The 288,358-nt window shown below is 36.1% G+C and overlaps 6 protein-coding genes across 7 annotated transcripts in view; 3 read left to right on the top strand and 3 right to left on the bottom strand.

Annotated features, from left to right (window-relative positions):
• Positions 1 to 22,211: 22,211 nt before the first annotated feature.
• Positions 22,212 to 23,878, bottom strand: MOCS3 (molybdenum cofactor synthesis 3). The gene has a single exon (XM_074288594.1). The coding sequence runs from the start codon at positions 23,876 to 23,878 to the stop codon at positions 22,508 to 22,510; it is 1,371 nt and encodes a 456-aa protein (XP_074144695.1). The 3' UTR covers positions 22,212 to 22,507.
• Positions 23,879 to 24,228: 350 nt separating this feature from the next.
• On the top strand, positions 24,229 to 53,333 carry DPM1 (dolichyl-phosphate mannosyltransferase subunit 1, catalytic). Of its 2 annotated transcripts, XM_074288595.1 has the most exons (9): positions 24,229 to 24,401; positions 28,156 to 28,255; positions 32,208 to 32,241; positions 42,860 to 42,936; positions 43,030 to 43,055; positions 43,228 to 43,323; positions 45,978 to 46,046; positions 51,697 to 51,811; positions 52,959 to 53,333. In XM_074288595.1, the coding sequence occupies exons 1-9, from the start codon at positions 24,229 to 24,231 to the stop codon at positions 53,061 to 53,063; spliced, it is 795 nt and encodes a 264-aa protein (XP_074144696.1). In that variant the 3' UTR covers positions 53,064 to 53,333. The 2 variants fall into 2 exon arrangements, with proteins under 2 accessions (XP_074144696.1, XP_074144697.1); XM_074288596.1 differs by lacking the exon at positions 43,030 to 43,055 and having other exon boundaries at positions 43,208 to 43,323.
• Positions 53,334 to 58,970: 5,637 nt separating this feature from the next.
• ADNP (activity dependent neuroprotector homeobox) lies at positions 58,971 to 89,638 on the top strand. The gene is made up of 4 exons (XM_074288593.1): positions 58,971 to 59,101; positions 79,960 to 80,072; positions 83,237 to 83,329; positions 85,101 to 89,638. Exons 2-4 carry the CDS (start codon positions 79,965 to 79,967, stop codon positions 88,233 to 88,235), a joined length of 3,336 nt encoding a protein of 1,111 aa, XP_074144694.1. The 5' UTR covers positions 58,971 to 59,101; positions 79,960 to 79,964; the 3' UTR covers positions 88,236 to 89,638.
• A 29,596-nt stretch (positions 89,639 to 119,234) lies between these two features.
• BCAS4 (breast carcinoma amplified sequence 4) lies at positions 119,235 to 186,048 on the bottom strand. The gene is made up of 5 exons (XM_074288592.1): positions 185,548 to 186,048; positions 164,919 to 164,990; positions 158,783 to 158,884; positions 153,624 to 153,758; positions 119,235 to 119,709 (listed from the first exon to the last, which is right to left on the bottom strand). Exons 1-5 carry the CDS (start codon positions 185,824 to 185,826, stop codon positions 119,605 to 119,607), a joined length of 693 nt encoding a protein of 230 aa, XP_074144693.1. The 5' UTR covers positions 185,827 to 186,048; the 3' UTR covers positions 119,235 to 119,604.
• Positions 186,049 to 254,678: 68,630 nt separating this feature from the next.
• Positions 254,679 to 269,619, bottom strand: PARD6B (par-6 family cell polarity regulator beta). Its single transcript, XM_074288590.1, has 3 exons — positions 269,487 to 269,619; positions 263,503 to 263,725; positions 254,679 to 257,760 (listed from the first exon to the last, which is right to left on the bottom strand). The coding sequence occupies exons 1-3, from the start codon at positions 269,550 to 269,552 to the stop codon at positions 256,940 to 256,942; spliced, it is 1,110 nt and encodes a 369-aa protein (XP_074144691.1). The 5' UTR covers positions 269,553 to 269,619; the 3' UTR covers positions 254,679 to 256,939.
• A 1,963-nt stretch (positions 269,620 to 271,582) lies between these two features.
• RIPOR3 (RIPOR family member 3) overlaps positions 271,583 to 288,358 on the top strand; it is a 154,622-nt gene continuing 137,846 nt past the window's right edge. Inside the window, 1 exon segment of the mRNA XM_074288591.1 lies at positions 271,583 to 271,636. The gene's annotated coding sequence lies outside the window, so the exon portion shown is untranslated.

The raw sequence follows: 288,358 nt of genomic DNA, 5'->3' as shown, positions 1-288,358 counted from the left end.
AACCCAAAGATCCCAAGTTTTGAGATAAGAATTCATTATTTGACCAAAACTGCTGGGAAAACTGGAAATTAGTAGGGCAGAAATTAGGCATGGACCCACACTTAACACCATACACCAAGATAAGATCAAAATGGGTCCATGATTTAGGCATAAAGAAAGAGATTATAAATAAATTAAAGGAACATAGGATAGTTTACCTCTCAGAGTTATGGAGGAGGAAGGAATTTGTGACCAAAGAAGAACTAGAGATCAAATAGAAAATTTTGATTATATCAAATTAAAAAGCCTTTGTACACGACAAAATCCAACATCCATTCCTACTAAAAACTCTTGAGAGTATAGGAATAAATGGACTATTCCTTAGAATAATCAGGAGCATATATTTAAGACCTTCAGGAAGCATAATATGCAATAGAAATAAACTGCAACCTTTCCCAGTAAGATCAGGAGTGAAACAAGGTTGCCCACTATCACCATTACTATTCAATATAGTACTAGAAACGCTAGCCTCGGCAATAAGAGCCAAGAAAGAGATTCAAGGAATTAGAGTAGGAAATGAGGAAATCAAACTATCACTTTTTGCAGATGACATGATGGTATACTTAGAGAACCCCAAAGACTCTGCTAAAAAGCTACTAGAAATAATTCAAAATTTCAGCAAAGTGGCAGGATACAAAATAAATCCACATAAATCCTCAGCATTTTTATATATCACTAACAAAATGCAACAGCAAGAGATACAAAGAGAAATTCCATTCCAAACAAATGTTGAGAGTATAAAATATTTGGGAATCCATCTACCAAAGAAAAGTCAGGAATTATATGAGAAAAATTACAAAACACTTGCCACAAAAATAAAGTCAGATTTAAATAATTGGAAAGACATTCAGTGCTCTTGGATAGGCCGAGCGAATATAATAAAGATGACAATACTCCCCAAACTAATCTATTTATTTAGTGCTATACCAATCAGACTCCCAAGAAACTATTTTAATGACCTAGAAAAAATAACAACAAAATTCATATGGAAGAATAAAAGGTCAAGAATTGCAAGGGAACTAATGAAAAAAAACTCAGAGGAAGGTGGTCTAAGTGTACTTGATCTAAAGCTATATTATATAGCAGCAGTCACCAAAACCATTTGGTATTGGCTACGAAATAGACCGGTAGATCAGTGGAACAGATTAGATACAAAGGACAAAAAAGGGTACATCTATAGCAATCTAATCTTTGACAAACCCAAAGATTCCAACATTAGGGATAAAAATTCATTATTTGGGGAAAAACTGTTGGGAAAACTGGAAATTAGTATGGCAGAAATTAGATATGGATCCACACTTAACACCATATACCAAGATAAGATCAAAATGGGTCCATGATTTAGGCATAAAGAGGGAGATAATAAATAGATTAGAGGAACAGAGGATAATCTACCTCTCAGACTTGTGGAGGAGGAAGGAATTTATGACCAGAGGAGAACTAGAGATCATTATTGATCACAAAATAGAAGATTTTGATTACATCAAACTAAAAAGTTTCTGTACAAATAATACTAATGCAAACAAGATTAGAAGGGAAGTAACAAATTGGGAAAATATTTTTAAAAACAAAGGTTCTGACAAAGGTCTCATTTCCAAAATATATAGAGAACTGACCCTAATTTATAAGAAACCGAACCATTCTCCAATAGATAAATGGTCAAAGGATATGAACAGACAATTCTCAGAGGAAGAAATTGAAACTATATCCACTCACATGAAAGAGTGTTCCAAATCACTACTGATCAGAGAAATGCAAATTAAGACCACTCTGAGATACCACTACACACCTGTCAGATTGGCTAAGATGACAGGAACAAATAATGACAAATGTTGGAGGGGATGTGGGGAAACTGGGACACTAATACATTGCTGGTGGAGTTGTGAAAGAATCCAGCCATTCTGGAGAGCAATCTGGAATTATGCCCAAAAAGTTACCAAACTGTGCATACCCTTTGACCCAACAGCGCTACTACTGGGATTATATCCCAAAGAAATACTAAAGAGCGGAAAGAGACATATATGTGCCAAAATGTTTGTGGCAGCTCTTTTTGTTGTAGCTAGAAACTGGAGGATGAATGGATGTCCATCAGTTGGAGAATGGTTGGGTAAATTGTGGTATATGAAGGTTATGGAATATTATTGCTCGGTAAGAAATGACCAGCAGGAGGAATATAGAGAGGCCTGGAGAGACTTAAATCAACTGATTCTGAGTGAAATGAGCAGAACCAGAAGATCACTGTACACTTCAACAACAATACTGTATGAGGATGTATTCTGATGGAAGTGGAAATCTTCAACATAAAGAAGATCCAACTCACTTCCAGTTGATCAATGATGGACAGAGGTAGCTGCACCCAGAGAAGAAACACTGGGAGGGGAATGAAAATTGTTAGCACTAATATCTGTCTGCCCAGGTTGCATGTACCTTCGGATTCTAATGTTTATTGTGCAACAAGAAAATGATATTCGCACACATGTATTGTACCTAGACTATATTGTAACACATGTAAAATGTATGGTATTGCCTGTCGTCGGGGGGAGGGAATAGAGGGAGGGGGGGTAAATTGGAAAAATGAATACAAGGGATAATATTATAAAATATATATATATATAATAAAAAAAAATTAAAAAAAAAGAAAATTATCTATGTATAATTTGAAAATAAAAAGCTTTAATTTAAAAAAAAAAAAAAAGCCTTTGTACAAACAAAAGAAATGCAAACAGGATTAGAAGAGAAGCAACAAACTGGGAAAATATTTTTACAGTTAAAGGTTCTGATAAAGGCCTCATTTCCAAAATATAGAGAGAATTGACTCTAATTTATAAGAAATCAAGCCATTCTCCAATTGATAAATGGTCAAAAGATATGAACAGACAATTTTCAAATGATGAAATTGAAACTATTTCCATTCATATGAAATAATGTTCCAAATCACTATTAATCAGAGAAATGCAAATTAAGACAATTCTGAGATACCACTACACACCTGTCAGATTGGCTAAGATGACAGGAAAAGATAATGATGAATGTTGCAGGGGATGCAGGAAAACTGGGACACTGATGCATTGTTGGTGCACTGGTGAACGAATCCAACCATTCTGGAGAGTAATCTGGAATTATGCCCAAAAAGTTATCAAACTGTGCATACCCTTTGACCCAGCAGTACTACTACTGGGCTTATATCCCAAAAAGATACTAAAGAAGGGAAAGGGACCTATATGTACCAAAATGTTTGTAGCAGCCCTCTTTGTAGTGGAAAATGATTGGATGCCCATCAATTGGAGAATGGCTGGGTAAATTGTGGTATATGAATGTTATGGAATAGTATTGTTCTGTAAGAAATGACCAGCAAGATGAATGTAGAGAGGCGTGGAAAGACTTACATGAACTGATGCTGAGTGAAATGAGCAGAACCAAGAGATCATTATATATTTCAATAGCAATACTGTATGAGGATGTATTCTGATGGAAGTGGATATCTTCAACAAAAAGAAGATCTAATTCAGTTCCAATTAATCAATGATGGACAGAATCAACTACACCCAGAAAAGGAACACTGGGAAATGAGTGTAAACTGTTTGCATTCTTGTTTTTCTTCCCAGGTTATTTTTACCTTCTGAATCCAATTCTTTCTGTGCAACAAGAGAACTGTTCAGTTCTACATACATATATTGTATCTAAGATATACTATAACAAATTTAATATGTATAAGACTACCTGCCATCTAGGGGAGGAGGTGGAGGGAGGGAAGGGAAAAGTCGGAACAGAAATGAGTGCAAAGGATAATGTTGTAAAAAATAAGCCATGCATGGGGGCAGCTAGGTGTCGCAGTGGATAGAGCACCAGCCTTGAATTCAGGAGGATCTGAGTTTAAATCTGATCTCAGACACTTAACACTTCCTAGCTGTGTGACCCTGGGCAAGTCACTTTAACACTTCCTAGCTGTGTGACCCTGGGCAAGTCACTTAACCCCAGCCTCAGGGGAAAAAAATTACCCATGCATATGTACTGTCAATAAAAAGTTATAATAATTTTTTTAAAAATCAACCTTCCTTTCTACTTTGTAACACATAGGTGCTCTTAATTTAAGACTCTTAAGCAAATATTCTCACTCTCAACACTTAAATTTTTCTTCTCTCCTTTAAATCAAGATACAGATTATGTTGTAGTAAGGTCAGCTTCCATGGAAACATTCTATACTTCAGACCCTATCATGAAGAAAACTATATCAAGAAATCAACAGTGATGTGAAAATCACTGAAAAAAAAAAGAAAATGTGGGTAGATCCTTGGATTACCAAGCAAGAAAAGGAGACCAGTGTAACAGGAGCAGAGAAGGAATTTCAAAAATAACATTATGCTCTTCTTTTAAAATCACTTTATCACCAGTGAATATAAGCCTTTCTTCAAAAGGCTGAAGAAACATTCTGTAAGACTCCTCATGTGTGTTAAGCTGTGATTATGCCTTGTGTGGGTCTGCTGTGCTTTCACACTGAACCCCATATGCTATGTCAGCTGGGCTCAGCAATAATCTGTAGATATAATAAGATAAGGACAGAGTAGAGCTTTTAACAGTACATTTCTAGGCACCATTAGTCAATATTACTTTTTAAATTTCATTTTAAATAAGTCTTTTGATATTACTGATGTTAATGATATTATATCCATCATATCTAGATAAATCACATATATACACATAACACACATACACACAGTTGAAGCATCTCTTGTAACAAAAAAAAAAAAAAAAAAAAGCAAAGACAACTATTGCAGTAACCATATCTAATAATGTATATATACAACATTTTGGCTCTCTCTTTTTTTCTTCTTGAAATCCCTCAACTCCTCTTAATTTTTGTCATCTTTCTGCTATTAATTATTTCCTATTTATCCTGCAAAGAACTTGCTTTGTATATATTTGCATGTTGTTTCCCCCATTAGATTATAAGCAACTTGTGGTTGCCTCTTTACATCTCCAGTACTTATTACAGTGTCTGACATATAGTAGGCACTTAACAATGTTCATTGCTTGGTTGATTTTAATCCACTGACTTCTCTGTATAGAGGAAGGTATTCATTCATATTATTTCTAAACATTTTCAGCTTGAATTACCACTTGAAACTGAGTCATAGAAGTGGTAATTTTTATAGTTCAACAAGAATCTATTAAGCATAAGATCCTGTGCTTGTAGGGAGAAGATAAAAAACATATAGTCCTTGTAAACTTTTTGATGGCAACCTCAGTGAAAATGAGTTGAAGGGGAGCTCAGCACGTGGAAAAGAGATAAAACATATAAAAATAATTATAATCAAGTTAGACTATAAAATGAATTAGGCTACAAAAAGAGACAGAAGTCCAACAACATATTTTGAGAGATCTGAAGATATGATCCCTAAAGGGGAAGGAACAAGGAAGATTTCATGAAGAAAGTAGCATCTGAGTTGGAACAAAAAAATTTCAATAGGCAGTAATATTGAGTATGGGGGAGTGAAAATTGTAATGAGAGATGTTATAGCAAAAAAAGAAAAGGCAGGATGAGATTGAGGAATGAGTCCAATTTATTTAGAATACATATATATATATATATATTCAAGCATAATATGACTTACAGCTAGAAAGGAAGGTATGAATTAAATTGTCAAAGAATCTCAAATATCAAGCTGAGTTTGGACTTTATTCAGTAATAAAAGAACCAGACAAGATTTCTAAGGAAGAAGTAATGAAATTAGGAAGATTATCAGCATAGCCATGTGAAGAATTATTAGAGATGTGGAAAAACTAGAGGAAGAATAATTTAAAGGTTATTATAATTTTGTAGAAGGATGAAGAATTCTAAGTTTATTCTGCCTCATTTTCAAAAACCCTGTGAAAAAAGTTGTAATTCATTTCATTTAAGAACCTATAGATGGGGCAGCTAGGTGGCGCAGTGGATAGAGCACCAGCCTTGAATTCAGGAGAACCAGAGTCCAAATCTGTTCTCAGACACTTAACACTTCCTAGCTGTGTGACCCTGGGCAAGTCACTTAACCCCAGCCTCAGGGAAAAAAAAAAGAAAAAGAAAAAGAAAAAAAAAAAAGAAGAAGAAGAACCTATAGGTGCATACAATTAAACAATGTAGGAATAATAGGTAGCTTTATACATATATAGTCAGAAATACTTTTTGCTTTAAAAGAACTTGTGAAGTCACACATTACTGTTTCATGTTAACTTATTTTAATTAATATTGTGTCCGTTTACTAATAAATGTTTGTTGGTCTTGAATTGTATTTCACAATAAATTCAAAATGGATATAAAATCTGAATATTAAAAAGTTTAAAGATAAAAAAGCATATTTCTTTTACAGATATGGATAGAAGTCTTAATCAAACAAGAAATAGCAATAAATACAAAAGATGAAATGAATAATTTTGATTACATGAAATGGAAAAGCTTTTGCTTTTCTAGGATAAGACATCTAGGATAAGAAGGAAAAGTAACCTACCAAGCAGAAATCTTTATAACAAATATCTCTGATAAGAGTTTGGTATCCAAAATTCGTGGGCAAATACTAGAAATATGTAAGGCCAAAAACCATTCCCTAATAGCAAAGTGGTGAAAGGATATGAAATAACAGGTCTACAAATACAAATTATAAATTATTAACAATCATATGAAAGATAGTTGCAAATCACTAATAATAACCTCACACCCAAAAAAGTTGCAATGATGACAAAAAATGGGAATAGTCAATGTTGAAGTAGTTGTGAAAAGAAAGGCACATTAATAATGCATTGCACACAATCATTCTAGAAATGGCATAACCATTCTGGAAAGAAATTTTGAATAATATAAATACAAATGGCTTAAAACACCTATATCCTTTGATCCAGAGATTCCACTACTAGGAAAATGATCTCAAGAAGGTTATTAACACCTTAACATATTTAACATGTATTGGTCAACCTGCCATGGGGTGGGGGGGAGGAGGGGAAAAATTAGAACAAAAGGTTTGGCAATTGTCAATGTTGTAAAATTACCCATGCAAATATCTGGCAAATAAAAACATTTTTTTAAAAAAAGGTCATTAACAAAAGTTCCATATACATCAAAATATTTATAATAACACTTTTTGTGATAGGACCAAAGGATTTAATCATCAGCCTTAATATTTGACTTTCTGGTCAATAGTCTGGATTAATTTAAGTATTGACTGATTTGACCTCCTTGCTGTCCAGGGGATTCTCAAATCTTCTTCAGCACCACAATCTGAAAGTCAATTCTGCAGTGCTCAACTTTCCTCTTAGTCCAATTTGCACAGTCATATATTGCTATTGGAAAAACAATAATTTTGACTATAAAAATCTTTGTCAGCAAGATGATGTCTCTGTTTTTTAGTATGCTATCCAGATTTGTCATAGCTTTCCTTCTAAGGAACAAGTGTCTTTTAATTTCATGTCTGTAGTGATCTTGTACCCAGTAATTTCTTTTCCTTCAGGATATGATGGGATCAGTTGCCAAAATTTTAGTTCAATTATTTTTTCTATTTTAAACTTCAAGAAAGCTTTTATACTCTCTTCTTTCACTTGGTTCAAACTATTGCTTTTTGACCCAGGTTCCTCAGGAGACAAGTAAGATGATCTGCTACTCCTATCTTTTTGAGGATTTTAGCACATTTTGTTGCAATCTGCATAGTCAAAACTTTTATAGTAGTCAATGAAGCAGCAGAACCTATAAAGATTTATATAAACTGGTGTTCAGTGAAGTAAGCTGAATCAGAACACTGTACAGAGTAACAGCAACATTTGATAGATTTGGCTTTTTTTTAGCAATACAATAAGCTAAGACAATTCCAAAACACTCAGGATGGAAAATGCTATCCACGTCCAGAGGAAGAACTATGCAGTCTGAATGCAGATCTTAACATACTATTTTCATTATTTTTTCTTTCTCTTTTGTTCTGATTCTTCTTTCACAATATGACCAATGTGGAAATATATTTAATATGATTGTATATGTATAACCTAAATCAGATTGGTTATTGTATTGGGGATAAGAAAAGGAGGAAGCAGGGGAGGAAGGGAGAGAAAAAAAATTTGGAATTCAAAGCCTTACAGTAAGTGAAAGTTGAAATCTTAAAAAAAAAAAAAAAAAAAAGAAAGTTTTGAGGTTCCCCTAGTTCACACCTTTAGCAAAAATGATCCTTTAAACTAGTGGTCTCAAGACTTTTTTGATCACCAGCCTCCATCAATAAAGAATTTTGAACACACACATACACCAAAAAAGATTTTTTTTCTATAACTCCTTAATCCAGCAAATGTTGGTAATTTGGTCTCTAATTTTTCTGCCTCTTTAAAAATCAGTCTGTTCCTCCAATAACTCTTGGTTTGCATATTACTGAAGTCTAGCTTGCAGAATATTAAACATAACTCCCTTGTTGGTGTGTGAAATGAGTGTAATTGTTTGGTAACTTGAATACTCCTTAGCTTTGTTCTTCTTTAGGATGGGGATGAAAACTGATCTTTTCCAATCCAGTTGCCATTGTTGTGTTTTCCAAATTTGCTGGCATATTGAATATAGCACTTTAACAGAATCATCTTTTAAGACTTTAAATAGCTCAGTTGGAATTCTATCATCTCCAGTAGTCTTATTGTTAGCAATGGTACCTAAGGCCCACTTGGCTTCATTTTCCAGAATGTCTGGTTCTATATCAATAACTACACCATGGTTGGCACAGTGGTATGTTAAGATTTTACTTGCCATCTCTTCTTAATCCCTTCTGCTTCAGTTACTATTTCTGTCTTTTATCATGTCCATTTTGGCATGAAACTTTCCCTTAATATATCTTAATTATGTTGAAGAGATCACTTGTCTTTCTCATTACAGTATTTTTTCCTATTTCTTTGCATTGCTAATTTAAGAAAATCTTTTCTCTCCATGTTAGAATTTTCTGGAATTTTGCAGTCAGTTGGCAATATCTTTCCTTTTCTCTTTTATTTCTCTCCTCAGCTATTTGCAAAGACTTATCAGATAGCCATTTTGTTCTCTTCCTTTTCTTTTTCTTTGGAATGCTTTTTGTTACTGCCACCTGTACAGTATTGCAAACCTCTCTCATAGTTCCTCAAGCACTCTATCTACCAGATTAATCCCTTAACTTTATTAATCACCATCACTTCATATTCATAAGGTAAGTCATTTAGATTATACCTATATGGTCTGATGGTTTTCCCTACTTTTGAGATATGGTACTATAGGGTTTTTCCATGTGTATTTTTCATGGATCTAATTCCTAAATAGTCATTTACTATAATAAAAAAGAAAGGTTTTTTTTTCAAGCACTCTATGGAATGCAGTCTTTTCATTTATTCATTCACTTAATAAACAATAATAAAAAATTGAATGTCTAATAGGCGTGAGGGTGGAAAAAAGAATTACACATGTTCTCATGGAATTTACAATCTTATTCAGGAGATAATTCTCCATGCTTTAAAATTTTTGTTCATTATTATTAATGCAGATCACAGTTCTTCTATGTCTTAAAGAAATATTATGACTAAAAATTCACTACCTAACCTGAACCTCTACAACATTAACTAGGCAATTCCTCAGATGACATGCATGTTATTGAGTTACAAGCCATCCTAATTTGCTAAAACTTATCATGCTCTATTGGTATAACTTTTAAAAACCCAGAGTCATCTCCATGATGAAAATGGCTTTGATAGAGGTGAGATAATCCAAAAATGCAAATGATAACAGAAAAGTGGAATATGAAAAGAAAAGGTACAACTAAAATGATAAAAGTTCAAAAGAAGAAGAGACTGGGATGATTGGGAGGATACCCAGAGAAGTGTTATGGATGAGATGGCTTAGACAGGAGTAGGGAACCTTTTTTCTGCCATGGTCCATCTGGGTATTCATAACATCAATTGCAGGCCATACAAAGTTATCAGCTTAAAAATTCAAGCAGTAGGAGTTTGTTGTACCTAGCTTTCAGCTCATCATTACCTGTGGTTGCCTTGGCAGGCTAGATCAAATGATTTTATGGGCCTTATACCAACTTCAGGCCAGACATTCCCCACCTCTGGCTTAGAGTCTCCAACTCTTAGTTTTAAAATTTCAGAAATCATTTGAATCACTCCCTATTTGAAATAGGAATCCTATCCACTTCTCTCTGATAAATGGGTTTCCTAGCTTCTGCTTGAAGAATTCCTATGCTGGGGAGTTTACAACTTCTTAAGGCAGCCTATTCCTCCTCTGGACAGCTACATTATGATGTTTTTCCTTGTATAGGACCAAAAGATGTACACATTCCTTCCCTCAATTTCTTATTCCTAGTCTGTCCTTCAAGGCTAAGTAAAAAATGTCCAGTCCCTCTTCTACTCTTCAAATATTTGAAAATAGTGATCATAGGCCTATTATGTCTTTTTTTCTTTTTTCAGATTATATCCAGTTCTTTCAGTCAAGCTTTCTATTAGCATGACTTCCATCAATTTGAGTATGAATTTGGTAACATGTTTGTCAGTAGCAGCAGAAGATTCTGTATTTCCATTAATGCAATATGAGATGGCATAAGCATGTAGGAGAGGACATTTAACTCATACATCAAATTTAGATCGTTCTTTCTCCCTTATCTCAGTAAATTGGCTTGCTTCCATATGGAGGCAAAATCCAAAAAAATAAAACATCTTCAAGGTTCTTCCTCTAAGAAATAAGCAAGAATAATGAACTATTGCATTAAAATACAAAAACATATAACAATCAACTTCAGGATGAGAAAACAAAAAGAAAATAAAAATATTTCAAATATAATTGGTTCAAATGAATACAGCAGAGGGTAAAAATATATGTAGTTGGAGAGGTGCAAAAATTATTAACATTACTCATAATATTAAGACCTATAATAAGAATAGATGCTGTTAGTTAAATAAATCAATCATAAATGCAAGAATAAATCTTCCAGGTATGATATTCTAAGATTATCTTCAAGTATTTCAATAACTAACAGGAGAAAGATGGATTTAATTTGTAAAATATGGCCCTAAAGGAAAGAAGTGGGAGTGATGAGAGGGAGTTGCAAAGAGGCAAACTTTGATATTGTAAAAAAAAATTCCAAAAAATTAGAGAGATCCAAAAGTGGAATGGGACACCCTAGGATGTATAACTTTCTTCTTACTAGAGAGCAAGAAAAATCTGAATGAACATCTTCCATAAATGTGGTTCTCACCCTTCTCCAAAGAAGACTTTGATTTCTGCCAGGAAAAGAGGCAATAAGTTCTAAACAGAAGTTGGCCACTCTGCTTTCCTCAGAGAGAAGAGGTATAAGACTAGAATTAAATCTGTTTGCTCCCTCAAATACTCTTAGTCTAAAGAAAGTCATTTATAGTTTCAAGTTGGACTATTGATCATTATCCCTTTATAAGGAAAGCTTTCCTTCATGCTATGTATCCAAGACTTGATTCTCTTCCCCCCAAATGCCAGTTCCACAACGAATTTACAAAGCAAATAGTGAATAACCAACTTATTCAAGCCAATAACAAACAGATATCAGAAATATTCATCTAAGAATATATACCAGATAATACACAGAGTACACGAACTCTCTCACTAGGAACAAAATAAGTCATCTGACAAAAGATAGCCCAAGATCTCATCCAAGGAAACATCCCCTGGTGATAGAGACATGATCACTACATGTTGGCTTCCACCCAGGGTCCTTCTCTTACTTCATACACCTCAAGAAAGTCTGGACCTGTGTATCTTTTCTCTCAAAGCTTGAAGCCAAAAGGTGAGGATTTCTCTCCTATCAAGCTCTTACCAATTCTTTCTAGCAGCAGGAATGAAACATTAAATAATCAGTCTCCATCAATGATTCTTCATTCCCATACTTTACACTAAAAAAATTTTATTATTATATAAAATTGTACCACCTCTCACATTTATTATGAAGAAATCACTTTGTAAAGTCATATAAGATGAGAACCACTATTATTAATATTTCTCAGAAAAACATGGACAAGGGCATAAGATGACAAAGCATGGATGGGTTTTGATCTGTGCCAGAGAGAAACTACATTAATTAGATCACCAAACCATTGAACTACTATAATGAGAATTCTTTATCTGTTGCAAATGTAACTGACAACTAATTTTTTGTTTTCTATTAAATTAATGACTGGGTTTTTGATTGACTCCCCAGGAAAAGTATCAGTATGGTACGTAACTTATAAAGATGTTATATAGTTGCAGAGAAAATATTATTCATCAAGTATCAATGCATAACAATACTTCAAAGCCATAACCTTCACTAAATATACTGTGAATGCATTTATTAGATTATAAAAGAACAGAAAAATATGGTTTCAGAAATGGGAGAATTCTAGGAATCTGCAGTCCCATCAAAACAGGGAAACATTCTCTCCAACATACTTAAGAAGTTATCCGCCTCTGCTAAAGAATATCCAGTGAAGGGAAACCCACTATCTCCCATGCTAGCTTACTCCACTTTTGGCTAGCTCTAATAATGAGAAAAATTTCTCCAATGTCTATTCCAAACCTTTGTCCCTACATATTATATCTAGTAAATGATTCTTTAAAACTAAGGGGGGCAGCTAGGTGGCGCAGTGGATAGAGTACCAGCCTTGAATTCAGGAGGATCCGAGTTCAAATCAGATATCATACATTTAACACTTCCTAGCTGTGTGACCCTGGGCAAGTCACTTAACCCCAGCCTCAGAAAGAAAAAAAACAAAAACAAAAAAAAACTAAGGTTGTCCAAAATAGTGTTGATAGAAAATGCTGAATACTTACGAGTACTTATCCATTGATAGAATAACATTTTACGATCCAAAAGACATAAAAAATTTGTGAATAAACCATATCTACAAATAATTAGTGCATGCTCTCTCTCTCTGTCTGTCTGTCTTTCTCATAAAAATCATTTTGGGAGCAATGTGGGGAATGGACTAGAGCATGTAGACATTTTGAGACAGGTCACAATATGGAGGTATTGCATATATATATATATATATACACATATATATAAAATAAAAGAGAGTGAGGTTGTGGTCCTGAGAGATTGGAAGATGGTGTCTTCAGGCCATCTCAAGCCATCTAACTCCAGAATCAATACGTTGGCAAATAGGTGGTGCGGTGGATAGAGAGCTGGATCAGGAGTCAGGAAGACCTGACTTTCAATTCTCCCTCACACACTTAATAGCTCTGTAACCTGGTAGCCTCTGTCTGCCTCAGACTTCAACTATAAAATGGCAATAATAATAATACTTACCTCATAGTGTTGTTTTGGAAGTCAAAGGAAATATTTGCAAAATACTTAGCACAATGCCAAATACACAATATGCATTATTCTTTCCCCCTTTTCATCAACACAAATACAAAAATTTAGAAGTGAAAGTGGGTTTGAGGAAAAGATAATGTGTTCAATTTGGGAAATGCTGAGTTTGAAAGGTCCATAGAAACCATTTGAAATGCTTATGATAAGAGACTGGATTTCTAAAGAGAGACGAGGATTTGGTATATATAGATTTGGAAGTCCCCGGGATAGAGATGATTATTTTGCTCTTGAAAGCTGATGGGGTCACCAAATGAGAAAGTATAGAAAGAAATGAGAGACCATGAAAAAGCTTTAGAGTACACCTGAAGTTGGGGGGGTGGGGAGAGTAATGACAAAAATGATGAGTCAGCAAAGCAAACAGAGCAGACAGGTGGAAGAAGAACCAGGATGGAGTTGTATCATGAATACCCAGGGAAGATCTATTCAAGAGAAGAGAGTAGGCAATGGTGCCAGTCTGCAGAGAGAGGCAGAAGGTTGAAGAGTGAAAAAGCACTACTGGTTTTGATAATTAAAAGATGAGTAACTTTGGAGAGGGAAGTTTGAGTTGAATGATAATTCTTTAGGTTACCACCTCTCCTTTTTATTCCTCACTATATTCATAATTCCACAAAATTAATGAGGATACATAATTTCTCATCTAAGAAAAAAATTAGCAGTATAGTCTGGCATATTTGGCTTTTAGAAAGTTTGTTGGGAAAGAATGGTTCCTCTTGGTACAATTAATTTCTTATTGTTAGTCCATGAAGTCTGTTAAACTATATTAACTGTGATTAAGGCATCTCAGATACTACCCATTAAGAATAAAGAATTTAAGTGTGTCAGATTCACTCAGACTTCACTAATAACCTATTCTGTGCACCCAGACTTCAACAAGCTACTTTTGAAAAAGCCCAAATCATGAATTGATTTCGACATTATCTGAAGATCATCATCAACCATAGTGAGTCACTACTCTAAGGTGTTTAAATAACCAGAGACAATTATAAAAGTCTTATTACATTGGAAGCTCAGTGTGCTCCATTATGGCTCTAAAGGAAATGGTGAGTTACAAGTTTTAAAAACTTGATAACACAAATGAAAAGCCTGCCTACACCATAATGACTCAATATTCTGTAAAATACTGTCCAGTTTTAAGTGATCCAGATCTCATTAGTGGTAGAAAGATTCAGCTTTGAGAATAAAACTCCCTGCCAGCTAAGGTATTTCAGAGGTCGGGAAGAACATATGGGAACAGCATATGGGGAACTCTCTATTTTTCCTTATCTATATTCATAAAGGTACATGCAATGTTACATCTATCTCAAATGAAGTTCCACTTTAAAGAGAATGTTTAATCATAACATCCACACCATAGCAAAGCCTTCAAGACATATCATGCTTCTTTAATGATATAGTATAAAGGGTGAAAGGAAGTGGGCTAACAAGAGCAAATGATGAAAGATGAATAACCCAAGTGTAGCACTGCTATTCATAACTTAATAGATGAACCAGAAATAAAGACTCCAGGCACACTGAGTAGAACCTTTATGGGGGATTTATGAAGTCAGACAAGAATCATTCAGGATGAGAAAGCACAAAGAGGTTATTATTTATTGTGAGAGAGCTTAATAAAAGTTTGTCAAACTGAGTTGGGGGGGGGGCGCTACACCAATGAAATCAAGGATGCTTTGAAATATCAAATGCTTTATTCAGATAATGAATCATAGCCTTACTAAATAATTATTTAACCATTTAAAACTAAATAACTATTTAAAAGCTTACACCCAAACTTTATCTAAACAAAAAAAAAAAAAAAAAAAAAAATCCTCAGCAATTTTTTTTCCCACTGTAGTGGCCCATTTTTTTTTTTTTTTTTCCTTTTTCTGAGGCTGGGGTTAAGTGACTTGCCCAGGGTCACACAGCTAGGAAGTATTAAGTATCTGAGACCAGATTTGAACTCGGGTCCTCCTGAATTCAAGGCTGGTCCTCTATCCACTTCGCCACCTAGCTGCCCCCAGTGGCCCATTTTTTAGTGGGGGAAGGGAAGAAAAGACAGGTTTGAGATAGATGTATCTATGATTCCATCTTTATAGGGAACTCTATATATGGAGACTGTCTAAAAAATTGTCTATACTTTCTAATCTTAGGAAGTTGTCTGGGAGAATTAAGAGATTAAGTGAATTCCCTATTATCACAAGGTCAGTGTATGTCAAAGGCAGAGCTTGAACCCAGGCCTTTGTAATTCCAAGGTTGATTTCCCTATTCATTATGCCACACTATCTCTTTTAAAATATTATTACTTAATTGAAGCATACTCTTTTTTTTTTTAATTGAGGGTTTTTTTTTTTTGAGGGGAGGAGGGAGATTTATGTTTTCTTTCAAAATATGACCTTTATGGAAATATTCTGCATAATTTCATGTGGCTTTTTAAACGGTGTTGAGGGTAGTGAGGAAGGGAGAAAATCTGAACTCAAAATTTTAAACGCAAATATGAAAATTATTTCACATATACCTGAGGAAAATAAAAGTATAAAAAATAAAATAATACTATTGCTTATCATTGTAAAAGATCCCTTATGATTATGGGTAATAATCATGTTATTATCTTATCTTGGTAAAAGATTTTATAGTTTGAAAAGTACTTTTACATACAATGTAGTCTATTAGAACTATTAGGCTGGAACCTGGTGGTCTGGTTCTAACATTAACTTTATGTCACCCTATGAATGCAAGTCACCCTTCCCCAAGCCTGAATTCTCATTTTTGAAAATTATCAATAATAAATACTTGTCCTACATGCCTCACATTGTGGGGAAAGCATTTTATAAATTTTAAAATGTTACAACTAGTTATTATCATACAGTATTTTATTTGATTCCCTACAACTTTAGTGAGATTGGCAGGACAAAGGTTATCTCCATTTTTCAGAAAAGGAAATAAAGGTTCAAGAGGTAAATAATTTGCCTAAAGGTACAAATTACTAAGGAATGCTTAGATTCTTCTCCTATATTTTGCTTGCTTGTAGGCATATGGCCTCCTAAAACTGTATAGGTATGTTTTTGTAAAGCATAATATATGAGCCTTTTGTACATTGTAGTTTTTTTTTAATATCTTGACTCTTGTTTAAAAATAGATTTTTACTATACTTTACTATACTAAAATACTTTGAATTTCCTCACTACCTAAATTTTCCTGATTTCTTCTGTTTCTTACCCTGCCAAAGAGCTAATCCTCCTTTTTAAAGTATATTCTACATCTTCTGCTAAATTATCATGTAATCAAATTTTATTAAGAAATTATATATTGAATCTTTAACTAAAAATTTCATCAGAATAATAAAGCATGTAAGTGTAGATTGACTCACAGTGCCACCTAGCACCTTTTTTTTCTAATTTTTATTATTGTAAAAGTTTAAAATGAAGCCAATCATAAATAAATATATTAAAATGAGAGTTCTGTGAATTCAGTAAAATATATTTTTCTTCATTCTTTAAAATGATTAATCAGTGAATGGATATTAGATGAAAACGAAATATCAAAAAGTAAGATTTTTTTTTTTAAATAAAAACCAATTCATCAATGATAAAAAGGGAAGCTACTGACTAGAGATGTCGGATATCTTTATAAAACTTTGATATTCAAGGTATAAAGTATAGGAAATTAACATAATACATGTTTGTGTTATATACATATATAAATGTGTATATACATTTATGTATGTGTGCATATATGTGTACATAAAGTCATTATTCAATAGAGAAGTGGTCAAAGGATATTAGTACATCTCTCAAAAGAAAAATTACAAACTTTCTACTTGATCTTTTTCCTCTTTTTCACTCTTGACTCCGTACTTGACAATCTTTTGAAAATTTATCCCAAATCCCCAGTAAAAAATATATAAATCAAAACAACTCTGAGGTTTCACCTCCCAACCATACCTATTTCTCCCAAAGTTGATAAGGATGACAAAAATATACAAAAAGTCAATTTTCATAAGGGATGCCAGAGAAAGCCACACTTACATTAGTACTTTAAAACAGAGACAGAGTTGGGATTTGGTATATACTAGTCTAGAAGGCAATTTAAAATTTGAATCCTTAAATGGTGACTAAAATGTTCATTTTCTGAATGTGAAAACTAAAATTCTTCAAGAGGCCAAGATCACCAACTCAAGACAGTGACATCCTCCTGACTGCTAATTCAGTGTTCTTTCTACTCACTATGACAGTCTGCTTATATTAATAAGTATTGGGATCTAACAGCCTCATTATATTTTAAAGCTTACTGTGAAAGCAGTATATGAATATGAGTTAAATATAATACTTTCACAAAAAGATTTTAAACTTCTTTAGAGAGGGGCTCCTGTTAGATAGTCAATAGCAACTAAAAAAGCACTAGACACAGAGAAGGTCCTCAATCAACATTTACAGTATTGAATTTTTCCCTAAACAGACTATAATCTGTTTATACATGACACAGATTATACTTGGCCATGTTGGTCCTCCTTTAGTTGTGAAAATAGTTTATTAAGAATCTGGTCCCAATTTAGCTATTTTTATTTAGTTGACGGATAATCTGTTTTAAAGTCAAACAGGTATTTCTAACCCATAGTTATACACTGCTAGAATGGAGGTCACGCATGGAATCCAGTGAAAAGAGAGGAAAAGGATTAAGTAGAAAGGTTGGTATCTTTTTATACCATGTCTAGGTATCTGGCAACAGATTTCATGTGTCTTCCAAGGATCAACCTACTTAAGTACAAAGGGAATCATCAGCAATTGAATGGCCAACAAACAATGAAATATTTGACTAAGAAAGGTTAAACAAACAGAAAAATATAAAATGGCCTTCAATAATTGTCCCCTTCCCTTCCTATAATGAAAATAGAAAAATGGACAAAGGCAGAAGAGAATTACTATTTTTCAACTATCTAAATAAATATCAACTATGGGTATTCTAAACATGATACTTATCCAGTGACTAAGTTGACATTATACAAAAACTGAATCATATAGCATGTACTTATTGGAGGACTTTAACCAGCATTTTGGAAACTGGAATGAGTCCAGAATGGCTTACCGAATTGTTTTTTGAATACACAATTCTACTAACAAAGCACTTCTATGGGGGAGGGGGGGAAGGACATTATAGCTGTCTTCAAGCAAAAGAAAAATTGTCCTGTAGAAGATTTAGACCTAGTCTGTTTAGCCTCAGAAAACAAAGTTGATGGTAAGGAGTAGCCAACAAAACCAAATTTAAGCTTGATGTTGGGAGAAACTTTCTATTAGAGCTGTCCAAACAGACCACCTTTATAGGAATGGGTCCCCCATCTTGGAGAAACTGTTATTACTTAGCAGGATGATTACTTTATCAGGTACTTTCATTGGGTAAAATTGAATTAGATGGGTAGTGACATTCATTGTAACCTTGAAATTCTGTGAATGTGGTTTTCCAATAAGGTCTGTCTTCTGCTTTGTCTCCCTGTATTCTCCCCTCATTTGACTTGATATTGTAAAAGCATGTCAGATCATAGCACCTCTTTGTTAAATCATTTGCCTCTAGGATCAAATATGAAATCAACGACCTTTTTTTTTTTTTTTTTTTGTAAATTCTATTCTTTTTTTTTTTTTTTAATTCATTTTTCCAAATTATCCCCTCCCTCCTTCCACTCCCTCCCCCCGATGGCAGGTAATCCCATACATTTTATATGTGTTACAATATAACCTAGATACAATATATGTGTGTAAATACCTTTTTCTTGTTGCACATTAATTATTAGCTTCCAAAGGTATAAGTAACCTGGGTAGATAGACAGTGGTGCTAACAATTTACATTTGCTTCCCAGTGTTCCTTCTCTGGGTATAGTTATTTCTGTCCATCATTGATCAACTGGAAGTGAGTTGGATCTTCTTTATGTTGAAGATTTCCACTTCCATCAGAATATATCCTCATACAGTATTGTTGTTGAAGTCTATAGTGATCTTATGGTTCTGCTCATTTCACTCAGCAACAGTTGATTTAAGTCTCTCCAAGCCTCTCTGTATTCCTCCTGCTGGTCATTTCTTACAGAGCAATAATATTCCATAACCTTCATATACCACAATTTACCCAACCATTCTCCAATTGATGGACATCCATTCAACTTCCAATCAACTACCTTTTAAAAACACCTTCTAACCTGTATCCTACTTAATTTTATCTTTTTTTATTTTTATTTTTTTGTTAGGCAATTGGGATTAAATGACTCCTCCAGGATCACATAGCTAGGAAGTGTTAAATGTTTGAGGCCAGATTTGAACTCCAGTCCTCCAGATCTAGGACTGGTATCCTCTGTGCCATCTAGCTGTCCCTCCTTTTGTCTTTTTTTTTTTTTAAATAGTCTCCCAATGTGTTGCATGACTAAATAGAAATGACCCTAAATACTATAACAGTTAAACAGGGTACATACATACAGAGAAGATCCTTGTGGGAGGTGACAATTTCAAGAGTACTGAAGTTGCCAAATACTTGAAAAGAAAAAAAAAAATCCTGGACATTATTACTATCAAGAAAAGGTATCTTCAAGTCTTTCTTTTATCTTTACAGAAGGTATAAGAATAAGATATCTCACAAGGGCATCCTTGAAAAAGGTATAAGAAGGGAAGAAGTAGTACACATACACACACACACACACACATTCTATTGCAAAGCACATCTATATAGTCAGAAAACTGATTTAAAAGTTACTGAGAATATAAGATTCTACTGAGACTATTTAAAAAAGCATCGGAAGAACAAACTGCTCCTTCAAAGATTTTCAATAGGATCTCTCCCAAGCATATGTCAAACTCAATACCAGATTCCTTGAAAAAAAAAATATTAATAGTTAAGGGCAATCACTACCTATCATGTTAAGGACATAGGGAAATGTATTCTTGCTAAAGAATTTTGGCATTATCATGAAGGATATCCAGCAAAGTCCAAATGGAAAGGGGGGGGGGGGGAGAGAGAGACTGGGGAGGTAAGTCATCACTGGTGGCCAGCTCTGGTGAGTTTTTCTAGCTCTAAAAATACCTTCCAAATCTTAATACTGTGAATTGTTTGACTTATCTGAGTTTTCCCTCTATTGGGAAACCCAAGGTTATTTACTACCATGAGGGACTAAAGGAACAATGGGGTAAAAGTACATTTTAATACTTTAATATTTGAAAATAGTTTTAATTTTAAGGCCTATTTATTCCTTATACTTTTTATACTCTACCCTTGATTATTTGAGTATTTATCTTATCTATTAATCTGTCAAAAACAGGATTATTTAAAATTATTCTATATCCAAGGCATTTTAATTTGGAAAGAGGTACACATGGCATAGTCCCCCATGCCTTCCTACGTAATTGCCTCCAGGACAATTTAGGTAACATTTCTAGGAATTCAGGGGAACAAAATCACAATTCTGTATAGTTTGGGTTAACATTCTAGAACAGTTACTATCCCACAGATCCTAGCCCACTTCCCCTTCAGCAATCAGTAAGTTTCTCTCCAGAAAGCAGTTTCAAGAATCCAAACTGAATAGGTGGGAAGAATATCTCCCTTTCAATTGGCCCAAAGGCAGATCACTTAAAATAGTGGCCACATAAAGGTCTAATCCAAAGTGTTAAATTTAATTATCTGTATTAATCTATTTTCCTAAGAAAAATCTTAGTTTTCATAACATCCATTTTCCCCAAAAGGGAAAACTGGGAGTTCGGGGCAGGTAAAATATTATTTAACATGACTATAGAAAATAAAAAGGTTCTAATATGCTTTCATAATAGGAAAAACCATTCCTCATTATTTCTTGAATTTAAATGGCTTGTCTTATCAGAAGACAGTTCACTGAAGTGCTTACTTACTGTTAATGTTTTGTTTGCGACTTTCTTCTCTCAAGTACTTTGTAGTCAGGAAACTTGGATACAGATTTTGATTCCAACACTTACTAAATTATAGTTGAGACCAAAAAGTTACTAATTTTCTGAGTTTTGCTTTTCTCTAACAGGGCTGTTGTGAGGAAAACCATTTGCAAACCTTAAAATCCCAGATAAACTACGAACTACTTAGAATTATTTTTCTATTCTTCCCTACAAGGCAGATATCCACCATTTTCTCTAGATTGATAGAATGAAAAAAAATGATTCAGAATCATTTAAAAGGCTAAAAAGCAAGTGATTACTTGGACTTTACTATCCTCATCTCACTCTCAGATTTATAGATTACCTATCAGCAAATACCTAAAATACAACACAGGAAATTTAAATAGCACCACTCCCAACTTCGGAGGGGCCTCCGCAGGGACTAGTAATTAGCATGTTACACCAGACCCAAGAACTCCTTCAGGCTGTTTGTAGCCCTCAGTCTCCTTTTAGAAACTAATCTAAATGTTTAAAAAAAGTTTCACCTCCAATCCATTTAATTCAAGACTGTCTTAGATGTTCACTTAACCAAATTTCCAAGTAGGTAAGTACTTTTACAGAATGAAAGCCAGTAGTCCTACAATCCACTAAGAAAGTCCTGGAAAAGTACTTTATAATATTCAGAGCAGGGGAAACTTTTAAAGTTCTGGGGTATTTAACTATTATTTGATAGTCAAAGAATTAACAACTTCAAGGACCCCCCTCATTTACCCTAGCTAAGTACCCATTTAGTTTTGACTTAAGCAACAAACTTTTTGAACAATACCAAGTAATTCTATTGTACGAGGCATATAATCAAGGTGCCACTTTCATTTTGTTTCAAGGAGCTCACAAGTCAAGTTGGTACCTAAATTAAGTGCTCAAGGGAAAAAGAACATTTCCCCCACACAAAAGTCCTTAAGAGAAACCATTCATTGTAGAACCATCAGACTGCTTTAACAATCAATTTTTTTAATAGAACAGATGAAAGCACATATCCAGAGACTAACAATTTTAACCTACTCTCAACCCTTTTTTAACTAGATTGGAATAGTAAGGGTTCATTCTATAAATAAAGGTTGTCTTAATACAATGAACTTTTGATAAATAAAATTTACTTATGGAAAAAAAAATCATCTTCCAACACCCCTTCCCTCACCCATTATTCACATTATAAATACTTCCTTGATGTAATTTTGAAATCCATGATTGCAAGAGGCGCTTTTTGCATCATCTATTTCACACAACTCAATATTGTGGAAATGTTGGGTCTATTTTGGTGGCCCAAGCCATGAGACCTCCCATAACATCTCTGGCCAATAAGGAGTCCAAATCTTTGATTGACAAGCTCTGCAGGACCTTCACCGCTTTTTGAGAATCATTCCCCAGTTTGCAAATCACATAGATGGGGAAAAGTGTCCCTTTCTGGATATTCTGCTTTCCTTTCCTAACGGCGTTTCCTAAAAGTTCCAGGCTTTGGGCCTCTTTCCGCTCCAACTGGCTCAAAGGAATGTGGAGGGCATGGGGTAGACAACAGATATCCACCTCCACCTTAGGTCGCACATCCAGCAGCAGGTGAGGCTGCCCCGCGTCCAACACCTGCTTGTAGTGGACAACAGAAACCCGCTCCTCCTGGGAGAGCAACTGCAGACTACGGCACTTATCGGTGGCCGAGGAGCCGCAGAAGGCTTCGTAGTCCTGCAGATGGGTCACCGTGGGCTGGTCCCCACACGCCACACAATCTGACCTTCGGCCCCGAAGCTGAATGCGGCGGAACTGACCACCAAGAGCGTCAAAGAGCAAGAGACTGCCACTGTAGGAGGGCCCGAGCCCAGCTGCGATCTTGATCACCTCGAGCGCCTGCAGGCAACCGAGCACTCCGGGCACAACGCCCAGGACGCCTCCGTCGGCGCAGTTGGTCACAGTCTCGGCCGGGGGTGGCCTGGGGAAGACGCAGCGGTAGCAGGGCCCATCTTCGTAGTGATAGACCGTGAGCTGGCCCTCCAGACGCAGCGCGCTGGCCGAGACCAGAGGGCGGCCGGCCAGCACGCACGCATCGCTGACCAGGTAGCGAGTGGGCACATTGTCCGAGCAGTCGGCCACCACGTCGTAGAGGCGGACGAGGTCCAGCGCAGTGGCCGGGGTGAGGGCTTCGGCGTACGGAACGCACTGCACAGCTGAATTGAGCCGCTTCAGGGCAGCGGCGGCGGAGTGCGCCTTGGCCTGGCCCGCCCGCCCTTCGCCATGCAGGACCTGCCGGTGCAGATTACTCAGCTCTACCACGTCGTGATCCACGAGGCCCAGGCGGCCTACTCCGGCAGCCGCCAGATACTGGGCCAGGGGGCAGCCCAGGCCGCCGCAACCCACCACCAGCACAGAGGCGGCGGCCAGGCGCAGCTGCCCGCGCACCCCCAGCTCTGGCAGGACGAGCTGCCGGCTGTAACGAAGAATCTCCTCCCGAGATAGGGCAGCCTTCGGCGGCAGCGGGGCCGGCTCCGGCGCCGGCCGGGGAAACTGCTCCGCCGCTGCTGCCTCCAGGCGCTGCCTGAGGAGCTTCAGCTCCTCCTCACGCAAAGCAACTTCGGCCTGCAGGGCTAGCACCTCTTCGCTTGCCGCCATGCTGCTCTAACCTGGCCGTTGCCTCGGGACGTGCTTCCGCTTTCGTCTCCTAGCGATTGGACCAAACCAAATACTGGGGGTGGAGGGTCGCGTGTCACGTTAGGGGCGATAGATCCGTGTTCACACGTCTGCCTAATGATTGTCCCTAATTTGTTAAAAGTGGCATCCTAGTGAACAATTATTTTCAGAGGCTGTGAGAAGAGCAAGAGAACAAAGCCAAGGTTGGTCCTTTTAAGCCTGCCTCTATTGAAAGCTTCCTTCCCACTTACACCCCTACGACACTGTCCCGTCTCCACGCACTGCGCGCTCTCCTTTGCGTAATTCCGATTCCGGCTGCTTGCAGTTCCGCCATGGCCTCCCACAGCGATCTCTCCAGTAGTGCAGGCTCTCAACGAAGAGGAGGGAAGAGTCCTGCGGCTCGGGCTGCTGGCGCGGACAAGTACTCGGTGCTTCTCCCCACCTACAATGAGCGAGAGAACCTGCCTCTCATCGTATGGTTGTTGGTGAAGAGCTTCGAAGAAAGGTACCGCCCCGGGCCCCTCTCGGGAAAGATGAGCTGGCCGTCCCTCCGCGGCTCAGCCCGTCTTTCCCAGCCACCCCCTTCCCGCTTCCTCCAGGGCTTTTGGGTGGCTCTCTTTAGAAAGATAGCCTCTTCTTTGAGGGCTGATTGAGTAATTGCGAACTACGATGGCGGCCTCCTCCCTGGGGGACTCGTTCTGGGCGTCTCTCCCAGGAATCCTCCCCCCGCGGCACTGGAACCTCCTCCTGTCCTTTTCCACACACACACACACATCACCCCTCCACCCCCCGCTCTCTGCCACTCGGCGTGGTCCCTTAGGCTGCCTGTGGGCAAGAGCCAAGACTGAGCCTGGCCTTCCTTTCTCCCCAAGCGCCTCAGACTGAAGAGTGGTTAAGCTGCCTGTCCCTGGGTAAAGACGTGGACCGGCAGTCTGGCTCCCAGCTCTGGCCCTCCCCCTCGGAACCGACCCAGGTACTGCAGAACTGGGAGGGAAAGCCCTCAGTCCTTGCACTCCAGCGTGCTGGCTGCAGTGAGCACTTACGCGGAAGAATGAGAATTGTGTGTGCCGTGTGAATTACAGAAATGGAGCTAGCAGCTGAGCACAAGTAACTCTTCCATACACGCATCAGTGCCTTTATACTTAAACGTATGCGTGTTGCCAACAACTGGGAAGTTGTATTTAGCATAAATAGTCGTTTAAAATTGGGCATAGAAGATTGGTTTTATTTTTGTTACAAACTATCCCAAGCTTGGCAGAAGATCATACGGAATTGCCGAGATGTGGTCCCTCTCTTAATTCCATTTTGTGTAGCTGTGTAAAGTCAGACGTAGTTTGTAATCCTATCTTTCATACTTGTTACTACCTTGACCTTGAAGTCATTTCTCATCCTCTAAACGAAAGGTGTAGACTAGCTCCTTCCAGTTCCAAATCTCTTGTACTGATTTGAAATTAGAAGCTTGAAAAAAATTAACAGCTTCAAAGCTAACATCAGTTTCAATTAAGAATCACTACCAATTTACAAATCAATAGGTTTCCTGGTCAGCTATTTATTTAGTTGTGGGATATTGTAAAGATAATAGAGTGTAGAGCTAAAAAGGATTCATTTTCTTTATCTTACAAATGAGAAAATTGGTCCTGAATGGTTGAGTTAACTAAGATGGCAATTCTGATTTAATATGGGGAGTGACTTTTTAAGATCATCCACTTATCTATGCAGCTTTGGAAAATTCGCCCTGTTGGTTGAAGGCCCATTTGGACTAGATGAATTACAAGACCTTTTTTCAGCAATACTTGTGATTCGGACATTGGATTCCAGGTCCTCTGATTTCAAATCTCAATTTTTTCTCCATTATACCATAGTTCTTGGTGTCATGCATTTTAATTTAAAATGTATGCTGACAGTACAACACATATGTACATTAATTTTTAAAAATTAAACTATAAAATATTGAGTTGATTTCATTGGCCATAGTAGTTTCAGGAAAATAGACTTTTCGTGTCTTTTACTATCTAACTTTCCAAGTATTGGGTCAGAAGTGTTTTTTAATGCTGGATTTATTTTTAGTGAACATATCCTGTAGTACTTTTGAAAACTGTTCACATCAGACAGTGACACGGTAGATAAACAGCACTGGACCTGGAGTCAGGAAGACATAATTTCCCTAGGGAATGACCCTAGGGAAATAATTTAATCTCTCTGTGTTGGTTTCCTCAACTGTAAAAAAAAAAAAAAGAATAACAATCATACTTTCCCAGGCTTGAAATGAGACAATATTTGTAAAGTGCTTAGCACAGTGCTAGCATAGAGTAGGTAATTAATACTTTATTTACTTCATATCTGTTGACTATTTATCCATTGAAGAATGTTTTTTGATCTTATATATGGTCTGTATGTCAGCTAACATTAATTTGGCATTTTTTTTTCCTTTTTCTTTTTCTGAGGCTGGGGTTAAGTGACTTGCCCAAGGTCACACAGATAGGAAGTGTTGTGTCTTCTCAGACCAGATTTGAACTCTGGTCTTCCTGAATTCAAGGCTGGTGCTCTATCCACTGTGCCACCTAGCAGCCCCCAAATTTGGCATTTGTTATGTGCCAGACAGTGTGATAAATTTTAGAATTACAAAGAAAAACACAAAAAAAGAGTCCCTCCTTTCAAGGAACTTATAATCTAATGAGGGAGACAACATGCAAACAGCTATGTACAAACAAAATAAATACACAACAAATAGATGATTATTAGGGGAAAGTCACTAAGAGTCAGGGAAACTGAAAAAGGCTTTTGCAGAAATTGGGATTCTAGTCGATACATGAAGGAAGTCTGGAAAACTATGAGGCAGAGATGAGGATTAAGGGAATTGGGAATAAAGAGGGTGAAAATAAAGATAGCAAAAATAATAATAATAAAACAATGATATATGACCAGTGATTGAATATACGGAGATGAAATAGAATGAGGGGAATTAAGGTTGCCTAGGTTGCTGGCTTGGATGACTAGGACGATGGATAGAACCCTCAACAGTAATAGGGAAGTCAGGAAGATAAAAGGGTTTGTAGAAACAGGCTTCATTTTTGATATGTCAAATTTTAGAAGTTTTTTGAACTGTTTTGAGTTATCTGAGTTGAAGATGCTAGACTGATGGTTAGCAGGACAAGTATATCTAAGAGTCAGTTATAGAGAGATGATCATTGAAACCACAAGAACTTATGAAATCATTTGTATTAGCTTCATATGTATATCGAATATCAGACCCTCATCAGAGATGCTTACAATAAAGATTTCTTTTTCTATCTGTGGCTTCCATTTTATTCTGCTGTAGTTGCATTGATTTAACTCATGCAAAATTTTTTTCATTTCTTATTATTTAAATGATCTCTTTTGTCTTTTATGATTAACTTTATAGCTCCCTAATCTGGTTCTCTACCGATTTTTATTTTATGTAACATTTAATAAGGTGAATACAACTGTGTAAAATTCACTATAATGATCATCACAGAAGTAAGATCTATTTTAAAGATGCATAAAATGGCTTTAGACTACATAGTAAGATTTTACACATTAAAAAGCTGCAGTTGACAAGAGCTAGAATAACTTTCCCATTAATCTTAATGAAATTTTAGGACTAGAACCCAGAGCTCAGTCAGTAATTCAATCTAATCAGTAATCTTTTACTCATAATTGACATAATTGAATATATTCAATTCAGACTCTTCAAAAGTAGATAGAATATTTGAGGATTAGAATAGGTTTTTGTTTTTTATTAAATGCTACTTTTATAGTTTTAATCGGTGATAGTCTAAATTTTTCCCTGGGGGGGGGGTTCTCTGTGCAGTCTCTCAGGTTTTCTTTCCTATTAAAGAAATATACTCCCTTTGGTTACATTACATAGTTCTCTTGCTCCCTCTTATCCTAAGCTTAGCAAATAAAATGTGTTATTTATAATTTTAATACCTTAGCTATAGTATTTTCCATGATGTTAATTGGTTTGAGCCTATTGAAAACCTTTTTAGCTTTTCTATGTTACAAGAAAAGATGAAACTCATAATTTATTTCAACAAATAAGAATCAGACTGGTCCTGAATATTTGATAAAATTTCATCTTTTCTATTAGGCAATTGGAATATGACTTGAATAAAATATTACTATTTACTTTTATAATTGTATGGTGTTCCTCATGAATCATTTACAATTTAGAGTGGTGGACAACCATATTTTTTTTCCTTTTTTAGTAAATAATTTTAATTTTTTTTTCATTTCAGTGGAAACAACTATGAAATTATAGTCATAGATGATGGCAGTCCAGATGGGACACAGGAAGTTGCCCAACAGTTGGAAAAGATCTATGGACCAGATAAAATTGTGAGTTAAATTATATTTGTTTTAAACTATTCTGTTTATTTACAGGAAAGGTGGAGAGTACTGTTAATATTCATTTAATTTGCAGAATTGCTAAAGATAAAAAAAATTTATAAGTAAGTGAAAATTACCTGGGTTGTTTCTTGTTTTCTTTTTTTTAGTTAGAACTAAAAAATGTTTGATTTTACAAGAACAATACTTAGAGAAATTTAATTTACTATTTATTGTTCATCACAGATCTTTATGTGAACTTTATATTTTCATGGTCATTTATACTTCTTTAAAGACAGGTTTTTAAAACAGCAGGAAATTTTTGACAGTGAATAGATAATAGACGAAAGTTGTGTTTTTTTAAATCTTTACTTCGGTTTTTTTTGTTTGTTTGTGTTAATGGAATGTATTCTCTGATCTTTATTTGAAGCAGAGATCATTGCCTATAAAATCAGTTTCCCTATTGGTATCATAGAACTTTTTAGAGAATAATGATAGAGTTTTGTATTACATGTTCAATGTTATTTATAGTATTAAACAACCAGAATGCCTTATCAGCTGTTTTTTATATAGAGAGAGTGGCCCCAAAAATCTTATTTCAGTTTTGTTATTAATAGCTATATAATGTTGTATTTAATTTATACTTTAACATATTTAACATGTATTGGTCAGCCTGCCATCTTGAGGGGCAGGGGGGGGAGGGGAAAAATTAGAACAGAAGATTTGGCAATTGTCAATGTTGTGAAATTACCCTTGCATATATCTGGTAAATAAAAACCATTAAATTAAAAAATAGCTATATAATGTCAGAATTAATACTAAAACCAAGTTCTTTCATTGGATAATGGCCATGAAATTTTTTTTTTTTTTTTTTTTTTATGTAAAGAAGTTCACTTAAGTATCCCTACTGTACAGTTATTATAAGGATAGAGGATGGACTTGGATTTCATTAATATAGAATCCTCCCCCCCAATCCTTCCACTAGTAGCTGTCAAACTTCTACAGTACATACTCTTAGTAATTGTGAGTTCCCTAGGTTCAGAGTATGCAAAAGCTAGATTTAATTCCAGGTCATCTTGACTGTGAAGCCAGTTTTTTACTTTTTTTCTTCTTAGACCTTTTACCAGCTCGATGTATTTTATTTTAATCTTCCCATGTAATCCTCTGGAACACAATAAACTAAAACTTTAAAATGGCAATGTTTTATTGTGTATGTAATATGTAATTTTGGGATACCTTAAATTCTAAGTCAAGTACTATATTACATATTCTGGTCTTATACCTTTAAGTCTTTTTCTTTCCTGCAACCTTTATATTAATAACATTTTACTTTACTGAATAAGATTACAAAAACCTACAATGAATAAATTATACTTAAAATGCTACAATAAAACTAATTGATAATGTTGGTAGACAGAAGTATATTTTACTTCATACTAGTTCATTTAAATAACTACTATGTTCAAAGCACTGTTCTAGGTGCTGAAAATAAAAAATTTAAAAACAACAATTCTTCCTCTGAAGGAGCTTAAATTCTGTGGAAAGGGACAAGGATATGTACACAGACTTACATTTCCCATCTCCAGGCCTTTACTGGTCATCATGAATACCTGCAATGCACTCCCTCCTCAGCCACCACTTCATGGAAATCCTTTCTCCCTTTAAGATGCAACTTAAGCACCATCTTCTATATAGCACCACTTTATTTTTCTTAACTTGCCCAACTATTAGTGCCCTTCCTCCCAATATTTCTTGTTTTTATATGTTTATAATTGTTGTTTATATTCTGTTTGTGTACGTATACACATATACATAGACATGTAAAGAAAGATTTATGTATCTCTAAAGGCATTGTACACACATACAGACCCTTGATTCCTCTGTTAGGAAGCAGGCATCCTGAGAGTAGGGATTATTTCATTCTCTTTATTTGTATTTCCAGGGCCTGGCACATAGGAAGCATTTAATAAATACTTGTTGTTTAATAAGATAGTGGAGTCTGGTGGCATTGTTAAATTACTATAATTTGAAGACTTTAAATGTGAATTGCATGTGGATGGGGAATGCTCTTAATCTTAAAATTTAACTGAATTAGAAAAATTAAACAATTACATAGGTGCTTAATAAGCTTTTGCTTAAGAATTGTTGAAAAATTCAATAATTAGTATAGTAACCATGAAGTAAAATAGTTTTTTGTAAATTTTTTTGATTTAAAAAATTATAGTAGAGAGATATTTTTCCTGAAGTAATGAATTAAATACGTATGAAAAATAATCACTGAGGAAAGTTGAATGCATGTCAAATTATAATAGTTAATAAAGCCGGAATTAAACTTGGGTCTTCTGATTCCAATCCTGTTCCTTGTTTCTGTTAAGTAATGCTTCCAGTCATGAAATAATGCTCTAAAAATTTCATATTTGATGTGTTAGATCTCAAAAATGAGTTACAAATAGCAAATAAGAACATAATTTTCTTGCATTCGTATATTATTGATAAATTTTACTTACATTTATAATTACCTCAGAAAATATAATTCATATGGGATGCTAGATACATTTCTAGTATAAAATTTGTGCATAAATTTATTTTTTGGGTAAATTGAACCTGATTTTTTTTAATGCAATAAAGTAATTCTTTTTAAGCTTTTTTTAAAAAATCTTCGTTTTCCTATATCACATTTATTTATCTTGAAAAATACCTGTACAGCTTGTACTCTTTACAGGTTTAAAATTACTAATAATAAGCATACAATTCAAAGAAATTGTAATAGATTTGTTCCATTTCCCTCTTTACCATAATAATTACTTATATCCAAACCAACTGTTAGGGAAGTAGTTAGAAAAAAGAGGGAAATTTAAAAATATCTTACTACCAAAAGACAACTTTTTATAAAACCTATGGTTCTCATAATTTCAGTTTCATATATCCTAAAGAACAATGTTGTTTGGTAAATGGTATATCGAAAATTAAATAATATATTGGTTTGGAAATCATACAAACTGTAATTGGTCCTGAGTGGTAAAGAGAGTATGTCTTTATATTTATAAAGTCTTAAGGGTAGAGACCTTGTCTTACTTATCTTGGTATTTCAGACACAAAGTCAGTATTTAATAAAGGTTTAAATGAATTGAGTAGATAAAAATGACCTACAGGAATTGTGCAGTAGTGAAATTTAGGAAAGCTAAAAAAAAAAAAAAATACTATTTCACAGTAAAAAATAAACGTGGAATTCATTATGCATGTAGGCACAAAAATTTGGACATATTTGTGAACGGTAAAGCCATAAAAGACAACTTATAAGAGAAGCAAGCAAACATTAATATTAGTAATAGTTATTCCTTCCTATGTCTGGAGGTTAACACTGGGCGAAAGCGACATTGATCAGTTTGATAACGCCTATGTTCCCTGTTCCTAAGATCTGACTTTCTCTTAAAGTGGAGCTTGCCTTTATAAGTAGCCCTTTTTATATGTATGTGATACTTAATTCCACATTATCCTTTTTATATAGAGATTTTGTGGAAACAAAACATGATATAATCATAAGTAATAAAAAGTTTTTTTAGATTACTTTAAAACTTTGAAAATACTACATATGGGTATTTTATGTTTCCTTCCAGTATATTGTAAAAAGTTTAAATGTCCTTCTGGTATCTCAGTTGATTATTTTTACCACAGAGCTCATTTCATTGACTTGATTGTAAGTTGATTGTTGTGTTCACAACCTTAAGTAGGTATTTTAGTCAGTTTCCTCTGTCTCCTCCCTGTGGCAGACTAGAAAAAATGGGAAGCAATCCTTCAGTATATAACTATTTAAAGTTTATTGACCATACCTAGATACTAAAATGTGGGGTTATTTCTATTGTGGTTTTTTTTTTAATTTATTAGCATTTTTAAACTGTAACTGACTAATGTGAATTAGTCTACAGTACAAATAAGGTCTGATTACTTTTTCTTACTCTTACAGCTTCTAAGGCCTAGAGCTAAAAAGCTAGGACTGGGTAAGTAGTCATTAAGAAGAATGTCTCAATTTACATGCCTGGTATTTATCACTATAGAGTTATACAATAATTTTTTATCTCATTTGAGGACAAGAGAAAACTATTTAATATCTTAGACTGTCTAATTAATAACTAATCACAATTGAATTGAAATGATGTAATTTTCTTATATCTCACCTAATAATCCTGAAAAAAGAAAATTTTGAATTATGCTTTATTAGTTTAAAAAAAATTAGTGTGCTTTTAAAACACATAATTTAAGGCGTTGATAGGAAGTAGTTTTAGAGATATGATTTTAAATTTGTTGAATAAAATCTGAATTTTATTAAAATATACATAGAGTTCTTGCTTTATGTTAGTGAATCATTCTGTAGACCTCTATGTAAAATAGTTTTTACATAATGAAATTTGCCCACACTTTTGAGGAAGGGAAAGAGACAGGAATCACACAATTGAGGTACATGTAGAGGCTGGACATGGATAAAAGCAGAAGATGACTCATAACACTGGGACATTCAGACACTCTTGTGAAGTATCATGTACAGAAGAACAGAAGACAGAGAAGTGGGCAGAGTGGGCCAAAGTTCTCTCTCAAGCCAAGCCTTTGATCTCTGGTGGTGACCATAGGTTTGGTTTATTGGGGGGGAGGGGGCAGGAGAAAGGGGGTGGCTTTTTGTTTTTGCTAAGCAGTGCTAAGCCAAGGGTCACGTGGAAAGAGGAAGAGGGAAGGAGGGAGACAAATAGCACATAGACCTACTGGTCAGTAAAATTAACAGACATCAATTTTGAATGTGAATTTCTTTCAGAATTCTTTATGTAGTTGAATTTTCCTGGTGTGAATTTATGTGAAGCAAGAACTATCTGTATTCAATATTACTGAAATATTTAACACTTATATTCTCTGTATGACTCTTAAATAAATTAAAATTTTAGACTTTTACATTTTGTTTCCCCTATACTTAGGATTCCATAGTCATGTAAAATAATTTCATGGAATGAATGTTTTTAACTCTGATACTTAAATAGATCTGTGATTTCAAAAAGAGAAGTATTATTTCCAGCACTGTGTCACATGATCCATCCATGCTTGCCTATCCTGTGTGACTATGATCCATATTTTATAGATTTACAAGATGGTCCACTCGAGGTGATTGAGGCCTTTCCTTGTATTCAAGGAACATTCAAGGAATTGTCAATTTCTTGCTCTTTAAATTTATAACTAGGCCATAATTATTTTTAATCATATATTTCTCTGATAATCAGTAAATAAGGACTTATGCTGTGCTAAATGCTAGAGGTCAAAGAAATGCAGAAGCAATCCCTGTCATCAAGGAATTCACATTCTAATGTGGGAAAGAAATGCAAACAACTATGGACAACCAAGATATATAATGGATAAATTAGAGGTAGCCTCAGGGAATAGAAGCACTAGTATTAAGAAGGATCAGGAAAAGCTTCTTGGAGGAGGTAAGATTTTAGTTGATTTGAAGAAAGCCAGGAAATAGAGATAAGAAGGAATAGCATTCCAGGCAGTGGAAATTTTGGGATTTGGGACATGACATGTCTTATATCAGTAACATCAAGGAGGACAGTATCCTTGGATTTGAGTACAGTATGAGAAGACTGCAAAACTAAATCTAATCCTAATTCTTTGTCATTGAAGGCAATACCTTGTGGCTCAGTGAATCATTGATCTCACAGTCAAGAAGCCTTCAATTCAAATCCAGCCTGAGAAACTTAATACCTTTCTAACTTAGCAAGTTACTTAGCCTCTTTACCTCAGTTTCCTCAATTATAAAATAATAATAATGTCACCTCACTGGGATTATTGTGAGGATCAAATGAGGTGATCTATAAAAGTGCTAAGCCCAATGCCTGACAGATAGTAGGTGATTCTCACTTCCCTATCACAAAAAAATGCTACTATAAATATTTTGATGTATGTAAAGACTTTCTTCTTATCACTTAACTCCTTGGGATGTGTATATTAGTGGAATTTTTGAAATATTAGTAATACGCAATAAGATTAGAAAAAGAAACTAAAAGCATGATTTTATTATTTCTCTATAGTTTTCCTATAGATTTTTTTTTCTTTTTTTTTTTTTTTACTTAAAATGTGTATGGTATCTGTTTTTCAAGAAAGCCAACAGTGTGGTTGCTAGAATTTTGAAAGGGAGACAGTAAGCATGAAAATGGAAGATAATACAAATTCCGTCATGATACAATAATATCTTGTGACAAGTCACATTTATTTAAGAATTATATTTAGGGGCAGCTAGGAGGTTAAGTGGATAGAACACCAGCTCCTGAAGTCAGGAGCACCTGAATTCAAATCTGGTCTCAGATACTTAACACTTCCTATCTGTGACCCAGGGCAAATCACTTAACCCGAAGGGCCTCAGCAGAAAAAAAGAAAAAGTATATTTAAAAATTTTTATGTTGAATTTTAGAAAGCTCATAAAATGCTAATTATGTCTAGGAAATAATTGATTTCAATAATATGCATATCCTATTCTTGTTAGCTTTTTTTTGGTTAGGCATAAATAGTTTTAAAAGGATAAAATTATTTTTATTTGTAATGATGTGATGATTTTTTAAAGGAATCAGCAAAGATACCAATTAAAACAAATAACTTCAACAAGGCTGCAGAATACAAAAGAAATCTTCAAAATATTAAGAGCATTTTCAAAGAATAACAAATTTTAGGAAGCAATAATAGAAAGGGAAATCCCATTCCAGGTAACCACAAAAATGCATAAATAAATATTTTGAAATTATTTTGCCAAAGTACGTATATAAGTTAAATTACAAAATGTTCTTTAAAGATATTTTAAATAAAATTAAATGGCTAGAGGAACATTCAGTGCTAATGAATGGGCCATGCTAATAGTTCCAAAATGACTAGTACCAAAGTTAATTGATAATTTTAGTTCTATAGCAATCAGATTATCAAAGGAATGCTTTACAGAACTCGGTAAAATTGAGGAGGGAAATTTTTGTTTTATAATGAATAGAGCATTAGTGTGGGGGACAGAAAGATCTGAATACAAATCTGGTTTCAGATAGCTCTTCATTCTGAGACCCTGGACAAGTCATTTAACCTCTCTGTCTCATTTTCCTCATCTTAAATGTGAGTTTAAAATGAGATGATACTTGTAAAAACATTTTGCAAACATTAAAGCACTATATAAATGCTACCTAGCTGTATAAAAGAATAAAAGATATTAAATATTGCTGGTAATAATGAAAAGAGGTAAGGACAAAAGGTAATAGCACTCCTAGACCTCAGATTATATTATAAAGAAGCAGTCTAGCCAAAGAAAAATAAAAAATAGTGGATCTCAAACATACCTAGAATAAAAAAGCAAGTGGTCAAATGGGAGGAAGAAGAATCAAATTTCTGATAAGTATTTGTATCTGAGATGTAATGGACTTTATAAACCAGACAGGTGGGAACAGCTCGATGACAAAGTGGATAGAGCACGAGCCCTGAAGTCAGGAGGACCTGAGTTCAAATCTGGCCTCAGACACTTAACACCTCCTACCTGTATGACCCTGGGCAAGTCACTTGACCCCAATTGCCTCAGGACACCCCCCCAAAAAAAAGACAGGATTTTAAATTTGATTCTAGAAATGTTAGGGAGCCACTGGAGTGGTATCATGGTCAAACCTAATTTAGAAAGATCAGTTTTTCAGGTGAGTGACAAATTTGAGGCAGGAAAGCCAACCAGAAAGTTATGGTAATAGGCTATCAGTAAGATAGTATGTTGGTACCAGAGTGATGTCCAAAGAGGGAAGGGAGTGTGTATGGGAAAGTGTTATAAAAAGTAGAATGGATATAACTTGACAGCCAACAGAGTGGAGAAGAGGAAGGAGAACAAGGAATCAATGACTTCTTAGTTGTGAGGATGGTAGTGATTTCTACAGCAATAGAGGAATCAAGAAGAGAGGAAGGTTGGAAGAAAGAATAATGATTAAGTTTGGGCTTGTGGAGTTTTAAGATGTCTGTGGAACATTGAGTTTGAGATGTCTGAGAGGCAATTAAAGATATGAGACTGGAGCTCAGAAACAAGAAAAAAGACTGGATGAAAAAAGATCTGAGAATCATCTTCAAAAAAATGATAATGGAATCCATTGGAGATAAGGAGAAGAGGTCTCAGAATAGAGCCCCACAGAATATCCAAAGTTACTAGATACAACCTGGATAGAGATCCAACAAAAGAAAGTAAAAAGGAGCACTCTGAAAGGTGAGAGGAACACCAGGACATAATACTCACCCAAAGAAAGAAGAAAGTCTTGGAAGAGATTTTGGCTGCCAATAACTTAAAATATGCCTCAAAGTGAATTTTGGAGCAACAGAAATAATTAAAAGGCAGGGTACAGTAGTCGTCCCTACTAAGACAACTTGGGAAGATGTTAGAAAAAGATCTGACCTACTGGGGTAGTGGTCAGGTGTAGCCAGGCCAACAAACAGTAAACCCTAGGGGTTATTGTGTCCTTGGTTTTGTACCCTGCAGTGTGTGGGGAAGTGAAGATGGCCAGCTGATCAGCAGAAGATTGTGGGGATGGGTGGTGCCTCTGCTGGTGCTGGATACCAGTCCTAGGGATACAGCCACATGTCTGTGAGTGCAGTGGCAGAGGGATGAGGGCCCTTCTCATGATCCTCTCGGAGAGGACCAGTGCTGGTCCCTTTTAGCAGAGGGGTTTCATCTCCAAAGCAGAGGGATACAGCCAGTGAAGAATAGAGGATGGTAGTGTTTGGGGGACTATGGAAAATAAGAACATTTGCAGTATGGGAGGATTCAGGAATGGAAAGGAGTGCTTGACATTGTTTATAAACTCAGGTGTAAGCCAGAAGAGGAATGACCATACTTGCCTATGTATCATACTTGCTGGAACAAGCAAAATGGTCAAAGATACCCAGGTAAGAGCTCTGAAAACAACAGCATGAAAAACCTGAAGGCTGAGATATTATTCCCTTCATCTTGGGAACAGCCTAACCATGACATGCAAGTTAATATTCAAGGAAGAAGTCATTTTTTTTTTTAATGACAATGAAGTCAAAACAGCTACTTGTGAAGTTTCAAAGAAAAATATAAAATGAAAACATAAAAATAAATAATTATCAAGAGAATGAGAACAAAAAAAAATATGTAGTATCACACTGTAAAAACAACTGATTTGAAAAACAATTTGAAGAGAGGTAATGTAAGAATTGTTGGACTGCTTGAAAATCATGAACATAAAAAGAATCTAAACACCAAATTTCAAGCAATCATTAGGGAAAGCCTTGAAGTTTTAGAACTAGAAGGTAAGATGGGCAGCTAAATGGCGCTGTGGAGAAAGAATCAGCCCTCAAGTCAGGAGGAACTGATTTCAAATCTGATCTCAGGTAGCATTTCCTAGCTGTGTGACCCTGGGCAAGTCACTTAACCCCAGGGAGAGGGGGGGAACAACTAGAAGGTAAGATTGCAAAATAAAAGCTCATAGGAACATTATAGCTAAGTCTCTTCCTAGGTCAAGGAAAAAATACAAACGCCTAGAAGGAAACATTTCAAATATTGTGAAGCTACAGTCAGAATAACACAAGATATAACAGCTTCTATATAGTAAAATGCCAAAAGTATATGATATCCTGAAGAGCAAAAGAGCTGAGTTTGCAACCAAGAATAATTTACTTAGCAAAGCTATGTGTATTCATGCAAGGGGAAAAAGTGATAATTAATAACAGAATTTCCCACCATTCTTGAAGGAAAGATCAGAAATGAACAAATTGGCTTGCAAGTACAAGAATTAGGAGAATAAACATGAAAGACTAATAAGGGATTAATTAGGTTAAATCATCTACTTATCTGAGAAATGTAACTCTTTAATAAAAATTATCATTATTATGGCAATTAGAGTATACATAGGAAAAAGTGTTTGGGGTTGAATTAATTGTGCTGGAATGATCCAAAAAAATAAAATTGGGTTGAAAGATGTAAAATGGAACAAATTATTTCATACAGAAAAGGCATTAATGGAAGAGGTTTTACGCTGGAGAGAAAGACGGGATAGGTAGTAGGCAAGAACCTTATTCTCATCAGAAGTGGATTAAAGAGAAAATAACATATATATCTAGTTAGGTGTAAAAGTCTTGTTCTTACCAGAGAAATAAGAGGATAAAGGGATAGGATAAGGGAGAGACTCATAGAAGGGTGTGTGGATTAAGGAGGCATTGATCAGAAGTAAAATAACTTTTGAGAGGGGATAGGGTTAAAAGAAGGATAAACAGTGGGAGAAATGAGTGAATGCACAACTAAATTTTAACATTTACTGGAATGAATTGATCTATAATGAGAGATTTTAACACTCCCCATTCAGAACTAAATGAATAGAATGTTAGATAAGCTAGATATGATAGATGTCTGGAGAGAACTGAACAGGAATAGAAAGGAATGTTCCTTTTTTAGAGGTATATGGATGGCACCTTTACAAAAATTGAGCATATATTAGGACATAAAAACTTATAATGAAATAATTAAATGCATTCTTTTTGGATCATAATGCAATAAAAATTACATTTAATAAAAGACCATGGAAAAATTGATTAAAAATTAATTGGAAACTAAATAACCTAATTTTAAAGAATAAGTGGATGAAAGAAATTGTAGAAACAATTTTATTAAAGAAGGTGTTAAGATAACCAATCAAAAATAATGGGACTTGACAAAAGCAGTAATCAGAAGAAAATCTATATGTCTAAATGCTTACATTGATAAAATAGAGAAAAATAGATCAATGATTGAATATGCAATTAAAAAACTAGAAAAGGAACAAGTTTAAAAATCTCCAATTAAATTCCAAATTGGAAATCCTGAAAATTAAAGAAAGATTAATAAAAATGAATAAGAAAACCATCAAATTAATAAAACTAGATGATTTTATGAAAAAAAAAACAATAAAATAAATCATTGATTAATATGATTGAAAACAGAAAGAAAAAAACCAAATCACTATCAAAAATAAAGGTTAGGGGGCAGCTAGGTGGCACAGTGGGTAGAGCACCAGCCTTGAATTCAGGAGGACCCGAGTTCAAATGTAGTCTCAGACACTTAACACTTCCTAGCTTTGTGACCCTGGGCAAGTCACTTAACCCCAGCCTCAGGGAAAAAAAAAAAAAAAAAGGTTAATCCATACCTAATGAAGATAAAAAATTAGGAGTTGTCTTGCCCAATTATTTGCCAATAAATTTTTAAATGGAAGATATTTACAAATGGAAGATATTTACAAAAAATATAAACTGCTCAAGTTAATAGAAGAAGAAACAGAATATAAAAATGAACCTATTTTAGAAAAAGATATTGAGTAGTCCATAAATGAACTTCCTAAGAAGAAAGCCATCAGGACCAGATGGATTTACATATGACTTCTATTAAATCTTTAAAATCACCTTATTTCTAATATTAAATAAATTATAAATAATAGTCTAAGAAAGAGATCTACCAAATTCCTTTTATGGAATAAATATTGTGCTGAGAGCCAAACCAGGAAGAGCAGTAATAGAAAATCATAGACTAGTTTCACTAATAAAAATTGATATAAAACATCATAAATAAAATGCTAGCTAGGAGACTAACATTATATCACAAATAATATATAATATGACCAAGTTTTATTTTTATATACACATACACCAGGGATTTGGGATTGGTTCAATATAAGGAAAATTATTAACATAGTTAATTATATCAATAATAAAAACAACATAAAGCATATGATTATAGTTGTAGAAAAAGCTTTTGACAAAATACAATATTCATCCTTATTGAAAATTAATGAATTTTTCCCTAATGTGATAATAAGCATTTACTTACAAGAAGTATCTGCGAACATTATTTGTAATGGGGATAAGCTAGAACTCTTATAATAAGATCAGGAGTGAAACAAGGATGCCCATCATCACTACTATCATTTATTATTGTACTAGAAATACTAGCAATAAAAAAATAAAAGAAAGTTGAAGGAATCAGAATGGAAATGAGAAAATAAAACTTGTCTCTTCTTAAAGATGATATGATCAACTTGGAAAATCTAGAAATTCAGCTAAAAAAATAATAGAATAATTTTAGCAGAGTAGCAGGTTATAAAATAAACCATAAATCATTAGCATTTCAGTATATTACCAACAAAGCTCTTCAGGAAGAGTGAGTTGAGATAATTCATTTAAAATAACCAAAGACAATATACCTAGGAGTAAACTTGCCAAGATAAATACAGGAACTCTGTGAACATAGTTATAAAACACTTTTTATACAAATAAAGTGCAACTTAAATAATTGGAGAAATATTGTTCATGGCTGGGCTGAGCCAATGTAATAAAAATTACAATTCTGCCTAAGTATTTTACTTTTCAATGCCAACTTTTTCATGTGCCTTCCAACATTTGTTATCTTCCCTTTCTGTCAATTTAGCTAATCTCTTAAATGTGAGATGGCATCTCAAAGTTACTTTAACTTGAAATTTTAGTCCAAAAGCCTTTGCCCCAAACTATATTTTCTAGTATAGTTTTCTCCATCTTTTCCTTGCCCACTTTTACATTGAAGTTATTAAATGTAGGGTGCATGTTGCTTCAAGTCTACATGGTATATTGAATGGATCACAAAACTTGAAATCAGGAAAACCTGCCTTTGCTCAAATCCCAATTCATTCACTTTTTGATCACTGTGTAATTCATATAGCCTCCCTGTGTTTCTGCATACTCTTCAGTAAAATAAGAAGCTTGGATTCAATACTTTCTGAGGCACTTGGCGGATTTACTACTCTCTCTTGCAACAGATGTTAGTGTAGATACTAAAATTATTTTGTGCTGGTTTTTGCTTTGTATTTATGGGCCACATCTTTATTCAAACAAAATAACTTAATAACTTAGAAGATCCTATATGATTCATTGTTCTTTTTACATGACTATGTAAAGTTTATATGACTTTATATGACTAAGTCATGGAAACATCACAATGTCTCCAAAGAATTGAAATTAAGATCATTTAAAGGTTAGTAAAGAAATGCATGGTGGATATGAACAGACTGGAAGACATTACAAAGAAATGAAGTGAAGGATGTCATTAAAGAAATGTATGAGTGAAAGAGAAATTATGAGTAAAAAAAAATTACAGAAAGGTCACATTATTATCAACCATTAGATAGTGCTCCATTGTTATCTTTGAGGTGAGCATCATTGTAAGCTCTCCCCTCCCTCCATTCCCTCTCCTCTTATTCCTTATATTGGGTATCAGGTATTTGATAGCTAACATAGGAAATTGAAAACCAGGAGTATTGCAGAATACACAGATTGCATGGGTTTTATTCTGTATCAGTGTAGAGAATTGCTATATTGAGATCATAAGTCCTTTTTTGTTTTTGAACAGTGCAGAATGTTCCCTCTATCATGACTTGTGTTGGTCACAGTAAAAGTAAAAGTATAAAAGTAAATCTGCCAGATTTTTTGACTCCAAAAGGAATCATGCTTAATCTTCATTCAGCTTCAACTTGATCCAGGAGCTAAAATGGTTGAAATTTACTTTTTCTGGCAGTATTGATTGTTGGCATTCTAAATATGAGATTATAAAAAATAAAAACAATACCTATGGATAGACTGAAACCTGAATGATTCTTGATAAATGCCTTTTTACTGGCACCACAAAAATGAAATGGGACCTCATAAGACTGATAGCTGTTTTGTATTTTTATCTGTTTCATGGTTCACCCACAGCCAGAGAATCTGTCACCTAATAGCTATTCTTCTGACAACTAACTTTACCATATTTAAGTAAAATTAATCCTCAACAGACCTAGTCTGTGTCACCAAGACTCACAGCCTTTCCCTCTTGGCTTATTTTGGCCTTCAAAAACCTAAGTTTACCCACATATCTAAGTATGAGGCAGAAAAATCAAATAATATTGATACTCCTTAGATGCAGTCAGGCAATGCAGGTAGAAGCCTGTACTCAGGAGAACTGGGTTAGATTCTGCTTCTAACACATTCATAGTAATATTTATAATGTATCTCATGCAATTATTTTGAGTAAATTATTTTGTAAGTCTTAAAATGTTATATAAATAATAAGTTATTTTGCCTTTTTGTGTCTTTCCCAACATCTTTAAGTTTTAGGTTGAAGATTTTACCCTTTGCTAACTTTAGAATTATAGTAGATAACTTGGATAATTGTATATATCATCTCTGTTCCTTTTTTTTTTTTTAAGTAGATTTACATTTTGGAGGGGAAAACTTAGTTCTCTTCTCACTAATGAGGTAGTAATCTGTGAGTTAAAACTGCAGCATTTATTTTCTGATATGATAATGTGTCAATATGTTTTGCTTAACTTGTTCTTAACAAAGGAGGGCCTGTAGCCTGGTGCATCATTGGGAAGTGATGAGGTTAAAAAGTAAATAAAATTTTCTTCTTGTTAAAAAAAAAAATAGCTTTAAGTAAATAAATCTGGAATGTGTCTAAGTTGAAAATTTACTAATTTATATGTATCTTTTTTAAAATGCTGATTTGTGCTTAAGTTTTTGCCTTTTTTGATAGCTTAACTGTAAAGTCATCAAGAATTGAATAACCTAAACTTTTGCTATCAGGAACAGCTTATATTCATGGAATGCAACATGCGACAGGAAACTTCATTGTTATTATGGATGCTGATCTCTCACATCATGTAAGTGTTTTTTTCTTTGAAAATTTGTTTATGTTAGCTTTAAAAGTTTGACTTCATTTTACTTACTGTTTTATTTTTTCCCCTAAATTATAGCCAAAGTTCATTCCAGAGTTCATTAGGTAGGTTTTATTTCTAATATTTGGGGAAATTATAATAAATTATTAAAATTTAAATATAACTTTAACTACACCATCGGTTTTACACCAGTTTCAAATATTAATATTTTTATATTGTGAAAGAAACAGTTGTGATAGCTTTTATAAATTGTTAGCTAATGTATATTTCTTGTAGGAAGCAAAAAGAAGGTAATTTTGACATTGTTTCTGGAACTCGCTACAAAGGAAATGGAGGTGTCTATGGCTGGGATTTGAAGAGAAAAATTATCAGGTAGATAGTTTTAGTAGTCTGTAAAGTAATTTTTATTTATATTTTATTTTTAGTTGAATCTTCTATTTTAAAAAGCAAAAAAGTATATAATATTTACCATCCATGCATGGAACTTCTCCAGAAGAACTTAACTTTCCATTGAGTTATCACACTTTATAGAATAATTTTTCCTATTATAAAAAACCATTAAAAATAATATATTTAAGGTGTATTTGACTACCTGCCATCTAGGGGAGAGGGGGTGGGGAAAGGAGGGAAAAATTTGGAACAGAAGGTTTTGCACAAGTGTCAATGTTGAAAAAATTACCCATGCATATGTTTTGTAAATAGATATAATAATTTTTTAAAAATTAAATTTTAAAATAATATATTAATTAATGTGAGGACTTTTTGACTAGGGAAAATTCAGTGCAAAATTTTTGAATGGAACATTTAACTAAACACTAAAATTTTAAGGTAGTATAATGTACCCTAAATTATATCATAGTTAAATTGGTTTCTTAAATATGCATAAAATATTTTAAATTTCATCAGTGACTACTTAAACTCCACTAACTTTTTTGTGAATCTGGGTTATATAGTCCTAGCTCTGTTAATAACTTCTATGATGCTGGTTTTGTACCAATGGAGACAGTTGAATTAGACCTCTATAATTTCACTGACAGTAGAATTAATGCTGTGGCAATTATATTCAATTACTTTTGATTCAGAAGTTTTGTTTTTGTTCTATTACAAGATAGCTAATAATGTCTAAGTTGCTTTTGAATCTGATCCATTTAATTTATTGGGCAAATAAGCCTAAATGTTTGATATCCAAAACCAATTTTTTTCTTTCTCTTAAAACTACTTATATTAACTATATCATTAATTATTTGCCTGGATTCGTTTCAGATGTTAAAAAAAAAAAGATGTTTTTATTCTTTTCTGTCACTTTATTACAATTAGTTGCCTTTCATATCTCTATAAGCTTCTGAGGATAAATTGATGTTTTCTTACTACTAGATGATTTGAAAGGCAGCCACTGAGGAATGGATTAAAATCTACTTAAGTCCTGCTTTTATACTTAGCCTAGCGCTTAGCCCTAGAGAGATCTTTTAAAGACTTAAAGTTACTGAGATTTTTTGAGTTGTTTAGGTTCCTCTTTCTGAAGTTGGATTTATCCAGGAAATCAAAAGTCTGATCCCTATCAACTGAATTCTTTATAGCCCAAGGAAAATAACTTTCCCTAGGAAAAGGGAAAACTTGTTTCCCAAAGCCTGGGGGGGGGGAGGGAAACAAACAACTTTGTATTGGTTTTCAAAACCCTTTCTCTAGGCCCTGGTACATTTTTGAAATGCTAATGAACTATTCATAGCTTTTAACTTGGAATTCAATTCTATTTAGCTGTGATAAAAGCTCTTCCCTTCCAAATGTATTAGCCTGCAACCCAAAGACTCCCAATTTTCCCAAAAGCATGTAAATGAATGATTTGTCCTGGTTAGAACTAGGCCTTTAGATATAAATTTTTAAAAGGGCAATTGTGTTTGTTGTTTTTTTTTTTTCTTAAATCCTTTGAATGCTAGTTCAAATCAACAAATTTGTTTTTTGGGCTTAGGCCCTGGGGAAATAGAAAGTCCTTGTCCACAGTTTGCTTCCTATCTAGTAGGAGTTGGGGATTCTGAGTACCAATTTCTTGTTTGTATTCATCTCTATTGGTCTTTAACTTAACTAACAAAGATCCCTTTTGGTAAGTTTTTGGGCAGACCCAGTCCTACCTTTCTAATTCAGCTGAATTCTTCTACTACCTTACTTTTTAATGCACTACTAGGATGCTGGAGGATAGGTAAGGATTGAGTGCCAAGCCTAGAATCAGGAAGACTCATTTCAGTTCAATTCTGACTTCAGAAACTTATTAGCTGTGTAATCCTGGGCAAGTCACTATCCTTATGGGTCTCTTCTCTTCATCAGCAAAATGAGTTGGAAAAGGAAACTGCAAATTACTCTAATATCTTTGCCAAGAAAACCCCAAACTGGGTCAAGAAGGGTAGGACACAACTGAAAAACTGCTCAATACCTAGTAAACACTTAATACTAGTTTACTGATTTTATGGATATTCATACAGCACTGAAGCTATCTGTTATCCCTCAGTCTGGACAAGTGATGAACCTGCCTTTTTACACTACTTCTTAGCAATCATTCACAATATTAAGATTATATATTAGAAAGTTAAAGCATGCTATGCAAGTTAGCTCATTTCCCCTTGTTTAATAATTATTAATCCTCTAGAAAAAGAATGTAAGCATACACTAATAAAATTATTTTGAAATAAGTTTTAATTTAGATGCCTGATGGGAGGGGAGAAATCCTTATACGTAATTTTTCAAAGAACAACTTGAATTTCTGTTCTTAAAAGTGGACAATGTCACATCTTTTACTGACCAGAAAATTTTTTTATGAGGCAAATATCCCCATCTTCATTTTTTTTTTAATCATTAAAGGTTCTTTAAGTTAGTAGATGATTTATGTTTAATCTGAAAGCATAAATTTATTTGTTACAGTTAATGTCACTCAGATATTAATCAGTATGTATGATTGATATTTCCATACCTTAAATTTTGTTGTGACCACTTCTTTACAATTTTAAAATAAAAATTTTGGATATTTTATTTGACAGCAGAGGAGCCAACTTCTTAACTCAAATTTTGCTGAGGCCAGGAGTTTCTGACTTAACTGGAAGTTTCAGGTACAGTATACTCCTAGATTTTATTATTGTATAATATTTATTATATCATACTTAATTTTTAGTATATTACAATTAAGTATGAAATATATTTGATACCTTAATAATTATAACTATATCACTATATGGAAAATACTCATGTTTTCCAACAATTTATATTGCTTTCCTCTCTACCAAATCCTTTAGATTTTTTATATTACTAATGTTATTAGATCCTGGAGTTTATGTCTGTTTCTCAGAAATGCTTGGAAAATATAGATATAAAGATATATTCTATAACAATGTTTCATAAGTAGATGGGCAAGATACAAGATTAAATATCTTGTGCTCCTTAACATTTCCCATTAACTGCATGGAATGAATGTCTTTCCATTAAGGATAGCATAACCATAAGCTACATCTTAGTTAAATTTGTATTTTCTTACAATTTAAACCTATTATGTCAAAATATTTCCCTAGAAAAGCATGTTGAGTTTATTTGAATATTTTTATTGAGCTTTGTTGTTCTCTTACTTGTAATATTAAAAACAATTCTAAATGGTCCTAAATGCCTTCTGGTCTTTTTATATTTTCTGATCTGCTACATAGGTTATAGACTTAGGGATGGAAGAGACCTTAAAGGGCATCTAGCCTGGCCCTTCTAATTTAATAAATGAGGAAACTGAATCCTACAGAAATGTTACATGACTTCTCAATAGAAACAATTTTAAGTGTCTTCCTTCATTGAAAATCTGTTGCCTCTCTTGAAAGTTGAGTCTCACTGGATAATTAATTCTTGGTTGTAATTTTATTATAGAAGCTGCCAGATCCTGGATAATCCTAACTGTTGCTCCTTGATATATGAATTGTTTTTGTCTGGCACCTTGCAGTATTTTTTCCTTGTGATTATAGTTCTGGAGTTTTTCAAGTGTTCCTTGGGGTTTTCCTAGGTATCTCTTTCTGAAGGTGATGAATGGATTCTTTCAATACATATTTCCCGTTCTGTTTCTAGAATATCGGGGCAATTTTCCTTGATGTTCTTTTGAAAAATGCTTTCCAGGCTCTTTTTTTGGTCATGGCTTTCAGATAATTTTAAAATTGTCTCTTCTAGATCTATTTACCAGGTTGGCTGTTTTCTAACGATATTTCACATTTTCTTCCATTTCTCCCCCCCCCCTTTTTTTTTTAGTTTGTTTGACTGATTCTTCAAGTCTCCTAGAGTCATTTAGACTTCATTTGTCTCCTTCTAGTTTTTAATGTGTGATTTTCTTCAGTTAGTTTTTGTATCTCTTATTTGGTTAATTCTACTTTTGAAGGTAGTTTTTTCTTGAGTAGATTTTTTTGCATTTGGCCAATTGCATTTTTAAGGAATTGCCTTTCTTTTTTAAGCTATTGATTCTGTCTTGCACACCTCTTACGTCTTTTCTCGTTTTTTTCTTCTACCTCTCTTATTTAACTTTTAAAGTCTTTTATGAGTACTTCCAAGAAGTTGGATTTGAGAGCAATTCATATCATTCTTTAAGATTTCCTCTATGGACATTTTATCTTCATCTGAGTTGGTGTCTTGGTCTTCCTTGTCACCATAGTAGCTTTCTGTAGTCAACGTTTGTTCCTTTCTGTTTCTTGCTCATTTTCTTTCCTTTTCTTTTGGTATTCTGGAGTAAAGGACGCATTATCCCTAGGCTCCTGTGCAGCTCTGAGTCTTCGTTTTGAGCACAGAGGCCCTTGTGTTTATAAAGGAGGAGCTTTGCCTGCTCTGTTCAGGAACCTGGTTTCCCAGAGTTTGCCTTCTGAGTTGGGGCTGGAAGCTGCGCCCCCCCCCCCCCCATCTCCCCCTCTACTGAACCAGGACTGATGGTCTTAGCCTCTGATTTGTTATGATTAAAACACTGGCTTTCCTAGAGTTTGTCTGAGCTGACATGAGCTGAATACCCTTTTTACCCCAGCGAGACTGACCTTTCTTGAAGTTTTTCCAGTCTATCTTGAGTTGTAAAGTGGTTTCATTCCATCAGACTGTTTGGTTTGGTTTCAGGAAGTTTTCTTTTTGTTTTTTTTTGTTCTGAGATGTCTCACATTCTTTTCTGTTTTTTCATTATTTTATTTTTATTTATTTGTCTTTACATGAAAATTTTATTAAATTATAAAAAGTAGAAAGGCAGAAATAAAAAATAAAACAAAGCAGAACATTGTCATGTGCACAGCAGAGTATTAGGGTAGATTCAACATATAAGAATTGATTTCCGATTCAAGAAAGGATATATTATACTAAAAGAAATTATATTAATGAGTATTCATCTTTACTTTGTAGATTGTTCTTTTGTTCCCTGAACTTTCTTTACTTTGTTCTTTTTTTTTTTTTGTTAAAGTATAAGTTAAATACAATATTAGTATACATGTCCAAACAGTTATTTTGCTGTTCAAAAAGAATCGGACTTTGAAATAGTATATCATTAGCCTGTGAAGGAAATAAAAAATGCAGGTGGACAAAGGTAGAGGGATTGGGAATTCTATATAGTGGTTCATAGTCATCTTCCAGAGTTCTTTCCCTGGGTGTAGCTGGTTCCGTTCATTACTGCTCTATTAGAATTGATTTGGTTCATCTCATTGTTGAAGAGAGCCACGTCCATCAGAATTGATCATCATATAGTATTGTTGTTGAAGTATATAATGATCTCCTTTCAGGAACCTGGTTTTCAAGGGAAACTGGGAGAGCTTGAGCAGTTTCCTGATTTCATTCCACCATTTTGGCTTCACCCCAGGAAGTTTGCTAAGTGACTTTTCTAAAATCATACAACTAGTAAATAATAGATCTGGCATTTGAAACCATATTCTCTGATTTCAAATCCATATTATCAATTGTACCTTACTACTTCTATAAACTATTTGATGTAATTATGCCAAGTGACTAAGGGAATCACAGTGCTATGTTTGTCATCCCTAAAGCTTAAAAAAAAAAAAAAAATGCTGATTCATTTTACTCCAAGACTAAGTTCTTTTTCTCAAGTTTACTTTAGTTTTATTGGCTACTATGGATTTTAGGGTATTTTAATGCAATTACAAATGTTCTTTTAAAAAAAAAAAAAAAAAAAAAAACATAAGTTTTAAAAGCTCAAACTCCTAATTTGTTTATAAGATTACTACAGGCTAATTCTCCTAAATTCTACATTCTTATTGGCCAAAATCTTTTCAGTTAAGAATTTTGAAGTTAAAGTGCTATATACCATTGCCAATTGAAAATCATGTAAAATCGATCACAGTTCAGAAGGGTTTTATTTTAATCTAAAGTAATAGAAAAATAGGAGGTTTTATTGACAAGATTTTGATTTATGTATGAGCTATATTGTTTTTGTCAGTTTTGTTTGAATGTTTCTGATAGGTCCAGTCATATCTTTCATACATAACTTTCAAAAAGAGAAAACAGTTCAGGGAGTCATTATGGTTAACCCAGTTTTTTATTGCAATATGAGCAAATTCAGTTCAAAAATGGATTAGAGATCATATCTTTCAGAGCTAAGTACTGACTTGAGTAGAAAGGAAGATGCCCAAGGAATGTATTCCTTCCTTATGCTTAGGAATAGGTATGGTATAGGATAGGTACTAAGTAGGTAAAGGATATAATACTCCTAAAGTCTATTTTTTGTGTGTGTTTAGAATGTTTCTATACTGTTTTGCATTGGGTTTTTGTGGAATCAAGTGCTTGACAAATTTTAAGTGATTAGCCAGTGCTTGAATAAATGAATGAAATAGCAAATAACATGCCTAATTTTTTAAAGGTGGTCAATAAACCGGTGTTGATATGAATATCCAATTCACAGTTCTTAAGGATTGATATTCACTACTTATTTTTTAAAGAATCAAACCTAAAACTCCTTTCTCAGGAAAAAGATTTGTGGGTTGTGGGGTTGGCACTAAGACTGAATAAATCCACATATTTCTCCTTGCCTAGCGAAGCCATACCTACTTGGAACTCCCAGTGTGAAAAACTAAAGAACTTGAAAAACCTTAATACAATTTCAGTAGGGGGTAAAAAGACTCAAAACAATGAATGCTGATTTCCAAATCTAACCCTTAGGCATTGTGGATTGAGGCTGTAAAAAAAACAAAAGGAAGGAAATTGACAGTTTTTGTTGAATGTCAAAGAGATTTTTCTACAAAAACCTCTTAAGTGGATTCACCCAGCTCCTAAAAAATGTGTTCTCTCAAAAAATGGAGATGTAAAAAAATGGAGAAGACAACTCTCTTCAGTTCTGCCATTAGTCTGTAGACTTTGGGAAAATAATTTGACCTCCTTGGGCTTCAGTTTTCTCATCTTTAAAATAAGGGATTTGGATTAGTTGAATTCTCAAGTCCATGGGAGAGAATAAGAACCCTATCTTTTCTCTTTCCTTTAATATAACAAGTCCAGGATTTTTGTGAATGGGGAAATTTTAGTACCCTTTATTTTAATACTAGTTGAATGTGGAAGGGTTTTGTCAGTACTCAGAGGTCTGCTTTTTGTACTGATGTTATTGGTTTTCTTTGCCTCAGGCTTGTACTTCATTTTGAAGATGTAGATTGACATTTTTCTATCCTTTATGAATGTCCCCATCCTCAGCTTTGTCACATCCCTTCTTGGGAGCAAAAATATAACATCCTATTGCCTTCTCTGAGAGCTCTAGTACTTAAGAGGCCTAGTTTTCTAGCAAGTTGGAATAAGTAGCCTATTTCTCAGAGAGCATATTGAACTTTTACTGTAAAATCCTAAGCACATTTAGGTGAGAGAATGAAGTTCACTATTATGCCTTTTCTTATCTTATATTTCTACCCTCCCTTTTCTGCATGCCTTACTCTTTTTTCATCTGTAAAGAGTTTTTTGGAGTGTGGTCCATTACTCTTTTAATATTTCAGAATTTTGTTTTCTCTGTGTCTTTTAAAAGTCATCAAATGATTAAAAATTACTATTGAACTTCTAAAGTATCTTTTTCGACCACAAGTTGACAGAAATTTGACTCCTTTAAGTTGTTCTTCAAATGATTCATTTAACTATATTTAACAGTTTTTCAAACAATTCAAAAAAAGGTACATACTTTCCTGAAAGATACATTTCCAGAACTAATCCTACTTTAACAATTAATGTTACATTTTTATGAGTCAGAATAAATACATAAAAATGCTTAACATAAAAACTTAATAATGAAAATTTTTAGAATACAAATATCTGAACTTCAGGAAATAATTAGATGTGGTTATACTTAGGTATGTCTGTAAAAATGTGATCTCATTGATGTGGCTGCTCCCCCCAAGAGTTATAACTTGGAACTCACCTTATGTGATTCTTGTCCAAATCTTCCATAAATTCTCCAGAGCCAACATGTTAAAATCCTTGACATTATATAAGTATGTCAGAGGAGTATACAAACTCAGTTTTCCTCATACTCACCAATGACTAGTTTGCCTTTTTCAGACATACATCTCTCTGAAAACTTTTATGTTCTTCTTGCATAGTTCTTGACTAGAAATATGACTTACTCTTGCTCACTGTGGGTCTCTTTATGACTCGGTGGGGTGGCTCTCAATTTAATTCTCTTGAGAGGATAAGACTCAAAAGCCTTAGAAATGTGTGTGGGCTTATGATAAGATGAAAATCAATTTTACTATATTTGTCCAGGCTTCTTACCATTCTGATATTTTACAGATTATACCGAAAGGAAGTTCTACAAAAATTAATGGAAAAGTGTGTTTCTAAAGGATATGTCTTCCAGATGGAAATGATTGTTCGAGCTAGGCAACTGAATTTTACCATTGGAGAGGTATGGGACTAATTCTAATTAGAAAAATATATTTGATGCTAAGAAATTAGTAAAGCTACATTCTAGATTTCTCGTTTTAAAAAAGTTAAGGAGTCTTTTTGTTTGTTTCTTAATAGAAGTTAGCATTCCCTTTCATAGTACTTTTAGAACTCTCCTTCCATTTTCTTCTTTTCCTAAACTACCTCTTTTTTCTTTGCTCCTTTCTTTTATTCTTATTATGACACATCTCTCCATCATAAATTATTGTAAATTTCTTTGTTATTATCAGCTATAGGTAAGTAAGTCAGTCATTAAATTGTAAAATACATAAGTCCTAGTAGCCTAGTTCATCAAGAAGTAGCTGAAAAATTTTTGAAACCATGAAGAACTGAGAAAATAGTTTATAAGGTTGATAATTTACATGGAAGAAATAGCTTATTTTCCTAGAATACTGGTATTTTTTTCTTCCAGTCAGAATAATAATATTAAATGGAAATTTAGTGACATTGTACTAGTTTATAAAATTATAAAGTGAGACAATTCATAATGATAATTGTTTTTTAAGCTGCAAAAGTTAAATTAAGAAAACATTTGAATTTTAGAGTAAGACATTTTCTTGAAGTAGAATTACAATCTTGAGAGTTCAGTTTATTTTTGAGTTGGAACTTCTTTTCAAAGCAATATTATATAGTTTACATATTATAATTTCAGTTTTAAAATCCATGAATTATTTATGGAGGATATTCACCTTAGTAAGATCTTGAATTCATTAAAACATGAAATCTGGGGTGGCTAGGTGGCGCAGTAGATAGAGCACCAGCTTTCAATTCAGGAGGACCCGAGTTCAAATGTGGTCTCAGACACTTAACACTTCCTAGCTGTGTGACCCTGAGCAAGTCACTTAACCCCAGCCTCAGAAAAAAAAAAAAAAAAAGAAAGAAACATGAAATCTTCATTCCTGTATTGGTGGCTATCTTCATATCACCTCCCTTCCCCCCCCCAAAAAAGCATCATTTAAACTTTAAAACATATAAGCTTGGTAATTATTTGTACACTCAACCAATTCTTTATTTAACTTAGGTAAAAGTTTTTTGTGGATTTATGTCACATTTAAGATTTTGCTTAATTGCTTTTTCAAAGAATACATTTTTGTTTTGTTTTCAAATAGGTTCCTATCTCTTTTGTGGATCGAGTTTATGGTGAATCCAAGTTGGGAGGAAATGAAATAGTCTCCTTTTTGAAAGGACTGTTGACTCTGTTTGCCACTACATAAGATGACACTATTCATTTTACATTTAAATTATCTTGTTCATTTCATTTTAAACATAAGACAAAAGACCTGGTTGCTGATTTTTAAATTGTACTCTTAAACCATAAACATTAAGGTAAGGTAAATTTCATATATACCTTAATTTTTATTTCTGGAGGTCTGTGTATTCCAAAGTAAATTCACCGTGTAAAGAAAGAAGGAATAATCTTTATGTCTGTTTACAGTTGTAATAATATTTATAAATAAATTTTATAAGACTTTGGTATGGATAAAGCATTGTTGGTTACTTAACACTAAATTGAATTTTCTTCTGTGCAGTTTTGAAATAATAGTTAATAGTAAAAGGAAAGCTTCTAACTTTGGGTATCTATGGAATTTTAGGTTTTAAAAGAATTATGTCTATACATAATTAAGATAAATACCTAAAATGTTTACATGACTTGAAAACATTACAATTCACCATTTGCTTTAAAATATCTTCTCTTAAATTAACAAGGAAAGCAACCAGCCTTTATTAACATTTTAGATTTTTTTGCCTCAGTGCAACTTCAATAAGTAAATCTGTTTTAACTGCTGAATCTGTGAAATACTTCATTCTAATATAAAAAAAATCATACTAAAATTTAACCAATTGACTGATGAAAATTTTGAATATGGATTAAACTTATGTATAGCTAAAAATTTATAATGGTAAGCTATTAAGAACTTTTTCCTCAGTGAGAAAAAGAATCCAATTCTACAGGATTCAATTCTGCTAGTTCTAGTGATTTAAAAAGAACTTACTGAACTCCTTTTTCTTGGAATTTTTTTTCCTTAAGAAATACATTTTTTAAGTATTTATATTTGTGTGTTATTCCATTGTACTCAAAAGTACTTATAGACACATTATGGCTAGTTAAATAGAAAAGTAAAGGCTCATAATTCAATTAAGGAATAAGTGTTGGCATCAAACAGATAGTTGAAGTTCATTGACAGAAGTATAGCTGTTCTATATTTATCTCCTTTCTGCATTTCAAAAGGTCTTGATATCTCCTAAAAGGCAAATAAATTCCAGTAATGGGATGCTTAGTATTAGGTCATTTGGGCAACTAAGCAGTGTAGTGGATAGCATATATGGCCTGGAGCCAAGAATATTCATCTTCCTGAGTTCAAATTTAACCTCAGCCACTTAGTAGCTATTTGAATCATTTAACCCTGTCTGCCTCAGTTCCTCGTCTGTAAAATGATCTGGAAGAGAAAATAGCAAACTGTTCTAGTAGTAATCTTTGCCAAGAAAACCCCAAAAGAGGTCACAGAGTTGGGCATGATTGAACAACAATATGGTTTTGATCCAGTATTATTAAGAAAGCGTTATTTAAAAAAAAAAAAAAAATCTTTAAAACAAAACACATTCCTAAGTAATAGTGAACTTTTTCTCAAGAAAATATTAAGTTTTAAATGACTCTATGAAAGAAAAAAATTAATTTTTGTTTGGTGTAACCCTATGATTTCATTATAGGCAGCTTTTTAAAAGATCTACCAAATACCCATTATACCACTATTCAACTTAGTGTCCTAAAACTGCCCTAGGCACCAAGAAGTGAAGTGACTTGCCCAGGGTCATATAGCTAACTTATCTGAAGCTTGAATCCAAGCCTTTTTGAACTTATTTCATAATGCCTCTTATTGTCTGCTCTCTGAAAAATATTAGAAATTAACATAGCTAAATAAAGAACTTGTAAGCTACATCAAAAATTAAATATTACTTTATATAGAGATGGACATAGCAATTAAGTGGGGGGAAAGCAATAAATCCTTTATTTTAACAAGTTATAGAAATTGAGAAGCCTTTAAAGACTTTTAAAAAAGTTTTTTTTAAACAAACATATACTCTTTTCTTTAAATAAATGAAGGTTGAGTAAAGGTCATTCTAAGAATGGGATTAAAATGATTCATTTTTAATTCTTTTGCTGGTCAATTAAATTACAAAAGCTATTTATACTTTATTCAGTATTTCTTAGACATCTAATTTTGTTGCCCTCAATTACTAAAATATTTCACTAGTAAAGAAATTTCACATTGCCACTGCTTCCCAAATAAGTTATATGAGAAATACCAAACTTATATATTTGTGTGATGCAATTTATTTTTAATTTAATATTTTTTTTACATTTGTTTTTAAAACTTTTAGTTCCAGATTCTCTCCCTTGCTCTGCACCTACACCCCCTATTAAGAAGGTACATGTGAAATTATGCAAAGCATTTCCATAAGTCATATTGTAAAAGAAAACATAGGTTTTTCCCCCGCCTCAAAAAAAAAATCGAGAAAAATAAAGTTTTAAGAAAATATGCTTCAGTCTGTATTCAGACACAATCTGTTCTTTCTCTGGGTATGGATAACATTTTTCATAAGTTCTTCACAGTAGTCATGGATAGTTGTTGCAATTTCTTTTAAAAGTAATTTTTTAAAAAAGATCATGTGTTCTTTCCACATTGTTAGTTGAATCTCAGTCCAAAAACCTCACTGTCCAAAGAAAGCTGTTTTCTTTATTTCAAACCTTAACTTGCCCACCAGGGGTCAACCTTTCTTAAAGAAATTTACCCAATTTATTTTCGTTATTACAGTTTTATTAACAACAAAAACCTTGAAACAACTAGAAATACCTCTTTTGTTTTGTACAGGAGAATATAAATTTAAATTAATAAGGAAAAAGATAATTTTGACCACCACTTTTTATGAACATGTATCTTTTATTTTGTTGCATTGATCCATACTACAGTATGACTGTGAGCAAGTCACTTATCTAATCAGCTTGAGCATCAGTTTCCTCAATTTTAAAATGGAGTTGGACAATGTGACTTTTACTTCACTTTCAGCTCTAAAGAACCTATGACTTAATTAATAGACGTTAGAAAACACGTTTTTAAAAAATGAATTAAATATAAGAATTATTACATTTTCTAATTTCCAGGAGTGAGATACATGATTTTTAAAAACCTTTTCATTTATTTCTCCTTCAATTGTTGTGTAAGAAACTTATGATTTGAGTTAAAAGCATTATTTGGACATCTATTCAAAAGGACTTTACAATATGTAAGAGCATTTTTATAGGAAAAATGGATTTTGCTTTTGAATCTATTATCCAGTTTTTGCTTTTAAAATCCCATTCAATTTAAGATGTAGAGTTTCTTAACATAGTTTTGATACTATAGTAAGAAACCTAAAGCCCAAAGTAAACTGAAGCAAGAAAGAGGTTAAATTATTTTGCTCAGTTTCTATTGTATTTTATTAACTGCTTTATTTTTAAAGTAAAATTAGTTTCTTTACTTCCCTTTTAACTTTTGAGTAAACATCTTCCCTTTTGTCCACTTAAAAGTTCACACCAAATAAAGATTAAAACATCCATTCATATATTTATAAGAACCCTAGCCACGTAGTTTGGAAATTAGTACGTAGAATACTTTGGGCTAGGAACAACTTGGACCTTATAGGTTCATACATATGATTTAGAGCTGGAAGGAATCTTGGAAGTCATCTAACTCTAACCCCATCTTTTTATATAAGAGAAATGACTCCCAGGTGAAGTGAAGTCTGATTCTAAATCCTTAAATACTAAAACTGCTTTGAAGACTGAGTTACATAATCATCAAATTACAATATCTTACACAAATGTAAGCCTGTATTTCTTTTGTGAAAGTATGAATTAGGTTTTAATAATATTTTTTGTAACCTAAAATTCTGGAATGTTGTAAAAACTAAATTACTACTTTAACACTCTTGGGCATGCTTTATGGAAACCAACTTAAGATTACATTATTTAGAGGTAGAAGGGACCTTAGAAATCATTTAGCCTAGCCTCTTGTACAAGTGAGAAAACTGAAGTTAAAGAGGAAAAGTGACTTGCCAAAGGTCACATAGAAAGTAGAAGCAGGATTTGACAGCACTTTAAAACTGAGCTCTACTGCCAGCTTAATATTGGTAGAAATTTACAAAACTGTTTTGCTATTTATTTAATCTCATAAAACCACTCAAGTACTTTCATTTAATCACTTAGTTGGTTTGCTGGATTACTCTGAAAAAGACAGATTTAAAAGTGTAGTCAGAGGAAACATAAATGGGGAGATGGGAGGAAGGGGTCCTGGAAGGGGATAGTACTTGGGGTGCATAATATAGAAGGGAGTTTTACCCAAGTTGAACTTTACATCCCTAATGTCCTAGCCAGTTGAATTAAACTTTAAAAAGTAGCTTTCAGAGTCAGAACTTCTCATCTTGAGACATCAGTAATGCCATGAAAATGAATGTTGGCATCTAAAGCAGATATGTTGGATAAAAGTTCATGACTACAGAGAGTATGTTTTAACTATATGAGTGCATTTTTATCATGTATTTACATAGACAAGACTGTAGAGTTGATTTTAGACCAACCTTCCCTCATTTTACAAATGAGAAAATTGAGGCTCATATTAATGACTAGCCTCAAAGTCTATCCATATGTCTTTGGATGTCTATGAAGAATGTAAAATTATATATAAATATACATATTTTTTTAAACCCAACAACTAACTATCCATAAAAATCAATTTTCATCTGCAGGAATATTCTCACCAAGCCAGGTGGTGGATGGGAACCCGGGAACCCTGAGTTGAGAAACTTAAATCATTCTAAGATTTGAGGCAGTGCCTTAGAAACTTTCACCCATTGAGGAAAAATGAATATGGCTTGAGGGAATGTGGCCTTCCTTTTTGATGTAACTTGAGAGCAACTTCTTAACTGTGGCAGGTGATTTCCCTTTTACCCTTAATCTTAATTTGTACTTTAGGGACCTTCTTCCCTTGCCCCACATACACACTTTACTTTTCCACGTGGGTGCATCTTGCCACACACTCCCTCCCCCCACCAAAAGTAGTTCAGGCCCAGCTGGGTCCCTGCGCAGGGATTCTCAGTACAGCCACCTGACTGAGTGCTAGGGCAGTGCTTTGGTACTGCTGCCTCCGCCTGCAGTGGCCAGAGGAAGGCGCCAGCCGCTCACACTGGAGGAGGAGGCGCAGTGCGGCCATTATTCAAGGCGCCTCCTAGTGGGTCAATAGCAAATTTTTCGCCCCCCCCACATACACACCAACCATTCTCGCGAGAACAACCCCCCCTTTAATGATATTATATAACTACCCCAGGGAAGGAGGGGGGAAGAGTTAGTTATGACCCACACTACTAGGGTAAGTGAAATGTAAAGTAAAATGTAAGTAGGGTAAATGCCCCCCCCAAGTGGGGGGTAAGGGGCAAGAGCCCCCCCCAGCTGGACAATGAGTCCTCTTATGCTAATGAAGGACTTACGTCACTTCCGCTCTTTCTCGGCCGCCATTTTGGCCAGGGCAGGTTCGGGGACTCGCTCCGAGGCGCCTGTATTGTCTGCTGAGGGGAGACGCGGGATCAGGCCCCCCTCCCCCGCCTGCCCACCGCCGCCTCCGCCGGCCCGGTCCCCCCAGCTGCCTGCCTGGATCCATGAGCTGAACTCACGCACCCCCCACCCCCTCCCCGGCCGCCGCCATCTTGTGCCCCCCCCCCTCCCCGGGGCAGCACTGAGGGGGATTTTCTCTTTTACTCTGACGAGCTCCCTCTCCCGGTCCCGCCGCCGCCGCCTGGCGCTGCTGAGGAGGAGAGAAGAGGCCGAGGCTGCCGCCACCACCGCCGGTGAGGCCGCCTCCCCACCCACCGCCCCCCACCACCCCTCCTCCTCCTCCTCCTCCTCCCCCTTTGTCTGCACCACTCGACGACTCCGCCGCCGCCCGCCCGGGGACTGGAGGGAACCGCTCGCGCCGCCGCTTCCCCCCGGCGTCTCGTGCTGCCGCCGCCTTCACTCTGCTGCGCCCGCCGCTCCCCCCGGCCGCAGCGGCAGCGGCGCGAGCCGGAGCGCGAGACCCCGGGCGAGCTCGCGCCCCCCACCCTGCTGCCGCCGCCGCTGCTGCTGTGCCGCCGCCGCCTCCTACCCCTCGAGCCTCCCGCCGCTGGGATCCCACTCTTCGTTACCACGCCGGCTCCGTGCAGCCTTACGAACCAAATCAAGGTAAGTAATTCTTCGACTCTTTTTCCTTTATCTTTCTCGATGCATGGAATAATGCACCGATTGGTTTGCACTTTGAGCTGCATGAACTCCTTCCCTCCTCTTCCTTCTCCCCCGCTCCCCGCCCCCCCCACTCCCCACACCCACCCCCCGCTACACGAGGAGAGATGGATACATCCTTTCTCCTTCCCGTGCAGCCTCTTTCGTGTAACCTCCATAAGGTGCAGGCTCCATTGCAATCTTTTCTCCAGTGCAATCATCACTGCAGATCCTCAGGAGTTTGCAAGAGGCACCCCTTGTGCATCCCAGTCCTGCAAAGCTTTGAAGGCGTGAAATAGCTCCTCTGCAGACTTAACATCGCTTTGTTGTTTAAATTTAACCCCCTCTTTCTCATAATAGTCTCTTGTATGCTTAAGCTGCTTGAATGGTTTGATCATCTTTTTGCCATAACGGTGTGGACCTCTTAACTACCGGCTTTCTTCTTGGGGGTCTTGGCATCATATGTAGCTTCTTATGTACCCACTCTCCGTCAAAATTTTCTCCACCTTTTTAGATCCCTGAGGTGCCTATGGAGGACACAGTTGTCAGCAGCAGCAAGACATATGGATATGGGCTTGGTTTAATTTTTTAAAAAAACAAATTCCTAGCAGACTTAAGTCTTCTCCCAAATTGCACCGTTCTCAGCTTTTTGGGGAGTGGGGAAAGAGGTTGGATTTGTGAGAAGTGGAGTAGCACCAAGGCGGATTAGCATGGCATGAACCGAAGTATTTGCTTTCTGAATGCATTCCTCCTTAGCATGCTAGTTCTTCTCCCTCCCCTTCTGTACAGGGAGCGACAGCATCTCCCTGTTTAAAAATGCCGGCTTGTTTGGTAAACGCTGCTTATTGTCGCAAAGTTGGGGTTTGGACACGCTAATAAGATGACAGAAAATGGCAAGCCAGAGAGCAGAAATTACTAAAATTTAATGAATGGAGAGTAGTAGCCTTACCGCCCTCTTCCATTCCCTTCTTTCCACCCACCCCCCAACCTGGATGTCTGTGTCTACTGGAAAAGGCGCGATTGCTTCAGCTCCTCCAGCGCCTAAGATCTGGCTTCTGGCCAAACCCTGTACTCTTGTTTTCCTCATAGTCCCACCCCCTCCTCTCCCAAAATCATACACCTTGATGGACTTACAAACACTTCCTCTATTGGTTGGGGGGGGGGGGGTTGTTGTTCATGGGGTTTTTTGTTGTTGTTGTTTGCTTGTTTTGGGGCTTTGGAGGGTTTTGGCTGTAACTCATGTCTCAGACAAAGCCAATAATTTAATTAAAAAAAAAAAAAAAGAAAGCTGCTTTCTGGATTTGTCATTTTAATGCTGCTCCCTTACAACTCCCATTTGTGATGTTTTGGATGCATGTGTATTGATTCTTTTAAAAAGGGGTGGTGGTAGGAAGTGCACCACAGAATCCTGATCCAATATTTGTTTGGCTATTTTGTTTTGATTTGTTTTTTAAATTAAATCTATATTGTTGCTTCTGGTTTATGGCCATGAAGAAAATGCCAGCCCCCACCCAAAATGCACCGCAGCCAAGTCGGCTAAAGGAGATGAGTGTTGGAGTCAGTAGGGGGCGCATTCTCTGCACTGGGTAAGGCTGCAGAGGGGGGGAAGGGCCCCAGATGTATAACCAGGATCTGCTTCACAGCGCCTTCTACAGACCATGGGAAAATGGGCCTAACACTTAGTTACTTTTGTGAGCTGACATCAGTAGAAATGAGGATTAGTAAGTAAAGCACAATAGTAGTTTAAAGATATGTTCATCATTTGGTTCTTTAGAGTTGTTTTGTTTGTTACAAATGTTCAGTCACTAACACCTGTCTGTTACCTCTAATAGCTTCATCATGCCACATACCTAAGATAAGCAATTTAAACTCTTTGCATTTCTAGAGTCCTTCCTCAGAGTGTAGATTTCAAAGATGACCAGGTATCTGTTTTTAAAGGTCAGCAAAATGGAGCAAGTAAGGAAGATTGGCAATAAGAGGAAGAGTTTGTGTCACCCCTAGTTACCTAAAGGACTTTATTAGTAACCTATCTGAACTAAAGTAGCTTTTTCCCTCAAAGCAGTATTGATGGCATTTTAATAACCAACATTTGATTATGGAAAGTCTTAACCATAAACGTATCAGTGTAATTTGAGAAATGTGTTTCCTTCCTTGGTTTTGACTATTGGAATTGTCATTAAACAAGTAAATAATTTTCTAAAACAGTAAGAGGAAAATGCCGGTTTCGTAGGTGTGGAGTGTTCAGTGAGAACTCTAGTCCCATCTTTGCACCATGATGTACTAAACTTGTACTTGGATGGCTTAGAGTAATTACTCCCTGCTACTACCATTTAGAAGATGTGGATTCATGTTCTAGTCTTGTGCATTAGATTATGTTGTGAATTCATGGAGTGTGTTTACTTTTTGACGGTTGAGAACTAAAAGCTAGAAAGATAAAAATGTCTTCTACTTTCTTCCCCTATTTGCTACTGAAAATAGCCTCAGTTGCTAAAATTTCCTATCAGCCAAGCCACATTCCTTAAGGAGCCAGTTAAAGCTGGTTCCTAAGAGGTGCTGTGAAAACTAACAATAAGTTGTGGATTTTCTTTTTCAAGTTAACAATTTTTTTTTTTGATAAACAGTTGAGTGTATGTGCTACTCTTTCTAGTAGTAATATAGAATGGTTTAGAACATTTAACTGTTGGCTTGAGTCATTTTAAAGTGTTGTTAGATAAGCTTTTTAAAAATTTTTGACAATGAACTTTATTCAGAATCTATAAGAGGTACCACAAAACTGTCTTGCTACAAAATATTGCAACTGGTCATCGATTCATTCTAACAGGTAAAGTTTTTATTGTGAGTAACTTTTGGATACACCAAGATAAATTCAGGTCAAGAGAGTGATAGGGGTTTTTTTTAATGATACATAGTTAATAAATTATCTCTTAAAGTTATTAGTATTAAATAGTTGTTACCATGTAATATTTGGAGAATGAAAAGGAAAAGGCAGCAAAAGATGTTCAGGTCTGAGATTATATTTAAGGATTCATGATCTTTATTATCATGTGGAAATATATTTGCTGTGTAGAGTTAGCAAACTTGTAACCTGTTTTTAACCTGGTTTAACTTGTGTCCCAATACTACTTTCTATTTAAGGGGAAATTTTATTAAGAACTGTTCAAATTGGAAAACAACTTCTAACATTAGAATGTGTAAGAATGTTAGTTGAGAAATGGCAAGGTGCTTTTGTTTGGCAAAGTAAATTATATAAGTAAGAAGTACTAATCAGTATCTAGTAATGAAGGGCATTCTTTTAGGAACTTTTGGTTAGCTCTTGGAAAGCATCTGTTCTTCAGTGTTTGTATGTGCATGCACACAAATAAACTCATGTATACTTCTGGTTTTAAATACCCATGTTTGTGCCTATATCTGTTACTTCCTATGATTAGATGTAGTGGGAGTGGCACAAAAGGAGAATGGCTATCTTTCATTTACTGAGGAGTCATTATCTTTGAACCAGTTCTTTGATAAAGATGTAGAGGGTAAAGGAGATTAGACTGAATCTTTGCTGAACTCAATCAATATACCTTGTCTCTTTTTTTAGTACTGGATGAATGTGTTGTGGGAACGAAATGGTGCAGTTGACTTAGATTTTGTACTAATCAGTATAAAAATAAGACTTTATTCATGTTTAACATTTTAATATTGGTTACAAGTAATCAACTAACATAATTGGTTGGTAAATGAACCCTGATTTATAATATCAAATTAGTACAATTGTGCTTGCATGGAATTGCACATCCCTGAAAGTTAAGAATTGACAAGAAAATTATAATCAGAAAACCTGTTTAATAATTAGAGTAGAAATATATAATGAAGATTATTCAGTGAGTTACTGGGGGGTTTTTTTAAGCTGTGAGAAATGGGATGATTTACAAATTTTGAAAATGGTTGTTAAAATCTAATAAGCAATATTTCTGAAATCATCCAGCAGTGTGAAATTAAGATTAAGGAAATACACACTTGCAACAGGTTTAATTGGAGGAGAAAAATCATTTTTAATAGGGAAAGTGATAGTTTGAATAAAGAAGGAAGTAGAAGCAAATAATAGAGGAAAGAGACAAAAGGAGACTTCAGATATTTTAATGCATTTTCTTTTTAGAGAATCTATGGATGACAAATTTTAGAAGTTGAAATAGGCTTTTGGCAGATTGTTATGTATTCCAATCAAATGACTTTCGCATTTTTTCCAAGCTCTCTTATTTGGGGGGAAAAACAATTATCCAAGTAATAGAATTCAGATTTAGATGGAGCTAAGTTTAACTTCAAAAGTGAACAAATTGAAGTTCAATTCTGAACACCTTTCAAAATGTTAATTAAGAAGTTTGAAAATGAAAGTGATAGGTTAAAATTTTGTGAATTTTATTTTATTAGATTAGAACCAATTTGTGGTTTATCCAAAGATGCCAAGGAGACAGTTATGCAATGAACTGTTAGCTTGGACTTTCAAAGGATTTTCTGTTTGAAGGAATGTCAAAAAGTATATTTTAGATTCCACTAGGTAAATTAACTTTAGTAATCTGGATGTAACTTTTATTTACTTGCCCAAGAGGCATGTGTATATTAAGACAACCTTCGTCTTGAAAATGAATAAGTTAGTTAAAATTGGATTTACAAAGTTCCCTTTAATGTCATATTGTAGTTCAATCTCTTCAGTCAGATCTGATTCTTCATGACCCAATTTGGAATTTTCTTGGCAAAGATACTAGAATGGTTTGCCATTTCTTTCTCTGGCTCATTTTGCAGAGGAGAACCTGAGGCAGACAGGGTTAAGTGATTTGCCCAGGGTCACACAGCTAGTAAATGTCTGAGGCCACATTTTAATTCAGGATACTAAGTCTCCCTTACTCTAAGACTGTGCCAGCCTAGCTGCCCCTGTGTGTCATATTAGTGTCACATAAACTTGAAGTAAGATGGGGAAAGGTAAGGTAGATACACTATGTTTATGGTATTAAATCTGGAACAAATGCCATATTTGCTGAAGTGAGTCACTGTCAGTGATGCCATTTGTGTTGTCAGTTTGTAAATCTAGAATTTAAAATTAATTTGACTAATAGTTTCATGCTGATTGAATTGACATTCTAACCATAGATAGCTATTTTCTATGTACCTATTAAGACTCTTTTGTCCTTGATTATTTCTTCGTTCTGCAAGACATGCATTTTAAGAAACTTTCTTCCATGGTTTAGGCTTTAAATGACTTGCACTTTTTCTCGATTTCCTGTGTACAAAATGACCTCGATTCTTATTTTTAACTCCATGGGGGGGTCCTTTGACTGAATTTATTAATTGAAAAATAGAGTAATAGAGTTGCTTATACTTCTCTCACTACTCCCTGCACTGTCTCCTGCTCTGATTGTGCCATGCCTTCCTTTAGTATGACTAACGAGTCAACCTGGGTGGATTCTGAAGCTCTTTTGTACTGTGAGAAGAAAAACTCCTTCTTAAAATAGGTGGTTGATTAGACTTTTTTTACAAATTGGTTTTGGTCAAAGCTTTTAATATTGAAGACCCTTTTATTTGTCTTTATCTCTTTTCCAGGATGTTATGAGAAATTCTCTCAGTATCATTGATATTTGGCTTAGTACAAAGCAGTAAAAGAAATCTATCATTCCTGGAGTCTTTCAAGGACTTGAGCATTATTCCAAAAGTTATGAGTTGGAAAAGACAGGAAGTAGACATCTGGGTGTGGTGGAAAGAATGCTGGATTTGCTCTAGAAACCTGGGTTCAAATCATGGCTCTACTACTTGATAGAATTATTCTGTGACCATGGGCAAGTAACTTCTGGACATATTCCTCCTCTTCCTTAAAATGAGGGAGTTGGATTAGATTATTTCTGTGCTTCTTTCTACCTCCCAATTCATGGTGCAGTTTCATATTATGTGAGTAAAAAAGGCTTTATTTGAACACTGTCAGATGGTTTTAATACTTAGGATTGTGAAGGAATAATATGAATGCATATGATAAAATGTAAGAAGATTTAAGATTTACACATGTGAATGTGATTTTAAAATCTGTTCATAGTTGTGGGTTTTTTTTTTTTTACTTTTCCAATAAACATAATATTAATAACCTCTCAAAAATGCATATACAGTTGTGTTGAGCCACTCATTCAACTATGGGTTATGTGTGTTTTATGTAAAACTGGCTAATGCAACTTAATGTTTTTAATAAGGCAAAGCACTGTTTATTTATAAAGACTCTCTTGCTGACTGATAGAATTATACAAAATATTGATAGCTCATTTTTTTTGTTTGTTTTTAAAGATAGAGATACGTAGATAAATATAGATATTTAGATGTGTGTTTATAAGCACATGCATACTTACATTCTCCCAAAGACTTCATTCATGTTTTACAAATAGGTAAAACAAGATACAGCAAAGTTAAAGCTATTTGCTTGAACTGTAACATACAAAGCTATTCCCATGTTTGTGTTTAAACCATAGTTCTTTATAGTATTCTTATGGTCTGATTAAAGAAACCTTTAAGAAGTACTTTATAACTTAACGGTGATTCTTTGTCCTTTTTTGTCATCATTCATCCAAGGATTTCAGTTGGTGTGTTCATGTAGCAAGGGTAATTGCACTGTGTGTCACTTCAGTGCTGGGCCAATTAATAGCCCCAAAACATCAAAAAGTGAACTTAAAGGAAAAACCAAACTCAGCAGATTAATCTTAGGGTGCAACATTCAGAAATAGTTGCCCATGGGGCAGATAGATGATGCAATGGATAGACATCAACCCTGGAGTCAGGAGGACTTGAGTTCAAATCTGGTCTCAGATATTTATCATTTACTAGCAGCTGTGTGACCCTGGGCAAGTTACTTAACCCCTTATTGACTGGGGGGGGGGAGTAGAAATAGTTGTCCAAAGAAGTTCATAAAATTTTAAATAATTTTTGATCTAGTGTTTTATGTTAATTTCTAAATGCAAGAGTAGTATGATGGAGGTGATGAGTAAAAAATGCCATTGGCTTTGAGTTCAGTAGATATAGATATATAGAGATATATATGCTACTAGCTTTCACTAAAAGATCTTCCCTCGGACTTTAAAATTCTCTTTAGGAAACATTTAAATCATATAAGAAATAGTCTTTGGGTTTTCAACGGGAAAAAGAAAAATATGAGTTTATGATGTACACTTCTGCCCTAGTATTTTCCCCAGAAATTTATCTAGTAGCTCCCAATTCTATTCCTTCAGTCTTCCCCCACACCCCTCGAACCTCTCTGGACCCATCTAAAAAGTCTAAAACCCATTTAAAACAGCTGGATCTTCAAAAATGATACTGATATGGGAAACTGCATGCCATCTGACCTCACTCTCTTAGGCCGCTTCATATACCTCACTGTTCTTACTCAATAATAACATGGGAGTGTTCTAAAAATTGAATTTCCTGATTTGAATTAGAGACAGAATGAGTTTAGGTAGGAGAATCCTTGTTAGTGGTGGTTTTGGTCTGAATTTCAGGTGATTTTAGACAAAGTGAATTTTCTGGGTCAGTAAAATTTTGTAAAAATAGGATTTTTGTGGGGAAAGAATGAAGGTTGCACATTTAAATAACATCTTGCTTATAGGAATGTTAAAAATAAATACTTATGGCTAATTTGTACTCTGAAGATGTCTTGGGAAAAATTTGAAAATTATTTAAATTAAGGGGTTTTTTTGTTTTGTTTTGTTTTGGTTTGGTTTTTGTTTTGTTTTTTTTTTTAAGCAAATAAGATACTTATTGATTTTGTGTGAAATTTATGTCTGACCTGTTTGGAATGTGAGTAGTATGTGTATTCTATCTTAAACCATTCAGGTAGGGGAACATGATTAATTTCAGAATAAGTATAACTGTATATAGCTGAATTTCTTCACACAGATCTTATGAATGATCTCATTCTCATTTTCAAATCTCCAGACTCTATATAGAAAGCTTTGCCAAGTGCCACATTCTTTATTGTCTACACAGTAGGGTAAAATGCTGCTGCTGATGTCCATAGCACATCATTCCCTTGCCCATGACATTTCCCTGAATTTTTCCTTTTTTGTAAGTATTTAAAAATTCCATTTATTAAAAATAAAGTCAATGGGACAGCTAGGTGGTGCAGTAGATAGAGAACCAGCCCTGAAGTCAGAAGGACCTGAGTTCAAATTTGACCTCAGACACTTAACACTTCATAGCTGTGTGACCCTGGGTGAGCCAATTGCCTCAGCAATAAATAAATAAAGTCAATTAAGAAATTGTCCCTTTCCTCATAATTTCCTCAAATATTGTAGCTTGATGAGATTAGTTAGATGTATTTCTGAAATTTTGTGGCCAAAATAGGCTAATTTTTTTAAAACAATAATTGGTAGCTAGCAGTTGTATACAGTAGCAGTGACATTTAAATCTAAATATTAAATAATATTTCAAAATAAGGGGTAACCTATATTTGAAATTCATACAATTCAAATAGAAGTTTCAGGAATAATCTAAAAAGCATCCTGATCCCTGTTTTACATGTGAGGAAACAAGCCTAAAAAGCTAGTATCTTTCCGAGATTCAGTGGTAAGTCCAGTACTCTAGAATGCTGCCTTCTACACTGCAGATATCCCAAATGTATTTTATAAATTTACAAATGTAGCACCACAGTATAGTAAACAATGGCCCTCCATTGAGAAGTTTGAAACTGTGTTTGTACTAACTGTATCTTGGATAGATTGCATGTTATGTTTAAAATATTAATATATAAAAACACCACATTCTGTGTTTGTATACATATATGTATATACATACAATATGCTATGTTAGATGAAGAGCTGTTGCTGTAACAACCAGGACTTTGCTGCCTTTCAGGAATTTCAACAGTGCAATATAATTGTATTCAGTATGTAGTTTGCAGGCTTTTCAGTAGGTAATTCACTGCTGGAAAATAATTCATTGTTTTTATAGTGATTTTACCAATAACTGAATCCTATGTAGAAGAAAATAAGTCTTCATAAATTTATCCTCCCTGTGCAAGTTTGAGTTAAGTTTTACTTATTAGTTTTTAGTGGGTTGCTTTTATTGTTCTCTAAGCAGGAATTCAGTTGATTATTAAGTCAATTGCACGGTAACCCTAAAAAATGTTATTGACAGGTTGGATCAAACATTGATTATCAGCATGGGTCCTTTGTAGCCATCCCAGTTCTTTGCAGTTCTATTATTATTACTTCAGATTTTTATCTATTCTTAGATTAGAACAACTTCCTAATTAGTCTTCCTTCCTCCTGATTATGCCCTCTTAATCCATCTTACATACAGCCACCAAATAAATCTTCCTAAAATATTGCCTATTATTACTGTGTTGCTGCTTCCCTTATTCAAAAAGAAACAAACATTCCAAAGTTTTCTTGTTTCCTTCTAATTTAAATCCAGATGTCCTGGCATTCAAGGCCCTCACAATCTGGCATCAATCTACTTTTCCAGTTTTATCTTACACTATTCCCCCCAAAAGTATTTGTGTCACTGTTTGTTAGAGATATTTGTGTGTACATACCTTAACATTCCTTGACAGTAAAGATTCAGTATCCTACGACATTAAGCTCTAGGACCATGCTGTAGTTATACTAAATAGGCATTCCAAAAGCTATAAAGTGAATAAATGACTGTAATAAAGGACCTCAGTTATTTTTTGTCACTGTAGTTCCCCCCCCCCAAAAAAAAAGTAGGATTCGCAAAAAGGTAACTTTAGATGGTAACAACTTGTTAAAATTCTGTGCATCCAAGTTCCTTAATAATCAACATCTATATTGAAATATGTTCTTATTCTCTAACTGTTGCTAGTACCCCTTCCTATAATCTATTAATAGATCAGAAAAGTGTTTAATCCTGGTAAAGTGATTTTGCTTTTCTTTACCTGATTTCTGGAATTGATTGTGAGCTCTTTAAAAACACCCATTTTTTAAATATAAAGAATCATTTGAAAACAGCCTTAGATGAGTGATGCCATTGCTCAAATAGAAAAAGGCCCCTAATGGTCAAATATCAACTAGAAAACCACAAGTTAATATTATCTATGTTTTATTGTATTTTAATAAGTTTTTATTGATGACTTCTGTTTCTTACATCATATTTATCCCTAAGTATGTTCTATTGCATTTTTATTATTTTGTTAATCTGGATCTTCCTCACCTGCAAATTTGACTCCTAGTTTAGATAAAATAATGGGTTTAGAACCAAAAATAAAACCATTATGTAGTCAGATGATCACTAACAAAACTTAGGTGTGTCTAGCATAATTGCAGGTCTGTTCTTTTTATCAACTGACTCCTTTACCTATAATTTTAGGTGACTTTAAAAAAACTTGGTGAGCTAAATACAAATGTCATTTACTCTTACGAATACCACTTCCCAGATTTCATTGACTACACTTGAACTGGCTGTTTTATCTGAAGTTAAAGGATTAAAAAGTTGTGATAAATTAAGGGTGAAGAGTGTTGATTAGTACCTCTAATGCACAGGTTATAGGAAAGTTTGTATGATTTATATAAGCCACAGATAAAGTGTTTAAGCTAGAATATAATCACTTATAATCGGAGTATAATTTTGATTTTATTATATCTTTTTTAGATAAACTGATTTTAAAAAAAACTATTTAAATCTAGAAGGGACCTTAGAGTTCATCTAGTCCAACACTCATATTTTTACAGATGAAGAGGACTAGGTTAAGGAGTCTTGGCAAGGTTGTTACTAGTGCGGATATCTGTTTGAATATAAATTGAATTAGATGACTTTGATGTACCTCCCAGCTCTTGTAGTAATGTGAAATTTAGCTTCTTTTTTTTCTTGGCTTGTGTTTGAAAACCTTTCAAAGTAATCCTAAACATGATAGTTTAAATATAACCAAAGCATACCAGTTTCACATAATGAAATTTACTCACCTTACATTATAGACTCTCAACTGGAAACAACTTAAACAAAAAATTGATGGAAACGGAACTTTCTTAGTATTGTAAAGAGTTATGTTTCCATTATATTATCTTGAAATTGTGGTGGTTTTTTTGTTTTCTTTTCTTAAACTCCCCCCCCCCCCATTTTTTAATAGTTCTTATATAGATTAATAGGAAGCTATACAGGAAAGTTCTGTTCTCACATATAGAACTAGAGGGTCTTAGCAGCTGTCCAACACCCCTCATCTTACAAATGAAGAAACTGAAGGGGGTAATAAGTTAAAAGGTTAGTATTTGAACCCATGTCCTCCGATTTCAGTGCAGCATATTTTCTGTGGTATTGTGTTGCTTCTCTATTAAAGTATATAAATGTACTTTTAATGAAGATTGAACGGAAGAATCTGTGGCTCTTCAAGCCTGATCTATTGCTCTCCTTCAGATCCTTTTTACAGGATTTCAATTTGGCCCATTCACACCAGCAAGAAAACTACTAAGCACTTTTGGAAGTTCCTTACAATTTTCAAGCCACCAGGGTACCATTAATACACTGCAGTAATTGCTTACTTAATGGTATTCTAATGGTCTGGAAAACTTAAAGTAACTCACAGTGCATCATTTACATCAGTGGGAGTGGTTCATTCACCTGTAGATTTGACTCTAATAAAGGGGGAGGGTAAGAATTAAAAATCAGCTTAATGATAGAGATATTAGTGATGGCACTTAAAAACAACAGTGTTCCCGCTATCAGGTATTATTACCTGTAACTATTATTACTCTTTGTTGTTGCTTGGCTCAAATTGTATCAGTTTATGGTAGCTTAGTAGACAGGAGCCCTTTACATTTTACTTTCAGGACAGAAATTAGATTCATAAATTGCTTAGTCCCACATTTTAATCTTACTTGAACTTTGATGTTCCTGCTACTGATCCTAGTGGTCTGCCTGTATTCAATTGCCTGCAATGAAAATAAAAATGACTGATAATGTTGGGAAATTTTTTAGTAACTTGAATCCTAATTTTTTAAAGAGTAAAACTTTGATGTAAAGAACTCATTAGAATTGAATCTAAGTAATTGTAAAACTACTTAAATGGGGCTTTTAGTGCCTCCATTTTGATGATTTGTCATTGAGCACTGAAATATTTTTCAAAAACATACCAATCTGTACACTAGATAATTTGGGTATTTTTTCCCTCCTTACTTAATTTGGTTAAAATGTGAAAAGTCATGGGTTTGATTCTGGCTTACAGAAAGAGGTAGTTTGCAAGAGTAAACATGCATGAGTGATTACCTTGACTTTGTTAGATTTCATTTGAAATCTGAGGCTGAATTGTATAGCCCTCTCCTCAATTTCATAATAGTGAGCTGACAATTCTCTCCACTTAGTCTCTCTCAAAAGCGATGTAATGCTTGATGTCACTTTTTTGTTTGTTTGTTTTTTGAAAGGCGGTTCTGTTTAAAGAACTGCAGAGAATCGGGAGGTGGGAAGAACCCGTTTTCTTCCAAGGTATATACTTTTACTCATGGTAAACTATCTATTATTCAAAGTTAAGAGTTCATTTGGAAGAAAGTTGAAATCATTTGAACTGAACAATGCCATTTTTATGAAATTTGAGGTAGGCTACCATCAGAAAGATTACCAAGTGAATAGGTTTCATTTCTACTAGCATGCATCCTTTTTTTTACTATTGCCATATTTCAGTGGTTGCTAGAGGCACATGGCAGTCTCCCTTTAAAACAATATTCATTGTGTGTGACATTTTGGTTTTATATTTCTAATGACTATACTACTGTATGGAAACAAGAATATACAAAATCAATAACAGCTAAAGCTCAGGGTCCTAATTACATCAAATGTGGCCCTTCATTGCTATGACTTCAGCAGTGACATTAACTCTTAAAATCCAAAGTTCTCATCTCAGTTCTTATTTTCTTATCATTTTCTGGTTGTGATACTCAGACATGTAAGATAACCCATCCTGTCTTTGTTCATGTGCCGAAGAAGATTTTAAAAAAAGAACTTAGCTTGACCAGGATGGTGGTATAAACTGACTCAAGGTTTAAAGACTTGAGTTAACTATTAACACTATCAATAACTAGCTGTACTATAGTAGAAGACTCTATAAGCTTCTAATTCCCTATCTGTGAAATCTGGAAGTCAGACTTAGATCATTTCCCAGGTGTCTAATAGTATATAACTTCCTTGAAGGCTGGGACTGTTCCATTTTAATGATTGATATTTTACTTGAATAAGGTAATTTTTTTTCCTCTGAAAATAAAACAAGTTTTTTTTATTTAAAGCTTTGTTAAATTTATTGGATTATTAAAGACATCAAATTGAGAAAGTACTATGTATCATATTGCAGTAGTACTAACCATATGAAAGAAAATGTCAAAAAATCATTTGCTTAATCGTTTATCTCTTTCCTTTTTGTCTTTGTTATTAATAGAGTAATATATTAATGTATGACTAACTTTAAGCTTATAGTCATTGTAATCTTGTATTGCATTTGTGATTGATGTACAGCTGTAGGTATATGCTATGGGCTTAAGGTCTTTTTTTGAGTTTTTCACAACTTAATTCTAGACCAACCCTAAGTGTTTCAATATTAATGTTTAATATTCCTTATCAATTCCAATAAGAGCTTAACTTTGTTTGAACTCTACTCTTGTTTCTTGTGACTCTGGGACTATAGAGGATAACGTGAGAAGAAAAGTTGGAGGTATGAAATGGATTGGAAAATGACCCTTTTTTCTTTTAAAATTTTTGGCATTTGAGAGATCACCTGCCAAAACATAGAGGACAATGAAAGGCTCATGTTTATGGGTGTGCGTTTTGTTATATTGAGCAAGAATTATTAAGAATTGATTGATCCCAGTTGGGATGTCATATCTTACTATAACTATTTTATCAAGAGTTGTTACAACATAGATTTTATACAATATATTTTTAAATCCACAAACTTTTAAAAAGATTTTCTTGAGAGTTAACAAATAAAATCCTTTGAAAAGGATGGATTCACAACTAGAGAAGCATAGCTCAGAACCTCAGACATTCCAATCAGATCGATTCCTGGGAAGAAATTAGAAGGAAAAGTAGAATGTTAGTTATTTGAGAATATGGTCCCTTTATTTTTTTTTCCTCTGTTATCTTTATTTCTCAAGAACCTAGGACAGTGACTTGTACACATAACAGACATTTAAATGTTTATTAAATCAGATTGAAATTATTATTTTTTTTAATGTGGGCCTCATCCTGGAAATTGTAAGCAGTTTGAGTTAATATATATAAAGTATTAATTATCTTGCTATAGGGCATATAGAAAAAATAATAGCATTAAGAACTAATATTTATTTAGCACCCTAAGGTTTGCATATCATTTTACATTTGTTAACTTAATTGATCCTCACAACAATTCTTGTGAAAGAGAAAACTAAACAATATGAGGGTATTTTTTTCTAAAAAGTTTTGGTCATTAAGGAATCGTAAATGTTTGCACAAAGATATTGGAAAATCTACAAAAATAATTTTATAGTTGTGTGTTAATGAAGTGTTTTCCTGAAGTTTCAATAAAATTCATAAGAATTTTGTTCCTAAAACTCCTTGCTCTTCCAGGGAAATTCTAAATATAACATGGCAGCTTTTCACTTAGAATATCATTGTGATTTATAGCAAGTTTCAAAATATGAAAGTTATCCAGAAAGATGGTTTTACTCAGATAGACTTAGTAAATCATTTAAAATCATGATCCTGAAAGTGGTGTCATTCTTTTCAGCTTCTTTAGGATTGTCTGCCAAAGAAATGCTCTCCTAATAATGCCTGTATTCTGGGGAATTGTGGAGTTTCAGGTACTTCAGATACAAGTCAAACTGGTGGGAATTCCTTGGTTTCCTTCTTTCTGCTTTCTTCTTTGTAATCAAAAAAAAAAGGAAGGTCAACTGTTGTTTCCATCAGTTTAATTATTTGATTCCACTTTTTGCTGCTGACACCAAAAATACAGTCTTCGATTACTTAGAAACAAGAAAAGGGGGAGAGTGCAGTGAGCAAAGGGGCATTATTGTGAGAGATTACAGAAGCAGAAGTTATTTGTTCAGTTCAGAAAATGATGTGCCATTATCACTAATAGCTATTGCCCTGTTGATAGTCATCTATTGGTTAACTATTAATCAACCAAAGTCAGGGTATAGCTTTATCTTATTAAATGAGTTTTTATGGACTTCCCAGAGAAAATGCAGGCAAGCAGTCTGTAATTGTACTGCAACAGTAAAGGAATTTTAAATTTTCTTTAGATAGGCATATTCTGTTTCAATAGACTTGTTTGTTGGAAATGAACATTATTAAGTTATTTAGCTAATAGTTTAGTATTACTGGGAAGAAAAACCAAATATTTAACCTTAACCATTTTGGGTTTTACATGAAATTTTTTTGTGTTCTGGTATGATTTCGATATTCCACTTCCTTTATCTCTAGTCCTGAGTAAATGAATAGTGGAATTCAAGTCAGTAAGAAACAAAATTTTAAATGAGCACCAGCTTCAATATTTTATATAGCCCCTTAAATTCATGCCATGTGCTTAGGAAGGCTGGAGTCATTGCCACTTACAAGAATGTACAAAATATCAAAACAAAAAAACTAAAGATTCTATATCTCAAAATGCACAGTCTGGCTTCACTCTGAACAGGTTTGATCCCTGTCTGAAATTTTTCTCTGTGTTTGAAGTTCTTGGTCCCTTTTTCAGACACAATTAAGGATCCTTAACTTTTTATTTTTAAAAGGAGTTTCTGCATACATAAAAATTAGAAAGGATGATGATAATAATAAAGAAACAAATAGATCTTTATTTTCACTGAAACAAAAATGATACTATCTATTTCTTCACAACTTACGTAGCACTTTTCTTCACCACTATTTCAGTCCATCAAGTATCATTCTTCCCATTTTCCAATTTGAGAAAACCAGAATTGGAAATAAGGACATTTATCTAAGATCCTGTAGCTAATATAATAAATAATACTGATTTTGAGATTTTTAAACCCACAACTTTAACTGTTTCTCCTATTAAATTGATCCTTACCTAAGTGAACATTAAATATATTCAAATTTTCTTTTTCACTAATCCCTAAAAATTGGGAAGATGGGGTGCTTTGGGAAGAATTTGTGCTAATTGAACTGCTTTACTGAAGGAATAATACAAATAATTAAAAAGTACCTGATTCTCTCCAAGGATCTTCAAATCTTTCATTGAGATGCTAAACTCATACTGTTTGATTGAGGGATGTTTAAGATTTTTCCTTTCTTTTCCAAGCCAAGACAGCCTTTAGCCTGTTTGGGATTACTGTAGTTAGAAAGACAGCTGGATTTACCCTATTTCCTTTCCGAATGTGTTAAGATGGGACAATTGGCTAAATTATGGTTTTTAAATAGTTGTAATTAGACTTGAAAGTTAATGTATTAACTTACATAAAGTTTGCACCTTGTTGCTGTTGTATCCTTCTTTACTCCTAGATGAAGATTAAACAATAGATGGAATAGCTTCAGGAAAGCAATAGTTAGACTTCTACTTCATAATAAAAATATTCCATTTTAAAAAGTAACTTGTATACTAGTTGATAGATTAATGTGTTCTTAACCTGATGTGTAGGTTTGTATTTCTTTAGATGCCCGCCCCTTCCTACCTTAAGGACCATTAGAAAGAAATTTCATTTGTGTTTGTGGAAATTTCGGTTATCTTTGTTTTAGTACATGACAAAAATATTTGACATTTCTTAAATTCACATTCTGAGAATTCATGAATTCTCAAAGAATTCATGTCCTAAATTTGTAAGTAAATGGCTAGCCAATCAAGATTGGTTTTTAACCTTAGCATTTGCTACTCTATTAAATTTGATAGAAGGTAGCATCAGTTCTTAAGCATGAATTCACTTCAGTTTAGAATTTGTTAATTTTTTTTTCCCTAAAGCATTACATTAAAAAAAAAAAAAAGTAGCAGGGGGAGTTTATTGAGGCTGGTTTTGTATCAAGGTTATGGTGATAATGACTGGGATCTGGGTTCCTTTAAAGTAATGCTGTTCTTGGCTTTGAGGTGTTTGACTTTGTTATTAGGAGTTAGGTAGCCTAAGGGCACAGAAAGTTTTTGAAGTTTGTTGATGAAAAAGTTCCATTCTCATTGTTTTGATAAAGAATTTTAGAGAAAGCTGCTAAAAGGCCAGGGTTTTACTCCAAGCTTTATGAATATCTTCCATAAACTTTATGTTTCCCCTAGCTTTTAGTTTATATTGATAAAATAAATTGAGTAAATACCAAAATGAAGTTCTCTCAAATGTATAGGTCCTTCAATCCCTATGCCTGTTTCATTTTTAACTCTAGTAACAAATTTCTATCCTTTTCATTCATGGTTACTGAAGTAGGAATTAGGCTTAGGCATAGTTGTAGTAAAGGATATTGTAATGCTACTTTTTATAAATACATTTAAATTTATAATTACACTTAATTCTTTTTTTGCAATAGATCACATTTTTTGTGAGACCTTTAAAAAAAAAACCCTCAGGTGGGTATAATTTTGAAACCTTGTTTGGAATGCACACTTGTCTTGTTCCCTTGTGTTCCAGAGCAAAAGTGAAGGGTTGAGCTCTCAAAACACCCTGTTAGGATTCCATGCCAAGCTTTTGCAGCCTTTTAAATATATTTTCTTCTTCACATGGTCATAAAATTTTAGCGTAGAAAAGGATGGTAGAGATCATCTATTCTAATCCCATTGTTTTATGGAGAAGGAAACTGAAGCCCAGAAAGGTTAAGCAGTTGTTTATGGAATAGAATTCAGGTCAAACTTAGATTCTCTGAATGCAAATCTGAAGCTCTACCAATTTATCTTGGAAAGAAATTACTTGGATATAAAACTGCATTGTTGGGAGCATATGGAGTAGTAGAATGGGCCATTATATGTCCAGAAGAGGGGAACATTCCATTTTTGGTATTATATATTAATTCTTAACTAATTCAGAAATCCTTTGTTTTATTAGGGATAATGCATCCCTTCTTGCCTTAGTTAAATGAATTATTTTTTGACTAAATGAAGCAATTCCCAAATGACCTCCTCTCTGCTGTCTCTTTATAAGTTGCTACAGATTCTCAGGAGTCACAAGGAACATAAAATTTTTTAAAACTGGTAGGATTTAGTAGAGCTAACAATGTGGCAGAATATAACATTAAAGAGCCAAAGTAACCTCCACTGCACAAACAGGACTTAGTTGAAAGTTCTTAAAGTCTTCTTTTAAATTGCATATAACTCAGTGTGCTGCCATGGAGTCTTCCTGTTATCTCTTCTTAGACAAAACTTTTTAAAATTGTGTTGATTCTGTCATTTTTTCTCACACAATAGGTTGCCAATTCCCAATCACTATTCAGGAAAATAATATTAACATTGACACAAGGAGTTAAGCAATGTAGTCCTTACTCCCCACCTGCTACTCTTGCCCTATTTCAGCTGAATATTCTCTATTGTTCTTTAATATTTAGGAAACTGCCTAATTAGCAAACAAGTACAGTAATTAAACCCAATATTTCTAGTTATTCGACTATATTATCAATAAATTATGTGATATCCTTAGCTCCAAGGCAGGTAAAGTACTTTACCAGGGTGAGAACTACAGTGAAAAGTAACCAATAAGCTACAAATATATGGCCTGTGAATTACAGTTGAAATTGTCATTGCTTTATCTCTCTGTCTTTTTGACTGAATTTCACCAAAAGAATCAAATCCATCAGAGAAAGAGAAGATATATCATAGAGAAGATTTGGACATATTAGGGATCTATTTGTGCAGTCTGACAGTGCAGGCTTTAACTCAACTTAAAGAAGAATGTTCAAGATGAGGTTTTCTGGCTGGTGCTTGCAAATGTACAGATTTGCTATGACCAGTAGCCAAAATCCTAAAAGAACTTGCTCAGTTCTTCAAAATTCTGACTTGATGAGTTAAGCACCAGGCACTATTTAATTAAATATGAAAAGTTTTTAAATATTTTTAATTGAACTTGGTAGATACTTAGGATTTTTAGTGTTTTTTATAGGAGAAAATATGAATTGTTTTATAAATCTTCTTTGAATATTGCTCCTTAGACTGTTAGTTTCTGTCTAATTCTAGGAATTGTATTGGATTCCAGGATATATATTGGAAATATTTGCTGTTTCTCCATGAAATAGAGATAATCGGTACCCAATCCCTTTTGAGCAAATTTCAGTTTCTAGGTAAATTGATATTTACATGGGACAGACCAAAATCCTGGTGGCTTGATTTTTCTAGAAAATTTTTGAATTGAGCAGAGCTGAAAGATACAGTAGCTCTTGCCCCCCCCCCCCTCAGATTTCATCCATGCTCTGTGATTATTGATGACTGTTCTTTCTAATTGGCCTATTTAACTTTAATATTTTTCATGAATGTTCCATAAAGGAGCTTCTCTGATTGCCAAGAGTACTCCCAAAAAATCAGGATTACTTTATTTGGACTAATAAGAAATCAAGCCAAGATTTTCTTTTTTGGAAGATCATTTAATTTTAGATTACTTTTGACAAAAGTTTAACATGAGTAAAATTTACTTTTACAATGTTGGTTCTGAGCTGACATACAACTGCAAAACATTTATTTGCAGCACAGGTGTGCTTTCCTTCTTTCCATAAAGGGCTAATATTAAAAACATTGTGTTAACTTATTAAGTAGTCAAGAAACCTTATGTCTTATAGTTTAATGGATATTATTATGCAGGTTTAACTTTATATGTTTTCAAATGGTGATTGTCACATAACATTGTTCATTATGTTGTCCAGCTTTAGTTTAATTTTCATGATGTAATCAAAAGAATTTAGAATCAGAGGACTTGGATTCAAATCTTGGCTCCAACACTTACCTCTTATGTGATCTTAGGCAAGTCATTTAATGGACTTGGACCTTCCGTTCTCCATATATAATATAAGGAATTTGAACTGAAGCACTTCTGAAACACTAAGTCCTGTGGTTTTTATTTGGACTTTTATCTGGCATTTTAAAATTCACATGAATCAAGTTTCTGTATCTCCATTTATTATTTCAAACTTCTTAACAAAAAAGTTACATTAAAGTGTTGATTATATTGGCTATAGTACATATTAAAGCATGCCTGGAAGTTTAAGTTTAAAAGAATACTTTTTTAGGGAGTGTTGTTACCTTGGCATTTGGAATAATCTGCTCTTGTGCTGGGTTTTCCTTGTCGTAGCATCTCTCCTCTCTTCTCCCATCTTCTCCCTCCCACACCTTCTTCCTTTTTTTAAAAAGAAAAAGCAGTTTCTTTAGTTTTTGCATAGCTTCTAAAAATATCCCCAGTATATCCTGGGTTAGTGTACAAACATGCATTGGATTTTCTGGACAGTAAAACTAATGTCCCCTTTGGTATTTGCCACTGTCTAGTAAATAAGAGTTAGGCCTCTCAACAATTTTGTTATCCGTCAAAGAGTAATCTCTTACTTAAGACAGTTGCTCCTCAGCTCTTAACTTTGAGTTCATCACAGTTTTTTTGTTTTTGTTTTGTTTTGTTTTGTTTTTTCAAAATTAATAGGTGAACTGAGATTTAGAAAGAACTGGGTTTATAATCACTACAGTTCAAATATGTCTGCTTCACCCAGTAAATCTTCATTTTCCTATCATGGTTAGAAACTTTAAACCATAATGAAACTTTATTAAACTAGTAGGGTTGGGGGATACTTGTTCTAATTCCCTATTCAGTCCAAACTAGATGCCTACACCTGCCTTTTTGCCAGATTCTTCATAGTGTTCGTGATTCCTGCAAGAGGCATTAGGTACAGCATATAATGAAAATTGTATGTATTTTAACTAACTTTAAAAAAATTTTTCCCAATAGAAACTATGTTCCAACTTCCTGTCAACAACCTTGGCAGTTTAAGAAAAGCCCGGAAAACTGTGAAAAAAATACTTAGTGACATTGGTTTGGAATACTGTAAAGAACATATAGAAGTAAGTATTGCATATTGTGCCACCTTTTATTTTAAAATATAAATGGTTGGAACAGTTATTTTGGCAGCTATTAGGGAATTTTAATTCTTTATTATTGTTGGTATCTTAAAAAAAAAAAAAAAAGTCGTTTCCAATATAACCTCTTTCTCCTTCCCACATTGAACATTCCTTTGTAACAAAGATTAACAGGTAAGCAAAACTAACTGATAAAGAAACTAAAGATAATATATGAAACATTCCATAGTTACAGTCCTCCCGCTCTACCAGAAGAATGTGTATCATCTTCTGTTCTCTCAAAACCAAGATTGTTTATCATAGTTAAGTATAGTGCTGTAGACTTTTATAGTTGTTGGGTTTTTTTAATTGATGCTTTATAATCATTGAATATTGATCTCTTGGTTCAGCAAAGAAAATACTGCTTCATACAGGTCGTCTTTGTTGTTCTGACTTCTTCATTCATTTTTTTATGATAAATAAAGTCATGTTCTATAGTTTGTTCAGCCATTCCCCAGTTGATGAGCTCTTACTTTGTTTCCAATTTTTTGCTACCACTGCAAAGAATTCTATATAATTTTTTTGTATATGTGGAATCTTTTTGACATTGACATCCTTAAGATATAAGGGCAGTTCATTTTTATAAATGTTTTATAATACTTTTTAAAGTTTTGCTGTCACTTTCCAAAATTCATACTCCTACCACCACTCACATTCTTCTAAGACGTATAGTTAATTAAACAGATAAACACAATGACCAATCCTTGACAGTATGTAACTCAAATTCCACCCATTTGCTTAGAAGAGGGAAGTTTGTGCCTGAACACTCTGGGAGCTTTCACCTGTATTCTTTCCAGCCTTGTGGCTCCCTACTTCTGAGGGATTGATTCATCATTGATGCCAGACTTAATACAGACACCCAGTTGGTTTAGTCCATTGTAGCTTAGAACCCAGCTCAGTTGGTCTCCCAGCTTCAGCCTATCCAGAAGGAGGGATTACAAGTGTGTACCATCATCCCTGGCTCATTCATATTTTCTTTCATCACAATATACTATTAAATTCTTTACCACAATTTGTTCGGGCCTTCCCTAATTGATAGGTACCCACTTTTCCTATTTGAAGTTTTTGCTGTAAAAAGTATTGCTTGAATATGTTAGTGTACATGGGGCCTTTCTTTCACCTTGATCTCCTTGGAACATTACTGTATTTGATTTTCAAGTAGGGAATTGAATCTCTGCTGCAGGTAACATCATGGAAATAAATAGGATCTTAACAGTCACTGTTGTGATTAGCTTCAGCTAGCATATGTGCCCTGAATTATTAGATGTGGAGAGTTTTGAGGTGTTATAATTTGTATGTAGATTCCTCCTCCCCCTAAGAATTGAAACCAGACTGTAGTAATATTTGTTGGACCTCTGACTCAGCACAGTAGTGGACAAATCTTAAAAGTTCTGTTATTTTAATGTTGAGTTATCAGTAAAAGGCCACTATTTCCAAAACAATTTATAAAAATGTGAAATGATAAAGTAGATTTTGTGGGGGGAAGAAGACAGTCAAGCATGGTTTTTCCTGAAACCTATTAATAAATAACATATAAATAATAGATACAGTTGCTTTTCAAGTGTGTGATTATATGTTTATTATATTTCATGTGTGGAAATATGTCCTCTAAATCTACAAAGAACCAGATAAACTTCCTTGGGAAGGGGGAGGTGGAGGTGAAAGGGATAGAATATTCATATTCAATAGAATTGATTCTGGAATCAGTGTCACTCCAGTGATTAGAGTGTAAATATCAAAATGCTTATGACTGGAATTTTATTTGTACCTTCTGTAATTATTACATATTGCTTTGTAAACTAGTTATTTGTGAACTTTGTTCTATGCTATATTCTTAAGTTCTAAGGAACCTTGTCTTATTAATTTTTTTTATCCCCCACAGCACCACAAAACTTTCAATATAAGCTCTTAAATGATCATTCAAAAAGGAATAAGATATTTTATGAGATATATATTTTTCACATATATATGTTGTTTTATATGCACAGACACATATAGATGGAATTTTCATCCACGTTCTTTGGAGAACTAGTCTTTAAGAATCCATTTTGATAATGTTGAGAAAGTGTTCTGTTGGTCAGCATAGTAGTTCTAATACTTACCCACTCGTTCTCCTTTTCATCAGTCAGCCAAATTTAGTTCCAATTTAGTTCACTCTCTTGTTTCTTAAGAAAATATGTATCTTTAAAGAAACACTTTTCAACATATGTATATTCAATGAGCAATCTTTCTGTTTTCAGAAATCTAACTTAGAAAACCTTTTATTATGGAACTTAAATTTAGGGCCTAGCCTCATGAAATAAATATACTAAATTGTAAGATCTGGAACATAATAGAGAAATAACAGGTAAAAAGAACTATAATGAAAATTGCTCTGCATTTATGCACTGATTATGACATAAGATTTTTGGCAGTTTCCTTGAATAGCTTACTGACTTTGGAAAAGTCTAGTTGAAAAGAGTATTATACCATCAATTTGAGGAATGGCTAAACAAGTTATGGTATACAAATGTAAAGGAATATCATTGTGCCACAAGAAACAACAAATATCAATAATTCAGAGAATTCCAAGTAAAGTAAGCAGAACCATGAAAAACAATAGCATAAAATAACTACAATATTGTAAACAGAAAACAAAAAGAGGGAAAACACTAATTTTAATACCACACTTGGCCCCTGAGAAGAATTGATTAAAAAAAAATGCTTCTCCCTCCCCTTTTTGCAAAGGAAGGGGGACTATGTATTGAATATTGCATACTATCAACCTCCATGCTGTGATTTGTGTTGTTAAACTGCATTTACTTTTTCACAAAGGATTGCTCACAGATTGAAGATGTGGGGGAGGTGGAGAAATTCAGAAATAAAAGTTATACATTTAAATTTTTTCTTTAAGAATGTTTTATGAGGCTCTGTGCCTTTTTAGTATTTCATAGAATATTCTACCTGAGGCATACAAGCAGTAGCTTTTCCCCTGTCCTTAGTTCTTGAAAAAGAAGGACATCTTGTGCCTCTTCCTATCCCCTTTAACAAGTAGTTGGCCCCATATAAGGTTCTGAACACTATTAATACTATTGGCAATTGTTTCTTTACGCTTTGTTTCTCTCTTGCAGGATTTTAAACAGTTTGAACCTAATGACTTTTATTTGAAAAACACTACATGGGAGGATGTAGGATTATGGGATCCTTCACTTACAAAAAACCAGGTAAAGTTAAACCATATTTCTTATTTTCTAAGTTGGGGAAGAACCCTAAATGGGTTTTGTCATCATTCTCATCATTAGGCATAGTGAAAAATAGAAGATTTGTTTTTAATAAATTAAAATGCAGTGTCATTCACTAGTGGTTTCTAGCTCCAAAGTTTTTATTTTAAAAAATCCTATTGGTAAAATATGTAAGTTATTTTATTTGTAGTTTGGTATCCCTGCTTTTCTTTGAAATTTAAAAGAGGATCTTTGACTCTACTTTACTACATAAGCCTTTCTTGTTCCTATTATTCAGTGACTCTCCATATGTTAAAATGCAGGGAAGCAGATGTCTAAATGGAATGACAGTAACTATATGGAGAGAATTTAAAGTGATAACTTATTATTGAAATGCTGGTTATTTCAATTGGAAAGAAACACAGACTCTGAGCTCTACTTACTTGAGATACAATAGTGTAGCTATCTGATTCGTTCATACTAATAATCTAAGCAAGAGTGAAAATTACCTAAGGATATTAAAATATAAAAGAATTCTAACAATTTGCTATGTCCTCTCTTGGGCATAATTTATTATCTCAGTCATACATCTTGACATTAGAGGAAGGTTTGAGCTTTGGCAGATAAATGGACTAATTATTTAATTATATGTGTATTTCTGAAGGGAAAAAAATCTTCCCAAGCATGTTTTTGGGGTTTTGTTGTTGTTGTTTTTTATCCTTAGCAAAGGACTGGCTAGCTACACAATTGGTAAGGATGAAAATTCCAAAAGTTTGTCTCATTCTCCTGTTTAATTTCAGTATACTCTGAAGTACTGTTGTCTTTAGCACCGCTCTCAGCATAGTTTGTAAGAAGTTTTTATTTAATTACATACTTTGAATCAAGCAGCTACTACTTTACTAGTTCTTCCAAAGGTGCTTCTTCTTAAAAAGGAACAATAAAAATTTGAAGGAAAACCAGCTCTTCAGACTTTTTTCCCCCTTAAATATGTAATGAATCTTGAAATATCTCTTTCATCAGAGAAAGGGGAGAGAGATAATTGGGGTTTGTTTGTTTGTTTTTGGTTGTTTGTTTTGGAAGATGTAGTTTTCTATGAATTATACTCCATGATGGCAGTCATAAAGGGCAGTTCTTTATATCTTTCTATAATTATCTAATTGCACTAAAATGCTTTGGGGCTAGAATTGTATAGTAATCTTAGAGCCCTGCTATTTAGGCCACTAATTAAAGATAATTTCACTCTTACTTTTTTCTTGTCACAACTCCTTCTAAAGTTTAACATTTTGTTCTCCCATTAATTTGCTTCTGGTTTGATTAAATTCAACAAAGTTCAGAAATGTGATTCTGTTCCCATCCAAACTTACTGGAAGATTTATAGCAATAAAAAATTGATTGACTTTTAATTATACTGATATAATGCCATGAAACACTAAATGAAGACTAATTTCATATTTTGTCTTTAAACTTACAAATTTTGATTTAGGGAAGTTGCACTGAAAAAGCATGAATATAAATAACTCTGAATATCTAAAAATGCTATTTGGTGAAATAAGCAGAACCAGAAAAACAACATGAGCTCCTGTTGCTTAAGGATACTTTTAAAAGTGCATAGCATTGCACCTCCAGCTTAAAAGCATTTTCTGTGGCTTTATTGAAGTGATGGAGAAATAGGCTAGAAAACCCTTAGATTATGTTTTTCTACATCCTTTTTGTTTCATAAATGTCATTTGGTCAAACATTCCCATATCCTAATCTTTTGTTTTCTTTCTTTAAGGACTATCGGACAAAACCCTTTTGCTGTAGTGCTTGTCCATTTTCCTCAAAATTCTTTTCGGCCTACAAAAGTCACTTCCGGAATGTTCATAGTGAAGACTTTGAAAATAGGATTCTCCTTAATTGTCCCTACTGTACTTTCAATGCGGACAAAAAGACTTTGGAAACGCACATTAAAATATTTCATGCTCCAAATGCCAGTGCACCAAGTGGCAGCATCAGCACTTTTAAAGATAAAAACAAGCATGATAGCCTTAAACCTAAGCAGGCTGACAGTGTAGAACAAGCTGTTTATTACTGTAAGAAGTGCACTTACCGAGACCCTCTGTATGAAGTAGTTAGAAAGCACATTTACAGGGAACATTTTCAGCATGTTGCAGCACCTTACATAGCAAAGGCAGGTGAAAAATCTCTTAATGGTGCAGTTCCATTAAGTTCAAATACCCGAGAGGAGGGAAGTATTCACTGCAAGAGATGCCTTTTTATGCCGAAATCCTATGAAGCTTTAGTACAACATGTTATTGAAGATCATGAACGTATAGGCTATCAGGTGACAGCAATGATAGGGCATACCAATGTAGTGGTTCCAAGATCTAAACCATTGATGCTAATTGCTCCAAAACCACAGGAGAAAAAGCCTATGGGACTCCCACAAAGAGTTGGTTCCCTTGCCTCTGGAAATGTCCGGTCTCTTCCATCACAGCAGATAGTGAATCGACTCACTATACCAAAGCCTAATTTAAATTCTACTGGAGTTAATATGATGTCTAATGTCCATCTCCAACAAAATAATTATGGAGTCAAATCAGTAGCTCAGAGTTATGGTGTTGGTCAGTCAGTGAGATTAGGTTTAAGTGGTAATGCACCCGTTTCCATTCCTCAGCAGTCACAGTCAATGAAACAATTACTGCCGAGTGGGAATGGGAGATCTTACAGTCTTGGCTCAGAGCAGAGGTCGCAGGCACCAGCAAGATACTCACTTCAGTCTACCAATTCATCTTCTCTTTCATCAAGCCAGTTGAAATCATCCTCTCTCTCTCAGTCACAGGCAGCCTCTAGAGTATTAGGTCAGTCCAGTTCAAAACCTGCTGCTGCTGCTGCTGCTACAGGCCCTTCTGCAGCAACCAATACTTCATCAACACAAAAATGGAAAATTTGTACAATATGTAATGAGCTATTCCCTGAAAATGTCTACAGTGTTCACTTTGAAAAGGAACATAAGGCAGAGAAGGTGCCTGCAGTTGCTAACTACATAATGAAAATACACAATTTCACTAGTAAGTGTCTATATTGTAATCGCTATTTGCCCACTGATACTTTGCTTAACCACATGTTAATCCATGGTCTCTCTTGTCCATATTGCCGTTCAACTTTTAATGATGTTGAAAAGATGGCTGCTCATATGCGAATGGTTCATGTTGATGAAGAAATGGGACCCAAAACTGATTCCACTTTAAGCTTTGATTTGACATTGCAACAGGGTAGTCACACTAACATACATCTACTTGTAACCACGTACAACTTGAGAGATGCCCCGGCTGAATCTGTAGCTTATCATGCCCAGAATAATCCCCCAGTACCCCCAAAGCCACAGCCAAAAATTCAGGAAAAGGCAGATATCCCTATAAAAAGTTCACCTCAAGCTGCAGTACCCTATAAAAAAGATGTAGGTAAAACACTTTGTCCTCTATGCTTTTCAATCCTGAAAGGACCCATCTCTGATGCACTTGCACATCATTTACGGGAGAGGCATCAGGTTATTCAGACGGTTCATCCAGTTGAGAAAAAGCTTACCTACAAATGCATCCATTGCCTTGGTGTATACACTAGTAATATGACAGCCTCAACAATCACACTGCATCTGGTTCACTGCAGAGGTGTTGGAAAAACCCAAAATGGCCAAGATAAAACAAATGCTCCCTCCCGGCTCAATCAGTCTCCAGGGCTGGCACCCGTGAAACGTACTTATGAGAACATAGAATTTAATTTGCTGAAAAAGAGGAAGTTAGATGATGAGGTAGATACACCCTCCATCTTTGAAGAGAAACCTGAAGAGCCTGTTGTCTTAGCTTTAGACCCCAAAGGTCATGAAGATGATTCTTATGAAGCAAGAAAAACGTTTCTAACAAAGTATTTCAACAAACAGCCCTATCCCACTAGAAGAGAAATTGAAAAATTGGCTGCCAGTTTATGGTTATGGAAGAGTGACATTGCTTCTCATTTCAGTAATAAAAGGAAGAAATGTGTCAGAGATTGTGAAAAGTATAAACCTGGTGTGTTACTAGGTTTTAACATGAAAGAACTAAACAAAGTTAAACATGAAATGGATTTTGATGCTGAGTGGCTATTTGAAAATCATGATGAAAAGAATTCTAGAGTCAATGCTAGTAAAACTGTTGACAAAAAATTAAACCTTGGGAAGGAAGATGACAGTTCATCTGATGGTTTTGAAAATTTAGAAGAAGAATCCAATGGAAGTGGTAGTCCTTTCGGTGCAACTTTTGATGTTGAACATAAAATTCCTAATGATAACATGGTGGATAACCCAGAAGAAAACATTACCAAAATAACTACTGGGGACACTTTAGAATCTGAAGATAAAATAGACCAAAAAGATGAAGAAGATTCAAAATATGGAGATAGTCATTCTACTGAGGAACCAACAAAACTAATACACGATGCTTCTGATAGTGATGTTGATCAAGATGATCCTGTTGAATGGAAAGATGGTGCTTCTCCATGTGAAAGTGGGCCTGGTTCTCAACAGGTATCTGACTTTGAAGACAATACATGTGAAATGAAACCTGGAGCATGGACTGATGAATCATCCCAGAGTGAAGATGCTGGGAGCAGTAAACCAGTGGCTGAAACAAAAGGTGCATCAGAAAGTGATGAAGAGCAGGTGAAATGGAAGAATAGTTCCTATGGAAAAGTAGAAGAATTTTGGTCTAAGGACCAGTCACAGTGGAAAAATGCATCTGAAAATGAGGAAAGTTTGTCCAACCCACAGATGGAATGGCAAAATAGCACAATTGACAGTGAGGATGGAGAGCAGTTTGATAATATGACTGATGGTGTTGCAGAACCAATACATAGCAACATAACTGGTGTAGAGCTGAGTAGCCAACAAGCATAAACTGCCCTATTTCCTAAGCATTGGTGGTAGGCTGTATTCTGTAACTGTTGGATCTTTGCATTTCAGTATGACTGCTAAGCTTAATTCAACTGGTACTGCCTTTTGAGTGCTAGGTCAACTGATTTCAGTGGTTAGTATGTGGCCACTCCTATTCCAGTGGTTATTTCTGAGTATGCTGTTGGCTAATCTTGCTTTAGAATCTGCTGTGGCAAGCACAGTAACTTAATGTGAAAAACCAATACGCTGGTGGCTCCGGAATGCACATGAGGAAAAGCAGAGACTTATTTTATCTGCATTCTCAACATTTATTTCACTCTGTATATGTTCAGTTGTATGTCCTTTTAAACCATTACCTTTATTCACATGGTAGTATAATAGGTCCAACATATGAGCTACCAGTTCAATGTGTATAGTAGACTCTGGGGAAAATTGATTTTTTTTTTCATTTATTCATTCTGAATAGTTAAAATATGTATATTTGTACAGTCTTTTAGACCTATTCAAGTGACGCTTATGATATTGTTATTGTGTACCCATCATAGATTTGTTTCTCTTTTTTAGTGTTGCCCTGCTGTGTAATAAACGCTGTATCTAGTTTATCTAGCAAAAGCTTGAACCTGCTATAGTATGAACTTTTGACAGACTTAGTTTTTGCACATAATCTTGTACAATCTCAAACCAGAGGCCAGCAATATTAAAAAAAAAAAATTATATCTGGACTCTATTGTATTATAGAATTTTCTTGTTCTGAATATCCTCAAAATTACAGCCAACAAACTGGTATTTCAGATCCATTTTCTGAAATCTTTTAAGCTAAAATCACATGCAAGAAACAAGTTTGCAGCTAATTTTGACACCTTTTAGAACTGTATAAAAGTGTATTGTGTTGAGGCAGCAAACAAACTTGAGTGCTGCATTTTGGATATTTAGTTTTATCTTTAGTTACACACCAACATGGTGTATTCATTTATACCATCTAATATATGACACACTGTTGTAGTATGTATAATTTTGTGATCTTTATTTCCCTTTGTATTCATTTTAAGCATCTAAATAAATTGCTGTATTGTGCTTAATGTAAACATTGGCTTTATTACAAATAACAATGCTTTGTACACTTGTACTTTGTGACATTGGAGGCCACAGAACCACAAGCATATGTAACTACCAGCGCCTTGTAGAAAACCAAGGCCTGCCATTTGTGAAAGATGATATTGCTGATCTTGCAGATTTACAGATTTCTGTTACAAATACTTATATTACTCTTTTATTACTATGATGGAAATCCTTGGGTTTTTAAGTTTATCTTTTGTCAAGCAGCAAGACTGCCTTTGTGTAAATGTCCCTAATAAAAAAAGGGTATGTGCACAAGTTGGGAATAACTCAACTTGTAGACAGAATTAGTTCAGTGGTGTTCTGTCTTCCCTTAAATGTATGTTTTTTTTTTTCATTACAAGATAGGAGTAATGTTAGTAAGTGAATTAAATAACTTTGGGATCACTGGAATTACAATTTTGGGTTGAAGCAGCAATAGTGGGAAGACATGCTGGGTTACAATTTCAGCCCCATAACTGACTTGTGATCTGAAATCAAGTTACTTCACCTTAAAGAAGAACCTACAGGTTGTTTCTAAGGGGAATATTCTACAAGTTTATCATAGTTTTTATTTGGTCAACATCCTCCCCCAAAAAATGCATTTCAATCTATAAGTAGATATTTTATCCATTAAAGTTTAGGGAGAGAAACAGTATTTAAAGGATCCAGAATTGCAGTTTGTCTATTTCCTTCACCAATGCGTATCATAACCTCTCTGTAATTTAGTCATCAGCAATTGCTATAACCAAAAATTGTTGCCCATTTGGTGATAAGCTTCTTTTAACTTTAACTCAGCTGGTTCTTTAGCCTACTTCATCACTTGATCTGCATAGGAAACAGTTCTAGTTCAGTAGGGCCTGTCAAAACTTATCTATCGCTGGCAGAGGCTTCAAGAAAGCAATGTGGAGGCATCAGAGTAGGAAAGGTTGAGGAGAAAATATTTTGCACCAAAAAAGTGGATTGTTCTTCAAATAAGTCTAGGTTCTAAATATATCCACTCCTCCTCGGCCTCCTTTTTCCTCCCAAAAAAGTCGCTGCTCATAAGGAACTTTCTCTTGGAGTACACAAGTTAATTTGAGCAGTAGAGCATGAATCATAAGGAAAGATCAGGGAAGGCTTCTCCGAGGAGGTAGCTCCTGAGCTGAGTTGAAAATAAAAATTCTGAGAGGTGAAATGAAGAAGCAGCTGCTTCTGGGTATGAGTTTTTTCAAGTTATGCAGGCTGTAGGTGGAATATGGAGTTCAGGTAATTATAATTAATAATCCATTTTGGCTAGAGAGAAATGAAGTAACATGAAACGAGGCTAGAAATATGGCAGATTTTTGGAGTTCCAAAAATTGGCCTGTGTGCATTGATAGTAAAATATACTTTTTTTGTGCTAGCCAGCATTCCCAACTTTAATAAGCTAAGATTTATGTGGTATATTATACTTATTATATAGTGTCTGGCTTTGTTTTTTAAATAAAAGGCATGGTATTCTGCTTAGTTTTATAAATGGAGGAAATCTTTATAATTAATTAAACAGCTTCTACTTTAAGCCTTTAAAAATATGTATATAGCAAAAATAATTCCTTATTACCTGTTTCATTCAACTTTTATTGCTGATCTTAATATCAGTTTCTTGAGATAATTTCTGGTTTAAAAGTGGCTGAGATTTAGCTTTTCTGTAGAACAATCATGGTTTTTACCCAAATTTTGACTTAACCAACTTTTTCATTTCTCCATTATTGGTGACTAGTGGTGTTTGGGGAAGTTCTGGGTAAAGGAGTTTAGAAAGGAAGTTGTGTTTCTATCTTCATTAGGCCATGTAATAAAGTGTGAAATAATTAAATTGTGACATATAGACTGCTGCTCAGTGTGAAAGGGGTTCTTTGAGGTCATTTTAAAGACTTCTAAACTGCTTGGATATCTTATTTGATATATGAAAATCTCTTTGTTGACTTGTCAGCCCATATCACTCTATTCCTGCCACTTTCCTGCCACTCACTTTCTCCATCTGCAGGTCAAAAATCACAAAATCTTGGCCACTGCTAACAGATTTTGGAATTGAAAATTCTTAGCATTTGTGAAACAAAGGGAAAGGCAATAGGTTTGTATTGAATGCCACTTCTTTTTCATTAAATGTGTAACTTTGGGCACCTCTCTTCAACTGAAAAATAAAGGGGTTGGACAGTCCTTTATATAGAGAGACAAAATGTGGTGCAGAGTACAAGATTGACAGCTGAAATGAGGTGGGTGGAGGTCCTAGTTCTGCCTTTAACTAGCTATTTAACGTGTGGAAGATCACTTCACTTCTGTGTTTGGTGTTTCTTTTCTCTAAGTGGAAAACACTGGGCTCTCCTTATTCCAGGTCTAAAATTCTTTGATTTGCTTGACCTTTGTAATTCTTTACATTCCATGGCCTCTACCATCATATTTTTTTCCCCTAATTACATTAAGCTAAAATAGATTTAGCTTTCTGAATAAAAAGCTTCTTTGATATAAAGATTGGGGAGGGGAAGAGAAAAAACCCTTAAGGAAAGAGTTTTGCAGTAACTGCAATACATCCTTTTGTTAATAGAAATATAATAAGTGAAGCAAAATAATTATCCCAAGCCTGTACTATCCCCTTTAGATTGGATCAACATCTTTCAGTAACAAACATCAAACTGATAGCTTGCTCCTAGAAATAAGTTTTTTCCCCTACATTATTTAGTAGCATTTACACTTAAAGGAATATAAACACTATACTTGCTGTCACTGAGTCTGTAACAGAATGTGACAGCTGTGTATGTTGAAAAGCCATCTGGGAGGCTAAGAACTGAAAGCAAATCCTGTCTCTGAGATTTTGTTGTAAAGAGAAAAGGAAGGATGAGACAGCTGCATGACTGACTGTTACCTCTTTTCAGCCTGTCCTTAAAGCTGGCTTTGGGAAAAAAGAACTAGACATCTAAAAACCCTTAGCTCCGTGGAGGAGGAGCAATTGGCAAACCCTAGAGCCAAGCTCGTCTACCCTTAACACTGAGCCATGAGGATCTTTCTGACTCCCTGTTCAAGACCTAAGTGACACCATGATGGAGTAGAGCGTGGATTAAAATTGTGCAGCTCTTAGAAGATTTGAAGTAATTGAGATATGGTAGCTATCTTCAAGTATTAGGAAGTCTCTCATGAGGAGGGAAGAAGGGATTAGACTTAACCAACTTGGCCCCAGAAAGCAAAAATAGAAACAACTTCAGAGAAGCAGATATAGTGAAAGGAAATAGTTATCCCTTCTACATCATGAGTTTCTCCATCACAGTTCCAATACGTCATGATTAGCAAAAGAAATGTTAATTTTGGGGAATTTTGCAAAGCTGCAGACTGTAAACAAAAGACCAGGAAAAAAGTTAGAAACTCGGAAATGCATAAAATATATGTACAAAATTGTATAATATCCACCCACATTTTAAGAGGTACTGAAAACATTCCATCAAAGAAAAAAAAAAAAAATTTAGACTTCTCTAATACAAAAGGAGGGCCAAAAAATTTACATGGATTTTCACATCACAAGGGAACTGCCTCCAGCCCCAGTGATGTTGAAGGAATAACTGTACTTTGTAGCTATTAAGGCTATATAAGTGTAGTGAATTCCTCCTCACTAAAGGTCTTCCACTAGAGAAATGCCAGGGGGATTGTAACAGATCAGTTACAGATTCCTTCCAATGCAGATTCTGTAAACTTTATATAAAGTTCTTTCCCCCTTCTGTTCTCATTTTTCCTCATCTTTAAAATGCAGGAATTGAACTAGAAGGTTTTAAATTTTTAAATCTACAGGCCAACAAATGTATGTGCTCTGATTTACCAATTTATTCATCACTTGTGAAAATTAGTGCCAAAAATACAAAGATGAAACAATGCTGTGCCTCAGGAATCTTAGAATGGAAGATATAAGATGCACAAGTATGTGTTAAGGTATAATCTGTGTGTGTGTGTGTGTGTGTGTGTGTGTGTGTGTGAAAGCTCTCTGGATTTCGGATTGAAAATTGAGAGATAGAAGAATTGACAGCTTAGATCTTGAAGGATTTTAGAAGAGATGGAGTGAGTACACTATCAGTATGAAGGAATGACAGTATAGTATGTATATGTGTTCGGACTAGTGTCAAATCACTGCAGAGTTTGGAGTCAGATGTGGGTGACTTCTAATGTCAGGCAAAGAAGTCCAGAGTCTTATTGACAGAGGAGAATTGGAGGAAAATTTTTTTAATAGGGAGGGTATACTTATGAAATTAAAGCACTTGCTCAATTTTTAAAATTTATTCAGATACTTCACATTCAAAAACAAGCAGATTTATTCATGTCTATACAGAGATGTAATCTGAACAGTCTTATTCGTTATAGAATACAACTTATATCTAAGTTAATATCTCAGCGTAGCTTATTCTGATATATATATATATATATATATATCACACACACACACATATGGCTATGTTTTCAAGCTGATCATTTTTCCTAAATGAAAAGTAATTCTGCTACGTCGATATTAAGTATCTACTATTCCAGTGCTAAGTGTGTGCTGGACTTGGCACTTGAGACATAAGTACAAATGGTGAAACAATCTCTACTTGTAGGAGTCTTGGGAAGATTTTTCTTCACCATACAATAGCTAGAAAGAACCTTAGGGGCCATCTACTCCAACCATGAATTTTGGAGTTGAAAAAACTGAAGTCCACAAAGGTGTGTCTCTAGAGTTCCTTCCTGTGTACTACATTGTTGTTTTTCAGGGTCTTATCCAACTTTGAAATCCTATATTTATGAACCTTTGACTTTTTTTAACTTCCTTTGCAGATGAAATTCTGCAGCCTCTTTTCCTAACAATGAACACATTTATGGGGAGAGTTTAATAAGAAAGTCATCCTAAGGGACAACTCTCAGCAATCAATCTTGCCTTATTTTAATTTCTGGATAGTTTTTCTGCCAAAAGAATTCTTCCTAGTCCTCTCCCATCATCTCACCTCTGATTGAGCAGCATCTCCAGGCAACCAAAACAAATAGAGCTTGTAATCCTAAATTTTAAAAAATACAATATGACAGAACACTTATTTATTCCCTACTGTGTACAGAGCACTGTACTAAATATTGGGGAGATAAAAAGCTTAAATAAGACAATCACTTCTCCGGAGGAACTTTCATATTTTTAATGTTAATAAACAGAGCTGTGATATGCAATATTGCATGATAAATGTAATAAGATGCAGAATAAAATGTTAGATGAAACTTGAGGGAGAAGTTTCAAGGAAATCTTTGGCAAGGTGATGGCTTTTGATTTGGCTTATGAAAGTGGGGAACAGTCAAGGTCAATAAATATACTAGAAGTTTTGATATATATAAAATTAAAAGTTAAAAAGTATGTAAGATTAAATACTTTTTGAGTCAGGAAATTGTCCTTCCATGGACATCCTAGGATACTTACAGTAAGGTCAGATGAATGTTTCATCTCAGAAACAGAACTAGGTCACTTGGTCAAGAGGAGTAAGATGATGATCATTTTCTATGAAAATTTTCTCTTATCCATAACCACACTGCAGGAGTTGACCTGAAGGAGAAATGAGGCTTTGTTACTGTGAGGAGGAACACTAGACTAGCTGACACAGCTCATTCACATTGCTCTACTTTACAGCCTGAAACAGGACTATCAGCTATTCTCTGATCTCATTCTGCCCTCTCCCACCTCCATGTGTTCACATAGGCTATCCTTGATATCTAGATTACATGTACTCACATCTTCACTTGCTGAACTCTTTCTCTTCTTTCATGGACCAACTGAGCTTCCTAACTTCCCTTCCCCCATCCCAAGCTGAAAGTGATCTCTTCCCTAGGACAGAATCTTCCCCCATGCCCTCAACGTTTCAGAGAACTATTTGAACCAGATTAAAATGTAATTAGGAAATATTTAACAAAATAGAAATGTGGTAGGATATAGATAATGTTAATATGTGATTTTCTGAATTAATATGTAGCAAGCAGGAATCATTTTGTAAGGTCTCATGCCTTTTACCCCCCATCCTGTTTGTATATGTGAATTCAACTTTATAGTCTGAGGGCATTTGGTTTCTCCTTTATCCTATTCTTACTTTGTATATCCAGTTGTGTTTTTTTTTTGATGTGTGTTAGAATGGTATGTGTAGTTTCAAAGAGACAAATTTAGGCTTTATATAAGGAAAAACAAGTAACAATGTCCAGAAGTGAAATGGAATACATTAGGAAATAATGAGTTCCCTTTCATTAGAAATCTTAAAACAAAATCTGAATAATAACTTATCAAGTGTATTGTTGAAGTTGTTATTTTTTTAGTTTGGGAGTTAGAGTAGATAATATCTGCAGCTTCCTAAAGTACTGAAATTTTTTATTCTGTTCTAGCATGAGAAGCCTTCAGCCCAGAAAAATTATCCCAGTTTTGAGGCACTGTTACTATAGCACCCACTCAAATCCATAGCTCACAAGCCCACAGTGATATGTTTATTTTTACCAGCTAGTCAGTTGACCCATTAATTGAAATAAAAGACATTTAGTCAAATAACACAGCAAATGAAACGTCAAGAAAACATTCTTCCAGTCTCATGTATAGAGAGGGTTACTGTACTACAAGTGGAGGATGGCATACACACACATTAACATGTAACTAGAGAAAGTACACAAAGCACACATGGGGCTAGCGAGCATATTTAGAGGGTATACATATATAAAGTGCATCTGTGCTCAGCATCTGATCTCTTCTGATTGCATTATCTCTACCAAATACTGTCTTTAATAGATGTTATCTCTGTGCCAGTTATAATCTCTTCTCTGTTGTATTGTCTCATCACGGCATTTCTGCTTGTTTTATGGATCAATGAGCTGCTCTCTGTTCTCTCTTACCATTGGTTGGGGGGAGAAGAGGGAGTGAAGAGAGAAAGAAAGCACGTGTGCATTTCTGCCCTTTTTATGGATATCTCACAACCATGAAACCTCATGGTTCCCTTTTATTTACCTCTTCCCAGAACAGAACTTCTCAGCCTATACTTTGGTTGTACTTTGCTTCAGAGAACAACTGCTAGAAATTGCAAAGGGACAGATTTAAGTTTAATGCAAGGTAAATTTTCCTAAGAATTAAAGCTGTCCAAAAACAGAACAGACTACCTTATAAGGTGATGGGTTCCCTGATAGTAGAAATATTAGCCACTTATTAGGCATATGCTAGAGCAGTGTTGTCAAGCCCAAATCCCATAAGTAAGAATCCTTGCAGACACGAAAGTCACATGTTAATAGCATTTACTTGTGTTCTATTGTGTATTTGTTTTGTTTCCTATTTCCCAACTACATTTTCATCTGAGCTGCACTCTGGAAAGGTATAGGCTGCACATGACAACCACATTATTTGGCACCTCTGTTTTGGAAGGAATCCTTATTCAAGTAGGGGTTATGCTAAATATGTGAGGTTCCTTCAAAGTGAGATTTTGCATTTATTCTTTCCAGCACTAAATTGTTGATCCTAAGGTTCTGTAATTCTATATTGAAAAAAAAAAATAGTGCATTCTGAATTTGAAGAAGTACCTTCAAATCTCAGCCACCAGCCACTACCTACGTGACATTTAAGAATAGTGTCACAATCTCAAATTATATTACAAAACTAATTATCAGAAATTATTTGTGTACTAATGAAAAATTATAAAAGTAGATCAGTAAAATAGACTAGATAAGCAAGATTCAGAAACAAAATTCAACCTATTTTTGGATAAACCCAAATGCATAAATTAATTGGAATGAAAATGCCCTTTTGATTGCCTGAACAACTAAAAACATATCAAGAGAGAATACATGCACAATGAACTCGAAATGAGTGTAGGTGACAACTGAATATTAAAGGTTCCACCATGTAGACCTATGAATTGGTACAGTTCTGGAAAGAAATTCGGAATTAGTGCAAAAAGTGAATAAGTATGCATACCTTTTAACCTGGAGACTCAAATGTTACAAATATACCCCACCAAAGGTTAACTGCAGATAAAAGACCCATATGGACCAAATATAGCAGCCTTTATTTTGTGTGTGATAGCAAAGACATAGAAACAAAATAGATTTCAATCAACTGGGGAATAGCAACATAAATTATTGTGTATGAATGTAATGGAAAATGACAAGGTTTTAGGAAACAACATGAGGAGAAGCATGAAAGTAATATGAACTAATGCAAAGTGATGTAAGCAAAACTAATAAAACTACATCATGACTATAACAATGCAAATGGAAACAACATCAACAGTAATAAGACATTCAAAACAATGCTGCATAATTATGTTTATTAAGTTTGACCCTCAAAAAGAGTTAAATGGCAACTCCCTTGCTCCCTAGCATAAGTGGATAAAAATCATTCTTTTTTGAAATGTTAGATAGTTTCATGGAACTTTTTTCTTTTTTTTTTTTTTTTATTCTTGTAAGGGGGTACTTTCCTGAAAGATGGTAGGGGGATATGATAAGAATTGTAGATGATGTTAAAAAAAATACTAATAAAAATTTATTGTTAAAAAATAGAGAAATCAAGCACCTTTCACAACATTGACAATAAAGCAATTTCTTAACAGAACAAAAGATGATGGTCATAAAATAAATAAATTTACCTGAAATTAAAAGCCTTTTGCATGAAAAAAAAAATGCAGCAAAGAAGGGAAGTAATGATGAAAAAAAAAATCTTTGCATCAAATATTCCTTGTAAGAAGGTTCTTAATATCCAAGATTTGTAGGGAATCAACACAAAGAAGAAAAAAGTCATTCCCCAATAAATAATGATATGAATAAACCATTCTCAAAATAAGTGGCAATAATCAAATGAAAAAGTGCTTCATATCAGTAATAAAATGCAAATCAAAACAACTTTGAGGTTCTTGTTAATAGCCAACAAAACAGCAAAGTTGACAAAAGATGGAAATAATCCATGTTGGAGGAGCTATGGAAAGACAAACACACTTAACACATTGTGGATGACGATATAGAGAGCAATTTGGAATTATGCTTTTTTCAAAAAGCAACTAAAATCCCTAAAGTCTGGAGGACCTGAGTTGAAACGTGACCTCAGACACTTAACACTTCCTAGCTGTGTGACTCTGGACAAGTCACTTAACCCCAATTGCCTCAGCAAAAACAAAAGCAACTGAAATGCCTCACCTTTATCCAGAATCCCACTGCTAGACATGCAAAGGGCTAGACTCGCTAGAGCATATTGGAGAGTCTATAGCAAAGAATTAGAAATAAAGTAGATTACTCTTGATTTGGGAATGGCTAAACAAACTGGTATATGGGCATAATAGAATACTGCTGTGCCATAAGAAACAATGAATATTAAAAACAGAAGCATAAGGAGACTATATAAACATACAGAATGGAGCAGAAGCAATAAGACAATATTCATGGTGATGATAACCATATTCTTCCATGTAAATATAAGAAATGAAAACACTTTGTAATTCTGAACAAGAACTGGAATATTGCATGTAAAGTCAATTTTGATTGATAATGTTGATTAGGTTTGGTAGGACACTTTTTAAAATGCCTTTCTTATTTGTTTAAAAGGGATAGCTCACTGGATAGAAGGTGAGGAAGAGAGAGATTCAGAATGAAGGTGACATTAAAACAATGCATGAATAAAAAAATATTCAAAAAGAATAATGTTAGTGCTGAAACCAAGAATGAGTTAAGACTGATAACAAATGCTAAAGACAACAAAATTGCATTTCATTTTATTTTTAGCTAAATTGGAAAAGGAAGGGATGAAAGAAAATGACTGCTGTTCAGATTAGATGTCATGATGATAATAAATGAAGAGAAGACAGAACTACTCAACTCTTACTTTCTTTCTGTTTTCTCTGCCAAGGAGTATGATCTTTGGACTGGAAAGAACAGAACAAAAAATGGTTAATAATGAGTTGACACCCAAGAAAGTAAGGAGAAGTTAGGAGAGAACTACAATGAATTCAAATAACCAAAGCTAAATAAGCTTCATCCCAGGGTACTGAAAGAATGGACAGATGTAAATGATCTTTGAAAGGTAATGGTAAATAGGTGACAAAGAATTGAAAAAGAGTAAAATTTTTTTTGAAAAGGAAAGGGCAATCTGAAAGCAATAAACTGATGAGCTTGACTGATTTCTGGGGGAAAACTTTAGAATATAGTATTAAAGAAATGGTCTGTATACACCTAGAAAGGGTATTAATCACTGCTGAAGGTTAGAATGATTTCATGTAGAAAAAGATCATAAGAAACTAGCCTTAATTTCTTTTTTTGAGACATTACCAGAATGGTAGATCAGGGCAATGTTATAATCATAGTTTGGTTACCTATCAACAAAACATTTACTCATTTCCATATGTACAAGAAGGAAATAAATGGGCTGGACACTATAAGATGTATGGACTAAACATAGTAGGAATAAAATAAAACTAACATTTAGTAAAAATCTGCCATGTATCAAACACTGTGCTAAGTACTTTACAGATACCACATATGATCCTCACAAAAATCCTAGGAGGTAGGTTTTATTATTAACTCCATTTTATAGTTGAGGAAACTGAGGCAGATAAAGTGACTTGCACAGGATCACACAACTACTATTGTACCATCCAGCTGCCTCTAGTAGTTAATTTCTTGGTTAGTATGGTTAAATGGATTTGGAACTAACTGAAGAAATGAACCCAAAGAATTTCTGTATAATGTCCATGGCCCACCTACAAAGCATCAATTCAGGTGATGAAAAAAGCCAAGGACGGGGAACTAGATTTCAAGGCACTGTGCTAAGATGAAATACAAATCCAAGCAGAAAGACTCTCCCTTCCCTCAAGGAGCTTGCATTCTATTGGGAGAAAACAATATATTAAAATGAGCTGCAAAGAGGAGTTCAAGGTGGGGGGAGGAATAGAATTAAAGTATTCCATAGGGGGTATGATAGAAATGATGCTGTGAAGATGCATTAGGCCTGGAAGGGAATAAAGGCAATGGCTGGCCTAGTCTCTACTTTAAAAAGCTGGAATAAGAGGAACTGGCTAATCAGAGGTAGAGGCTACAGGGGCAAAGGGTACCTCCAATGTGTAAAGTAGTCTGAGGTGGGGTAGGAAGTGAATTTTCAGGGCAAAGAGGTTTCTTATAGCATGATAGAGAAAGTTATATGGAGAATAAAAAAAAGAGACTGGGGAAATGCCTTGCTAAAAGAACTATTCTTCCTTTTAAATTATCTGAACAAGGGCTATGAGAAATGTATGTGTTTTAGTGGAAATATACATTTACACATAAACACACACACACTTTTTGTCTTGAAAGGAGCAGATACAATTTAAATGAGACTACTTGAAAAAGAACTAGCCATTGAAAAACAATTGGCAACTATTTGAACAAAGCTCCTTGCATTATATTCAATCTACTTCCAGAGCACAGACTACCTTGACAGAAGACCAGCAGAAGTATTCTAAATTCCTGACTCACCCCAACTGAGGGTATAGTTTTCTGAATGTATCTATGTTACTTACTTTTTTCATTTATCATATTCTGATTAAGTTTTATAAAATGTGCTTTTGTAAGTGATTCAAAAAAACAAATAACTACTGACACAATAAAGAAGGGTTTTCCTAGTAATTATGGAACTTGAGTCAATATTTAATTGAATAATATATACCTGCAAATTCTAGACCAATGAGATAAGGCACTCTCACTTATTAAGAGTGGAACTAAAGGAAAAGAGACAACTGGATCCATGAGAGTCAAAGAAAGTTTGACAGTTACCCCCAGAGAACTCTGGTGTTAGATGGTGTTCATGACAGATGAAATTTAAGTGTTTGCTTAACAACATCTGGTCTTTACCACTGAACAGAATCAGCTTCTCTGGCAAGATTTCATTGCCCCAGCCTCCCTCTTTTAAATTATCCTTGTCCTCTAATTTTTTTTTTCAATATGACCCAAACCAAAGCTTTGTGATCAGGGAACAGGAATTGTAAATGGGATGCAAATAAATTTAGAGATTGTCTTTAGCACCCTTAGAATCTGTCCTTGACCTGTTAACATGGTTATCAGTAACTTGGATAAAAAAATATATGGCATACTTATTGTTTTTCATGACTTATTATTCTGAACTTAACACCAATAAATATGAACATTTCCATATAGAAAGAACAATGTTCTTCATTCACATAGTGACTTCTAGTCCCTCAATTCTCTCCTAAGACATCATCCCAGTATTAGCCATATTCTCCATTTTGACCTCTTGGTAAAACAATTCAACCCAACATTGCCTTCTTCTCTTGAGTCCCTTATCATATTACTGATCTGTGCTCTGCCAAGCCTTAGCCTTGGGTAACTCCCACTATTCTCTGCCATTACTCCTACATGTATACTATTGGACAAAATTGGAGAAATCACACAACTGTACTAAGTCCACTACAAATTTGTGATATAACATCCTCATTGCTGCTAGGAAATGCTTTTACACCTCCCTAATTAACTCCTACTTACCACCCAAGCTCTTCTAAATCTTTTTATCCCTCTTCAAGCCTCTCATTACTCCCCTACCCCCCATCCTCTCAGTTGAAAACTCTGCCTCACATTTAACTAAAAAATAATTCAGGCTATTCATTAGTAACTCTCCCTTCTCTTTTCCTCTTTATTTCTTATTGCCTAAATGCCTGAATATACAAATTAATGCAATAGTGATTCCATTCCTGATTGTCCCTTCTTTCATCCCCCTTTCTCCTTTATTTTCAGTTTCTCATTGTCTTCTTTTTACTTCCCTACTGCCTATAAATATGCCCATCTTTAAAGCAAAATAAAAGTTAAATAAACTTTTAATCCATTGATCCTGCTAACTCTCCACAGAATAACTTCAAACTTCATCCATCATTCAACTGAAACTAATCCCTTCAAAGTTATCCTTGATCTTTAACTGCCAAAGCCAATGGCCTTTTATTAATCCATATCATTCTTGACCTCTATATCCTCTGACACTGTCACAATCACCCTCTTCTCCTTGATTCTTGCTTCAGTTTTTGGGGTCACTACTCCTGTTTCTCCTTCTACCTATATAACCACTTCAGTCTTTTTTACTGGATGGATTTTCATCCAGGATAATCTCTATCTTTGGGTGTCCCATTGGACTCTATTCTGAGCCCTCTTCTATTCCCCCTACATAGTGTTTCACTTGGTGATTTTGTCAGTGTCCATGGATTTAATTATCATCTCTATCCTAATGATTTTTAAATCCACTTATTCCCTAACATCTCTACTGACCCCCAGTCTTGCATCTCCAATTGCTACTTTACATCTGGATGTCCCATAGATATTTTAAAATCAATATGTATGACATTGAAAGAATTTCTCTTTCCCCCAAACCCTCTCCCTTCCAAACATCCCTGTTACTATTGAGGGTGTCACCATTCTCCCAAACTGGCAATTTAGGTGTCATCCTGAATTCCTTACTCTATAATCCCATTCCACTCCCATATCTAATCTTTTGCTAAAATCTAACATTTCTTCTATAATCTTCTTTCTCTTCTCCGCTACTGTTACAGCCCTAATATAGGTCCCCTCAAACAGACTGTTGCCTGCTGGTTGGTCTGTCTGCCACAAGTCTCTCCCCAGTCCAGTTCATCCTTTTATCCTCCACAATGATTTTTTTAAAGTAATTGGAGAGAATGGAAGGTGGAAATCTAGCAAAATCAATCACCCTTAAAATTCAGACTTCCATCTTTCTTTCCCTCTGGTTAGAGAGAAGGGAGGGTAAAAAGTAAAGAGCTCCTTCCAGACCCTGCATTTAAGGAGAATACCCAGAGCAGCCATTTATTTCTCAAGCAGCTATATTTGTTTGGACTTTCCCACTCACCCTTTTCAGTTTATTTTTATATATTGTCTTCCCTGTGCCACATTAAATTAAGAGTTCCTTGAGGGCAAGGACTAATTTTTTTTTGTAACCCCAATGCTTAGCACAGTGCCTGGCTATAGTCAGTAAATATAATAACTTGGTCCTCTTCTATCTTTCCAGTCATATCTTACACTACCTTTCCAGTGTTCTGAAACTTTACTCAGACTCCTACTCTCTACACATACCCCTACCACTCTACTCTTTGATTTAGTGGCACTGGCCTCCTTGCTGTATCTCAGAAAAAATACACCATCTCCCATCTTAACATTTTCACTGGCTCTGGTCCATATCTGGATTGCTTTCCCTCCTCATTTCTACTTCTGGCTTCCTTCATGTTTAAGGTAAAATCCTACCTTCTACAGAAAAGTTTTCCCAATCTCTCTTAATTCTAGTGCCTTCCTTCTCTTGATTATTTTTTATTTATCTTATATAGTTTGTTCATACATAATTGTTTGCATGTTGTCTCCTCCATTAGATGTGAGCTCCTTGAGTGCAGGAACTATTTTTTGCTTTTATTTGTATCCCTAGCACTTACCACATCTTGGTATATAATAAATAATAGATATCTGATATCTAGTATATAATATCTGGTATATAATAAGTCTTAATAAATGTTCATTGATTGTGTCCTTTTCCAAGTAAAAAGTTTATTTTTTTTCTTAATCAAATTGTCCCTTTCAATTCCCTCCCATTGAATACATTTTTTAAAAAGCCATCAGGATACAAATATACATAGTCCAGTGAAATCAATTCCCACATAACTCACTCATGTCTGAAAATGTATGTATGTCTCTTTCAGCATTTTAAGTTTTATCACCTTTTTGTCAGGACATAGTCAGATGAGTAAATGTTTTATCCTCATTCTTTTGGACTTATGGTTTATCATTGAGTTGATTTGAATATGAAGGCCCTTTAAAGGTTTTTTTCTTCTCTGCAATATTGTTATCATTTTTTTTTTTTCTTTTTCTGAGGCTGGGGTTAAGTGACTTGCCCAGGGTCACACAGCTAGGAAGTGTTAAGTATCTGAAAACAGATTTGAACTCAGGTCCTCCTGAATTCAGGGCTGGTGCTCTATCTACTGCGCCACCTAGCTGTCCCTTGTTATCATTTTATAAAATTATTTTAGTTCTGTTCACTTAACTCAGTTCATAAATAAGTTACTTGAGGTTGAGATTAAGGCTGGTGAAATATAAATTGCCCAGTGTAGGAAGAGACTAAGATGGCATTGAGATCTAGCCCCCGGGGAAAACACATTCAAGGGGGAAGGAGTCAAAAAGTCAGTAATAAGCAACTAAAAGAAAACAAAACTGAGATTGCCAAGTATTGCAAAAAAGAAAGAAAAAAGAAATCTTATTTAAAGACCCTAAGCATAAACAGATAAACCAACAAGAAAGATGCTGATAACAGAAGAAAATATAGCCACCAGAGCAGGTTAAAAAGAAGTCCACAGATATAAATAAAGTTTACCAGACAAAGGAAAATAAATCAGTATGTGATAAGGCAGCCTATCCTGTGACTTCCCAAGAGAGCATGTCACCACAGCAAAATATTCCTGAATGATTTAAAAGATACATGAATTTTGAAAGCAGAATTTGTGATTTGTATAGCAGAAATAATTGACAATAGTCAAGTTTCAAAATAGAAAATAACTGGCAAGACAAATACAAAGAAGTGAAGTTCAATCAGGAAGAAGAGAAACAAAAAATAGCAGTAAAAGAAAATACAATACAATCTATACACAACCAATATTTATCTCAAAGGCTGAAATGAGGCAACTTTAGAATTATAGGTGTTCCAGAAGAAAATGACAAATAAAAAAATTAATGCCACAATGCATGAAATAATACAAGAAAATTGCCCAGAACGTCTGAACCTGGTGTGGAGGGGAGAAAAAAAAGTACCAAACAAAAAACCTTCAGATCACTACCACCAGACACACAAAATCCTATACTAAAAATTCCAAATGGTTAAATTAAATAATTCCACTGAAAAACAACAAATTCTGAAAACAACTAAGAGGAAGAACTTCAAATACAAGGGAAAAAATTCAAATGACAGAAAGTTTTTGCATCTAACAATCTGCCAGAGAAAATTTTTTTAAAAATGTGTTTTGAAGAGCAAAGGAACTCAAGATGTAAACCTTAAAACATTCAGTAAAAAATAAAATATAAAATCATTCAAAATATTTTTAGAAAGATATCCTAACCTGAAGAAATTATTCACTTTCCAAATACCCAGATACAGCCATACAAGAAAAATAAACAAATACAACAACAGAAAGACTTGTAATAGATTTCTTAATGTACTAAAGGAGACAAGGGTGAAAGAAAGTAAAATAGAAGTGAAAGTGGAAAAATAAACCTGAAACATCATAGACTAGATCTCACATTCTATCTACAAGTGAATCAATTTTTTTTTGTTCTTAGGGAACTAAAATAAATAAATGAAGAGTTCTTTAAAGGGAGGAGGAGAGGTAGAAAATAGAGGAAATATATATTTTACCCTAATTAGGTCAGCAGCTAAAAATGAATGCCCAATAACATTTGTGAGCTCTCTAAAGGAAACAAATTTACAGGACAATGGATAAGGAAGGAAAGGGAGAAAGTGAAAAAAAGAGAGCAATCTTGTTTTAGTTCTGGGAGGGATACTTCTGATGAATGTTCCTATGGGAGAAGAAAGATTCTATAAAGAGAATGGAAACCTTACAATGATTATGAGCTATAAAAATGTGATTCTTAGAAGAAACACTTATCTTTCTCCAGAATAGGAAGAATCAGGGTTGGTTGGGCCAACTGACAGCCAGAAGAGTCGGAGGAAATAAACCCAGGAATGAATTGTCAAGGCAAATAGCATTTAAAAAAAAAAAAAAAAAAAAAAGTGACTATGGGAAGGGCAAAAGTTAATAATGAACTTTATAATCAGTCTCAAGGGAAAAATATTACCTTGAAGCAATATCCTATCACTGCAGAAATTGATATTTCTATGAGGGAAGCACAACAAAAACCCATGGTTCCCCTATGGGTGCAAGATCTATAAAGGAATAACAGATTTAATTAGAAGATTTAATTCCAAGATGAGGACTAAATAAGCATAAAAGTCATGAATCAAAAATAAAGGCCTAGAATAGACAGTAGGGAAGATAAATGATGAAAAGAATAAAGAAATCACTTTTAGGAAAGGAGAAAATGAAGTTTTAAAAATAAAACATTTGGAAGGTGAGAAGAGAAATGTAATTTACTTAACTGAGGGAAGAAAAGGAGAATTAAATAACTAGATAAAAGCAAGAAAGACAAAGGAACTACTAAGTTAAGCAAACTCCAAAATTAGGAAAAGGAGTAACAAATAGAGAAAAGGAGACTTGAAAGTGAGATAAAGTGCCTGGGGGGGAAAAGAGAGAGAGAGAGAGAGAGAGAGAGAGAGAGAGAGAGAGAGAGAGAGAGAGAGAGAGAGAGAGAGAATGAACAGAGTTGCCTTAAACTAGATTAAATTAAAATAACTGAGAAGACAGAAAAGGGAAGAAATGCTAATTTAAGAGAAAAAAATTAGAGACAAATGGGGGGAAAATACAACTGAAATCTCATAACTTTAAATGTGAATAGAACAAATAATTCAATAAAATGAAAAAAAAACAGATTGCATCTCACAAATCTGCTGCTTATACAAAATATATTTTAAAAACACCTACATACATAAAAAAAAGCTGAAAAAAATTTAACTATGCATCAAGTGAATCCAAAAAAAGGAGAAGTTACAATCAAGTAGGAGTAGGAGCTAACAGACAAAACAGAAATTAAACATTCAAAACACACAAAAAAAAAATCAACAAAGAAACTACATTAGCAGGACAGCTAGGTGGCATAGTGGACAGATCACCAGCCCTAAAATCAGGAGGACTTGAGTTCAAATCTGTCCTGGGACACTTAACACTTCGTAAGCTGTGTGACCCTGGGCAAGTCACTTAACCCCAACTGCCTCAACCAAAAAAAGAAAGAAAGAAAGAAAGAAAGAAACTACATTTCATATATAGACAACAATATTAAGCTTATATATTGCTAATACCATAGCATCTGAATTCATAAAGGAAGTGTTAATTAAACTACAAAAGACATAGACAATAACACAACAGTAACAGGAGATTTCAATGTCCTTTTCTCAGTTTTAGATGTCCAACAAAGATAGATCAAAGAGAAGAAAACTAACAAATTATTGGAAAAACATAGCTGCAAGACTTCTGGCAGCTTTTAAATGGAACTACTGAAGAGTACACTCATTCTCATCACCACATGGAGCTTTTATAAAAACTATTATTAGGTCACAGAATATTGCAAATAAATGTAAAAATGATATATGTAAGAAAATACAAATAGTAAATACATCTTTTATAGAATAAAATGCAATAAGAACAATGAAAAGTTCAGAGAGCACAGATCTCACTAGATTTCTTTTATGAGACAAATATAACCCCAGGCCAATATTATTAGTGAATATTGATTCAGAAAAATTTAAATGAATAAAAGCCTAAATAACAAGTGGATTAAAGAACAAATCAGAACAATAACTACTAATTATGTGAAAGAAAATTATTATGAACTAACTGAACAAAATGTTTAGGTTTTAGCTAAAGCAGTCCTTAGGGAATAAAATAAATTTCCTAGAAATATATTAACAAAATAGAAAATAGAAGGATTAATTAACATAATATGTATTTTTGAAAAAATTCAAAAGCGAACAAGTAAACCCAAAATCAGTACAAAAGAGGAACTATTAAAAATTAGAAGAGAGATTAACTAGAAACCAAAAAACAACTTTTAAAATGATAAAACTAAAAGCTGACTCTTTGGAAAGACTACTAAAATTGTGTAAAGCTTTAGTCCATCTGATGAAAAAGAAGGCAGAAAATCAAATTAACAAACTAACAATCAAACAAGGTAAAATCGCAACAAAAGCAGAAGAAATTTTAAAAATTATCAGAATCTATTTACAGTCATATGTTAACAAAATTGAGAATACAAAAGAAATAGAGGAAAATGCCTTAAAAATATCAAATATCCAAATGAATAGAAGACCAAATAAAGATCTTAAATAATCCAATCTCAGAAAAAGAACTAAACTTAGCTGTAAAGAAGCTACCAAAGGAAGGGAGAAATATTCTGGCTTCAATGAAATGACAAGAGAATTCTATCAAATTGTTAAAGAATAATTAGTAACAATACAACCAAATTATTCTCAAAAATTAAGAAATAAGGAACCTCACTAGATTTCTTTTATGAGACAAACATGGCCCCAGGCCAATATTATTAGTGAATATTGATTTTTAAAAAATTTTAATGAAATCTTGTTGAATAAATGACAGTGATTATCCAAATCATTTGTGACCAAATTGGATTTTTACTAGTAATGCAAAGATAGTTAAGTATTAAGAAAACAATCTACCTAACTAATCACATTAAAAAATAAAATATCCCAAACCACATGATTATCTCAATAGATGGAGGGAAAAAACTGAAAAAGTACAACACTTGTTTATGCTTTAAAAAAAAAAAATTTCATATTTTCAACATTCTTTTTCTGCTTCAGTGTCACTACCTATCTCTTCTTAATTCTACCTCTTCTAGCCACAAGGAAAAAATATTTTGCAATCAGTACACATAACAAACAAAAAAGCAAATTCACACACTGAGCGTGTTCAAAAAAAGAATGTTTTATTCTGTACCTTTAGTCCATTTTCCTCTCTGTTAAGTGATAGAAAGCATGTTTCATCTTCATCCATTTGGAAACATAATTGGTCATTGTGCCAAAGAGTTCTTAAGCTTTTTAGAGCTGCTTTTCTTTAATAATGTTGTAGTCATTGTACAAATTATTCTTCTCGTTCTCAAATTACTCTGAATCACTTCATACAAGTCCTTCCGGGTTATTTTGAATTTTCTCGTTTCTTACAATGCAATAATATTCCTTTAAACCCATATGCTATAATTTGTCTGTCCATTCCTCAAATAATGGGTGTACCTCTTATTTTCCTTTTTTTTTTTAATTCTTAAATTCAATGTTCATTGCTCATTAAGACCAAAGTTTTGAATTCATTTTCAAAATTAAGTCAACAGAAAAACTCCTTGATCATTTATGCATAGCTTTTTAGGAACATGCCTAAGGGATAATGTCAAGGCCAAAATAATTCACATTATATAACCAGATGCTACTAGAGACCACATTGATTCTTTTTTTGAGAGGAAGAGGGGAGAGAGAAGGATCTGTAGGACAAGGGATTGTCCTCTGATACAGGTACCACTCCTAATAATGTCAACCCTTCTACTCATATATTTCATATTTATATTGGCTAAATTGTGATTCCACTACAAAAAGGAAAGCTGTTGAAGTGATTATATGCTTTGTATAACACATACAGATCCTTCACTAAAGCCTTTGTGACATCTTGGCTTCCTTATGTACATGGAGAGGGGACCCTGGCTTCTTGACAGCTGTTCGAGGAGAATATAAACTCTGGTAGAACAGACCAAGCAAATAACACTTTTTGAGTGTTGATTATCAGTTAAATGAAGACCAGCCTAGCAAAATATAAATAGGCTTAAACCAGTGTAATTAGTTCTCATGTACTACTAACCCTCAAGAAAGGGATGTCATGCTTGGACTGAGAACATCACAAGATTCTTGTAATGTGCTGAAATATAGTAGTGTGTATTGGTAGAGATGTACAGATGTATATATGTTCAACAATTATTAGGAAATTATGGGTTTTGTATGCATATATAAATATAGAATGGTTATAAAGTCTTTATCCAACTTTAAACTTTGATAACTTTAAATGACAAGATAGAGGAGCCCTGGTAAACATTAACTCTCCAAGTAATTTATAAAGCAGGGTCCACTTTTATTTTTCTTACTATTTTCTATTTCTTTTTGACAAAAAAAGTATTGTCATCAATATTTTCATACTTTTAGATTCTTTCTTTTAACTCTCAGATATAATGTAATAAGAAAGCTAGAATTTACTTAAAACCTTTGGAGATAGGGTATTATTACCATTTCCATTTAATAGATGAAAAAACTGAAGCAAATAAATATTAAATACTTACCCACCCAGAGGCTCACTGAGGCCACATTTGAATTCCAGTATTCTTGAATTCAGATCCCAGCACTCTATTACCACCCTACCAATAATATTGTTGGGTCAAAGGGTATTCACATTTTAGTGACTTTGGAGGAGTGTAAGTGCTATTCAGATGTGCAGGTGATAACGAAACTAGGAGAAATAGGTAACATTGAATTGCAGAAACAGGTCAAACAATTTCTTGACAGACTTGAGTGATAGGCTGAAATGAAATCTAATGTAAAGTTAAAAATGAATATAAAGTCTAGCATTTGATTTCAAAAAATCAACTTCATAAGGAATTTTACCTTCTTTTTAAGATGTGGAGAGGAACAATTGCTAGACAAAAAGATGTATGAGTTTCAATATTAGTTAATAATAGAACTTTGAACCAAACTTTCTATTTTCTTCCCAAGCTTCCTATATCATCCAATTTCTCCATCTCAGTATGAAACCTAAACTCATGTTTCATAGCCCTCTATTAAATGTTGCTCTGCTCTCAAATTCTACATTTAAATTACTTAATCATATTCCTTTACTCTCCTCCTTTGCTCCTATTTTAGAAGGTAAGGCAGTGCTTCTTTTTGCCAGTATCAGCCTCTTATGTTCTTTTACTCATCCCTTCTCCTCTCTTAATAAAGCATATGACAAGTGCTTCACCCATTCTATTCCAATCTTTGCTGTTTGTGATTAAGACTCAGGCAACTCTTAGCATTGTCTGGAATACAGGATTTTCTCAAGGACATATACAACACAGGGAAACAGAGACAAAGAAGGAAAATCCTCCAGGAATAACAGATCCCTGAAACTAAATTGTTCTCCAACAAAGCGATCTAAGTTATCAGTTATTTTTTTCTCTTTCTTTTCATGAAAATCAGTGTTATAACAGTAAAAGAATGAGTAAGTCTCACTCTAGCCTCAGAGCACTTTTCTCTACTTTGTTGGCTAGAGGCAATACTAGCAGTAAAAAAAGATTGACACTTCCCTTACAATGCCCATTCCTCCATATCTTCCTTTATGTGCTAATAAATAATTGTTATATGAAGGAGTCATTAAAACAATATTAAATTCAAAGAGGCTAAAATGATGATTTAAGGCTAATGTCTCTGCATTTGAGAAAAATAAGTTGTATGTGGCTTGGAGATCTTTGTAATAACCAAATAACCTTTGGGTTTTGATTGAAAATACAAAGGCCAGTGGTGTGAACTATCCTGTGTGTGCAGACCATGTTAGCACCCTAGATACCTTAGAATCAGCCAGAGTCAGAATAAGCAAAAGTCTTTATTCTTGGTCTTTAGCAGTAGAAGTAAAGAGGAGGGAAGCGACCTCACCTCTTCATCTCCCGCCCAGAGTGAGTCTAGCTAGTCTCACTCTACTTCCTAGTTCCGTCCACAATTCTCTGTATACACCAAACAATTGGGCTAGCACAAGATAGTGGGAAGGGCCATTTTCCAAGCATATTCTTATAGAGTATTGTCCAATCGGTAATTAGCCTCAAGTGCTCGATTGTCCGACTTCAGGGCATTGACTCAAGAGTTTCAGCCCTTCACATCTCCCGCTTTTCTATTGTTTTAGAACACAGATGGTCACGCCATCCCCGACTTCTCAGGGAGGTGAGAACCCCAAAAAAGGAGGTGATCACGCCCTCCCTGACTTCTCAGGAAAGGAAGTGAATCAAAAAAGAAGTGATCGGGGGCAGCTAGGTAGTGCAGTGGATAGAGCACTAGCCCTGAATTCAGGAGGACCCGAGTTCAAATCTGGTCTCAGACACTTGACACTTCCTAGCTGTGCGACCCTGGGCAAGTCACTTAATCCCAGCCTCAGGAAAAAAAAAAAAAAAAAAAAAGAAGGATCATGTCCCCTCCCCCCGACTTCTCAGAAGGGAAGTGAAAGCACTAAAAAGGAATGATCATGCCCTCCTTGACATCTCAGGAAGGAAGATTAAAAAGCACCAAAGGGAAGTGGGGATTGCTAACAGGTTTCTGGGCTGAAGGGTCTTATTAGAAACAGGTATACACAAACCCATCAGCATCGGAGGTATTACACAAGCACATAGCAATAACGCACAGGCTATTAGTGATGATTCTCCCCACAGCCGGTGCAGGCTCAATGTGGCGTAACATACATGAATTGTACATGCAAGTAATGATGTAGCAAACAATAAAAATCAACATGGCCTTGTAAAAGATTTACAGAAGTCCTAGAAGGAAGATGTAAACATCAGTCACACATACGCCTTCTTCAGCAGCCATGAGATAGTCCAAAAGCAATCTATTGTCCATTGCTTCATGTGTCAGGGAATCCAATGATCCTAACAAGTATTTGAAGTCCTGCAACAGTCTTTTTATGTGTTAGAGAATCCAATGATTCCTACAGATTTTGAAGTCCTGCAACAGTCTTATCATTTCTCAGAAAATCCAATGATTCCTAAGGGTTTTCAAGTCCAGAACAGTGTTATCATGTCTCAAAGAATCCAATGATTCCTGAGGGTTTTCAAGTCCTACAACAGTCTTATCATGTCTCAGAGAATCCAATGATTCCTGAGGGTTTTCAAGTCCAACAACAGTCTTATCATGTCTCAGAGAATCCATTGATTTCTGAGGGTTTTGAAATCCAACAATTCTTGATGTCCATGAGTCAAATGCCATAACTGCCATGCACTTTCAGTGGTGGGCACAGTCAGCAATAGAACCATCCGATATTTCTTGAGTCTTCTTCGTTTCAAGGGTCTGTTCTGTCTCTCTCCAATGGACAAGGCGAATACAGCTCATTAATCTGATTCTTTCTCCATCTGTGGAGATACAAGCAAACCCTCTCCCCCAAGCAGTTAATCTATCTGGTCCCTTCCATTCACCACTTTCTGGGTCTCTCCACATCACCTTGAAATTATATAAAGATAGTGGAGCTGCTCACACTGGACACTGCCCTTCTGGTGGGTTATAAAACCTGTCTGCCAGAGCCAGTGCATCTTTGTCAAAAATCAAGAAGTTAATAGCAAGCTAGATTTAGAAGTTCTCTAGGGTTACCTGTGGCTCCCCCTTTCCTTTCCTTTTCTTTTTGGAGGAGTGTCTTAATGTCTCTATTTCTCCTCTCTACTATTGCCTGTCCTTGAGGATTAAAGGATATGCCAGTGATATGTAAAATCTTATACTGTGCACAAAAGTGTGCAAAATGTTTAGAAGTATATGCAGGTCCATTGTCTGTTTTTATTGCTTGTGGCACACCCATAATTGCAAATGCTTGTATAAGGAATTCAGTGACTACTTGGGTCTCTTTTGCTGCTGGTATTGCAAAAGTGAATACTGAAAAGGTGTCTACTATAACATGAATAAAAGACAGATGACCAAAAAATTCATAATGGGTCACATCCATTTGCCAGATTTCATTGGCTCTCAAACCACGAGTGTTCTTCCATGGAGGGAATGTAGGAGCGTGGAAAGGAATGCAAGCTGTATAAGCTTTTACTGTGCTCCTAGCTTCCTCTCTTGTTATTCCAAATTGTAAATATACAGCTCAAGCAGCCTGATGATATTTAAAATGAGATTCTTGGGCTTCTTGAAATAAAAGAATATTGGCCAACATGGTTAGAAGGCTATCTGCCTTTAAATTACCATCAAAAATAGGACCTGGAAGTCCACTATGAGAGTGGGCATGCAAGATATAAATACCTGAATGCTTTCTCACTTGCTCTTGAAGTTCTTTAAAGAGCTGATATATATTAGAGGCTACAAATTTTATCTGGGCTGTGGCAATTCTTTGTACCATACCTACTTAATAGGCCAAATCAGATATTATACTTATATCTCCTGGATAATAAGAGCTAGAATGATTGCATATAATTCATCCTGCTGAGTGGACTGAAAAGGAGTTCTGAGTTCTGAGAGGAGTTACTCTCTTTAGAGTTAAGTCACAAGAGTATACAGCGCAAAAATTATGTTTGGATACATCTGTAAAGATAGTTGGTCCTTTAAGAAGAACTTTAGAAACCTTTTCTTCAGGAATCTATCGCCAATTATGTAATAGTCTGGCTATCTTTAATGACACCCATGTGTAAAATTTGGAGCCATGGCTAATAAAATTTGCTACTCTTGGATGGTTTCACAGCATACATTAATTTATGCATTAGTATAAAAGGTGTATATCTTGTTAGGTCTTATCCCAGATAATTGTACTACTCAATGGTCTTCAATAAAATTCTAGACACAAGCACTGGGTAAGGAGTAAGGCTTTGTTCTGATTGTGCTGAAAGGTTCATCCATTCTATCACACTGTCTCCTTGATGAAGGACTGCTGTAGGTGCCTCTTGTGTAGCAAAAACTGATATTTCCAAGGCTTTTTGAGTGACTCTTTCAATCACATTGGATAAAGCCAGTTCAACTTCTCTCAAAGCCTCTTGAGCTTCTTTTGTAAGCTGACGTGGTGAGTTTAAAGCACTATCTCCTCTTAAAATGTCATATAATGGTTGCAATTGATAGGTAGTCAAGCCTGATATAAGACACATCCATTGGATATCTCCTGTCAATTTCTGAAAGTCATTTAAGGTGTTTAGCTTCTCTGTTCTTAAGGAAAGTTTTTGTACTATAAGCACCTTAGGATATACTTCATATCCTAAATATTGAAAAGGAGCATGTCTTTGAATTTTTTCTGGAGCTATGTGCAATTTATAATTCCTTAGTGTTTCCATGGTCTTTTGTAGATACGCTTCTAACATTTTTTCCTCAGGTGCACATCCCAATATATCATCCATGTAATGCAATAACATTACTTTTGAAAATGCTTTACTTACTGGAGTAAGAGCAGCAGCAACATACATTTGACACATAGTAGGGCTTGTTTTTCATTCCCTGTGGCAAAACTAAACATTCATATCTTTTATAAGGCTCAGCTAAGTTAACGCTGGGCACTGAAAAGGCAAATCTTTTCATATCCTCCTTATCTAGAGGGATAGAATAGAAACAATCCTTAATGTCTATAACCCAGAGAGGCCATTCTCTAGGCAATTGTGTAGGAGGTGGAAGTCCAGGTTGAAAAGTTCCCATGGTTTCCATCTGTTCATTTACCTTCTTAAATCAGTCAACATCCTCCATTTTCCAGATGTCTTTCTTACAACAAATACTGGAGAATTCCAAGGACTTAGAGAAGATTGTTAAGTGTCCTTGGTCAAGTTGCTCCTGTACTATATCTAATAAGGCCTGAATTTTATCGCTAGTTAAGGGCTACTGTTCTATCCACACTGGTGTATCAGTTTTCCATTAGATAGGAATAGGTGAAAGTGTTGGCAGGCCTTCAACAGCAGCCCTGCCTAAAAACCTGAAGTATTCATTTTTAACCCTAATTGTTGTAAAATGTCTTTTCCCTACAGATTGATGGGAATTTTTTCAACTATAAAAGGAATAAAAACTCCTGTTTCACCTTCAAATATCCATCTCAAAGGGGTAGCACTAACTTCAACTGCTATTGATCCTTCTACGCCAGACATGTAGGTGTCTGTCTTAATCTTTGGCCACTGACTGGGCCAGTTGGCATTCTAATGACTTTACGATCTGCACCATGTTTACCAATCCTTCTAATGGTATGCCATTTATATAGATAGTGAGCAAAGGTCAGTCAGCTTTCACAGCTGCTGTCAAGTATATTCCTGGATTTTGTTGCTTGGAGTCAGAATCTGGGCGACTATTACCAGATTGCTTATTAGGAGTCTATATCAATAAACCTGATGCTACTACTTCTCCGGGTTAAGTCACACATTGTCTACCTGTATTAGTGATTGGGATATTATCTACACATTCCCCAGTTTCCCACATCAGTGTATGGATCAGTTTTGTAAGCACACTCAGGAGGTGAAATGGTTGAGCCTACTGTGCCTGGAGGCAAGGGATCCATAGGCTGGAGAGGAACAGATTTCACCTCTCCAGGGGGTATCTCAGTAGTCCTAGCTGCATACAACGCTACTCTCCCCAATTATAATCCCTTTCTCCCATCAGACGGCTTTCTGGCCATCCTGGCCATGATTGGTCATGTCTGGGAACTGGACTTCTAGGCACTCTTTGGGTGTAGCATTGACTGCCATCATGCTCCAAGTGTTTTTTGTCTTGGGCCCTGGGACTGGGCCCTTCATCCCGTTTCCCTGAATCAGTCTACATTCTGATGCCCAACCGAAGCCTCTGTTGCATTTTGGACATGGGGTATTGGGTCTTGTTCTCCTACCCTGTTTTCTCACTCTGTCTCTATGCCAACATTGAGCTTTCAGATGCCCTACTTTACCACATTGAAAGCATTGACGAGTCTCTCTAGAAGTCCCTTGCCAAAAGGGACCCTGTCTTCCCATGTTTAGATCTTGGGAAGTCTGCATCATAACCTGGCTATAAAAGATATTTGTGCCCACTGTGGCACAGCATCTTATGATCTCCTCCAAAGGAGCATCCTTGCATAGTCCTAGTATAATCCTTCTGCAAACCTCATTAGCATTTTCTTTAGCAAGTTGCCTTATCATAATGTTTGTTACTGCATTTTCACCATTAGTTCATATGACAGCTGTCTGCAAACATCCCACAAAATCAAAAAAGAGTTCATTTGGCCTTTGTATAATTTTTGTGAAGGCCTAATCCTTGTCGTTTGAGAAAATCCCATGCTTTGATAGCAGCAGCAGCAATTTGCTCAAATGCTGCTATGGGGTAATTAATCTGTACTGAAATGTCTGCATAAGAACCTACACCTGTTAGTTGGTCACAAGTGATTGAAGTATTAACCCCACTTTGACTATTTTGTTGGACTTGTATCCTACAGAGCTCACTATATTCAGAAAGCCACAACAAGTTTTGTCCAAGTTCTAAGCATACCCTTGCTATAGATTTCCAGCCCCTAAGGGTTAAGACTTCATAAGCCAAATTCTGTAATGACATCTTGTCATAAGCTGATGTAGCGCCATAAAGAGAGCAAGCCTTTTTCAGGTCTTTGAGGATTTCCATATCAAAAGGAGTGTGTCTTCTACTTTCTTTAACTGAAGAGTTAAACTGTTGAATCACCAGATACATATTGATTTTCAAATCAGTGAAATCCTGCCCTTCTTCTGTGGCTTTAAGTAGTGCCTTTTGCAATCTAGTCATAGGAGGGGGTGATTGGGGGAGAGGTGCTGGTAGTATCACTGCCCCTCCCACTACTCCTCCCCCCTCCATCCTGGGAGGTGAAGTTGATGGGAGCGTGTCAGTTCCGGTTTAGGCAGGGTTGAAGCTGCCTGGTCAGAGCCCTTCACTTTCATCCTCACTTAACTCCACATGCCCTCTGGTGATATTGCCATTATTCTGTCCTTTGTTTAACTCTTTTTCCTCACACTTCCTCATCTGGCTGTTCTTAAAATTTTTTCTTTTTTCTATAACTTGCAGGATTCTTTAAGGCCAATAGTAGTATGTTGTATATATAGAATGTTTCCTTGGAAATTGAATGAGGACCTTTATCATTGTAGTATTCACATAGTTGGTCTCCTACCACCTTCCAATTATCTGGCCCTATTTCTTCTTCCTTTAAGAACCAAGGAGACTTGCATTCTAATATACCCAAGAGTCTAGCAATCTGCAACTAAGTTATAATTAAGCCTTGTCCCTTGATCATCTTAAGCATGCTTTCTATAGCGCCCCTTGGGGTGGGGGTGGGGGTGGGACTGGGGCTGGGGGAGAATCTTTTCCTAATATCTACCCCACTTCAGCTACAAAAGGTTACTAGTTTAGCCCTTAACAAACTAAGTTCTCTGTTTGTCTATTAAAATATTCACCCTATTTCTTGGTCCCCAAGGGCTTCTTCAGTGAAATTAGGGTTCTTGGTTCATGAGGGCACCAAATGTGATGTCCGGGTTAGCACCCTAGATACCTTGGAATCAGCCGAAGTCAGGATAAGCAAAAATCTTTATTCTCGGTCTTTAGCAGTAGAAGTGAAGAAAGCAGACACGTAGGATCTCTGCCACCTCACCTCGTCGTCTCTCTCTCAGAAGTGACCCTGGCTAGTCTCACTGCACCTCCTGGTCCGGTCCACAATTCTCTGTATACACCAAACAATTGGGCCAGCACAGGATAGTGGGAAGGGCCATTTTCCAAGCATATTCTTATAGAGTATTGGCCAATCGGTAATTAGCCTCAAGTGCTCTATTGTCTTATCCCAGTGCATTGACTCAAACGTTTCAGCCCTTCACACTGTGGAGAGGCACACAGTGACAACCATCATGAATATCAAGGACAGTTCACTTGGGATGGGTCAGCTTTAATATGATGACAGGAATAATTTTCTAAGAAACAAATACCGTGTTTCCCTGATAATAAGACCTATCCTGAAAATAAGACACCCACATACTCTTTAATATTCCGCTAAAATAAGCCCTCCCCCGAAAATAAGCCCTATCGAACTTACTATGAAAACGGTCATCATGGTGATCCCCTGCGCTATATGCTGCGTAGCGGTACCTTCAGTAAGCAGCGCCGCCCTCCCCTCCCGGGTGAAACGCACGTCGCGCTCCGAGCTGCATCCAATCAGAGCTGCAGCAGTGAGCGCGTCATCCTCTTCTTCCCTGGTGATTTGCTTGCTGGCGCTACTGAGAGCAGTGCCGCGGAGTAGAGCTGAGACAGGACCATCTAAAAACTCGGTAAGTTCAGTAAGCGATGGAGAATAAAATAAGCACTCAGGGGGCATGATGGAGGCTAAAAGGGGCATGATGGAGGCTAAAATAGGCATGATGGAGGCTAAAATGGGCATGATGGAGGATAAAAGGGGCATGATGGAGGATAAAATAAGCCCTCCCCTGAAAATAAGCCCTCTGGTGTTTTTTAGTCCCAAAAAAATAATAAGACAGTGTCTTATTATCGGGGAAACACGGTATACAAAGAAAATAGCCAACATTTATTGTTCTTAAAACTAAACAGGGCCAGGTGTTTGATGCTTTTTATTGAGTTCAGAAATAAAAAGAAAAGTAAATTGACCTCCAGGCTTCCACAGTAAAGAAGCCAAGGCTGTGACTTTTATTTATTGATCACCACTGAGTAGAAAAGAAAACCATGCATATATATTGGCAATATCCAAACAGTGTGCACATTAACATTCAAAAGTCTATCTGGCTAATCTTGAACTAATGGGCACAGATAGAGTGCATTTCACACAAAATCTTTTATAAAAAAGTTGAAATTTTTTTCTTAAAAAGCCAAGCTTGTTAAATATATGATATTTCATTCTCCACCTTCAGGAATCAAAAGATTGAAACAGCATCTCTGGAAAAGCTTCAAGGGAGTGGACATCCACTATGGTGTTGGACACTTTGTTCCAGGCATCTCTATGGGAAAGTAGTCTTCAGTTCTGTAGAGTGTGGGCAATTCATACATCTGTGGAACTGGTGCAGACTGTTTCTGAAATTAAAAGAACAACTTTTCAAAGTGGTTATGTGAGAAGAGGGACTTAGCTAAATACTATACCACTGGACATTATAGACTTCATTATTATGGAATCATATAATAAATAAATGACTTGTAACTCAATAAATGACTTGTAACTGGTTGAAGCTTTTGAAAATGTTTCTTATTCTGCCTGTATTTTTTGTCACCAATTGATACAAGATCTCAATTGCCCTAGTCTTAACCCTTCTATCATTATCCAAATGGCTAACTGAGCCATTTTTGGAAAAACCCGATCTTACCATGGTCCTTAATGCTCTTATATGCCAAATAATATAAATCACTTTGTTCTGTGTTGTAGGAGAAGTACATGATCCAAAATTGCCATCATTGTTTATTTCCAGGGTTCCTGTCTTTCCCAGAAGACCAATGCTGGGCAGCAGTTGCTTACTCATTTTACTTTGGGGAGAAGGAGGAAAATCTCAGTCTCTTGTTTTTCTATTCCACATCTAGAAAAACTAGTATGATGGCAACTCCCCATGGTCAAAGATGCCTTCTAATAAAGTATTCAGAGCCTTGTACTAGACCTTATCCTATTTAAAAGCCTTATGAAGAACTTAAAGGCATCATCAAAGGATCACAGAATTTCAGAGCTAGAACGGATCTCAAAGGTCATTTATTACGATCTCATTACCTGAAGAAGTCTCTCTATAACATCACTAATAAGGTGATATCCTTCATTGTCACTCACTCTACCTCATGATATAGCTTATTCTATTGAAAGAGACCTATGCTTATAATGAAATTGTCTTTACTATCAAGCTGAAATCTCCCTTCAGTTCCAAAGCAAGGGGTTCTGCTTTTTTGGGGAAAGCCTACTTCCTTTCACCTTGAACAAGTCTCTTTCCTGGGCTCAATTTCTTCTGTAAAAGGAGGGAATTGGAAGAATGTAATTACCTTTGGAAGGCTTAAAAACTCTGATCAGTGTAATTGTTGTTTTTGTTGCTGTTGAACTTTTCTGTCATGTCCAACCCTTTTTGATTCCATTTGAGGTTTTCTTGGAAAGGATCCTGGAGTGCTTTGCCTTTTCCTTCTCCAACTTATTTTCACAGATGAGGAACTAAAGCAAATGGGATTAAGTGACTTGCCCAGGATGATATAACTATTATGTATCTAAAACTGGATTTGAATTCATGAAGAGAATTTTCCTGATTCCAAACACAGGGCTCTATCCAATGTACCATTTAACCAATCAGAAGCCCAATGATAAAGCATGCCAGTAACCTCTTGACAGATTGGTGATGGGATCAAAATGCAAAATTAACAGATTTTTGCGCATGGCCAAGTTTTTTCCCTCTTTACTATGCATATTTGTGGCAAGAGTTTTGTTTTTTTTTCTTGTCTGAAATAGAGGGTGGGATGGGAGTGAGGAAGGGAGAAAAAAATAAATGCTTTTATTTTTTAAAAAAAAGTTTAAGTGAGGGAATTGGACTATATGATCTCTATAGTTCCTTCTCATTTTAAATCCTTTGATTTTCTACTTTACTTGGTTGCCTAAGCTATAAAATTAAGGTATAAAAAAGGTTTTCATAGGGAAAGACATTTGTAAGGAGCAAATGAAATAATGTGACCCCTGACTCATAAGTTTGATGGTCTTACGAAGAACAGCCCTTTGTGTCTATAGGAAGATGTAAATTCTGATAGGCTGAGAGATCTCTGAGTCCATAACATGCATATATATGTAGGAAGAAATTACTTACTGATTGCAGAATAGAGAAGCAGGAATGCAGAGAAGCCCCCAGAACTATAAGTTCCTGAGAAAGAGCACTCCCACCATGTCCTTTGATTCCTAGTACCTGTACCAGAGATTGCTAAGTGAGATAGATCATTCTCTCTGCAGCTGAACTGAGCTACAATTTTATCACATTTTCAGATTTTAGAGCACTTTGACTTTTATTATGCTCCATCACCTACATAAATATGAATTATTTCCCCATTACTATTTTGTTTTCTTTGATCGATATTTTTGCTTGCCATGTGTGATTGTCTTTTATCTAATAAAAAGTTGGTAGGAAAGAGCCAAACAGGCAGAGATTAAGCTGTTACCCTCCAGGTCTAGGGCAGGACTATTTCCTTCCCTCAATCTAATAATAAAAGAAAATAGTTTTTATCCTAAACTTTACAAAAGGGGGTTTCAAAAAACTAGATAGTTTATTACAATTGATGGTATAAGCTTATTCTGGTATTTTTTGAAGAGAGAAGAGTGTAGGAGTGATTGCCCAGTTACAGCTATCTTTCTACTCTCCAGAGTTGAAACTCTAGTATCCCTGAGACATGGGATGACTCATTCCAGATCTATCTAAAAATCAGTGCTATAAGCATAATAGCTCTGGTCCTTATATTCCATTGCATTTTTTGTTACTAATATATAAACCAACTACTATAATCATAAGGTGCTATGAAATTGGAGATTTGAGCTGGTACTTTGTTGAACTTAATATTTAAAAAATAATATAATTATAAGACTACTGATTATCATTGGAAATCCTGCAACCAGCCATACTACTTAGATTTTAGTGAGGCCAGTCATGAATCACCTATTATACACTTACACAGGAAATGGCCCATGTATCCAACCCAGCAGTCCTACCTGATCAGGAAGCAGTATTCTGACCTGCTCATTGCCACAGCTAAACACCAGCAGTCCTCTCTTCCCCAGAGCTGTTGCACTCTAGAGATCAGCTGCAGTCGATTCTAGATTGCCTTTATAACCTTGTAAGGTCTAAAATCACTAGATGCTAGAGTCAAACAATGGGGAAATACCCAAGGGCTCAGATCCACAACTGGTCATTCTTACCCCAGAAATGGGTCTTTAGAAAAGCCAGATTTTCCCCATCAAACTTCATAGACTAAACAAGCCAATCCTGAGCTAAAAAAGTGTAGTGATAGTCTTAACTCTGTCTCTAATTCCTTCTATAACTAACCCCCATTTTCTCTTTTCTGATGGAATCTTCTTGTGGACTTAAACCACACAAACTACCACCTCCAGAATGCTTGCTTCATGGTAACATTAGCTTATATTTTGTTAACTCACATAATGGCAAACTTATGGCTTGCCAGTCTCTTTGAATCCATTATCTGATTGGATATAATAGAAACTTTCCCCTATCCAGAATCAAATAGAACCTTTTAGCAACATATTTTCTATTTTCTTCAAAAGCTGCTTATGTGTTTATCTTTTCCTATTACACTGTAAGCTTCACAGGGGAAGAAGTAATGTCATAACTGAAACTTGTAACTTCCCTAAAATTTAGCACAATGGCCTTCATCCAGTCGGTGCCTAATAAATATTCAAGAAAATAAAAAAATAAAGATAATAAATAAAAAGAGTAATGTAAGAAAGGAATATTAATAAAAAGATAAAAGTATCATTAGATAAGCTACTTTCAGACTTTGAGCTTGTTGGGTTCCCCTCCCTCCCCGCCCAGGCAATGTTTTCAGGTGCCAGGGAAACAAAAATAGGTCTTCCTCTCAAGAAACTTACAGTCTATCAAAAAGACAAAATTAGATGATCTTTAAGAGCTCTTCCATGTGTAATGATTGATAGCCTTCTGGGAAGCCAGGAGAAGCCATTGCCTGAGTTGAGGGTGAACCCAGTAGATGGTGGAAGAAGCAGAAAGTAACATAATAACAGCAGAATATGGTAGAGCCTCTTGGGTTGATTACACTAAAAGAGATGAGGAACAAACAAATTCATTTCAAATAGGGACACTCCGAGGTTTGAGCTACATTTAATGTAAATCCACATCCTAGAATACCTAGCACAAGTACCATTCTCTGTTTTCTAGATGATAAAGCAAAAACTCAAAAAGGTTAAATAAGCCATATCCAGTCACTTGGTGAGCCCTTGGAAGCACTGTGATTTGAATTAAAAAGCCAGTGTTCTTCCTACTTTACAAAGATTGTCTCTCCAATGTGGTTGCTTGATAAATGCTTCAGAATTGATGGGGGTCCCTGAAAAACTCTACTTATTTCTCCTATGTCTTATTCTACAACTTGATAAAAGGACAATATCTCAGGTCTGAACTGTCCCAGAATCCCAGTAATTCTTCACCATCCAAACAGCTAGCACTGAGCTAAATACAGAGGAAAGGTAGAAACTCAAATTGAGAATGATACAAGTCAAAGGCAGCATTAGACAATGGAAGAAATTCTGGCCCTAGACTCAAAGGACCTGGGTTCAAATCCTGTATAAGAGCCTTCTTTCTCCTATAACTTTAGGCAAATCACTTAGCCAATCATATCTATAAAAATAACAAGATTGGATTAAATGGCCTCTGAGGTTCCTTAGGGTTTTAGATCTGCTATCTTGTGGGAGGACCAGGTTTTCACAGTGGCCTGCTCTTACTCTAGCACATAAGGCCTTTTCCTAACAACAAAAAGAATGGCTGGAGCACAGCTAGAAACAAAAAAGCCCATCAATACCATATGAACGGGAACACAGAAGAGATAGAACTGTGTCCAACAAATAGGTCACTTTACAAAGAGTAACAAGTTATTGGGGAACTGAGAACATAAGAAAGTATATTCTTGAACCATACCACTGTGTTTCATGTAGCCTGAGATTCTACTTCTGATTGTTCTCTAAGGAAAGAATCATCAGGGAAGGATCCTGTTGAGTTTCTGTCCTCCAGTGATTTTTTCCCCAGTGTCATATCCTTGTTGGATTGGGTATTTTTTTTTTAACATCCCTGTCACTCTCCAATAATCTCCTCTGACACCCATATGTCCCCTTGTAACACATAAGCACAATAAACAAATTAACACTTGACTATGCCTGCAAATGGCTTCCTGATTTTGCATTTAGTTGCAACTTCTTTATTGAGTAATAAGAGTCATGCTTTAATTGGATATCTTCTGAAATCTATTGGTCACTGATTAGTCTTTTCACATTTTTTTCTATATTAAAATGTATACTGTATAAATTTTTCCTAGTTCTGCTTACTTTACTTTGTTTCAGTTCATACAAATCTATTCTACCCAAGTTTCTTTTAATTCTTTACATACATCATTTCTTAATGTACAAAAAATATTTCATTTCACATAATAAAATTTGTTCAGCCATTCCCCAGTCAATGAATCTTCACATTGCTTATAATTCATTGTTGTTATAAATATTTGTGTATACATGGGACCCTTCCATCTGCTTCTAACTTCCTTGTGATATATTCCTAGTACTCATGTAACAGGATGGTGTCCTTTTTAGTAAAATTTCACATTAATTCCAGATCTGCTGGACCACTGACAGCTCTACCTATAGTAGAATGTTCCTTTCTTTGTTCTTATCTCCTCACAGCTTCTTTAATATTTACCATTTTCATCTGCAGACATCTTTGTCAGTTAATAAGGGTAAGATGAAAATAGAAAATGGTTTTAATTTATAGTTTTCTTATTTTTAGTGATTTGGAGTATTCTTTCATATGATTGTTGATAGTATGTATTTCTTCTTCTGAAAACTGACTGTTCGACCACTTATCTTTGGACACTTATTATGAAAAAATAAAGAGTTTATTTAAACTCTTCTTAATCTGTTTCTATTACCCATACTGCACCACCACAAGTGTATTCCCCACTGTGTTAAGTGGGATGAAAGCTTGTACTTTAGTCCTTCAATGGATCTGCAATCTTATTAATGTCATATATCCCCTCCAAAAGCATAAACCTTAATTCATCCATGTTTCCTCAACCTGTATAATTCTTGTCCATTTCTTCTCAAGAAATTCTCCTCAGGGGATGTTGGAAGCTTTCTTGTAGGTAGTAAATATCTCATGAATACCTGTGTAACACTATTTTCCCTAATTCTTATTATAAGACAGTTCACCTCTTTTTCCAATCATACAGATGCTAAGTGATTCCATTAATATGCTGCAGCCCTTGGGGCAGCTGGGTGGTGAAGTGGATAGAGCACCAGCCCTGAATTCAGGAGGACCCAGAGTTCAAATCTGGTCTCCGACACTTTAACACTTCCTAGCTGTGTGACCCTGGGCAAGTCACTTAACCCCAGCCTCAGGGGAAAAAAAAAATGCTGCAGCCTTCTTCTGTTCACCATACATTTCTCCATTGCCTATCTATCTTCTTTATTCCCACTGATCATATTCTGGACACCTGAAATTCTAAGTTTTCAGAGACTGTAGTATTTTGTGATTTGTTCCCAGATAACATCACCAGAAAAATAATGATGGTTTTAAAAATTAATATTAATTTCAGATAGGATTATTGAAAGTGCCACACAATTTCCCAAATGCAATTCAGTCAATAAACATTTAAGTACCCACTGTATGTTGATATTACACTAAGTCCCTCCTTTTGATGATTTATAACTTCTCACTGTCTAAATATGATGTCTAAAATTAAACACAAAGTTCTAGAACAAACTGTGGGTCATGACCCCATATGGGCCTGCATAACTGAAAACAGGGATCACAAAACATTTAGTAAAAGATTTCTGAACACAAAGACCAAAAATTAATTCAAAATCAAACAAGTAATGAATCCAAGGTGCAGCATTCACACAACTTCCCTGCAGCCTTAGTTCTGAACACACAATATGTGCATTTTGTACTGTGTATGCACAAATGTTGCCAGAAATACCTTAGCTCAGATTCAAGACAGGTTCATATAAAAAATTTCTCAAGGGGAAAAAGGATCATAAATGGAAAAAGTTTAAGAAGCCCTGCTATAAAGATGATATGATTAGGACAAAGCACTGAAGGATTATGCTCCTCTTAATGCATCCTAAAAATATCATTAGCATTCTAATCTGTGTAGTGACCACAAGGAGCCACACAAACCTACACCCAAAGCCAAATAGGAATAGAAGCAGTAGTATACTGGTCAGCATTTAATAACTGATTCTCAAAAGTGTGTGTGTGTGTGTGTGTGTGTGAAGGTAGATTGTTAGGTTCTTACTAAGTGCTAATGAGATAATGAGATTTATTAGGTTCTTACTAAGTGCTAAGTCGGTACTTAACAATTCTCCAGTTACGGCCTTTAAGGGGAATTTTACCCCTTTGAGTTTCTGGGGAGGAGCTTACATGTTTAAGAGGAGCAAGTTCAATGGTTGAAGTATTTCTCCCACAAGCCCCTGAGTTATTCCACGCCCATTCTCTGGGAGGATAAAAGAAGAAGTTAGAGTCTGGAAAGTCAGTTTTGGATTGGGTCAAGGAAAAGACACCCCATGGATTCGCAAGCCCAGCAATCCCAGCAATCCCATACTTTTGGAGGGGAAGAAGAGGACAGAGAAAAAGATTCAGAGAAAAGAAACCTCCTCCCAAAGAAGGATTACAACTGAGAGACAATCAGAACTTGACAGTAGATAGTTAGCAAAACAATAAATCAAGCCCTGATTTGTAGCATTTCTGATTTCCAAGATATAAATTCTCACATGAATATTTAACAACCAGCTCTCTGAAACCAGTTTGAACTGCATCCCTGAAAAAAAATCGCAAGACCATAATGACCCTACATGACCTCAACTCATACTGTTTTGGCTCTCCCATAGAGATTACTTAGTCCAAGGGAGTTCACTCCAATTTTTTAATCGATCAATTAATAATCAATAAGCATTTGTGAAGTGCCCGCCATATTCCAGGCTCTTTCTAGGCCAGATGTTGAGGACTCAAGACAAGTAGACTACACAATTTTTGGAACCAAAGTAGCTAGTCTAAGATCACCAGTCATCAGAATTCTTATTCTATCTTCAACAATATTGCCTTTCCTATCTAGAGCCTAACAGGACTGAATGCAGCTCAGATTCAGCTGCCACACCTGCAAACTTGTCCCAGCCTCCCCTTTCCTAACCTATTATGTCAGGATAGGGTGTGGCTATTCTGCCTCCCACAGCATGGCCTCAACCATTGAACTCAGTGTGGGAACATGGCCACCTCCTCTGGGCACCAATCCCACATATTACAGCAGAAAATGAGGCACATGAGGGGGCTCTTTGTTCTATAGCTACTCTCAGAAGTACCTTCCTCCTACTTCACATGGAGAGACCTTGTCACTATCTCCTATCACTGAACCAAAGCCTAGTGATTCTTTCCCATGCTATACCTATTATGATCCAGGGGCAACTTATGAAGCTTCTATCTGACTATCTAATCCAATATCCTCATTTGGTTTTATTATTTTTATTGATAAGTCCAGTTTTATTACCTATAAGAACAAAGCACTTCAAACTTTCTATTTCATTAGTAAAAAGATTGCAAGAAGAAGTTAAAACACCCATATTTTATAGCTAAGAAAGCTAATGTCCACAGCAAGTAAAACTGCTGAGATCACTTGGATAGAGGGGTAGCCCAGATAGGATTCAAACCCAATTCTTCTGATTCCAGATCACAAATCATGTAGTCATTTAGCACCCTTCATTTTGGAACAATGAGAAAAAACACTTAACTTGAAATTAAGAGATGCAGGGAGATTAAAGTCTTAACTTTGCCACTTACTATGTATCTATGACAAGTCAATTAATTTGTTTGAACTTCAGTTCCCTGCTTTTCAGAACAAAAATAATAACATAAGATCGATGGGTTTGAAGGCAAAGGCTCAAATTTTTGCTGTGCTACTTATTACCAACATGATTATGGATAAGTCATTTAACCTCTGTGGACTACAATCTCTTCATTTGTAAAATGAAGTGATTGGACAAAATGTTCTCCAATGTTCTTTCAAATTATAGATCCTTTTATTCTGTCTTTGAACTTACTCCACGGGAATGTTGTAAGGAGTGTGCTATATATATATGTGAGTTTTTAATAGCTATGTATATTATTAATATTCCACTTTCCAGATTCCACAATTGTTCTCTGCCCAATATCCTGTTTAGAGTAATAATAATTATGATCATGCCTGACCTGGACCTAAAAAGTTAGTAGACCAATCAAGTGTATTGGGGGCTTTGCTTCTTTGCTGTACCTCTTGCCTGCATAGTCACTACTACTGCAACTCCTGGGACAAACTCTTGAGACCTGCCTGGGCAATAGCTATGCCCAGGGGCCAGGAACCTTGGAGGCCATCCCCAAGAGGAGCAACACTCCTTCCTCTGTTCAAAAATTCTACATGTTGAGTCCTGCCTAGAGGGTTAAATAGGCTGGTGACAGCTTTGCAGAATGCAATTGAGATCTCCCCTCCCCTTCTCCCACCAAGATCTTCCTGATGAGGCTCATTCTACACACAGAGAATTTCATGAACTACACATCTTAAAAGGCAGTGACTAAAAGAACAGCCAATGGGAAAAATTCATAAGTCCCTTTCTCAGTCTGGTGGAGATACCTCTAGGACAATAGGGTATTGGCAAGGGCTAGTTCCAGGGTAGTTTTTGGACATCTGAAATATCCCCTTTATAGATTTCTATTTGAAGAGCAATTCTTTTTTTTTTTCAATTAAAGCTTTTTATTTACAAAACATATGCATGGGTAATTTTTCCAACATTGACCCTTGCATAACCTTTTGTTGCAGATTTTCCCCTCCTTCCCCCTCCCCCCTCCCCCATCTGGCAGGTAGTCCAAAACATGTTAATTATGTTGAAATACATGTTAGATCTAATATGTGTATACATATTTATATAGTTATCTAGTTGCACAAGAAAAATCAGATCAAGAAGGAAGAAAAAGAAAAACAGGAAAAAAATGCAAGCAAATAACAGAGAGAGTGAGAATGCTATGTTGTGTTCCACTTTGATGAGCAATTCTTTTTTTTTTTTTAATAATAGTTTTTATTTACCAGATATTTGCATCGGTAATTTTACAATATTGACAATTGCCAAAACTTTGTTTCAATTTTTCCCCTCCTTCCCCCCCTCCCAGATGGCAGGTCGATCAATACATGTTAAATATGTTAGAGTGTAAATTAAATACAATATATGTATACATGACTAAACAATTGTTTTGCTGAACAAAAAGAATTGGACTTTGAAATAGTGTACATTTAGCCTGTGAAGGAAATCCAAAATGCAGGCAGACAAAATTAGAGGGATTGGTAATTCTATGCAGTGGTTCATAGTCATCTCCCAAAGTTCTTTTGCTGGGTGTAGCTGGTTCAGTTCATTACTGCTCTATTGGAACTGATTTGGTTCATCTCATTGTTGGAGATGGCCACGTCCATCAGAATTGATCATCATATAGTCTTGTTGTTGAAGTATACAATGATCTCCTGGTCCTGCTCATTTCACTCAGCATCAGTTCATGTAAGTCTCTCCAGGCCTTTCTGAAATCATCCTGTTGGTCATTTCTTACAGAACAATAATATTCCATAATATTCATATACCACAATTTATTCACACAATTTAAATCTCCAATTGATGGGCATCCACGTAATTTCCAGTTTCTGGCCACCACAAGGAGGGCTGCCACAAACATTCTTGCACATACAGGTCCCTTTCCCTTCTTTAAGATTTGAGGAGCAATTCTTAAAAAAAAAAAAAAAAAAAAAAGAGTGGCTTATAAGTTATTGCACTTGTAGTTTATATTATTTTTTAAAATAGACAACACAAAAAAAGTGAGGAACATCATGTAGCTGAAAGAGTATTGGCTTTGGAATCAGAAGATCTGGGCTCAAATTCTGTTACTGTGTGACACTGGGCAAATCCTCTCTCCTCTCTGGGCCCTAGTTTTCTCTAAAATTAGGGGAGGTGGTAGAGTGGTAATGATTTAATAACTTCTAGTTCAAAATCCTATGAGTCTGAAACATCAAATGTTATTTTCCTTTTTTATTAATTTTATAATTATACATTTTTGACAGTATATACGCATGAGTAATTTTTTATAACATTATCCCTTGTATTCATTTTTCCAGATTTTCCCCTCCCTCCCTCTACTCCCTCCCCTAGATGACAGGCAATCCCATACATTTTAAATGTGTTACAGTATAACCTAGATATAATATATGTGTGTAAATCCAATTTTCTTGTTGCACGTTAAGTATTGGATTCCGAAAGTATAAATAACCTGGGTAGATAGACAGTTATTCTAACAGTTTACATTCACTTCCCAGTGTTCCTTCTCTGGGTGTAGTTGTTTCTGTCCATCATTGATCAGTTGGAAGTGAGTTGGATCTTCTTTATGTTGAAGATATCCACTTCCATCAGAATGCATCTTCATACAGTATTGTTCTTGAAGTGTATAGTGATCCTCTGGTTCTGCTCATTTCACTCAGCATCAGTTCATGCAAGTCTCTCCAAACCTTTCTGAATTCATCCTGCTGGTCATTTCTTACAGAGCAATAATATTCCAAAGCCTTCATATACCATAATTTACCCAACCATTCTCCAATTGATGGACATCCATTCATCTTCCAGTTTCTAGCCACTACAAAAAGAGCTGCCACAAACATTTTGGCACATACAGGTCCCTTTCCCCTCTTTAATATTTCTTTGGGATATAAGCCCAGTAGTAGCACTGCTGGATCAAAGGGTATGCACAGTTTGATAACTCTTTGGGCATAGTTCCAGATTGCTCTCCAAAATGGCCGGATTCTTTCACAACTCCACCAACAATGTATCAGTGTCCCAGTTTTCCCACATCCCCTCCAACATTCATCATTATTTGTTCCTGTCATCTTAGCCAATCTGACAGGTGTGTAGTGGTATCTCAGAGTTGTCTTAATTGGCATCTCTCTGATCAGTAGTGATTTGGAACACTCTTTCATATGAGTGGATATAGTTTCAATTTCATTATCTGAGAATTGTCTGTTCATATCCTTTGACCATTTATCAATTGGAGAATGGTTTGATTTCTTATAAATTAGGATCAATTCTCTATATATTTTGGAAATGAGACCTTTATCAGAACCTTTAACTATAATATTAGGTTATTACTAAGTGCTAATGAGATAATAAGATATTAGGTTCTTACTAAGTGCTAAGTCGGTACTTGACAATTCTCTAGTTCCGGCCTTTCCTGGGGAAGAGCTTGCATGCTTAGGAGGAGCTAGCTCATTGGTTGAAGTAATTCTTCCCAGAAGCCCTTGCATTATCCCACACCCATTCTCTGAGAGGATAAAGAGGGCAGCACTCCAGAGATAGAGAGTCTCTGCTCTAGACCAGGCTTGACACGGCTCTCTGCAGGAAGGGAAGTCACTTCTCTGGAGGAGAGTTAACGGCAACTGTCAGGAGACAACGGTTCTCTACAGGAAGAAGAATCTGTCGGAGAGATTTGAGTTGACACAGCAGATCTCCTCCCAGAGAGCAATCGGCAGCTTCTGGAGACAACAGCACATTACACTATAAAAATATTTTCCCAATTTGTTACTTCCCTTCTAATCTTGTTTGAATTAGTATTGTTTGTACAGAAACTTTTTAGTTTGATGTAATCAAAATCTTCTATTTTGTGATCAATAATGATCTCTAGTTCTCCTCTGGTCATAAATTCCTTCCTCCTCCACAGGTCTAAGAGGTAGACTATTTTCTGTTCCTCTAATCTATTTATGGTCTCATTCTTTATGCCTAAATCATGGACCCATTTTGATCTTATCTTGGTATATGGTGTTAAGTGTGGGTCCATATCTAATTTCTGGCATACTAATTTCCAGTTTTCCCAACAGCAAATGTTATTTTCCATAAACCATTTAGAGGAATCCAAACTTGCAAAGCTTTCTTGTACTTCAGAGAAGTATAAGGACTGAGAATATAGATTAAGAGACAGTTTGATGGATTATGATGATAACACATTTGCATAACACCTTAAATTTGCAAAATATTCTCATCTCAACAAATCTGAGAGATAGGTGATGTATTTTCATCTACATTTTACAGCTAAAGCTGAGGTAAAGGCAGTAAAAGTGACTAATCCCAGAGCTAGCCAATAGGACAGCAGAAAAGGTACAGACTCCCAGATCTGATACTTTAAATGACCCTAAGTAAACAACCTCTCACAGGTTATTTTTCTTAAATGTAAAGTAGGGGTGAGTTGGGTAAAAATACTATCCTTACAGGGTTGTTGTAAGGATCAAATAAAATAATGTATGTAAAGCACATTGTAAAGAGAAAAGAAAAAAATAAACCATATTGTAACTGATAGAATAGTAAATCAATGTCAATAATCATTAGCACTTTTAATATGATAATAATTGTCAGAGAGCTTAAGTCAGAAAAAAACATGCCTAAAACTTCAAACATGTATTATTACATGGGTCAGAGTTTCAAATCTGGGTTCTTTAAAGGTTCTTTAGTCTGGCAGTCAGTCATTGATCATTTTCAAAGCACCTACTGTGGGCCAACTGTGCTAAGTCTTGGGAATACAAAAAAGAGACCAAAAGCATTCCCTGCCCTAAAAAAAAAAAAAAAAAAAAAAAAAAAAAAAAAAAAGCAAATATGTACAAACAAGGATATATAGGAAATAATTAAGAGAGAAAAGGCACTAGAAAGAGGGATTGGGAAAGGCTTCCCAAAAATGGGATTTTTGTTGGGATTTGAAGGGACTGGAGGAAGCCACATGAGGATCAGGAAATAGAATACTCCAAACATGGGGGGACAGTCAGAGAAAATGCTCAGAGCTGAGAAATAGTTTGTTGTTTGTGGAACAGTGGAACACTGGTCACTGGATCAAGGAGTACATAGTAGAGAATAAGATATAAAAAAAACCTGGAAAGATGAGGTGAGAGGTTAGATTACAAAAGAGTTTGGAATACCAGAAGATTTTGTATATAATCCTGGAGATAATAAGGAATCACTTATAGGGAGTTTATTGGGTAATATTGTCAGTCCTCTACCTTAGAAAAATCACATTGGCATATGAATAGAGAATGGAGTGGAATGGTGAAAGAATTGAGACAAGCAGACCCTCTAGCAAGTTAATGCAATAATCTAAAAGAAGAGATGGTAAGGGTTTGCAGTAGAGTGGTGGTAGTATCACAGAGAAGGGGGGTATATTCAATATAGTTTGCAAAGGTGAAACTGGCAGGCCTTAGCAATACATTGTATATGGAACATGAGAGATAATGAGGTCATCCTCATTATCCAATTTATGCACCAAAATTACAAGCTTGGGGAACTGGGAGGATGGTATGGCCCCTTGTCAATAACAGGAAAGTTTAAAGGGTATGGAGAGGGAGGTGATTAGAGAAAAAATAATGAATTCTGTTTTGAACATGTTGAAATTTAAAATGTCTATTGGACATCCACTTTGAGATATCTAATAGGGAACTGGAGATGTGAGCTGGTGGCAACTTTGAAGCATGCAGCATGAAGATGGTAGTTGATCTATGGGAGCTAATGAGATGATCAAGTGAAGCAGTATAGCGGGAGAAGAGAAAGAGAGCTCAGAACAGAGTCCTGTGGGACACCAAAAATGACCTGGGTAACGGTATTGAAAAAAGAGACTAAGAAGTGGTCTGACATACAGGAGAAGGACTAGGAGAATGGTTTCATTTTAGAGAAAGGTTAAATTATTTACTCAGCCGAGGTCACAAAACTACCATTATAGGCAGAATCTGAATCTAGATCTTCTTGGCTATAAGTTTAGGACTGACTCTCTCTCTCTCTCTCTCTCTCTCTCTCTCTCTCTCTCTCTCTCTCTCTCTCTCTCTCTCTCTGTCTCTCTCTTTCTCTCTGTCTCTCTGTCTCTCTCTCTCTCTCTGTCTCTCTCTCTGTCTCTCTCTGTCTCTCTCTCTGTCTCTCTGTCTGTCTCTTTCTCTCTATCTCTCTGTCTCTTTCTCTATCTCTTTCTCTCTCTCTGTCTCTCTGTCTCTGTCTCTTCCTTTCTCTCTCTCTTTCTTTCTGTCTCTCTCTCTCTCTCTCTCTCTCTCTCTCTCTCTCTCTCTCTTTCTCTCTCTGTCTGTCTCTGTCTGTCTCTCTGTGTCTCTTTCTCTCTCTGTCTGTCTCTCTGTCTCTGTCTCTTTCTTTCTCTCTCTCTTTCTCTCTCTTTCTTTCTCTCTCTCTCTCTCTCTCTCTCTCTCTCTCTCTCTCTCTCTCTCTTTATTATACCCTCAATTAGTACCAATTACTATGGCCCTAGCAGCTTATCAGAAAACTCAAACCTCCTCCTAATTAAAAATATCATGTGCCCAAAGACTGTACTGGCTGTATATACAGAAAAGATAAGATTCCCAATCTAACCAAAGGAGATAATAATCAAAGTTAGTACTTATCATAATGGAAAGACTGCTGGTTCTTGAACCAGACCCTAACAAACTCAGACATAGTATAATCATCTCTTTGCTACCATACACATAATTATCTCCTTTTTCTGGGCCTCAGTTTCTTCAAACAGTAAAATGAGATGGTTGGGGTAGATGATTTCTAAGATCTCTTCCATTTCTAAATTCTTACATCCTGTGTCCAATATTTTCATAGCCAACAACTAGATAATGCCCAATAAATGGCTAATGTCCAAAAAGGAAGTGCACATTAATAGATTTTCTTGACATATATTTCTCAATCTAATGGTCTGTTTGTTTAGGGTTTCTCTAATTAAGCCCTCAGGATCATCAAGACAGTGTAGAAAATACCAATCAGCCTTGAGGACAAAAAAAAAAGAGTAAATATTAGTACAATTTACCATTTTTCTGAAGCTCCATAAAAGTCACTAAAATGTGCCAATAGTTCCTAATGGGGCCAAAAGCCATTAGTTAAATAAACAAATAAGAACAAGATCAAAGATGTCAACTAGAATTTACCCAAGTAGAAATGCTCAGTCTCAGAAACCTCTTTTAGGGCACTTTATCTTTAGGCCTCTCACCCCTTAACCAAAGTAATTTTTCAGAACTGAATTGAAATTCTCCCACAGAAGGAAGATGAGGTCCAATATCTTGTCTTTAAAGGCTATTGAATGAAAGAGTACCTCAAGTCCCTTGCCAATCATTCACTGGTCCTCCCCTGGGTGAGTTGTACTACAACAATGCTTACACTGCTTCTCAGGTCCTTCCCCTAGTAAGATAAGAGACCATCAGAACCCACCTTAATAGCCTAGTTCCCCAGACACCTAATTCTTCAAGCTCTATTCCTCTTCTGTCACAATTTCTTCCCAAAATGAATAATAAGCAAGCTCAGAAATACCATTTTGGCTCTTTTAAAGACCAAAGTCCGTGGCAGAATAGTATCAGGCAAATGGACCTACAGATGTGCCTAAGTGCAGAAAGCCTCAGCTTGAAGAGCTGTTTACCTGTTAGTAAATTAATTGATTAAATCTTCATTGGTCACGTACACCACCAGAGAATTAATAAACTCAATCCATAAGGTCTGTGTACAAGACAATTTACATTAATATGTTTTTTCTTACTCATATTTTATCCATTAGAGCCTCTTCAATATGAAGAGTCTGTAACCAAGATTGAGAAAATAACATGGGGGAAAGGAAGGGAGAGAAAAAGTGGGAGGAAAAGTGAAGAGAAGTGAAAGACAAAGGAACAAGAGACAGAAAAGAAAAAGATGTTCTCTTAAAGCAAAACAGAGAAGGAGAAAGATTGAAAAGAGAAAATAAGAGAAGGGATCACTAAAAGAAATGATAGGATTTACAGCTATAAAGTCTTGTAAGAGATTTTTCTGGCCATCTCCTCAAATCATCAAATCAGGAAACTATGAGATTAAGTGACTTGCCTAAAGTAATGCAGCTAATATGTAGTAGAACTGGAATTAAAACTCTAGGCTTCAAATCCAGTGTTCTCTATTCTACCTACACTAACTGAAAAAGGGAATCCTAAAAAGGAAATTATGAAATAAAACAGTAAGAAGAAAAATGGGAACTCAAAGAAGAAGAAAAAGAAAGAGGGCAATGAGAAGGGAATTCTTTTCTCTAAATCATATAGTGAGTGAGTTCAGAATGAGGACCAGAATCCAGGTCTGCTTCCAGTTAGATGCTGTTCATTTGGCTCATTCTTCCAATATGATACAATGTGCTACCCTCTGCACATAAAGACCTACCAACAGTCTAACATGCAATTCAAGCTCTTTTCTCTCTTGTCAGCACTGAGCCATCCACATATTCTTCCCAGTTCTCCTCATAAACAGCTGTAAGTACTCATGGTACTGAACTTCTTGGGCAGGTGCACTAGGTAAAACTGAAAAAAAGAATTTCAAGAAGAGAACAATGCAAAGAATGAACAGAATGAAAAGCAGGCTGGCTCTGAAGAACTCCATAGAATTACCTTGGTGTAATTCTGGGGATTGTCCTTTTCCTCCATTCCTATTCCCAGAAATGGAAGAAATGAGGTTCCAAAGAATGCCCTGCTTCCTCTAAGCAAAGGCCAGGACTAAAGTCAAAGGCTAGGGAAAGAATGGGAAAATACAAGGCCCTTGGCCATCCCCACCTCTAACCATGAAGCCTTGGTCTAGAATGCCCGCCTCCCTTCCCCCAGTTGGTGATGATTCTGTTGCATATTGGAAAAGGGAAAAAAGAAACAAAGACAAGGCCCTTTCCTAGATGTCTTGCTTAGTAAGACATTTGCCTAGGACCTCAAAAAATCCCCTTAAGGGGAAAAAGTGAGAACACATTAAATAGAAACAAGGCAATAAAAGAGTTAAACCCAACCTAGGGGTACAGAAGCAGTGGGGCGAGAGGTAGAGGATCACACACACACACACACACACACACACACACACTCTTACATCCCCTCACACACCCCTGTGAAGGGCCCAGCTCAGGTCAAACCAGTGGTTACCCATGGAACAGCTAATGAAGAATAAAAATAGTATGTGTATGAGTATGTGAGGGGGAGGGAGGGCTGTCGGTGGGGGAGAGAGAAGGAGGCAAGCCCACAGAACTGGCATTGCAGTAGCGTGGGGGGATGGGCTGCATTCAAATCAGGCTGCAGCTCGGGGTGACTCCTGCAGGCTGGATCTGCTGGTGAACTGAGCTACACAATGCGGAGCAACCACCAACGACAGGCCGGCCGGAGGCTCCGCAACGCCACTGCAGTCAGACTCCACCCGCCAGAGGGGACTAGAATATTCCAGGGGGGAGGGGGAGGGTAGGGGAGGCTGGGCAGGAGAGGAAGCTCCTCTTTGGTTATTGGCTGCGGAGGTCCGACTCTAGCTTTCCGGAAGACAAGTAAGCTTTCCCACAGCCAGGACCAAGCAAGACAACCGAGTGCAGTAGGAAGAGCTCAGGACTTAGAACCAGGAGACTTGGGTTCAAATGCAGACTCCACCACACTTATTTGACGCTGGGTTAAGCGCCTCATCTCTCTGAGGCTGTTTCTTTCTCTGTAAAATGAATTAATAATATTTAATCTAATGCCCTCAAAGAATTACGGTGAGAAAAGAACTTTGTTCATAAGAATTCATATTTATATAGCCTTTAAGGTTGGCAAAACACCTTTCCATGCAAGCAGTTGCACCGGGACTGGTAGAGACAAGAAGACCTGAATTCAAAATGTGTCTTTAGACACTTACTAGCTATATAACTGGGCAAGTCAATTAACTGCTATCTGACTTGGTTTCCTCGATTGTGAAAACAAGAATAATAATAGCAACTATCCCACAGAGTTATTGTGAGGATCAACTGAGATTCTATTTGCAAAGTGCTCAGCACAGTACCCGCTAGCACATTGTGGGGCACTTAAATGCTTGTACTCTCCATCTTCCCTGAGGCAGTGTTTGAACCTAAGTATTTTGATTCCAACACTACTGCACTACGCCAAATTGCCTCTTGGTCTTAAAAAAAAACTAAATAAAAGTGAGTGGTTATTAAAACTAAATGAGCCAGGGGGGAAGAAGTCTTGTTCTAGAAGGCAATTTAAGGGAAGAGTGGAGGCAGAAAAATCTTAGAAGCAAAAATGACATTTTCCACTGACGTTTTCTCCAGACTGGTAAGCCATAGTCATTCTTACAGATCCCAAAGACTGAGTTGTCCAACTGTAGCTTCTTCCTCATGCCCCAAATGGGGTACGGTACTGCCCATATGCTGACATAGTAAATCAATGCTTAAAGATTGTAAATAAATGAAGAGGCTCTTGTAATGGGCTTGGGAAGCTGTGATCTAAAACAATTTTTAACCAATGGAGCCAACTAGGGCTAACTGATTGGCTCCAAATAGTGTCCTTCAGATGGCCAGCATCCCCGGTTCAGAGAGCCAGGGCTTTTACTTGTTCCCCAATCCCATTTCAGAGAAAGCACTTTCAAGCTCCTCATCAAGTTCCCCAGGTTAATGATTATACTTCTCAGGTAATAGTTAAAGTCAGTCTGACCTTAGGCCTCAAAACACCCATCAAGGTGTGATATTATCACACCAAAACAGCTGCCTGGAAGGTATTATTGCTTAATGAGACAAGGTTTTACTTCATAGCCCAAAGGCAACAAATTAAAGGGTTTCCCCAAGCTTGAAGGGGCATCAAAGAAGTGTCAAAGGAACATTCCTCCTGAGCACCTGGAAGAGCAAAATTAAAAGCTCATAGGGGTACTAAATATTGAGAATGATAATTAAGTCCCTTTTTCATTGTCTATATGATCTAAGGTTAATTATAGTTCTAAATAATCCAAAACTAGGATAAAATCACTTCTATTTGTTACAACACCCCATACTCAAAGAGTACATAATGTCTTTGTAATGCCTAGTCCAAACTCTTCTAACTGGCTTTCAAGGCCAGCCAACAACTTGGCTTCCCAACATAGCTCTGTAATGGCTGGTCACTCTACTGTCTTCCTTACTCCTATCTCTATGTGTTCCGTTACAGTGTTGTCTCTGTCTAGAATTTATATTTTCATCTTACACGTGACAAATCTGAAGCTCAGAGAGATAATATAACTTACCTATGATCACATAGCACTGATGATCATAATCAGAATTTGAACCCACAACTTTTCTGACTATAAATTCAGTGTCCTTTCTACTATACAATATGGCTTTTGTAAAGGCCCAATTAAACCCTGATGATATTTGCACTTGTTCCCCCTAGGTAGGATGGTAGTAGGATTAGTGGAAGCACTAATTCTAAAGGAAATTCTGGGCACATTTGAGGATCTGAGCCAGAGAGAAATAGGTCAGGTCATCTGTTTCATCCTCAACTCAAACTATAGGACTTGTGTTTTCTCAGTTTCCCAAGAACTAAGCTGGTATTCACTGGTCAAATTAAGAGTTGCTTCCCATTAAAATAGAAGAAAATAGTCCATTAATAATCAACCCAAAGGATCAGACAAAAAAATCAAGTTAGGGCCAAGACTCCTTCAGAATGGTTTTGAGATGATTTTCTAGTCCATGAAAACAAATGATAGTAAAGAATGTGACTTGGCTTAGGTAAGAGTGATTGCCTACCAGCATCCCCAGTGTTAAAATTCTGGGACAATGCAAGAGTGCTTGCATGGGGGCTGCATGTGCAGAAAGGAGATAGAAGGCTGTGTAAAATATTAATCAGGCACAGTTTTGAGCAGAGCTTTTAACAATCCTGAGCCAATCCTCTCTCTGCAGCCCAACGAGCTCAATGACATGACTCACAACTTCTGAAACTCATACAATCTCTAACCCTGGATGAACGTGGAATAGTTAAAGCTATTCATAGCAAAAGAATAAAGCAGGAAGCAGTGGTGGCACAGAGCGGGACTAGAAAGTGAAGGTAATCTCACATCATGATAATAATAATAATTTTATGTAGTGTTTTAAGACTCAGAAAAGTTCTTTACATATGTTAGTTATCTCATTTGATCCTCTCAAGTCTGAGAGAGAGATGCTATTATTTTTCCCATTTTGTTAATAAGGAAATTGAGATTGAGAGATATTATAAGACTTGCCCCAGATCATATAGCTAGTAAATATTTGAGTGAGGATTTGAACTCTGGTCTTCTTGACTCTAAGCCCATCATTCTTATCTTCGGCACTGTAACTACACTGTCAATCTCTCTGTGGTAGGGATGCCACTACATTTCGATTTTACTCATATTAAATTCACACAGGTAAATCGTGATTCCTACTATGTGGGCCTTTTTTCCAGCCATGCTGATTCAGCATTCTACATTGTATTTGAGAGTTTCTGTGGCCAAAATAATTCATCACTCCATGGTCAACTTGGCAACAAGTCTCTGCACTTAGCAAAGTTATTCCTCAGGCAACAGACACATACTTCATCACTGATCTCATACTGGAAAACTTTCTAGCTTAGTGGCCCTGGCAGAGCATGGGGTCCATCTGAAAAGCATTTAAGAACCTATTGTCAGAGAGGAAGAAAAATCATAATGAATAACTGGCCTCATAGGCAGGGAGACCAGGGTTTAGGTCCAGCCTTTGTGTCATTCTGGCTGTGTCACCTAAGGGAAATCACTGGTCTCAGTGCCCCCAAGCAACTCTCTAAAAAAATTTTTAAAGTCACTAGATGGAGTGCTATAGTTGAAGTCAGGAAGACCTGGGTTCAAAATTTGCCTTTAGCTTTGTGCACTTGGGCAAGCCACTTAACTTCACCTAAATTAACCTCTCCTCTGTGAAATTGAGATAATAATACAAGGTTATGGAGAGGATAAAATAAAAATTACTAAGCACTTTCTTCAGAATGAGTCTGAAAAGTAGATAGGGACAAAGATATAATAATCTATAATTTCATTGATATAGCAAGCTCCCCAGTGGGGAAACTCCTTCCACTTGGACAGGTCACCACTTTCTTTGAACTTCTAAGTCCTGGAGAACTGGCTGGGCACTGAGAAGTTAGATGACTTGCTCGGAGTCAATGAGATAAAATGAGTATTAAAGTAGTCTATAAACTTTTAGGATTAAGTTACAGGGCAAGAACCTATGTGCTTTCATTAAGGGAGTTTTCTTCACTCTGGAGTTCTTATCCCAATGAAATCTTAAGTCTAGTCAAAGAATGAGGAGAAAGTGGAGGAAGAGGAGAAGGAAAAGAAAGACAAGAAGGAAGAGAAGGAGAATGAGGAAAAGGCGGAGGAAGAAAATGAAGAAAAAAATGATGTCGATGATGATGAAGTGAAGATAACAATTTCCACAAAGCTAAGGCATCAGAAGATTTTCACAAATATTAAAATTCCTATATCTATCTATCCTGACAAAAACTGAGACAGAGAGAAAGGGGAGGGGGAAAATACATATATACAAGTGTATCATATACATGCACATACAATATAAACATACATATTATATTTCTTTCTAATGTTTTTATGTCTATTACCTTATTTAATCCTCATTTTTCCTCTTTTTATAAACAAAGACAAATGTGGCTCATAGCAGTGAAATGATTTGCCTAATAAGAATACTGAACTTCAGTTTCCAGATTCAGATTCTGAGTTCAGTACTCTACCACATTACACTTAATCTTTCAAATCTTAAGTGTGAGTAAAACTCCTATCCCATTACAGCTTTCCAGTCACTGATTTGTCATGAATGTTGTTCAAATCCCAGCTCTGCCACTTACTGTCTTCAACTCTTGGCCAGTCACTTTATTTCTCTTAGGTATCAAAGTATCTTTAACTGGAAACTGGAGATAAGGATTCTCCTCCTACCTACCTTTTACGGTTCTTGTGAGGCAATGTGGTATAGGGAACAAAAAGTCCTACCTCTTATACATCCTGGCTGGGTAATTCTGGGCAAAAGCATCTCAGTGCCCCTAGCCAGTTCTCCAAGACTTAGAAGTTCAAAGAAAGTGCTGACCTGTCCAAGTGGAAGGAGTTTCCCCACTGGGGAGCTTGCTATATCAATGAAATTATAGATTATTATATCTTTGTCCCTATCTACCTTTCAGACTCATTCTGAAGAAAGTGCTTAGTAATTTTTATTTTATCCTCTCCATAACCTTGTATTATTATCTCAATTTCACAGAGGAGAGGTTAATTTAGGTGAAGTTAAGTGGCTTGCCCAAGTGCACAAAGCTAAAGGCAAATTTTGAACCCAGGTCTTCCTGACTTCAACTATAGCACTCCATCTAGTGACTTTAAAATTTTTTTTAGAGAGTTGCTTGGGGGCACTGAGACCAGTGATTTCCCTTAGGTGACACAGCCAGAATGACACAAAGGCTGGACCTAAACCCTGGTCTTCCTGCCTATGAGGCCAGTTCTTCATTATGATTTTTATGAGGTTCTTGTGAGGCAATGTGGTATAGGGAATAAAAAGTCCTACCTCTTATACATCCTGGCTGGGTAATTCTGGGCAAAAGCATCTCAGTGCCCCCAGCCAGTTCTCTAGGACTTAGAAGTTCAAAGAAAGTGCTGACCTGTCCAAGTGGAGGGAGTTTCCCAACTGGGAAGCTTGCTATATCGATATTACAGGTTATTATATCTTTGTCTCTATCCATCTTTCAGAGTCATTCTAAAGAAATTGCTTAGTAAACATTAAAGCACTATAGAATTACAAGGTATCATTAACAATGGAAATGTAAAGTATTAATAGGGGGAACAGGACAGTGGCCTAGATAAGCCAACTTTTTACCTAGTATCTGGAGAAATACCTTCCTTTAACGGACACATCATTACTTAGCTTCCCTTAGCGAATCAAGCTTACTCCCAAATGATCATACCCCTCAAAATATCCACTAAATTAACAACTGAAATTTCATCTCCAGAAATTCTCTGCCAGTCAACATGGTACCCAACATTCATAGTGGGACAAATTTATTACATTATAAACACTATTCAATTAACTTACCAGCAATACAGGTGTGGGGTGGCTGGCTCAGGAGCTAGGGAAGGATAGTGACAGGGAGAGAACTTGGGTCCAGGCACACAGTTAAATCTACTCCTCTCAGACCCTGTATTTTGTGTTAGTACTTGCCATCTGCTCATGTTGCATTTTTACCACAGACAGGGAAAGGAAGGAGGGAGGAGAGATTGAGAGACAGAGAGAGAGACAGAGAGTGAGAGAGGTGGTGGAAGAGAAGAGAAGGGAAGTAGATGACAAAGAGAAGGAAAGAGAAAGGAGCAGAGGAAAGATAGAAAGATATCGTGGCTTAGTATTAGACCTAAATCTTAAAGGAAGTCAGTCATTCTAAGAGGGGGAGGGAGCTAATGAGAGAAAGAAAGGGGGAATGAAAGATGGAAGGGAGAGGAAAGGGAGGAGGGAGAGAGAGAAGGGGGGGAGGAGAAAGATAGATATCATGGCTAAGTAAAGACACTAAAATCTCTCTCAGTCTTTGTGTTGCTCTCCTTGCTCTGGTTTCACCACCAGAGAACAAAACCAGAGTCAAATCATACCTTCTCAGAATTGCCACTGAAGGGAAATTCTTCAGGAGAGGGAAAGGAAAAGAAGGCAAAGGGAGGCCTCCTCTGCAGTCTGGTACTCAAAAGGCAAGAAATCTGCCTGAGGTAGTAGTTCAGTGCAGAGCTGTTGGGGGGAGGGAAAGGGGGAGGGAGAAAAGGAGAGAGAGAGAGAGAGAGAGAGAGAGAGAGAGAGAGAGAGAGAGAGAGAGAGAGAGAGAGAGAGAGAGAGGGAGGAGGGAGGAAGAGACAAAGAAACAGAAACAGAGAGATAAAGACAAAGAGACACACAGAGAGAGAAACAAAGATAGAGAAACATGGGGGAGGGAGGAAGAGACAGAGAGAAACAGAGATAAAGACAGAGAGAAACAAAGATAGAGAAACACACAGAGAGAAACACGGGGGTGAGGGGAGGAAGAGACAGAAAGAAACAGAGAGATAAAGACACACGCAGAAAGGCACACTGAGAAACAGAGAGAGAAAGGAGGAGGAGGAGAAAGAAGGAGAAAAAGAGAGAGGGGGGGATAAGGGAGGGATAAGGGAGGGATAAGGGAGAGACGAGGGAGGGAGGGAAGAGAGAAACGAGAGAGGGAGGGAGAGTATGAGTATGAGTGCATCAGTGCATGTATGTGTCTGTGTGTCTGTGTGTCTGTGTGAGTGTATAAGTGTTTATGTGTATATGTTGGGGTGGACATAGGAGGGGGTGGGGGTTCCAATGGGGAAGAGACTCAGCGGCTGGCTGCGACTCCTACAGGCAGAGATAAGGGACAGCATCCTCTCCCACATCCTCCATTACATCACAGATAGAAAAGCAGCCCTAACCACAGAAAAAGAAAGGCCTCGAACTTTCCTTCTGGTGTCCAGGGCCAGCCCTGCCTAACTGGATCATATCAACAAAGAATTATTTGGGAGAGGATTTAGGACCAGGGTTAAACAAATCATTTTTTTTAAATCAAATTAAAGTTGGGAGGTGACGTGGACAAAGCCCTGGCCTGGGAATCAAGAGGACTGGGTTTTAATGTTCCAGGTCTGCCATCCAATTTTTTAAATAGTTTTTATTTACCAGATATTTGCATCGGTAATTTTACAACATTGACAATTGCCAAACTTTTTATTCCAATTTTTCCCCTCCTTCCCCCCCCCCCCACATGGCAGGTCGACCAATACATGTTAAATATGTTAGAGTATAAATTAAAAACAATATATGTATACATGACCAAACAGTTGTTTTGCTGAACAAAAAGAATCAGACTTTGAAATAGTATACATGTAGCCTGTGAAGGAAATCTAAAATGCAGGTGGACAAAATTAGAGGGATTGGGAATTCTATGGAGTGGTTCATAGTCATCTCCCATAGTTCTTTCTCTGGGTGTAACTGGTTCAGCTCATTACTGCTCTATTGGAACTGATTTGGTTTATCTCATTGTTGGAGAGGGCCACATCCATCAGAATGGTCATCATATAGTATTGTTGTTGAAGTATATAATGATCTCCTGGTCTTGCTCATTTCACTCAGCATCAGTTCATGTAAATCTCTCCAGGCCTTTCTGAAATCATCCTGTTCTGCCATCCATTTTCTGAGATGATCTTGGAAAGTCACTTCCCTCTTTGAATCTCATTTTCTTCCTCAATAAAAATGGCAGGTGGTAGAGTATAGGTTTCTAAGTTCCTCTACATCCTAGGTTCTTCCTAGCCCTGACATGTTCCAAAGGCCATTCCAGTTCCAACATTGTCTATTGTAAGATCCTTTCCAGTTCTGACATTTATGTTGCTGGGCCCTTTCAACTCCAATATTCTATTTTCTTCCCAATTCTGACTTATTATGTTCTAAGGTCTATTCCAATGCTTACATTCTATGTTCTAAGATCCCTTCCTGTTTTAACATTCTATGTTCCTTCCAGTTTTTGACATTTTATGTCAAATCCTTTTAGCTTTAACATTCTATGTTGTTATTATTTGACCTTCTTCAGTCCCCTTGAAGGAATAACAAGCATTACCCCTTCATCTATAAAACAGAGGAAGCCTCATGCAATACTGAGTCTTCAAGCCAGTTTCATATAATACAAGAGACCAGTTGGTTTGCAGACTCAGCCTGTGCTGGAATCATCTAACCTTTGGGAAGAAAACAGGGACTTTTATCAAGAGAGAGCCAATCTTAAATGGGTCTCTGAACTTGAGACCACATTTTACAGTCCTGCCTCTAGGTGCCCCTTTCCCTAAGGCCCTAGGTTTTACACACGCCATAGCTCTCCCCAGTGTAGAATCTGTTTCTTCAACTCTGGAAGGCTGGTGTTGGGACTTGGCCCAAAATGGTTTAGTTATTAGCCAAAGAGTCATCCTTGGAAAGAGTTGTGCTCTTAACCATTGGAAAAATTAATCAAAATGACACCTCGTGAACAAGATGTTTTGGCTCACTGGAAAACAAACAGCGGTTTACAACAAATTAGCAAAGTTCACTCTGTGCTTCTGGGCAAAGAGGCAACTTAAGAGTTTTCTGAATACTATTCCTGGGGCCTTTACTAGACTGGGATTGGTTCTTGGCAAATAAGAAAACTATCCAAGACAACCATGTCCCTGAGTCTCCCTCTCCTGCATTTAGAAGGGCCTCAAGGCCTGGGGAGCAAGCCGAGATGTCTCCAGTTCATTTTTACACTTTCCTGCTTCTGCTGCCTGCCCTGATAATGTCTTGCAGATGTGAGGCTCTTTTTTCCTTTGTATGAAGTTGTTGGGTCAGACTCCCTCATCAGAGCAACTTTGCTCTCTCTAAATTTGTGTCCTTTGGTCTAGGTGCTCTCCTAGGTGTCTTTGGTATGATGTTTAGCAAGACCACCTCCTCCACTATCTCCCTTCACTTCTGGAGTATGCATTCAAGAAAAAAGAAAACTTGGTACATAGCTGACAATTTCTCTCTAGTTGTAGGAAATCAGTTCTAAATAACCAGAACTGTGGAAGGAACAAAACTTGTCCCAGGCTCACCAGAACACTCTCTCCCTTTGCTTCAGTCTTTCTTTCTACCTCATTTTCCTTAAGAATTTGAAAGTGATGTTTAGAAGCCCTAGCCTCATCCACCAATAAGGATACTATGGCTAACCTAACCTGACACCTCTGAAAGTGACTCAACTTCTGGCTTTAGCCATAACAGAGTGTTCATTTCACCTACTCTACCAAGGTCCCAGGGTGCCAGACATACGGGGAAAATATTTCTGATAACCCTATGGAAAAGCATTATTCCTAAATACCCAAGCCTCTTCTTTTTCTGAAATCTACCTCCTGTGTTCATTAATTGCACAAATATATGTGGAAGCACTTTCTACATTCCAGAAATTCTATTAGGCACTAGGGATGGAGACAAAAATGGGAAGCTTCCTTTATCAAAAGAAATAATATGAATATGAATAACTGAACATTAAATGTTCAGGATAAAAATAAAAAAACTTGAGAGAAGGGCTCTAGCAACTGAATAGTGAGAAGGATTCTAATAAAAAATTCATACTGATAGGAACTTTACACTTTTCTAAGTGCACTTTTCAAAATGTTTTCACCAGTATGATCACATTGGTTCTCCTTCATAAAACTTCTGAAGAAGGTAGGACATGAATTACTATATCTATTTAGCAGAAGAGAAATTATGGCTTAGAAAGAGAAGTGCTTAGAAAGTAATCAGGACTTGAATCCAGTCACAAAAACATAGAGTTTTTTTAGTTAAAAAGGCCTTTTAAGACCATTTATCCCTTTTCTCAATTGAGGATATTAAGGTCCATGGCCATGTTGTTGGCCATCCAGCTAGTATCAGAGTCAGGAATAAAACTTAGCTCTCCTGATTTATATTACAAGCTTTTATTAACTATATACATTAAGCCCTTTGAGGGCTTTGTCTTTAGGAATATCATCCCCAAACCTCACTTTTTCACATATGTAACACAAGGTTTATTTTAATAGTAAATAAGGAGACAAGCCTTGCAAAAGTGGGACTTATTTATTCTTGGTTCTATTACAAACTTGCTATGTAATCTCTGCCAAATCATTTGATGACCTGGCTGATTTTAGAAAAATATAGAAAGACTTGCTTGAAATTATGAAGAGTGAAATGAACAGAACCAAGAGAACATTGAATACAGTAACAGTGATATTGTTCTAAGAACAACTTTGAACAACTATGCCATTTTGAGTTTTATAAGGGCTAAAATCAACTACAAAGGGCCTATGAAGATGCTATCAATATCCAAAGAAACAAGTGATAAATAGATGTATAGTAGAGTATACACATACACCTTTAGGATGAAATGGGGGAGGGAGGGAGAAAAAAATAAAAAGCTCATAGCAGAGAAGAAAGGAAAACTTAAAAGATAGCACAGAAAAGCAGGATAGCTTTGAAAATGATGAATAGTATTTATTATATGGTTTAAAAAAAAAAGTAAACTGTGCTAAATGAAATTCATAGTTTTATATTGAATCCTCTATGTTATGCTATATACATGGAAATGTTCTTTCTTTTTTTTGTATTTAAATTCAAAATGAATGTTAAGAGAGGGGTAAATTACCCTCTCTGACTCTTCTTGTTCATTTTTTTTCTTTTTTAGTTTAGACTTGTAATGGCATTGGTGTAAGGAATTTCATTTGAGAAAATTCCCTTTACCCATGCAGATAAGCAACTGTACTTCAACTCATTTTCTTAGGGAGCTGTCCAGGGCACTGAGAGGTTAAAGAACTTACTACATAGCATTTGCACTCTTTCTGTTAAGTTTGCTTGCATTTTTGTTTTCCTTCTCAAGTTTTTTTCTTTCTTTCTAGATCCAATTTTTCTTATGCAGCAAGATAACTGTATAAATATGTATACATGTATTGGATTTAACATATATTTTAACATATTTAACATGTATTGGACTACCTGTCATCTAGGAGAGAAGATGGAAGGAAGGAGGGGAAAATTTGGAACACAAGGTTTTGCAAGGGTCAATATTGAAAAATTACCCGTGGCCCATCAATTGGAAATTGGCTGAATAAATTGTGGTATATGAATATTATGGAATATTATCGTTCTGCAAGAAATGACCAGCAGGAGGAATACAGAGAGGCTTGGAGAGACTTACATGAACTGATGCTGAGTGAAATGAGCAGAACCAGGAAATCGTTGTATACTTCAACAATAATATTATATGATAGATGTGGCCATTTTCAACAATGAGATGAACCAATTTCAGTTACAATAAAGCAGTAATGAACTGAACCAGCTACACCCAGCAAAAGAACTCTAGGAGATGATTATGAACCACTACATAGAATTCCCAATCCCTCTAATTTTGTCCACCTGCATTTTGGATTTCCTTCACAAGCTAAATGTACACTATTTCAAAGTCCAATTCTTTTTGTTCAGCAAAACAACTGTTTGGTCATGTATACATATATTGTATTTAATTTATACTCTAACATATTTAACATGTATTGGTCAACCTGCCATCTGGGGGGGGAGGAAGGAGGGGAAAAATTGGAATAAAAGGTTTGGCAATTGTCAATGTTGTAAAATTACCCATGCATATGTTTTGTAAATAAAAAGCTATAATAAAACAAGGAAAAAGAACTTACCCAGGATGATTACCAGTAAGTGCCATAGCTAGGACTTAAATTTGAGTCCTTCTTACCATTTAAATATAGATCCTTCTTATTCCAAGGTCAGCTCTCCATACTTTTCCATTTCCTTCAATCTGTCTCCATGTGTAAAGTTAGAACATTTTAATGAAGTGAAAAAGATTAGAGAATCAAGAAAAAATAATTTTCTTCTCAGAAGCTTCATGGAGTGTTAGAATCTGTAGAACATAGACTGCCCAAGCTTAGAGGGATCTTAGATCATAGAATGTTAAAGCTCCTCGAATTATAGTAGAATGAGAATGAGCAGCATCTATACCATCTTTGTTTTCATATTCCTAGAATTAAGCACTATCCTTTATATGTAGCAGGAAATCATTTTGTGTTAAATCCAACTAAACAATGAATATGTAATGTTAGCACTGAATCTGAATGGCCACTTAGGACAACCATTTCACTTGATAGAAAGCCCTAGAAGGGAAGGTCACAGCATCAGTCTGCATACAGCTAAGCTAGGACTTTCCATCTAGCCCTCAAAACTCAAGTCTTCTGACTTTGGATCTAGGTTTTCTTTCAATAAACCATCTCTCCCTTCACATTGATTCTTAGTCCACAATCAATAATTATTGTTGATATTAAGGCAGGGGTAAGGTAGGATGGGGAAGGGAGGAGGGATCTAAATAGCTTCCTATTTAGAGTGGTTCAGTGCAGCTGCTTCCACATAAAACAGAAGGATAACAAACTGGCCAATCCTTCTCCAGCCTCCCTGAGGCCCCACAAAGAGGTGTCCTATCCCCTCCCCCAATTCTAAGAAGCCCAGCTCCTAAGACAGCTGTACTGGACTATGTCTTCTGAGCTGGGTTTAGAAGAAGGGAGGGACAGAAGAGGAGATGCAGAAATGGTGTGGCTAATCCCAGACCTTAATTCAAAAGCAGTTGGATCCCAGCCCAGGAGCTGTCAGAGCCATCAATTCCCCTTCCCTCTCCTCACCAGGTTAAGGGAGAGAGTTATCTCCAAAAACAAGGAGGGTTGAGGGGGGTGGGGTAGAGAACTAGAGTAGAGAACAGAAAGGATTGGCTGAAATAGAGAGATGGAATCAAGGAACAAGTCAAGACTGATGGAGAGAGTAGAGAGAAAAGAAGATAGTTGGTCTTCAAGGAGGGGCCTCCAATACAGCCAGGGCAGTCTTCCTAAGATGTTTTTAACTAAGTCAGGCAAACTGAGTGAGATCTAGGCTTGGGTCCTCCCAGATGTTTGACAGAGACTCTGATGTTCCTGAGGCCTTCTTTCCCCCTTTCAATGTTTACTGAATCTAGGGCAAAAGGGGCCAAGAGGAGGAAGAGCAATCAAGAGCACAAGTCTGGGTAGTTTACTTTGGCTTATTCCCTTCTCCTAGGTGAAACATTTTAGAACTGGGAGAGAGAGGAAAGTCCAACATGGATTTCAGCCTTAAAAACCAAATTCAGCTCCCTGAGATCAGACCACCCTTCTCTAGGGGGTAATGGTTACCTCTGGGACAGGCTGTAGGGCAAGACAATAAGGGAGAATGAATTCAAGACAAAACAAGTTGTGAGTTATAGGTTTCAGAGAGAAAATGAAATAGAGAAAACTAAGACCATTAGGGATTTTCAGATGCATGCCTGTGCATGCCTCCTCCTTCCCCTCTTTACATGTGCACACCTCCAAACGCCCCCACACCCTCACTCTTACACACAAACACATCTCATACGACCTCTCCTTAGTGACTTGTAATCATGACCACCAAGCAAGGTCCCTTATATAGGCTATACTGTACTCAGTGGGTGACTCATTGACTATTGGCAGGGATGCACTTCCCAGGACAAGTTTCTACAAGTAATGGCTACAAGCTTCATGTTGCATTGGGAAAGCAAGATCCAAGAAAGAATCAAAGTCCCAACTACAGGAATTCCCACCACCCTCAGGCTATCTGAAGGTCATCAGAAGGCTCTGGACCTCCATCTCATCTGTTTTTCCCAGAGCAAATCCAGAGGGTTGGAAATCAACCAACCACTTTTAGAATGCCTCTCCCTTTTTGATGATGCAATCAAAGAGCTAATGGCCTAGCTTTGCTTATTTCTTCAACAAATATTTGTTGAAAGAACTGGAAACTAAGGGGGTTCCCATCAATTGAGGAAGAGCTGAATAAATTATGGCATATTACTGCATATGAATACAGTAGAATATTGCCATACCCTAAGAAATGATGACAAGAGTCCCATTTTCAAAGAAACTTGGCTGAGATTTATATGATCTGATTCAGAGTGAAATTAAGAGAACCAGGAGCACAGTTTATAAATGGAGCATACTACCCATCTCCTGACTGATAGTTGGTCAATAAGCATTTTGTTTTTTGTTTTGTTTTGTTTTTACAATATGTATTTATTAACCAAGTACTTTGTACCAGGCACTGTGCTAAGTGTTGGGGATGCAAAGAAAGGCAAAAGTCAATCTCTGTTCTTAAGCAGCTTACAGCCTAATGGGTGTGACAATAAGCTCATTTTATTTAGTGTTTTTTAGGTTCAGATAAAAAGTTAAGTGGTAAAGTAAATAGAGCAATGGGCCTGAAAATCAGGAAAACCTGAGTTCAAATTGGTCCCCAGACACTTATTAACTGTGTGACCCAGATAAGTCATTTCATCTCTAAACTGTAAAGTGGGAATTATAATAGAATCTATCTCCCAGTATGGTAGTGAGGATCAACTAAGATATTTGTAAAGTACTTAGCATAGTGATTGGCACATGGTAGATATTTACTAAATGTTTGTTTCCTTCTTTTATTCCTACTACTATTTAGTTCTCATATCTTAACTGCTGTCTGCTCCATGTATCTTCTTCTTGTGCTTATGAATAACATGAGAAATTAGCAAATGCTTTGCTGATATATAATAAAATTGTGATTATATAGTGCTACCCTAATCCACCAGTCTATTTACCTTTTCAAAAAAGAAAGTGAGGTTAGTTTTTTATGACCTTTTTTGGATGAAATCACTTTGGCCTTCATTAGTGACTTATCTTTTTTATAAGTGTCTACATAAGATGTCTTTAATGTTATATTCTTTTTATTTTGTTTATTTTTTTTCAACTAATAGTATTTTATTTTTTCCAGTTACACATATAGTTTTCAACATTCACTTTTATAACATTTTGATTACCAATTTTTTTTTTCTCCCACCCTCTCTCTAGTATTATCTTCTTAAATTTTCCCAGAAATCAGTTAAGGACAGTGCCTGGCCCACAATGCACAACCTATACATATTAGCAATTGTTGTTGTTGCTAGAAAATAAACAAATATTTGCTAAGGGTTTCTCCTGTGTATAAGGAGACTCCATACAAGCATTAAAGAAAATATAGCTAAGTGATATTAGGAATATTGTACTGGATTCATAATCAGAAAGACCTGAATTCAAATCCCATTTCAGACAATTCCTAGCAGTGTGACACTGGACAAGTAACTTAATCTCTCTGTACCTCAGTTTTCTCATTTGTAAAATAAGGAGGTTAGGTTCAATGGCCTCTAAAGTCTCTATTAGCTCTCACTTGGTGATCCTATGAACTATAACAATTATATGTGACTAATTTCCCATAAGATAACTACACATTACAGCTGATAAAGAGACCTTAGAGGATATCTTGGATTCAGGATTCTTCCTATACAAAGAGAAAAAAACTGAAACACAAAGAGTTTTAAAGTAATTTGACCCAAAATTATATGGTGGGTTAGTGTCTAAGGAATATTAACAGACAGCCTCATGATAGGGATAATGGGGAGGGAAGTCTGTGATCTCCATGGATAGAATAATTAGACAGATTTCACATATTCAGCAAGTGCTAAAACCCTTCCTTTATGTAACCACTGCTCTCTCATTGTCATAGACTAAGTGATAGCACTATAGACCAGTAGAGTAAGAAGGGACACATGAATGTCAGTAGTTATCTGGAGGGAATCTCATTTGTATGATGAAACTGAAGTACAGAAAGGAAATTGACTTGCACAAGGTCACTTGAGCTGATTGTTAGTGGTAAAGCTGGAACTAAATCCTTAGATTATTAGGGCCAAAGGGGTTTTGAATGAAGCAGTCTTCAGGATGATGAGGAAATAAAACAACTGAATTAGAGCACTGGAAAGCCCTTTCTCTCCAGTGTACAATATGCTAGGCAGGGTCATGGTTTCCATCCCCCCTTCCTGCCAGGAGAAAAAAGTGAGATACTCACATTTCGGAAGGCAGGCAAACTGGTTGACTGGAGCCACTTTCGAATAGTGTGAGGAAATGTTCCATAATCTTTCTCAGCCTGGAGCACTTGTGCCTCCAGGAAGGAGACATGATGTCCCACCATCTTCACAAAAGCCTAGGAGAAAGGGGTTTGGAGTTTTGGGGGTTTTGTATTTTTTGAGGAGTAGGAAGAAGAGAGTGAAAAGGAATATGGGTACAGACAAAGAAAACAAAACCAGGAGAAAAGCTTAGACACATCTGCCTTGGATTTGAACACATTCCTGGCTACAGCTCCATGGCCCAGAGCAAGACGTCAAAACCCCTAATTACTACCACAAGTCTTCCTTCTGCAGCTCAAGTTTCATGCCATGCCCCATAGCCATCCCTGGGAGGACATGACAGCTAATTCCTGGGAATTCCAGGGTCCAAGTGAACACATTTCAGATAAATTAAGGTTAGTACTCTGATGATTGATTTGTTGAATGACCTTAGTAAAAAGTCCTTAACCTCTCTGGGCTTCGATTGCTCCAAATGTCATAAAATGGAGGAAACTAAGAAGCATGGTATAGTGGAAAGGGAGCATTAAAAGCAAAGATGAGGGAGCAATCAGAAATCTTGGGTTCAAATCCTGATTCACAGCCATTTCCTGTATTATTTCAGGCAATTCATTAATCTCTCCAAGCTTCTCCTTCATAAGAGAAAAAAAAAAAATTGGATCAGATGATTGCTGAGGTAAAAAATACTGTCGTATGAATCTTTTCCCATTTCCCAGGGCTGAGAAGGAATGATATCAGTTCTTCAAAGTTCCTTGACCAAAAGGCATTAAAGAAATTCAAGATGGTATTATTAACATAATTCTTCAGGTGCTCCAGCAGATGTGATTTCTCAATAACAGCTTTATCACTAGAAGCCAATCTCTTCTTTGTGGGGAGGAGAGAAAAAGAATCAAAACGAAGAAGGGGTTCAGGATCTACTTGGCAAATGTATAAATAAGGACCAGAAAGTCCCTAACTAACAAGAGCATTGACTCTTTTCACCCTGAGTCAGTTCATCTAGTATCAAAGAATAAGAAAGTCTTCCTCTCTCTCTCTTCCTCATGCTTAGCATCCTATAAACAAGTCCAATTTCTTCTCTCACATTAATACCATTCTGGTAGGGAGTGTGAGGCACTGCACTGGAATGTAATCATTCCAAGGCCTGAGCTGCCTTTGAAATGCCAATAATGGCCTCATGGCAAAACCACAGCAGGAAGAGGGAAATAAACCTGCAGAGCTCAAGTACTCTGGCCTCAAGTCTCATTCAACACCCCTAGGATTGTTTTTATTTTCTTTTGTTGCATTTTGAAGTATATCTGCTAAACTTCTTTTCTCCCCTCCCCCTGCCCAAACTCACCCAAGGTCTATTGGGGACACTGCCTAGAAAAGACCTCAGACCTCAAAAGGCTGAAGAGTTCATAGGATTTAGAACTGGAAGAGGACCTTTGGGCTCTTTCTTATTGTACAGAGGAGAAACCGAGGCCTAGAGATGGGGGAGGTGATGCCCGAATAGTAAGTAAGTCCGGACTTTGAGTCCGGACTCAAAGGCAAGTCCTCTGACTCCAAATTGTATGCTTAAATATGTCAAAGGCGTCCATACTGGGCTCTCTCTGCATAGAAGGGCCCTTGTCTCCATGAGAAAAGCATCAGTATCCCCCTGATACTGGGGGAGTTGGGAGCTATACTGAGGAGGACATAATAACAACAATTCATATCCACAGAACTGTCATGTTTCTAAAGCATGGACCCAGGTGGATCCAACATTGTTAGCCTCACTTGATAGATGAGGAAAATGAAGCAGTCAGTTTCTTTCTGGTGGTCTTCATTTCTTCATCTATAAAATTAGGAGGTAGAATTAAAAGATCTATACTGTTCTTTCCAGGTTTTTGGCAATGATCCTATGATCCCTAAGCTCTGAGAGATTAAGGAATTCACCTAGCAGACAGCTCAAGGTTAGAGCTGGAATTCTAGCCTCCACCTCCTCCCATAAGTCCAGTGGCCTTTCTTTCATGCCTCAATGCCGCAATGCCAGTCTAGCTCCTGCCAGTTTCTCCCTCAGCTCTTCCACTTCCATATTTCCTTCAGTTGAACAGGAAATCCTGGGCCTTTTAGTGCTTTAAACTGTCACTTCTCTTTTCATTGTATCCCCTTTCCCCACAATCTCACCCAAAGTCTTGCTCCTGAGTTAAAACTGAGGTCCCACTGGGAAAAAGCAGAAGGATTGGATTGGATATCGCTCTATTGAGGACAAACTAGAAAACTTTATAGGAAAAAGAACCCCTTAAATGACATAGATGAAGTTAATTAAATTACTGTAGATGAGGAAACAGAGACTAAGAGAGGAGGCAACTTGCCATTAATCACACATCTAGTGTCAATGCTAGGCTTTGAACTCTTGAGTCCTGACTTGATGGCCTTTAAGGTCCCTTCCAGCTCTAAATGTAGGATCCTATGACTCCAAGTTGAATGTTCTTTCTGTCTACACCATCATCTATAATGACAACACAATTCCACTATCTCACCCAACTACATTGTCTCTCCAGGTGAATCCCATGAATACACAGGAGGTGAATGAAGGAAAAACTAGACAGAATACACATAACACTAGTTCCAGACATTGTTCTACTTGTCTTGAAACATTCAAATCAAGTCCATTTTAGAGCAGGTTGGCAAATATGTTAAACTAATTGCCCTAAGTAGCAGTCCAGCTACTACAAGATTAATTTACACATATTTAATGTCCAGAGAATATCAAAGCACTTTTCAGAACTCTGAAGAGGAAATGTTGGTGGGTAGCCATAGAAATGGGTTCATTGACCACTGGTTTCCCAACTGGACACCCTTCTCCTCATGGCCTTCACATCATGGTGGACCTAAACATGAATTGATTTTTCTATCTTCAAGAAGTCCTATTACTCTATCTGGGAGAATCCCCATCCTACCACTCCACTACATTTGGAACAGTAAGGCTATGACAAATATCCTAAGTTAGCTTTGGTGTTGATTTACTGAAGTAGGGTGGACTTGTAGAAAAATCTGCCATTTTAGAGCTCAGAGACCTGGGTTCAAATATCAAATGAAACTCTTCATGGCTGAATAATGATGGACAAATGATTTAATATCTCTGATACTTGGTTTCCTCATCTGTTAAATAGAGGTGCTAATACTTAATCCTTACTTCAGGAAGCTGATGTGAGAAAATCACTTTGTAAATCTGAACTGGCATGAAGAAATGTGAGTTATTCTGATTTAGTGTGAGGGGTTGGGCCTCCGTTAAATAAGGATTACTCTGATGATCTCATTGTGGTTTAGAGGTGACCCTGCTTCTTGACAGCTCTTCCAGGAGGGATACATGTTCCAGCATGTTCTACCATATTGAAAAGCCTTTTAGTAAAGACATGGTGACAGAATACAGGTCTATCATCTAGAGAAATGTGTAATATAAGTTGGAAACCACATTGTTTTCAGACTGATAAAATTCTTGGACACAGCAATTCTGTAAGAATATCAACTAAGCTTTAAAGGGATAGCAATTTATATCAGTGAAAGAAGTATATATCCTGAAGAACTCAGAGAAGCCTGAAGTATTTAAAATAAATTGAATGTGGATTTAAGAGGGGCAGAGTGATTTGTAAATCAAGTCCAGGCTCTTGTAACAGCCAACAAGATCACCTTGTCAAAAAGTCTTTAGGGGTAGCTAGATAGTATACTAGCCCTGATAGAGCATTAGCCCTGAAGTCAGAAGGACCTGAGTTTAAATGTGGCCTCAGCAATTGCCTCAGCAAAAAAAAAAAAAAAAAAAAAAAATTAAAAGAGGCTTTATTATTAATTCCAGCTAAAATTATGAGATCACAAGGATTGTACCATATTGGAATCATGAGACAGGATTCAGGAAGTAGGATGCAGGCTAAGGTCAAGAATCAAGGATCCATCAGGCAGAATCAGACAGGCTGGGGCGCTGATGACCTCTATGAACCCCTGCCTCTGCTCAGATTTGTCTTAGCTCATTCCCAGACTTCAAGGAAGGGGTTAAGATCCCTTCCTTCTCTCCAATGAAAAGGAGAAAGTGGTTCAAGCTAGTCCAGGTACTAGTGGATAGAAATCAACTTCATCTAAGCTGGGAACATCATTTCATGCAAAGGGAATGAGGATAGAATTACTGGGCAAAGTTAGAGAGTGGATGGGGGGAACTAAAAATCTTGATTTTTCCCTCTTCAGAAAATCCATGAACCAGAATTAAAATTGATCAACTATTCTAATGTCAACCTTAAAAAACAAAAACAAAAACAAAACAGTATTCACTCCTGGTTCTGAGGTGACTCTATTTCCTAAGTATATCTGGTTCATACTCGAATACTTTTGCAGGAGGCCCAAAAGACAGGAATAGTCAATGCTGGACATACTGATGCATTGCTGGTGGAGTTATGATTTGAAACTGGAAAGCAGTTTGGAATTATGCAAAGAAAGTAACTAAAATGTCCATATTCTTTAACACAGAAATTCCATTGTGAGGCATAAACTCCTAAGGACTTAAGTGACAAAAAGAAAGGCTCTATGAACACTAAATATTTATAGCAACCCCCCTTTTTTATTGGCAAAGAACTGGAAATAAAGTAGATATCCATTGAAGAATGGCTAAACAAATTATGGTACATGTATATAATATTTAAGATACATTTTAAAAAAGAAATGATAAACACAATGACTACAAAATATGGAAAGACTTATATATGAACTAATACTAAATGAAATAAGTAATGCCAGGAAAATAATATACACAACTGTAAGAGTGTAAATATAGAGAATAACTGTCACAAAAGTTGAAACTGAATGTTGCAAAATTATAAATAAGTTTGATTCCAAAGACTTCCTAAGAATGAGGAAGTGGGACACAGGAAATGTAGATAATGTAAAAATATATGTTAATAACAATATTTTGGAAGGAAGAAAGGAAAGAAGGAAGGAGGGAGGGAAGGAAGGAAGGAGAGAGGCAAGGAAGGAGGGAAGGAAAGAAAGACAGATAAGAGACAGAAAATGTCCAGGTTACCCAGATTTAGCACAACAGTTTAGCCTATTATTCAATCCCAATCCAATGCTTTCTTCTCAGAATTAATTCTTGACAAACCTCTAATTTTTCCACTTTAGTATATATGCCATTCATCTCCATCACTTTGGCTTTAACAAGGGGAATATTTTCATCCAGAATCTTCGATGTGTCATTTCTGATCTGTATAAAACAAAGCAGCCCATCAGTACAAAGGATTCTCTCTCTGGGGCTGTGCTCCCTATTCTATATCCCTTGTCTTCCTCCATGGAGGGGCATGGATTGTGGCCAGCAAGGTTCGGGGAGAAGAGAGGAGAGGAGACTCAATCTCATCAATGACATAAAATGGCTTCTGTGACTTGGTGATATATCAGTCCATCATAGAGTATTGTAACACCTTATTAACATTATCATCAGAGACATGAATCAACCCAAACTACAAAAAAGAAAAGGAATGGAACATGCTAATTTTCTCAAATCAAAATCCAACCCAAATATAAATTAGTTACTTGAGTAGAGAAAAATAATTTTTCTCCCTTCTTTTTCCCCAATCCTAATCAAATACATTTTCTTTTTTCCCTCTTTTTTCTTTCTTTATTCTCATTCTCTTCATTTTTATAATTTGATGTTTTATTTTTATTTTTATTTATTTTTATACACATATATATATATATATATATACATGGATAATTTTCAACATTCACCTTACAAAATCTTGTGTTCTAATCTTTCCTCTCCCTTTCCCTCACGCCCTCCCCAGATGGCAAGTGATCCAATATATGTTAAACATGTTCAATTCTTCTATACATATCAAATACATTTTCTAACAAGCACAGAACATGAAAATATTGTGTCAACACCAGACTCAACAGATACTTTTTTCCTTAATTATCAACCAAGCACTCTGCTGTGATGGGAATACAAAGAAATATAAGAGTATAGTGGATAAAGAACTGGATTTGGAATTAGGAAGGCCTGAGTTAAAAATCCTTCCTCTGAAACTTAGTGGCTGTGTGACCTTGGATAAGTTATTTAACCGTACTCTAAGTTTTTTCATCTATAAAAGGAGGGGGTTGAATGCCATGACCAGATCTAAATCTACAATCTGCACTTAAGTCCTGGCTGTGCTACTTATTATCTATGTGAATTTATACCAGAATCCTCATTTCTTTAAGACGATTTCCTCATCTATAAAATTAAGAGTTAAACATAACACTCTCTAGCAGGGGTTCTCCGACTACGACCCTTAGGCCAGATGTGGCAGCTGAAGACGTTTATGAGGCCAGACAGGTTATGGCAAATGGGCTGAGGGGCAGAGACAGAGTGTGAGTTTTTGTTTTTACTATAGTCCGGCCCTCCAACAATCTGAGCGACAGTGAATTGGCCCCCTATTTAAAAAGTTTGAGGACCAATAAGGGTTCTTCAGGCTCTGATATGGTTTGTTATATATTTTAAGATCCTTTCCCGTTCTGATATTCTAGGATTATCTAGGAGAGAGCAGAGAAGTGTCCTTATAAGTAGGTTCAGGTCAGGGCACTTATGAACTCTTCAAGGAGAAAAGATTGCCAATAGATTGGAAAGGTACAGTTGTCTACTTTCCCCAGCATTCCCTTCCCATTACCCTCTTCTCTTTCCTTATTTGGAGAGCTGTTCTTCCCCACCCCCAGCACCTTGTTCTCATTGGCCAGAAACCAAAAAAGGACTTTCAAGCTCCCAGAGTTTGAAAAAGGGTCTGAGAAAAATCAAACTGAGACCCAGAGTGGAAAACCAAGTGAACAATTACGGGTACACCTGCTTAGGAGGAGGGTGGTGATGAGGAACTGGGCCAATTTCTCGGGCTCATTATGTTGGATAGGAAACCAGATCAAGCAGTGGGAGGGACCATCAAAAGGGAACCAGTGCCTCACTGCTATGCTTCAAAGAAGGTTATTTTTGTAAAAACCAAAATGGAGTGAATAGAAAAAGACAACCAGCTGGGGACCTCAGGTCTGGATCCATATGTTGAACCTGCCTATTCCCTCAACTCCTGAGAAGGACTGAGCTTCAAACTGATTGCTGTGGCCTTGGTAGGATATCAATCTCTTTCTGCATCCACCCCCTCTCCACTCCCTACCTGTTCCCTGGCCCACAGGAAATGGCCAAATGCTCAGTGCCCCCACCTGCAGAATCCATTTCTAGAGAGGACCCCATCACAAGACAAAAAACAACTAGAGACAGAATTATTCAGTGCAACAAAGAATAGAAAATTATCATTCCAACAAGGTCAGAGTGTCAGTGGAACAAGCCCAGATCTTCTCTCTCACCCTTTCCCCCCAACCTTTTGATCTTTTCAGAGATAGAAAAGGAAAGAGGAAAAAAAATGTGGCATAAGATTCAGGCTGTTAGCTTTGTGGAACAAAAAGGCTAAGAAAGAAATGCTTAAAATTGTATAACTTGGGACAGAAGAGAAGGAGCTTCTCCAATCAGGTGGAAATCCTGTATTATGCTGGGAATTCCTGTGGAAAGTACCTTCATTTTGGTAATTTAATAACAACATGGCATATTAATCAGGTCACTGAGAAAACCTAAGTTTGAGCCCCAGCTCAAATCTTTGTGTCTGAGGACAGGTAATTTTACATCCTTGAACCCTCAGGTTCCTCATCTGCAAAATGGAGATAATATTTGCACAATCTATTTCCATAACTGTTTTGAAGAGAGTTCTTGGCAAAGTATAAAGGCCATTTAAAAATGAATTGTTTTGAGTAAGGAATACCCTATCCAGAAACTAAGAGTAAAAGCAAAGGGATATCAGAATAGGAATTTTAAAAATTTCTTGTAAGAATTCATGAGATTCAACCTCCCAGCACAACAGTGCAGAACTTATTCCTTTGTTACTATTCTCCCATCTTCTCAAAGCTACCTTCCTGAAATTAGAGGTGTAAGCAATGGGTGCGAAGGTCAAATGCAGGTCCACCCCTAAGAAGTAAGGAATATCTTCAGTGATTCAGGGCCCCAGGGAAGAAAAGCAAAACACACTTGACCCAAGAAAGAGTAGTACTGCCAAATGTAGCTGTTGGACTAAAGCCAGGGAGAACTTTTCTCCCAGTATTTACAGGGAGGAACAGCAAGCTCTCTGGAGAAAGGTGGGATTCAGGAGAGAGGGAAGAGGAGAGAGGAGAAAGAAGAGAGGGAAGAAGGGATAGGAGAGAGGGGAGAGGGGAGAGAGGAGAGGAGAGGAGGAGGGAGAGCCAAACCTGAGAGAGCCCTGAGTGGGCAAATTGTTCTAGACACTACAGATTACCATGTGTTGGAAAGTCTTACCAACTAGGCTACTCATTTCTACTTACTTATGACACCCCTGCCCCCAGGGCACAAATGATGTCTCTACATATGAAACACAGCTATTGATCTCTGCTGCTTCTGTGATGACATTACTTATTTCCATTGCTACAGCCCTTTATCACAGCCTTGTAAGCTAGGTAGAAAGAGTGTTATTCTCATTTTAAAAGATGGTAAAGCAGAGATTTTTAAAAGTTAAGTGGCTCACTTAAGGATACACAGCTGGTAAGTAGCAGACCTAAGATTCCTGACCCCAAATCCAGGGTTCTGGCCAATAAACAACACTAAAAAGGAAGCCCTTGTATATAACTTCTTGCAGCTTATACAGTATAATCATAGCATTACAATTTATAAAGTGCTTTCACATGTTACTTTCAACAACTCTTATATTACAGCCAAATTAAATTATTCACTATTTCTTTAATTATTCCTACAATTTTCCACCATCACACCTTTGCCAGTACTGTTCCCTATTGGAGTACCTTTTCAACCATCTCTCCTTGTGGGCATCTGCTATATCAAGATCCATGTGCTACTTGTCATTTCAATTCAATTCAGTGGAACACATATTTGTTATGCAGAGAATTACTATGCTTGAGGAAGATAAGAATTAGTCCCTGCCCCTTTGGTAATTCATTCAGGTAGTACTGACATATAGATAAAACTAACATATATTACTTGACATCTTACATGAATGTTCCCTGATCCCCCAGTTAGGTGCAATCTCTCTGTCTCTGATCTCATAGGACTTTGTGGTTTTCTTATATTCCTCATACTCTCATCATCATCAAAATCAAGAGACATATCTGGTCATCTGCTTGTTTTTCCATGGTCCATAAGTTAAGATTTGTTTTTATATATGTAAAAAAGTTATATTACAATACCTAGTCTATTTCTTTACCCCCATTTAACGAAGCTTCTTGAGGTCAAGAACAACCTTCTTGCTTGTTTCAGCAATTAATACAAGATTTTGTATATAACAGTCATAAATGTTTGTGGAATAGAATCAGATACACAGTACTATTTAAGTAACAGCAGACAGGATGGACTTTGTCTTTCATCCAGACATAGTAGAGGTCTGGATATGTTCATGAGCATTTTGTATTACCTAGGATACAAAGTGATAAATAAAAAATGAATTTACATACATATAGTTTACAGAGCATAGGACTTGAGAGTCAGGAGGCCTGCATTTAGATCCCTGCCCTGTTATTTACCAGCTATATTCTCTGAACAAGCTTCTTCGGGCTACCTGTTTTTGCATCTGCTACATAGGAAATTATAGTACTAATGCTATCTATCACACAGGGTAGTTGTAGGATTGTTATAAGGATAGCACTTAATAAATTTTAAAGCATTATAGAAACATAGATATTTCTGTCTCCAGCCTCTGAAGTAGGAAATGATTCTACAAGATTCTAGCAGCAACTGTTATCATTTACCTTTATAGGTGACCATTGAACAACAAAAATTTTGTACAACAAAAAGTCCTGACACTGCAGTAGGGATTGAATGGGTCACTTTTATGAAAGCTGATTCCTAGTTCCTGCTTAAGTTCCACTCTGAACAGAAGTACTGAAGATAAGGCTACAAGTCCTCCCAGAAGATAGCCACCATTCTTGAAGAATTTTCAGAGTCCCAGGAGCATCAGCCATGAAGATTGGTGATGATCCCACATACTACAATACTCTGAAGACCAGGTGGAAAGTTTCAAAATCTAAACTTGCAGAATCCTTGCCTGTTTAGCCCATCCTCTGAGACTTTCCTCATCTAGCAGGGAGTCAGCCCTAAAGTATATTGAGATGGGAAAAAGAGATGTTTTGACAACATGGCCTGGAAAATAATCAAATCCTAGAATCCTAGAATTGGAAAGGCTCTCAGAGCTCAAATATGAGAGTGAGAGAGTCCTCAGAACGTGGAAAGTCAGAAAGAATGTGTGGGAGAGACAAAACAGCATAGAATGTCAGAACTGGGAGGAGATTTGGAATACAAAATGTCAGAGTTGGGAGGAGCCTTGGAACACAGAATGGTAGAGCCTTGGAACACAGAATAGTAGAGCTGGGAGAGATCCTGGAACACAAAAAAGATAGAGCTGGGAGAGGCCTTAGAACATAGAGTATCTGAGGAAGAAAACATGGAAATTGGAATTTTGGATATAGAAAGGGCTTTAGGGAGATCATTAGGTCTAACTTTACAGAGAAGGAAGAGGAAGTAGCTTTTCAAGTTCACACAGAAAATAAGTGATAGGCCGAGATAAGACCAGAGTCCAGATCTTCTAACATCCAATAATGTCCTCCAAGAACTAACTTTTCAGCTTAAAGGCAATTTCTTCATGGGACATATAGCCATGCGGGTTTTCAATCAATCTTTTCATTCATAAAAAGAGTAGAAACCAGTCTGGTGTAGGCCTTAGAGTGCAAATGGGCTCAAGGCAGAATGCTGCCCACAAGGACACTTTCTCTGGGCCTCCGAATGCTGAAGGCTTCCTAGATGTTTGTACACTGAGCTGCCAGAGGAGAGTTAAATATAGTATTTCCATCCCTACTGTACATCTTCCTGCAGAGGTGCCCGAGAGTGCCACCTTGTGGCTTGGTCTGCGATGCTCTTTGTAATAAGACCATCTCAGGGGAAGGGAGTTATCAAGATGGCCGCCTCAGGAAAGTGAGTGTGTGTGTGTGTGTGTGTGTGTGTGTGTGTGTGTGTGTGTGTGTGTGTGTGTGTGTGTGTGTGTGTGTGTGTGTGTGTGTGTGTGTGTGTGTGTGTGTGTGTGTGTGTGTGTGTGTACACGCACACACTCCCTCTCCACTGCTGGCTGCTGCCCCACTCGTCTGGTTGCTAAATCACTGGCAAAATGGCCTCCCTAGAAAGCTCCCGGAAGTTTTCTGGCCCAAACACCTACCATGTCAGTGAGGCCACAGAATTCTTCCAGCCTGAGAAGCATGTCTTCAATATTGGCTTGCACTTCCTTCACCTGAAAGGAAAAAACAGCCCAGAGGATTAGTTTTACTGAGCAGAAGGAAGGTAAAAAAACTCTTTTAGAAAAACAACTTTTTTTTTTCCCCCCAAAGGCCAATAGAGCAAAAAATAACAGGATTTTAGATCAAAAGACCTGGGTTCAAATTCCCAGTTTTGCTTAATTCCAGTGTGACTTTGGATGATTCATTTTGCCTTTGGTTCTCTTCTTTGTGAAATGAGGGGGTTACAACAGATAATCTCTAAAATTCCTTTTCAGATGAAACATTTTTATCCTCTAAAAGTTCTTCCAGATCTAAATTTTGTGATCCTTTTAGAGGCGGTTTTGATTTTTTATATAACCAAATTTTATATAACCAAATGATAAGGCATGTATAAGGGGGAGGGGGGAAGACTTTGGATCATGAACCACTGCTAGGCTAACTCATATAATAATAATAATGATGATGGATGACAATAATTACTCTAATTGCATTTATTGGGTAAGCTTTAAGGCTCACAAAGTACTTTCCTAACTGGTAGTGTAAATATTATTGTCCCTGTTTTCAGTTGAAGAAACTGAGGCTCTGAAAGGAGAAGTGATTCATTCAAGGCCATACACCTAATAAGTGGCAGAGCTGAAATGGATCTAAGCTTCTAGATAACCCCATTATTTGACTGAGGTTGAAAGGGAGCAATAACTTGCCCAAAGTCACTCTGCTAGCTGAAACCCAAATGTCTCTTGCTGCTTTCTAACTATAGCTGTAGTATTCAGGCACTGGGATATAGTAGGGTTTTTGTATAGATAGTAGCTGGTTTTTCCTGACCATCTTCCTCTACTTCCAGCCCCAAAAGTTCTATTTTTTCCACCCATCTTTTCTATGAAGAATTGATCCTACTCACATTTATACAGCTGGGTACTTTCAGACCAAGGAGTAGTAGTATAAAGAAAGAAAGATGTTTAGAAACATCTTTGGGGATGGAATATAAATAGGACAAAATAGTTGTAAAACCCTGAAAGCTTTGTCACAGCTGAAGTTATTTCTGTGGGTAAATTGGGGTGGGGTGGAGGAATAAAAACTGTGAACCATATTAATGGTTCCTGGAGAAGTAGAAAATGTGCAGGAAACACTCCCTTCCCCTTCCCCCAAAGAAAACAAAAACAAAAATACTATTGACACAGAGAAAAGTTTTCAGAACACTGAGAAGAGCTGTCTTATCAGTGGCCAGGGCAGCAGCTAAAGGAAGGGTGGGGCTAGTTCCTTCCATTCATCCATGGGAAGCCAGGTAAGATGTAAAGACTTCACTGAGGGGGGAAATCTGAATACTTTCCCAAGGAACTTGTTCAAACTCAAGGAGGCTGAGGGAGAGCTAAATTTCTGTCTAGTCAGCTAGACAATATTGGCAGTCCAAACCTCAGTTTCTACATCTACCAGATGAGGTAGTTGGACTAGATGATGTCTAATGTCCCTTCTGGCTCTGTTTATAAGCATAATAAGGAAGGCAAATCTGTGTGTTCCATTTCCTTCAAAAGAGAAAGAAAATGATACAACACATTCAAAAGCCACACAGAAATAGATGACTTTTGGAATGTCTACAACACAAATGAAAAAACAAACATGTTGTCTACAACATTCTTTAGGTAGAGAAGCCATTAAAATGTAATTGGGAAATTGCTGGAACTCGGTCTTCCCAGAAATCAGCTGGAGTCAGGATCACTAAACGTCTTTATTCTTGATCTTTTACCATCAAGGTCAGGGGCTTAGGCCTAGCAACCTCACATACACCTTCCTCCCTCAAACATCAAGCAGTCAATTCCTTTTCCTCCTCCTACTCCTCCCACACACGTCACTTCCCCCTCTTTGTCCCACCAATCCAGTCAGCACAGAACAGCTGGGGAGGGTCAACCTTCAAACAAGTTAATAGGGAACTGTCCAATTGGCAATTAGTCTCATGTGCTTCATTATCCAAGTGCATTGCTCAGTTCTAGCCCTTTACATCTCTCGCTTTCTTTTGTTTTAGACCACAGGTGGTCATGCCATCCCTGACTTTTCAGGGAGGTGAGAATCCCAAAAAGGAGGTGATCATCTCCCCCCCTCCCCCCCCCCACTTCTCAGGAGGGGAGATGAAAGCATTAAAAAGGAGATAATCACACCCTCCCTGACATCTCAGGAAGGGAGATGAAAAGCACCAAAGAGAAGTGGGGATTGCTAGCGGGTTTCTGGGTTGAAGTACGTTTAAATTAGAGACAAGTATGCACAAACCCATCAGCATGGGAGTTATTACACAAGCACATAGCAATAACGCAGAGGCTATTAGTGATGACTCGCCCCACAGTCAGTGCAGGCTCAATGTGGTGTAACAAACATGAATTGTACATGCAAGTAGTAATATAACAAACAATATAAATCAACACGGTTTGTAAAAGATTTCCAGAAGTCCTAGAAGAAGGATATGTAAACATCAGTCACACATACATCTTATTCAGCAACCAAGAGATAGTCCAAAACCAATCTATTGTCCATTGCTTCGTGTGTTAGGGAATCCAATGATCCCTACAAGTTTTTGAAGTCCCACAACAGTCTTATGATGCCTCAAAGAATCCAATGATTTCTGAGGACTTTCAATCCTACAATAATCTTATCATGTCTCAGAGAATCCAATGATTCCTGAGGGTTTTCAAGTTCTATAACGGTTTTATTACACCTCAGAGAATCCAATGATTTCTGAGGATTTTCAAGTCCAACGATTTTGATGTTCATAAGTCAAATGCCATAACTGCCAGGTTCTTTCAGTGGTGGGCACAGTCAGCAACGGAACCGCCCGATGTTTCTTGGGTCTTCTCCTTCATTTCAAGGGTCTGCTTCGTCTCTCTCCAATGGACAAGGCGAATACGGCTCGTTGGCACCCATCTGATTCCTTCTCTATCTATAGAGATATAAGCAAACCTCTCCCCCAAGCAGTTAACCTATCTGGTCCCTTCCATTCACCACTTTCTGGGTCTCTCCACATCACCTGGCGATTATCTAAAGATAGTGGAGCTGCTCGCACTGGACACTGCCCTTCCGGTGAGTTATAAAACCTGTCTGCCGGAGCCAGTGCATCTTTGTCAGGAAATATTTAATAAAATAAGCAAAAATTCAATACAACATAACACTATTTTTTTTTAAATGTGGCACACAAGGATCTTTATTATGGTTTGATGACTCCTATTTCTACTTGAGTTTGACACCTCCAGTCTAAACTATTACTTCCTTTCATCACAGCAGATAATTGTGCATATAAGATAAAGCAGACAAGATAAAGTGTTTTTTTTTCCTCTGAAATATATTCTCTAATGGTCTTGCAAATGAAATAGCCACATTGTCCAGGCAAGCCTGCTATTTTCATCATAGGCAAGGGGAAATGGCTGACTTCAGTATTCTTGACTCATGTACAGGTATAAATTCTTAGTCCCTTTGGATGATACAGTGTTTGATTTTAATATGAATACCAATAGACTTCATTGACAGCCATTATCAAGACCCTCTTTATTTCACACATGAAGAAACTGAAGTTCAGACAGGTGAAGTGACTTGCCCAAGGTCAATCAGAGACAAGAAGTCATATCAGAGAGATCCTTTAACTCTTCATTATACTATGTTTGCCTGAGTAGGGATCTATCATCTCCATATTACAAATGAAAAGACAGAGGATTAGAGAGAATTAGTTCCATTCAAATGTGTGAGTCACTAAGTACTGAGGTTACAAAAGACAAAAAAATTAAATAGACCCTACCCTCCAAGAGGCTACATTTTATTGGAAGGCAACAATGTATATATAGATAAGTAAATACAAGTAGTACAAAGTAACTTAAGGAAATCTCCTGTGCCTTCAACTGAAGAGATCAGAAACCTAAATGGCTAATAAATGGCAGTCAAAAACACTACATTCTATTTTCTATCTTCCATGACAATCATGACACCTACCAAAGCTATTCTCAGGGAAATAAACACTTGAGTTTCCTCATCCATAAAATAAAGGGGCTGGACTCTACTAGATGATTTTTTGAAAGTTCTTTCCAGCACTTTCATTCCCTGAGTCTGTCTCTCATGAGATATAAAGTGGACATTTTTCTTTATGTTTGTGAATAATAGATTTCGATTTATTAGCTTTCACATTTTCCTTTCTCCTTAGGGACAGAAATGTAACCTTTCACACTAAATGTAGCAAGAAATGTAATATAAGACTCAGGACCAGTTTGAAGGACAAGATAACTGGCACTAGAGTCCAGAGGAGCCCTGTTCTAGTCCTAGCTCTATTCTTGGATCACTCTATGGATTCAATTGAACAAGTCACCAACCATCTCTGTTTTTTAGTTTCCTGTCTATGAAATAGGAAGGGCAATTTTCTATGTATTCTTACTTTTACAAGGCTGTCATTAGTGGTGAACAACATAGCCAAAGATATTGTAACCTTCCTGAGGAAAAAAAAAATTGGATTTTTTTCCTTCCTCTCTCCCTCCCTCCCTTCCTCCTTTCCTTCCTTCCCTCCCTCCCTCCCTCTCTTCCTTCCTTCCTTCCTTTCTTCCTTCCTTCCTTCCTTCTTCTGTTCCTTCCTTTCTTCCTTTTTTTTAAATTCTGAGCTTAAACACCAAAAAGGAGGATTTCAAAATACACAGAAAAACATAAAAGAAGGATTGTATAAAAAATGGTGACTCTCCCTTTCATACCATTTGTTTTTAAACATATGTATGTAACATATACAATAAATTTCAGATATTACTTTAAAATAACATTTTATTTTCCCTATTTACATATTAAAAACAATTTAAATATTCATTTAAAAACTTTTTGAATGCCAAATTATCTTCTTTCATCCCTTTCCTTCTCTTTTCCTGAAACAGTAAGTAAATTGATATATGTTATACATGTGCAATCACACAAAACATATCCATGTTATTCACATACATTGCTTTCAAAACTATCCTGTTATTCTGTGCTTCCTTCTGAACTTCTTTCTTTTTTTCAGTGTATTTAAAAAATATGTTTCAATAGTCCTCTTTTGGGGAGCTAGCTAGCTCCCCAAACTAACTCCTAACACTTAATTACAAATAGAGAAAAAAAAGAAAAATGCAACAAATAAACAGGGTAAATAAAATGAATCCCTACAGTGGCCATGACCAAAAATATATGTTTCTTTCTGCATCATAAGTCCATCACATGTCAGGAAAAAAACATTATGTTTCATTATAGATCCTCTGGAGGGATCATTATACTGATTGGAATTCTTAATTCTTTCAAAGTTATTTTTCTTTATAATATTGTTGTTACTGCACGACTTGTTCTCCTGGTTCTATTCACTTCATTCTGCATCACTTCATACTACCTAATAATTCTCTGAAGTCACTTCTTTCATCCTTTCTTATAGCACAATAATATTTCAGTACATTCATACGCCACCATTTGTTTAGCCATCCCTCAATTGGTTGTTCAGTCATCATCCCTCTCAGATTTTAATTCTAAGGAGCTTTTTTCTTCTTCCTTTTAATTTCCCCTTCAGGATCAAGAAGTTACTTTTCCTTGTAAACGCTCTAGGAATTGTCCTCCCTCTTGACATCCGTACTTCCCCCCCTTCCCTACATATTCCCTTATCTCCTCCAATGAGGTTTTCAATGACCACTTGTCATTCCTGCTGAGATTCCTGCTGAGAAACAAATCAATTGAATAACTCCTGAGATCCCTTCCAACTCTAAGCTTTTGATCTTTTGTCTTTCATTTTTGCATCCCACAAGCCAAGCACAAGGCTTATACACATCATTAGTATGATCATCAGCAATGTCAAAGGTACTGCCATCTTCCCAAAATCATAGCTTATCTCAGCTTCTCACTCTCCTTCATCCCATATATTCAATTGGTCACTAAACCTTGTCACTTTCACATTTCTCACCGATTCCTCTCACACTCCTACTCCTGCACCTCACAAATCTTAGCTCAGGCCCTCATCACCTGTCTCTCCTCTAGTTTATTGTAACACCTTCTAATTGGCCTGTCAGTTTCAAATTTCTCACCACTCCTACAAACAAAGGCCAAAGTAATATTACTTAAGCATAGATCCCTCTACTCAATCAACCACATCAGTGGTTTCCTATTGCCTTTAGGATAAATTATAAACTCATCTGTTTAACATTTTAAAATCCTATATAACCTGGCCTCAAACTATCTTTCCAGCTTCATTGGGCATTTTCCCCCTTCCTTATTCTGAAATGTAGCCAAAAAAGTCTTTTCTCTGTTCCTCAAACTTGACAATCCATTTCCCATCTCTGTGTCTTTGTCATGACTGTACCAAATGCCATAAAGCTCTTCTTCTTTAGTTCGCCTCATAGACTCCTCTTCCTTTATGATGAAGCCCAGGTACCATCTTGTGCCTTCCCAGTTCCCCCAACTACTAACATCCTCCCTCCAAAACTACTTTGTATTTAACTACTTTGTATTCCTTTGCTTTTATTTGCTTTATATTTAAACCAAGGGGCGGCTAGATGGCGAAGTGGATAGAACACCAGCCCTGACTTCAGAAGGACCCGAGTTCAAATCTGGTCTCAGACACTTAACACTTCCTAGCTGTGTGACCCTGGGCAAGTCACTTAACCCCAGCCTGGGGGGGGGGGGAAGTAGGTTTATAATAGTAAAATGGAATATCCTTAGAAATTGAGGTCCTTGAAAACTGAGGATTTTTTTAAATCTTTCAATCTTTGTATTCCCTATATCTAGGCCAGTGCCTGGAACATAGAAACTATTTAATAGATATCTATTGAACTGAATCAAGATTGTGTTTTGGTATTTTGATTTTTGTGAATAAGAAAATTGGAGACATGCAAGATTGTGAGCAGAAAGTGGAATTTCAAAGTTATGGACCTGGAAGGTAGCACAATTCCAAGAGATGGTCAGATATAAAGTATGTCTATATTCATATGTGATAGAAGTAAGGGTGGAGAAGGAAAAAATTGTAATTAAAGAGGGGGGTGAATTAGCATGGACCTAGTGATAGTGAGAGTGATTAGAAGATCTATCATTTGGGAGTAAGTAGACTGGGTATGCCCCTTGCATGGTATGACTCAAGATTGGCCCCAAAATAAGCTACAGCATATTCCCTCTAGATAATTAAACCAATAGAAGATTTGCAGAGTTTATCCCTCCTGTGATAAAATTTAAAAGCTTGCTACTATGTAATATGCATATATGAGCTATCTGCTATAGATAGACTATGGAATCTGACTGAAGAAGCAAAAGCTGTGAATTTTGCTCTGGGTCTTGTGGTTCTTCTGGGAGAGAACCAGATATTTGGCTTCCTCAAGATCCCTTCTTCAAATGAGCTGATGAAGATCAGGGGCCTGATCCCCAAAAATCTGCTTGAGGACTGGCCCCAAAGGGTTGCTGGGACTCGAAAAGTTTCAGTGCTCCAGGCCTCCTGGAAATGGAAAAGGACATTATTTAGGAGATGCCTCTTCCCCTCCCTCCCTCCAACTCTGCTTTTCTTTCTTCCTAGTACACACTTTGACCTCACCATAATAAAGCACCTCATCTCTCAAACTCGGCTCTCCTATAATGCAGTTCCACATCTCCAACTATCTGCTTAAATTTCTACCTGGATATCCCAAAGGCTTCCAGTTCAACACATCCCAAAGTAGAACTTTTCCTCCCTTAGCCTATTCCTTCTTCTAATTCCCCCATTTCTGTTTAGAATATGACTCTTCTTTTAGTCACCAGGTGACTAAAATAACTAAAAAAGTTATTTTCAACTCTTCACTCTCACTCCAGATCCCATACCAAAATCAGCTGCTGATTCTACCCCCTCAGCATCTCTTAGATCCCTCCCCTTCTAAGTGGCAGAATAGCTAGAATGCTGAGCCAGAAGTCAGGAAGTCCTGAGTGGTCAAATCTGGTCTCAGAATTGAACTGTGTGTCATTAAGCAATTCACTTAACTTCTTCCTCATCTGTAAAAGTGGGAGATAACAATGGCACCTACCATCTAAAGTTGTGAGGATAAAATGAAATAATACCAGTAAAGCTATTGGTAGTGTCACTATCACTACCACAATCTAGCCCAGGCTTTCTTCATTTCTCACCTGGACTCCCCTTGCCTCCAGCACTTAGCACAGTGCCTAGCACATAGTAAATATTTCATAGAAATTTATTAATTGGCTGACTATTTAAATAAAGTTCTACTTGGTCTTCTTACTGAAACTTTTCTTTCTGCTATCCATCTACCAAGAAGCTGCCAAATTGATATTTCTAAAGCCCAGGCCTTACACATGTCACTTTCAAGTTCAAAAACCTTTACTAGCTCCCTACTGCCTCTAGGATCAAATACAAACCCCCTCAACTTGGCATTTGAATCCCTTTACAATCTGGCTTCAGACCTCTGCTTTCAGGATAATTAGCTATCTTCCCATCTCACACTCTACTCTCCAGCCAAAATAATCTAGTTCATGTTTTCCACATTTTCTGCCGGCAGCCTTTACAGAGACCCTTTTTGACTTTGATCTGCTCTTCCCCCTAGCATCTTGAAATCTCTACCTCCCTTCAAGGCTCAAGTATTGCTTCCTCCAAGAGACCCTTCCTTATCCCCCTAATTGCATGTGTCCTTATTAATTCCTATATATTTATTTTGTAAATATTCTGTATTTACTAATTTATGATCGTGTAGAATTATCTGAGCAGAAAGTATGCATTTTTAAAAACTGGGACTATTGGGCCAGCTAGGTAGAAGTAGATAGAGCACAAGCCCTGAAGTCAGGAGGACCTGAGTTCAAATCTGATCTCAGACACTTAACACGTCCTAGCTGTGTGACCCTGGGCAAGTCACTTAACCCCAATTGCCTAAACAAAAAACAACTTGGGACTGTCTTCATTTTTGACTTGTATCCCTGGTTTCCAGCACAGTGCCTGGAACATGGAAAGTGTGTATTAAATACTTGGTGATTGTTTGAATCAAACCTCTATGAAGTACTCCAAAAAAAATGCTCTTTAAATCTGATAAATATAATATTACAAATATCATGACTTGGACAGCACTTTTCCAATCAACTCTGATGTCTTGTCAAAGTTACAGGGCTGACCAGGGACTGATCCTGACTGAGTTGTCCTACAAAACAGATGGGGAATGTCTAACCCATGGTCCATATAAGGCCCATAAAATCATTTGCTAAAGTAACCACAGGCTATGATAAATTGAAAACTAGGTACAATAACCTCTCATAGCTTGAGTTCTACAAGTCTGATAATTTTGTATGGCCCTAGAATGAAGTTATAAATACTCAAATGGACCTTGGCAGAAAAAAGGTTCTTCACCCCCTGTTCTAAAACAAAGCTTCTTAAACTGTGGGTGGTGACCCCATATGGGTTTGCATAACTGAATGTAAGGGTCTTGAACAATTTGGCAATAGTTAAAGGTATCAAACATTCCATCAAGACTGAATTCTTTATGTAAAAGTAAACAAGCACACCCATCTTATTAGTATGCAAATTTGCTTTCGTCTTTAATAAATGGTAAAATTATATTAGTTTAAATTTTTTTATAATTTATTATCAGTAAATGTTTGATTTGCATACAGGGTCACGTAAAAATTTCTCAAGTGAGGGGCAGCTAGGTGGAGCAGTGGATAGAGCACCAGCCTTGAATTTAGGAGGACCCGAGTTCAAATTTGGTCTCAGACACTTAAGACTTCCTAGCTGTGTGACCCTGGGCAAGTCACTTAACTGTAGCCTCAGGGGGGGGGGGAAATTTCTCAAGTGAGAAGGGGTAATGAGTGGGGGAAATGTCGCAAATAAGGGTTATTCTTCCTTATCTACTTCATTTCTCCCACAAATGGCATCAAAAGTCATAGACTTGGGGAGCAGGTAGCCTCAGGACAAAAGAGGACATATTTCAGTTTTGTGGATTCACTCCATTCATCTGTTTCAGGTGGTTAAGAAAAGAGGTTGCCATGTGTAGAGGCAAAAGAATGAATTTAATGACCAGTAAACACCCTTAAAACTTTGGGACTGCATAATTCCACAGCTACAATCGAATAATAACTTGGAAGCTCAGGAAATCGACTAACTGTGCTTTTTCACTTTTTCTCACCTTTGCTCTGCCCCGCCCATTTCTTCAACACCTAGACTCTCTGTAATCCCCAGCAGTCTGAATGCAGCACAACAACCTAGTCCTCCCCTTACCTCTGTGATAGCTCCTTTAGTCTCCTTTGCTAACTCATCTTTTTATTGAATTTCTTACTCCTAACAGTCCAATGCTTTTGGAAGCATGCTCACTAGTTTCTTGGGGGGAAAAAAAAACAAAAACAAAAACAAAAGCTTAGATCAGTCTTTCAACTACCCCCTTCAATGACAACTACTTCCACCTTCCTTTCACTTAAATTTCCCAAAATAAGGGTTTTATACCTCTTGCCCCTTTTTCTTTTAAAAATATTTTATATTAATATGATTTATCTTCATGCAATAGATAATTCCCCCCAAAATCTAAACAACTTCTTTTAAAAGCACATTCCTGAAGTGAAAATAGTTTTTTCAATGCTGTGGAAAGAGGGAAATGTCCTTTATATTTAATAGTGTGTTACTAATATTTATAATATTCTAATACTAATAATATATGATACTAATATTCACTGTTATGTTTGGTCAGAATTCTGTTTTCACTTGATGCTTTCTTTATTTATATTGGTAAAGTCATAGTGCGTGGTAGTCTTTTGTCTATTTTCTTTACTCTGCAGGAAGTTATGTCTTTCCATGTTCTGCAAAATTTTCATAGTCATTATCCCGTATAGCCAAATTATATTCCATTATGTTCATATGTTCATCCGTTGTCCAACTATCAAGTGCTTTTTTTTTTTAATTTTCAGGTTGTTATCACAAATAATGCTGCTATAAACATTTTTGTACAGAAGGGTCTTTTCTTGCTATCAAAAATATCCTTGTGATATAGTCCTAACAGCAGAATTTCTGGGTCAAAGGCTACAAACAGCTTAGTAACTTTCCTTACTTAATTCCAAACCATTTGCAAAAACAGCTAAATCAATTTAGAGCCCCAGCAGCAGCTAATTAGCAAGGCTATCATCCCAATGCCTCTCTAACTGTATTTTTTCACTTTTTCTCACCTTTGCTCTGCCCCGCCCATTTCTTCAACACCTAGACCCTCTGTAATCCCCAGCAATCTGAATGCAGCACAACATCCTAGTTCTCCCCCTACCTCTGTGATAGCTCCTTTAGTCTCCTTTGCTAACTCATCTTCCTCCTTCTAGTTTCTTAAATCTGGACATTCTATATAACCTTAGTCTTTAGTCTTCTGCTCTTTTCTCTTCCCTTGGTGCTAACAAGCATATCATGGACTCTCAGAATTAGAAGAAATTTAGGCTTCGTCTACTCCAACCCTTATCTGAACCTCATGGTCAGGCAGCCCTTGCTTAAAGGGATAAGAGAAACTTACAACCATCTAAGGCATCCCCTTCTGCTTTATTTATTGGGAAGTTTTTCCTTATATTGAACCAAAATCAATTTTTTTGTACCTTCTATTCACTGTTCCTATTTCTACCAAGTAATAGAAATCTGATGCTTTTCCTACATTACATATCTTTGGGTACTTGAAGATGAAAGTCATGTCTTCTCTCTAGATTAAACATCAGCATTTCTGTTAACTCTTAATGTTTTTCACCATCCTTGTCATTGTCCTCTGGATTTTCTTAAAGTTTAGTGATTAGGTAGGGATAGGAATTGGTCCTGTGCCTGTGATTTTATTGGTGCAGAGACCTCCTGCACAAAGAAAATCTCTTTGCCAATGTATATTGGCACTTTCTCTGCAACTGAAGTCTGAGAAAGTTGCCTCGTATGCAATACTTGCCCAGAATTATACAGCCAACATTTATCAAAGATAGGACTTGAATCCTATCTTTAAATCCAGCTTTCTATCCACTATACCACATTGGTCATGATCACAGACTTGCTAGCACTCTATATTATGATAGGCAAAAGCAAGAACGATACACCAGATGTGGTCTAACCAATAGAACATCTGCTGCTTATTCCTTATGATTCTTTTGATGTGCTTAACAATCAAATTGAATTTTTTGGCCGACATGGAACATTGTTGATTCATAGAGGGCTCACTAAAACCTTTAGATGATTTTCCATATAAACTGTGACCTATCCACTCTCTTGAATCTAGTTACTTATAAATTTTGAACTTTTGAGTTGCACTTAATGCACTAGTGCATTAAGTGATAATGTTAGCTCTAGGTCTTTTAGATGTAAAAACTGAATTCCAGATGAATATCATTATCATGATTATAATTATTTATAACTCACATTTATGCAGCATTTTGTTTTTCAAAGCACTTTCCTCGTAACAAACTTGTGATGTAAGTAAAACAAGGATTACTAATCCCCCAATTTAAAGAGGAGGTTTGAAAGGTTTGATGCCTTGATCATTGTCCCCTGGCTATTAAGTTTCAGAGGTAAAATTAAGTGACTTTCCCAAGCACGAACAACAAATTGAGATAAGAACAAAAGAATTTTCCTTAGATATTTGAGTTCACCTTAGTTTTCACTAAAGGTAGAGATTTATCAGAGGACTACAAATACTTAGAAGCTCTCCTTATTTTCTTTCTGTAAAGATTGGAAGCAATTCAAGTAAAACCAATGACTTTGCAAAAGGCCTTCTTGGTTTCTGTTCTTCTTGCCTCTACCTTCAAATGCTAAGAAAATGAGTTATTATAATCCCAACAACTCTAGCACTGACTTCTCTTAGGCTAGCAAGCTTCAGCATCTTTCCTGGAGAAGTTCAGAATAGACTCAGAAAAGGGCCTTGCCTGAGTCCTTTTGGGAGCTTCTATAGTTAAATGACTTTATTTTCCTCTGAGATCTTCTCCTATTCAGCATCACATGTCCCAAAATTCTGTTCATCTTCTGTTCTGGAAATCAATTTGGAACCATTTTGAAAGATTTAAGCATACCAACTGGCACAATGACCAAACACAATTCCAGAGGTCTAATGATGAAGCATGTAACCCAGAGGTGATGGATTCAGTACAAAGTGAGACATGAGTGTATGTGTGTGTCCCATGCATCTGTACATATATACACATATGTATGCATCACTGAGTTATGCATTTACACATGTATGTATCTATATGTTTGTGTGTACATTAGTCTGCAGGGCAGAATGCATAAAATGTGTATGTCTGTGTGTAAACACATAATACATGTATACATACACATGTACCTCCAGATGGGGATAGGAATTGGAACCCCCCTTGTCCTTTCAGGTGTTTGTATGCGTGTGTATATATATATATATATATATATTTATTTATTTATTTATTTACAAGGGCATCTGTATATATTCTTATAGTAAACATATATCCTTTTAATAAACAGAATGCTTAAACATGCATAGTAAGTCAAATCAAATTACTATTTTAGTAATGTCCAACTACATACATATATGTCTATGTATATAATTACTGCCTTGTTCAAATACACACAGAGACATCAGTAATTTATGTTGATTTACTATGTATGTTTATTGCAAGGATTTTTTTTTTCCTTTTCCAGTGGGGAGAGAGGAAAAGATGTAGGAAGGAGAAAAATGAATTTTTGTTTATCAAAAAAATATATATGATTAGATGCATGTACAGAAAAAAAAAAAAGAAGAAGAAGAAGAAAATTGGTTTGGCATGAAGCAGGCTCTTGGGTAAAGGTTTCACAGACATTCCAGGGCCAGAATGTTCTGGTTATGACAGAAGCAGCTCACATTTCTTGCACAGTTAAGATCTACAAAATATTTTTCTCCCAACAACCCTATAAGATGAGAAATATTAGGATTATTACCCTTCTTTTACAGATGAAACAACTGAGGCAGAGAGAAGCAAATGATTTATTCTGGGTCCCAAAACTTGGTAGAGTCAAAAGACTTGAGCACAAGCTACGTCTTGAAGAAGCTCAGTCTGTGGAACCCAAGGTCAGGGCTGTTTCCATTACACCAGTGCCGCCTTTACACTGAAGCTTGGGCCTGCCCACAGCATCTCTAGCTGCAGCTGAAGGGAGAACAGGCCCAGACTCCGCCCCCAACTCCTGCAAAGTGAAAGGCCAAAGAACTCGGGCAGGAGGCAGCTGACAGAGACAGCCTGGCCTGTTCCCAACAACATGGGCAAACCAATTTGAGAGGTAGCAGCACTGGTTCTGAATTTCAGCAATGGGGAAAAAATAGGGGGAAAAAAGGCATAAGTTGGGGGGAAGGGAAGGCTTATTCTTCTAGCATGTGATTAGAATCATAGGATTTAGAACTGGAAAGCACCTTAAAGAAAACAACCCTTTTATTTTATACTTGAGGAAACTGGAGTTCAAAGAAATGAAAGGACTTGTTCAAAGTCACACAGCCGGTAAGTGGCAAAGTTGGGACTCAAACCCAATGCTCCAGCTTCAAACATAACTCTGTCTAGACTACATCATGGTTTCCTATACTATGTCACCTCCTCTTAGAAATGTAATTTGTTCTACTATTTAGAAGAGAAACAGCTATAAGGGTCTTTAGTAGATAAAGATCAATGGGGGGGGGGGATTCTCTAATGAAGTACCCAAGAGATCTGTCTACTTGCCTGAGTCCTTTTGGGAGCTTCTATACTTAAATGACTTTATTTTCCTCTGATATCTTCTCCTATTCAGCATCACATGTCCCCAAAATTCTGTTCATCTTCTGTTCTGGAAATCATTTTGGAACCATTTTGAAAGATTTAAGCATACCAACTGGCACAATGACCAAACACAATTCCAGAGGTCTAATGATGAAGCATGTAACCCAGAGGTGATGGATTCAGTACAATCTGTCTACTAAGCCAAGAAACTTATCTCAATGAAATTCTATCAACAGTACAAGGTCAAGCACAGATCGTCAGGCCTGGACTCCACGAGGACCAGAGTTTCAAATCTAGCCTCAGACACTTATTAGCTGTATGACCCTGAGCAGGTCACTTCATCCTTTCTGCCTCAGTTTCCTCATCTGTAAAATGAATTGGATAAGATGATAAACTGCTCCAGTATCTCTGTCAAGAAAAACCCAAATGTGATCTTAAAGAGTTGTCAGAAAAACAACAGCAAAAATACAGTCTTATAGGATCAGAAGCATAATTGAATTTAAATGCAAAAAAAAACAAGAGAGAGAAAATTAGTTTGACATGAAGTAGGACTCTTGAGTGAAGGTTTTCCAGACCTTGCAGGACTAGGATGTTTCTAAAGCTATCGAATTTCATGCCTTTATTTTACAAATGAGGAAATCAAGACATAGATATAGAATGACTTGTATAATATCACATAGGAAGCAAGTAGAAGAGTCAGAATTTTAATCCAGGTCTCTCAGATTCCACATCTTGGGCTCTTCCCATACTGTTATTGCTTGGGTTACCAAAAAATGAACTTTGTAAGTATAAGATGGGAGAGGAGCAGCTGGACAACACCTCGTGTGAAAACAACTTCAGGGTTTTCGTGGACTACAAGTTTACTGTTAGTAGGTAATATGACAACTAAAAACCAAAACAAAACACTTAGCATCAAAAGTAAATGAGGAAATTAGCGACCATAGTCTTACTTCAATCTATTCTGGTCAACCCCCAACTGGAATACTGTCTCCAGGTGTAGGCACTGTATTTAGGAAAAGCAATGACAGACAAAGTAGTAGTGATCAGGACAATGAGAAGTCTGGAAACCATACTGTCTAAAGATCACTTAAAGGATCTAGGGAGGTTAATCTGGAAAACAGAAGTCAGGAGAAACCTGAAGACTGAAGGGCCTGTCATGTAGAAAAGGCATGAAATGGATTCTCTTTAGCTCCTGAAAATAAAACTAGGAGTAATGTAGACATTATGGAGAGGCAAATTAATGAAACTCAATGTATGGACAAGGTTCTTATAAAACTATGCTATCCAAAAGTGAAATGGACTGTGTTGGCAGAACCTTTTTATGAAAAAGAAAAGACATGAAATGGATTCTGTTTAGCTCCTGAAAATAAAACTAGGAGTAATGTACACATTATGGAGAGGCAAATCAATGAAACTCAATGTATGGACAAGGTCCTATAAAACTATGCTATCCAAAAAGTGAAATGGACTGTGTTGGCAGAACCTTTTTATGAAAACTAGATAAACACTTGCCAGGGGAGTTTGTAGAGGAGATTCCTTTATAGACTAAGAGAATTGGCCTCTGCAATCTCTTCCATCTGTCAGGTTCTGTGAGTAGAATGAGCAGAAGTTAGAGGCAGGCAGATTACAGACTGACATAAGGAGGGAAGACCAAATAACTAGCTGTCAAATAGAATGAACTACATTGGAGGGGTAGTGAGTTCCCTATCACTACAAGACTACAGGCAAAAAGGTAGATGAGTACATATGCAGGATGCTAGATAGAGGATTCATTCATTGAGCAAGGAGTTGTATTAGATTCCATTTATCATCTCTTTCAGTTCTGACATTTTATTTTTTATGGTATCTGCTGGCACTGACATTCTATGTTTTAGGTTACCTTCTAGCTCTGAGTTTTAAATACAATTTTTTAGGTCCCCTCCAGCTCTTTCTATAATAATTACATCCTAGAAAAGGAGAAATGGATTAGGGTTGTGGATCAAGCCACTTTGGGGAAACTTTTGGATAGAAGGAAGTTTGCTCTGGCCAGAATTACATCCATCTGTCTTTTAAGGAATTTAAGATGCTAAGATAATTTTCTTCACTTAGGCAAAATTTATCTCCCTCCAAAAACCTTCTGTTTCCAGATTTTTTGGAAAGCAAAACTGTATGCAGGGAAGGCATTATAACTAGAAAAGCATTGGATCTACAATCAAAGACCTTAGGTTCAAATTCTAGTTTTGCCACTTTCTATATGACCTTGATCTTTTTAAAATCAAGCTACTGCCTCTCCATAAGACTCTGTTTCTCCACTTATCAAATGAGGGAGTTATACTCCCCCATACTTTAGGAATTGTGTGTGTGTGTGTGTGTGTGTGTGTGTGTGTGTGTGTGTTTGTGTGTGTATGTGTATGTGTAAGACCTTGGATATCTGATGCACAGTACCTAGTACATAATAAGCACTTAGTGGTTATTCATTGTCTAATTGAAGCCTGTGGACATTCTCTGAATAATGTTTTTAAAGGCATAAAATAAAATATGTAAGATTACAAAATATATTGTAACAAAGATATAATTTTTCCCAATCAAATTCACAGACTCCTTGAAACTCATCCATGTACCCCAGATTAAGGTCCATTGAGCTTAATTATCCCTAAAATTTCTTACTTTATTTCTTACAATCTGTGAACCTGATATCTTGAGACTTCTTCTACAGATGAACTGTGAACTTTCCCCCAAAGGAGGAAGTTGGAACTGAAAAAAAGCCAGTGACAGGAAACCCCCAACCAAACAGTCTGCAGCATATAGCCATTGACCAACCAGAACCGAACTTCAGAATAATATGCCTTCACCAACAGCTTCCTTACTCATACCCCTCCCTTCCATCTCAATACACCTCCACCCTGGGAAACCAAGATTTCAAAGGCCACTCTGAATAACAACTGACATTAATGTATCACTTTAAAGATTTACAAAATCTTAACCAAATTTGGCTCACGTGATCCTGGAAGGAACCTTGTGAGACCAGCAGCGCAAGTGTATTATTTTCATTTTATTACTGGCTATTAAGGAACAAAGCAGGGTCTCAAATGCAGACCCTCAAATCCAAATCCAAAAATGCTATTATCTCTTCCTTCACAGCACTGCCTCCTTTGTCAGAAATGTTATTTGTTCTTCCAAATGGAATAGAACAGAACTAAAATAATCAAAGGGAAACTGAGGCTCAAAGAGGTAAAATAATTTTCCTAAGGTCACGAAACTAGTGAATGATTCAGCAGGGATTTAAACGTCAACATGCTTTTAAGTACAGTGCTCTTTTCCATCTCACCATGTAAAGGTCAAAAATCACCCTGAGAAATTCTGCCAAATTAGCAAGGTCAAAGGACATGATTTAGCCAGGCCTGGTTCCCATTGGACTTTTATTTTCTAAGGGCAACACTACCACACTTAAGGTAGCAGCTTAAAAGGCAGAAGACAGGGTTCCAGTGGTCTGTTCTGGTATCAGTTCAATATGTGACTGAAGGCAAAATATTTTCCCTCCTCTGTGCTTCTGTCCAATAAGAGTATGGACTACATGAGTGATAAAGTACCTTCTAGCTTTAAATCCCATAATCCTTCAACATAATCAGAGTGCTGATTATATTCCTAAAATTATTTTCTTAATGTATATTAAAACAACAACAACTCAATTCTTGCTCCTTAGTTTTAGGTCTGGTCCTGTCATTAATTAGCTGTGTGTCCTCAGACAAGTTACACTCCCTTTTTGGGTCTCAGTATCCTCATCTGTCAAATTAGAGGATGGGACAGTCTATCATTCATTGATCCTTCCTGATCTTATTTTTAATATTTTCATTAAGTCCAGCCTACTCTATTATGATTGAGATCTACTGATGAGCTGATTTTTGAGGGAGAAGCATTGAAAGTCTTTAAGCCCCTGTACATTCTTTCTCTTAACTACTTCTATTTCTTTTTTGCAAATAAATTGCACCAAAGGTTTTTAAATGGGTCTATCATGACACACTAATAATAAAGAAGTACTTCAACTCTTTTTACATTTAGTTCCTTACCAATGCTGGAGATCCCATCTCTTATGTGAGCAAAGGAGAATCCTGAATGAGGAAATTAATTTAATACACATTGCATCTCTCAAAGTCTATCCCTAACAGTGAGAAAAAAAAAAAAAATAGCCGCTGAGCACAACAACATCTCCTTATTTTGAAGAAAGAGGATGGGAATGAACAAAGCATAAAACAAAACAAAAACTGAAGAATGAGGAATATTGAGCATAGGTTTAATTTCCTTCACAGAGAGCCTCCAAATGAACTCAGAGACCTGACTATCTTTTCTGATACTATCACAAGCTGGGATGTGTATGACTGTTTGGCTGACAGATTTTGTTTTGGGTTTGTTTGTTTGTTTGTTTGTTTTAAGTGCATTTCTTTTGTAGTAACAGGAAAGGGGATTGTTACACTGATAAAAGGTCATCTTGAAATCATGGTAAGAGCAGTCAAGGGAATTCAGGATCTAAGTATTCTGGAGATGTAAGGGAACTCTAAAATAATCTAACCCAATCCTTTCATTGATTCCTAAAGACTGTAAGTCATTTGCCCAAGGATACCACTTAATGAATAGCAGAATCAGGATTCAAATTCAGAACTGCAGGTCCAAGATTCTTTCCACCAAACTATAATACCTCATTTTTTGCCTAAAGAAGCTCAGTAAGGACTTGGTTCCTGAATTTAACTATTTAAAGGGCTGTCATGCAGAAAAGATTTTCACTTGTTCCAAAGACCAATTGATAGAAACTACAGGGATTTATATTAAAACTCAGCTGACCTGCAAGGATTCCTAATAATCAGAGCTGTCCAACATAGCTGTCCTCGTAAAAGAGTGAGCTATCTGTCACTGGATGTATTCAAGCTGAAGCTGGTTGTTGTCAAAGAGATTCCTGCTTCAGGAATGTACTGGCCTATGTGATCCCCAAGCATCTTATCCGATTCTCAGACTTAAAGATTCATGATTCTAAAGCACAGGCTCCAACTGGCAAACTATCCCACAGTCCTGTAGGTGATAAAAAGACTTGATCAGAGATCAGGTAGCTCAGTAATATGCTGGAGTCTTTGCAGGCCATTAGGCTAACGAGAAAAGGTCAAGCCTCTTTCTCCCTTTTATGTGTTGTCTTTCCACACTAGAAGTTCCTTGAGGGAAGAAGGAGACTTACAAACTATTTCATTTTTGTGAGAAAACCACTTTTGCCCAAACTATCTGGTCTCTAAAGAGTTATGGGAGTGGAAGGGTGGAGAAGGACGTGTATATCAAAGCTAGATTGGACTACCCAGGTAAGAATGCTTGAATCCACATTCTTTCCCTCTTTTCTTCCCAATGACGTCAACTGGTAAACATTACCTGGGTAACAGGAAATGCCTCAGGGAATCCCTTACCCAGTCTAAGAGAGTAGTTGAAGGCGCATTTAGAGTAGCACCATTCCTTTGAGGATCGAACACCATTGTTCCAGCTGAATATTCAACCTAGATCCTATCTGCTAGAGGACGGCTCCTGCTAGGCCCCTGCATCTATGGGCGCTGTATCATAGGCTACCCTGGAAAGAGCTTTAGAACAGAATGCCACAATTGACGGAAACAAAGAATATGTCCTATCGCAACTGGAAGGTACTTGAGAGCTCATTCAGTCCACCCCGATCCTTTCACTGAGAAGGAAACTGGAAAAGAATATTAACTTTCTCAGGATGGGGGACGTAGAGGACCCCAGAGGGGTAGAACAAGCACTCCCGGTAAAAGTTTGGCTACTTCAAACGGACTCGTTCCCTCCCCCACTTTCTCCTCCGTCTCCTCCCGGTCCCACCCCAGTAGAGTCCTCACTTTCCCCAAGGCGGCTTAACCCTTAGAGGCCCGAGCTGCCCCTTCGAGGTCCTACCTCGGCCCCGGGCTCAGGGGTGAGGAAGAGGGCGAGCTCCTGCGCCCCGTTGTGTAGCGGCTCGGGCTGTGACTCCGACTGCTCCCTGTCCCCAACCCTTTCCCCGTCCCGGTCCCTGTCCCCGTCCAACAGCATCATGAAAGCAGCGGCGGCGGCGGCGGCTGCAGGACCTGGCTCCGGCACGTTCATTTCAAAGACTCTGGATTGCCGACTCCTCCTGACCGCGCCCCGATACCCCGCCACCCCCGCTTCTTCCTGGCAGAGATAGGGCAGGTGCATGCAAAGTCGGGGCAGTGAAGCGTCGCCGTTGATCCAACCTCGCGGGGAGCTGCCGTCGCCGCCGCTGCTGCTGCTGCTGCTGCAGCAGCTACCGCTACAGCTGCTTAGGTTGTTAGCGCTCCTGCTGCCGCCCAAGCCGGAGTCCAGAGCCGCTGCGGGCCTGCCACCCAGCGGCACGCGGTCGGTACTGCAGCTCCGCCGCCCATCCCCAGCCACTCTGACTCTGGGTTCTCTGCTCCCTCCGCCTCCAGGCAGCTTAAGGTTCCTCCCCTCCACTCTTCCTTGCAACTAGAGATAGGGACGGCTTAGCGGCTGGGGTTTGGCGGGGTTGGATGGGGCGGGGCCTCGGGGGACCCTGGCTGTAGAAAAGGGAGCCTTGGCTACTTTACATGCCAGAATCTAATCCCTCCCCGTTTGGGTTTTCCCCCCCCCTCCAGTTCTCCAATTCTAAACTGTAATCTTCTGAACGATATCCTCATCAAGAATTTGGGTTCTTTTTTTTGTTTGTTTGTTTTCCCTTGGGATTTCCCAGGGGCTTTCTCGGATTGAATTTCTAGGTGAAACTGTTTGGGTTTTTTTTTTTTTTTGTTTTGTTTTGTTTTGTTTTTTAAAGAGAGGAAGAGGTCGGAATAGGAGTCTTCCTAATTTTTCTTTCTTCGAAATTACATCTTTAAAACACTGACTTTTCTCCCCCGTCCCTTCCACTCCCATTTTTTTTTATCGAACTTTAGTCCCTTTATTTCAGATCCTTAATATCATTGAATGTCCGCTAGAAGGAATTTTAGCAATCATCAAAATTATAGGATGTTAAATTAAAGTTGGAAGGGGCCTTAGTGTTCATCTAGACGAGCACCTTCACTTTATAGTGTGGAAAGTGAGAGCTTAGTGACTTGCCTAGGTTCAACGAGCTATTTAGGGTTTTTTTAGTTTTTTTTTTTTGTTTTTTTTTTTTTTAAACGCAGTTCATTTGATTCTGCATCCCGGACTTTCTGGCTCTGGCCCAGTAGTCTCATTGTACAAATAAAGGAACCATAGAGCGAAATGATTTTTCCAAAGTCATTGGTTAAATTTAACAATAGAACTGATTTAGAACTCTGGTGTCTAACTCTTTGTTGGAGGTATAAGGAGGCAAGTGAGAGAAAGCTTTCTTCCCTGCTTGTGAGGAATGAAATTTCATAGTCAAATAGCAATATTCACACTCCCAGAAACCTTTCTAAAAGGTGACCCTAAGGCTGGAGACACAAGGTCACAGGAGCTGCATAGCAGAAGAGGGAAACTGGTTTAATTAGAAACAAATGAATCCATGCTCCACAGGAGCCACATATGGAAACTTTAAGAGTTTCCTTTTTAGCTGTAGAACTCTTCTCCTATCTCTTTTTTGACTAGTGAAAGTTCCCTGGAATAAAGACATGTTATGTAGGGCCCTACATAACCTGGGACTTGTGAAAAAGATGAATTCACAGGCCTCTCAATTCCTACTTTTGCCCCAGTCTGACTTGAGAGAGCCCCTAAGTTATCTCATCTTGACCTAGAGTCATAGAATGTCAGCTGGAAGAAACCTTAGAAGACCGCCTAGCAGAGTTAGACTCACTAGAGAGATTATCCAATCCTATCCTGTTCATGTTTTTCTAGGCCCTAGCAGATCTCCACTTTTCCCTGGAACCGTTTCTGAAGATGGACATTAAGGATAGAGGGTGTGATCTTAGGGAAGTCCTTTTTGCCTCTGGGTCTCCACTTCTTCATTTATAAATGAAGGCTTTGTGTTAAATTAGACAGTCCCTTGTAGCAATGACATTCCATAGTCCAAGACTTATTAATAATTCCCTAATTTCCAATATCTTATGTCTTAAGTCCATTCCAGCTCTAATAGAATTCAGACTAGTAAACATGGTGGATGAGGGGAGTGGGGAAAGAGTGCCACAACAAAAGCTGCCCCAGGGGCTTTGTTGTAAGGCCTTGACCATGCCAATCAATGCCCTTTCCCCTGACCACTTCTGCCCTGGAAAGTGGAGGAGGCTACTGCTTCTCTGTGCCCCCACCATGCTTGGAGAGAAAAGCGAGGAGAGCAAAAACTGGCAGCCCTGAGGCCTGGGACAGAAGGCAGCTGCCCGCACTGACCGCACCCTGACAGAACCAGTTTAAACCAGCTGCACTGATTGAGGAGGAGCATCAGAGACCAGCTCCCTCTAGTGCTCAAGTGAGGCCTTGAAGGATACTGGATGCAGAGCAGGAGGAGGGCTGGAGTCGGTGGGGACAGGCTCAGGCCTGGTCTTCTACAGGAATGCCGCTTGCAGGTGGGCCATGAGGCATGGCTTGACTGGCTTCAGAAGGGAGCCTGGCTGGCACCATGGGGATCCAGAGGCCTTCTTCCCTCCTCTTCCCTGTCTTCCCCACTCTCCATCTTATCCTTACTTCCAGATTCAAAACCAGTAGTGAGGCACGACAAAGACCATCCAGTCCAATCTTTGCATTCTGTAGATGTAGAAACTATATCCAGAGAGGTCCAGAGAGAGAAAATTACTTTCTCTATCAGCAAGGCCAATTTTCCAGGCTTTTTGCCTGAGGGGTCCTAAAATAAAGAGGGACTTATTTTTAGCAGATGATATTGTCTCCAAATCCCAATGTTTGCTTTGCTCTATGATTCTAGACAAGCACATACGTGTTCTGAGGAGTAGCAAACAGGGCTGTTGGGGAAGTTAATAGCTAGAATACTAAGAAATAATAATGCCCAAATTAAAACGGGCCACCTCAATAGGTAGTGAACTCCATGTCAATGGAGAACCTCAAGGGCACACTGGATCTTTTTTGTTGGGGATATTGTAGTAAAGATTCCGGCTCATGTTTGAGTGAAAGTGTGGTGGCCTCAGTCCAAGATTTAGACTTAAAGATCCTGATTCTGGGTCCCTCATCCGATACTTAGTGCCCATATGACTTTTATTAACTTACTTCCTGTCTCTAAATCTGTTTCCTCATCAGTCAAATGAGAGCTTTGGTCTTCACCAGCTCTAAGATCCCTTCCAGCTCTAATCAGACTTCTGAGATTCTTCCAGTGATTCTTATATCTATGCAGTTTTAGGCCTCCAGTTCTCAGCAGGAACTTAGCTCACTGCCACCTTGTTTCTATTCCAGAGTACACACAGAGTGTGGAAGCTGCAGAAATATTCAGTTCAAAGTTGTCTTCTGGTACCTGGTATTCTTTTTAATAGAAAGAGTCAGAGACAGGATCACAACCAGAGAATATTCCTGGATATAGAAAATGGATAGAAGACTTAGGATAGGAAGAAAAAGCAGAAAACTCCAGAATCTCTCTCTCCCAAAATATTTATGCATTTCATTCATTTAAGAAATGCCTACTTTGTGAAAGTTCTGGCAATAAAGGACTCTTTAAAAAAAAAAAAAAAAAAAAGTAAAGCCAGAGATTAGACTGTTCCTACCTACCTAACAAATCGGGAATATTGGAGTATGGACCTGGAAACAGATTTTCCCTTGTTTCAAAACCATTCTAATTAAGTGTAAAGAGCCTTGGGGTACAATAGTAAGAAGCTTAGATTTAGAAACTGGAAGCCTGATTTCTTTTTTTTATTATTATTAAATTAATTCTGGGGGATCATATTATAAGTTCTGAACCATTTTCTTCCCTCTTTCCCTCACTCTCCAAGCCTGGTTTCAAAATCTTGGACCTATAATCCATTCTCTGTATGTTGTTGTTCAGTTGTGTCAGGCTCTTCACGACCCCATTTCAGGTTTTCTTGGCAGAAATTTTGGAAGAGTTTGTCATTTCCTTCTCCAGCTTATTTTATAGATGAGGAAACTGAGGCAAACAGGATTAAGTGACTTGCCTAGAGTCACACAGATAGGAAATATCTGAGGCTACATTTGAACTGAGGAAGATGAGTCTCCCTGACTTCAGGCCAGATACTCGACCTACTGTGTCACCTACCTGCCTCTGTACCTTTTTTTTAACTTTACTTTTTTTTACTTTACTTTAGGCAAATCATTTAAATTCTCTGGATTGGTCTCTTCATTGGTTAAATGAAATCCAAACCAGACTAGATGATCTCTGTGTCTTAATCTATTTTCCTCTGACTCACTGACCAGGTTCACCAGAGGATGATGAATTTTTTCATCATCTCACAAAGACTTTTTATGTAGGCATAGAAAGCTCTCTAGTTTTTATTGGTGGAAAATCCTGTCATACCAATGAAATAAAATATCCATGAAATACTGAAGTAGAATTGTAGGTAGGCATAGAAAGCTCTCTAGTTTTTATTGGTGGAAAATCCTGTCATACCAATGAAATAAAATATCCATGAAATACTGAAGTAGAATTGTAGGATTTATTTTTTTTTTAATTTATTTATTTTTTGTTAAGCCTTTTTTATTAATTTTTATAATTATAACATTTTTGACAGTACATATGCATAGGTAATTTTTTTTAACAACATTATCCCTTGTACTCCCTTCTGTTCCGAATTTTTCCCCTCCTTCCCTCCACCCCCTCCCCTAGATGGCAGGCATTCCCATACATATTAAATATCTTATAGTATATCCTAGGTACAATATATATGTGCAGAACTGAATTGTTGTTGTTGCAAAGGAAGGATTGTATTCGGAAGGTAAAAATAATCTGGGAAGAAAAACAAAACAAAACAAAACAAAATGCTCACAGTTTACACTCATTTCCCAGTGTTCCTTTTAAGGATGTAGCTGATTCTGTCCGTCATTGATCGAATTGTAGGATTTAGAAGGGACTTCAAAGGCCATTTAATCCAATCCCCTTATTTTAAAATGTGAGGGCTCAGAACAGTAAAGGACTTGCCTGAGGTAACCCAAATAGTAATCTAGGGACTAGGAGAACTTGGGTTCTCTGCTTGATTGAAAAGTATTAGTTTAAAAATACCATTAAAGGAATTTTAAATTATAAGAAGAAAGGGGAGAGGGAAAATTTGCCTCCACCAACCTGTGTACCATAAGGACTAGGTATAATGTAAGAAGAACAGCAGTAAAAGCCTCCCAGAAAGTCACAGGAGACAAAAATCCAAATAAACCTATGGCCTCATTTATCTTGTTTGTCCTTCGTACTCAAAGAGGACCAATAAGATCATGATGTTAGGGGGTCAAAGTACAGTGTGTCCAACTATGGCTGATCAGTTCCATATGAGCTCAGAAGGCTCTGCACAGGTTGGGCACAAATAGTCCATATGAATATTTAAAATGGAGGGAAATGTCTCTAAATTTGTGCATCTCATATTTCCTTTGTGTTCCTTTATTTCTGCTTTGCTTGTAGAACTCAGTGCCTTCTCTGGCATCATGCTGGGCATTTTGTGCCAGTGTTTCCCAAGTTTCATAAGCTATACTAAAGTTCAGAGAGACTTTGAAAAAGTGCTTTTTTCTGGACTATCACATGAGCATTTTTACTTGTGCTAGCTTTCTGTAAAAGAGTCTTTTAGGTAAACATTCATATGGTGTTTGGGCTACATAGCCAGTCCATAAGAGTTACATTCTCTGCAGTTCAGTTCCAGAAAATACCTCATTGTCCAGTACCTTATCTTGTTAGGTGATCTTCAGAATCTTCTTAAGACAATTCAAATGAAAGCAGTTCAATTTTCTGGCATTGTATTGCAATACTGTTCAAGTTTCACAGGCATGCAAGAAGGGCTCTATAGACCTTCCATTTGGTGTGCAGCCTAATACCACTTTTCTCCCACATATTCTTTTGAAGCCTACCAATTGCTGAGCTAGCTCTGGTAATGTCTATTTCAACCTCATTATCTTTGTGGACATCCTTAAAAATATATACTGATGGGGACAACTAGGTGGCGCAGTGGATAGAGCACTAGCCTTGAATTCAGGAGGACCAGAGTTCAAGTCTGGTCTCAGACACTTAACACTTCCTAGCTGTGTGACCCTGGGCAAGTCACTTAACCCCAGCCTGGGGGGGATATATATATATATATATGTATATACACACACACACACACACACACACACACACACACACATACATATACTGACAAGGCAAGTGAACTTATCCACAGCATTTTAAATTTCTCCATTTGTTGTTCTGTGGTTTTTATATATGGATTTTGTAGTGCTGACTGAGGGAGAACCTATTTTCTTGGTGTTAATTATCATGCCAAAATTAGTACAAGTGGCAGAGAATCCATCCATATTCTGTTGCATCTTAGCCTTAAGAAAAAGTCACACATCAACTTTCCCTTCACTTTAGCCTTGGCATTTAGCCTTTTGAATTTTAAATTTACCTTAAGTGTAGTAACTGACCTTTAGGTCATGTTTATCCTCATTGAAGGTGTCTGACAACATTGCAGAAATATCATGCTAAAAACATGGGAATAAACTCACAGCCCTGCATCACTCCACTGTTAACTGGGAAAATGTGACAGCATCATCCTTTATCCATTATCTGTGAAAGTATACCATCAAGAAACTGGCATACAATACTGATGAATTTCTCTGGGCAACCAAATTTTATCATGATCTTCTACAAGCCTCTCGGCTGATAGTATCAAAGGCCTTGATCAGATCAATGAATGTTATATACAGACCTTTGATATCATTCTAGCATTTCTCCTGGAATTCTTGGGCAGCAAACCTTGGCTCTCAGGTAAATGACTATCTTCCAGATAAAGGATCAACCTATTAAGGAGGAGGATTCTGGTGAGAATCTTTCCAGCAATGACTGAGAGAAAGAGACCTACCTTGTGATTGTTATAGGTCAATCATCTTTTATAGAGTTGGACAATAAAAGCATCCTTGAACTTCCTCTTGCCATACAACCTAGAAGGTATCAGTTAGTTTCTGTATGAGCTGAAGTCTACTTTATGGATCTCTGCTGGAATGGAATCAGCATCAGATACTTTGCTACATAAAAGGAGCCTTAACAGCATTCAAAACTTCTTCTTCAGTTCAAGTTTGACTAAGAGAAACTAAATTCAATCTGGGGTATATGGTCAATGACTTTAGCATTAATTGACAATAGTCTTGGAAGTCATCTGTGGAAGTGCTTGGTCCATTTCTTCAGAATCCTCATTACTAATCAAAATGACTCCATCAGCACTGAATAATTGAGGTACACCATGGGTCTTTTACCCATAAAAAGCATATATAAGCACTTTGGGTTTTTGGTATTGGTATGAAATTGAATTTCATCTGCTTTCTTCTTGAGCCCCAAATCTTGTCTCTAAGCTTCAATCATACTTTTAATTTTGATAGAGTAACACTGATGGACAAATTGTCCTGCTGGTAAATCCTGTGAAGTTGGGTTTTTTTTTCCATCAGCTTCTGAATTTCCCCACTATTTTCATCAGTCCTGATGTTATTGAATGTTCTGGCCCATTATAGCAAAGGGAGTTTTGTCAACAAGTCCCTGAAAGCTGCCCACTCCTCTGTAACTGTGTGCTAGCTCAGTTTTCCTTCCAGGTCAGCAACAAACTGTCCTCCATAGAGAAGCATTCTAATCTGTTGATTTTGAGTCTTCTGACAATCATCTTGCCTTAGGGCCTCTTTTTCTGTCAAATCCAAATGTTTAACTTGGAGAGAATAAGCCTGTGATTGGTCCAGCATTCTGTGGCACACATCGTCACTCTCACATTCTGTCCATCTCTACCCCTTACATAACATAAGATATTAAGTGCCAGTGATTGTGATCAAAGGGCATCCATAAAATTTTACTGCACTTAAATAAATGAAAGACTGTGCTGGGGATAAGAAGATCATGAGAGGCACAAGTCCAGTAGGGAGTGACCACTGTTAGGTTTCCTCCCTCCCATGCCTAAAAATCTGTGCCTGCTCTGGTGTTAAAGTCACTCAGAATTACAAGCTTTTCCACTTTGGACACATTGATTAAGAGGGTCTCCAGGTCTTCATAAAAGTTTTCTTTTAACTCATCAGGGTTCAATATATATATTTTTGGATATATGTATTAATTGTGGTAGAATGATACTCCCTTTCAAATGGGAGTCACATTGTCATGGACTATCACTTCGGCCTTTTGGGAGGAAGATAAGTTTGCTGTCTAGATTAGATCTGATTATGAAACCTATGCTAGCTTCATAGTGCTCCTCATCACAACAGCCATCCAAAAAAAAAATGTTCATCCAGCTCCAACTTCAGAAAGCTGGGCTTCATTTGCCAGCCTTGTTTGACTTAGATCTGTTAATTGGATGCAGTACTGCTGAGTTCTCTCACAACAAGAGCTGTTAATTTTTCAGGTCTATTGGATTTTGTTTTCTCCACAAATGTGTACACATTCCATATTAAGATGAAACATCTTTGCAAAAAAATGTGTACTTTTTTTTTTTTGCATTTCAATCACAAGTTAGGATTCCTGCCTTCTGCAGACCAGGATTGACTGAAGCAGACAACTTTTAGGATACCTTTTCTAGCTCCTTCTTCATGCCAGGAGTGAACAGTGAAGTCTTTTAAAAAGGCTGCTTGGCAATTTGGAAATAGCAGCTCTTTTCTGGTGGCAAAGAATTAGAAATTGAGGGAATGATGATCAATTTGGGAATGGCTGAACAATATATAGCATATGATTGTGATGAAATACTATTGTGATAAGAGAAATGATGAGCTAGATGCTTTCAGAAAAACCTGGAAAGACATGAACTGATATTGAGTGAAATGCATAGAACCAGGAGAACATTGTATATAGTAACAACAAAAAACAATCAGTAGCTATTTTCAACAATACAATGTAGATCAAAGCATAGTATTTTCACCTTTTTTCTTGTTATTTTTTGCTTGTTTTTTTTTCTTTTTTTTCTCTTGTCTTTTTCTCTTTTGATCTAGTGGCATTTTTGCTCAGTTGAATATGGAAATATGTTTGAAAGAACTGCAAACATTTAATCTATATCAGATTGCTTGCTGTCTTAGGGAGTGGGGAGAGGAGAGGGAGAAAAATTTGGAACACGGGCTTTGCAAAGGTGAATGCTGAAAACTATCTGTGCATGCATTTGTATGAATTTGCATGAATGTTGAAATTTGTTTTTACATATAATTGAGAAAAATAAAATACTAAATGAAAAAAAAAATTAAAGGCTGCTTGACACCCAAGGGGCTGGTGAATCCTATTGCTACTTTAGTACAATACGAAGACAATCCTTTGTCTTGAGCCTCCTGTTTGCAGGGTTGTGATTACAGCTCCCAGTGAATTCACATCTGCTGCTTTGTCACTAGCCTGTTGCCATAGGACTTCAAAGTAGGTAAAATAGTAAGAGTAAAATAACAAAATAGTATAATAGTTGATGATGAGTGATATCTTGGCTTGCATATGAATTGGATTTAAGTGAGGCAGAGTTGCATAAGGTCATCAGCCTCCCTCTCTCTTCCAGAGTCATCCACAGTAGACAGACAAAAGTAAAATCTGTCAGTATCCCAGGATGGCCAGGGAAAGTCTTCATATGCTTGGGATAAACATCCCCCTGACTCACTAACAGGTTTGTTGGTTATCCTCAACCTGATTTGGCTATCTGCCAAGATAGTTTTACCAGGGTGTACCTATTACTCTCTACATAGATTCTTGGAGCCATAAGTAAGTATTGAATGACAGGCTGACCAAAGGTGATGGATGAATAGACCTGAAAATGATTTGGCAACCCCTCATGCAAGAAAAGAAGTTCTACTTGTCCCTGAATACTCCATATACCCTTATTTTGTCTATACATAAATGCAAAAACTACAAATCCTAGGACATGGAGGCAAATTTGATATCTATATCATTGAGATTTCATGAGATGGCTCTCATAACTAGAATATGAATCTGGAAGAGTAAAGTTTATTCAAGAGAAATGTACAGGCAAAAATGAAGTGAGGAGAATGAGCAATGCAGAGTTTATATTGCATATTTAATAATAATAATTTGATTATTAACATTTATTTAGTGCCTACTGTGTGTCAGATATTGTGTTAAGTAATTTACAAATATTATCTTATTTGATCCTTACAATAACTGTGGGTGGGAAGGACTTTTATTATCCCCAATTTACATATGAGGAAACTGAGGCAAATAGAAATTAAGTGATTTTGCTTACACAGCTAGTAAGTGTGGCTGTATTTGAAATCAGGTCTTTCTGATTCTAAGCCCAGCATTCTATTGATTACACCATCTAAGAAAATCCAGAAACCAGAAAGGAGAATTGAAGTGGAATGAATTTGGATGAAAATCAATGGAGACAGACAGAGACAGAAACAGAAACAATATTGTCTTTGGAGTATAATACAAACCACCTGGATAAAAAGAGGAAAAAGATAAGGACTTCATGAAACAAAGTACAAACCTAGCACAGAAACATGACATAGAAATAAGTTACAGGGCAACTAAATGGTGCAGTGGATAGAGCAGCAGCCCTGAATTCAGGAGGACCTGAGTTCAAATTTGATCTCAGACACTTAACATGTCCTAGCTGTGTGACCCTGGGCAAGTCACTTAACCCCAATTGCCTTGGGAAAGAAAGAAAGAAAGAAAGAAAGAAAGAAAGAAAGAAAGAAAGAAAGAAAGAAAGAAAGAAAGAAAGAAAGAAAGAAAGAAAGAAAGAAAGAAAGAAAGAAAGAAAGAAAGAAAGAAAGAAAGAAAGAAAGAAAGAAAGAAAGAAAGAAAGAAAGAAAGAAAGAAAGAAAGAAAGAAAATTACTTCTATCATTTCCTTTTGCTAGAGCATGACAACCAGTAGTTTCTTGATATACCTGTTTTGGACCTGGTCCTGACCAATAAGGAGGAATTAGATCTGGGATGAAATTCAAAGGAAAATGACCACTCCATCTTAGAATTTGTAATATAGGAGAGAAAATCATTCACATTGTGGTCTGACACATTAGGGAGAGCAAATTTCAGAGAAAGGATAGATTTCTACTTATAATTACAGCAAGAAAAAGAAATTGTTTAAAGAAACATGTGAATGCACAAGGAGCTTAGTTTTTTCAAAAAGACATACATAGCTATATAAATAAAATTATTAAAATGTCCATACTCTTTGATCCAAGATTCTATTACTGGGCTTATACCCCAAAGAAGTAATCATATAAGAAACTAAAGTTTCCATATATCCTAAAATATTTATAGCAGCACTTTTTTGGTAATAACTAAGAATTGGAAACAAAATCAATAGTTGTTCAGGCACTTTTCAGCAGTTTTCAACTATTTGTGATCCAATTTGCCGATCGAAATAAATGCCGTCATTTGAGGAATGGCTCAAAAATGTGAAGTATGGAAAGATGAACTGATGCAGAATGAAGTAAGCTGAGCCAAGAAAACAATACATAAAGTAACTATAACAAAGTAAATGGAAAGAACAACTACCCAACAAAAATTCAAAAGTGAAAATAATAAAATTATAAAGATCAAGCCAGATTAGAATGAAGAGATATGAGAACATACCTCTACTCTATGCCCTTTGTAGAAGTCCACAGGTGCTATATAAAATTTTGGGGCTTTTTCAATATATTAATCAATTGTGTTCATTTTATTTCCTCTCTAACAAGTACTATTTGTTATATGGGATGATTCTTTGGCAGGGATAGGGGGGAAGGATACTGGCAATAACTTTGGTAATAGAAGAAATAGAGAATAGATATAAAAATTTAACACAAACAAAAGAAAAGACATACAGATGTTCACAAGGGAAGGTAATGGGAGGATGAATACAAATTTATATCACAGCATCATATAAGAATAATCTCAGGAGTCTTAAAACTCAGAATGAGCAGAGGTTTGTGAGGAAAACTAAGAGCAAAAAATGTTTTGTTTTGTTTATCTAGTTCTATTGGGTAAGAGAGGAGATTGGTAGAAGGCATAAGAAAAGGGGATGACAGATTGGCTAAGATGACAGGAACAAATAATGATGAATGTTGGAGGGGATGTGGGAAAACTGGGACACTGATGCATTGTTGGTGGAGTTGTGAAAGAATACGGCCATTTTGGAGAGCAATCTGGAATTATGCCCAAAGAGTTATCAAACTGTGCATACCCTTTGATCCAGCAGTGCTACTACTGGGCTTATATCCCAAAGAGATACTAAAGAAGGGAAAGGGACCTGTATGTGCCAAAATGTTTGTGGCAGCCTTTTTTGTAGTGGCTAGAAACTGGAAGATGAATGGATGTCCATCAATTGGAGAATGGTTGGGTAAATTATGGTATATGAAGGCTATGGAATATTATTGCTGTGTAAGAAATGACCAGCAGGATGAATACAGAGAAGTTTGGAGAGACTTACATGAACTGATGCTGAGTGAAATGAGCAAAACCAGAGGATCACTATACACTTCAGCAACAATACTGTATGAAGATATATTCTGATGGAAGTGGATATCTTCAACATAAAGAAGATCCAACTCACTTCCAGTTGATCAATGATGGACAGAAATAACTACACCCAGAGAAGGAACACTGGAAATTGAATGTAAACTGTTAGCACTACTGTCTTTCTACCCAGGTTACTTATACCTTCGGAATCTAATACTTAATGTGCAACAAGAAAATGGTATTTACATACATATATTGTATCTGGGTTATATTGTAACATATGTAAAATGTATGGGATTGCCTGTCATCGGGGGGAGGGTGTGGAGGGAGGGGGGGGATAATTTGGAAAAATGAATACAAGGGATAGTATTATAAAAAAATTACTCATGCGTGTATATACTGTGGGAAAAAAAATTCTAAATTAAAAAAAAAAAGAAAGAAAAGGGGATGACAGTAAGGAGTAGTACAAAGAAGGTGGAGCAATATAAAAGACTTTAGAAAGTTTATAAAAGGACTCAGAGTTGACAGGCCTTTTTGAAATTCCTCAGCAACCAATCAAAGAGTTTCTTCTATATCATATGGTTAGCCAGATTAGCTAGGGCCAACTACTCATAGTTAGCTACAGAATGTCTATGAAATGCTCCACAGCTTCTACAAGACACTTCCATCCTGTGTCATCCCAGCTCTCCTAGGAAGCAGGCTCCCTCAACTTCTCTATTAGAGAGGTGCCAACTTGAGTGTTCTATATATGCTCCAGGCTTAGGTTGCAGAAATCAATCCAGATTTAGTCCTCTATTCTTATCGCTTGTATGAGAATTATGAAGATCTAGAGTTTCTACTCTATTTCATGGCTCTGTGCCTTACTTTTCCTCAGTCTCCACTTCTGCATAGATTCAGAATTTCTTTGTTGGATCCACTGTGTCCTTATTCTAGAGGCAACTAGATGACACACTGGGCTTAGAGTTATAGGCCTGAATTCAAAACCAGTCTCAGACAACTGTGTAATCCTAGACTAAGTCATTTAATCTCCATCTGATTTAGTTTCCTCATCCATAAAAGAGGGTTTGTAATCACACTTACATCTCAGAATTGTGAGTAATCAAATAATCAACTCTTTAATTAATAGAGCTAAATGAACTTTCCTCAAGGTATTCAAAACTGGTGGGTCTCTCAGTAGTCTTCAAAAGATTACAAAAGGATAGGAAAGACACTATAAAATCGAACGGTGGCAGATATCCTACCTCTCCAAGAAAGAGAGAGAGTGTAATCTATATTCTGCAGGCCAGTGAGCTTGACTTGATTCTAGAAAAGGAAGCAGCAGTAACAAAGTCCCAGCATAGCTTCAGGAAAAGAAATGCCAGACTTATTTCCTTTTTTAATAAGATTGTAAAATTAAATTATTATTAAATTCATAATACATTATAAGTAAATAAATGCATAAATAAGAAATTATAGTTAAATTAAAGATTGAGGCAGTGTTATCGATCTAGTTTATGTAGATTTTAACAAAGCATTAGACAAAGTCTCTCATTCTATTTCTATGAGAAAAATTGGAGAGATGTGGTCAAGAAAATAGCATAATTAGATAGTTTAGTAATTGGCTAAGTAGCCAGACACAAAAAGTAATGAAATGAGCCAAATTCCATGTCAATTTCAAAGTCTCTAATGGAATGCCCTAAGACCTGTGCTTTTCTTTGTATTGTTAAACATTTCTAATTTTGACTTAGAGGGCATACTTACCAGGTTGTAAAATACAGAAAGATGGTTGTAATAGCTAATAAGTTGTTCAAGAATCCTAAAAATATTTTGACAGATTGAATGATGGATTGAAACTAATTAAGTAAATGTAATAGTGTGGAGGGAAAGTCCTGCACTTAGATTCAAAAAAATCAACTTCACAGAGATAGGATGGGATAAATATGACTAGATAATGGTTGATCTGAAAAAATGAAGGAAGGCAGTGCTGCTTTGTAGACTACTGTAGTTCACATTGTATATACTAGCCAAGAAAAACTAACAATTCTAAATTGCATTTAAAAAATCAGTGTCCAGCATGAGAGAGGCCATCATCTCATCATACTCAGCCCTGGTTAGACTATGTAACATTTATTTTTAGCTGTCATATTTTTGGAAAGATGTAGGTAATCTGAACAGCACCTAAAAGAGGGTGACCAGGATAATGAAGGACTTTGAGATTATGATATGAGGCTCAGCTGAAAGCAACCTGAAAGAAAAGACATAAGATCTGTTTTCAAGTATCTGAAGAGCTGTCACTTGGAGAAGGGATTAGACTTGTTCCTCCCAAAAGGTAGCACTTGAAGCAATGGATCAAAGATGCAGGGGAGTTAGATTTAGACTTGATAAAAAGCCCTTTAATAATTATAGACTAGACTACCTGGAGGAAATTGTAAGTTCTTCCTTACCAGAGATCCTTAAGCAAAGGCTGGCACATTATAAAGGAAATTCTTGTTCTGGAACAGGTTATTAGCCTCTGAAATCCTTTCTACCTCTGAAATATTGTAATTCTGTGACTATAAATCCATTCTCTTTCTCCTGTGAAATATCAGGGTGTGAAGGGCCTTTAGAGATCAACTATTCCAAACTCCTCATTTTATAGAGGAAGAAACTGAAGTCCAGGAAAGACATATATGGCTCATTTGGAGAGTTAGTAGAAGGTAGGATAGATAGAATAGGATAACTGGTTGTTTGGCCAGGGCTTTCTGTCACACCATGTCTGATAATGTCTGTGGTAAATAGGGGCAAAAGAGAGGACCTATAATATAAGAACCCCCAAAGCCATTTTGTTCCATTACTTACGTGGCACTAGGGGAACAGCCAGAGAATAAAATGTCCCTGTGTTTGAAACCCTGGGGATGGGTGACAGTGTTTATGATCCTGTTGTTAGGGAACCTGGGGTTGGTGGATCACTTGAGTTTAGGAGTTCTGAGCTGCAGAAAGCTAATGTTGGGAGTCTGTTTTATCTGCCAATATGGTGAGACATCAGGAGTGGGAGGTCAGAAGACTAACTCAAGAAATGGCAAATGAGCCCAAGCTTGGAAATGGAACAGGTCAAAGCTTCAACGCCAATCAGCAATAGGATCGTGCCTATTACCATTGCTTCTCCAGCCTAGGCAAGATAGAGAGAATTGTTGAGTTATTTCAGTTGTGTCCAATTCTGTGATTTGGGGAATGGAGTGGGGAGGGGGTTGGCAGAGATACTGCACTGGTTTGCCATTTCTTTCCCCAGCTTTTTTTTTTTTTTCCTCCTTTTACAGATGAGAAAACTGAGGCAAAAGAGATTAAGTTGCTTGCCCAGAGACACACAGCTAGTATTTGCCTGAAGCTGCATTTGAACTCATGAAGATGAGCCTTTCTAATTCCAGGCCCTGCACTTTGTGCACTATGGCACTACTCGCTGTCCAAAGACAGGGAAGCACAGTCTCAAAAAAACAAAACCAAGAAAACAAAATCCCTGTGTTTAATCATTCATTCTGCAGACTCAACTACAGCTCTGACTTGATAGCTCCCCCAGTCATAGCAACCAAAGAGAGAGCCTACTAAAAAATATACAGGTTTGTGGCAACCCTTTTTGTAGTGAGAAGAAACTGGATGTTCATCAGTGGGAGAATGGTTGAATAAATGATAGTATATGAATGTTATGGAATATTATTGTTCTGTAAGAAATGATCAGCAGGATGATTTCAGAGAGGCCTGGAGAGACTTACATGAACTAATGCTAAGTGAAATTCTCTGTATACACCAAACACAATAACAAGATATACAATGATCAATTCTGATGGACAAGGCTCTTCTCAACAATGAGATGATTCAGAAAAGTTCCGATGATCTTGTGATGAAGAGAGTCATCTACAACCAGGGAGAGGACTGTAGGGACTGATCACAAGATAACATTTTCACTCTTTTTGTTTCTCATTTCTTTTTATTCTTTTTTCTTATGGACCAGAACTCTTGTACTTGAGACAAGAATTCTTACAAGGTTTTAAGTCAGTGGAATTGATAATACAGTGGTTATCTAGTTTAGCATGGTGATTAATAATTCTCTAGTTCAGCATGATTGATTTAATCTTACAACAAATAATGGTTTCCTAGTGATATAATGATTGGTTCATACTTAGTGTAGAGCATATAAGCTGGAAGAAACTCAGCCAGGGTCAGAGCCAGATTCAGTCACTCCATCTCACACCACCATGGTGGTTGGCCTCTTTCATTTACCCCACTGAGACCAAGGCGGGGCCAAAAAGGCTCTCCAGAAAGCTTGCTTGGGCCTCAGGCAAGGAAACTAGATTGTGAAGGAGATAATAAAGAATTTAGACCTGGCTATTCTTGTGGTGATTAACCTGATGAAAGGAAGGCTGCTCCAGAGACCTCCAGAAAACCAAGAACTTTACACTTTTTGACTTGATTTATCTTGTGCAGCAAGATAATTGTATAAATAAATATGCATATATTGTATTTAACATACATTTTTACCATGTTTAACAGATATTGGATTACTTGCCATCTAGGGGAAGGGTTTGAGAAGGGGAAGGGAAATTGGAACATAAGGTTTTGCAAGGGTTAATGGTGAAAAATTATTCTTGCAGGTTTTTAAAATAAAAAGCTTTAATAAAAAATTTTTAAAAATTAAAAGATATATAGACAAGGAGTAAACATTAACCAAAAAGTGTAATATTCTTTCTAAAATGTAATCTTGGGAGCAGGTTTCTTGGAGGGCTTCTGGGGGCAGCCTTCTTTTCAATTCAGTAATCACCAAAGTGCAGCCAGGGATTAAAGTCCAAATCCTTTATTGTCTCCTTCAAAGTCTTGTCTCCTTCACTTGGGGCTCGGCTAGCTTTTTTGGAGGCCTTCCGGATCTTGGTTTCAGTGGAGAAGGGAAGACAGCCTGCCAATACTTCTCTGGTCTTCCCTAGTTTTCTTTCTGGCTGAGCTTGTCCGAGCTTATATGGTCTCTTATCAAAGGTGTGAATCTTGTAGAACTATAGTAAATACTAAGTACATGTACTGAACTAGAGAACTGTTAAACACCATGCTAAACAACCATTGTCTCTATCAATTCCACTGACTTAGCATCTTGTTTCAAGTTCTGGCCTTAAGGGTACCTTAGAATCAGCCGGAGTCAGGAAAACCAAATCTTTATTCTTGGTCTTTAGCAGTAGAAGTGAAGAGAGTGGACATGTAGGATCTCTGCGACCTCATCTCCTCATCTCTCTCACACTCTGGCTAGTCTCCCTCCACCTCCTAGTCCCTCCCAAAATTCTCTGTATACACCAAACGACTGGGCTAGCACAGGATAGTGGAAAGGGCCATTTTTCCAAGCATATTCTTATAGAGTATTGTCCAATCAGTAATTAGCCTCAAGTGCTCGATTGTCTGACCTCAGTGTATTGGCTCCAGAGTTTCAGCCCTTCACACTAGCCCATAACAAGGAAGGACCCAAACTCTGTCAATACCAGAGAGCAAATGAAGTTTTTGAATAGTGAAGAAATGCCAGCATGGCAGAGTGGATAGAGAATTGATGTTAGAGTTAGAAAGATATAAGTTCAAATCCTGCCTCTGATATATCCTGACCTGGCATCAGAGGCAAAACAACTCTTCAGTACTACATGTTGAAGAACAGTTGCTGGTATATACATCGATAGAGGAAATTTCCTTGCTAGTAGTTCTTTATATAAATGACATAAGTATGTGTATCAGAAAAAGAAAAGACAAAATGCTATAAAGAATATTTCTTCATCTTCTCCAACTTCTGGAGTTCACAAAAATTGCTGGGAAGACTGGAAAATAATGTCAGAAACTCACCATAAATTTACATCTCACACCCCATACCAAAATAAAGTCAAAATGGGTACATGATTTAGGCATAAAAGTGATACTATAAGCAAATTAGGAGAGCAAGGGATAGTTTGCCTATCAGACCTTTGGAAAAGGGAGGAATTTATGGTCAAAGAACTAGAGAACATTATGGACATCTTTGATTTCATTAAATTAAAAAGGTTTTGTTCAAACATAATGCAACCAAGATTTAAAAAGAAGCAGAAATCTGGGGGGAAAACTTTACAACCAGTGTTTCTGAAAAAGCTCTCATTTATTTCTAAAATATGTAAAGAATTGAGTTAAATTTATAAGAATACAAATTATTCCCCAATTGATAAATGGTCAAAAAATAGGAACACACAGTTTTCAGGGGGAGAAATTAAAACCTTATAGCCATATGAAAAGAAAGCTCTAACTTACATGATCTGATGCTAAGTGAAGTGAGTAGAACCAAGAAAACATTGTACACAGCAACAAGATTGTGCAATGCCTAATTCTGATGGACTTGGCTCTTTTCAACAATTAGTTGATTCAGGCCAATTCCAGTAGACTTGTGAGAGAGAGAGCTATCTGCACCCAGAGAGAGGACTGTGGCAACTGAATGTGGATCACAACATAATATTTTCACCTTTTTTGTTGTTGTATGCTTGCTTTTTATTTTCTTTCTCTTTTTCTTTCTGTTTTGATCTGATTTTTTTTTGTGTGTAGCATGAGAATTTTGGAAATATGTATAGAAGAATTGTACATGTTTAAGATATATTGGATTACTTGCTGTCTAGGAGAGGAGATGGGGGAAGGAAGGGAATTTAGAACACAAGGTTTTGCAAGGGTGAATACTGAAAACTATCTATGCATGTGTTTTGAAAATAAAAAGCGTTAGCCTCATTTCCAAAATATATAGAGAATTGATTCTAATTTGTAAAAAATCAAGCCATTCTCCAATTGATAAATGGCCAAAGGATATGAACAGACAACTCTCAAATGAAGAAATTGAAACTATTTCTAGCCATATGAAAAGATGCTCTAAGTCATTATTAATCAGAGAAATGCAAATTAAGACAACTCTGAGGTACCACTACACACCTGTCAGATTGGCTAGAATGACAAGGAAAGATAATGCAGAATGCTGGAGGGGATGTGGGAAAATTGGGACACTGATACATTGTTGGTGGAATTGTGAATACATCCAGCCATTCTGTAGAATGATTTGGAACTATGCTCATAAAGTTATCAAACTGTGCATACCCTTTGATCCAGCAGTGTTACTACTGGGCTTATATCCCAAAGAGATTTTAAAGAAGGGCAAGGGACCTGTATGTGCAAGAATGTTTGTGGCAGTCCTCTTTGTGGTTACCAGAAGCTGGAAACTGAATGGAGAATCAATTGGAGAATGGCTGAATAAATTGTGGTATATGAATATTATGGAATATTATTGTTCTGTAAGAAATGACAAACAGGATGATTTCAGAAAGGCCTGGAGAGAGTTACATGAACTGATGCTGAGTGAAATAAGCAGGACCAGGAGATCATTATATACTTCAACAACAATACTATATGATAATCAATTCTGATGGATGTGGCCCTCTTCAACAATGAGATGAACCAAATCAATTCCAATAGAGCAGTAATGAACTGAACCAGCTACACCCAGCGAAAGAACTCTGGGAGTTGACTATAAACTACTACATAGAATTCCCAATCCCTCCATTTTTATCTGCCTATATTTTTGATTTCCTTCACAGGCTAATGGTACACTGTTTCAAGTCCAATTCTTTTTATACAGTAAAATAACTGTTTGGACATGTATTATATGTATGTACATATATATATGTATATATGTATATATATATATATATGCATATATATATATATATATATATACTGTATTTAATTTATCTTTAACATATTTAACATATATTGGTCAACTTGCCATCTGGGGGAAGGGGTGGGGGGAAGGAGGAGAAAAGTTGGAACAAAAAGTTTTGCAGTTGTCAATGCTGAAAAATTACCTATGCATAAAATTTTTGTAAAAATTTTTAAAAAGAAAAGAAAAAGCTTTATATAAAAAAGAAAAAGATGCTCTAAATTACTATCAATTAGAGAAATGCAAATTAAAGCATTTCTGAGGTACCAGCTCATACCTTTCAGATTGGCTAAGATAATAGTAAAAGAATAATAAATATTGATGGCGATATGGGAAAATTAGGACACTTTGTTCAGTGGAGCTGTGAAATGATCCAACCCTTCTGAAGAGCAATTTGTAGTTATGCCCAAAGGGCTATAAAACTGTGCATACATACCCTTTGATTCAGCAATGCTGGGTCTGTATCCTAAAGAAATCATAAGAGAGAAAAAAAGGACTGACATATACAAGAATGTTTGTAGCAGCTCTTTTTGTGGTGGCAAAAAAATTGGAAAATAAGTAGATGCTCATCAAAATTGGGGCAATAGCTGAATAAGTTATGGCATATGAAAGTAATGGAATATTATTTTATAAAAATGATGGAACAGGATGATTTCAGAAAGGTCTGAAAAGATTTACATGGATTGCTGTTGAGTGAAACAAGCAGAATCAGGAAAACATGGATACAGCAACAAGATTGTGTGATGATCACCTGTGACAGACTTGGTTCTTCTCTGAGGTTCAGTAATCTAAGGCTACTCCAATAAACTTTGAATGGAAAATGACGTCTGCCCTCAGAGAAAGAATTATGGAAACTATATGTAAAACAACACATCCTATGTTCACATTTTTTTCTTTTTCTTCTTTTGTTTTTTTTCTCTCATAGTTTTTCCCTTCTGATTGTTCTCACTTAACATGATTCATAAGGAAATATATATATAAAAAATGAATGTACATGTATAATCAAAAAGATTATTTTTACATGTAACTTAGGAAAATAAAGATAGAAAAAAGGAGGAATAAAGAAGATTCCTCTAGAAAGGATGCCCTAAGTCAGTTTCAGCCTTTCTCACTTGGAAATTATAATAGCTTTCTAATTGGGCTCCTCTCTCCCAGACTCTCCCTTTACACAACCATCTTTCAGTTCAACATCCTATGGCCACCTCTGTGCATTCATACAGGCTTGTTGATGGTATTTGCAAAGTTCTTTCTTCGAATCACCTCCAAGCTTTTTTTTCTTCAATGATGAGATTGCTGCCATCTTCTCCAAGAAATCTTTCCTGAATCCACATGTGCAAAAATGTTCGTAGCAGCCCTTCTTGTAGTCGCAAGGAAGTGAAAACTGAGTGAATACTCATCAGTTGGAGAATAACTGAATGTGTTATGATATACGTACATTATGGAATATTACTATTCTATAAGAAATGATCAGTAGGATGATTTCAGAAAGGGCTGGAGAGATTTACATGAATTGATGCTAAGTGAAGTAGAGCCAAGAGAACATTATACACAGAAATGAGAAGATTATGTGATGATCTGTATAATGGGGATAGCATTCTCACTAAGATCAAAGGTGAAACAGTTGCCCACTATAACCATTACTATTCAATATTGTATTAGAAATGTTAGCTCTAGCAATAAGAGAAGAAAAAAGAAATTAAATAAATTAGAGTAGGTAATAAGGAGATAAAATTGTCACTTTTTGCAGATGATAAGATGGTATACTTAGAGAATCCTAGAGAATCAACTAAAAAACTACTAGAAACAACAACTTCAGCAAAGTTGCAGGATACAAAATAAATCCACATAAATTACCTGCATTTCTATATGTTGCCAGTGAAGTCCAGCAACAAGAGATACAAAAAGAAATTCCATTTAAAATAATTGTAAATAATCTCATTTTCCCCCTTTTGATCTGATTTTTCTTGTGTGGCATAATAAATGTGGAAGTATGTATAGAAGAATAGCACATGTTTAACATATATTGGATAATTTGCTGTCTAGCAGAGGAGGGTAGGGAGAAGGGAGGAAGAAAAATTTGGAACACAAAGTTTTACAAGGGTAAATGTTGAAAATTATTTTGTATGTATTTTGAAAATAAAAAGCTATCATAAAATAAAATAAATAATTTCATGTTCCTTCAGAGAAAAAAGGGGCAAAGCCAAGATAGCTGACAGAAGACAGGATTTTGTTTGAGTTCTTCCTGGCTCCCACAGAATTAACACAAGAAGTCTTTTTGATGCCTCAGTTATCCAAGAACTTTGCATTTATTTAACTGTATAAATTGTATTCCTCTAGGGTTGTAAGCTCCTTATAGAAAGGTAGGGCTTCAATTTTGTTTTTGTTTACTGTGCTTAGTTGAACTGAATTGGAATAGGTAATGTTCCAACTTCAAAATTCCATGAATCCAGATCTCTATAAGTTGATTTTAGAAAACCTGGAACATGGTACTCTAACAAAGGACTGTCCAATTAGGCCTGGGGGGTGTGCGTAATTAATTCTGCCTACTGAGGTGGTTCAATGGCATTGTACCTAGTGCTTGGGCTGGAGTTAGAAAGATCTGGATTCAAATCTTGTCTCAGATACTTACTAGTTATGCGACCTTGAAGCAGTGACTTTTCTTTTGCTTGTCTCAATTTCATTAACTTGAAGATAGAGATAATAATAGCACCTATCTCCCAGGGTTATAGTGAGAATGAAATTAGATAATATTTGTAAAATATTTAGAATAATACCTGGTACTTCATCGTACTTTTAAAATTCTTGATTCCTCACTACCACCATTGGCAATCCACACATATCTATTTCTAGAAGTATGTGATGATATGTAATGGAGGAGCCTACCTTGTCACTTTAGAGTATGTACTCATATTTTGTGACTGTTTCCTGTCTGTTTACTGAGTGGTGAAGAAAAACATTTCTATGGTAGTTGAACTGGAAGTGAGTGTTCATATAAAAGGCCTTCACCAGCTGACTTAATCTCCCTTTTCCCTGGTGGCAAACAAGGTCAAGGATGATTGGCAACAAAACAACCTTGTAAGTTTCAAAAGGCTATTAAAGCCAGCAGAGATTTTGTTTTCTTTCTCATTTTTTTCCCTTTTTGATCTGATTTTTCTTGTGCAGCAAGATTATTGTACAGATATGTATACATATATTATATTTAACATATATTAGATTGCTTGCCATGGCGGGGTGGGGGTGTGGGGTGTGGGGGGGGGGAGTGAGGGGAAAGAGGGGAAAATTTGAAGCACAAGATTTTATAAGAGTCAATGTTGAAAAATTATCCATGCATATGTTTTGAAAATAAAAATTTTCTTGGATCTCAAGTGGCTAAAAGCCCATATTCTGCAACAATGGAGTAACTAATCCTTTGGCCAAGCTGGCCCAAAAGTAAACTTAGTGATGAGAGAGATATTTGCAGCAACCTCTTTACGTTTTAATCCTCTCTCCCACAGATAACCATAGTAGATGGAATGGTATGCTCCCATTTTGGGGGCATGTGTTCATACTTCTAGTCTTTCTATATCTTCTTGGTAAATATTCCTTTGCAAGAAAAAGCCAAAAGCAAACAAACCAACCAACCCTTAATCAATTATATATGATATAGATGAGGTATAATCTGGTTGAATTGATAGTGGAATACTAATCAGTGGTATTGATGATAGTAAGGAAATACTATCACTAGGAATTTTATATTGGAAAGAACATATCAGAATGAGAACTACAGCTAAAAGCTTGACAAGAACCCTAATCTCTTGGAGTTACCTCTTGAACCCTGTGAAAGAAATGTAGCTGCTCTCTGACATCCAATTTGCCAGTGCAAGTGAAAATTGGGATTAGAATCCTCAGAATCTTATAATTAATTAATAATTAGAATGAGTTTCATTTTAATAAGTGTCCAACAAATTTTAAAATGTCACAGTTTCTTCCACTGTAAAATGAAATGGGAATTGAATGAGATGAACTCTAAAAATCCTTTCCACTCTAAGTAAGTAATGGCAACAAATGAAGTGTGTGGGCCAGGTGATGGCTAAAACAAGTATGCTAACAAATACAATGCAAATTAGAGTGTGATAATCCCATAAGAGAAATATAAAGTACTAAGAGAGCAGATAAGGGAGAGAATGCTTCCAGTTGAGAATCAGTGAAGTTTTCACAGAGGAGAGAGCATTGAAGTCAGTCCAGTAAAACCAATCATATGTTCATTAGTCAGTTCACTTTCTCCATTTCTAAATGAGACTGTGTCTAAAATCCTACTCAAAGAATTATCAATGAGTAGACCTATTTAGAACACAGTTCATTGTCCTAATGGGAAGAGCAGAAATTAAAGTCGTCCAGAAACTACATCAAGTCATCAGGGCTTTATTTGTCTCTGTTCTCTCCTTGTTTCACATCTCTGTGTCTCTTCCTTATTTGACTTTAAATGCAAAATCTGTTTGGCATCATTTGTAATGTTAGTTTGCACATTGCAGGTAAAGAACAAACACAATTTAGATAGAACTATTGATGGAATGTGTAACAGTTTTGGTGATGACACATACCTGGGAGGAGTGGGTGATTAAGATACTGGATGACAGAATAGGGAGATATGACTAAACAATAGTGTATGTGAAAAAAACTTGGGAGGTTGAATTTACTATGCATTAAAAATGAGTCATCAGTATTACAAGGCAGGCAAAAAAACTAATGTGATCTCAATATGAAGCAATAGATTCTAGTGTCTAGGAGGAAGAATGAAATAGCCATATTGTCTTCTGATCTAGCCAGAACTCATCTGGAGTATTGAGTTCAGCTACAGGCATTATGTTTGAAGAAATGTGAGAAGTTCCAGCCAAGATGGCTGTCTAAACAAAGAAAGAATGTCCAGCCCCCACATAAGAGCTACATAAGCAAAATTTCACACCAGAACAAATAATGATAAAGCAATCTGATGAGAAGATAATAATAGTAACTACTTTTGCTCCAGATGTAACTGAAGTGACATCAAAAAGTCTTCCAGAAGCCCATAAGAAATAGGAAAGATGGCCACCAGTCAAAACAATGCTAGCAAAGGCAAACAATCCTCCCCAAAAGACCAGAGATCAGCCAGAACCAAGTATAATCTGCAGGGCTCTGTGTCCAGAGGAAGCAAGAGCAAAAGGGGCTCCCAGGAGAAAATCAACAAGCAAAGAACTAGAATCAGGAAGGAAGCTAGGTGGCGCCATAGTGCATGGATTGTGGACCTAAAGTCAGAAGGACTCCTAGCTCCTGAGGATAGATATCCTCACCAGCTATCTGTGTGATCCTGGGCAACTCACTTAAAACCCTGTTTGCCTCCGTTTCCTCATCTATAAGAAAAACTGCAGATGGCAATGGCAAACTACTCCGTTATCTTTTTTTTTTTTTTTTTTTTTTTTTTTTTTATAATTATAACATTATTTTGACATTACATATGCATGGGTAATTTTTTACAACATTATCCCTTGCACTTACTTCTGTTCAGATTTTTTCCCTTCCTCCCCCAACCCCCTCCCCCAGATGGCAGGCAGTCTTATACATGTTAAATATATTACAGTATATTCTAGATACAATATATGTGTGTAGAACCGAATTTTTTGTTGCACAGGAAGAATTGGATTCAGAAGGTAAAAATAACAGTTTACACTCATTTCCCAGTGTTCCTTTTCTGGATGTAGCTGGTTCTGTCCATCATTAATCAATTGGAATTGGATTAGCTCTTCTCTATGTTGAAGAAATCCACTTCCATCAGAATACATCCTCGTACAGTATCATTGTTAAAGTGCATAATGATCTTCTGGTTCTGCTCGTTTCACTCAGCATCAGTTGATGTAAGTCTCTCCAAGCCTCTCTGTATTTCTCCTGTTGGTCATTTCTTATAGAACAATAATATTCCATATCCGTTATCTTTTCGAAGAAACCTCCCAATGGGTACAGGAAAAGTCAAATACAACCAATAATACCAAAAGAATAGGGCAGGGGGAAGGAGGAAGACTCATCACTTGAGGAATAGCTGAACAAACTGCCACATTTGAATGTTGTAGAATACTATTATGTCATAAAGAATAGTGGAAAGGATGATTTCAGAGAATTGTGAGTAGAATTACTTCTTGCAGCATTAAGTGAGCAGAACCAGAAATATACTATATATGAAGACAAAAACATTATTTAAAAAATCAGCTTTTAGAGACTTAAGCACTCATGAATGAAATGATAAATTATATCTCCATGATGAAGCAATGTTATATCCACCTTCTTACCAGAGAAGTGATGGATTTAACATAGACAAAATGATACTGCTTTTGACTGTGGCCACTGTCTGGATTCATTTTGCTTGACTATGCTTATTTATTACAAGGACTTTTTATTCCTCTAGATTTTTAATTAGGGAGATGGATGAGGAGAGACATTAGCAAAAGTCATCTTAAAAACACTGAGTTATTTAAGCATGTTTTTAAAAGGCATAGAAAAAAATGATAAATGCTGAAGGGGATGTGGGAAGACTGAGAAAATAATGCATTGTTGGTAGAATTGTGAACTGATCCAACCATTCTGGAGAGCAATTTAGAACTATGCCCAAAGGACTATCAAACTGTGCATACCCTTTGATCCAGTAGGGTCTCTAATGAGTCTGTATCCAAAAGAGATTATTAATAAAGGGGAAAGGACCTAAATTTGCAAAAATGTTTGTAGCAGCCCTTTTTTGTAGTGGCTAGAAACTGGAAATGGAGTGAATGCCCATCAGCTGGAGAATGGTTAAGCAAGTTTTGGTATATGAATGTTATGGAATATTGTTATTCTATAACAAAAGATTATCAGGATGATTTCAGAGAGGCCTGGAGAGACTTACATGAACTGATGTTGAGTGAAGTGAGTAGAATCAAGAGAACATTGTATACAACAACAAGATTATGTGATGATCAACTCTGATGGATGTGGCTCTTTTCAACAATGAGATGATTCAGGCCAATTCCAATAGATTTGTGAGAAAGAGCCATCTGCACTCAGAGAGAGGACTGTGGGAACTGAATGTGGATCACAATATAGTATTTTCACCTTTTTTTGTTGTTGTTTGCTTGTTTTTTCTTTTCTCATTTTTTCTTTTTTGATCTGATTTTTCTTGTGCAGCAGGATAAATATGGAAATATGTATAGAAGAATTGCATATGTTTAACATATATAACAGAAAAACCTGGAAAGACATCAACTGATGCTAAGTGAAGTGAGCAGAGCCAAGAGAACAGTGTACACAACAAGATTATGTGGTGATCAAATGTAATGGACTTGGCTCTTTTCAACAATGAGGTGATTCAAGACAATTACAATAGATTTGGGATATAAAGTGCCATCCACATCCAAAGAGAGAACTATGGAGACTGAATGTGCATAAAGGCATAGTATTTTCATCTTTTTATGTTGTTATTTGCTTGGTTTTTCTTTCTTTCTCATGGTTTTTTTCCCCCTTTTGATCTGATTTTTCTTGAACAGCATAATAAATATGGAAATATATTTAGAAGAATTGCATGTTTAACATATATCAGATTGCTTACTATCTTGGTGAGGGGAAAGGGGAAATAGAGGGAGAGAAATTTGGAACACAAGTTTCTGCAAAGGTGAATGTTGAAAATTATCTTCGCAAGAATTTGGAAAAATAAAATACTATGAAAATAAAATAAAATAGAATTATTAGCATAAAACAATCTCTTTCCAATAGAGGACAGGGGATAAATATCTTGTTCATTCACAGACTGAAGGCAATATTAACCTGTGATGGGAATGACTGCCCTTTTCCCAACATCCCATTTTCAGCTTCCACCTTTTAGGCCCTGTGACTTAAGAATCAGGTTTAGGGTTTGGTCTGTTTTGTTTGTTTTTTCATTTGTAGGTGCAGCCAATATAGTCTCTAGATCATAAAGCTCAAGCCATGGCAACCATGGAGCTAACATTCCAAGCTGGGTATTGTTCCAGCCTAGCAGGGAAGCCCTAAGAATCCAGAATACCACAAAACAAGCCCATGGAGCTTTGGTTTTGGAACTTGATAGGATTGTGCTATGCAAGAACTGAGTTAGGCTGTTCACATAATCCTCCTCCCTTCCTTGGAGATTTGATCTAAAATGGGACTATGCCTCCCCCAAGTGTTGGAAGGAATATCTGTATACTTGTTCTTGCTATACCTCTGACTGTTAAGTGGTTAAATGTAAGAAAGATTCAAGAGACTTCTCAGGAGAGAGCACGATCAGACAAATAGTAGAGGCCAAATACCCCTAAACTCCCTTAATACTACTGAAGAACTATATGGACCCCCACTTAACATCATATACCAAGATAAGATCAAAATGGGTCCATGATTTAGGCATAAAGAGATCCTAAACAGATTAGAGGAACAGAGGATAGTCTACCTCTCAGATCTGTGGAGGAGGAAGGAATTTATGACCAAAGGAGAACTAGAGAGCATTATCAATCACAAAATAGAAGATTTTGATTACATCAAATTAAAAAGCTTTTGTACAAACAAAACTAATACAAACAAGATTAGAAGGGAAGTAAGAAATTGGGAAAATATTTTTAAAGTTAAAGGTTCTGATAAAGGCCTCATTTCCAAAATATATAGAGAACTGACCCTAATTTATAAGAAATCAAACCATTCTCCAATTGATAAATGGTCAAAGGATATGAACAGACAATTCTCAGATAATGAAATTGAAACTATATCCACTCATATGAAAGAGTGTTCCAAATCACTACTGATCAGAGAAATACAAATTAAGACAACTCTGAGATAGCACTACACACCTCTCAGATTGACTAAGATGACAGGAACAAATAATGATGAATGTTGGAGGGGATGTGGGAAAACTGGGACACTAATGCATTGTTGGTGGAGTTGTGAAAGAATCCAGCCATTCTGGAGAGTAATCTGAAATTATGCCCAAAAAGTTATCAAGCTGTGCATACCCTTTGTATGTATGCTACTACTGGGCTTATATCCCAAAGAAATATTAAAGAGGGGAAAGGGACCTGTGTGTGCCAAAATGTTTGTAGCAGCTCTTTTTGTAGTGGCTAGAAACTGGAAGATGAATGGATGTCCATCAATTGGAGAATGGTTGGGTAAATTATGGGATATGAAGGTTATGGAATATTATTGTTCTGTAAGAACTGACCAGCAGGATGAATACAGAGAAGTTTGGAGAGACTTACATGAACTGATGCTGAGTGAAATGAGCAAAACCAGAGGATCACTATACACTTCAGCAACAATACTGTATGAAGATATATTCTGATGGAAGTGGATATCTTCAACATTAAGAAGATCCAACTCACTTCCAGTTGATCAATGATGGACAGAAACAACTACACCCAGAGAAGGAACACTGGGAATTGAATGTAAACTGTTAGCACTACTGTCTTTCTACCCAGGTTACTTATACCTTCGGAATCCAATTCTTAATGTGCAACAAGAAAATTGGATTTACATACATATATTGTATCTAGGTTATACTGTAACACATTTAATATGTATGGGATTGCCTGTCATCTAGGGGAGGGAGTAGAGGGAGGGAGGGAGGGGAAAATTTGGAAAAATGAATCAAGGGATAATGTTATAAAGAAAAAAATTACTCATGCATATGTACTGTCAAAAAAAATTTTATAATTATAAAATTAATTTTAAAAAAAGAGTACTGAAGAACTGTGATAAATACATGCTGGCAAATATTTAACAACCAACTCTCTGAAAAGAAATAGATCCATAAAACTTTAGTTTACTACGCATTATTAAAAATTTTCATAAGTTTAGGCAACAAAATAAATAATAAATCAAGCTTTGAGTTATATAGCGTGTCTCAATTTCTAAGACATACTGAAGTTTTAACAGTTAGCTCTCCAGGACTGATACTAGCTGGTTCTTGCATGGGTGAAATATAAAAGACCCGGCCATCCAACAGTGAGAGCCAAGGTAATTACTGTTATATTTTAAAAAGCAAGTGGCTATAAAAAGGAGATTCACAGTCTCATATAATCTTTTTTTTTTTTCGAATGCTGTGTACATAGAAATGCTTTCTTTTGTTGTCTAGTTTCAAAATAAAACATAAAATTATTTTTTTAGAAAAAAGCTATGTTGACAAAGTAGATCAGGTGCCCAAGAAGGAAACCAGCTTGGTAGAGTCTTTATGTCATATAAGGAACTAAGAAGGTAAAGATAGGAGTTGGTGGGAAGAGAAGGTTGATTTCAAATATCTAAAAGATTTTCAAGTGAAGAGAGATGAAAACTATTTTGTATGGCCCCTATAGACAGAACTAAAACAAATATGTGGAGCTCACAGGCAAATTCTACTTTGGGACAAAGAAGATTTTTCTTTTAAATGAGAATTGAAAGAAAATTTAATAAATCACTACATAAGATAGTGAACTTTCTAGTTTCTGGATATGTTCAAGTAAAATGTAGGTGAATGAACACCAATGTGAGGTGCTCCTGATGGACTCCATCTTTGGAAGAAAACTTGGACTAGTATATATGTAAGGTTCCTTCCCATGTGAGACTATGATTCTAAGCACATTTAAAATATTTTCAATCTCTGACTTAATGATCTTTGCTTTTCCCTTATATCAAACTAAGAATAAATTTTGGCATATAGAATACTTTCTCAGAAAGTCAAATATATATAGAAAAAACACATGATATACATATATTGTATTTAACTTATATTTTAACATATTTAATATGTATTGGTCAACGTGCCATCTGGGGGAAGGGGTGGGGGGAAGGAGGAGAAAAGTTGGAACAAAAGGTTTTGCAATTGTCAATGCTGAAAAATTACCTATGCATAAAATGTTTGTAATAAATAAATAAATATTTAAAAAAAAACACATGAAACATTTCTATTTCTCATATTAGTGGTTTTAAAGAGGACTGCTAACTCTTAAGACTTTTGATTTAGTGGACTTTGAGAGTAAAAATCAATGACATCATTTTGACAGCAACTGCCATCTGGTGAGCCATTTAGAATACTTTTTGCAGTCTGACTGAGCAGTAGCCATTTTCCTCATTCCACAAGGGACTAGAAGGACACACAGAATGACCTCTATCAAGGATATACTTGGAATTCTTCAGTAGCTCAAGGGGCCGAACTACTTGCTTCTTTTAACCCATAAAGGGTATCATTTCTATAAGTGTTTCAGTTAGTCTTATCTGTTCCTGAGAGATCCCATTTCTATTTGAAATAGCTCATGAAGAATTAGACCAGTAATCAGAAAGTTTTCACTTCAGTTAAGGTCATAAATAACAATAGTCAGCAGGACTGTCTAGATATACAGAATCAAAGGATGACATTACAGTTCACATTTTAAATACTTTATTTTAAACAAATGTAATTGATTATGACATTGAGATTATGCTGGACAGAAACCCTTTTTGTCTTTCTCTCCTCTTTCTAAATCCTTCCAGGGACAGTATTAATCTTCATCTAGTCCAAGGCCTCATTTTGCAGATGTTGATCAGAAACTCAAAGAAAAGTTTTTCTTGCCCAGTAAGCAAGGCAATGATTAGAATTGGGACTTGAACTCATATATTCTGACCTAAATTCTATTTGGGCTATTTCAATATAATAAAAATTAAATATATAAAAACTACTATATGAAGACACTGCACTTGGCACTGTGGATACAAAGACATCTCTGCTTTCTAAGCTAATGGGGAGGCTATGAATACAAATATTTATAATTCTTGGGTGAGTTAGACAAATTCAGTGTAGAAACCCTGTCTAATTACTAGGAGAAACATGAGATCCTGTGTATGTATGCTAAGAGGGGAGAGATAATGTTGATCTGAGAAGACTTCATTGGAGAAAGGGACACCCAATTTGGGCCTTGAGATATAGAAAATACTTTGGCATAAAGAGTGGGGAAAGTCTCTTTCAAGAATGATGGATGCCATGAGAAGAGGCTTGGAGATGGGAAAGGACAGGATGAAAATGAGGAATGTAATATATTGAGGGACCCAAAATTGACCATAAGGAGTCAAAATCAGAAGTTTATACTTTATTTAGTAAGAATTGGGTAGTCACTGAATGTTTTGAATAATGGCATTATTCAATAAATAAACATTTATTAAATATCTACTCTGTGCCAAGCATTATACTAAGTACCTGCTGGGGATAAAAAGACAATCTCTCCCCCCCAACTCAAATGATTCCTGCCCCCAACAAGCTTACATTCTAATGGGAGAAGAAAACATGTACTATACAAAATACACATGTAAGGATTTTTGGACAATGACAATGTGAGAATTTGTCATTGATATCTATATCTATATATTCATTTATGTATTACAAGTTGTTTTTTTTTTTAATTTATGGAGGTTGGGAGAGATAGGAAGAGAAAATAATTGAAAAAATTTGATAATTGAAAAAAAGTGAAATAAAAGGCTCAGATACCTCAATTCAATTAATCAATAATATAAACCAAATGCTAAATCTTCCAATAATCCTACCTTAATATATAAATAAGCCATTAATTCATTTGATAAGAATATACTGTTTTTGACCATTGGATGAAGACAAATGATATCTCAAAGGAAAGGCTGAAAAAGTCAGATATTCCTCTGGGTCCAAGTATAAAAATAGTAGACTATGAAGTGGTAAACAAATCCAAGAGCTGGGAATTATAGAATTGGATAAAGGCTCCTGAGAGGAAAGCATTTTTTTAGGGAGAATAAAGTTTTTCTCTTCCTCTACTATTGATCACATCATAGGAGACAATAAACTAGTAGCAGACGGTGGGTCCAGCTAGGATCAGAGGGACTAGACCAGGAGGATATCACACATTTCTCTGGGATCAAAATAAGAAAAGTTACCTGAAAAAAATAGGTAGCCTCAAGGAGTATGACCTTTTCCATCAAAAATAATGCCACATGTGGATTCAAGGAAGGAATTCTAAGTTATAAATACCAGAAATTGAGTTACTTACCTTTTTGTTGCATGCTCCCACCTATCTCACTACCATTGTACTCTAAATTTGTTACCATGCTCCTTTTGGACATGTATATACTTATAGGAGAGCATGCCCCATATTTAAAGAAAAATATTTTGTTCCAACTGTGTTTTCTCTACTATCTTAACAGATTTCTTTGCTAAAACTACTTAAACCTACTGGCTGGTGATTGATAGGAAATTCATTAATAAATGACTGTACTAAAAACCTAGACTCTCAGGATTACCCTTAGAAACTTAAAAGGGAAAAGATATCACTCCTTGCAGACCTCAAACCACCAGTATGAATATGAGTTGTGCAAGTGGGCTCAGAAGGGATATATAAACAAAATAAATACAAATTAGTTTAGAGAGAAAAATACTAGTAGTGAGGAAGAATCAGAAAAGGCTTCATATGGAAGATGATGCTTGAGCTAAGCAGATGGAAGGCACTGTAAGCAGAAGTGATAGTGTAAGGAAATACTTGGGAGGTGGAGTGTTGTGTGTGAGGAATAGTAAGGTCAGTGTGCTTGGTCCATTTTGGGTATATGGAGAGGTGATGTCTAAAAAGGTTAAAAAGGAAGGCTTGGAATTAGATTGTAAAGGATTTTAAATGGCATAAAACAAAAGAATTTGTACAGGATCCTAGAGTCAATAGGGAGCTATTGAAGTTTACTCAGCAGGGTAATAATGTGGTCAGAAATATGCTATAGGATACAAAGGTCTTTTAGGAAGATTATCACAAAGCTATTATTCTTCACAATACAATAGATTATCTAGTTCAACTCTTTCATTTAATCTTTTTGTTATTATTATTATTATTAAAGCTTTTTGTTGACATATGTATTGGAAATTTTTCATCATTGATCCTTGCAAAATTTTCTGTTCCAACTTTTCCCCTCCTTCCCCCTCCCCTAGATGTCAGGTAACCCCATACATGTTAAACATGTTAAAATATATGTTATCATTTAATCTTTTAAAAATAAGTTTTAGTGCTACCTTTTGTTTTTGCTAAATAGTTATAGTTATTCCCACATATACTCTACCCTACCACCAAATGATCCCTACTTTGTAATTAAGAAAAACAGTTAAGTAAAACCAACTAATACAGGCACTTTCTTTGATAGTGTATACAACATTCTACAACCATATTCTTGTCTCTTCTTAGTGCCCAAATTGTCATCACAATGATTCGACATTTACATTTTATTGTTCTTTTTTTGTATATAATTTTAATTATTATGGAAATTATCCTCCTGGTACTGCTTAATCTGTATGATTTGATATGCCTTTCCATATTTCTCTGAATTATCATAATCATCATTTCTTATGGTGCAACAATATTCTGTTTGTATACCATTTTATTTAGCTATTTTTTCCAATCAACGGGCAAGTACCTACTTTATTTCCAGAGTTATTTATATTTTTGCAGCCACAATATATACTGCTCTGGATATTGTAATCTGTATGTTTTCTATCTTTTACCTCTTTGGAACATATACTCAGTAGTAGAAATTTGGGGTCAATCAATCAAGTTTTCATTAAGCACCTATTATGTCCCAGGAATTGAGCTATGCTTTGCAAATATAAAAACCAAGATTAAATAGATCCTACTCTGGAAGGCAGGGGCATTTTATCTAGGAAGACAAATAGAGTTTTGGAGTTTGAAGGGATCCTGAGTATCATCTTTTAATACAATCTTCTCACAGATGAGGAACTGAGGCTCAAAAAAGGATAGTGAATTACCTAATGTTGCTTAGCTGGTTATTGACAGTGTTAGTAGAGCTAGGACTAAATTCAGGTCTCCAAATTCCCAGCTGAAGGGAATTAATAGAACAATGGTTTGTTTTTGTTTTGCATAATTAGATTTTTTTTCCCCTTCCAGTTACAACTCCTTTATTTTATTCATAAGAAAACTGAGATTCCCTCATAGGGAATGACATTCTTTCTCCATACCTACAAGATCACACAGATAGTAAGCAGCAGAATCAGAACCCAGGTAGGTGTCTTTGCTTTAAAAAAAAAAAAAAAAAAAAAAAAATCTAATATGGATATCTTTTGGAAACTAGAGATTAACAATTGTAAAGTGCTTGGAGAAGTAAACAGATTGTCAAAAGACTTTGCTTCCCTTGGTAACCAAGCAGTTGTAGCAAAGGACAACAGGGATATTTTTGAATCATTGTCAAGAGTTAATTTGGTCCATTCAGAGGTTCTCTGCTTGGCTTCCCTCCTGGGTTCTTTTCTCGACATTTTGGCATAGGTCATTTCTCCCTTTACCAGACATTACCTAACATATTCTCCCTTCCTCTTCTGAAGTCTTAGCTGCTATTGGTGTATGCATCCATCTTGGCATTTCTATCCATAAGGATGTAGGTGCCAGAACAGTCTAGAGGTGGGGGGGAAAGATGCAAGGCCAAAGAGATGTATTGCAATCAAATTTGCAGGGGGTTATATATAGCTTTTTGTGCAGGCTGTCCTCCCCTTCTCAAATGTATTCCTCCTTCCTTTGTTCTACCTCTTAAAATTCCTAGCTTCCTGGAAGACTCATCTCATATGCCTTTCCTCATGCTTATTTCCTCCTTATAACAGTATATACTTATCTGCTTCCATTCTCCAAGTAGAATATAAGCTTCTTGAAGGCAACAATTGTATCTCACTGTGTTCTTGTATCTGCAGAGCCCAACCTCATACCTAGTAGGCACTTACTACTTATTGGATTGGATTGGGTTGCTTTGTTGGAGTTGTCACGGGCAAGAAAGTTTTTGGTTGTGGTTTTGTTGTTGATGTTGTTTTTACTTCATGTATTATTGGAATCATAGAATTTAGACTAACTAGAAAAGATCTGAAAGTACCTCTAGTTTATCCTTCTTTTCAGCCATTTTTCAATTGTGTCCAACTCTTCATGACCCCTTTGGGATTTTTGTGACAGAAATACTGGAATGGGTTTGCCATTTACAAATGAGGGTTAAGTGACTTGCCTGGGGTCATATAGCTAGTCCGAGTTTGACTCCAGATTTGAGCTCTTCTGGTCTTTCTTAGTTTGCAGATAAGAAAAATTGCCCAAGGCCATGGAGATAGGATCTTGGGATTTGAACCAGAAAGGGCACGAGATGTTTTTTTAGGCTAATTCTTTTCTTTTCTTTTTTTTTTTTACTGAGGCAATTGGGGTTAAATGACTTGCCCAGGGTCACACAGCTAGGAAGTGTTAAGTGTCTGAGGTCAAATTTGAACTCCAGAGAATTTGGTTCTCCAGACTTCAGGGTTGGTGCTTTATCCATTACACCACCTAGCTGCTCCTAATCCTTTTATCTTTACAAGAAACTAAGGCTAGTAACTGGAGGAGCCAATCAGGTCTTAAACAAGAGCATCTATGCTGTGATATGACTAGATTAATTCCATTTTACAAATTTAAAAATTGTGAGCCCAGAGTCACAGAACTGATAAGTTAGTAACAAGGTCTTGGAAAAAGAATCCAGTAGTTATTGAAAGTCTTACATACTCACAAAATTCCTTCTTCAGGAACCTGATCTTTGCTCACCAGGGAAATTTGACTATCTCTCCACTATCATGGGTCACTGCTTTATTTGTACTCCCATATTTGAGGTAGTTACTATGCTTTTCCATCCTTTTGAGAGAGTCACCAAGTTAATGATTTAGAGCCTGAATAGCTCAAAAGAAATAATTTTCAACTGAGTCAACTAAGATTTTTTAAGGCAGCTGCTAAAGGTATTTGGGAGTGCTAAAGGAAACCTGAAATTCAAGTCAGTACATACCATAGATGTAGATTGAGCACGTGCTACAGCCAAGCAGGGAACAAAACAGAAAGTCTTTTATGTTATATAAGAACACTATTGCTGTTAAATGCCTTATAAGCTGCTCTGAGATCAGGCCTTAGTCACACTGACAAAGAAACAAGGACCATTTCCTTATGATTTCAGGCCGTGGGGAGAGATTGAATAGAGAAGGAATGCTGTCCTGATACAATCTGGTAGTTGTGTTATGAGTGACGTTCTGACATTTGTTATCACAGGTGACTGAGTGACCAACCTCAGTTCCCCCTAGAAACTGATCCAGGTGTCCTTCCTAGTCCAGATATGTTGTTTGCACCACCTGTGTGGGGGCACAAGGGCAGGAGTTGCTTCAAAGTCAAAGTCATCCTCAGGCACAGGCAGCATGGCTCTGGCAGGCAGAGTCTTAACTAATACAGGGTTAATGGGGCTTTGCCCAAAACACCAACATCAAGGGATGTTCTTTTCTCCACAAGGCATGCTTCCTCTCAATTGTGATTACTGGTCTCACAACTTACTTCCTAGTTCACTGCTGGCCCAGAATGCTGCAACTATGCCATATGTCTTATGACCTAGGTACTCCTCACTGCATAGGTGGATAGCCAGACTTCCAAGGAAAAGCACTGGTGCACTTGCACCTGTGATTGGGGTTGGACTGTTCTCTGCACTCTTGCTGCCCCCTCCTCAAAGTGATCTCTCTGCTATGCTCATCCAAAACTTTTTAAATCTAGAAGAGAATTTCTAGTTATGGCTCTTTTGTTAGGAGTGAGACTGACCAGCAAAAAAGAAAGAAGACCTGACCTGTTTAGAAGTTCTGGGTATAAGTAACTTAGTTATCTACTATGTATGAGCCTTTGAATAGTCACCTAACCAGGGGGAATAATTAAAGAACAATCCAAGGCCAATTTGGCTAGATCACAGAGGATGTAAATAAAGGGGGGAACTGGGTTTGAGGTCCAGGCCTTGTGCACCTGTTCTGCTTGATGAGGACTCTCCACAGAGGACTTAGGAACATGGGCAGGTATTATGTGACTATTTCTTCTCCAATTACTATGTATGTGGTAAGTAAGGAAACTCTTCACCATATAAGAGAACAGGAAATGAACTCCTGATTGACCATCCTCAGTGAGTTCTGCCTCTTCACTCCTCACCCCAAATTTGGGCTGGTACCAAAATCCTCCAGTGAGCAAGTCTGGACAAGATTCCTTCTAACTATAAAGTTCGATGAATTGTATTGGACAGATAAGAACACTCATTGATGAATAGATGGAAGAAATTAATGAAGACAAAATAAGTGAATTTGATTATTAAAATAAATAAATAAATGTTAAAATAAAAAGGTGTTTTATACAAAAAGTCCAATAACAGGAGAATAATTATGTAAATTGTGGTTTATCAATGTATAGGTTGCCATTATAACCAATAAATTTGAGGGAAACAGAAAAACGGAGTGTATGTTAACCAAAAGAAAAGTGAATAACGATGAATGAACAAAAAATCTGAAGAATTAAGTTACCTTATATATTGAAATTAATTGGTTTAAATGTAAATTGTTGCTGAACAACTTTAATTGGTTATATTGATGTTCAGTATTGTTTATTTACAAATACTTTGTTTATATATTTTGGGTTTTTAATATCACCTAAAATTTCTTCTATATCTCTTCTATTCCATTCTCCCAGATAACTAATCCATTTAACAAATAACTTTAAAAAAAAAAAAAAAAAGATGAAGATAAATGGTCAAAGGATATGAACAGACAATTCTCAGACAAAGAAACTGAAACTATTTCTAGCCATATGAAAAGATGCTCCAAGTCATTATTAATCAGAGAAATGCAAATTAAAACAACTCTGAGGTACCACTACACACCTGTCAGATTGGCTAGAATGACAAGGAAAGATAATGCAGAATGCTGGAGGGGATGTGGGAAAATTGGGACACTGATACATTGTTGGTGGAATTGTGAATACATCCAGCCATTCTGGAGAGCAATTTGGAACTATGCCCAAAAAGTTATCAAACTGTGCATACTCTTTGATCCAGCAGTGCTACTACTGGGCTTATGTCCCAAAGAGATTTTAAAGAAGGGCAAGGGACCTGTATGTGCAAGAATGTTTGTGGCAGTCCTCTTTGTGGTTACCAGAAACTGGAAACTATGTGGATGCCCATCAATTGGAGAATGGCTGAATAAATTGTAGTTTATGAATATTATGGAATATTATTGTTCTGTAAGAAATGACCAACAGGTTGAATACAGAGAGGCCTGGAGAGACTTACATGAACTGTCAATTCTGATGAATGTGGCCGTTTTCAACAATGAGATGAACCAAATCAATTCCAATAGAGCAGTAATGAACTGAACCAGCTACACACCCAGAGAAAGAACTCTTAGAGATGGCTATGAACCACTACATAGAATTCCCAATCCCTCTAATTTTGTCCGCCTGCATTTTGGATTTCCTTCATAGGCTAATTGTACACTATTTCAAAGTCTGATTCTTTTTGTACAGCAAAACAACTGTTTGGACATGTATACATATATTGTATTTAATTTATACTTTAACATATTTAACATGTATTAGTCAACCTGCCATCTAGAGTGGGGGAAGAAGGGGAAAAATTAGAACAAAAAGCTTGGCAATTGTCAGTGCTGTAAAATTACCCATGCATATATCTTGTAAATAAAAAGCTTTAATAATAATAATAATAATAAAAGATGAAGATAAAGAAGAGAAAATACTAACAAAATTGATAAATAGATTGAAAAAAAAATTCTGACAATAAACACACTGCTCCATATTGGTGGATTGGCTCCCTCCCAACTCTACACAGGGCCCAAGATCATTATTTGTAATTTTTCAATATTCATATTTTTGTGATTATTTTTCTATTTCTATTATTATAGTTATTGTGCATACTATCTTGGTTCTGCTTTGCTTTCATCAGTTCATGTCAATCTTTGTTTTTCAATTAATTAATGAGCACTTATTAAATAAATGCTGTTTCGAAGTATAGATATGCTTTTTAAAATGTGAGAATATCCCTTCTTTCAAAGAATTTACATTTTCCATGGAAACTATATATTTAAAGATAAGTAGATAAAGGTCATAGTCTAGATGAATGAAAGGCATTTGAATGGTTTAGCAGAAAGAAAACTGACTCAAGAATTAGAAAAAACCTGATATTAAGTCTTGCTTCTGGCACATATTGGCTTTGTGACCATTTAATCTCTCAGTACTCATATAACTTTCTTGTGTGTGTGTTTTTTTAATTATTTTTTTAAATAAAGAAAAATTGCTCCATCCGTTTATTTCACTCATTCTATATTCAATTGTGAAAAAAAAAAAATAGCCCTGTTTTTATATGTAAAACCTGTGAAACAAATTCCCAAATTGGCCATGCTCAAAAAAATACACCTTAATCTATACTCTAAGTTCACCACTTTTCTATCAGGAGGTGAGCTATATGTTTTGTCTCAAGTCTTTCAGAATTATCATTGATCTTTGCCACTATACAGAATTCCTAAGTCTTTCATAATAGGGTTGTTTTTTTTTTAAAGCTCTACATTATTGTTGTTAATGAATAAATTTTTTTGATTCTGCTCACTTCACTTTGCAACAGTTCAAACAAATCATAACAGCTTAGGTGAAGAGGGCACTAGGTCTGGAGTCAAGAAGCTCTAAAGTGAAAATACACCCTCAGGTACTTAATAGCTGTGTGACCTTGGGCAAGTCATTTAACCTGTTTGCCTCACCATACAAAGGAGGGTAATAATCATCCCTATTTCCCAGAGATGTGAGGAACACTGCATATGTGTTACCTATTATTAAACCTGAAGGTTTCTTTGAATCCATCCCTTTCCCTAACTCACTTGCATGTCCTGACATCACCTGCTTGATATCATTGTCCTCTTGGAGAACAAAAAACAAGCAACCACACAGCACAACAGTATTCTATCACATTCATATATTATAACTTGGTCAGTCATTTTACAATTGATAGTTACACCCCAGTTTCCAATTCTGTCACCACAAAAATAAAAGCTGCTACCAATATTTTTGAACAGCTCAAATGAAAGTGAGATTCACTATGCAGCCTTTATAACTTTCCTTCTTGTTTGTATTGACTTCTACTTCTACTCTCAATTATGTGAGATAATTTTCTCCATTATTTCTCTCCCTTTTCTCCCCTAGTATGTTCCTCTAATCCTCTCTTTCCATTCTTTTTTTAAGGTTGTCACAATGTAATTGAACCACTCGAAGGGCTTCTTTTTCACTAGACTCCCTCTATGATTACTGATGATAATAGGATTCCAAGGGGCAGCTAGGTGGCTCAGTGGATAGAGCACCAGCCTTGAATTCATGAGGACCAGAGTTCAAATCTGATCTCAGACATTTAACAAAAAAAAAAAGATAATAGGGTTCCAAGTGAACATATGAACCCCCACATTAGAAAATAAACAGTTTATCTTTGCTTAGTCCCTTATGCTTTGTTGGCTCATGTTTACTTTTTATAGGGTTTTATTGACCCCATATTCACATTTCAAAATTTCTAGGCAACTCTCTTCTGTTCATCAGAAATATCTGGAAATCTTTTATTTCATTAATGATCCATTTCCCTCCCCCTCAAATTTGTACTCAGTTTTGCTGAGTAAGTTATTTTAGGTTGTAAGTATATATTCTTTGCCTTCTGGAAAATCATATTGAAAACTATTCATTCACTCCTTTAAACTGGTGAGTAATAAATCTGGCATGATCCTATCTGTAGCTCTTTAGTAATTAAATTCTTTTTTATGATTCTTTGTAATATTTTTACTTGGCTTGAAAATGCTGGATTTTGGCTATAATATTTCCTGGACTTTTCATTTTGAGATTTCTTTCAGAAAATAATTGTTGGATTCTATTCCCCATTTTCTCTTTGATTTGTGGTTCTAAGAAATCTGGGCAGTTTTATTTTATTATTTCTAAAAATAATATGTGTAACTACTTTTTAGGGGAATGAGCTCAAATAGTCCAGTGATTCTTAAGTTATTTCTCTTCAATCTATTGTCCTGATCAGTTGCTTTTGCTTTGAGAGACCTTACATTTTCTTCTATGTTTTCAGTCTTTTGATTTTGTTTGAATATTTTTTGTTTTCTTATACAGACAATAGCTTCTATTTAATTCACTCTAAATTTCAGGGTGTTTTCAGGTTGTTTAAAGTTTTGTACCTCTCACGCCAAGCTATTAATTCCTTATCCATTTTTCTTTTGTAGCTCTCCTTTCTTTTCCAACTTCTTCTATTGATACTCTCATTTATAAAAAAACATCTTTAGTCCTTAAAAAAACCCAAAATTCTTGATTCATCTCCTCTAGAAATTCTAATTCAATTTATGCAAGAAATGTTTTTCTTTATGGCTTTCTTGTCCTCTGGACTTTTGTCTTGATTATCCTGTCATCATAATAGTTTTTTATAATATGATTCTGTTTGCTCATTCTTCAAGCCCATTTCCTAACTTTGGACTTCATATTGGGACCAAGCCCTACATATTTCTGGAGGGAATGTCTCAATTGAGCTTGTATCCTTTTGAGTTCTTTTTTCTTGTGGGTACTAAGTATTCGTTTATACCAGACCTCAGAGATAGCTAAAGGTAAGGATTTACAAGCTTTCAAGTGTGCTCCCAAATTGTTCTGATCCAGAGCAAAGTCTGACTGTTGCCTGCCTGGTGTGATCTTTGCAAATTCTTAATGAAGTTATGGATCTGAGCAACATACCTGTAAGTTTGCCCCATTTGGAGTTACAGTAGACTGTTTCTGGAATTAGCTACTATTACTCAATTGGAACTCTCTGATAGTTCAGAGTTGACTATCTATTTGTCTTAGATTTCTGCCCTAATAATTCTGTCTCAGACTTCAGGCTAGGATGGAGACTGGAATCTGTGGTCCTGAGATTCAGGCTATATAACCTGCTGCTTGCTTTTGTACTTACTCCTGGCTCACTAGACTACATAGAGCTATGATTATTCCTTGCCTTGCACCTCTATCCCTTAACACTAGTCCCTTGCTCAGATAATCTTGGATCACTGATTATGAGATGTGACAGAACTACTAATTGGCATTTATTTCTGCTCAAGTTTATTCTCTTCTGTGTAGGCTGGGATCACTTTTCCCCTGATACATATTTCCCATTCCCACTTCCCACATTGTGCTGGAATGCGACATGCAGTGATTTTTGGCTAAACACTATCCCCATCACTCAAAGATTTCTCCATATGTCTCCTTTTGCTGACCTGTGCTGGAAAAATGACTTATTGTTATTTATTTTTGGATTTCCTGAATAGGATTTAGTTTCCCATGTTTCTTGATCTGTGGGTAGGAATTGTAAGGGAGATCTGGGCTGTATTGCTATTGTGCTATTATGCCATCTTGGCCCCACCTCTTTCTATTCTTCTCTGTATTCATCATTGTTTCTACAAAATTTTAACATTACATTACATTCATGTGCCACAATTTGTTTAACCATTCTCTCAACCAATGAGCATTTAGTTTGACTTCAGTTCTTTGCTTCTATCAAAAAATGTTGCCATAAACATTTTGTGTACCTGAGACTTTTTTTTCAGTGACTAACTTGGGTTCTATGCCTAGTAATGGAATACCTGAATCAAAGATAATGAATATTTTAGAGTCTCTCTCTATTTCTTTCTTTTTGTGCATAATTTCAACTTGTATTAATAGTGGTAGTAATTCATAGATTCATTAGCATTTCATTACTGTGTCAATCTTTCCACATCGCTTTCATTACAAATTATTTTTGTCTTTGTCATCTTAATAAGCATTTATTAAGCACTAACTATATGCTAGGCATTGAGCTAAGCAGCAGACATAAAGGAAGGTATGACCTCTGCCTTCAAAGAACTCACATTCTGATTGGGGAATGGAACATTAAAACTGCTATGTATTTAAAATATAGTGTAAATGGAGAGTGGCGCACAGTGGATAGAATGTTGGGCCTGGCGTCAGGAAGACTCATCTTGAATTCTAGTTAGTCCCCAGATATTTTCTAGCCTATGTGACCATAAGCAAGTCACTTAATTGTTCAGGCCTTGACTGCCTAATACTTCAAATGGGACTTTAGAGTAGATTATCTCTAAGATCAGATTCAGACATTAGCTGTGTGACTGAGCAAGTAACTCTGCCTCAGTTCCTCACCTATAAAATGAGTCAGAGAAGGAAATGGCAAACTACTCCAGTACCTTTGCCAAGAAAATCCCAAATGGGGTCACTAAAAATCAGACACAATTGAAAATGACTGAACAATAATGAAAAGGAATAGAAATTATAAAGAGAAGGCACTAGCAGGGGATAGAGAGAAGGAAGTAAAGCAGGGAGTGGGAAAGGTTTCTTGTAGAACGTAGGATTTGAGCAGAGTTTTGAAGGAAGCCAGAAATGCCAGGAAACCAAAGTGAGGAAAAAGAAAATCCTAAGCATGGAGGATAGCAGCTGAAGGGCACAGAATCCATAGTTGTAGTGTTGTATATGATTTACATCAAAGCCAGAATAGCTGGATCATATTCAGAGAGAAGTATCAGAGTATGCATTATAGTATAACTAAACAGAGGGTGTGTGGTAAAACCTCTAGTTGCTTTGATTTGCATTTCTCTCTACTAATGATTTGGAACATCTTTCACATGATTGATAACTGTAGAACTTCCTTTCAGAACTCTTTGTATTCTTTAACCATGCATCTATTGGGGAATGGCTTTTTGTCTTTTATAGTTCTATTAGTTTTCTACACATAGTTGAGTTATTAAACCCTTAACCAAGAAACTTGATTTTAAAAAATATAGATTTCCCCCCAATGCAATCCTTTTCCTTCTTTTCCTAAATGCAAATAGTAAGTTTTAAATAAATTATATATTTTAAAACAAAAAAAAAAATTGAGCAAAACACTTTGAAGCAAATTTATCTGATTTTTAAAATTTGACATCAAGAAGCTATAAGGATGAACTGATGCAAAGTGAAATGAGAAGAACCAGCAGAACTATTGCACATAGCAACAGCAATATTGTGTGATGATCAACTGTGAATTACTTAGCTCTTCTCAGTAATACAATGATCCAAGACAATTTCCAAAGGATTCATGATGGAAAATACCATTCACATCCAGAGAAAGAACTGATGGAGTTTGAATGCAGTTGAAGCATATTGTTTTTTACTTTCTTTACTAATTTTTTTGGAGGGGTTCTTTCCTTTTGGTCTATTTCTTTCACAACATGATTGATATGATTACATTTACATGATTGTACATATATAAACTATATCAAATTGCTTACTTTTTTTTTTTTTTTTCTGAGACAATTGAGGCTAATTGACTTTCTGATCATGCAGCCAGGAAGTGTTTAGTGTCAAATTTGAACTCAGGTCCTCCTGACTTCAGGGCTGGCGCTCTATCCACTGCGACACCTAGCTGCCCCTAAATTTTGCTTACTATTTTAGGGAAAGGGAGGAGAGGAAGAGAAAAATTTGGAACTTAAATTTTGTTTAAGGGTTAAAAATTGTCACTACATTTAATTGGAAAAATAAAATAGCATTTAAAAAAAAAAAGAAGCTATAAAGAACTGCTATAAACAATTAAGATTAGCCAGTAGGCCAATGATCAGAGAATACATAGGGTCATAGAACTAGAGATAGAAGAGAACTCAGAGGCTATCTGGTCCAATTCCTTCATTTGTAAAAATGGGAAAAGTGAAACCCAGGGAGCTTAAGGGACTTGTTCAAATCATACAAGCAATAAATTTCAGAATGGGAATTGAACCTGTTGTGCCAGTTCTCTTTTAATGTCCTGACCCAGTTTCCCTAATAGTCCTATGCAGTTTCTCTGCCTCAGGTTATAACCATTCTCCCTTAATGTTAGGATAAAGGTCTTATATCTTAGAATTTAGGCTATAGTCATTCCCTCTTAATGTTTGATGGGATAAAGGTCTTTAACCATTTTAGACATCATTAGAATATCAGGAGCCTCCCCAGTACCTCCCTCCATTATGTCATCCCAGGTGCCTGTCTCCATGATATCATCATCATCCTAGGTTTCTCTCCCCATTAGGTCATCCGTCTTGTAACCCTATAAAAGAATCTTGTATCCAACATTCAGGGCTGAATTCTTTGAGACTATAGACTCATTCAGCCCTGGGACCAACCATGGATCCATTTGGTCCCAGTAAATCTCTCCCATTTAATAAATTATTGAATTGTTCTCTAATCTCTATCTTGCTCAGTTTCTCTGGCATTACAATCCATGTCTTCTGATGCAAAAGTAAGTACTTTTTTGCTTTTTTGGCTGAGGCAATTGGGGTTAAGTGCCTTGCCCAGGGTCACACAGCCAGGAAGTGTTAAGTGTCAATTTGAACTCAGGTCATCCTGACTTCAGGGCTGGTGCCCTACTCACTATATCACCTAGCTGCCCTTAAAATTCTGTTTTTCAATCCACCCTGCTCCATTTTATGGAAGAGTTCATCCCAAGAGTAAGTGGTGCCTCCCATACTAGTTTTCTCAAAGGAAGAAATGCAAACATCAATCCCCAAACTATACAAACTCTCTGAAACTCAGAGAGATTTTACTTATCAGATTAATAAAGAATTAAACACAATAAAATGCAATGAGCAGTAAGGCAGTGAGGCACCACCCTTGTTCTAGTTCTCATCACCCAGGCCTGTACTACTGCAATATCTTCCTAATTGGCCCTCATGCATCAAGTCTTTCTCCTGCCAAAGTGATTTTCCTGAAGCACTGATCTAACTTTGCCATTCCATTAATTGATAGACTCCATTGACTCCCTATTACCCACAGAATCAAAAATTAAGATGCTCTGGCATTGATCGATGTTCCTAAAATGACTCTTTCCTGCCTTTTTGCCCTGCACATACTCTATGATCTAGCTATACTGACCAGAACATAGAATGCTCTCCCTTCTCATCTACTCCTTCTATCTTTCCTACCATCAGTTCAAATCTCATTTTCTTTACATTTACCTTTACAGAGAAGCATTTCCCAATCCATTACTTCCCCTTGTCCCTTGCCTGTGCCCCCTTTCCAGTTACACTGTAAATATACAGGTCTAATCTTGAATGAATTATTTTTGCATGTTGTTTTCTCCATTACTATGTGAAATCTTATGCAGAAAAAGCATTGACAAAAATCCAACACCAATTATTATTAAAAACACCAGAAAGCAGAAGAATAAATGCAGTTTTCCTTAAAATGATCAGTGGCATCTATTTAAAATCATCAGCAAGCATCATATATAATGAGGATAAACTAGAATCATTCCCAGTAAAATCAGAGATGAAATAAGGTTGCCTACTTTTCACCATTACTATTCAACATTGCATTAGAAATGTTAGCTTTAGCAATAAGAGAAGAAAAAGAAATTTTTTTTTTTTTTTAAATTTTTTATTTTATTTTATAATTATAACATTTTTTGACAGTACATATGCATGGGTAATTTTTTACAACATTATCCCTTGCACTTACTTCTATTCAGATTTTTTCCCTTCTTCCCCCAACCCCCTCCCCCAGATGGCAAGCAGTCTTATATATGTTAAATATATTACAGTATAGTCTAGATACAATATATGTGTGTAGAACCGAATTTTTTGTTGCACAGGAAGAATTGGATTCAGAAGGTAAAAATAACAGTTTACATTCATTTCCCAGTGTTCCTTTTCTGGGTGTAGCTGGTTCTGTCCATCATTAATCAATTGGAATTGGATTAGTTCTTCTCTATGTTGAAGAAATCCACTTCCATCAGCATACATCCTCGTACAGTATCATTGTTGAAGTGTATAATGATCTTCTGGTTCTGCTTGTTTCACTCAGCATCAGTTGATGTAAGTCTCTCCAAGCCTCTCTGTATTTCTCCTGTTGGTCATTTCTTATAGAACAATAATATTCCATAACATTCATATACCATAGTTTACCCAACCATTCTCCAATTGATGGACATCCATTCATCTTCCAGCTTCTAGCCACTATGAAAAGGGCTGCCACAAACATTTTGGCACATACAGGACCCTTTCCCTTCTCTAGTAGTTCCTTGGGGTATAAGCCCAGTAGTAGTATGGCTGGGTGAAGAAAAAGAAATTAAAGGAATTAGAGTACATAATGAGGAAACCAAATTATCACTTTTTGCAGATGAAATGATGGCATACTTAGAAAATCCTAAAGAATCAACTAAAAAACTACTAGAAACAATTAACAACTTCAGCAAAGTTTCAGGATACAAAACAAATACACATAAATCATCAGGATTTCTATATTTTACCAACAAAGTCCAACAGCAAGAGTTACAAAGAGAAATTATAGTTAAAATAATTAGATAATATAAAATATTTTGAAATCTACCTTCCAAGACAAAGTCAGAAACTATATGAACACAATTACAAAACACTTTCTACACAAATAAAGTCAGATATAAATTGGAAGACTATCAAGTACTCATGGGTAGGCTGAGCTAATATAATAAAAATTATAATTCTACCTAAAATAATCTACTTATTCAGTGCTATATCAATCAAACTGCCAAGAAAGTACTTTATAGAGCTAGAAAAAATAATAAGGTTATCTGGAAGAATAAAAGATGAAGAACTTTAACAGAATTAATGAAAAAAAATGCAAATAAAGATCTCCTAGCTGTACCAGATCTAAAACTGTATTATAAAGCAGCAATCATCAAAACCACTTGGTACTAGCTAAGAAATAAAGGAGTGGATCAGTGGAATAGGTTAGGTTCACAAGACACAACAGTCAATGATTATAATAATCTAGTGTTTGATAAACCCAAAGACCCCAGCTTCTGGGATAAAAACTCAGGATTTGACAAAAATTGCTGGTAAAATTAGAAAACAGGATAGCAGAAACTAGGCATTGATCAATATCTAACAGCCTATACCAAGATAAGGTCAAAAAGAATTCATGATTTAGATATAAAGGATGAGGCTATAAGCAAATTAGAAGAACAAAAGATAGTCTACCTCTTAGATCTGTGGAGAAGGAAGGAATTTATGGCCAAAGAAGAACTAGAGTACAGTATGAAGTGCAAAATGGATAATTTTGATTATATTAAAACAAAAAAACAAACAAACAAAAAAAGGTTTTGTAGAAACAAAACCAGTGTAAACAAGATTAGAAGGGAAGCAAAAAACTGGAGAAAAAAATCTTTACATCCAAAGGTTCTGATAAAGCCTCATTTCTAAAATATAGAGAGAACTGACTCAAATGTTTAAGAATATAAGCCATTCTCCAATTGATAAATGGTCAAAGAATATGAACAATTTTCAGATGAAGAAATTAAAATCATTTCTATTTATATGAAAAAATGCTCTAAATCACTATGATCAGAAAAATGCAAATTAAGATAACTCTGAGGTACCACTACACACTACTCGGATTGTCTTAGATGACAAGAAAAGGCAATGATGAATGTTGGAGGGGATGTGGGAAAATTGGGACACTAATACATTATTGGTGGAATTGTGAATTGACCCAACCATTCTGATGAGCAATTTGGAATTATGTCCAAAGGGCTATCAAACTGTGCATACCCTTTAATCCAGCAGTGTCTCTCCTGGGCCTGTTTCCAAAAGAGATCATAAAAAAGGAGAAAGGCCCCACATGTGCAAAAATGTTTGTAGCAGTCCTTTTTTGTAGTGGCAAGAAACTGGAAACTGAGTGGATACCCATCAGTTGGAGAATGGCTAAATAAGTTATGGTATATGAAGGTTATGGAATAGTATTGTTATATAAGAAATGATCAGTAGGATGATTTCAGAGAGGATAGAGAAACTTACATGAACGGATATTAAATAAAATGAGCAGAACCAAGAAATCATTGTACCCAGCAACAGCAAGATTATGTGGCGATCAATTCTGATGGACATGACACCCTTCAATAATGAGCTGATTCAGACCAATTCCAATAGACTTGTGATCAAGAGAGCCACCTGCAACCAGAGAGAGGACTATGGGAATTGAATGTGGATCACAACAGTTTTTTCACCTTTTTTGTTGTTTGTTTGCATTTTGTTTTCATTCTCATTTTTTTTTCTTTTTGATCTAACTTCTTATGCAGCATGATAATTGTGGAAATATATATAGAAGAATTATACATGTTTAACATATATTGGATTATTTGCTGTCTAAGAGAGGAGGTAAGGGGAAGGAAGGAGAAAATTTTGGAACACAAGATTTTGCAAAGGTGAATGTTGAAAACTATCTCTTCATGTATTTTGAAAATTAAAAAGCTATTATTAAAAAATATGAAATCTCTGAAGGTAGGAAATATGATTTTTGTCTATCTTTGTATCTCCAATACTTAGCATATGCCTGGCACATAATAGTAAGTGCTTAGTAAATGCTTGTTAACTGTGACTGATTGCTTGTAACCCATCATTTATTTAATAGCTTAGTGGGGCAGTAGATAGAGCACTGACTCCAGAATCAGGAAGGCCTAAGTTCAAATCCAGCCTTAGATACCTACTAGCTGTGTATTCTTACCTCTTACCTCAGTTTCTTTTTCTGTTAATGTAAATAATTTTGTTGCAAATAAGATTGTTGCAAAAACCAAATGAGATACTTGTAAATGCTTTGAACATATATTAAAATGTTTAAAGTACTATATAAAATGCTAGTTATTATTATTATACTTATCATTGTCGTAAAGTCTGACCTGATAAATTTATACATATCATAAAGTCCAGGGATAGCTCCCTGGAGGCCTGGGGATCAGCCAGAGTCAGAATAAGTAAAAGTCCTTGATCTTTAGGGGGAGAAGTGAAGGAGATAGACAAATTGCCACAAGGCTTGCCACCAACTTCTCTCCTCCTCATCTGCTGTGAGGCTGGCTTGTCTCACCCCACCCTCTAATCCTTGCCTCATATTATCTGTATACACTAAAAGATCAAACCATCATGGAACAGTGAGAAGGGCCATTTTTCCAAACATATGCTAATAGAGTCATTGTCAAATAGGTAATTAGCATGATAATTGTGGAAATATATATAGTGTTCAGTTGTCTGATTCCAGTGCACCTATTCAGAGTTTCAGCCTTTTCCATCTCCCACTTTCTTTTGTTTTAGAACACAGGTGGTTACACCCTCCCTGATTTCTCAGGAAGGGAAATGAAAAGCACCAAAGAGAAGTGGGGATTGCTAGCAGGTTTCTGGGCTGAAGGGTCTTTTTAGAAACAGGTATGTGAAAACCCATCAGTATGGGAGGTATTACACAAGCACATAGCAAAAATGCACAGGCTATTAGTGATGACTCTCCCCACAGACAGTGCAGGCTCAATTATACATGTAAGTAGTTATATAACAAATAATATAAATCAATATGGTGTTGTAAAAGATTTCCATAAGTCCTAGAAGGAAGGTATATAAACAACAGTCACCTATTTTTTCAAATAGTTTATATAACATTGGGGCTAATTGTTCTTTAAATTTTGGTAGAATTCACATGTAAATCCATCTGGTCCTGGGGATTTTTTCCTGGGGAGTTGATTAATAGCTTGTTCTATTTCTTTTTCTGAAATAGGACTATTTAAGCAATTTAAGTCCTCCTCTGTTAATCTAGGAAGCCTATATTTTTGGAGGTAGTCATCCATTTCACTTAAGTTATCAAATTTATTGGCATAAAGTTGGGCAAAGTAACTCCTTATTATTTCTCTAATTTCCTCTTCATTGGTGGAAAGATCCCCTTTTCATTTTTAAGACTAACAATTTGATTTTCCTCTTTCCTTTTTCTGATCAGATTTACCAAAGGCTTATCTATTTTATTGGCTTTTTCATAAAACCAACTCTTAGTTTTATTTATTAATTTAATAGTTTTTTTTTTTTTTAACTTTCAATATTATTGATTTCTCCTTTTAATTTTAGTATTTCAAGTTTAGTTTTTGTTTGGGGGGGTTTTAATTTGGTCTTTTTCTAGCTTTTTAAATTGCAGGCCCAATTCATTAATCTTCTCTTTATTTTGTTCAAATAAGCCTCTAAAGATATAAAATTTCCCCTTATTACCGCTTTAGCTGCATTCCACAAATTTTGGTATGATGTCTTATTGTTGTCATTATCTTGGGTGAAATTATTAATTATTTCTATAATTTGCTGTTTCACCCAGTCATTCTTTAAGATGAGATTATTCAGTTTCCAATTACTTTTTGGTCTATTAACTTCTTATTGAATGTAGTTTTTATTGCATTGTGATCTGAGAAGAAGGCATTTACTATTTCTGCCTTCCTGCATTTAATTTTGAGATCTTTGTGACCTAATATATGGCCAATTTTTGTATAGGTTCCATGAACTGCTGAGAAGAAAGTATATTCCCTTCTATCACCATTAAGTTTTCTCCAAAGGTCTATCATACATAGTTTTTCTAATGTTCTATTTGCCTCTTTAATTTCTTTCTTATTTGTTTTATGGTTTGATTTATCTAATTCTGAGAGTGCAAAGTTTAGATCTCCCACTATTATAGTTTTGCTGTCTATTTCTTCTTGCAATTCTCTTAACTTTTACTTTAGGAAGTTAGATGATATACCACTTGGTGCATATATGTTTAGTATTGATATTACTTCTTTGTCTATACTACCCTTTAGCAAAATATATATTCCCTATCTTTTTTAATTGGATCAATTTTTTGCTTTTGCTTGATCTGAGATAAGGATGACAACCTCTGCTTTTTTGGCTTTACCTGAAGCATAATAGATTCTGCTCCAATTTTTTACCTTTACTCTGTATGTATCTCCCAGCTTTAATTGTGTTTCCTGTAAACAACATATTGTAGGGTTCTGAGTTTTGATCCAGTCAGCTATCCGCCTCCATTTAATGGGAGAGTTCATCCCATTCACATTTACAGCTAAAATTACTAATTCTGTATTTCCTGCCATCATATTATCCCCTGATTATGCTTTTTCCCCTTGTCCCCCCTGAACCCCTTCCCCAGTATTTAATTTATAGAGCCCACTTGTGATGTGCAGCCCTCCCTTTTTAGTATCCCTCCCCCCTCCTTTTAAGTCCCTTCCCCTTTCTTGTACCCTTCCCTTATTCCCCTTTTCCTTTTCCCTTTTCCTCTCCCCCATTTTAATGAGGTGAGAGAGAATTCTCTGAAAAAACAAATATGTCAATTATTTACTCTTTGAGCCTACTCTGATGAGAGTAAGATTCACACAATGTTTCTCCCCCTCTCTAAATTCCCTCAGATGTGGTAGATTTTCTATGCCTCTTCCTGGAATGTAGTTTCCCTCTTTTTATCTCTCATTCCCCTTTTTCTGACACTATCCTCTTCCTTTTACTACTTCCTTTTTTTATATATATTATATCAGTAAAATCAAATTATCCATGAGGACTTTCTGTATATCCACAACAGAGATACAGTTCTCAAGAGTTCTTTTTACTTTTTTCTGCTTCTTTTCAGTCTTGTGGATGTAGATCAAATTTTTTGTTTAAGTCTGGTTTTTTTCTTAGAAACAAATGGAATTCCTCTGTTTCATTAAATGACCATCTTCTTCCATGGAAGAAAATTCTAAACTTAGCTGGGTAGTTTATTCTTGGTTGCAATCCTTATTCTTCTGCCTTTCAGAATATCAGGTTCCAGGCCCTTCGATCTTTTAATGTGGAGGCAGCCAGATCTTGCATGACCCTTATTGTGGTACCTTGATATTTGAATTGTTTTTTTCCTAGCTGCTTGCAATATTTTTTCCTTAGTTTGGTAATTCTGCAGCTTAGCTACTATATTCCATGGAATTCTTTTTTGGGGTCTTTTTCAGAAGGTGTTCGATGAATTCTTTCAATGCCTATTTTCCCTTCTATTTCTAATATTTCTGGACAGTTCTCTTTGATGATTTCCTGTAAAATAGAATCTAGGCTCTTTTTTTGATCATAGTTTTCGGGAAGCCCAATGATCCTGAGATTATCTCTCATAGATCTATTTTCCAGGTCTATAGATTTTCCCAATAAGTATTTGACGTTATTCTCCAGCTTTTCATTTTTATTTTTTTTTTTTGTTTTGTTTGACTGATTCTTGGTTTCTCAATGAATCATTCATTTCTACTTGTTCAGTCCTGATTTTTAATGAGTTATTTTCTTCATTCACATTTTTTAGTTCTTTTTGTATATGCCCAATTGAGTTTTTAAATGAATTATTTTGCTCTGTTGAATTTTTTTCTATTTCACTAATTTTTTTTTAGTGAGTTATTTTCTTTTTCCAATTCACAAATACTACTTTCCTGTGATTATTTAACCTTTTCTAATTCACAAATTTTGTTTCCTTGCACCTCCTGTGAATTCTTTATTTTTTCCAACTCAAATTTCAGGACATTGTTATTCTCTATAATAGCTTCTCTTTCCTTTCTTTCCCCATTTTTCTTCAAACTCTCTTAACTTTTTAATAGTGTCTTCTAGGAGAGAGTTATGTGATGTGGGGCAGGTATCATTTCCCTTTAGGGTGTTATCTGGAGACTCTCTGCTGTTAGCTTCTTCAGGGTTGGATACCCACTCTTTCGCTGTATAGAAGGTGTCAATCGTTCTCTTTAGCTTCTTACTCATTGTTAAAAATCTGTTGGGGTTTGCCCTTGGTTTATTTATCAGCTTCCTCCCAGACTGGATGGATGCAGTGAGTCCTGTGCCTGAGCTAAGAGAGAACTCTGGGAAAGAGTTCCCCTCCTCCCTCCCCGGAAATGACTCAGAGGTGGTTAGCACCACTGTAGCTTCGAGGAGTGCCCAGTGAAGGACCCTACTGTGTGGCCTAGCAACCGCCCTGAGGTTTAAGGCTGAATAGTAAAAGCGTCACAAACCCCAGCCAATGCCTCCCATGGGGCACTGGATATTAGCAGCTGACACGAAAAGCTCCTGCACTCAAACCAGAAGTGTCTGCCCGGAAACCACAGTTCCTGCTTCAGAGGTTCCATTGCTGCTAGAATTCCACTGCCTCAGGCTGAGCCCCACACTATGTGGATTAGAGGCTGCCTCTGGTTGTGTCCCCTGCTGTTCAGGCTCTCAACTACCCTAAGGAGAAGCCCTGGGCAGCAGAAGGCGGCTGCACAGACATGCCAAGATCTGTTAGGTCACTTCCAGATTGGGGTGGATTTAGGATCTGGCTATATATATATATATATATATATATATATATATATATATATATGTAAAATGTAACCAAAGCATTCTTTTTTTTTTAATTTAATTTTATAATTATAAAAATTTTTTTTATGACAGTATGTCATCCAGTATATATGGATGAGTAATTTTTTATATAACATTATCCCTTGTATTCATTTTTCCAAATTTTCCCCTCCCTCCCTCTACTCCCTCCCCTAGATGACAGGCAATCCCATACATTTTACATGTGTTACAGTATAACCTAGATATAATATATGTGTATAAATCCAATTTTCTTGTTGCACGTTAAGTATTGGATTCCGAAGGTATAAGTAATCTGGGTAGATAGACAGTAGTGCTAACAGTTTACATTCACTTCCTAGTGTTCCTTCTCTGGGTGTGGTTGTTTCTGTCCATCATAGATCAGCTGGAAGTGAGTTGGATCTTCTTTATGTTGAAGATATCCACTTCCATCAGAATACATCTTCATACAGCATTTTTGTTGAAGTGTACAGCAATCTTCTGGTTCTGTTCATTTCACTCAGCATCAGTTCATGTAAGTCTTTCCAAACCTTTCTGAATTCATCTTGCTGACAGGATGACAGAGCAATAATATTCTATAACCTTCATATACCATAATTTACCCAACCATTCTCCAATTGATGGACATCCATTCATCTTCCAGTTTCTATCTGGCTTTATATTTTAAAGTAGCTTGATTTCTCTTCTGATCTGCTGTTTTATAAGCAGAGAAGAGCTAACAGCCTGTGCCAGATTCCTCTAGCTCAGTGGCTTCTCTGATCCCAGAGTTCTTCCCAGCCCGACTGGCACAGTGTGCTAGCACTTAACCCTGTCTGTGCTGATCTTTTTTTCCTCCCCTTAGAACTGATCCAGATTCTCTTTAGCTGGTAAGTTCTGCTTCTAATCCTTGTAGTTTTTATCAGTCCAGCATTATTTTTGAGGCTGATTTAACTAATTGGTATTGAGGGAAGAAGAAAGCTTACAAATTCTCTTGTATCTTCTCCGACATCTTGGCTCCACCCCCTAAATAACAGTTACACACAGGCCTCCTTCAGAAGCCAAGACATAGTCCAAAACCAAACTATTGTCCATTGTTTCACGGGTCAGGGAATCCAATGATCCCCACAAGTTTTTGAAGTCCTGCAACAGTCTTTTTATATGTTAGGGAATCCAATGATTCCTACAGATTTTGAAGTCCTGCAACAGTCTTATCATTTCTCAAAAAATCCAATGATTCCTGAGGTTTTCAAGTCCTACAACAGTCTTATTATCTCTCAGAGAATCCAATGATTCCTGAGGATTTTGAAGTCTTGCATCAGTCTCATTAACAATTTTTGATGTCCATGAGTCAAATGTCATAACTGTCATGCTCTTTCAGTAGTGGGCACAGTCAGCAACCACCCAATGTTTCTTGGGTCTTCTCCTTCGTTTCAAGGGTTTGCTGTGTCTCTCTCCAATGGACAAGGCGAATACAGTTCATTAGCACCCATCTGATTCCTTCTCCATCTGTGGAGATATAAGCAAATCCTCTCTCCAAGCAGTTAACCTATCTGGTCCCTTCCATTCACCACTTTCTGGATCTCTTCACATCACCTAGTGATTATCTAAAGATAGTGGAGTTTCTTGCACTGGACATTCCCCTTCCGGTGAGTTGTAAAACCAGTGTGCTAGAGCCAGGGCATCTTTGTCAAAAATCAAGAAATTAATAGTATAAAGAGCTAGATTTAGAAGTTCTCTAGCGTTACCTGTGGCTCCCCCTTTCTTTTGTTTTTGGAGGAGTGTCTTAATGTCTCTGTTTCTCCTCTCTACTATTGCATTCCTTGAGGATTAAAAGAAAGTGGTATGTAAAATCTTATACTGTGCACAAAAGTGTGCAAAATGTTTAGAAGTATATGCAGGTCCATTGTCTGTTTTTATTGCTTCTGGCACACCCATAATTGCAAATGCTTGTATAAGGAATTCAGTGACCACTTGAGCTGTCTCTTTTGCTACTGGTATTGCAAAAGTGAATACTGAAAAGGTGTCTACTATAACATGGATAAAAGACAGATGACCAAAAAATTCAAAATGGGTCACATCCACTTGCCAAATTTCATTGGCTCTCACACCATGAGGGTTCTTCCCTGGAGGGAGTATAGGAGCGTGGAAAGGAAGGCAAGCTGGACAGGCTTTTACTATGCTCCTAGCTTCCTCTCTTGTTATTCCAAATTGTAAACATAAAGCTCGAGCAGCCTGAGATTCTTAGGCTTCTTGAAATAAAGGAGTACTGACCAACATAGTTAGAAGGCTATTTGCCTTTGAATTACCATCAAAAATAGGACCTGGAATTCCACTATGAGAGTGGACATGCAAGATCTAAATCTTACCTGGATGCTTTCTCACTTGCTCTTGAAGTTCCTTAAAGAGCTGATATATATTGGAAGCTACAAATTTTATTTGGGCTGTGGCAATTCTTTGTACCACACCTACTGAATAGGCCAAATCAGCTATTATATTTATATCTCTCTTATAGATTATCCTAATCTATCCACACTGGTGTATCAGTTTTCCATAGGATAGGAACAGGTGAAAGTGTTGGCAGGCTTTCAACAGAAGCTCTGCCTAAAAACCTGAAGTACTCATTTTTGATCCTAATTGTTGTAAAATGTCTCTTCCTCACAGGTTGATGGGGATTTTTTTTCAACTATAAAAGGAGTAAAAACTCCTGTTTTGCCTCCAAAAGTCCATCTCATAGGGGCAGCACTTACTTCAGCTGCTATTGATCCTCCTACGCCAGACATATAAGTGTCTGCCTTAATCTTTGGCCAGTGACTGGGCCAGTTGGCACCTCTAATGACTGTACAATATGCACCTGTGTCTAGCAGTCCTTCTAATAATATGCCATTTATATAGATAGTGAGCATAGGTCAGTCAGCTGTCACAGCTTCAGTCTAGAATATTCCTGGCTACAGTCTAGAATATTCCTGGATTCTGTTGCTTGGAGTCAGAATCTGGGCAACTATCATCAGATTATTAGGAGTCTGTATTAGTAAACCTGATGGTACTACTTCTCCTGGTTTATAAGTCACACATTGTCTATGTGTATTAGTGACTGGGATATTATCTATACATTCCCCAGTTTTCCACATCAGTGTATGGATGAACATTGTCTTGTAAGTACTCTCAGGAGTTAAAATGGTCAAGCCTATTGTGCCTGGAGGAAAGGGATCCATAGGCTGGAGAGGAACAGATTTCACCTCTCCAGGAGTATCTCAGTAGTACTAGCTGCATACAACTCTATTCTCCCCAATTGTAATTTCTTTCTCCCATCAGACTGCTTCTTGGCTCATTGGTCATGTCTGGGTACTGAACTTCTAGGCATTCTCTGGAGGTAGCATCAGCTGTTATCATGCCCCAAGTATTTTTTATCTTGGGCCCTGGGGCTGGGCCCCTCATCCTGTTTCCCTGAATCAGTCTACCTTCTGATCCTCAATGGAAGCCTCTCTTGCATTTTGGATATGGGGTATTGGGTCTTATTCTCCCATCCTGTTTTCTCACTCTGTCTCTATGCCAACATTGAGCTTTCAGATGCCCTACTTTTCTACATTGAAAGCATTGATGAATCTCTCTGGAAGTCCCTTTCCAAAAGGGACCCCGTCTTCTCATGTTTAGATCTTGGGAAGTCTGCATCATAGACTGGCTGTAAAAGGAACTATTGCCTACTCTGGCACAGCGTCTTATGATATCCTCTAAAGGAGCATCCTTGTGTAGTCCTAGTATAATTCTTTTACAAACCTCATTAGCATTTTCTTTAGAAAGTTGCTTTCTTATAATTTCTGTTGCTGCATTTTCACCAATAGTTCGTGTGACCGCTGTCTGCAAGCATCCCACAAAATCAGCAAAGGGTTCATTTGGCCTTTGTGCTATTTTTGTGAAGGCCTCTCCTCTATCCTGTTTACCTGAGAGAAAACCCTATGCTTTCATAGCAGCAGCAATTTGCTCATGTGCTGCTATGGGGTAATTAATCTGTGCTGAAGTCTGCATAAGAACCTACATCTATTAATTGGTCATAGGTGATTGGACTATTAACTCCAGTTTGCCTGTTTTGTTGGTATTGTATCCTACAGAGCTCACTATATTCAGAAAGCCACAACAAGTTTTGTCCAGGTTCTAAGCATATCCTGGATATAGATTTCTAGTCCCTAGGGGTTAAGACTTCATAAGCCAAATTCTGTAATAACATCTTCACATAAGATGATGTAGCCCCATAAAGAGTGCAAGTCTTTTTCAGGTCATTGATTATTTCTAGATCAAAAGTAGTATATCTTCTACTTTCTTGATCTGAAGAGTCAAGCTATTCAGTTACAGGATACATTTCTATTCTCAAATCAGCTAAATCCTGCCCTTCTTCTGTGACTTTAAGTAGTGCCTTTTGTAATCTAGTCATAGGAGGGGGTGATTGTTGTGGGGGAGGGGCTGGTGGTATCACTGCCCCTCCACTCCTCCTCCTCCTTCCACTTAGGAAAGTGAATTGATGGGGGAGGGTCAAGAACCTGCTCAGGTGTAGATGGATTTGAAACTGGGCTGTGAAAGTGAGAATCGAATTCTTTAAGTTCCCCATGCCCTCTGGCTAGATTTTCCTTAACCTCTCTAGTTTCTTCCTCTTTTTCCTCACACTTCCTCAACTATTCTTTTTTCTAGAACTTGTGGAATTCTTCAAGGCCAATTGTATTATTATTATTTTTTTTAATTTTTATTTTATTTTATAATTATAACATTTTTTTGACAGTACATATGCATGGGTAATTTTTTACAACATTATCCCTTGCACTTACTTCTATTCAGATTTTTTCCCTTCCTCCCCCAACCCCCTCCCCCAGATGGCAAGCAGTCTTATATATGTTAAATATATTACAGTATATTCTAGATACAATATATGTGTGTAGAACCGAATTTTTTGTTGCACAGGAAGAATTGGATTCAGAAGGTAAAAATAACAGTTTACATTCATTTCCCAGTGTTCCTTTTCTGGATGTAGCTGGTTCTGTCCATCCTTAATCAATTGGAATTGGATTAGCTCTTCTCTATGTTGAAGAAATCCACTTCCATCAGCATACATCCTCGTACAGTATCATTGTTGAAGTGTATAATGATCTTCTGGTTCTGCTCTTTTCACTCAGCATCAGTTGATGTAAGTCTCTCCAAGCCTCTCTGTATTTCTCCTGTTGGTCATTTCTTATAGAACAATAATATTCCATAACATTCATATACCACAATTTACCCAACCATTCTCCAATTGATGGACATCCATTCATCTTCCAGCTTCTAGTCACTATGAAAAGGGCTGCCACAAACATTTTGGCACATACAGGTCCCTTTCCCTTCTTTAGTAGTTCCTTGGGGTATAAGCCCAGTAGTAGTAAGGGCCAATTGTATTAAATTGTACATATAGAATGTTTTCTTGGAAATTGAATCAGGACCATTATCATTGTAGTATTCACATAGTTGATCTCCTACTAGTTTCCAATTATCTGCTTTTATTTCTTCTTCTTTGAAGAACCAAGGGGACATGCATTCTAATGTATCCATGAGTACATCAATCTGCTCCCAAGTTACAATCAAACCCTGTCTCTTTATTAGTCTGAGTTTGCTTCCTGTAAATCTCCCTTGGGGTGGGGTTGGGAGTAGGGGTGGGGGTGGAGGAGAATCTTCCTAATATCTGCCCCATTTCAGCTAGAAAATGAGAGTTACTAGTTTAGTTCTTAACAAATTAAGTTCCCTGTCTATTAAAATACTCACCCTATTTCCTGGTCACCAGGGACTTCTTCAGTGAAATTAGGGTCCTTAGTCCACATTGGGTGCCAAAATGTAAAATCCAGGTTAGCTCCCTGGAGGCCTCAGGAACAGCCAGAATCAGGATAAGTAAAAGTCCTTGATCTTTAGAGGGAGAAGTGAAAGAGATGGACAAACTGCCACAAGGCTCACCACCAACTTCTCTCCTCCTCATCCTGCTGCAAAGTGAGTCTCACTTGTCTCACCTCACCCTCTAATCTTTGCCTATGATTGTCTGTATACACCAAACATTGAGCCAGCACCAAATAATGAGAAGGACTATTTTTCCAAACATATGCTAATAGAGTCACTGTCAAATAGGTAATTAGCCTTAAGTGCCCAGTTGTCTGATTCAAGCATATCTTTTAAAAGTTTCATCCCTTTACAGTTATTATTAAAGACAAGTTTTAGAAAAATGTTGATAGCTCAGAAAAGTTAAGGGAGTTGTCACAGGTCCCATAGCTATTAGATGTCAGAAGCAGGATTTGAACTCATTTTCATGACTTTATGTCCAATACTTTTCCTGTAACATCCCACTATCTTATAAGCAATATCAATAAGAGCTACAAAACTGATAATATCCTTTCACTTAGTGAAGCCATTACTAGAACTATATCTTAAGAATTATGAAAAAAAAAAAGAATTATGTTAAGAGAGAATAACCTGTTGAAAAAAAATGTCATAAACTAATCCAATCATTTTGGATAGCAATCTCTAATTATGCCCAAAGAGTTATTAAACTGCCTTTGACAAGCCCTTTGGCCCAGCAGTTCCACTATTAGGCCTGTTTCCCAAGATAATTAGGGAAAAAGGATAAGAATCTATATATTCTAAAATATTTATAATTGGAAAGTGTGGGGATATTCATCAATTAGGGAATGGCTAAACAAGTTGTGGTATATGATCATGATGGAATATTACTGAACTGTAAGAAATGATGAATTTGTTGACTTTATTTTTAGAAAAACTTGGAAAGACTTGCATGAAATAATGAAGAGTAAAATGAATAGAACAGTATGATATTGTATATACTTATAGCAATATTATTTCAAGAGCAACTTTGAAAACCAAATCTGACTCTAGAGAAAGAACTGATAGAAAGGATGGTTTTACATATATACATACAAACTTACATACATACACATATTTGTCCCTAACAGGAGTCATCTCTAGAATGGTAAAGGTAAGGGAGGAAAAACATAAAAACTGCACAGCAGAAAATAAAAGAAAATGTGAGGAAGCATGTAAAGCAGAGTAACTTTGAAAATAATGAGTACTTATTATATGGTTTTGGGGGGAAAAGTAAATAATGTGAAATGTAGATTCATGGTTTTATAGTGAATCCTCTTTTTAGGTTATGCAGTGTATATGGAAATGTTCTCTTTTTGTCTTTATGTATTTAACTTCAAAATAAAATTTAAAAGTGTTTAAGTCTTAGCAACTTTATAATAATCAGAAAACAAAACTCCAAACTAGAAACAATACTTTTATTAAATAATGGGGAATGGCCAAATAATGATATATCACTGTAGAGCTAATGAAATGACTAGACATGTGATTTCATTAACATAGGGAAGTCTCAGAAGAGACAATTAGTTCCCTCTGATGATGCAGATAGGTTCTCTTTTTCTCTGCAACTAGTTGTATAGAGTTCCCTTAGGCTTGGGAAGATTAAGTAACCAACACAACCGGTATATGTCTGTGATAGGGCCTGAAGGCAATTCTTTGTGGCTAGTTCTTGAGCCACTCGGTAATGGTGTATTCCATCAATGTAATGGAATATTGATGTGCCATATAAGTGACAACGATTTATGTAAAGTAATATAAAGAAGTCAGAACCTAAACATATATACTCTTACAATATTTTTTGAAAATCAAAAGAAAGTCTGACAGGCACATGAAAGACAGAAAGAAACAGAAGCAAGGAAGTTATTACTTGATACTTTGGCCTGTGAATTCATCATAACAGATCCTCTGTCCCTCTCAGTGGGGGTAGATCCTAAGCCATCTGTACCTGCTCATTTTATGGGACTCTGGTTCTTGTCCTTCCAGTAATCTTCCACAATGAGCTGGCTCCTTTCTCTAGATCTCTTGACATTGCATACATAGCAACAGACCAAAAGAATTGTGGTCACCCTTCACTCTTAAAAAAACTGATTTATCTTTTTTCCCCCTGCTATCCAATTCTCTGACATCCTTTATGGTTTTCCTCCTTTATATATTACAGCCCATTTATATCCAGCCTGCACCTATCTATTTCCCTTTGGTAAAAGGTATAGATATGAGTGTTATTGGATTTGCTGATGATGCAAAACTAAAGGACTATCTAACATGTTGAATGACAGGTAGACTCCAAAAAGAATATTTAAAGGCTGAATCTAATAAGATGAAATTCAACAGGAAGTAATGTAAAGTCTGGCAACTGGAGAAAAAAAAAAATCATTGTTACAAGATGGGGGAAAAAGAAGTAATAGCTTAGAAAAGGATCTGGGAGTCTTAGTGAACTACAAACTCAATGAGTTGGTAGTGCAAGGTGACAACCAAAAACAGCTAAAACAATCTTAGGCTGCAGTAGGAGTACCTTAGCTTCCAGGAATAAAGAGGTGATAACCATACTGTACTGTCAACATCAGAATTCATTTGGAGTATTGTGTTGAGTTCTGAGCTCCATGTAAGAAAGGCTTTATAAAGAGATTATCCAAAGGAGGGCAATCAGAATTCAATCACCGTCAGTCAACAAGCATTAATTAAAGTAATTTCTATGTGCCAGGCATTGGACAAAAGAAAGCACTAGAGATTCTAAGAAAGGGATGAGGAGTGGGAAGAACAGTCTTTCCTTTCAAAGAACTCCATGTAATGAGGAAAATAATATGCAATATCCATGTACAAAGTGTGTGTAATAAATTGTGATAAGTTTATATCTAAAAGATATATTTATATTTGTATCTAAGAGAAGAATTGGAGTTTAAAGAGCACTAGGATAGGCTTTGTGCAATTGGGACATTAGCTGAGACTTGAGGGAAGCTAGAGAAACCAAGAGGAGTGCATGAAGAGGAAGAATTCTAATCAGTGGAGACAGCCACTGAAAATACTTACAATCAGGAGATGGAGTGCTGTTTTATAGGGAGGACAAGAAAGTCATTGACCCTACAGGAGTATGTGGAGGGGAAAAGTGAGATATTATTAGACTTAAAAGGTACAAAGAAAAAAAAAAAGTAGTTAGTCATATTATGAAAGGCTTTAAAAGTCAAACAGAATTTTCCATTTAATCCTGAAAGTAATAAGGAGCTACTTAAGTTTATTGAATGGGAATGGGGTGGGGTGAAAGTTGAGGAGGCAAGGGTGGAGGACCTTGAGTTCTCATAAGAATTGGTTGAAGGAGGTGTTTCCAGCCTAGAGGAAAATCAGAAGAAAATTTAACAACTCAGCATAATTGTTAGAAAGAATACCACAAGGAGAAAATAGATTTGCTTTCCACACTAAGTAGCAGAAACAGAAGCAATGGACAGAATTTTAAAGAAGCAAATTTAACCTTGAGGAAAGGAAAGACTTCCCATCAATTATAGATATCCTTAGGAGGGGTAGATTTCCCCTTCTTTGAAGGTCTTTGAGCAGGAACCAGAAGACCACTTGTTAGTCATTGACAGATACTGCACACTTAAGAGTATGGATTCTTTCATGATTGGATTAGATTAGACACCACTGAGGTCCCTTCCAACCCTCAAATTTTGTGATTTTTGTGGGTGGTCCTCAACTATGGTATAGCAGATGATAAAGCCAGGCATATTAACCAGAAAAATAATGGTTTAAAAAAGATGGGAGGGACCTCTGCTTATTTTAAATGTCATAGAAACATAGCATTTAAATTTTAAATAGTTTTAACAAACTAATTTCTAGTATATATATATATATATATATATATATATATATATATATATATATATATTCACTGTAGTTTATTTTCAGTTTAGTTTTAATTCAATTTATTTTCAATTTAAATGAGATTAAGCATCTACCATGTTCAAAGTACTATGGGAATAAAGATAAAAATAAAAGTCTTTCCCCTAAGGGCCCTTATAGACTATTTTTGTGCATATACACCAAAAAAAAAAAAAAAAAAAAAGGTGCAAAATAATTTGAGAAAACATTAACTTCAAGGAATAGTGCAGATTTAGGGAAGGGGAAGTGGTATATTTTCAAAGTTACTTTAAACAAAATTATTTCTTTAAAATCCTTTAAATATGATGATTGTGGAACTTGCAATCCTATCACCTAAGGAGGCATAAATAATTATAGGAATCCAGAATGTTTTGGTTTATAAAAAACTTTGGGGTACAGAGCTAATTACCATCTTCAGATATTTAAGATGTTATGTAGTAGAGCTACTACATTCATTCTGGATGGCTCAAAGATTTGGGTCAAAGTTACAAGGAAGCAGATTTTGATTTAAGAGGTAGAGTGTTAGTCAGGAAGATCTGAATTAAAATGTGACCTCAGACATTAGCTGTGTGATCCTGGGCAAGTCACTTATTCTTTGCTTCAAGTTTTTTTAATCTGTAAAAGTGAGGCTAAGAGTAGTACTTACATCCCAGGACTATTATAAGGATTGGATCATTGTAAAGTGTTTAATATAACTCCTAGCTCATAGTAAGAACTATATTAATGTTAGTTATGACAATAATGATGGTGGTGATGATAATGATACTGAAACACTCTACTTAAAGAACAATACCCATCTACTTGTTACAAGCTCCCTTTCAATTGGAAGATTTTAAGCAGAGCCTAAACATCACATTGGAGCAGGTAGGTGGCAATTTAAATCTGGCCTGAGATGAGACTACTAGCTGTGTGACTTTGGGCAAATCACTTAATTCTGTCTGTTTCCTTAATCTATAAAATGAGCTGGACAAGGAAATGACAAGCCAAACCCCAAATGGGATCAGTCAGACATGATTGAAAAATGACAGAACAGCAAATGCCATTTCTTTAGTGTTGCAGATGAGATTCAGTTTCAGTGAAGGATTAGATGATTTGAATTAAGACTGCTCATGGCTTTCAGATACTATTAAGTGGCCAACATTGTTTCTACATTTTCTATGATTATCTTCTTCTGGTTAACAGGTAGAACACATAACATATCACTATCCATCATAACAATTGACCCTGTAGACAAGAATCAACTATCACCAACTGAATTATGGAACAGCCTGAATGGAATTCAGACCATTTCACCACCAGAAATTTATTCTAACTTAATGAACTGTTAATTACTACTACATAATTATTAATTATGCCACTAGTTGTCTCTTCATTAACTGGAAAGTTTTAAAATTCATCACTTAAGAAAATTCAATTTTACCAATCATAGGATAACAAAGTGTTCAAGTAAGCAATTAACTCAATAATTGATAAAAAAGAAGTCCTTTTAACAGTGCTTCTAAATTAACTGATAAGCAAAAAAAGACTACATACAGTTCAGTGTTATGCTACTGAGCTTTACTTACATTTTTATATCACTATCTGTAATATCTGCTCATTTATTATTTTTTAGCTCTGTGACTTTGGGCAGATAATTTCACAGCTAAGCGTCTTCTGTAAAAAAACAGCATTTTGCACCCTAAATGTATACACATAAGCTATGGTGGTACAAAACCAGACATTGAACATACAACTGATGTTCAATTTGTGATTGTGGCATTTTTTTTGCTACAGAAGTTTAGAACAGAGAAGAATTAGTTTTACAGAGGAGGCAACAACCTCACAGGATTACTGAAAATAAGAACATATGTTGTGTTTTCAAATCTAAATGTGCTAATTAAAAATGAATTCATCAGAAACTTAATACTAGAAGAATTACACTTATCAGTTAAGGCAACAACTTCATTATGTTTGGAGCAACAAATAGTGCATTAGACCTAGAGCCAGAAAACCAGAATTTCAAATTCACTCTTATTCATTTAAGAACTATGAGATCCTGTGTAAGTCACTTAACCTGTCTGCCTCAGTTGTCTCAACTACAAAATAAAGATCATAACATGTTTCACAGAGTTGTTGTGAATCAAAAGAGGTATCGCTTTAGTGCTTGGCTCAAGATAGGTACTTAAAAAATGCTTATTCCATTTTCTTCCTCTTTGTTAAACAATTTCATCTTATCTCCTATCTTTACTTATTTTGCCTAATGTATAAAAGTACACTTTATCAGTTTGGTACTTCAACACATTTTGTTCCTTTAACATTAAATCATATCTCATCTATCTTTGTATTTCAGGACCTAGCATGGTACCTGGCTCTTGATAAACACTTGATTTGGTATAGACTTTTCCCCTTTTATGGAAACTTTTATCTTGTTCTGTTTCAGATCTTTTATTCTAGAATAGGGGTAGGAACCTTGAGATCCATACAGTTGTATGAGGTCACTAAGGCAATAGTAGGGAGATGAGCTGAAAGCTAGGAAAAACCTCTCACTGTTTGAACTCTATTATAAGTTACTAATTTTGTATGCCCCAAGAATGATGTTAAAAATATCCAAATGGTCCTTGGCAAAAAAAAAATTCCCATTCCTGCCCTAGAACTTGGGATATTCATTAAAGCTACAAGAAGTATTTGATTGCAACAATTTTAATGTCTGAATTCCCTGAAGAGTAGGTCATGTTAAAGCTAAAAAAATCAAAATTCTGCTAAATGAAATGTACAAACTGAAGTCCTGAAAGCTAAGGCACTGACACACAACATATGAAATTACTTTTTAAAAAATTATCAATGAAGTAATTCTATAATAGTCCCCAAACTGTTCACTTTGGGAAGGTCAGGCAGAGCTGGGGTGTTAGGATTACTAAGTGAGAAAAAAAAAAGTATTCCTGTCTGGCAGCAGAGATGAGGCACACAATTATTGCCATCATTACTCAATCTGAAAGCACCCTACTTTTCTAGAGATATGACAAATTTTATGGTAGAAATATCTGTACATATTTTTCTTTATAGTAAACTCATCTTTATAGTGAAATACCAGCTGACTTGTTCTAACACTATTAAATTTTAAGAACAGAAAAGACCTATTCTGCAATAAATCATTCCCCATACTTAGAAACTGTGAATGGGTCTAACTGTTCTAGAAAGTATTGGAATAGTTCTGCTTGTTCAGTGAAGAGAGCCATCTATACTCAGAGAACAGTGGGAACTGAGTGTGGATCATAACATAGCATTCTCACTCTGTTGTTTGCTTGCATTTTGTTTTAACTAAAAATATGTATACGTATATTGGATTTAACATATATAACATATTTAACATGTTTTGGACTACCTGCCAGTTAGGGGAAGCGGGAAAAATTTGTAACAAAAGATTTTGCAAGGGTCAATGTTGAAAAATTACCCATCTATGTTTTGTAAATAAAAAGCTTAAAAAAAAAATATATATATATATGAATTATGTCAAGAGTTCATTAAATATCCATACAAGGATTCTATAAACATTTACCTGAAGCTCCAAAAGAGAAAGTTCCCAATGTAAAGCTTAATATTCCTAGCTGCATTTTTTGTGGTAGCAAATAACTGGAAACAAAGATGTCCATCAATGGACACTGGGGAATAACTTAAGGAAAAAAAACACCCTATTACATATGACTACAATGGAACCTCAAGGTACCATAATAGGAAAAATTCAGAGAAGTGTAAGACAAAGCAGATACAAAGAAAAATGCACATGGAGGGCAGCTAGGACGTGAATTGAGTGCTGGTCCTGAACTTGGAGAACCAGAGTTCAACTCTAGCCTTGGCCATTTACTAGCTTTGTAACCATGTGCATGTATGTGACCATACTTGGGGGGAGGGGGGAAGAAATACCTAACAAAAGACAATAAAACTGAACATTGACCAAGCTTGGCTATGGAGAAAATATACTTTCCTTCTTTGCAGACATGGGATGGACTATGGATATGAAATATTTCTTGCAGAATATTATCATAAAGTGTTCATGTTCGTTTTGCTAAACAGCTTCTTTTTAGAAAAATTCTTTGTAATAAGGGAAGGCTCATTGACTTAAGGAATGGGGAGGGATATTAGTCAGAAAAAGATTATACAACAAAAATAATCAATAATGAAGATGGAAACACTTTACATAAGATGAAAACTTTACAATAACCATTATGATTCAGTGACAAATTTATATAAACAAATATTCTTAATATGTCTTTTTATTGTTTATAAAAAACACCACTAAAACTAATTTGATTTTTCAAAAATCAGTTCATTTAGTGAAATATCAATGTACATTTTATATTAAAGTTGTAGTAAAAATACTGATATTTAAGTTTATACAAGTCTCATTCACGTAAAAATCACATAGCATGTAAAATTTAATTAGAAAAATTCATAATATTCACAAAAGTATATTATTTTTGTTGACAGCTCATGAGAACATTTGTCCTAAACTCTTAAGATGCAGAACATAAATTTCACAGTTCAGTTTATCTTTTTTGTTATCATAGGAGAAAAATAACTTCTGAAAACTTATTTCATTCTAAATCCAGTGTGCTATATATTAATAAAATGCACTTGAAGTAATCTCTGTGCAGACTACCAATGAATTGTGTAGTAAGAAATAATTTTTAAGCTATCCTTAAAAATAAATCATTTTCCAATCGCTGTATATTTAATTTACAGAAATCTGGTTGAAAAATCAAGTTTACTTATATACTTGAACAAGAAAATTAGTTTAAAAAAAAAGTTGTGCTAGCAGCTTTGACTTTCCATTTCTGGAAACTTGGAATTGTTTTTTGATCCAATTAAATTTGGATTGTTTAAAAATTGTATTAAGTCCTGAATTTTTCCAAGAAAAAAGCTTGAAGACCTTAACTTTGTAAAAATAAAAAATTAAGAGGTAGTATGTGAAAGGCTAGTGTTTATTTTTTAAAAGCTTAACTTGAAACCCTGCACCATTAAAATATAAAATGATTGAACAATCTATGTGCTAATTTTTTTATTATGATTCCATTCCAAAGTTGCTTAAAAAATAACAGTGGAATATAAATGGAAGAACTCCAGTGATAAAAAGAACTAGCATATAAAACCTAGTATTACATAATGCTGTGTAGTCAGTATTAGTTTAGTGGTACTATAAACAAAATACATTTATGTATCTTGTGTTTTCAGTATTTTAGCAATACTTTCATTCTTCACATAATTTTACTATATATAAATCCTTCAAAATGGAGTCATCTAATTCTTCATTTTAAACAGCATACATTATAAAGGCATTCACACTAATTATATCATAAAGTTAATTAATAAATAATTAGTCAGGGGAATATGCCCATAGGTCATAAGTAAAAAGAAACATGCACTTTTTTATAATAGCTTTTAAGTTCTATATACAGTGTTCATGCACATGACAATTATAAATAAAAAAAAAAATTAAGCAAAGAATGAAAGTTAGCAGCATTACTAGTTCTATTTGGAATGCTTGTGTTAAAGCAATAAATATCCTCTCATAAAATTAATGCAAATACACTGTTTGCCACACATAGTTTTGTCCTAAAAATGTAGGCAGCGTTCCATAATCCAGAAATCAATACCATTAAAAGAAAACCAAAAAATCCTTTTTATGAAAAAGTGCACAAGTTTGTCCTATATGTATGTAGTTCTCTTTTCTTAATCCAAGTGCATATTACACTCATAAAAATTCACATTAAAAGGCACAAATATACATCAATACCAACAGAAATAATCTCAGAATCTTAGAGATTCCCTCTAAGACACCAGGTTACAACCACATGAAATGAGTTTGTCAGTATTACAAAGTAGGGTGTGAGTTACAACTTCATTACATTCAGGAATCATTTTTATGTTTCATAAAGTAGGTTTGCAATTTTTGAAAGCTCTTGATTATTTTGATTTCTTTGAAAGTTAACATAGAACACTGTGTCATAATCAGCAAAATAAGCCTAATGCAAAAATCAAAGCTATAAAATACTGTAAACCAAGAGATGAGAACTGGTCCTAAACATATCAAGGAGGCAGAATCAGACTTTCACATTAGAATCAAAAGACTAGAGCTAACAGCATTAATACAGAATAATTTTACTGGGCTCTGCATGGCAGGTTAAATATGCAACCACTTCAACTGAAAATGATCTAATTCATTTTGCAGTACTGAAAATGTACCCCTTTACTATAACATTCCCTATAGACAGAATATCAAAAGTATACAATTTCATTTTTAAATGCTCCTTAAATTCTTGTCTCAAATTCACCTCCAATTCACAATGGTTACTTTACATTAGTCAGAAGAGCAAACATTTTAAAGCTTCATTGTTTGCATGTACACTTTTATGTCATTGGTACAGAGGTACATATACTTTTGAATAGCCAAAAGTAAAGTTCTATGGCACCTTCGTTTTAGGAAGCCATTCAGACAACAAATATCATAATGTTATAATTGTTCCATCTTCTAATGGTTTTTGATCAGAAGTATGTGCTTCATGGTCCATCCCCATGCCACTAGTTTTTTGTAAACGCACATCATTAGGAATAAAACCATTCTGTGCTGACTCAAAACTCAGTTCAATTTGTGTTAGTGATTCTAAGCTCTCAGCCATAGGAACTGCTTTAGGTATTTGCTGAGGCATTCCATTATCTTCAATAATTATATCTTCTTCATCACTCTCTTCATCTTTCGGATCAAAATTTGTCTCAATATGTGGTGAGTAGCTGACAAGACTGTTATCGGTAGACTGACCTGAGCTGCCAGAAGTCCGACTATTCCTGACAACATTATTTCTCTGATTTGCAGGTCTTACAGTTATAATCAGGTTACGGCTGTTTGCAATCATCATGTCTGTAACTTGATCAAGACTTTTTCCTGAAACTTCTATTCCATTAACTTCTAAAACCTCATCATTAACTGCAAGTAAGCCAGTACTTTGAGCCAGACCACCTGGAACAAGCCTGGATATGAAAATCCCTGGAACTTTTTCTAGGCCATGTGGTGTGACTCTTACACTAGAACCATCTCTTATATAGAATCCTAGTGGTTTTTCTGTTCCATATTTATAAAGACGAACTCTTCGATGGGTTTCTGGGAGAATATCCACATCAATAATAGAAGATACTGGTCTAAAGTCTTGAGGCATACTAATAACTATGTTTGGTTTCTTTTTATGGTAATCGGGACGTAATACATTTGTCAAGACATTCTTCTTCTTTATCAGCGTATCTGTACCAAAGGCACTGTAATCTGCTTCTTCTGTTTAAAAAACAAAAGCAGAAACAAAAATATTGATTATCAGTATTAGTGTATATAAAAGGATCATCAAAATACCCCAAAATGGATTTATAAGTCAACCAATCAGTGATTTTATTCAATTTATCATTTAATACTAGTGTCATGAAAATATACTACAAAAACCACTAGATGGCCCCCTTTTGTGACAATCAGAAAATACCACCAAGACTTCCACAATTGTCCACTATATGCAATAGAGATGCAATTTCTTTTTAAATATATGTATTTAGAATTATACATTTTCCATTTTGGGGTTGATTTTTTTTTATTTATGTTGAAGATAAAATCAATTAAGCTCAAATAAAATTAATATGACTTTATAAAGCTACATAAGATTTTCTAAGCACAATTAGTAGTAAAGGGTCCACAGATTTACGGTCTTTCCTAATATATTTTTTCCAACTGGATTCAACTCCATTTATTCACCTTCCTTTCTCTTTTTCTTGCTTGAATAATGAATTAGCATGCTATTTATGAATTACAAAGAAAAAAAAGATCCAATCTATATAGAACATCACAAAATTTCACTAAATCTCATATAAAATGAGAATAAGTAGAATACTACTAAATATAACAGGTGGGAAAAAACATGATATCCTCAGTTTAAAATGTAATTAATCTGATGAAATTCAGTATGGTTCACTTGGTCATTTATATATTTCAGGAGTTGCTTGTTTCCCTGTGATTTTGTTCCATTGGGCCTCTTTTTTTGTTGTTGTTGTTGTGTTGCTACATACTTAGTTTTTATTACCTAACATAATATTTCTTGGGGGCAGGTGGATACAGCATTGGCTTTAGAGTCAAGAGGCATCTGAACACTAGCTGTGTGACCCTGTACAAACCATTTAATCCTGATTGCCTCCAAATAGCAAACTATAACCATTGAGAGGTAGGGGGAAAAAATGATAAAAGAACTCTGAAAAAGCCAATATTATGCTTTCAAACTTTATTTAGAATAGTGGGAAATATGTATCAGCTCTAAACTTGTAAGTAAAAGATTTCCTCACTTTTTTCAGCTTCTCTGGAAGTTTAAAAGTTGTCAAATTTTTTAGACATTAGAAACATGGAAAAAAGTTACTGACAATTGAGTCAGACATAATCTCACATAAGGAAGAATTAGCATATGTTATACATATTCACTGAAGGATATAGAAAAGACTTTCCTGATATCTAGGTTACACAAATACATCATGCTCAGCAAGCAGCAGTATTCATATCACCCTTAGTGATACATTTTAGATGGTTTGAATGGGCAACGTACAAAGTTTTCTTGTGGAAAACAAGTGTTTGCTTGAAAAGCAGCTTGGTTTTTTAGAACTATCTAGATATACCAACACCTTCTCCTTGTAAAACCTGACATTAAAAAATTAAGAAAAGTTTCATGAATGTCTTTTCTAAGAATATTTCTTTGTTAAACAATGTGTGAAGAAAGTCAACCTAATATGCTATAAAATATATAGATTCCCTAGCAATACAAATTTAAGACAAAATAAAATTGTTTTCCTTCACAACTACTCATGGAAAGCTTAACCAGAGAAACTAATCTGCATAATTTGGCCATGCAGCCAGACTCCATTTGTACATTCTTGACTAAATTCTCAAAAGCAATATGCCTGAGTACAAAGATACCTTTGTTCTTACAGCCAGCTAAGCAGTTTACAGCTACTGGGAAAAGAAATATTTTGGCAGAAAGCCACATTACAGGGTGTTAGTTTAAAGTGTAAAGGTGAATGTCCAAGTAGAATGTAGTTGTATATGTATGGTCTGGGACTAAAGGAACTATGAAAAATATAATTGAAAACTCTTGAGTGCTCCTGAATGTCTTTATATTAGTTCCATAATTAGAAATCTTCTAGACCAACACAACTTATCCAGAAACCTCAGGAATCCAAAGCATAGCCAAGAACCTAGAAGCAAAAAGTTTTGAGCTATTAAACATCACAATGTTCATGAATCAAATCATGAACATTTCACTTAATCTCCTTAGGTTCTCAATCACAACCTATTTACTCCTTTTTTAAACAATGTATTTGTTTGGTATAAAGAACAAAGGACTTTAGGGTCAGGAGACATGGACTTAACTTTTGGTTTTACTACTTATTAGGAGCAAGTCATGTAACTTCCAAGTTTCAGTGTCTTTATCTGAAAAATGAAGCTAATTCAATTTGGTGAGCATTTATTTAGCTCTCTGTGCAAGGTAAAGTTAATAGAACTTATATTATCTCACATTGTTAAGAAAAGTGCTTGGTAAACAGCAAAGCACTAATTAAGTGCTATAGTTATAAGGTAGGTTCAAGACAATGATGGGTTATCTAAAAGCCATTGAAGGGACAAAAATTATACTAGTGGAGCCTTTTGTGTCTATAGTCAGTACACTGCATAAATATTTTTATTGCTTATTAACACCTTTGAACTTTAAATATTCCTAAAAGAATTAGTGAAATATGTTCCTTGAAATAAGTTAATTGAACACTGTCTGCAACTTAGCTCTTAGTGTTTTCTGATTGGTTGAATACGTTATTATATATCAAACACTGAAAATACAAGACACAAATGAAATATTACCTCAAAAAAGGTTATACTTTAATAGGGGAGAAGATTTAACACATGTAAATACATACAAAATATGAAGGCTATTTGGGAGTGAGAGAGTGGAATGAAATACTAAAAGTAGGGGGAATGAGGAAAATGCCCTATACAGAAGTATTTGAGCTGAGTTTTACATTCTGTACACCTTTAGGCAGTGAGATGGCACAATCGATAGAGTGCCAAGTCTGAAGTCAGAAAGACTTCCTGAGTTCAAATCCAGCCTCAAATACTTACTAGCTGTGTGACCCTGGGCAATTCAGGCAATTTTTTTTATAGATAAGGCAATTTCCTTATCTATAAAATGAGATCTATAAACACCTACTTGAATATATAACATACTAGATCAAAATAAAGACTATACTTTTTTCATTAAAATTTTAAACAACTAAACTTTGTGTGACCCTGGGCAAGTCACTTAACCCCAACTGCCTCAGGAAAAAAAAAAGGGGGGGGGGAGGAGAGCTATTGGCAATTAGGGAAAGCCAGAAAAAACTTTCTACTCAAAGTACATATAAATTTTTTTTTTTGAGGCTGGGGTTAAGTGACTTGCCCAGGGTCACATAGCTAGGAAGTGTTAAGTGTCTGAGACCAGATTTGAACTGGGGTCCTTCTGAATTCAAGGCTGGTGCTCTATCCATTGCGCTACCTAGCTGCCCCATGAACATATAATTGAATAATGCAGGAGACAAAGATGTTGATTAACTGTTTCTTTCCATGAGCTTCAGTTTTTTCATTAAAAAAAAAAAAAAAAAAAAAAAAAAAACCAAAACAAAGGGTGATGGTGGTGTGGGCTATAATAGATCTATAAGGTCCCCCTTTTCAGCTCTACATCTCAGGGTCTTAGGACAATGAAGATAGTTATATACTTACTAAGACAACTATTCCACTTTCTAGTCTGTCCCTCTATAAATTTAATTAGAATATCTTACTTGCAGCTGACCAAAAGAGAAAGGGGGGAGAAAAGAAATTAGCTAGTAATAAACAGAAAGTGACTGAGAATCTTCTTTGAAAAACCACTTTCAGGTTTTAATTCTCTCTCTTTGGGGGGGGAGGGGAAGCACTATTGTTTTCCCAGCAAGAGCACTAGAAATATGCAGTTATTCCCTGCCAACTAAAGCCAGCTTAGTAAGAAAAACAGGTATTCAAGTGAACCTCAAGCCCCCAAAAGTTATCAAATTAAAAAAAAAACTGATTCAAGATACAAGTATCCTAAACTTAAAACAAAACAAAACCCAACTTATTCCTGTGCTAAATGATTTATACGTTGGGAATCTGTTTTCTTTGAATAACCAGTATCTTCTTAAGAAAAACACCTCAACTTAAAATGCAGATGACATAACAAGTTGTTACCAAGGTGTATGAAATTGCTGTCTATGCAAACAATTTCATTTACTATCAACTAAAGAGGAAGATAGTGGCAGTAGAATGTCATTTGTAAGTTTAAAACTTTCTGGGAGCAAATAGTACCCAGTTATGTTTACATAATCTGCTGTATAAATAGCCATTAGGCACTTGAAAAGAAAACTATCAAAAGAAGGTGTGATAATGTATGGCTACAAATGGATCAATTCATAGTGCTTTTTCCTTGACAGAAGTCACTATTTTCATTAAGTTCTTAGAAAACAAATCAAACTAAAACAGAATATTTTTTAGTGAGCAGAATTCCCCCCCCCAACTAAGTATTGCTTATTTCTATTTGGGCCCTAAAATCAAAATTCTAGTTTTAATGACAATATATGCAAAGTGTTCGTTTTTACTATTTAGGAAACTGGTATGAAAAAAAGCTATATAAGAAAAGTAGGTGTCTTGATTTGATCCTTATTGAAACTAATAATACTTGTAATACTGAGAAATGTTGAGATAAATACTAGAGGGACAGCTAGGTGGCACAGTGGATAGAGCACCAGCCTTGAATTCAGGAGGACCCGAGTTCAAATTTGGCCTCAGACACTTAACACTTCCTAGCTGTGTGACCCTGGGCAAGTCACTTAACCCCAGCCTCAGGAAAAAAAAGAGAGAGATAAATACTAGAACTCAGAAAGGTCCAGATTCTTAACAGATGTTAACACTGAATTTTGTTAGGTTAAAGCAGAGATCAGAACTAAATACACAAAAGCAGATAGTGTTCTAATTCAGTTCCTATAATCCTCAGATAAAATATCAACTTTTATCATCATGTGGTTATTGAAAAACAATGCTCTACTGCTAAATGAGTATTATGAAAAGTACTACAAATGTATTAGAAACTCCTCCTATATAAAAAGTCTAATTGGAAAAATTAAGGCACACGTTTAAATTTACAAGTGTGGGGAAATTTTTGATGCTTCAGTACAGCTTTAAGCAGAGCAAAGTCATCCCAGGCCTTATGATTAGTGTCAGAACATGGGTGTGACATAGATACTGACTTCATTCCACCATTGACATGTGACATCCTTATTCTCTTCCACTGTTTCTTTTTATAATAAAGATACTGAACCCGAAATGCTAGTTGTCCCACACTTCTTCAATCACCACATGCTCAGGCAAACAAAATTTAAAAGTTTTTTTTTGAAATGTGGTTTCATAAACTTAACGGTGATGGAAAACTTGTTTAACGTGGATCATTTTCCTGTCCCTCATCAATCATAGGCAACAAAAAAAGATTCTAAGCAAAAAACCTTTCTATTTTTAAAAAATAAGCAAAATAAATACAATAAGCCATCATAGATCATGGATTTAGAGCTAGGAAAAAAAATCTCAAATCATTTAGTCCAAATTCCTTTTATAGTTGAGAAAAGACTCATAGAGGTTCAAAGTTAATTTTCATTTTGCACCTAGTGGTACAAACCAATTTTATTTAAAACATCACAACAGCTTGAAATCAGAATTCAGAAATGAAAATCTCCTAAATAAATTTATTCTTTCAAGAAAGTCCAGTACTTAAAATCAATAATAATAATTTTTAAACCTATGATAGACAAAACAAAAAACAACACACACACACACACATAAGTATCAGCAAGAAAGATAGTAGAATAAAGCAACAGTTATCAAGCCTCTGTTCTTTGTCAGGTACTATATAGAACATTTATTTCTAATTATAGCAACAGAGTTTTTCTGACTAATCACACTTACCTTTTTTTTGTATAAAAATCCTAAGTAGCGGATTGGCTGTTGAAACAGCTTTATGATAGTTGTCATCATTATTTATAGGCAATAAGTCTCCATGAATGTCCGCATAGCCTACTAAAACTTCAACATTGGGTATCTTATGAACATGCTGTAACAATCCGTAAAACTCTTCAAATTTTCCAGGTTTAGATCGTTCCAGAGAAAATCGACGAAATTCTGCTCCAAACTATAAACAAAATATACATAATAAATTACTTTTTGAGCAGAGCCAGGAAAACATTGTACACAGCAACAGCAAGATTACACTATGATCAATACTGATGGACATGGCTCTTTTCAACTGCAAGATGATTCAAGCCAGTTCCAATGGTCTTGTGTTGAAGAAAACCATCTGCACCCCGACAGAGGACTATGAATCACAACATAGTATTTTCACTTTTTTAAAAAATTGTTGTTTGCTTGCACCATATTATAGTAGACAGAACACTGATTTGAAGCAGGAGACCTCCCACATTCTATCTCTGCCAGTCGCTCATCACCTGTTGAGTCCCTTCACATTTCTAGTCTGGGCTGCAACAAGAAGAGAAAAGATCATTTCTAAGGTTCCCTCCAAATCTAAAATCCAACAATTTCCCACCTCTGAGAAAGTCGGGGAGCAGTCATTGTCTTTGTCCCACTAATCTTTCAATAGCTAGAACAAGTTAAGGTACCACAGTCCTATGCAGAATCATTTGACTATCTAGGCCTAAACTCAAGATCTGACAAAAAGGCTTCTTTTGCTGCTGCTGCTGCTGCTACTACTACTACTACTAGAAGCCAGTGCTAAAACCAAAATTTTATCCAATCATTCTCAACACCAATTTAGTTAAAAGAAGCTTTGTTTTTATACTGATGGAATTCTTTTTTCAATTTCTAGAAAAAAAAGAAATAAACTTTGCTTTCCAAAAGCTTTCAAAATAGTCTAGATTAATACACTAGAAACTGGTGCAAAAATAATAAACATCTGCAAATGACTCACTTGTAGTAACTACAAACTGGATACTCAGGTGCTTTGGGGTTAAATACATAAAACCTCACCAAAATGTCCAACCGTTTTAACTTCATGCAATTTTAAGTAATACAGAACTCAAGATTTCATATAATATTAGTAAAGGCATTGTTATGATATTGTGGAGGAAAAAAAAATACAAATCTTAGGTTCTAAATCTAGGTTAGGTGCTAAGCCCATCTGTGTGATCCTATTCATGATACTTAACCGGTTCATTCATCTGTGAAATGGGAGTTATAACTAGGATATCTCACAGGCTTGATGTGTGAAAAACGTATGTGAAATTTCTTTGAAAACTGTTGCTGTTGAAAAATGATATAAAATACTGAATATGTTTTAATGCTTTGTTTTCACAGTAGGGATTTTCTGCCGATTCCTTGTATGATTAAAGGATCACAGATTTGATTCTGTTATTTACTCCAATTCCCTCTTTTTACAAATAATTAAAATGATGCCCAGGGAGGCCAAATAACCTGCCCAAAATCAAGAATTAAAAACCTAGGGCTTCAGATCAACATTCTTCTCACTGCATTCAGCTAAGCACTACTACTGCCCAACTTGAGAATGAGCTCTTTCAAACCTAACAAAGTTAGTCCTTTGAAGACAAACCTTTCCAATGTGTTTGAACATCTACCAGAGTGTACTTCACTGGCCCAGTTTACAAAAACCTATCTTATGGCACTTTCAATGAGAAAGACAGAATGTTTATATTATTAACCCTTGCCAGTAAGATTAAAAGGGTAAATTGCTAAACAGATGAAATGTTGCCTCTATTACTTTCTGTTACCTTTTGGCCTCTCATTTGGGTCAAATGAAGGCTATACCACAGAGATACTCATTGATTATTTGTGGTTTTGCATGTTCTCAACAATATATCTGACTACAAGTAAAGAAAGTAAGTGGTTCAGTAGAGTGCTGGGGCTTGAATCAGGGAGAACCAAATTCAAATCTAGTCTTACTCTTGACCCTGGACCAATTCACTCTAACATCTCTGCCTCTGTTCCCTCAATGATAAGAATACAGCATCATTGTCAAATGAGGCAATTTGTTTACAAAAAACAAAAAAAACTACTTAGTGCAGTGCTTACCAAATGGTGGGCACTATATTAATATTTATTCCTTTTCCTAAAAGGAATTTAAGTCATATTCTGAAAACCACTACAAATCTTTTTAATTGCACCATAACAAAGTAAGCATTAAAAAAAAAAAAAAAATACAAAGTCAAAGTAACATTAAATCAGAAAAATTTGAGAATTTAGAAGGAAACCCAAAAAGCATCTAGAACAACCCATAGCTGAACAATAAATTCTAGCAAGCGATCATCATTATAACAGCAACATAAAAATTAGAAATCCAAATTAAGTTACATAAGTTTTCTATAAAATCTAATAAAAAATTGCTATGTATTGCACTAGAATGTTATGCAGATTAGTAAAAAATGCACACACACAAAAAAACACTTTGAGTTCTTTGAAACAAGATATTTTAAAAAATAGTTGCGATAATTAATACAAGCATCTTCACTGAACCCTTCAAATAAGCTTTTCTTGACAACTCAAGGAAATGCATACATCATACGCAACCACTATCATTTTTGTCCATCTTCAATTCCCAGGTCTATTGTACAGTTTTTCTGCAAAAGAAACTTCTCCCTAAATGTTAAAAAATATCTTAGTTTCTTATTAACCTTTAAAAATTAGCCTAACCAGAACTTGATTCATTCAATCATTCCTTATGTACCATTTATTTGGATTACCCACCATTTAAATAGGGAAAATATTATTAAATCTCTGTAATCTCTAATTCTGTATGTGTAGAGGTTTACATAATTGCTAATTTACTTTTCTAAATTCTCTTGGAAATATTTACAAGCACAACTCTTGGTACTCTATACAGTTAACTACCTTACTTGCAATCAGTATCAGAAAACACACACACAGTTTTAATAGGCAATGAATTAAAATAATTTCTGAATTGTAAACGTACTAAATTTGTCAAGAAAACAAAAGTGATTGGGGCAGCTAGGTGGCATAGTGGATAGAGCACCAGCCTTGAATTCAGGAGGACCCAGTTCAAATCTGATCTCAGACACTTAACACTTCCTAGCTGTGTGACCCTGGGTAAGTCACTTAACCCCAAATGCTTAAACCAAAAAAAAAAAAAAAAAAAAAAAAAAAAAAAGAATGAAAATGAAGTGATTCATTACTACTGCTATCTAATTTTAGTCACACAAGCATTACAAAGTAAATAAAACTCAATAGAAAACACCCTTCATTTCAGTGTTGAGTCCTTCGACATTGAAAGTCAGTTTCTTGATGTTATCAAAATTTTGTTTGTTAGTAACAAAGAGAAAACTGAACATTGTTTTTTCAACAGTCTTTGCCAGATGAATTTCTCAATAGCACTACCATTATTTAATAAAATTTTTGTATTTAATAACTTTTTAGGTCACTGCTAAACATTTGTCATATAAATTCACTTTGAGATGTTTCTTTTCCCTTAATATGAAAAGGACAGCTATTTTAAGACAATGGAAAAATTTTATGACTTTACTGTAGTTTGTCACCTTTGGTAAATGCCGATTTATAATTTTTGGCAAAAACGTGTTCTAAATAACAAAGATATTATGCCTTTTACAACAACACAATGGGATTTAAAAAGGAACTTTTCAAACTCAGAGGAAAACACAAGGATAAGGACAAAAAAGCAGACAAAATCAACTATAATCTTCAAGAGAATTATTCACTATTAATACCAATTTTCCATTAGCTTACTCCTATCATTCAGTAAGTCTGTCTGGATGCAAACTTCTTCCATAATCATGGGATAACCAATTTCAAGATTAGCCAAAAAAGAGACAATCAAATCAGGAAAGTCAGTAACTGGAAGAATCAACCTCCAAGGTAATCAAGTATACCATAGTGATAACTGGCCGTGAAAATTCTCACATCAAGAGATAATTAAACAGGTAAATCTAACTACACAGAAAAAATACATTTCAAATTGAAAGCATATCCCTGTTAATGGAGATACCTACTCCTCTTCTACATGTTCAGGGTCAATTCAAAGCCAAGTTATACAGATTCCTACAAAATCAACTTTTAGCAAGATTTTGGCACAGTATAGTGAAATTCAGAGCCATTACACAAAACTGTGGCATTAATAAACACAATTGTTTAAAATTCCCAATGTCTATGTCTAACAATACATTTTCACCATTAAAAACAAATTTACTGACAAAAATCTACCAAGAAATGAATATGAACAAATATGTTTTCCTACCACAAGCTAAGAAAATAAGAGCAGGCTATCTTCAAAGTCTAAAAAACTTAGCTCTTCATAACTTAATACATGCTCATAATCACATGCTTTAAAATCAATTTATAATTTCATCTAAAAAAAAAAAACAAAAACAAAAAAACCTTTAAAACCAGCTGGTAAAGTAGGGGTTAGTGCCTGATTCTGAGAACAGGCCATATTTGAAATTTTTTTTTTTTTTTTTGTTAACTTCAAGCTCCCACAAAACCAAATCTGGTGATAGAACTTCAAAATGCCATCTCAATCATGGACTCATTACTATAATAACACTACCAAGACTTATTTTGGATCATATTACTCTCAAACAAGCAATTTCAATTTGCATTGAGAATTTCATGAAAGATGGAGAGGAAAATAATATTCTTTATAATGAAAGTCTAAAGTTGATTTGATGTGACATTTACGTTCTAATAATATATAAAGTTTCAAATTTTAAACTTTAAAGACGAGGCAAAAGTGGATATCCTCGATCTCATTTTAAAGATTACAAAAACTTGGAAATACCCGATCATCATCCCCTGAAGACTGTATTTCCTCTTCCACATCTCCTATTATAAATTTTCCCCTTAGTACCTTCATTCCACGGATCACTACTCTTATTCGGCAAACTTTTAGTACTCATGAATTCAATTACATAACACTGTGTGCAGCAGATACATTATTTTGTAGCTACTTTTATGATCCTTTAGAAGTTTTAGGTTTCCCTTCTTTTTATTGTATATTAACTTCAGATTGTGTCTCCCATTTACCAAAAAGCCTAAAGCAGTGTAGTTCAAACCAGCTAAGGGATCTTATGCAGATCTCTCCAAGGCGTAGGTGGGGTGGGGAAATAAAGGGTGGGCAAGGTCTCGAAGGTTCATCTGGTTAATATCGGAATTTAAGGGGAGGTTCACGGGAAGTTTAGTATCATTTATGGATATCCATCTTCTTCTCCAAAACCAGTGAAATATAAGAAAGTCTTGCCCCCCATACTCTGGGATCACACACCTTTACTCTTAAGGCTTAGGCTTATCTCCACTCCCCGGGCATTCGGACCACATCTTACCGATTCGTGGCTCATACACTGCCTCGTAAATGGTTAAATTTCACGTCTGTGTGTTTGGATTTTGTTTCTTTTGTGTTCCCTCTTCAGACCGACGTTACGCGGTGAAGTAGTGATGAATTTTAAAATTCTGTTGCAGTTATTACGCTCAAAGAATAAATAAATAACGAGACCAAATGCAAAGCAAGACCGTATTTGCAAATCTAACTTGAAGTAAATTTTCTACTCCCCGGACTAATGAAGGGGAAAGAGCACAACTCCCACCGTTTAACCCAATCCAGCTTCCCCTCCATCTAACTCTTTACTCCAGAGTAACGTCTCCTTCCGACGCTCACCTGCAAGGAGGGCTAGGGGGTGGGGAGAGGAGCAAGGCGGGTTAAGTACCGGGGGTAGCACTCGATCCTCCCCGCGCTCCGGGGCAGGCGAAGCGCAGGCACGCACCCAAACCCCATCGCCCGGGCCACCCTCCAAGTCGTCCCGCGATGCTTCCCCAGCGCGTTCGGGGGTTGCACACGCGCCCACCCCGGCTCACAGCACCACCCCTCTCCCCGCCCCGCTTGCCCCGGGGCCCGCACCCACCTTGCTCTTCACTTCCATGGTGCCCAGGCAGCCGCTGCCCGCGCCGTGCCGGTGAGCCCGGTTCATAGTGAGCGCGGGGGGGTGCGGACTGTCGGTCCGGCCTGCTGTCCGTGTACTCCAGGCGTCTTTCTCTCCAGGGTCGAGCGGACGAAAAGAGGGAGCGCCTCCGGCCTGCGCCGCGCACAAGCTACCTGAGGTAGTGGCGACGGCGGCTTCTCCGCTGCCGATTTCCAGGGGCCGAGGCGGCGGCCGCTGCAGCCCTAATGGGGGCGCGGAGATGGCTCAGGCGGCTCAGGGAGGGGGAGGGGGCGGCCCAGAGCGCTTAGTCTAGCTCTGCACTGGCTTCGTCCAGCCCGCGCCCGCGCGCACCCCTAACACACCTGCAGTTATCTGGGGGTGAGGGGCGGGGCGGGGAGACGCCACGGTAGTGGTGCGCGTGCTCACCTGGGGCCCCGACCCAGGAGAAGAGGCCAAGGAGAAATAAAAGAGAAGCGTCGGACTCCTCGCCCGCCCGGATAGCGAAGTTGGAGTCTACACCCGATAAGCTCTACTACTAGAATGGAATGGAGAGGAAGGGGAAGGAGGAAAAAAGAGGGAAGGAGAACGTCACGCGCTCCTCCCACCCCCGCACCCGCCTGGAGACGCCCGGAGGAGCACCTGAAGAGCGGGGGTGGTCTCCACCCCTTCCCCGTTCAACCCCTCCTTACACCGCTGTTAAGGAGGGAAGTAGAGCGCATGCGTGGCTGCTAGAGTTTCCGCTGCAGAAGCGAGAGATCGGGGGAAGGGCGGGGGTCTGTGCCGGAAGCAAGAGCGCACCTGGAGGAGGTTTGTGGGGACTGCGGGCGCGGAGCCGCCCGCCCTCAGCGTGTGCTCCCCTCCCCCTTTCCCGGGCCGCCCAGGCTTCGGGCGCGCGCTCCGGCTCCACTCCGGGCGGAGTTTGGGGGCGTTTGCGAACGAGCACCTGTTACTGTGGAGGCCTGTGCTGGAGGCTTTGGGGAGAGCCCGTGAGGCGCTTAAGGAATCTTAACGCGCTGCGTAGATGCCCTGCTGTTAGGAGTCGGACGGACTGAGGCTTCTGCCTCCTCGCGCCTCGGCCCGAGGCTACACTTGGGTTTGCGCTGGCCCAGCCCGGCTTGGGGCGCGGAGAGGTGTCGGCCCTCCGCGGGGCTTCGCCCCGCCACAGTCCCGGGCTCCTGGGAACCTCGTCCCCACCGTCCTCCCCTCTAATTTAAGGCATGACTTAGGACACTCTCATCCCCTTCTTAATGAACCTGAACATGGATCTCCCTCCTCCCTGTTTCCACCCCCGCATCTGATGATTCAAAAGCTGCCTTTTCAGCCTAACTCATCCTCGGGGCATGAGCCTTCTCCCAGACAGAACTAGCTCCTGCATGGCTGGTCGCGGGGTCTTGCTCCGTGCTTGACTGGCTTGGAAGACCCGCAGTGCCTGCATTTTAAGTTCTTTTGACCCAAGTTCTGAGCCTGCCACGCTGTTATTTCCCCCCAGTCGAACCTCAGTTCTTTTTCTGGTGTTTTAAAGAATGCTACTTTCAGACTATAGTGGACCGTCCAGGTAATGGCCCTTAGGGATAGAAACTTCCATTACCTTCTAAGTTTCCTTGGTAAGAATAGTATTAAATTTTCACCAACAAGTTGACCCTTAATTCTCATCTTGGGGGAAAAGAAAAAAGGAAGCTTCTAGAAATATCTCCCAGAAGGCAAGTTCCCAAACTCCGGAAAAAGGTCCCTGGGATAAGTCAACAAATCCTGACGTAGAGTTTACTGAAGATGACTCTGGATGAAAAGAACGCCAAACTCGAAGTTATGTTGTTGCCTTGTTATGGACTAACTGTGTGACAGGACAAATCGCTTCTCTTTCAAGACTCAGTTTTCTCATCCCTAAACTGGGAATAATAAATCCACTATTTTACAGAGCTGTTCGGGGTAAAATGTTTCATAAGTATTAAGCCTTAAAAAAAACTACAGAAATGTTAGTATATATATATATATATTTATTATTATTTTTTTTTTTTTTGCAAAGAACTGTACTTGGAAATAGTAAATTTAGTTAAGAATGTGTCCTAGGTCTAAAGGTGTTCACAATTCTACACTATGGTGGCAAGGACAAGACACAACGCTGAGATTCACTGGTAAGTGCTTTTGTAGAAAAGGACAAAGCAGAAACAAGCTGCGGTCGGGGTATTTCTGTGGCTTCAGTTAAGTTATTCCATTTTTCTTCCAGGAGAGCTAGTTCTAGGGCCGGGACTCGGCCGTACCTCCAGGGGAATGAGGAGGGAATTTGTCCCTTGACCTTTTTCACTCCTACTGCTATACTGAGAAAGTTAAAAAAGAATACCTCCCTGAGCTTTGTAGTTTCCCTTACTATGGAGGGGCCTGGAGAGGAGCTAGGAATTTGTAACTTCCCAGCCATACTAATCCTACCTTTATATTTCCTTCATCTAGGCTCTTGGGAAGCTCTGGGTTGCTCAGTTTACTCTCTTGACCCCATTTGGGGTTTTCTTGGCAAAATATTGAAGTGAGGCAAACAGGGTTTAAGCGATTCAGGGTAACCCAGGTAGCAAGTATTTGCCAGATCTGAACTCTGGAAGATGTCTTCCTGATTCCAGGCTGGCTGTATCTTCAGTGCCAGCTGAATGAGAATTGTACAGAATGATCTTTAAGGACCCTCCCTCCCAATTCTAAATAAGAATCCATTCTAATATTGTAAGGTAGATTCTTTACTGGATCTCTGAGGTGCAAATATTATTGTCGTTTTTGACATAGGGCAACTGAGAAACTGTTAAAAGGCTTAAAGAAAAGAGTTCTTAGGAGGAGTTCTACATTCCTTAGGGAGGAGGGAAGTATTTAGATCACTAAAAGAATTCTACTTCTCTGCCTTTCTGCTTGGTCTCCTACCACTGCTTTTCAGAACTTAGAAGAACGAGGGGAGGAGGCTGGAGCTCACAAAAGCAATTAAGGACCCTTCTCTATTGAATATAAATAGTATTTGTTATATACTTTGTATTTTTATCTCCTTTATGCTGTGCCTGGCCATGTGTAAGGGTTTAATAAATGCTTTTTGACTCATTGATTGAGGGTGGGTGTGAAGGGATTTGGGCTTCTTGAAAATAGTATTTATTTGGACCTGGCACCTTGGGAAATATACACTAGGCTTTGTAGAAATCCACCTCTCTGGTTTTACTATCTTCCTCCCAAAATATATCTTAGATTAACAGATCTAAGAGAAAGAGAGTCTTTTGAGAAAGCCTGTTTGTCCAGGAAGTATGGATGGTGGTTTATAACTGTACTTCTGAATCTCTTGTTATCAATACTGATTTATCAGAGTTCTTCTGAGGGAATGTACGTAAGCCAGCTTCCAGTGTGGGCATTGCATTCCAGAAGGTATTGTCATGCCCCCTCAGGGTGTGGTTTCTCTTACATGGACTTTCCTTTCTAGATGTAAGGGCAAGGCTTAAGCTTCCTGATTTTTGTAGCAGGAATTCACTCATAGGCTTGCATCACTGTGAAATTAGAGGTGTAAAAAAATGGATTAAATTTGATAAAGAGAAGGAAGGGATCGTCCTCTTCCCGGACCTTTTCAGCCTTTCCCAAGCTATTCAAAGCTCTTGAAGTTATGAGACTGACATTAATCTACTTCATCCAATCCTCCCCCAAATACCCATTCACCTCTAAAGCAGAAAGCTTATATCCAGTCCTTCTTTAGAATACAGCTATTACATAGTAGGTACTTAATAAATAAATATTCTGAATGAGTGAATGACATCAAAGAAATTTATCATTGGTGAATTTAAATTCAACTCAACAAATGTTTATTAGGGGCCTATTTCTGGGCCCCAGAGATGCAAGGATAAGATAGAAAATAATCCTTGACCTTAAGGAATTTATATTCTACCAGAAGATATTATAATTACACAAATAAACAATTGTAATATAATTTCTGATTATCACCCAGCTCCACTAAAATTACTCTAAGGTATACTGCCAGTCCTTTACCTGCTAAATCTCATATAGCCTTTTCTCCTCTTTTTTGCAACTTTTGAAACATTTAACCTCTTCCTGGATATTTTCTTCCCTGGGTTTGCAAGAGATTTCCACTCTTCTAGTTCTACTTGTCTTAAGTTTCTTTCTCAATTTCCTTTGCTAAATTATCATTCATATCCTGCTATCAATGTATGGATATAGTCTGGGCACTCTTCTCTCCTTAGGGGCCAATTATCACCAATATGCAGAGACTCCTAAATCTACATATCCAGTCTTCTTTTCTCTGTGTGTGTCTCTCCTCCTCTCCTCTCCCTGACAAAGCATTTGTTCATCACTGAATATGCAAATCCAAGAGAAAGGCAAAATAGTTCCTCCCCCTCAAGAAGCAGAGACTCCCAAATCTACATATCTAGTCTTCTTTCCTCTCCTCTCCTCCTCTCCTCCTCTCCTTCTCTCCTCCTCTCCTCTTCTCCTCTTCTCTTTGTGTGACCAAGCATTTGTTCATCACTGAATATGCAAATCCAAGAGAAAGGCAAAATAGTTCCTCCCCCTCAAGAAGCAGAAAGTCCAGTTTATTACCACCCTGGATTTAGGCATGATAAATGAGGTCGTCATTTAATAAGATATCAGATCCCTTTTAGGAGTAGTAGAATTGAGTGATTATTGTTCTAGGAGAAGGAGGTGGAAAGTTAGAGTAGGATATCTTGAGGGTGGGAGAAGATACTATTAAGATGATTCATTTGAATAAATTAGATGTGGGAAGCTTTTTACAATCTGAAACCCCTGACTCCAGGCCAGGATCTGGAGTAACTGGGGAGAGGTGTTTCTTGGAGCACAGAAGCATGGCTTGAAAGTGTTCCATAAGCATCTCAAACACAGTGTCAAAAACAGAATTCTTTATTTTTCCCTACCCTTGTTCCTAATTTCCCTATTTCTGTGTCAGACAACAGCTGTTGTTGTAACTCCTTTATGTCACAACAGCTCAGGATTCAGTAGATCTTTATTACATTTAGGATAGCATGTGAATCTCTCTGTTTGACCCCTTAAATAGCTAGCTCCGGTCTCTCTAGAATGATTTCACTTTTGCTTTCTTTCATGCACCCTTATTTCTTGCTGCTCTGTGAAAACAATAATAATCCTCTGTACAAATTAACCTGGAATGCTCTCCTTCTTTAACTCCATCAATTAGATTCCCTTGCTCTCCTCCACCCTCAATTCAAATGCCAATTCTTCCAAGCAGACTTTCCAGATCCCCTTCCAATAATCAACCTCATGCCAGAAAAATGCTTTATTGCTTTGAATTTATCACTTTATATTAACTGTGTACACCTTGTTTCCCTCTAGTTTTGGCTTGGTATCTTCAGTGCTTAAAGCATGGCCAGAACTTAATAAATTGTTAACTGAATTAAGGAAGAGGAAAGGAAAGTGGGAATCTTCTGGATCCTTTTAGGCTAGAAGGACTTTTTTTTTTTTTTCCCCTGGGGTTAAGTGACTTGCCCAGGGTCACACAGCTAGGAAGTGTTAAGTGTCTGAGACCAGATTTGAACTGGGTCCTCCTGAATTCAAGGCTGGTGCTCTAATCACTGCGCCACCTAGCTGCCCCTGGAAGGAAACTTTTGACTTATCAACTCAAAATCTTTTATTTTACAGATGAGGAAGTTGAGACTTAAGTAGATTGATTAATCAGGATCACTTAAGTTATTAAGTTTGTAAGGTGGGATCTGCTGAAGGCTAGCCCACCATTTTATTCACTGAACATCTGTGTTCTTCAGGAATGGCCTAAAGTTGGAGATGAAAGAAGAATGCTTTGAAGGAAGCTAAGGATTCTAAGAGGTTGAAGTCCCCATGCATGGGGAACAGTTAGCCTGGGCAAAAATAGGGAAGTGGGAGAGACTATATTTAGTTTAGGAAACAGCAAATAGACCAGTTTGATAGAAACTCTGAATTCATGGAAAGTGCATGGAAGAAGTTGATCAATGATGGACAGAAATAACTACACCCAGAGAAGGAACACTGGAAAGTGAATGTAAATTGTTAGCACTACTGTCTATCTACCCAGGTTACTTATACCTTCGGAATCTAATAATTAATGTGCAACAAGAAAATGGTATTTACACACATATATTGTATCTAGGTTTTACTGTAACACATGTAAAATGTATGGGATTGCCTGTCACTGGGGGGAGGGAGTGGAGGGGGGGGATAATTTGGAAAAATGAATACAAGGGATAATATTATATTAAAAAAAAGATAATTGTATAAATATGTTTATATATATTGAAAAAAAATAAACTTTCAAATAACAATTATTCAAAAAAAAAAAAGTGCATGGAAGAAAGAATGTGAAATAAGTTCTAGAATGTAGGCAGGAGCCAGAGACAGAAAAGCTTTAAATAGCAAAGGGATGTTAATAGGGGATACTTAGGAAGCTACATGGCACAGAGATGGGGACTAGGACTGGAAATTGAGTATCTAAGTTCAAATGCAGCCTTGTGACCTTGGTCAAGTCATTTAATCTTTGTTTGCCATTGAACAAGGAAATGGCTAACTGTGCCAATAACTTTGCCATGAAAGCCCCATGGACAGTATAAGAGTCATAGGGGTTGAAAGAATATGTGACAGCAGTTATAAAGAGTCAGACATGACTAACCTACATTGAGACTTCATCTCTGAGTCAGTTTTCCAAGTTTGTAAAATGTGGGATAATGGATACTGTTGGAAGACTGTTGTGAGAATCAGATGAGACAAGAGTGTATATATAAAAGCTTTGTGTCAATAAAGAGATATGTAAATGCTTTAAAATTGTTCATTAATCATTTACCATGTACCAAGCACTGTGTTTAAGACCTGGAGATATAATATTCTGGAGTGAGACAGTCCTTTTCCTCCAAGAGATTATATTCCACTGGGGAAGCAGAGGAAAAAAAACAACAGATATATAGATACATATATACATACATACATATATGTATAAACATATACTTATTTGCTTATATATGTAAGTGAAAGGTATTTTAGCTCTGGAAGTTACTGAGATGGTAATATAGAACAATAGTCTATTGACAGATTTGATTATAGTTCTCAGAAATTAAAGGATTAGGGGTTGAAAAATTATTCAAGCATAGATAAAACAGAAAATGACTTGAGTAAAATGATGATACTAGGTTCCTGAAGTTCCGAGGTAAGAAGGATTGTTATAGGCTGGAACATCTCTTTAATATTCTCCCATTAGAATGTAAATTGCTTGATGAGAGGGATAGATGAAAACAATGATTGCTTCCTGATAATGAATTTACCTTCTGATGAAAGGTCATTAATATCATTTTATCATATAGAACATTGAAATAATTTCATTTAATATAATGCAGAGCAACATAATATGTGATATATATTAATAAGTAATCAATATTTCTCCAGTCATTTAAGTCTGTCCTTATTTGTATATAGTGTTTTGTAGTTGTTTTCTTCTAGTTCTTCAATACCAAACATTGCATGTGGTACTTAGTAGGTATTAAAAAAAAACAAAACAACAACTTAATAGAATACTTGTTTATTGATTGATATGGTAGGCACTTTCCATGCCCAAAGCCTAGTTTCACAGCTAGCCAATTGGATGCAAACTTGCTTATGGGCCAGAGTAATTGTGTTTCCTAGGAATCTCAAATCAAATCATAAAATTCTTGGGTATGAGTCATTTTAGCCACATGCATGTGCCTAGTAGTCTCTTTTCCTTTCCTGCCCCATCCCCACTGAAATATCTAAATGATAGAATCATGAATTTGCAGTTATCACTCTTTAGACATGAATCACATAGTAAAGTGCATAGCAGACACTCAAGTTATACTGAAGGTTAGAATCTGCCCAATTCAAAGAAAAGAAAGTTTGCATTTTTCCATAATTGGTTTAAATAATTTGCTTCTTGCCTCCTAAAGCTTTCTCTTCACCTTCCCACCTCTTCTAATCCTCAGAAAATGTGGCCGTGGTAGTGTAGAGTGTGGAGAATACATGAGTTAGTGGTGACTGATTTAAAAAAAAAAAAAAAAAAAGTTTTCAGTGCTAGTCTTTGTTTCTTACTTTTCTGGTTGCACTTCAGGGCAGACTGGTTAATAATTCTTTTTAAAGGAGTTCATGTGTACATTATGAATCTCACACTACATAACCAAAGTATTTGAAATCCTTCAGTAGATGTGGAATTCAATCATATGTTTACTTGCCTTTTCCTGGTTAATAACCTACAGTGCTTTATTACTTTGTGTGTAGGGGCAGGGGCTCGTTCAGAATGAGAGAAATTATAATATAACTACTTTGGATTTTTCTTTTAAAAATTTGGATACACTATTTTAGTGGAATTAATAATAGAATGAGAAGTCAGAGACCTGTATTCTAGCAATAGTTATGCCACTTAATTATTGATGTGAATGTTGACAAATTATTTCATTTCCTTGGAAATTAATTTCTCATCTGTAAAAAGATGGGTTTCTAAATACCCTCTGCAATCTCTAAAATTCTTCTCCTATGATGAAAGATGTGGATTCTTATTCCAATATCATCAGAAATGAACTTGAGGTATTTAAAGTCAGTTAACTTGCCCAATTTATGTAGAGGAACAGAAATAAAGTTGGGCAGAGTTCTGCCCTATAATTAGGCATCATATATAATGAGTATAGGATTCATTCAGAAATAATTGCAGATCACTAACAAATCACATAATTTGTTTTGCAATGCTCTACTTTTGTAAAATCTGTTAGTTTGGTAGTTTGGTTTAATTATTCACACAAGAAAAACCAAGTAGATGAAAAAGGCATATTGTCCAGACCTTGATGTTCAGTTGAATGAACAACTTGTGGAGATGAAAAGTAACTTTAAGGTTGCCTAGTCCAAATCTTTCATTCTCTCAAGTCTGGAAATTAAGCAATGTTGCCAAGGTCATGTAGGTAGTAATCTGTAGAGGTAGGATTTGAATTCACAATTCATTTGAATTCTTTCCACTTGCCATGCTGTCTCCCAATATATATTTTTGGACAAACTGAAAATGAATAACAGGTTGGGACCAGGATTGAGCAGGAAGAAAAAAGCAAACTAGAAAGTCCTTCAGAAAGCATATAAAATTCTTTTAATGACCTTGAGCTTCTCTTAAGACAAAGACATATCTTTTTTTTTTTTTTTTAACATTTTTTGTTGACATATAAATAAGACATGAACATTATCTCCAAAGAATTAGTTAGGTGGCTTAACACATAGAGCACCAGGCCTGGAGTCAGAAAGAACTGAGTTCAATTTCAGCCTCAGATACTAGTTGCATGACCCTGAGCAAGTCATTTCACCCTGTTTGCCTCAGTTTCTTCATCTATAAAATGGGCTAGAGAAGAAATGATAAATCATTCCGTCTCTGCCAAGAAAACTCCAAATGGGGATCATGAAGAATCGGATACAATTTAAATGATTGAATAACAATTTCATCTAAAGGTCAATGGAGAAATATATGATAGGTATGAGCAGACCACAGTGAATTACAAAGATATACTCAGATGAAGTGGAATTATAGATGTTATCAAAGTAATGTATGATTGAAAAAGACAATCGTCTGGTCACTTGTCAGGTATGTGAAGTAACAAATTGTTATTGTTTAGTTGTTTTTAATTGTGTCTGTCTCTTCTTGACCCCATTTGGGGTTTTCTTGGCAGATACTGAAGTAGTTTGCATTCCTTCTCCAGCTCATTTTATAGATAAGGAACTTACCCATACTCATAATAAAGTGTCTGAGTCCAAATTTAAATTCAGGATATACTCATGATCTCAATAGAAAATGAGAAAAATCCCAATTTCTTGAGGCTAGGTACTATTTTGTTTCTGATTTTGTACTTCCCTTGCTTAACAATATGTTGCATTTAGGCTTTAATAAATGGTTTCAAATAATAAATGAATGTAATTAAAACTTGCCAAAGTTATTTTAACCTTTTGGACCTTAGTTGCCTTATTCAAAAAATGAAGAGGTTGAGAGATGTCAATATGGCAGAGTAGAAAAATGTAGTAGTCAAACTCTAGATCCACAAAGATCTAGAAAATGTACCCGATGATATCCTGATTGGGGCATCTAAGACAAAAACAATTGAACAATTTTTCTAGCTCAGATCTGCATAATAAGATAGAGAAGTCTGCTGCAACTAGAAACTGTCTAATCAGGAGCTTACCCACAGAACCTTCCAGCATCTGCTGCTGTGCATTAGGACAAGAGATTCCATCTAATTATAGCCATTGGGGACAAACCCTTCGAAGGGAATAGGAGCATGTGCACACTAACAGATCTGCTATTCACATATGCATTGCTGATTGACTAGAGGAGAGGTCAGAGGGCCTAGGCTGTGTTCCATGAGGAACTTAGAAGAAAGTTTTCCTTCTAGGAGCTCTGACTCTGGGAGAATTGATCAGGGTGAAAGATTTTGGAAGAGATGCTGTGGTGAAATAATAATTAGGGAAGTGTAAAATGATTGCCTTAAATAGTAATGAGGGCACAAGTGAGATTATATAACATAAATTTGTAGTAGATCCAATCAGGACAATTTCATGATTTTCTCCACCTTCTTTCAGTAGCATATAAATAGGAATGAAGACAGTGGATGATGGGTAATCTAAGGCTTTGGCTTGACAAGGTATCATTGGAAATATGATACAGGGGGCAAGAGACTCATGAGAAGAGGAGAGTATAAATTTTACTAACTGGTAATGAACTGTTTACTAAGAAGTCAAGATGAAAAAAGAATGGGTAATTGGTCTAGGGGTGATATCCTAGGAGAGAATTTGAGGAATTAAGAGTGAATGAAGAACAAGGTTTGAAATGGAGTATAAGAAAGGAGGAATGCTTATAGACTATAAGATAAGTGAATTTCAGAGTTCATCAATACAGAAGTGGTATATTTGAGGATGATCAGAAGATCAAAGGTATCTCCATATTTGTATGTGGCTGAAAGGAGGTAGAGGAATTAATTGATCATGTGAAATGAGTAAGTTGGGAAACTGTTAGGTTAGGATTCATGTTTAAGCATGGTACCTACTTCCTGATAGAGGTGATGGACTTAAGACTTTTTTTTTTTTTTCTTAACATGATCAATGGAAATTTGTTTTGCTTGACTACATTAAGAAAGATTTTGTTTTTCTTTCTCAATGAGAGAGTGGGTAGAAAGGTGAAGATTTTTAATTGGAAAAACTAAAATAAAGTTTTTTAAAATGAAGGCATAGGATTAGAAAATTTGTGGTCATATCTTATGATTTTGTGAACTTTCCACAAGTCTTTTATATCCATAGCTCTTTCATCCAAAAACATGCATTCTGACTAGGATAAGTTATATATGTGAAACAGAAGGTTATAATTCAGTACAATACATAACTAAATGTCATTGTCTAATTTTGTTTTTAGCAATCATGTGAAACAAATTATATAGTTATTATAATCCATTTTTTAAAAAGAGATAGCTAAGTCTCAAAGGGCATAAGATCTCAGAGCATTAAGAGATAAAGCCAAGAATTGAACTCCTACTTTAAGGTTTCAAATCTCATGTTCTTTTTGCTATATCATATTTTATATTATCCCTCTTCTCTCAAATATAAATATGAAATGGTTAATTATAATATATGATTAAATGCCAAAATTGTAGGCAGTAGGAGTCATAAGAATTTCTTTTTTTTAAAAAAATTTAATAGTATTTTATTTTTCCAAATAAAGATAGTTTTCAACATTCACCTTTGCCAAACCTTGTGTTACATAATTTTTTCTCCTTTTCCCTTCCCCATCCCCAAAGGCAGCAAGCAATCTAATATAGGTTAAACATGTACAATTCTTCTAAGCATATTTCCGTATTTACCATGCTATGGAAAAAAATCAGATTAAAGGGATGAAAAATATGAGAAAGAAAAAACAAACAAGCAAACAACAATAACAACAAAAGGTGAAAATACTATGCTTTGATCCATATTTAGTCTCTGTAGTTCTTTCTCTGGATATGGATGACTTTTTCCATCCCAAGTCTATTGGAATTGCCTTGAATCATCTCATCTTGAAAAGAATCAAAGCCATTACATTTGATCATCATATAATCTTGTTGCTGTGTATAATGTTCTCTTCATTCTGCTCACTTTAGTCAGCATCAGTTCATATAAATCTTTCCAGGCTTTTCTGAAATCAGCCTGATCATCTTTTTTTTTTTTTTTTTTTTTTTTTTTTTGGGCAAGTTAATTGAGGTTAACTTACTTTTCCAGAGTTACACAGCTAGGAAATATTAAGTGCCTGAGGCTGGATTTGAACTAAGGTTCTCCTGACTCCAGGATCGATGCTCTAGTCACTGTATCATCTAGTTCCCCCTTTTCATCATATAGAACAATAATATTTTATTCATGCCATAACTTATTTAGCCATTCCCCAATTGAGGGGCATCCACTCAATTTCCAGTTTTTTTTGCCACCATAAAAAGGTTATTTGTGGGCATAAAGATTCTTTTTTCTCTCTTATGATCTCTTTGGGATATATACCCAGTAGAGACACTACTGGATGCAAGGATATATACAGTTTCAAAGGTCTTTATACATAGTTTCAAATTGCTCTCCAGAAAGGTTGGATCATTTTAGGCTTCCACCAACAATGCATTAGTGTTCCATTTTTCCATATTTTCTCCAACATTCATCATTATCTTTTTTCTATTATTTTGCCCAATCTGAGAATTATGAAGTCGTACCTCAGGGTTATCTTAATTTGTATTTCTTTAATCAATAGTGATTTAGAACATTAATTTTTCCTGTGACTAGAAATGGCTTTAATTTCTTCATCTGAAAATTGTTCATATCCTTTAGTCATAAAAGTTTCAAAGAAAGGGAAGATCATTGTGGGATAGGAAAATTCAGAAAGGATTCATGGAGAAGGTAGACCTAAATGGATGGGCAGAATTCAATAAGCAGATATTGTCAGAATTATTAGTATCATCAGATACTGTAGGAAGAGTAGGGAAAATGAAGGTTAAGAAAAGCTCACTAAAATTGGTAAAAATCCAGATAGTCTATTATAAAATCCAAAAATTCAAATCCCAAATTCAAAAAAATCCATTATAATCATTTGGGAACTGAATCTTAGTAGTATAGTGAAGGCAAAGGCCAGATTACAGTGGGAGAATGGATAGTGAGGAAACAAAAGAGATCTGGAGAAAAATAGGGGGGCCATTTCTGAAGGTTTTTGTCTAAAAGCCTGTGGCCTGATTTTATATTTCTGTCTGGCAGTGGAATGCAATGCCTGATACTAGTGAAAATTATGGTGAAGCTAAGAGTACAAACATTTTGTAAAAGTTTGGTATTTTGTTCTTGTTTGAGTATGAAGTTTTGACAAAGCAATATACTACTACTTGGCAAGTAATCCAAGGAGGTATTGGACAGAAGGAAAAGACCCATATGAATATCAATAAAGCAGTCCTTTTTAATGTAGCAAAGAACTGGAAACCAAATTGGTACCTGTTAATTGGGGGATAGGTAACTCAGTTATGGTATGTAAAGATAATGTTGAACAATTAGGAATATGATTGATCAAGAGATGATGTTGAATCCATTGGAACTCATGAGATCATCAAGTGAAATAGCTTAGGAGAACAATTTACAGTGGGAAGAAATAACTCTAAAAATTATATGAACAAAGCAGCAACTGACAATCTCAAAAGATTGATAATGAAACATACTTCTCTTGCCTGAGAAGTAATTAGTTAGATGCAGAAGTTATTGACCTTTTGTGTATCGTGGACTCCTTTGACAATTTGGGGAAACTAATGGGCCCCTTGGCAGAATAATATTTTAAAATGTATCAAATAAAATACATAGGATTACTAAAGGAAAAAATTCAAGTGAGATACATTTAATAAACCATTAAAAAAAAGAAGACGGAGCAGCTAGGTGGCGCAGTGGATAGAGCACCAGCCTTGAATTCAGGAGGACCCGAGTTCAAATGTGGTCTCAGACACTTAACACTTCCTAGCTGTGTGACCCTGGGCAAGTCACTTAACCCCAGCCTCAGGGAGAAAAAAAAAAAAAAAAAAAAAGAAGGAGAAAAATAAATTTATAGACTCCAGGTTAAAACACCTAGATTAGAGGTACCATTTCAAATACATATTCTCAAATATGGCCAATAGGTTGATTTGTTTTGCTTGATTATTCTTGTAACCAAGGAGGGCTCCTCTTGATGATGTTAGTGGATAGGGATAGATAAGATAGAGAATCTTCTATTTTAATATTAAAAATAAAACTTTTTTTAATCTTAAGAAAAATTTAGGAGGGGATATAGACAATTTTGTTAGTAGTAAAAAAAAAAAAATGTTACAGAGTCACAATCTCTTCTTTAGCTTTTTCCTGTTAAAAGAAAGAAGGAAAGCAATGACTGTCTCTTTCTCTTTTCTTTGAGAGACCCTAGACTGCAGAGTAAAACATCAGCTGGAGTTAGGTTGTTTGACCCCATTGCCTCCTGTAAATATGATACTTTCTTCTGTACCTACCTTACAGGGCAGAGCATTTGACTAGGATTCTTTATTGAAAGGAAATTCCAAAATAAAAACAAACAGGAAAATGATTTCAAGTTCAGTGCTGCTGAGTTCAAATTGTACCTCAGACCTTTTTGATATGACCAGGGTAAGTCACTTTACATTTCTCAGCCTCAGTTTCTTCATCTATAAAAATAGAGATCTTAATATTATCTGCCTCCCAGAGTTGTTATAAAGACATGTTCTGGGAAATCCCCTAATCTGCTGGAAACTACCAGTAGGAGTTTTTCAAAGAAGAGCAAGGTGTGGCTCATTAATCTCTTTTGTAGTAGGGCCACTTGAAATTTAGCAAGATCTTAGTTTTCCACTCAGCCCCATCTCTCTAAAACTAAATATATGGAAACTAGAGCCTGTACTGTACAAACTCCTTAATTATATTAAGCTCTCACACTATGTGCCACCAATATTATTCAATATTGTTTTAGGCCATTTAAAATAAGTATGGAACAGTATAAAATACCTGAGAGTATACTGCAAAAGTCACAAGAATTATAACAATAATTATAACACACTCTTTATGATTTAAATAATTGGAGAAATTAATTGTTCAAGGATAGGCAAAGCTGATATAATAAAAATGACAATTTTACCAAGCTAATCTATTCAGTGCCATTTCAGTTAAATTTCTAAAAAAAAAGTTATTCTAGGGGCAGCTAGGTGGCACAGTGGACAGAATACCAGCCCTGAATCCAGGATTACTTTTTCCAGCAGATTAGGGGATTTCCCAGAATATGTCTTTATAACAACTCTGGGAGGCAGATAATATTATGATCTCTATTTTTATGTATTATTATAAAATATTATAAAATAACTGAGACACTAATGCATTGTTGGTGTTGTGACCTGATTCAGCCATTCTGAAGAACAATTTGGAACTATGCCCAAAGACCTATAAAGTTTTATGTGCATATCCTTTGGTTCATCTATGTCACCTACTGTATTTGTATCCCAAAGAGATCATAAAAGAGGGAAAGAACCTGTATGTACAAAAAATGTTTGTAGCATCCCTTTTTGTGTAAATTCCCATCAATATGGGAATGACTGAATAAGTTATGGTATATTCATGTAACAAAATATAATTTTCTTTAATAAATGATGAGCAGGCTGATTTCAGAAAAGCCTAAAAAGACATGAATTGAAGCTGAGTGAAGTGAGCAGAACCAAAAGAACATTATACACACCAGGATTATGTGATGATCAACTATGATAGACTTAGCTATTCTCAGCAATGTGATCCAAGACAATTTCAAAATTAAAAAAAAAAAAAATGCCATCCACATCCGGAGACAGAACTATGGAGACTGAATGCAGATTTAAGCTATTGTTTTCACTTTGCTTTTTCTTTCTCCTGTTTTTTGCCTTTTGTTCTGATTTTTCTTTCACCATATGACTAATCTGGAAATACATATAAACTAATTGTACATGTTTATCCTATATCAGATTGTTTGCTGTCTTGGGGAGGGAGGAGTTAAGAGAAGGAGTGAAAAAATTGGAATTCAAAATCTTACAAAAATAAATGTTGAAAACTGCCTTTACATGTATTTGGAAAAATACAATAATATTGAGGAAAACATTAATTTCCTAAGTTAGACAAAAGAACAAAAAAAATTCTTTTAGAACAAAAGGTCAAGAATTCAGTTGTATTTTAAACCAGATTTTAAACTGTATTATAAGGCAGTAAATATCAAAATTACCACATACTGACTTAAGAAAAAGAAAAGTAGAGCAGTGGAATTGAGTAAACACACAAAACACAGTAGAAAAGAATTATTGTAAACTTCTGTTTTACATTTAAATTTTGAGGATAAGAATTCATTTTTTGGTAAAAATTGTTGAGAAAGTTAGAAAAATGTCTGGTAGTTATTAGGTATAGACTAATATTTAATCCATGTACTTTTATATGTTCTTTATATAAAAGGAGATATCCCAAGAAAATTAGAAAATGTAATGAATATATAATCTATCAGACTCATGGATAGAAAAATAATATATGAAGAAATGAGATAGTGAGTATTGTGTGGTAAAAAATGGATTTAATTTCAATTATATTAAATCAAAAAGTTCTTGTACAAATAAAATCAATGTAGCCAAAATTAAAGAAGAAAGTAGAAAACTGGAAGGAAAAAACTCATACACTGTCTCAGATAAAGGTCTCAGTTCTCAAATATATAAAGAACTTTGTCAAATTTATAAGAATATAAGCCATTTCCCAATTAACAAATGGTTAAAGGATATAAATAGGCAGCTTTTCAACAAATAAATAAAAAATATGTATAATCATGTGAAAAAATGCTCTACATCATCATTGATTGGAGAAATGCAAATTAAAACAACTTTGAGATGTCATCTTATCTAAATGATAGATGTCCTTTATTTGGGGAATGGCTAAACAAGTTGTAGCAGAATATTGTGATGGAATACTACTATGATATGAGAAATGATGAACTGGTTGAAAAACACAGAGACTTGGATTGATGAAAGAAGATACTATCCTCCTCCAGAGAAAGAACTGATAAATAGAAATGTGGAATATGGTCTTACATATGTGTATATGTATATGTGTATACAGCTAAGAAAACTTAGAAGAAAGCACAGAAAATCTGGATAGCTTTGAAAACAACATATAGTATTACATAGATTTAAAAAAAAAAGTAAACGGGGCAGCTAGGTAGCGAAGTGGATAGAGCACCAGCCTTGAATTCAGGAGGACCAGAGTTCAAATGTGATCTCAGACACTTAACCCTTCCTAGCTGTATGACCCTGGGCAAGTCACTTAACCCCAGCCTCAAAAACAAAAACAAAAAGTAAACAGTTTAAAATAATTTATTAGTTTATATTGAATCCTATTTATTTTCTGCTGTGTTTATGAAATTTTTTTCTGTTCTCATTTTGCATTTGTTTAAAATGAATAAAAATTTAAAAATTATATTGTCTTCAGAATTATTTCTCTTTTTTTATTAAAGCTTTTTATTTTCAAAACATATGCAGTTTTCAACATTCATCCTTGTAAAACCTTGTGTTCTAAATTTTTTTCCTCCCTTCCCTCCCAGACAGCAAAAAATCCAATATATGTTAATCATGTGCAATTCTTCTCTACATATTTCCACAATTATGCTGCACAAGAAAAATCAGATCAGAAAAGAAAAAAATGAGACAGAAAACAAAATGTAAGCCATCAACAACAAAAAAAAAGTGAAAATACTATATTGTGATTTACATTCAGTCTTCAAAATTTTTTCTCTGGATGAAGATGACTCTCTTCATCACAAGACCATTGGAAGTGGCCTGAATTAATCACCTCATTGTTGAAAAGAGCCATGTCCATCAGAGTTGATTATCATATAATCTTGTTGTTGCTGTGTACAACGTTCTTTTAGTTCTGTTCACTTCACTTAGCATCAATTCATGTAAGTCTTTCCAGACCTCTCTCAAGTCATCCTGCTAATCTTTTCTTATAGAATAATAATATTCCATTACATAACATATCCACTCAGTTTTCCAGTTTTTTGTTACTACAAAAAAGGGCTGCTAGAGTTTTGCACTTGTAGGTTCTTTTCCCCCTTTTTTTTTTTTTAATCACTTTGGTATACAAACTCAGTAGAGACACTGCTAAGCGTATGCACAACAAAACTATTACTCTTTAAAGCATTTTCTTGGTATATATAGCCTGTTTTCATTGTTATTCATAAGAATCATAAAATTCTTAGACCTTTAGGAGACCATAGAAATCATTCATTCAGTAATTATTTATTAAATGCCTCACAGACATGTGCTAGATCCTGGGGATATAAATATACATAGATAAAAGATGGGAATTAATTGGAGGTAGAATGAAGGAAAATGAGGGGATAAAGCACTTAGAATTAGGGGGATCAAGAAAGGCCATATATAGGAAATGGTACTTTCTACGGGTCTCAAAGGACACTAGGGCTTCTTAGAGGCAGAGGTACATTTGGAAAGTGATCCAGGATAGGAGCAGAGTTTATGTCATCAATTAACAAGTACTTATTAAGTTCTTGTGTCAGCCACTGTATTAGGCATTGTGAATAGAACGACAAATAAGAAGTAATTGCTTCCTTCAAGGAGATTACATTCTTTGAAGGTTTAGCAACAGGAGAGAGAACTAGTATACATAAAAATGTATACAAAAATATATACAAGGTAAATTTGGGTAGGGTTACCTACAGCTTAGGAGGGAATCAAGAAAAGCTTTGTAAAGAAATGGTATTTCAAATGATCTTAGAAGGAATCTAATGATTCTAAGAGATGAAGATGGGTACATATGGAGATTTAGCTGGAACCTAGAAT

This window comes from Sminthopsis crassicaudata, chromosome 2 (genome assembly GCF_048593235.1).
Source record: "Sminthopsis crassicaudata isolate SCR6 chromosome 2, ASM4859323v1, whole genome shotgun sequence".
Taxonomy (NCBI): domain Eukaryota; kingdom Metazoa; phylum Chordata; class Mammalia; order Dasyuromorphia; family Dasyuridae; genus Sminthopsis; species Sminthopsis crassicaudata.
The sequence above is the reverse complement of the archived record's forward strand: the minus strand, read 5'-3'. Positions and strand labels throughout refer to the sequence as shown.

Bases quoted from the DNA above. Each gene is read 5' to 3' on its own strand.
- MOCS3 (XM_074288594.1), bottom strand. From the start codon at position 23,878: ATGGCGGCAAGCGAAGAGGTGCTAGCCCTGCAGGCCGAAGTTGCTTTG.
- DPM1 (XM_074288595.1), top strand. From the start codon at position 24,229: ATGGCCTCCCACAGCGATCTCTCCAGTAGTGCAGGCTCTCAACGAAGA. The intron at 43,324-45,977 runs GTAGATAGTTTT...TTTATTTGACAG, and splicing joins TTGAAGAGAAAAATTATCAG to CAGAGGAGCCAACTTCTTAA. The intron at 51,812-52,958 runs GTATGGGACTAA...GTTTTCAAATAG, and splicing joins TGAATTTTACCATTGGAGAG to GTTCCTATCTCTTTTGTGGA.
- ADNP (XM_074288593.1), top strand. From the start codon at position 79,965: ATGTTCCAACTTCCTGTCAACAACCTTGGCAGTTTAAGAAAAGCCCGG. The intron at 80,073-83,236 runs GTAAGTATTGCA...TCTCTCTTGCAG, and splicing joins ACTGTAAAGAACATATAGAA to GATTTTAAACAGTTTGAACC. The intron at 83,330-85,100 runs GTAAAGTTAAAC...TCTTTCTTTAAG, and splicing joins CTTCACTTACAAAAAACCAG to GACTATCGGACAAAACCCTT.
- BCAS4 (XM_074288592.1), bottom strand. From the start codon at position 185,826: ATGCACCTGCCCTATCTCTGCCAGGAAGAAGCGGGGGTGGCGGGGTAT. The intron at 158,885-164,918 runs GTAGGTGTTTGG...TGTTTTATACAG, and splicing joins TCTGTGGCCTCACTGACATG to ATCAGAAATGACACATCGAA. The intron at 153,759-158,782 runs GTTTGTCAAGAA...CCTTTCTCCTAG, and splicing joins CTAAAGTGGAAAAATTAGAG to GCTTTTGTGAAGATGGTGGG.
- PARD6B (XM_074288590.1), bottom strand. From the start codon at position 269,552: ATGAACCGGGCTCACCGGCACGGCGCGGGCAGCGGCTGCCTGGGCACC. The intron at 263,726-269,486 runs GTGGGTGCGGGC...TTTTGTTTATAG, and splicing joins CCATGGAAGTGAAGAGCAAG to TTTGGAGCAGAATTTCGTCG. The intron at 257,761-263,502 runs GTAAGTGTGATT...TTTTTTAAACAG, and splicing joins GATTTTTATACAAAAAAAAG to AAGAAGCAGATTACAGTGCC.